At 43.7% G+C, this 288358-nt stretch overlaps 1 protein-coding gene across 1 annotated transcript; it reads right to left on the bottom strand.

Moving 5' to 3' along the window:
- Positions 1 to 88845: 88845 nt before the first annotated feature.
- LOC126176596 (muscle segmentation homeobox-like) lies at positions 88846 to 227622 on the bottom strand. Its single transcript, XM_049923756.1, has 5 exons — positions 227545 to 227622; positions 227218 to 227388; positions 227055 to 227145; positions 96359 to 96744; positions 88846 to 89148 (listed from the first exon to the last, which is right to left on the bottom strand). Exons 1-5 carry the CDS (start codon positions 227620 to 227622, stop codon positions 88846 to 88848), a joined length of 1029 nt encoding a protein of 342 aa, XP_049779713.1.
- Positions 227623 to 288358: the final 60736 nt, after the last annotated feature.

Here is a 288358-nt window from a genome sequence, read left to right as displayed (position 1 = left end):
ATGATGAGTACAATAGCAGAAGTACCATTAAGAATGCCATTTATTACTGTAAAACACTTATTGGTGCCGATGGTCCAGCAATTAAATAAAATATAAGCTGAATAACAGGGAAACAATAGATTCCTGCCGGCCGCGGTGGCCGAGCGGTTCTGGGCGCTTCAGTCCGGAACCGCGCGACTGCTACGGTCGCAGGTTCGAATCCTGCCTCGGGCATGGACGTGTGTGGTGTCCTTAGGTTACTTAGGTTTAAGTAGTTCTAAGTTCTAGCGGACTGATGACCTTAGATGTTAAGTCCCATAGTGCTCAGAGCCATTTGAGCCAATAGATTCCTACTACATGTAATAAGTTATGAACAACAACATAGCTCGAGAGATATTCACTTATAAACGCCTACCACGTCTTCACTGCAGAAGCCATGGAAATCTCACAAGTGCACAAGTCGCCTCTACAAAATATTTCTATGTCCTGCGACCACGCGCAAACTTTCCAACACTCTCCAATCACTTTCTGCGACTGTCCGTCAGCGCGATTGGCTAGAGCGCTCCCGCCATGTCTCCAAGCCAACGCACACTCAGAAACATATTGAAACACATATGAAATACTGGATTTACATTTAAATAACTTGAAATTAAATAAATATTCTTACGGCTGGACCATAAACACACTCTAACACACATTATTAAATACATAAACAGATTAAATAAACATATATCAAAGGAATAGACACTGACGAATAAATATATTTACAAGCATCCTGCTACCGTTTTTTCGTGTAATAGTGGAGTACTTATGGTCTGACGCGATCAATAGTAATCGGCCACTTTGACCTCCAATACCTCATGTATTATTTAAGTTACACGCTTGTAATTCAGACCAATTTAGGTTTACACTAATAGCTTTCTAAAGACACGTCGATCGACAAAATCGGATGAACCGTTTAGATTTTGGAAATTCCTTGCCGGGTGTATAATTTACAGTCAGATACTAAACTTTAAACTAATAAAGACAGTGAAAATCTGATTATACCATCAGAATCGTCGTGCATATAATGGTAATGTTCATGTTTGTTTTTAAGGTATCATGATACCTCTGACTATTATTAATTTATACATGAACTGTGAAATGTCTGCCTTTATGGTTTCAGAAAGTCCGCCATCTTTGGCACTCCCGACATACAAATCTCCCTTCATCGACACAAAGCACAGTCCTCAACACAGCGTCAACATGCAATTCCCAAAACTGGAACTAATACACTGCCGGAAAAAAAGAATTAGTACACCTGATCTGATGATGGCGAACGCAACCTGAGAGGCAGTAGATGTACTAATAATGGTTTCAACGGTGTCCGCCAACAGTTAGCATAGTGACATAGCTTCCAGAGCGTCATCTGTTTCTGCCCATTCATAGGTAATGTTTACAGCCAGACGGCGTAGTGTGGTGCAATCGTGAGAAGCATGCAGGCAGACATACCACAGAGACGCACTCATTCTTCCTACAGTCGACTGAGCTATTCTGTAAGGGGCAGATTGCGGTCTACCGAGTGGTGGGATGGTCCTTCGGGAGAACTGCACACACAACTTGGACGTGCTGCGACAGTTGTGCAACAATGCTGGTATCAGTGGTCACGCGAGCATTCTCACTTCCGCAGACGAGGTTCTGGACGTACACGCAGCACACACGCCCTCCAGCATCCTCGTGTTGCAAGGGCGGCAGTGGCAGATCGCACGGCTACAAGAGCACAGATAAGAGGGCTTGCGAACCCAGACGAGTCAACATGAACTGTTTCGAACCGGTTATTAACAGTGGTACTATGGCCATGCTCACATCTAACCCGTCTTCCACGCACGCCACAGTATCAATGTCCACGGCTCGAATGGTACCGACAGAGGATCACTTGGAAGATGGAATGGCGCGCCATGGTCTTCAGCAGATTCTGCCTGCAAACAAGTGATGGTTGTTCGCGCGCACGACACGGACCTGGTGAGCGTTGTCTCGTAGAGTGCATTCGTCCAAGACACACTGTCCCTACCGTGGGGTTTATGGTCCAGGGTGCTATAAGCTACAAGTCTCGTTCACCTTCTGTATATCTGGACGAGACGCCAACATGTACTCTGTGCGTGCAGAATGTTGCTAGAGACATTCGCAGAACCCGTTTATTCTGAATCTGGGGATCTACGACCACAACCATAGATGGAAACGTAAAAGACCAAAAGACCTAACATCAATGGCCAAGTACACGCAACCACAACGGTACAGGTGAGCCCCTGTTAATCAGACGCCATTACTGGATGTCCAGCTGGAACACACGTGCCGAATAACTGGGACCGCGCAGGGAAGCCGTACTGCAGACAAGCTCCACACCCTCCCGCCCCCCTCCCCACAGTGAGTTGATCTATGGCCGATCTCCCACTACTATATAACGATCTTGATTGTTCCAGGAATGCAGCGGCTGCGGCAAACTGGGATACATCGCCATCGCTTGCCACGGTAAAGATGCATGATACCCACACTAACAAACCCAACCTTGCATAAACTATCGCAGCTAGTAAGCCACTACTGCTCTTAGTACCCAACCCACTGTCGCAGAGGTTTTTTTCCCACGGCACGAGCCTTGGCACTTTTTTGCCTCTGCTCTTCAAATTGCTACCCTCATTCGCGTTTCGTCCACTATCTCTCACCTGATGGACCGTGTTAGTGCGTAGTCTTACCCAGAAGTGACGCGTGCGACTCGTCAACCAACAACTCTTACAGAACTACATGAATAGGTCGAGCAGGCGAGGCATAACGTATCCGAGAACGGTATTTGCCATCGGTATGATCGACTGGATGCCAGAATCAGTGCCTGCATTGCTGCACAAATGCTCAACAAATTGAGTATCACGGACACGTTTACTGTTGAAAGTTCAAGAGCATATCTCCGAAGAAGAGTCTGGGAAGAAATTAGTTCTTCCCGCAAACCTCTGGTGAAGTGATCAGGACAACAAAAACAGGGAACATATAACTTATTTGCATGCTTATCTACAGTCGTTATTCCTATGCAACATTCGCGACTGGAACAGGGATGGGAGGAAATGATAGCGGTACCAGAAGTACCCGCCATCACATACCGTTTGCGGAATATACACTCCTGGAAATTGAAATAAGAACACCGTGAATTCATTGTTCCAGGAAGGGGAAACTTTATTGACACATTCCTGGGGTCAGATACATCACATGATCACACTGACAGAACCACAGGCACATAGACACAGGCAACAGAGCATGCACAATGTCGGCACTAGTACAGTGTATATCCACCTTTCGCAGCAATGCAGGCTGCTATTCTCCCATGGAGACGATCGTAGAGATGCTGGATGTAGTCCTGTGGAACGGCTTGCCATGCCATTTCCACCTGGCGCCTCAGTTGGACCAGCGTTCGTGCTGGACGTGCAGACCGCGTGAGACGACGCTTCATCCAGTCCCAAACATGCTCAATGGGGGACAGATCCGGAGATCTTGCTGGCCAGGGTAGTTGACTTACACCTTCGAGAGCACGTTGGGTGACACGGGATACATGCGGACGTGCATTGTCCTGTTGGAACAGCAAGTTCCCTTGCCGGTCTAGGAATGGTAGAACGATGGGTTCGATGACGGTTTGGATGTACCGTGCACTATTCAGTGTCCCCTCGACGATCACCAGTGGTGTACGGCCAGTGTAGGAGATCGCTCCCCACACCATGATGCCGGGTGTTGGCCCTGTGTGCCTCGGTCGTATGCAGTCCTGATTGTGGTGCTCACCTGCACGGCGCCAAACACGCATACGACCATCATTGGCACCAAGGCAGAAGCGACTCTCATCGCTGAAGACGACACGTCTCCATTCGTCCCTCCATTCACGCCTGTCGCGACACCACTGGAGGCGGGCTGCACGATGTTGGGGCGTGAGCGGAAGACGGCCTAACGGTGTGCGGGACCGTAGCCCAGCTTCATGGAGACGGTTGCGAATGGTCCTCGCCGATACTCCAGGAGCAACAGTCTCCCTAATTTGCTGGGAAGTGGCGGTGCGGTCCCCTACGGCACTGCGTAGGATCCTACGGTCTTGGCGTGCATCCGTGCGTCGCTGCGGTCCGGTCCCAGGTCGACGGGCACGTGCACCTTCCGCCGACCACTGGCGACAACATCGATGTACTGTGGAGACCTCACGCCCCACGTGTTGAGCAATTCGGCGGTACGTCCACCCGGCCTCCCGCATGCCCACTATACGCCCTCGCTCAAAGTCCGTCAACTGCACATACGGTTCACGTCCACGCTGTCGCGGCATGCTACCAGTGTTAAAGACTGCAATGGAGCTCCGTATGCCACGGCAAACTGGCTGACACTGACGGCGGCGGTGCACAAATGCTGCGCAGCTAGCGCCATTCGACGGCCAACACCGCGGTTCCTGGTGTGTTCGCTGTGCCGTGCGTGTGATCATTGCTTGTACAGCCCTCTCGCAGTGTCCGGAGCAAGTATGGTGGGTCTGACACACCGGTGTCAATGTGTTCCTTTTTCCATTTCCAGGAGTGTAGATGTATATGTAGAAATACTGAAGTGTATGAATGACTTTCCAGGTCTTCAATCCACTCACATGACACTTTATCACTGACGGAAAAGAAATCGCAACACCAAGAAGGAGTTGTGCAGCATAAAAGAAAATTGGTTGGTGTGTTTCTGCATCTGAAAGTTGCTGTCTATTTAGATTTCGCAGCGGTCACATTAGAGTGGCGCTAGTAGCGCCACTTTCTTTCTTTCCTTCTTTTGCTACTGCCTTTAACCCGCATTGTGCGCAGGGTCGGCGGGATTAAGTACGGATTTGGCATGGATAAATTGAAGGGGTGGCCGGATGCCCTTCCTGCCGCCACCCCAAACCCTCTGGGACGGAATTAGTGTACCCCAGCTGCCTGCGTTTAGTGTAAACCGTGAAATAGTGTGAGGCGGGACGAGGGGACCAGCCCTGTATTCACCTCGTAGGATGTGGAAAACCGCCTAAAAGCCACATCCATGCTGGCCGGCACACTGGCCGTCGTCGTTAATCCGCCGGGCGGATACAATCCGGGGCCGGCGCGCCTATCCGAGTTCAGGAAGCAGCGCGTTAGCGCTCTTGGCTATCCTGGCGGGTTCGCTAGTAGCGCCACTATGAGGATGCAAATTAGGTTTGCTTTAAGTCCACGCTGTAACGGTCGTGAGCGTTAGTTACCTTTGATACTGGACGCGGTGAACTGATGATAGACAAGAATGTCTTTAAGGCGACAAAGATGCCATTATCGACGACTCACTGAGTTTGAACGAGGTCGTGTAATAGGGCTCCGAGAAGCTGGATGTTCCTTCTGCATTACTGCAGAAAGACATGCAAGAAAGCAGATACTGTACGTGATTGCTGGCAGCGGTGGTCACAAGAATGTACTGTCGCAATAAGACCGGATTCCAGACGGCCAAGTCTCGCTACCGAGAGGAAATACCATCGTGTATGGCATATTGTTCTGGCTCATCCTACTGCACCTGCAGCAGCAATTTGAGCAGCAGTTGGCACCACAGTGACACAACAAACTGTTACAAATCGCGTACTTCAAGGACAGTTCCGAGCCAGACGCCCTGTAGTAAGTATTCCACTCACTCCAAACCACCTCCATTTGCAACTGTAGTGGTGTCAAGCGAGAGCTTATTGGAGGAAGGGTGGAGGTCTGTTGTGTTTTCTGATGAAAGCTGGTTGTGCCTAGGTGGCAGTGACGGCCTTATGTTGGTTGGAATTAGGCCAGTTGAGGGCCTGCAACCAACCTGTCTGCGCGCTAGACAAACTGGGCCCACACGTGGAAGTATGGTCTGGGGGTACGATTTCGTATGGCAGCAGTAGCAGTCTCGTGGTTATCCCATGCATTCTGACTGCAAATCTGTCAATCTGGTGGCTCGACATGTTGCGCTGCAAGTCTTGAACACCATTCCAGGTGGCGTTTTCCAACAACATAACGGTCGTGCACATGCCGCTCTCGTAACCCAGAGTGTCGACATGTTGCCTTGGCCTGCTCGATCACCAGGTTTGTCTCCGGTCGAGCACATATGGGATATCATCGGACGAGAACACCAGGATCATCCATAAACAGCATTAACCGCCCCTGTATTGATCGACCACATGCAACAGGCGTGGAATTTCGTCGAACAAACTGACATCCGGCAGCTACGCCGGTTAATAATGTACCAGCACCGTCACATTTGCAACGGCTTATCTCGCGCTTACATTAACCTGTGATCTTGCAATTTTAATCACTTAAATACGTTACCCAGACAAATTTATTCCCAAAATTTCATTGCTCTACAATTTTTTTTCGTTCAGTGTATCTTTGATGAATACGTTCTACGCTGTAAGCTTTCAGAAAAAGCAAGAGACAAGGTATTTTGTTACGTTCAGTACGTACCGTTTGAGTGAGCGCTTAGTTGGGGGGGGGGGGGGGCGGAGGGGGGGGGGAGGTGGTGCAAAGTGGTGGCAGCTGCTGGCGTTACACGTATCACCGGCAATGAAGCGGAAAGCCGGCGGATAACCCGTCAGCAGAGCGTTCCGGGGCCGGTCAAGGTTCCAGCGGCGCAGATGGTCTTGAGGCGTTATGCAAGTTAAACGCTCTGACACGCACCGGAATAGCCTGCTGTTGTCTCTCTGGACGAGCGGTTCCGGTCATGCTTGCGTGCCGAGGCAACATTAGGATTGCCTCTGAACACTAGTGGGGCCTTCAGTTGTCTTAAGAAACTATTACGCTGTTGCGTCTGTGGTACCGTGTGGGAACGATTGTCATGAGGTCACTAATTTCTTCGAATTGTCTTACAAAAATCGGGCAAACATTGGTTTCTTAGTAACACAGGTAGAGTCGAATCAAGAGAGAGGGTGAGAAGCTCCTTGCCTGCGAATACTGACGTAAGAATGCCACTGACGAACACCAGGGCAATAAATGTGAATGAATAACATTCTTTTGGAAAAACATTTACATTTACTTCAATAAACCAACTGACTGTATGGCGAAGAGTAGTACTGGTACCACTAACTGATCCACCCTTCCCTGTTCCGCTCGCGAATGGCGCGTAGGAAAAATCATTGTCGATAAGCCCCTATATTAGCTCTAATTTCTCGAATTTTCTCACTGTGGCGTTTTGCGAGACTTATGTGAGAGGATGTAATACATTGTCCGTCTCTTCCCGGAAAGTATTCTCTCGAATATTCAGAAACAGACCTCTCCGTGATGCATAACGCTTACCTTGTAGCTTCTGCCACTGGAGTTAGTTGAGCTCCTCTGTAACTCACTCGCGCCGACTAAACTATGCCGTGACTAAATGCGCCTCTCTCTGTAGTATCTTCTATCATTCCTGCCTGGTAAGGGTCCCAGACTGATGAACAATACTCAAAAATTGGTCGAACTAGCATCTTCTAAGCAACTTCTCTCGTAGATAGGTTAAATTTCGTTAAGATTCTTCCTTTTAATCTCAGCCTGGGATTGGTTTTCCTACTATTCGTTTTGTATGGTCATTCCACTTAAGGTCGCTTTGGATAGTTATTCCTAGATATTTTACAGTAGACACTGTTTCCCGATGGTTCAAATGGTTCAAATGGCTCTGAGCACTATGGGACTCAACTGCTGTGGTCATAAGTCGCCTAGAACTTAGAACTACTTAAACCTAACTAACCTAAGGACATCACACACACCCATGCCCGAGGCAGGATTCGAACCTGCGACCGTAGCAGTCCCGCGGTTCCGGACTGCAGCGCCAGAACCGCTAGACCACCGCGGCCGGCCTGTTTCCCGAAATTTGTCTTCAGTAGTGTAGTTGTACAGTAGTGGATTTCTTTTCAAATAAGTTTATAGCGGCTGTTCAGTTTCTCCAAGCGTATATGACAACAAAATAGTCCAGTGGTATATTGCTGGCTGTTGCTATCTGGAGGACAAAATGTTTCGGCGCTCGATCCTGTCGCCATCATCAGCTCACCTGATGATAGCGACAAGGTCACCGAAACACTGTTCCTTTTGGACACCAACAGCCAACAGTATAACTAAGCATAATTTAGGGTTTTAAAATAGAGGGTAACACTGTCACTTCTGCTGCCCTTGTTCAAATACCGCTTGCTTATTGTCATTTCTTCTGAAGTATGTGAGCCCTTACAGTGAGTGTATAGAGACAAAATGCCTGCTGCATCTTTTTGTGTTGTTTAATAAGAAATGATAACAGAGTAATTTATTTAGAGGCAAATGTGATAGCCTGCTTGTTCTGTTAATAACGACTGGAATCTTGATCTGGAGTAGTGGACCTTCTACGTCTACTTTTACATCGATCATTCAATCAGAAATCTAACTTACTCACGAACTGAAGAAAGAAGATTAGAGCATATCGGCCCGTCGACAACGAGGTCATTAGAGACGGAGCACAGGCTCTGATTAGCGAAGAATGGGGAAGGAAATCGGCCGTGTCCTACCAGAGCAACCATCCCGGCGTTTGCCTGCATCTTTTTAGGTAAATAAAGGAAATCGTAAACCAGGATAGCCGGACGGGGGTTCAAGCCGTCGTCCTCCCGAATGCGAGTCCGGTGTGCTGTCAGCTGCGCCTCCTCGCTGAGTCCCATGAAGTGGACAAGTAGAACTTGTCACTTCTTGTAGCTTCTAACAGAAGTTGGTATTTGCCGTTTGTCTGAAAATCAGTGCCGTAAGAAGAAGAAGAAGAAGAAGAAGAAGGAGAAGTACAAGAAGAAGGGAAAGGATTACAGGACGCTACCAGTTGAAGTCACTCTCGTTATACCAAGATAGCCAACGCAACGGAATTGTGAAGACTTTATTTTCCTTTTGTTGTTTGTTTGTTATGGTTTTTAATTGATTGCTAATGAAACAATGGAAGAGGAACCGAGTTATTACTGCAAGCAGTGCGACTTTGGACTGAGTGTTTTGCAATTTGTGTCATACCATACAAGGTTAAAATGGTTCAAGTGGCTCCGAGCACTATGGGACTTAACATCTGAGGTCATCAGTGCCCTAGAACTTAGAACTGCTTAAACCGTACTAACCTAAGGACATCACACACACCCATGCCCGAGGCAAGATTCGAACATGCGACCGTAGCCGTCGCGCGATTTCAGACTGAAGCGCCTAGAACCGCTCGGCCACACCGGCCGGCACCATAGAAGGAAGAACTAGTAAAGCGTGTAACTTTTACTGCCTACAAAATCGAGCTGATATAAAAAATCGAGCAATCAGGCTAAGCAGCGATGTGAAGTAAACAAGAAAGGGGTTATGGGTCGGCGGAATGCAGGGCGGAATATGGAAGATTCCACGGGCATCAGTTACCCAGGTTACGCCACTGCTGGGAGTCAGGCTCATTCCAGGTGTTTCGGCTCTTCCTACGCAGCAAATCACATTGCTGTTGAACTCTCCACAACTTTGAATTTGGGGCGCGGACGACGCTGATTTGCGTGGAGTCTGTCACGGAGCGTGTGCAGTCTTGTGTGGGGGTCTTGCCTCGGTTGTCGGTTATGACGTGCTATATTTCTGAGGTTTTTCCAGAACACTTCCTTATCGCGTCTTTCGGAAGATTTATTACTGCGCTGATGTGGCAAATGTCACGTACGCCACTTGAATATTTCGTCGGCACTCCATTCTCTGAAGAGTCACAGGAATTGACAGTAATAGCCTTTAGCCGGCTTGAGCAGCTACCAGCAATAAGAGTCTGAGTCTGGTGGTGGTGGTGGTTAGTGTTTAATGTCCCGTCGACAACGAGTTCATTAGAGACGGAGCGAAAGCTCGGGTTAGGGAAGGATTGGGAAGGAAATCGGCCGTGCCCTTTCAAAGGAACCATCCCGACATTTGCCTGAAACGATTTAGGGAAATCACGGAAAACCTAAATCAGGATGGCCGGAGACGGGATTGAACCGTCGTCCTCCCGAATGCGAGTCCAGTGTGCTAACCACTGCGCCACCTCGCTCGGTTCTGAGTCTGGTACTTCCGCCTATTCTTTCTCAAGTGATTCTTCTAAGAATGTACAGGGTGGTTCATTGATCGTGACCGGGCCAAATATCTCACGAAATAAGTGTCAAACGAAAAAAACTTCAAAGAACGAAACTTGTCTAGCTTGAAGGAGGAAACCAGATGGCACTATGGTTGGCCCGCTAGATGGCGCTGCCAAAGGTCAAACGGATATCAACTGCGTTTTTTAAAATAGGAACCCCCATTTTTTTATTAATTCGTGTAGTACGTAAAGAAATATGAATGTTTTAGTTGGACCACTTTTTTCGCTTTGTGATAGATGGCGCTGTAATAGTCACAAACATATGGCTCACAATTTTAGACGAACAGTTGGTAACAGGTAGGTTTCTTAAATTAAAATACAGAACGTAGGTACGTTTGAACATTTTATTTCGGTTGTTCCAATGTGATACATGTAGCTTTGTGAACTTATCATTTCTGAGAACGCGTGCTGTTACAGCTTGATTACCTGTAAATACCACATTAATGCAATAAATGCTCAAAATGATGTCCGTCAACCTCAATGCATTTGGCAATACGTGTAACGAAATTCCTCTCAACAGCGAGAAGTTCGCCGTCCGTAATGTTCGCACATGCATTGGCAATGCGCTGACGCATGTTGTCAGGCGTTGGCGGTTGATCACGATAGCAAATATCCTTCAACTTTCCCCACAGAAAGGAATCCGGGGACGTCAGATCCGGTGAACGTACGGGCCATAGTATGGTGCTTCGACGACCAATCCACCTGCCGTGAAATCTGCTATTCAATACCTCTTCAACCGCACGCGAGCTATGTGCCGAACATCCATCATGTTGGAAGTACATCGCCATTCTTCCATGCAGTGGAACATCTTGTAGTAACATCGGTAGAACACTACGTAGGATATCAGCATACACTGCACCATTTAGATTGCCATCGATAAAATTGGGGCCAATTGTCCTTCCTCCCATAATACCGCACCATACATTAACCCGCCAAGGTCGCTGATGTTCCACTTGTCGCAGCCATCGTGGATTTTCCGTTGTCCAATAGTGCATATTATGCCGGTTTACGTTACCGGTGTTGGTGAATGACGCTTCGTCGCTAAATAGAACACGTGCAAAAAATCTGTCATCGTCCCGTAATTTATCTTGTGCCCAGTGGCAGAACTGTACGCGACGTTCAAAGTCGTCCCCATGCAACTCCTGTTGCATAGAAATATGGTACGGGTGCAATAGATGTTGATGTAGCATTCTCAACACCGACGTTTTTGAGATTCCCGATTCTCGCGCAATTTGTCTGCTACTGAAGTGTGGACGAGCGGCGACAGCAGCTAAAACACCTACTTGGGCATTATCATTTATCGCAGGTCGTGGTTGACGTTTCACATGTGGCTGAATACTTCCTGTTTCCTTAAATAACGTAACTATCCGGCGAACGGTCCGGACACTTGGATGATGTCGTCCAGGATACCGAGCAGCATACATAGCACACGCCCGTTGGGCATTTTGATCACAATAGCCATACATCAACACGATATCGACCTTTTCCGCAATTGGTAAAAGGTCCATTTTAACACGGGTAATGTATCACGAAGCAAATACCGTCCGCACTGGCGGAATGTTCCGTGATACCAGGTACTTATACGTTTGTGACTATTACAGCGCCATCTATCACAAAGCGAAAAAGTGGCCCAACTAAAACCTTAATATTTCTTTACGTACTACACGAATATGTAATAAAAAAATGGGGGGTTCCTATTTTAAAAAACGCAGTTGATATCCGTTTCACCTATGGCAGCGCCATCTAGCGGGCCAGCCATAGCGCCATCTCGTTTCCCCCTTCAAGCTAGACGAGTTTCGTTCTTTGTAATTTTTTCATTTGACGCTTATTTCGTAAGATATTTGGCTCGGTCACTATCAATGAACCATCTTGTATATATGGGTGGTGTCCGTGTTTTCGGACGTGTCCTATGAAACAGGCACCATTTTGATCCTGCAGCCATTATGAATCAAGACACTAAGGAATTAAAGACGTTAGCTGCCATTGGGCATCGATTTATATCAATGGCAAGCTGGGAATTTGTGCCGGACTGGGATTCGAACGCGGGTCTCCTGCTTACTAGGCAGATGCGCTGAGCACTGCTGCAGTCGGACACAGTGTTCACCACAGCTGCACGGACTCCACTAGCATGGTTCCCATCAGATCTAAATTCTCAACGTATATCATGCGCTCCTGACGTATGGCCTATTCATTAGTGTCATTACTGGTGGCATCTCGCCGATTCCTGTAAGAGTTCAAGCTTGCTGTGCATCTTCACTGTATATGATTAAGGTGACAATGGTAATGATGCCTTCAATGCAGACGCACCCAATGCTCGATCTCTCACGGGAATAGGCAGGGTCACTGCATCAGTAATGTGTGGTGTAAGTGGAGCATTTGAGTTGACACAAGGCCTCCTACGGTAGTCCGTGCAGATATGGTGACCAGTTTGTCCGGATGGCGTAGTGGTCAGCGCATGTGCCTAGTAAGTAGCAGACCTGGGTTTGAAATCCAATATACACTCCTGGAAATTGAAATAAGAACACCGTGAATTCATTGTCCCAGGAAGGGGAAACTTTATTGACACATTCCTGGTGTCAGATACATCACATGATCACAGTGACAGAACCACAGGCACATAGACACAGGCAACAGAGCATGCACAATGTCGGCACTAGTACAGTGTATATCCACCTTTCGCAGCAATGCAGGCTGCTATTCTCCCATGGAGACGATCGTAGAGATGCTGGATGTAGTCCTGTGGAACGGCTTGCCATGCCATTTCCACCTGGCGCCTCAGTTGGACCAGCGTTCGTGCTGGACGTGCAGACCGCGTGAGACGACGCTTCATCCAGTCCCAAACATGCTCAATGGGGGACAGATCCGGAGATCTTGCTGGCCAGGGTAGTTGACTTACACCTTCTAGAGCACGTTGGGTGGCACGGGATACATGCGGACGTGCATTGTCCTGTTGGAACAGCAAGTTCCCTTGCCGGTCAAGGAATGGTAGAACGATGGGTTCGATGACGGTTTGGATGTACCGTGCACTATTCAGTGTCCCCTCGACGATCACCAGTGGTGTACGGCCAGTGTAGGAGATCGCTCCCCACACCATGATGCCGGGTGTTGGCCCTGTGTGCCTCGGTCGTATGCAGTCCTGATTGTGGCGCTCACCTGCACGGCGCCAAACACGCATGCGACCATCATTGGCACCAAGGCAGAAGCGACTCTCATCGCTGAAGACGACACGTCTCCATTCGTCCCTCCATTCACGCCTGTCGCGACACCACTGGAGGCGGGCTGCACGATGTTGGGGCGTGAGCGGAAGACGGCCTAACGGTGTGCGGAACCGTTATTGGAGACGGTTGCGAATGGTCCTCGCCGATACCCCAGGAGCAACAGTGTCCCTAATTTGCTGGGAAGTGGCGGTGCGGTCCCCTACGGTACTGCGTAGGATCCTACGGTCTTGGCGTGCATCCGTGCGTCGCTGCGGTCCGGTCCCAGGTCGACGGGCACGTGCACCTTCCGCCGACCACTCGCGACAACATCGATGTACTGTGGAGACCTCATGCCCCACGTGTTGAGCAATTCGGCGGTACGTCCACCCGGCCTCCCGCATGCCCACTATACGCCCTCGCTCAAAGTCCGTCAACTGCACATACGGTTCACGTCCACGCTGTCGCGGCATGCTACCAGTGTTAAAGACTGCGATGGAGCTCCGTATGCCACGGCAAACTGGCTGACACTGACGGCGGCGGTGCACAAATGCTGCGCAGCTAGCGCCATTCGACGGCCAACACCTCGGTTCCTGGTGTGTCCGCTGTGCCGTGCGTGTGATCATTGCTTGTACAGCCCTCTCGCAGTGTCCGGAGCAAGTATGGTGGGTCTGACACACCGGTGTCAATGTGTTCTTTTTTCCATTTCTTGGAGTGTAGTACACATTTTAACTTGCCCCAATGATATAAATCAATGTCCACTGGCAGCTAATACCCTCATTTTCTTTGTGTCTTGATTCTTCTAAGAAACTGAGCAATAAAATTACCTGTATTTTAATTATTGACAACTGTATTTTCTGACTCAACCTGCTCGTATACCGTAGGTAATGGGCAGAGCGTTAGATTGTGAGACGGAGAGGTGAGCAAGACGCGGTTCGAAACCGACTTGTGGAATAACGACCGTTCGTCTGGTACACCGACCAGTCTGAGTGTGGTTTTCAGCCGGTTTTCCGTGCTTATTTGATCTAGATCAGTCCCAAGTTTTCACCTCAGAAAACAAACTACACAGGCGTTTATATGGCAATAGGCAGAACAAAATTTCTAAGAGGCACAGACAGATGGTACGGACGACTACCCTCTCTTCATTTTCTTAATGTGCGTTTACACCCGCGCGCCTTGCACCTAGTGCTTCTTCCACGTGCAAGCAGAGGCAAGCGTGTAGGTGCACGACTGTTGTTCAACTTGTGCGTGCGAGTGATTCCAGTCACAAGCTACCAGCCTCACGGCGACTACCCGCGTGCGTACCCGTAATCCCACTACTAACAACGCGTTCGCAACAGCTCGTGTTGACACATCGGGGCTCGAAAGCCCTCTTATTTGAGCAATGGCTGCTCTGCGATATATCACTGTTGCTCTTAAAATACGACGATCCTACCGGGCATCTGCGGTGCTTGAACGTGCAGAACCTCGTCTATGGGTATGAAAACATTCACGTGACCACTGGTGTCATCACCGTTGCACAACTGGTGCAGCACGTCCAACTTTTGTGGCAATTCTTCAAAAGGCCCTACCCATACTTCTTCAGTTGGCTTTAGGAAGAACGACTTACTTCGCACGTTTGCACCACACTGAGTCTTCTGGCTGTGAGCATTCCCTATTAAGGGGCAGACACAGATGGAGCTATGGTAGCATGCTATTTGTCGGCGAAGGACGATGAAACCATTATCAGTAATCGTATACGCCATCATCGGACCAAAACCGACGTCGTCTTCCCAGGTGTACTAACTTCTTTTTTCCAGCAGTGTACTTTCTTCCAGGAGTGCTAGATCCGCAGATAAGAAGCTGTATTGAAAGACTGGTGCGGAATTTTCGCGTGTTTCCGTGTGTCTACTGTCAATTCCAGCATGCAAACGAGTAACGTTACCCCGGTTTAATGTTGCATTTTAGATAACCACATGTTTATTAGAACAAGTCTTGAGAGAGATTGGATTAATGAATAAAAAATACAGGGAACCGCTTAAAAATTACTGCTGTTCATATTTTCGTAACGAAAAAAGATACAAGAATGGCAATCATGCCCTTTAGTTTATTGTTGGTAGCTAAACTAGATTTGTCTGATATATTTGTTTTATTTTTCATCTATAAATATAGCTGTATGGTGTGGTTAAAATAAACTGGACGCTCTGTATACAGTATACAGGGTGACTCACCTAAAACTTGAACCGCAAATTTTGAGGAAATGGAAAATGATATTGACACACGGTTTTCACTGAATGGATTGGTAGTTAGGGGCTCATACTCTTAGTCAACAAACAGATTACAATGCGCTGTTTTAAATGGGATAATGGCTATTCACATTAACAAACTAAAGTAAGGTAAATTAGAATGTCAGTGGTGTTTGTTGCAGTTTCCAGCACGAATGGTTTGCGAATTAGGCCTCATATTTTGAAAAGTTTCTACACCGACACTTGTACAACACCTATGGTAGCACACACTAAAGAACACCACAGCTTCATTTATTTTTTATTTTTTTTTATTTTACGAATATAGTTCCGTAGGACCAAATTGAGGAGCAAATCTCCAAGATCATGGAACATGTCAGTACATGAAATTGCAACATAAAAGTAATAACAAATGAAATAAAACGTTTATGAGCCCGAAAAAAGTCATAAGTTTATGTGAACGCAATCAACAATGTAATACAGGAATCAGCTTAATTTTTCAAGGAATTCCTCGACAGAATACAAGGACAGATTCATGAGGAAACTCTTCAGTTTCTATTTGAAAAAGCATGGATTACTACTATGAGTTTTGAATTCTTATGGTAGCTTATTAAAAATGGATACAGCAGTATACTGCACACCTTTCTACACTAGTGTGAAGGAAGCGTCATTCAGTTCTGCCTAGTATTAACTGAGTGAAAGCTACCAATTCGTGGGAATAAGCTAATATTGTTAACAAGAAACGACAGTAAAGAATGTATATATTAAGAGGAAAACGTAAGAAAGACCAATGGACAGGTGTCGACAAGAGGTTCGCAAACTTGCTCCACTTATTGCCCGAACCGCCCTTTCTGAGCCAGAAATATCCTCTGAGAATGGAGGGAGTTACCCCAAAATATAACATGACACGTCATAAGCGAATGAAAAAAAAAGTAGACTACTTTTCGTGACGGACTATCACTTACTTCAGAAAGCGTTCGAATAGTAAAAATGGGAGTCTTTGAACAAGATCCTGAACGTGGGTTTTCCTCGACTATCTGAACACCTAGAAATTTGATCTGTTTAGTTACACTAATCATATGCCCACTGTGTGAAATTAAAATGTCGGGTTTTGTTAAATTGTGTGTTAGAAACTGTAAAAAGTGAGTCTTACAGAGATTTAGCGTTAGTTTATTTTCTAGAAGCAATGGACTTACGTCATGAACTGCTCTATTTGAAACAGTGCCAAAGTTGCACACAACATTCTTTACTACGAAGCTAGTGCCATCAGCAAACAGATATATTGTAGAATTACGTGTAATACTAGAGGGCATATAATTTTTATGAGTAAGGAACAGGAGTGGCACCAGCACTGATTCCTACCTCACCGCTCCCCCTCCCCCTCCCCATGTAACTGTGCCCCTCTCAGATCCACCATCATACCCATTCTCAGCACTGTGGATAATGATCTTTTGCTGTCTGTTGTTGAAGTAAGAGGTGAATCAGTTGTGAGCTACTCCCCGTATTCCATAATGGTCAAACTTCTGGAATCAACTCTATCAAACGCCTTAGTTAAATAAAAAAAGATGCCTAGCGTTCGAAACCTTTTGTTTAACCCATCCAGTACCTCACAGAGAAAAGAGAATATAGCATTTTCAGTTGTTAAACCACGTCTAGAGTCGAACTGTACATTTCATAGCAAATTATGTGAATTAAATGATCAAAACTCCTTACAGCCACAGCCTTTTCAATAAATTTAGCAACCACTGATGGCGAGGAAATGGGTTTAAAATTGCCTAAATTATCCATTTCTGGCTTTCTATAAAGCGGTTTTACTACTGAGCACCTTAATCGTTCAGGAAACTAACCATTCTTAAAGGAAAAATTACAAATATGGAAATATGCTAAGTTCAGGGCTAACAAGTGCAGCACAGTACTTCAATAGTCTGCTAGGTACTCCATTATATCCATGAAAGTCCTTAGTACTCAGTGATTTAATTACTGACTCAGTCCCGTACCCCGCCCCCCCCCCCCTCCCTCGACAGTATCGCAGAGCAGTATTTCAAAATGGTTCAAATGGCTCTGAGCACTATGGGACTTAACATCTGAGGTCATCAGTCCTCTAGAACTTAGAACTACTTAAACCTAACTAACCTAAGGACGTCACACACATCTATGCCCGAGGCAGGATTCGAACCTGCGACCGTACGGTCACGCGGTTCCAGACTGAAGCGCCTAGAACCGCTTGGCCACAACGGTGGCCAGCAGTTTTTCAAATATCAGTCTCGGAAACGCATTTTCCAAGAGAGTTGTACGATTCCCTGTAGAAACTTTCATTTAGTTCACCAGCAATGCTCATAAAGTGATTGTTAAATATTGTACATATATCTTACTTATCAATAACAGAAATGTTTTTAGTACGAACTGACTATGTCGACCTTGTGCTGCTGACCAGACACTTTCTTCAGGACTGACCATATGGTTTTAATTTTATCCTGTGAATTAGCTATTCTATTTGCACACCACATACTCTTTGCCTTCCTAATAACGTTTTCAAGCACCTTGCAATACTATTTGTAAATTGTAGCTCTATTGTGACTACGTCTAACATTTTGATATAATTCTCATTTTGTTCTACATGATATCCTGGCTGCCTTTTACTGCCAGTACCCTGTTTATAACGTTCTAATGGAAAGCAACTTTGAAAGAGCATGAGAAGTATATTATCATGTATTGTATTTATCATCTATATTATCGGCACTATAAACATCCTACCACTCTTGTTCCGTAACAAGTTTTAAGAAACTCTCTATGCTGTTGGATTAACTGGTTCAAAAAATGGTTCATATGGCTCTGAGCACTATGGGACTCAACATCTGTGGTCATAAGTCCCCTAGAACTTAGAACTACTTAAACCTAACTAACCTAAGGACATCACACACATCCATGCCGGAGGCAGGATTCGAAACTGCGACCGTAGCGTACACGCGGTTCCAGACTGAAGCGCCTTTAACCGCACGGCCACACCGGCCTGCTTGGATTAACTTTCCTAGATAATTTGTAATTGTGAATAACATTTGTTCGAGTACAAAAGCATTTTAGAGTTAAAATATGTGTATCTGAGAGGCCATTCACCCTTTTACTAACAGAATGCCCATCTAGTAACGAGGAATGAATGAAAGTATTTTCTGTGGCTGTGCTACTGTTACCCTGTACCCTCGTTGGAAAAAACACACTCTGCATCATATCATATGAATTTAGGAGATCTACGAGGAGCGTTTTTCTTGCACAAAAACATACAAAACTAATGATTCATGTGGATTCTGACCGGTAACGAGACAGGTTGTGCTCACAAAGACCACTGTCTGAGGTAACACACACTTCTAGTCTGGTATGGAACGACTGCTGTACACGTACTATCATTTCAGCGGAGGTGTACGAGCACACTGTACGTTGTTCCGTATCATCTGGTGTACTTTGTATGTCCCTGTACACAGCCAGAGTCTGGCCCTGGCAGCCAGAGACAGCTGTCATGTGTGTATGAGCTGCTTCTGCTTGAATTTGTGTGTGTATGTTGTCTATTTCGGAAGAATGCCATTTGGCCGAAAGCTTACGCGTTTAGCAGACATTTGTAGTGCCCGTGTGCGGCTCAACATCCTCGCTACGCTATGTGGTGAGTAGTAATCTATCCTTTTCATAATATTGTCCTAGGCTACTTTTAGTTTGTTAATGTCAATAGACATTGTTCCATTAAAAAAAGTGTATATTTGCAAAAAAAAAAATACTCTCTCTAAGTATTATTGGCTAACAATACGATTCCCTGAGTACCAATCCATTCTGTGAAAACCGCACATCAGTAGCACTTCCAAACAAAAAGTGGATCAGATGGCTCTAAGCACTATGGGACTTAACATCTGAGGTCATCAGACCCGTGGACTTAGAACTACTTAAACCTAACTAACCTAAGGACATCACACGCATCCATGCCCGAGGCAGGATTCAAACCTGTGACCGTAGCAGCAGCGCAGTTCCGGACTGAAGCGCCTAGAAACGCTCGGCCAAAGCGGCCGGCAATAGCACTTCCATTTCAGCAATATTTGTGCTGCAAGTTTTAAGCCATTCATCCCCTATAGATGTAGATGCGAGCATGTTTTCGTGTATGCATTCTGGGTACATCTGTCAGAGGTTCTCCCTCAGAGTCTGAAAGAATGGAATGATGGTGGAGCGCGGTGATCGTGCCATTTGACGCAACCAGATATTTGTGTATGTTGAAAAGAAATGAATCGACCTTTGGGGATGAAATCAATAAATATGCAAGACCATGAAGTAAAATTATTGCTGCATTGTAGTGAACGCGTAGTGGTAACTGAATGTTAGTGTCCGACCTGGAACCGCAATAGTGTTTCTTGCTAATTGGGTGCAGTCGCCTTAATCATTATACTATTTTAACAATGATATCATTTCATGTTACTGCTTCTGCACTGATTTCATTCCCATATATCCATCCATTCCTTTCCAGTTCGTATAGTTCATTCACTGTTTCTTTTGTTTGACATGCCGTCATTTTTATCCATTCTTTGTTTCTCTATAGGTGTTATTCATTATACACATACCAAAAAAGGTTTTGCATCACCCCAGTTTCCAGAACTCCTGAAGACATTGACCTATACGGTCAATACCACCGTTCGATCGCGTCCACATTGTTATTTTGTGTCAGGAAGGGCTCTCAACAAGGGAAACGCCCAGGCGTCCATGTTGTTCGGACATGGAGATGATATGCCTCTCTCAGGCCACCCAACAGCTACTACTACAGTGGATGATCGCTACCTACGGATTATGGCTGGGAGGAACCATGACACCAACGACACCATGTTGAATAATGCTTTTCGTTCAGCTACAGGACGTCGTGTTACGACTCAAACTTTGCACAATAAGCTGCATGATGCGCAAATTCACTCCCGACATTCAGGGCGAGGTCCATCTTTGCAACCAAGGCATCATGCAGTACGGTACAGATTGGCCCAACAACATGCCGAATGGACCGCTCAGGATCAGCATTACGTTCTCTTCATCGATGAGTGCCGCATATGTCTTCAACCAGACAATTGTCGGAGACGTGTTTGGAGGCAATCCAGTCAGGCTGAACGCTTTAGACACACTGTCCAGCGAGTGCAGCAAGGTGGAGGTTCCCTACTGTTTTGGGGTGGCATTATGTGGGCAGCAAGGTGGAGGCTCCCTACTGTTTTTGGGTGGCATTATGTGGGGCCGACGTACGCCGCTGGTGGTCATGAAAGGCGCCGTAACGACTATACGATACGTGAATGCCATCCTCCGACTGAGAGTGCAACCATATCGGCAGCATATTCTCTTCATGGACGACAATTCGCGCCCCCATTGTGCACTATTTGTGAATGACTTCCTTCAGAATAACGACATCGCTCGACTGGAGTGGCCAGCATGTTCTCTAGACATGAACCCTCGAACATAGCTGGAATAGATCGAAAAGGGCTGTTTATGGACGACGAGACCCACCAACCACTCTTAGGCTCTGAGCACTACGGGACTTAACATCTATGGTCATCAGTCCCCTAGAACTTAGAACTACTTAAACCTAACTAACCTAAGGACATCACACACATCCACCACTCTTAGGGATATACGCCGAATCGCCGTTGAGGACAATCTGGACCAACAGTGCCTTGGTGAACTTGTGGATTGTATGTCACGACGGATACAGGCATGCATCAATACAAGATGACGTGCTGCTGGGTATTAGAGGTACCGGTGTGTACAGCAATCTTGACCACCACGTCTGAATGTCTCACTGTATGGTGGTACAAGATGCATGTGTAGTTTTCATAAGCAATAAAAAGGGCGGAAATGATGTTTATGTTGATCTCTATTCCAATTTTCTGTACAGGTTTCGGAACTCTCGGAACCGAGGTGATGCAAAACTTTTTTTTTATTGTTTATGTGGAGTCCAGGGCGTACTCGATTTCACACCGTAAGGACAGCCTGTACATCTTCCTGATATATGTCATTTTTGGCTTCCATTGTGATTTCAATGCAGTCTGTCCGGAAATGTATCAAAACTGTCAGTACATTTGCGAATCGTATTGAATCACAGGAATTAGAATGATCACACACATTAATTATACTTCAAAACACTTTGTTTCAGCGTATAAACAGAACACAGCTTGTAACAGACTGGAACTACTCTTAAATGAAACATGTTCCGCTCCCCCCTTCCTCGTTCCATTCCCCTTGTTGCTACGAGCCCGGACTAAAGACAGCGACAGAATACACACAGCTACTGTCGCGTGAAACTCATCACTCTGTCTACCAGCAGCTCCATTTCGAATCCTGTATGGTAAATGGATTGACAATGAATGCTAATAAAATATGATTGAATAAAGTGACGTGTTACTAAAAACGCCATCGACAATGCGTTATCTCACAGCTGAAATCGGTTGTGTAATTGTTATAACCGGTAAACGGAGAACTAGTTTCCAGAGGTTTAGACCAGTTATATAAAATTAGCACTGCGAATTGCAAAGTATGAGCTGGCGTACAAGAAGTGGTTCTCAGGCGAACGTTGTGTCGCCATGGTGCTTGAGCAGGTATGTAGCAATAGCAACTATTGTGTGAATGAAACGAATAACTGGCGTCAGCACGCACTCAATAATGCGGAAAGATTGTGAGTAACAATACTAACATTTCAAGATGGGCTGAAAGAGACAGGCCTCCAGTTCTCTACAGTTCTGTTACTCGGAAAGTCATTGTTTGAGATACTCTACAGAGATAGATTTATGTTTGATTGATTTTGAAGGTCTACATTGTTGTTAAATCTCTTATCCTGTGAGTCATTAATCAATTTTCAGCAAGCCATTGGGCAGAGATTGTCGCCTGTATTCATCTGACTATAATTATTTAGTTGCATACAGATGTATGTTTGTATGTAAAGTGAGGATGAGTCTGACAAGCAGTTTTTCTGAGAGCCTGTGAGAGGGAACATCACTAATTCCTTCCATAAATAATGGTATTAATGTTATTTTATCTTCTCATTATCACATTAACAGATTGTTTTCATGGATATTTCGTTTTCAGCGTAGTCGTTACTGTGGAGCCAGGCTCGGTAAATGACAAGCGCCTGTTCGCATGACTATTATACGAGTTGCATTCAAGTTCTAAGGCCTCCGATTTTTTTTCTCCGGACTGGAAAGAGATAGAAACATGCACATTGTTTTAAAATGAGGCCGCGCTCATTGTCAATACGTCCCAGAGATGGCAGTACCGTACGGCAGATGGAATTTTACCGCCAGCGGCGAGAATGAGAACTGTTTTAAATACTTAAGATGGCGACTTTTTCCTTACTTGAACAGCGTGCAATCATTCGTTTTCTGAATCTGCGTGGTGTGAAACCAATTGAAATTCATCGACAGTTGAAGAAGACATGTGGTGATGGGGTTATGGATGTGTCGAAAGTGCGTTCGTGGGTGCGACAGTTTCATGAAGGCAGAACATCGTGTGACAACAAACCGAAACAACCTCGGGCTCGCACAAGCCGGTCTGACGACATGATCGAGAAAGTGGAGAGAATTGTTTTGGGGGATCGCCGGATGACTGTTGAACAGATCGCCTTCAGAGTTGCCATTTCTGTGGGTTCTGTGCACACAATCCTGCATGACGACCTGAAAATGCGAACAGTGTCATCCAGGTGGGTGCCACGAATGCTGACGGACGACCACATGGCTGCCCGTGTGGCACGTTGCCAAGCAATGTTGACGCGCAACGACAGCATGAATGAGACTTTCTTTTCGTCGGTTGTGACAATGGATGAGACGTGGATGGCATTTTTCAATCCGGAAACAAAGCGCCAGTCAGCTCAATGGAAGCACACAGATTCACCGCCACCAAAAAAATGTCGGGTAACCGCCAGTGCTGAAAAAATGATGGTGTCCATGTCCTGGGACAGCGAGGGCGTAATCCTTACCCATTGCGTTCCAAAGGGCACTACGGTAACAGGTGCATCCTACGAAAATGTTTTGAAGAACAAATTCCTACCTGCACTGCAACAAAAACGTCCGGGAAGGGCTGCGCGTGTGCTGTTTCACCAAGACAACGCACCCGCACATCGAGCTAACGTTACGCAACAGTTTCTTCGTGATAACAACTTTGAAGTGATTCCTCATGCTCCCTTCTCACCTGACCTGGCTCCTAGTGACTTTTGGCTTTTTCCAACAATGAAAGACACTCTCTGTGGCCGCACATTCACCAGCCGTGCTGCTATTGCCTCAGCGGTTTTCCAGTGATCAAAACAGACTCCTAAAGAAGCCTTCGCCGCTGCCATGGAATCATGGCGTCAGCGTTGTGAAAAATGTGTACGTCTGAAGGGCGATTACGTCGAGACGTAACGGCAGTTTCATCGATTTCGGGTGAGTAGTTAATTAGAAATAAAATCGGAGGCCTTAGAACTTGAATGCACCTCGTAAGTACATAAGCATTTGAAGCTATGTTCGTTTCTTTAGGTGGTTGGTGGGGCGATGCAGCAAAAAGGTTGTGTTGTCAGAAAGGGTTCAGTTTCACGAACTAATACGGATATGTTGGATTTGTGTCCACATGCTCACAACGCCGAGGGCTGAGAGCGACTGGCGGTAGCGTGCCAACATTTATTCGCTTCCAGTCAAGGAAATAAATAACGGTGAAGCTACCAACGACTGCCACCAGAGTTAATAACAAATAATATCGTTTACTTTTTTATTTTGCATGCCAAAATGTGGAGCAAATCTCCATGGTCATAGAACGAGTCAGTACATGAAATTAACAGAAAATAACATCAGAAAAGTCAATAATAGATCAAATAAAATATGTAGACGGCAAGCTGCAGAGTGTATATTGGGATAGTCAATGGCATAACACGAGGATTGCCTTGATTTATTTCCTGGTAATTCTCGACAGAACAGAAGAAATGAGTCATAAGAAAATTCTTCAGTTTGAAAGCGCAAGCATTATTGTTTTCTATAACTCACGGACAGAATTCTTGCTTAAATGAAGCTAACGAAGTATAATGTGCTACTCAGTGGTGTAGTGTTCAACGAGTAATTTGCTGTTCAGTCAAGCACTCAGATTGTGAAGATACAAACTTCTGTCGACGCTGGTACTAGCACGGAAGTCAGAGACGGTGTTGGTTGACGGCGGAAGGGTGGGGTGGGGGGGGGGGATACGCACGAAAATTGGTCACCTTGAGACGTAGCTCCACTCCCTACAGCGTATTTGCAGATTTATTTCTTTATTTTTTAACAATCGAACGCAAATTCATTTTATTTATTTCCGTGTAACCATTTGATAGTCTTGTAAGCTTTTATAGCATGGCGGTAAAAAAAGAAGGGAGGTAATCACTACAGCATTAAGCTGCACGTTGTTTTGAAGGCAGAGTGGATGGAGCCTGCCACCATTTTAAGTAGCCAAAAACATTAGCAAACTGCTATTTACGACTGCTTCTTCTTCGTTATTTCTATCGTGTACGCGCGACAACTGTTTTAAATACTAAAAATTCTAGAGCTTCCGTGAATAACACGGTGTCAGGAAAGCAGTTTCGAAAGTTTTTTCTGTTCCTGAATGCGTATTTTCTCGAGTAATACGACGCATTTGTCCTCGTTAACGTAACTTGTTTTTTGCTGCTATATTTCGGATAACCAAAAACAGAAGGAACTCATAGGGAAAGCATTCTTTTGTAATCCATTTAATTCCACTTTCACTGTATTTTTATCGATTGCAAACGAAACTGGAAGTCCGAAACCAATGCTTGTCTGCTTACTTGTATCGATACTGTTTTCAGCTTTCAACTCGTATGCACGACATTTTTAGTGTTCACTTAAAAAAAAAATACTTACGTGTTTTTTGCGGGCCCATAAATGTTTGGAATGAGGAAAAGGGCAAGGCACGCAATTGTATCTTGTGCACGTCAACAAAGTGAATAGTAGAAATTTGGAAATTTGTGGTCAGGTCTTATGAGACCAAACTGCTGAGGTCATCGGTCCCTAAGCTTGCACACACCCATGCCCGAGGGAGGACTCGAACATCCGACAGGGGAAGCCGCACGGACCGTGACAAGACGCCTCAGGCCGCGCGAAAGTGAATAGTATTGAAATGTCAAAAGAAGAGAACTGCATAGACGTAAATCTGCATGCAGAATGGAGTTCTTGTTTTATTAAATTGTCAGCACATTAGGCGCACTCAGGCGCGACTCCTGATTAAATGCTCTGAGGCGAAGCCGCCCCAAAATATACAGGGTGAGTCACCTAACGTTACCGCTGGATATATTTCGTAAACCATATCAAATACTGACGAATCGATTCCACAGACCGAACGTGAGGAGAGGGACTAGTGTAATTGGTTAATACAAACCATAAAAAAATGCACGGAAGTACGTTTTCTAACACAAACCTACGTTTTTTTAAATGGAACCCCGTTAGTTTTTTTTAGCACATCTGAACATATAAATAAATACATTATCAGTGCCGTTTGTTGCATTGTAAAATGTTAATTACATCCGGAGATATTGTAACCTAAAGTTGACGCTTGAGTACAACTCCTCCGCTGTTCGATCGTGTGTATCGGAGAGCACCGAATTACGTAGGGATCCAAAGGGAACGGTGATGGACCTCAGGTACAGAAGAGACTGGAACAGCACATTACGTCCACATGCCAGCACCTTTTTATTGGTCTTTTTCACTGACGCACATGTACATTACCATGAGGGGTGAGGTACATGTACACACGTGGTTTCCGTTTTCAATTACGGAGTGGAATAGAATGTGTCCCGATATGTCAGGCTGATAGATGTTCAATGTGGTGGCCATCATTTGCTGCACACAATTGCAATCTCTGGCGTAATGAATGTCGTACACGCCGCAGTACATCTGGTGTAATGTCGCCGCAGGCTGCCACAATACGTTGTTTCATATCCTCTGGGGTTGTAGGCACATCACGGTACACATTCTCCTTTAACGTACCCCACAGAAAGAAGTCCAGAGGTGTAAGATCAGGAGAACGGGCTGGCCAATTTATGCGTCCTCCACGTCCTATGAAACGCCCGTCGAACGTGTACCTCACCCCTCATGGTAATGTACATGTGCGTCAGTGAAAAAGACCAATAAAAAGGTGTTAGCATGTGGACGTAATGTGCTGTTCCAGTCCCTTTGGATCCCTACGTAATTCGGTGCTCTCCGATACACACGATCGAACAGCGGAGGAGTTGTACTTAAGCGTCAACTTTAGGTTACAATATCTCCGGATGTAATTAACATTTTACAATGCAACAAACGGCACTGATTACGTATTTATTTATATGTTCAGATGTGCTAACAAAACTAACGGGGTTCCATTTAAAAAAACGTAGGTTTGTGTTAAAAAACATACTTCCGTGCCTTTTTTTATGGTTTGTATTAACCAATTACACTAGCCCCTCTCCTCACGTTCGGTCTGTGGAATCGATTCGTCAGTATTTGATGTGGTTTACGAAATATATCCAGCGGTAATGTTATATGACTCACCCTGTATATTAAAATAATTTCTCAGTAATGTATTACAGAATGTAAATTATCAGGACGCATTTTACATATTTCCCACGCGGTCAAAGTTTTCGGAACTGTTGGTATGTGATACCACACGATGTTTTTCACACAGATAGTAGCTGGTCTTCAGGTTGCGCCTAGGAATGGCGCTTAGCTCTGCATGGCGGAGGTTTGGTGGGCGCGGCTTCCTCGGAGTGTAGCTCTTAACGGGCGTCCCGAAGGCTCTGGTGTTTCAGCCTAAGAGTGACCGGCCAAACCGCACACAATTTTCACGTTCCATTGCTTACATCAAAACAGAATGAACAAAGCTGCTGAAACTCCGCTATCGAATCCCTGTCTCTCTATATCTCTATTATGCTGTGATGCCTCATTAATAGATGTTTAGTATTATTGTTTTGGTAGTTTTAGAGTGGTTTTTGTTTCTGCCAATGGCTATTCTATCCACACTTGGAATTAGTTTGCAAATGTCTCGCCAGGGTGCACTAGAGTACGGTAACGTAAGTTTCACCACCTAGCGTGAGTTTCACAAATGGTTAGGGAAAAAAAGTACGCGAAATATACCCCTGCCCGAAATACGTTGAATTTCTTTAATTTTCTTGCTAGATGACTGCGGGTAACATGCGTTATTGGCCAGTATCTTTTTGGGAGTGTATTGCGCATGGGATTAGTCAGTTCTACTTTCTTGCTAATAACAGCAGCATACCGAGTTAGAAAAAACACAATACGAATCCAATGTGCAATGTATCAGGTAAAATTTCGTAACATGTGATTAGGAAGAAGGTGAAGGAACTTGGTTTGCCCAGACCTAATGGAACTTGGTTTTTCCAGACACAGTGCAAACACAAATCAAGAACCAAAATAGTGTAAATCCAGGCACGGGTATACACTTAATTTTAACAGAGCAATGCACAACGCAGTTGAGTGGCTGTGTAGCTACACCACTTGAAATGCATATTTTTGTAATACACAAGTATAAATAAGACAAATATGGTGTGTAAATAACCAGTGCGGTTGTTCCGGTTGCTCATGCCAGCCAGTCACAGCACAAGATCTGTGACGCCGTGTAAACATCACTGTCCCGTCGCCACGCGAAATAAAAACGCCGTGATCTGAGCGCACAAAATATTGAAGTCTTAAGCATGCAGCGAAGAGAACGTAAACCATTAAAGATCTCTCCAAAATGCGTCTTTTTAGTACTATTTGTTTTGATAAACTGCCTGGAAACGTAACGTTCGGGTAAAAATTAGCATCCTGTATATTTTGTCTTGGAGTTAGCTTTTGATGTTGTTGAGCAGTTGATTATGAAACGGAAAAAATATACAGTATGTAAACGCTTGGCTAGAGTGTGATATTGCCACCATCGCTGCTGAAAGATTGGTTGTGGTGACAAAATGATTTGTAGCGTAGCCCGAGGTCTAGATTAGCTCCGATCGATAAATGTTGCAGCCTTCCCCAGCATGGACACCACGAGACGCGCCTGGTCTCTCTGTAGTTTACCCATCTTCTCACTCTGAAATCTTATCCATGATGCGTCATTCAGTGTGTAGCCAGTAACAGCAACTTACAGGGTAAAAAACCATGTTGTTTTTTTAAACATCTTCCAGCATTGTGGAATGTTTGAAATGTGACTAAGGGAATGGTCTCAAATGCTTAAGATCCCTTAAAGTGGATACATTTGCTTTAATATATATATGATCAAATTTTTAGTAATGATAGCTTAACCTGTCAAAGAAGTAGGCCTGCCTTTCCAGCAGTAGCCTGTCTGCTTCTTTTCCTGGAATATTTCTCGCCATAAGTCCGTCAATTTTTCAGGAAGAACCAAAGATGACACAATTGGAATGTAGTCTACTTTGATCATCTGCTTGATTTTACTTTTGAGTTTCATTTTGAGGTTTTCAAAGTATGTAAGTCCGCACCCTGCTTTGTGATATACCAATAGTTAGTTACTTATTTTCATGTACCATGTATCTATCATTTGCGCGAGTAATAGAAATGATAGGGAACGAATCATTGTATATTGACATCAATTTTTTTTGTTTCCATGCTGATCGTTTATTAGTTTTTACGTTTTTAAATTAAATACAGACAGATAGTAGTCAGAAATTCCTACCCATCACTATTTACACTGCAGTAATAGATAATAGGAGGAGTTATCAAAGAGAAACGTTTTCAGTTTAGCTTCAAATTTTATTTTACTTCGTGTCAGGCATTTTGTATCAATGGGTGGGTGATCAGAACTTTTGGTTGCAGCATTTTGAACCCCTGTTTGTGCTACAGATAACCTTAATGTGGCGTAATGAATGTCATTTTTTTCTTTAGGTTTTGTAATACATTATTGTTCCTGTTGAAGTGCCGTGTATTATTTACAACAAACTTCATGAGGGCTCAACTGGTTCAAATGGCTCTGAGCACTATGGGACTTACATCTGAGGTCATCAGTCCCCTAGAACTTAGGACTACTTAAACCTAACTTCCCCTAGAACATCACAGACATCCATGCCCGAGGCAGGATTCGAACCTGCGACCGTAGCAGTCGCGCGGTTCCGGACTGAAGCGCCTAGAACCGCTCGGCCACCTCGGCCGGCCTTCATGAGGAAGTGACTGTACTGTGAAACGGATGGATTGCTACTCACACACTGAGCACAAGGCAGCCGCGACGGAAAGTGTTCACATAAATTTTCAGCCAAAACCTTATTCAGAAAGGAAACACAGCACACAGATACTTCATAAATCGCTCGCACGAAACTCATGCACACATGACTTCTGTCTCCAGCTATTCTAGCCAGAATAGTTTTTTAAAGGAAGGCGAAATGTGAACAATGAATAATAATTACAGGCGAGAGGAATTTACGTTATCAGATGCTACTTCGACAATAAGCGCGGTTATGTAGCCGTGTGTTTGGGGGAGTGGGTGGTGGGTCGGACCGTTGATACAGTGTGGCTCGGATGTCGGAGCGTCTGCGATTTGAAAGGCAACGGAAAACACGGCAGAGAAGAGAAAGAACGGACAGGGAGTAAAATACGGCAAATCTAAAGTTAATTAACAGAAATAAAACCACTACAGTAAAACTAAACAGTGTTACAATAATTCGTGTATACAAAAGAAAATACAGTTTGAATTGGTCCACTGACAAATGAAATGTGATTCCTTTAAACTTAAGATTACGATCGGATCGATTAGTACACAGGTAAACGACGCAAGTTGGCGTTTTTGATGAAACAATGACGTCTCCACACAATCTTAACACCAAAGCTGTCGAAACCGGGCACGTGGACGTGTCACCGCAGTGAACTATGGAGGGATGAATGCGGTAAACACACTGTTTTGACTAGTTAAGATGGCGGCCTTCAAGTCTGTGAATAATGCCACCTCCCCTTTTTTTTTACCTCCGTGTTTTATGGTTTGTGGAGTAGCATCTGTGACTTATTAAGTAATGCAAACTCCTTGGTTGTTACATCGTGAAGTACAATTCTTTTTTGTTCCCTGCTGCTGTGGAGGTTAATTTTCGTTAGAAGCAGCTCAGTTCAAATACATGACTTGTGTTGTACCTGGAGTGAGCGAGAAATGCGACGGAAAAGGAGTAATGGTCTGTCTTAACTAAGAGAGTTATCTGCAGTCTGGAAACGTTTTCTTTTAGTAAAGCACAAAGAAATCCGTATATGTTTCTTGTACTGGCAAAGCTGAACGTTTGCCAGTAGGTGAACACGCTAGCAACCGGTTTCAGTTGATCACATCAGCGGTAAGAACTGTGTCACATTTATACTTTTCAACGTTCGCGTGGCATAGAGCAAATTGTTATACTAACGTTATTAGATAGAAAAGACATCTAGCCGCAGTCACCACCTCTCTTCCTCTTGGCTGGCCAAATTTTGGAGATTAGGGTTTGACAGACTGGATTCGAACCGACTGCCTCCGAGTTGTATAACATCGCATAATCGTGTGCTAGTGACACCGAAAAATGAGGTGTATCCAGAGAATGGCGACGCATGTTATTTAGGCGGTATTGCTTACAGAAACGTTTGTGAGACGTATAACCTCAACGCCAAACCTAACAGACTTTATATTAATTTAAGATAAAGAATTCATAAGAACATGTTTTCCGTGGTCACAGCACCAGAGAATTAAATTGAAGTATCTCTGAGATAATTTCGCTTATCACATTTTTCTGAGTGAACTTCGCTTCTATCTTTATCTTTCTTCTGTCTTAATCTGTAGGGGTCTGTTTTAAGGCATCGGAGCGTGGAGCACGAAAAACGCCGATATATACAGACTACTTAATATGATAAATATAAATGTCAGGACAAGACCACAGGCACTGTTACATTATACTGATCACGCAGAGAGAGGTAAATACATGAAAAAAATAAGTTTTACTTATTTTTCCGTACTGTTCTTGTACTTAGCAATCTAATTCCATTCGATCATTAATCTAAAACATGAGCACATTTAAGACGAAATTTCTGTGTTTGGAAAAATAAGTTGGATGTCCGCGAGTATTTTCAGCGGAATGCAAAAAAATTTTACTTAAATACCATTCGCCTCCACGCACCAAATGTATGTATGAGGGAGAACCGGTACTTCGAGCTTATGTTGTTGTAAAGTTAATTCTAAATAATTAACATTCTTTTGATACCTTACATAAAAGAGTCCATAGTTGAAAAATTATCAAAATGAGTAATACTGAACTTATGTGTGAAATACACTCCTGGAAATGGAAAAAAGAACACATTGACACCGGTGTGTCAGACCCACCATACTTGCTCCGGACACTGCGAGAGGGCTGTATAAGCAATGATCACACGCACGGCACAGCGGACACACCAGGAACCGCGGTGTTGGCCGTCGAATGGCGCTAGCTGCGCAGCATTTGTGCACCGCCGCCGTCAGTGTCAGCCAGTTTGCCGTGGCATACGGAGCTCCATCGCAGTCTTTAACACTGGTAGCATGCCGCGACAGCGTGGACGTGAACCGTATGTGCAGTTGACGGACTTTGAGCGAGGGCGTATAGTGGGCATGCGGGAGGCCGGGTGGACGTACCGCCGAATTGCTCAACACGTGGGGCGTGAGTACATCGATGTTGTCGCCAGTGGTCGGCGGAAGGTGCACGTGCCCGTCGACCTGGGACCGGACCGCAGCGACGCACCGATGCACGCCAAGACCGTAGGATCCTACGCAGTGCCGTAGGGGACCGCACCGCCACTTCCCAGCAAATTAGGGACACTGTTGCTCCTGGGGTATCGGCGAGGACCATTCGCAACCGTCTCCATGAAGCTGGGCTACGGTCCCGCACACCGTTAGGCCGTCTTCGGCTCAAGCCCCAACATCGTGCAGCCCGCCTCCAGTGGTGTCGCGACAGGCGTGAATGGAGGGACGAATGGAGACGTGTCGTCTTCAGCGATGAGAGTCGCTTCTGCCTTGGTGACAATGATGGTCGTATGCGTGTTTGGCGCCGTGCAGGTGAGCGCCACAATCAGGACTGCATACGACCGAGGCACACAGGGCCAACACCCGGCATCATGGTGTGGGGAGCGATCTCCTACACTGGCCGTACACCACTGGTGATCGTCGAGGGGACACTGAATAGTGCACGGTACATCCAAACCGTCATCGAACCCATCGTTCTACCATTCCTAGACCGGCAAGGGAACTTGCTGTTCCAACAGGACAATGCACGTCCGCATGTATCCCGTGCCACCCAACGTGCTCTAGAAGGTGTAAGTCAACTACCCTGGCCAGCAAGATCTCCGGATCTGTCCCCATTGAGCATGTTTGGGACTGGATGAAGCGTCGTCTCACGCGGTCTGCACGTCCAGCACGAACGCTGGTCCAACTGAGGCGCCAGGTGGAAATGGCATGGCAAGCCGTTCCACAGGACTACATCCAGCATCTCTACGATCGTCTCCATGGGAGAATAGCAGCCTGCATTGCTGCGAAAGGTGGATATACACTGTACTAGTGCCGACATTGTGCATGCTCTGTAGCTTGTGTCTATGTGCCTGTGGTTCTGTCAGTGTGATCATGTGATGTATCTGACCCCAGGAATGTGTCAATATAGTTTTCCCTTCCTGGGACAATGAATTCACGGTGTTCTTATTTCAATTTCCATGAGTGTATAAAAGAAATGTTTTCGCGGACTCCAAAGATAACCGCAGGTAGTCTATAAAGTTAACCACTGGAAGAGTTGAAGCGTCCTCCCTATTCTGGAAGAAACCTGCTCCAATTAGTTTAAAATGTTTGCGCTGACGCTTTTACAAGCCTGGTGAACGTATTTGTTCCAGCTCCTCTAGGCACAGTAATATTCAGTAAGCGAAGCAACGTAACTTTCCACAGCAGACTCCTGCTGTACGCTTGAAAATCTCTGGGAATGTTGTTAAGACTGTCTTTCTCCTCCAAAAGCTGCATTGGTCCCACAACCGGACAGCAGCGGGTTTGGGAGGCATTCGTGTTGGGGAAAGTGTGCAAAAAGAGAGAAAAGAGCGTAGGCTTTAATGACTGGGAGATACGACAGTCAGATTTCACCTCGGAGCACGGTGTCCCCTTTCCGTGCTACGTGTGACAGTTGGATCTTAGGTATACAGCTGCTGCGGTTTTATTTAACAAAAATATACATTGTCCGATCAAAAGTATCTGGACACTCCTGTTTATTGTAGAACTGATCACTGGATGTCACGAGAGGAGAAATCGCCGGTATACAGGGGGCGAGGAGTATTGTATTGCCAGCAGAAAAGCAGTAACAAAAAAAATGGTTCAAATGGCTCTGAGCACTATGGGACTTAACTGCTGAGGTCATCAGTCCCCTAGTACTTAGAACTACTGAAACCTAACTAACCTAAGGACATCACACACATCCATGCCCGAGGTAGGATTCGAACCTGCGACCGTAGCGGTCGCGCGGTTCGAGACTGTAGCGCCTAGAACCGCTCGGCCACTGCGGCCGGCCAAGCAGTAACAACAGAATAGACCTTATAGTTCAGGGACTTCGGACGAGAGCTGGTCACTAGACTTCGCCTGATTAACAAATCCATCAGAAGCATTTCAAGCTCTCTAAAATTTCCCAAGTCGAGCGTTGTGAAGACAGCTAAATAGTGATCAGGTAGACCTCACCTGCTGAAGGACAGGGACTATCGAGCACTGGTGAGGGTTGGTTGCGAAAACTTGTATGAAATCAGCAGAATGAATGACTGTTGAGTTCAAAAGTGTTAACAGCAGTCCAGCTGGCACAGTGACTGTGCGTGGGTGGTTAGAACACTGAGTTGCAATGATAGAGGAGCTCCTGACAGCCACACATTTCTGCAGTCAATACTACGCGGTGGTTGAGATGCTGTGATAAGGGATGCCAACGGACATTGGATGACAGCTGACGAGTGGAGTAATGAATCACTTTGTTTCCTACAGCAGTCCGATGGAAGGGTTTTCATTACGCGAGTATCTACAGAACGTTACCTCCATCACGCGTAGCGACTACAGTGAAGTACGCAAAAGGTTGTGTTTCTATATGGGAATGTTCGACGCGGTTAGGGTGTGGTCTCCTTATTGTGCTTAAGAATACGCTAAATGCGGGACACAGTTAACAACATTGTGTATTGCGTACAGTAGAGGAGCAGTTCGATATCGAGGATTGTTTGTATCAGCATGGCAGTTGTGACGGAACCAAATGGTTACTGTTGCTGAGTTGCTCTTCTAAACAGCATCCCATACGAACAAACCAATTGTGTATTTAGCTTTGGTTACACGTACTCTAAGAACTTGGGCTACGCACGGCTCTATTTATAAACAATTGCTCGATGTAGCCATAGCGTCGAACTGTGCACGTCTGCTTTCGTGTCCCACGGCTAACTCGCTGCAAATAATAATCTGTAGCTGTGAGCCTACAATCAAATAGTCTATGCGTTGGCTAGAAATGTGATTTAATAAAAAACACAAAAATGTAAAGTAAAAGATAAATGAATAATTTAATTTCAAAATGATGGAAGCACAGCAATTAGTCGTCCTTTCCTTCCAGGCTTTATTAAAGCAAATCTAGATTTCGGCTAGTAACTAACCGCATCAATGCAGTGTTCCCGAGTTTGAATACTTGTCCTAGTACGTCAGACCCTTGTTGTTCGAGCTCCTGTCACAATTCATTCAAGACGACTCAATTTAATTACAAGAATTCTGTTCTAATTTCACGCCGGCCGCGGTGGCCATGCGGTTCTGGCGCTGCAGGCCGGAACCGCGAGGCTGCTGCGGTCGCAGGTTCGGATCCTGCCTCGGGCATGGGTGTGTGTGTGCTGTCCTTAGGTTAGTTAGGTTTAAGTAGTTCTAAGTTCTAGGGGACTTATGACCTAAGATGTTGAGTCCCATGGTGCTCAGAGCCATTTTTTTTGTTCTAATTTCTGTAATTGATGCAGACGACAGAGAAGTGATAGTGAGTAACGTTTTCAAGAAAGGACCTCTCAGAAAAATGGGAAGTGGTTCTACGATATTCAGTTAAAATACTGACGGAAAATACCTTTTCAAATGCAGTAAAGTTAAACTGAGAGCGTCACAAGAATGGAAGCAAAATACCTATACTAAATAATCATCAAAGATACGCGAAAATTAAGTCAATTTCGTGATCACAATACACGAACTAATCACCTGCTCAAAACAGTTCAGAGTTCAACATGACCAGTTACAAACGATGACACGTGATACAGAGAACAGTATCTCACACTCTATCTGTCTTCAGTGCTGTAAGACAAGAGGAAAAAATATTAGTCATTCTCTGGAGCGCTTTCACACCTCTCGAAATATAGTCACTTCAGAAGTCAAAATGTGGGAGCGGCCGTTCACCACCAAGATGAAACATGTCCGCAATCGAAAACGAGTCGCTACGACAGGCAGGTCTGCCTCCTTCCAGAATCCACGCAAAAGTGTCCAGAATTGAGCTCTTCACTCAAAAAGTCCGTCTAAGGCGCTACAGTCATGGACTGGCGGAGGTTCGAGTCCTCCCTCGGGCATGGGTGTGTGTGTTTGTCCTTGGGATAATTTAGGTTAAGTAGTGTGTAAGATTAGGGACTGATGACCTTAGCAGTTAAGTCCCATAAGATTTCCCACACATTTGAACTTTTTTTTTTTTTTTTTCTAAAAGCCCAAGTGTCCACTTGACTTCCGTACTGTTCTGCTAACGTCTGCTTTTCCATTGCCTAAAGGTCATCCCCACCAAAAATTAAAAAAAATAAAAACCCACATCGTTCTTACGTTCTGTAGACATCATTTGACTGAACCTGACCACTTCTCATACGACAGTAAAACATTACAAAAATATTAAAATAAGGAAATTTTAACGTTCAGTCACTCTCAGACCATTCACAATAAATGTGAATAAGGCTTGTCCATAAGTAAATAAGCCAGTATTCTTGTGCAAGTGTGCTCTCAACGAATGACAACATATTGTCGTTAAATATTGTTTAAACAATTATCTAGTGCTGCTTGTCAGAAGCATCTTTTGGCACTATTTTACAAAACTGATATCACTATCCACAGTGTCACATGCCCTCACTTCGTGAGGCACTGTGGAAAAGTTTGGAATCTAACCAAGGACATTGGTGGAAAGTTTAGTGTCAGGAGCCTTAAGTCACCTCATCTCCTCCCTTTGAGGGCCCAATACTGGTCCAGAAATTTTTTTCACCACCAGGATTTGAACCGGTTATCTCTGAGTCGCGCCAGTTCACAAGCATTGACCACTTCGTAAATTACCATTGTTTTGTATTACCAAGTGTAATTAATATTTAAATAAAAAGTAATAAACTTTTCATTAAATAAATACACAAGTATGAGAAAATGTGAGGTATTCATGCTGAATTCATTTGCTATGGAATGCATTTGCATAATGAAGAGTATAAAAAATCGTAATAAATCGAGAAACGAAATGGATACAGGGGAGATGATAGCTAAAGTGCAGTGCTATCATCTGAGATATCGTTTGTTGAAATCGCTTGAAGTTGTTAATTCAGAGGTTCATTGTGAAAATGCTTGTTCAATGTGAAATATTACCTTCTGTAGTCTTAAGAAGTTGAAAATATTGTCGCGTCACTGGATGCGCTTCCTTCTCCTTAGATCTCAGATTATTCAGATTTGCTTTAATACTTGATTGTAATTTAGTCTGGATTCTCAAAGGGCTATAAGAAGCGATCTCGACGCTGGCCGCCTTTGTACCTGTACTCACCTGCACCGGTGAACCGGTCACCTGTCCATACCTGCCACGGTGCGCCCTGAACCCTAGACCCACCAGCCTTCAGCAGTACAGTTTCACCTCGCCTCATACCGCCTCCAGGCTGCCAAATTGCTGGCCTGCATATGCGTACCGTTACTCAGCGGACACCGTCACAAAGCATCATCTATGAGGCAATGATTTGTGGACAGTAACATTCTTGAAATGGACCACGCTATCCGGAATCTCGACTTGAGCCCAATGGAACATCTTTTGGATGAGTTGGAAGAATGTCAACTTCGCTCCGGGAACCAGAATCCAAATGATTTCCCTAAGCCGCTGCAGGTAAATCCGAGATGGTTCCTTTGAAAGGGCATGACAAGTTTCCTTCTCCATCCTTGAAGAGGTCCGAGCTTATGTCCCGTGTCTAGTGATTTCTATGTCGATGGGCTGTTAATCTTGCTTCCTTCTTCTAGCGCCTAACAGCACCTCCTTCTCTGGTTTCACTCCTTAAGGAAGATGGGCTGCCATTCCTTCACAGACATTCAAACATTTCATTGAAAGAGTTCCCAGCAGAGTTCACGCCGCCATAAACGCGAGCGGTAGACGTAACTCTACTAATCTAGACTAATCGGTATCCTGATACTTTTGATCAGATAGTGTATGCAATCAGTATGGAATGAGAATAAACAAGAAAAAGACTAAAGTGATGGTATGCAGTACAGAAGCAGAATATGAACCTCTGAGAATGGGAAAAGAGGAGCTGAAAGTGATAGAGAAATTTACTTACCTGGGAAGCAAAACGACAAAGAATGGTAGAATCTGGAAAGAAATTGTGAGCAGAATACAACAGGCCAAAATTACATTTAATCTGTAGTTTTTCCAGCACTGTCCACGCTCTTAAACGTTAGGTTGTTAGTTAATCAAATGATATAAGTGTTTTCATATGTTATCGTCTTTAGAACTGCTGATACATTGAGAATTTTAGTGAAGTATTGTCTCTGTATAGCTCAAGATTCCATCCTACTAATTATAATTACGTCTTCTCCCCACATAAACAGTAGTGACAGCAGAAACAGGCAGTGCAAGTTCTCAGACAAATTAAAAGGAAAGCTTTGTAATGGACGAAACAAAAGTGACAATTTTACAGCTATATTCTTCAAGGTAACAATTCAGATCCTCTCTCAGCGGTAGATTCTATTGAAAATCGCACTTTCAGAGGAAACATCACTGAAAACGACCGAAAATTACTTTAGAGTAATTGAATCAGGTTTGCAGTAATTAAATACCATCGTATAAACTACAGCAGGTTTTCAGTGCATTATGTTCTGTTGATATTGAGATTAGAACATGTTTATTACCCAACTGTGGAACATATAATCTATTTATTGATTCTAAAATAAACTGTTAGTCTTTCTTTTTTAAAAAAAAGTCTTGCTTTTCTGAAGCAGTGTCCTTCTTTTGATCATTTACAGTTGATAACCCTTATCATAACAGTTGCAGTACATTATTTGTAATGTGTATAGACGTTCCTCCTCTCTCGCACTCTCTCTCATATATATATATATATATATATATATATATATAGGGTGAGTCACCTAACATTACCGCTGGGTATATTTCGTAAACCACATCAAATACTGACGAATCGATTCCACAGACCGAACGTGAGGAGAGGAGCTAGTGTAATTGGTTAATACAAACCATAAAAAAATGCACGGAAGTATGTTTTTTAACACAAACCTACGTTTTTTTTAAATGGAACCCCGTTAGTTTTGTTAGCACATCTGAACATATAAACAAATACGTAATGTGTGCCGTTTGTTGCATTGTAAAATGTTTATTACATCCGGACATATTGTAACCTAAATTTGACGCTTGAGTACCACTCCTCTGCTGTTCGATCGTGTGTATCGGAGAGCACCGAATTACGTAGGGATCCAAAGGGAACGGTGATGGACCTTAGGTACAGAAGAGACTGGAACAGCACATTACGTCCACATGCTAACACCTTTTTATTGGTCCTTTTCACTGACGCACATGTACATTACCATGAGGGGTGAGGTACACGTACACACGTGGTTTCCGTTTTCAATTACGGAGTGGAATAGAATGTGTCACGACATGTCAGGCCAATAGATGTTCAATGTGGTGGCCATCATTTGCTGCACACAATTGCAATCTCTGGCGTAATGAATGTCGTACACGCCGAGGTACATCTGGTGTAATGTCGCCGCAGGCTGCCACAATACGTTGTTTCATATCCTCTGGGGTTGTAGGCACATCACGGTACACATTCTCCTTTAACGTACCCCACAGAAAGAAGTCCAGAAGTGTAAGATCAGGAGAACGGGCTGGCAAATTTATGCGTCCTCCACGTCCTATGAAACGCCCATCGACCATTCTGTCAAGGGTCAGCCTAGTGTTAATTGAGGAATGTGCAGGTGCACCATCATGCTGATACCACATATGTCGACGCGTTTCCAGTGGGACATTTTCAAGCAACGTTGGCAGATCATTCTGTAGAAACGCGATGAACGTTGCAGCTGTCTGGGCCCCTGCAATGAAGTGAGGACCAATGAGGTGGTCGCCAATGATTCCGCACCATACATTTACAGTCCACGGTCGCTGTCGCTCTACCTGTCTGAGCCAGCGAGGATTGTCCACGGACCAGTAATGCATGTTCCGTAGATTCACTGCCCCGTGGTTTGTGAAACCCGCTTCATCGGTAAACAGGTAGAGCTGCAACGCATTCTCTGTTAATGCCCATTGACAGTATTGCACTGGATGATTAAAGTCATCACCATGTAGTTGCTGATGTAGCGACACATGAAACGGGTGAAAGCGGTGACGATGCAGTATGCGCATGACACTACTTTGAGTCAGTCCACCGGATCTCGCAATGTCCCGTGTACTCATGTGTGGGTTCATGGCAACAGCAGCTCACACACTAACTGCACCCGCTTCTCCTGTGACGGGCCTGTTACGAACACGTTTGCGTGCTACGACCATACCTGTTGCATACAGTTGGCGGTAGATGTTTTGCAATGTGCGGCACGTTGGATGCTCTCTGTCCGGGTACCGTTCTGCATACACCGTGCAGGCTTCAGCTGCATTTCATCGACACTCGCCGCAGATGAGTATCATCTCCGCCTTTTCAGAGTTCGAATACACCATGGTCACAGTTCCTACAACACTACACTATCACAGACGTCTGGTAACACGGTGTACTACAGTTGGTCTGCGTGCGGAGACGAATGCAGAATAACAATAGCAGCAAGCGCTACATGCGGACTCTGCGACAGCTAGACCAAACCACAACAGTGCACTACAGCCACACTCGTGAACACGGTCGTATATATATATATATATATATATATATATATATATGTGTGTGTGTGTGTGTGTGTCTTTGCGTGGTTATAGCCAGGACAGTGGCTATAACCACGCGAAAGCTGTTAATATTTCGTGTTTCTTTTCTTCTTTCCCTTCTTTTTTTGTTTACTGACTTCATTAAGTAAAGAACACGTAGGTCATTTACGGTAGCGATGCACTTCAAAAGCTTATACTTATTTACTTGTGATGAAATACGGTAGATTCTTGTTGTACCGTACTTTGCAATAAACCAGCGGAGACTGCGAGACCGGAAAATAAAATAATAAATCTTAGTGAACACATAATTGCCTAAAACAATGAAAAAAATTCTGCCTGCCAGACGCAAGACTCGAACCGTGAGCCCCACGCGGTGACATCACGAAGGTAGGCCCAGATGCACACCGACGTGAATAGTGTGCTTGACTTGGGTCGGGATAATCAGGTGCGACAGACCGATAGGCTCAACTGCTGCGCGTGAGGCGACGTACGTCATCTGGCGACATCACATGTTCAACATTTGTCATCCACTGTTGGGGTAATTCCCGACTTTTGCAGTCCTGTGTGTCTTATATTAAATTACTTGTCTCGGCGGCATCTATGTTGCTTGGGAGGTTTTTAAACGTTAGTAAGAATCATCTTGTATGACATGCTTTATGGCACAGTGGTTACAGTTATGGATTCGTATTCTGTAGGATCAGGGTTCGAATCCCTGTCCAGCCAATGAGTTGTAGATTTTCTGGCGTTTCTCTGAATCACTGAAGCAAGTTTCTGGACGAATCCTTTAAGAAAGGTGCTATCAGTTTCCCTCCACACTCCTCCTAATTCGAGACTGTATTCGATAACTTTTCTTTCTCTTCTAACATTCTGCGTGGTGTCTGTTTGATCTAAGTCATGTCTCCCTACCACTTTCGCACAACGACGCTCTGAGCGTGTTTTTTAGGGAATTGACTAGTTTGAACCTGGGACCTGTTGCTGGTAAGGAGACGCCAGACCACACATGACATGTAGAGTTCAGAAGAGTTCAGTGAGACTAGCGATGATATAACCAAATACCTAATGATTTCAGCGTCAGCTCCACTGCACTCCCTGTAAAAGAATCTTAATACTAACTAAATTTAGTGGAAGGGGTTCAAGGCTTCCCTATTTTTAGTTAGCTGGTAAAATAACGTCGAAAAAGCGTTTAAGTTGACCACTGGAAATTTTATTCTACTGACAAAACATTGTTTATAAATTGCACTATTGATAAAAGGAAATATTTTAATACAGGATGATAAAAACCAACTGCGTTCAAGAAAAATGTGAACGAATATTCCCTGAATGGGTTTCCAAGTTCTATAATGGATCGAAGGATGACCTATGCCATATCACATCTATAATCTTGATTTAAGTTGAGTTTCATAAAAGAGAAAACTATCAAAATGGTCTACAGTGACCCACAATTATCTTTAATTACTTATTTAACTTGTCATAAATTACAGTGGCTGATGTGGCTTCTCAATAATTATATAACAGAAAAATCATCGTGTTTCAGATTTTAAATTCTAGTAGCAAATGTGAATACCACGAAGTTTAATTGACGATCGAGACTAGTATAACGTAAAAAGGGGATGTAACAGATGAGACTTCTGCAGTTCTGAGTGAAGCCTTATAGCGGCACTGCGTGCGTTCATTACCTTGTTGGTGTTTAGGCAGTGTCAGGGGGCGGGGGCGGCACAGCTCCACGCACTTTGCCGTCTCGAAAGCAACTCTCTCCTAACTTCTCCTTACTACAATTTACCGAAGTTGGTTTAAAAAGAAAAGGTATCTGGCTGTGTTTTCAACCGGCCAATCAGGGTCTCAATGTTAACCTTAAGCTCCGCCTACAAAAATTATGTCTGTCCAATGAGGAACGTTATACTTTTCGTGGTGGGGCAATGTTTTGAACGTAACAGAGACGCGTATAGTCTGACGCTAAAACTTTCGGTTGGTGTGGTCCTTTTGGTGTTATCGTAAGATCTATACTGTTCTTCTGGAGGGCTCTAGCTTTTAACATGGGCTGGGAGGTGGTCCTGGCGGTCTGCTGGCGACGTGGGTGTCCGTCCCTTATCGTAGGGCCTCCTAGCCTACACGACTCACCTCTCGGCTTCTGTTCTCGTTTCTTCCCTCGGAACTGCGTCTGTTTCACGGTGGGAAGGTATGACATTCATTTAGGCGTTCTTGTGTTAGTTTGTGGTATTCCATTTGCCACTCGTTGATCATATTACTTTGGTTAATTTAATGTCAGGATTTATTCGGAGCTATGTGACGTACTGTCGGATTCGCTATCATGTCATGGTTTTCATGGAAGGTGTTGGATTTTGCCTGACACCTTACACTCTCCCACGCTTAGAGTTTCGTAACGCTGCCTGAGCTGACGCAAGTTGGAAGCATCCTAGTTAAACGGCGTTGGACGCTGGTTGGAAGATGGGCTGTTTTGCACAGCAAGCTAGCGAAAGGCCCGGGCCCTGGTCTGCGGAAGGCGTGACTTCCCACAGCCGGCACCTGGCGTTGCCCCCAGCCGCAGTCTCCGACGCGGAGAGTCTATTTCGTAACGCCACAAATTGCACGCTCGGTGTGTCGAAACGCGTGTCTCCCGGGCTGGGATTATTTCAGAGGCACCTGCCGGCCGGCCCTAATCTCCAGCCGTAATATATTCCACGCCATTCGGAATGGAGCCCGAGCGCTAATTAACGACGTCAGCGCCGCGTCGCTATCTATTGGAGGCGGCGGCCGCGCGCCAGGTAGTCCCGAGTACTGGTGTTCCCGTCAGCGCGGCCCGCACCTGGCCGTAAAGCTGTGTGCGCTAATGGCACGGAACGCGCCAACCGGCCGGCTCGAGAAAGTGAAAAGGAGCAGCGCGACCCCAGGGGGCTGTTCTGTAACCGTGCGCGATGAATCTGTCCGTGTTCTCCCCAGTCCAATTACTGTCATTCGGCATAAACGCTCTAGCCTCTGAGCAAAGGGAGTATCTGCGAAAATTTCAGCTCCCAAATAGAGCAGACCGAGCGAAAATAGACTCGGAGGATGTGTAGAACAGCGTACAAGCAATGCATGATTTGCGTTGCACAGGACGTAGGACGAGCAGTGCAGTCAAGTTCAGTTGTAAGTTTTCTGCCTTATTTTTGATATTAAATTAAAGAGTGTAAGTAGGCTGTTCAGGTTTGTTATTGGAAACGCCACGTAGCGCTCTGTATGAAAATCACTGGCTGTTCTGCGTGCAGTCTGTGGCTGGTTTGCATTGTTGTTAGCTATTGTACTGTTGGGCAGCTGGATGTTAACAGCGCGTAGCGTTGCGCAGTTGGAGGTGAGCCGCCAGCAGTGGTGGATGTGGGGAGAGAGATGGCGGAGTTTTGAGAGCGGATGATCTGGACGTGTGTCCATCAGAGACAGTACATTTGTAAGACTGGATGTCATGAACTGATATATATTATGACTCTTGAACACTGTTAAGGTAAATACATTGTTTGTTCTTTATCAAAATCTTTCATTTGCTAACTATGCCTATCAGTAGTTAGTGCCTTCAGCAGTTAGAATCTTTTATTTAGCTGGCAGTATTGGAGCTCGCTGTATTGCAGTAGTTGGAGTAACGAAGATTTTTGTGAGGTAAGTGATTCATGAAAGGTATAGGTTATTGTTAGTCAGGGCCATTCTTTTGTAGGCATTATTAAAAGTCAAATTGCGTTGCGCTAAAAATATTGTGTGTCAGTTTAGTGTTGATCAGAGTAGGCAAAGAGCGAAATGTCTGAGTACGTTCAATTCTGCTCAGCTGTTTGAAAATCAAATAATGTAAGAGGTTTATCGGCACAGTAATTCATTAATTTTTCTAAGGGGACGTTTCAAGAGATGTGAGCTTTCTTTTTCGCCGGTGGGTCACTCTTCATATTTGTAGACCGGGTGTTTTTCAAACAGATTTCTTTAGTAGTCGATATGTTACACTGCAGAGGTTCTGAGTACAAGCTATGGTATCACGTATTAATACCAGTCCACTAGCGTTTCACAGTTGGCAATTGAATTCCACAACGAAACTTTGTCTCGAAGCCTGGCAGAAAATCCAAAGAGATTCTGGTCGTATGTGAAGTATGTTAGCGGCAAGACACAATAAATTCCTTCTCTGCACAACAGCAATGGAGATACTATCGAAGACAGTGCTGCCAAAGCAGAGTTACTAAACACAGTCTTCCGAAATGCATTCACAAAAGAAGACGAAGTGACTATTCCAGAATTCGAATATCCAGTTATGTGCCGGCCGGAGTGGCCGTGCGGTTCTAGGCGCTACAGTCTGCAGCCGTGAGACTGCTACAGTCGCAGGTTCGAATCCTGCCTCGGGCATGGATGTGTGTGGTGTCCTTAGGTTAGTTAGGTTTAAGTAGTTCTAAGTTCTAGGGGACTGATGACCTCAGAAGTTAAGTCCCATAGTGCTCAGAGCCATTTGAAGTCATACAGTTATGTAACCGAATCTGTGATTTTCTGTCAGAGAGGTCACAGTTCGTAGTAATTGACGGAAAGTCATCGAGTAAGACAGAAGTGATTTCTGACGTTCTCCAAGGTAGGGTTATGGGCCCTTTGCTGTTCCTTATCTATAAAAACGATTTGGGAGACAATCTGAGCAGCCGTCTTCGGTTGTTTGCAGATGACGCTGCCCTTTATCGACTGATAAAGTCATCAGAAGATCAAAACAAACTGCAAAACGATTTAGAAGAAATATCGGAATGGTGCGAAAACTGGCAGTTGAGCTTAAATAACGAAAAGTGTGAGGTCATCTACATGAGTGCTAAAAGGAACTCGTTAAACTTCGGTTACACGATAAATCAGTCTAATCTAAAAGCAGTAAATTCAGCTAAATACCTAGGTATTGCACTTACGAACAACTTAAATTGGAAGGAACACATAGAAATTGTTGTGGGGAAGGCTAACGAAAGACTGCGTATTATTGGCAGGATATTTAGAAAATGTAACAGACATACTAAGGAGACTGCCTACACTACGCTTGTCCGACCTCTTTTAGAATACTGCTGCGCGGTGTGGGAACCTTACCAGAAAGGACTGGTGGAGTACATCGAAAAAGTTCAAAGAAAGGCAGCACGTTTTGTATTATCGCGGAATATTGGAGAGAGCGTCATAAAAATGATACAGGATTTGGGCTGGACATCATTAAAAGAAAGGCGTTTTTCGTTGCGACGCAATCTTCTCACGAAAATTCCAATCGCCAACTTTCTCCTCCGAATGCGAAAATATTTTGTTGACACCGACCTACATAGGGAGAAACGATCACCACGATAAAACAAGGGAGATCAGAGTTCGTACGGAAAGATATAGGTGTTCATTCTTTCCGCGCGCTATACGAGATAGGAATAATAGAGAATTGTGAAGGTGTTTCGATGAACCCTCTGCCAGGCATTTAAATGTGATTTGCAGAGTATCCATGTAGATGTAGATTTAGAATATCAAGTTTCCGTTGGACATCGATAGTGGTGGCGCGGGACCTGGCGGACCCAATGGAGCACACCTGCTGAGCCACATCTCCTGCATGATGGCTGGCGGCAGCAACTCAACCCCATTCGTGCTTGGAACCTCTTCACTAAGGAATGATGTACTGACACCGCTCAGTAGTCTGATCCATGTTGACGTTGATACCGGACTTTACTTCTTGCTGCAACTTTGGAATGAGTGTTCGCATGTAGAAATACAAGTTAAAACCTTCTGTTTACTGTGTTACTCGCTGGCTAATCATTTCTGCTCCTGTCTAGCTTCCCTGTGATGACAGTTGCCACATCCCTCTGTAGGCCACCTCTCCTTGCCGTTGTGTACGAAGTCAAACAAAACACAAACAGTGTGAGCATTGGTTGTCAGTAACATTGTTGTTTGCCAGTGTACCCTTCAGTAAGAAGTAAGTGAGAGAGTCGTGTGTTGGGCACGCTGCTGAAAGCTGTGGAAGTAACTAGCAGAACATAGAGATGCAAACGCTGAGGATGTTGCTGTTTGGAAATATGACTTTGCAAAGATTGATTGGAGAAGTGTAAAGGCATTGAGGAAATGTCGTCATTGCATTGCTTGCTCTCACATACATACATCAAAAAAGACTTGCATCACTTCGGTTCCGAGAGTTCCGGAGCCTGTATAGAAAATTGGAATAGAGTTCAACATAAACATCGTTTCCGCCCTTTTTATTGCTCATGAAAACCTCAGATTGTATGTTGTACCACCATATTTCGTAAACTAATCGCACTAGCAAACTGCAAGAAACACCAATGAGATTCTAATTTACCCTACTTTTAATTTGTTAATGTCAATGGGCATTGTTCCATTTAAAAGTATATGTTTATGCAAAAAGTACAATTTCTAATTTTTATTACAGTCCTTTGAATGGTTACAATACGATTGCCTGATCACAAGTCCGTTCTGTTAGAAACTACACATCAACAGCACTTTCCATTTCTGCAATATTTGCTATGTAAGTTTTAGATCATTCGCACTATGTATAGGAACGAACTCCTCAGTACCACCTCTCTACTGGAACACGTGGACGGCGGCTGGTACCGTTTCGCCTTCCACACCAAGGGCAGTTTTGGAGGGTTCTGATCTTCCCGTTCTTCAACCAGTCTGAGGTATGCTATCCATAAAAAAAGAAAAAAATAAGAGGACGTGTATTTTTGATTTATAACCGGTAGTAACTTTACATTGGAACCGTCCCGTCATTCACTATATGTTGTTTAGGGTGAAACGTCCCCTTAGAGCAACTTATACACGACTGTGCTTAAACTGACAGACTATAATTTTTTAGCGCAACGCAATCTGACTTTCAATAATCCCTACAAAACAATGGCCCTGACTGACATTAATCTATACCTTTCACAAATCACTTACCTCACAAATATCTTCGTTACTCGAACTACTACAATACAGCGAGCGCCACTATTGCCAGCTAAATAAAAGATTCAGACTACAGAAGGCACTAACTACTGATAGGGATAGTTAGCAAATGAAAGATATTAATAGAGAACAAACAATGTATTTACCTTAATATTCATAATTGACATCCAGTCTTACAGATTATCAAACCTCCGCCATCTCTCTCCCCACATCCACCACTGCTGGCGGCTCACCTCCAACTGAGCAACGCTACGCGCTGTTCACATCCAGCTATAGCAGTTCATGACAACAATGGCAGACAACAATGCAAACTAGCCACAGGCTGCACACAGCACAGCCAGTGATTTTCATATATAGCGCTACGTGGCATTACCCATATAAAAATCTAAACAGCCTACTTACAAGGGAAAGCACCAAAACATTCTACGCTTACATGATTACTGTTAGATTCACACTTAAGTATTTGGCAGATGCATCGTAGAAACACCTTCAAACTGTTTATTCATCTTTACACTTTCAAGTAATACGTGTGAAAAGTGAACACCTAAATCTTCCTGTGCAAGCCCTGATTTCTCGTATTGTATTACGATTGAATCTGACAACCTGGCGGCGATTTGATCCCTGTACCACTCGAACAAGTGGTGTGTATTATACTGTGTGTCACACTGGATACTTGAAAATAAACGATTGAATTATCTGTGATATGCACATTGCACAGCAGTTCTTTCCGGAGAAAGGCCACCTCCCATTCACTCCATCCACCGGTCACGAGTAGGTATCACATTCAACACCAAAGACAATAAGATTTTTGGTTCTGCAATGTAATTTTAGTGAGAACAGATGGAATATTATGCCATCTTCTGGGCGATCATCCGCGCGTTGGTGTGCCGAAAACATGCCAATATAACTATGGAACAATAGCGATTATGTAATTCTTCAGTTTCTCCCGGTGCACTTCTTGCTCGAACAGACCATGGGTGTGCTGCCGGTTCATAGTGTCCAACGGGCATAACATTTCGGTGATCAGACATGTCACAATCAAATGGTTCAAATGGCTCTGAGCACTATGGGACTTAACATCGCAGGTCATTAGTCCCCTAGACATAGAACTACTTAAACCTAACTAACCTAAGGACATCACACGCATCCGTGCCCGAGGCTGGATTCGAACCTGATATCGTAGCAGCAGCGCGGTTCCGAACTGAAGCGCCTAGAGCTGCTCGGCCACAGTGGCCGGTTCATGTCGCCATCGTCAGGTGTGGAGACGGAAGAAGTCACGGAGAAAGAGATAACCACTGCCTATATACCATATACTGGCTCACTATCGGGGAAAATAGGACGAATATTGAGGAAACACCGAGTAGTAACTGTCTTTCGCCCACCAAATAAAACGTGATCATTATTGGGAAGTGTCAAAGACGATCTCGGTTTGCTGGAAGGCCGGCATATACCTGATCCCGTGTCAATGTGGGAAGACATACTGGACAGACATTGCGCACCATCTAAGATCGTTGCCGAGAACATAAGAGGCACACTCGAGTTGGGTACCATAACAAGTCAACTGTCGCAGAGCACTGTTTGTCCGAAAATCACGAAATGGACTACCAACATACCAGGGTCTTGGCACAATCTAAATACTGGGACAGCGTCGTTAGAGAGGCTATCGAAATTCGTACCAGGGGCGGATTCATCAACCGAGATTGCGGCTACAACCTCAGCAGGGCATGGGGACCAGCACTGAGTTTAATTAAAAAGACGCTCAGAAAAGGAAACGAATGGGCGGCCAGGGTGGACGAGATTATTACAGCGACGCCACCACAGACGCCGACGCCAGCGTCTCACTGACCGGGGAGCTCATTTAAGACGGCCACCCGCCCTCAGGAGCTCAGTTCGTCAGCGCACCTGACGATGGCGACATGTCTGATCGCCGAAATATTGTGCCCGTTAGGCACTATGGACCGGCGGTACACTAGTGGACTGTTCGATAAATAGTGATTATGTTGTTTTATGCTGATACTTGTCATTAGTAATACGAGACTGGATCTTCCAGAGCTTAATCGACAATATGTCCTGAAACTGATAGTTCTTTTTCTATCTGCAAGGCGACGTACACACAAAAAGGCATTTTTGTACTGACTGACTCCTTTGGGGCGTTTTTACTGTGTAATCGTCAATAATAATTTGCCGATGTTTCCTCACTCTTACATGAGTGTTTTTCAGATGTCTTCCTCTCTTTACGGTGATCCATACAGAGATGTGATTTATTTTTCATTTTATTCTTTAGGTTGTAAATTACTGACCCTGAAATGATAGTATAGTGGTAGAACTGTAAGCTTTCTACGTGATTTATCTATACAGGGTGTTCATTTTAACTGAAGATTAAAATATTTCGAAAACTGCATCAAATCAACCAAATCAAATCAAACCAAATCAAAAAAAGTTATAATTCCAACTTGTTTGTCTCGGAAGAGGCATCCAATGAGAGACACTCGGATCGCCACCCCACCCCGTGCTTGGGAGGCAGTGGGCAAATTTGAAATCTTCAATGGGAACCCCCATTTTTTATTGCAGATTATGATTCTACTGCAAAATGTACATACGTTTTGTCTAAAGCATTTTCTTCATTCCGCCACAGATGGCGCTGTAATCGGAGGAATTGCAATGGGTAAACATTCGCAATTTACGACATGCTACCCAATGGCCTTTTAATATCCAATGGCACCTGGGACCCCAAGCTGCGAGAGTAGCAGAGACCAGTATTTCATAACTTCTAATTGCAAACCCCAGTCGAAACATTGCATCCCTCCGACATATCGAACAGGGGCTACTCGACGAGCCGGCCGGGGTGGCCGAGTGGTTCTAGGCGCTTCAGTCGGGAACCGCGATACCACTACGGTCGCAGGTTCGAATCCTGCCTCGGGCATGGATGTGGTTTCAGCATGACGGTTACCCAGTGCATTAAGCAGTTGAAGCACTGGAGGTATTAGATCGTATTTACGCTGATCGGTGATTCGGCAGAGATTGTCCTGTTAATTGCTCTGCTAGGTCGCTGGATTTGACGTCCCTGGATTTCTTTCTGTAGAGGTATTTAGAAGATAAGGTGTACCAGCAAGTGCCAACAGGCCGTGAAGACTTGGACGACCGCATCAGATACATCTCTGCTGATGTTCCCACAGATACGTTTCTGTCCTGTACACTGATGCCTACCCTTTTCCAAACATCACAGAAACCTTGGATCATTTAGGGAAATGAAAATACTCTTCAACAATGGATTTGAAGATTGGTTACCACCAGATAGAGGTATCACTGCAGGTTCGACACAAAACAGCGTTTTCGGCACGCTTGGACACTAGCAATTCAGAAGAATTATATTCGGATTAAAAAATGCACCTGCAACGTTCCAGAGAGTGTTAGATGGAGTACTCAAAAGCTTCAAACCACGGTACTGCTTATTGTATCTTGATGAAATAATTGTCTATGGGAGTGATATGGGACACTGTATGCAGCGATTATGGGAAGTATTCCTAAGGTTAAAAGCAGCGAGGCTAAGATTGAGTACGGAAGAGGTAGCATGCCATGGTCATATCATGAGTAAAGATGCAGTTAAGACAGACCCAAGACTAATTAGAGCTGTACATGAATTTCCTGTACCAGAATCTGTAAAGGAGCTGCAATCGCTCTTGGGGCTCGCGAGGTATTACTGCGGATGTTGCAGACCGTTGACACAATTGTTGAAAAAGGATACTAAGTTTGTGTGGTAAGAAGAATGCCAGTATGCTTCTTAGGAGCTAAACGAAGCTTTAACGTCGAGTCCGATATTGGTATGTATGGATTTTAACAGAGAATTTGTTTTAGCGTGCGATGCATCAAACCATGCACTTGGCTCTGTGTTGTCACCAGAGGTAGAAGACGTAGAACACCCAGTAGCATACGCATCAGGTCAACTAAATTTTGCAGAAAGAAATTTTTCCACAACCGAGGTAGATATATTAAGCCCTATTTATGGAATCAAACATTTTAAATGTTACCTGCACGGCAAAAGATTTAGAGTAATAGTAGATCAAGCAGCATTAAAATCGTTGTGCAAGTTGAAGAATTCTTCAAGTAGGATGACACGATGGTCAGCAAGAATAAGTAGCAGAAAAATAGTAGTATTACATGTTGGGAGTAATGAGCATAAGGAATGGCAAGCTGTACAAAGAACGGATGACGAATGTAAGCATTATTTTAAGCAATCACAGATTTGTATGCAGGATGGGTTGCTATGCAGAGAAATCAAGCTAGGACCGCGGGTAGTGGTACCAGCCAAGCTAAGGAACAAAGAGCTACAAGAAGCTCATAATGATATATTAGCGGGTCATGGAGGTTGCAGATCTACCAACAGAAGAGTAGCAGAAAGGTATGGTGAAGGGATAGCCAAACAGACATAAACCAGTATGTGCGGAATTGCATACACTGCACATAGAGAGCGGATTTGTCTCGAACAAGATTATCACTGCGGAGATTACCTGAAGCATTAGCACCATTCGAATTTCTAGGGATTGGAATTTTAGGTCCATTCAGTAAAACGACTGCAGGGATTAGGTACACTATATGATCAAAAGTATCCGGACACCTCCAAGTACATACATTTTTCATATTATGTGCATTGTGCTGCCACCTACTACCAGGCACTCCATATCAGCGACCTCAGTAGTCATTAGACATCGTGGGAGAACAGAGTGGGGCGCTCCGCAGAACTCACGGACTTCGAATCTGGTCAGCTGATTGGGTGTCACTTGTGTCATATGTCAGCAAGCGAGATTTCCACACCCCTAAACATACCTAGATCCAATGTTTCTGATGTGATAATGAAGTGGAAACGTGAACGGTCACGTGCAGCACAAAAGCGAACAGGCCGACCTCGTCTGTTGACTGACAGAGACTGCCGACAGTTGAAGAGGGTCGTAACGTGTAATAGGCAGATATCTATACAGATCATCACACAGGAATTCTAAATTGCATCAGGATCCACTGCAAGTACTATGACAATTAAGCAGGAGATGAGAAAACTTGGATTTCATGATCGAGCGGCTGCTCATAAGCCACACATCACGTCGGTAAATGCCAAACGACGTCTCGCTTGGTGTAATGAGAGTAAACATTGCACGACTGAACAGTGGAAAAACGTTATGTGGAGTGACGAATCACGGTACACAATGTGGCAGTCCGATGACAGGGTGTGGGTATGGCGAATGCCCAGTGAACGTCATCTGCCAGCGTGTGTAGTGCCAACAGTAAAATTCGGGGGCGGTGGTGTTATGGTGTGGTCGTGTTTTTCATGAAGGGGGCTTGCACCCTTGTTGTTTTGCGTGGCAGTATCACAGCACAGGCCAACATTGATGTTTTAAGCACCTTCTTGCTTCCCAGTGTTGAAGAGCAATTCGGGGATGGCGATTGGATCTTTAAACACGATCGAGCACCTGTTCATAATGCACGGCCTGTGTCGGAGCGGTTACGCGACAATAAGATCCCTGTAATGGACTGGCCTGCACAGAGTCCTGGCCTGAATCCTATAGAACACCTTTGGGATGTTTTGGAATGCCGACTTCGTGCCAGGCCTCACCGACCGACGTCGATACATCTCACAGTGCAGCACTTCATGAAGAATGGGCTGCCGTTCCCCTAGAAACCTCCCAGCGCCTGACTGAACGTATGCCTGCGAGAGTGGAAGATGTCGTCATGGCTAAGGGTGGCCATCATCATATTGAATTTCAGCATTACCGATAGAGGGCGCCACGATCTTATAAGTCATTTTCAACCAGGTGTCCGGATACTTTCGATCACACAACGAACATTCAATCATAGATCATTTTTCACGATACGTAGAAATGACCACAATGCCAAACTAGGAGGCAGAAACAGTGACACAAGCACTTGAGAATAATTGAATGCCTGCCGTCGTGGCCGAGCGGTTCTAGGTTCTTCAGTCCGGCACCGCGCTGCTGCTACGGTCGCAGGTTCGAATCCTGCCTCGGGCATGGGTATGTGAGATGTCCTTAGGTTAGTTACGTTTAAGTAGTTCTAAGTCTAGGGGACTGATGACCTTAGATGTTAAGTCCCATAGTGCTCAGAGCCCTTTGAACCAATAATTGAATATTGAAGTTTCGAGTGCCTGAAACAAAAGGCTATGGAACGAACTTCGGTTCAGATCTATTCAAGGAATTGTGTAAATTACTGAATGTGAAGAAATTAAGGACGAGTCCTCTACGTTCACAAGCCAATGGAAGAACTGAAAGAGTGCACAGGACAATCGGGAAGGTGTTTGGATACTACGTTGACTCACATCACATCAACTGGGATGTCTACAACCTCAAAGGAATTCGGGACTGTCGCCATATGAAGTAGTATATGGGGGGGGGGGGGGGGGGGTAAAATGCCATCACCGTTCGACATAGTGTAAGCGAAGAATGGGAAGACTGGAGTGTCTGTCAAGGAATCTGCAGAGTGATTAGGAAAATTTGAAATTGAGTATGGAGAGCAAATACACGACCCCTGGAGTATCAATTTCGTATACGCCGAAAGGAAAGACAAAGAAGTTTCTTGCAAAGTACCAAGGGCTGTACCAAGTACTAGAGACTAAACCGCCAGTAAATATCAAGATTCAGTTGCATACGAGAACGATAATTATGCATGTTGGGTGGGTGAAACATTTTCAAGGGAGTCTGGAAGCTATTTCAGGGATAGGAGATGCAAACCAGAAAGGGAGAGTGAGAAGAAAGGTACTGGAAGATATAAAAGAGGTTGTGAATGAAACGGTAGCGAGGAACCCGTACGGATTAAGGCCTAGGAGATGGTGATTTAATATTTTTTAGGTTACGTATAGGTATAATTAGTATAAGCAGCTGCGGAGCAGCAATGAATTGCAGGGGGAGGAAAGTGATAGGTATTGGTGCCCGTATGTGAGGTGCAGAGAAGGCGAGATAATGCGAAATGCCAGAGCTGCAGAAGAGACAGTTAATCAGAATATTAGGGAACTACAACCGAAGTAGAAGTCTTACATAGGGAAATAGTAATGACAAAATGGTTGCAGTCCGTGGAAGATAGTGTTTGGGAAGGACGAGGGGAAAGTAACAGAATTACATGAAGCTATGTAGCAGGGTGTAAGAGGTCAGTTAGGGGTAAACTTGTCGTCGCAAATAATTTACAGAAAGTACAGATGGGGCTAAAACCGGAGTTGGGGTTGGTTCTAGAATTCCAACACAAAAACTTACCCTTTTATTTCAAGCAATCCACAGTATCGGCGAGAACTGATGGAGAGTAAGTTCATATTTCCGTTTCTCTAACAATAGCAGGGTAACAAGCACATTATGAGTGCTACAGAGTTCATGCGTATCATGTCAAGAGTGGGATATTGAAGAAATTTATAAGAGTAAAAACGCAGCTACTGTTATTAATTGCAAAAGACAAGGGAAGATATGTGGTTATGGAAGAAGCAAAGTCACAAAAATGCCACCGAGGGGAATTCACAGTCTATCCAACTACGGTAATAAGAGAGGGAGAAGATTCCTACGCAGTGAAATTGCTAATGAGACAAAAGTATGTAAGAGAATGCAATAAAGAAGTGATCGATTCGGAATTGTACTTCCAGCAGGTCGAGACGCACTGGTTGTCTTGAACAAGATGGTGGTAGTGGCTAGTTGTTTCGAGCAGGCGAACCTTACATCAGCAAAGAGGCTGGAATTAAACTTCGGGGTCAGGGATTTTCTCTGCCTCGTGATGACTGGGTGTTGTGTGATGTCCTTAGGTTAGTTAGATTTAAGTAGTTCTAAGTTCTAGGGGACTGATGACCATAGATGTTAAGTCCCATAGTGCTCAGAGCCATTTGAACCATTTGAATTAAACTTCTTATTAAAGAGAACAGCGTGTGAGATAGTGGAGCGTAGTTTCCGTCTGCCCAACACAATTTCATGGCTGACTCACCTAAATATTTTGCAGCCTGGTTTGTATTGGCCAGAGGAGCCCACGTGAGTGCTACTTGCCACAGATATAGAAGCTTAAATCAGACTCTCAGGCCGGAATTAATGCAGTTTATAAACACGCTTGTCCGCGGCTCGTGGTCGTGCGGTAGCGTTCTCGCTTCCCGCGCCCGGGTTCCCGTGTTCGATTCCCGGTGGAGTCAGAGATTTTCTCTGCCTCGTGATGACTGGGTGTTGTGTGATGTCCTTAGGTTAGTTAGGTTTAAGTAGTTCTAAGTTCTAGGGGACTGATGACCATAGATGTTAAGTCCCATAGTGCTCAGAGCCATTTTTTTATAAACACGTTTCTGATCCAGCAACAGGGACGGGTCTTCCTGGAAACCTTATTGAAGCAAGTAAATTCGCATCCGAAAAATCAGTACCGCAAAGAGACGACATTGACTATTGCCATACTAGCCATCACAGCGACACTTCTTCTACTGAGCGTAGTCCTTGTTTTGGTGCGTAGGAGATCAACCAAAAGACTGAGCTAGGACCCAGTCGTCATTCAAATTCCAGTGTATTGGATAGCGGAGCATAAAAGCAGCAGAGAAAGCGGAATGCACAGGGGGGTCGTGTTATGAATAATTGGTTCAGTTTAGCTTGTAAGTTGAGAACAGTGAGCTATAAGTGATTGTGCAAGAAGCCAAGTAATGGATGGTGTTTGGCAGGGCAAGGGGCCTCGTGGAAATGTGTAACATTACATGATAGAGTTAAGAGAATCAATTGTTAGAATAATTATTAAGAGGCGAAGCCAGAAGGGCCGGTCCCCAGGAACTCTAGTGTAAAGGATAATCTTGTTTGGTCGACTTGAGGGACTGGGTCTCGATAAAAAGGAAGGGCAATGTAGCGTATCGACCGTATTCGTTCAAAAAGTATGCCAGAGCGGAAGTGAGTTGCGACAGAGCCAGTCGCAGGAGGGTGAGAGTGTTATGCATTGCAAGGCAAAACAAGACTGATTGGCGTTATGGGGCAGAGCCAGCTGGGTGCGGTGTAGCAACAGCCGACGATGCAATATGCTTGCGGAAGGAAGGAAGGCTTTCCTCACTCGCCACCATGGAGTGTTGTCCGCCCCGATAGCTGAGTGGTCAGCGTGACGGATTGCCGTCGTACGGGCCCGGGATCGATTCCCGGCTGGGTCGAAGATTTTCTCCGCTCAGGGCCTGAGTGTTCTGCTGTCTTCATCATCATTTCATCCCCACCTGTCACACAGGTAATCCACTGCAAGGGGCCTCCTGGCCAATTACGCCAAACGCTCATTTCCATTTCCATGGAAGTATCTACATCTACATTTATACTCCGCAAGCCACCCAACGGTGTGTGGCGGAGGGCACTTCACGTGCCACTGTCATTATCTCCCTTTCCTGTTCCAGTCGCGTATGGTTCGCGGGAAGAACGACTGTCTGAAAGCCTCTGTGCGCGCTCTAATCTCTCTAATTTTACATTCGTCATCTCCTCGGGAGGTATAAGTAGGGGGAAGCAATATATTCGATACCTCATCCAGAAACTCACCCTCTCGAAACCTGGCGAGCAAGCTACACCGCGATGCAGAGCGTCTCTCTTGCAGAGTCTGCCACTTGAGTTTGTTAAACATCTCCGTAACGCTATCACGGTTACCAAATAACCCTGTGATGAAACGCGCCGCTCTTCTTTGGATCTTCTCTATCTCCTCCGTCAACCCGATCTCATACGGATCCCACACTGATGAGCAATACTCAAGTATAGGTCGAACGAGTGTTTTGTAAGCCATCTCCTTTGTTGATGGACTACATTTTCTAAGGACTCTCCCAATGAATCTCAACCTGGTACCCGCCTTACCAACATTTAATTTTATATGATCATTCCACTTCAAATCGTTCCGCACGCATACTCCCAGATATTTTACAGAAGTAACTGCTACCAGTGTTTGTTCCGCTATCATATAATCATACAATAAAGGATCCTTCTTTCTATGTATTCGCAATACATTACATTTGTCTATGTTAAGGGTCAGTTGCCACTCCCTGCATCAAGTGCCTATCCGCTGCAGATCTTCCTGCATTTCGCTACAATTTTCTAATGCTGCAACTTCTCTGTATACTACAGCATCATCCGCGAAAAGCCGCATGGAACTTCCGACACTATCTGCTAGGTCATTTATATATATTGTGAAAAGCAATGGTCCCATAACACTCCCCTGTGGCACGCCAGAGGTTACTTTAATGTCTGTAGACGTCTCTCCGTTGGTAACAACATGCTGTGTTCTGTTTGCTAAAAACTCTTCAATCCAGCCACACAGCTGGTCTGATATTCCGTAGGCTCTTACTTTGTTTATCAGGCGACAGTGCGGAACTGTATCGAACGCCTTCCGGAAGTCAAGAAAAATAGCATCTACCTGGAAGCCTGTACTAATATTTTCTGGGTCTCATGAACAAATAAAGCGAGTTGGGTTTCACACGATCGCTGTTTCCGGAATCCATGTTGATTCCTACATAGTAGATTCTGAGTTTCCAAAAACGACATGATACTCGAGCAAAACACATGTTCTAAAATTCTACAACAGATTGACGTCAGAGATATAGGTCTATAGTTTTGCGCATCTGCTCGACGACCCTTCTTGAAGACTGGGACTACCTGTGCTCTTTTCCAATCATTTGGGACCTTCTGTTCCTCTAGAGACTTCCGGCACACGGCTGTTAGAAGGGGGGCAAGTTCTTTCGCGTATGTGCCGTAAGTCCTAAACGAACATAGTCTGGAGTGTATTAGTACTCCGCCATTAGTGTACATCACTCCCATCTCAGTATCACAGGCTACACCACAAGCCTGTGACACCCAGAGTAATATCCCGGAATACAGGAAGGGGTCTACTATTCGACCACGAGACACGTCAGCCTGCCGTGAGACACAAGGGCTCCACCAGCTTGCTGCAGGAAGTTCACGGCCATCGTCAGCTACGCCATTATCATCACTGTCACAGCCGGAGGCTTCGCTGACAGTAGCGTTCAAGTGACGCCACGCTCGGTGATACTTTTCGCACTGTCAGCAGTGCTGGACATCTATTGTTTCACATGAGACGCAAATGGACGCCCCAGCCAAGCTGTTCCTTGTGTACACTACTGGCCATTGAAATTGCTACACCACGAAGATGACGTGCTACAGACGCGAAATTTAACCGACAGGAAGAAGATGCTGTGATATGCAAATGATTAGCTTTCCAGAGCATTCACACAAGGTTGGCGCCCGTGGCAACACCTACAACGTGCTGACATGAGGAAAGTTTCCAACCGATTTCTCGTACACAAACAGCAGTTGACCGGCGTTGTCTGGTGAAACGTTGTTGTGATGCCTCGTGTAAGGAGGAGAAATGCGTACCATCACGTTTCCGACTTTGATAAAGGTCGGATTGTAGCCTATCGCGATTGCGGTTTATCGTAGCGTGACATTACTGCTCGCGTTGCTCGAGATCCAATGACTGTTAGCAGAATATGGAATCGGTGCGTTCAGGAGGGTAATACGGAACGCCGTGCTGGATCCTAACGGCCTCGTATCATTAGCAGTCGAGACGACAGGTATCTTATCCGTATGGCTGTACCGGATCGTGCAGCCACGTCTCCATCCCTGAGTCAACAGATGGGGACGTTTGCAAGACAACAACCATCCGCACGAACAGTTCGACGACGTTTGAAGCAGCATGGACTATCAGCTCGGAGACCATGGCTGCGGTTACCCTTGACGCTGCTTCACAGACAGGAGCGCCTGCGATGGTGTACTCAACGACGAACCTGGGTGCACGAATGGCAAAACGTCATTTCTTCGGATGAATCCAGGTTCTGTTTACAGCATCATGATGGTCGCATCCGTGTATGGCGACATCGCGGTAAATGCACATTGGAAGCATGTCTTCATCATCGCCATACTGGCGTATCACCCGGCGTGATGGTATGGGGTGCCATTGGTTACACGTCTCGGCCACCCTCTTGTTCGCACTGATGGCACTTTGAACAGTGGATTTTACATTTCAGATGTGTTACGATCCGCGGCTCGACCCTTCCTTCGATCCCTGCGAAACCCTACATTTTAGCAGGATAACGCACGACCGCATGTTGCAGGTCCTGTACGGGCCTTTCTGAATACAGAAAATGTTCGACTACTGCCCTGGCTAGCACATTCTCCAAATCTCTCACCAACTGAAAACGTCTGGTCAATAGTGGCCGAGCAACTAGCTCGTTACAACACGCCGGGCACTACTCTTGATGAACTGTGGTATCGTGTTGAAGCTGCATGGGCAGCTGTATCTGTATACGCCATTCAAGCTCTGTTTGACTCAATGCCCAGGCGTACCAAGGCCGATATTACGGCCAGAGGTGGTTGTTCTGGGTACTGATTTCTCAGGATCTATGCACCCCAGTTGCGTGAAAATCTAATCACATGTCAGTTCTAGTATAATATATTTGTCCAATGAATACCCGTTTATCATCTGCATTTCTTCTTGGTGTAGCAGTTTTAATAGCCAGTAGTGTACTAAGGCCGAGGCCGGAATAAAGAACTTAATTGAACAAATCCACTTTCGGCCTAACATTTCCTTTCATTCTCCACGGATGACAGTCTAAAGGTCATTTAACAGTACGATCATTGGAAAAGCGGATCACTAATTTATTGAAGTTGGTGATACTACGTTTGAACATTTACTCTGATTGGAAATGTAAGCAGCGTTTGCCTCGAGTATAGTCACAATGGCGCGTCGGGTAGTCCCTTGTTCGATATGCCGGAGGAATACGATGTTGAGAATGGCGTTTGCAATTAGGAGTTATGGAATACTGGCCTGTTTCACCATTACAGCATGAAGGTGGAGTCCCAAGGGCCACTGGATATTCAGGGGAAATTGAGTAGCACGTCGTAAATTACGACTACGTGCCCATTTCTATTCCTACAATTACAGCGCCAACTGAGGCGAAACGAAGAAAATGCTTTACACAAAACGTATGTAGATTTTGCCGTAGAATCGTAATAAATAACGAGGCTTCCCATTGAAGATTCCAAAGTTCCCACTCTTCCCCCCGCCCACCGCGGCCACTCACGTATGGAGTACGGTGTGGGGTCGAGTGTCATTGAAAGTCACCCTCTGAGACAAAGAAAAATGAACCAAAAATAAATGTAGTTTTCGAGATATTTCAATTTCTTCAGTTAAAATGAATGCCATGTGTATAAAATACTGAATATCTTTTTCAAAAACTTTGACCTTTTGTAACGTGTCCTTTGGATATCGTGTTCAATTGCTGAGCAATGCCGATTGTTGGTTCGTCCTGTATCGCACAGTGAACAGTGTCATGAATTTGAAATAATGAAAATGGATCTAAGTAAAGCACAAAAGAAAGCAACTGTGTACAGACAGAAAATTATTTAACTGAACCTCAGTACTGAGGTGCGTTATAAAAGATTGTAACAGAGGTGCAATGCTTGATTTAAATATTAAAAAAAAATTGCTCGGAAATCAATAACTATTTAAGATTTCCTTCGCTATTCACTGTAAATCAATCTGCTTACTTAGCACAATACCTGAAAATTCTGAATATGTACTGTTTCCTGACAAGAAAGCAAAGTGAGATCTGCCCTGCTATTTGTGTGTGGCGTACTGACGTTCCCGAAAGCAAATTGGAATCAGAAAAAGCGGCAGTTGAAGAAAAAATAATCTGCTTGTAACACCATAGCTCTAATACTCTACTGATTTATTTTGCCTTTTGTTTTGTGTAATGTTACATCGTTGAGTTTCTGTAAATGGAGTTTGATTGAATAGATAACACAAAATTGTATACTCTTTTCTTTATAAAAACTTTGACGTCATGTTTTGATTCTATGCAATGTAGTGTATCTGTCATTTAAATTCTTTGTCCCAATTGGAGGGAGACAAAACTTACTGTACATAATTGTAATTTTGTTTAAATAATTTTTTATAGAAATGTTAATATGTGCAAAGGTTCTGTTTTATTTAAAATGTTTGTTTGCTGCTATGTAAACTGCTGACCTTCACTTAGGATTCTTAGTGATTTGTATGTAAAAGATAGTGAGGTTCCCCTCGGGAACGGAACTTAGTAGCACACGCAAGTTGTGGTTGGCCTAGGTAGGAAAGGTGGAGCAAGAGTCAGTCGGGGACGAGTTACCAAACTGTGAACTGTCCATGTAAAAGTTGTATATTGTTCTGCTTCCGAGAGAGGCTTTTCCTGACGCTTTCCAATGCCTCGGATGGATGGATGAAGAGCTGGAAATATTCTGGAATTATCATCGCCACCAAGAAATGACAGAGTCCAGCAATTATACCTGTAAATCCACCTACTAACATGCAATCGGCACCACATTGCGCAATCACTGTAACGGAACAATATAATAATGTACAGTGAAGGTTCAGTGTGCTGAAATATAAGGTAATTTATAACCGAATTTATGTACCTGCCTTGATTTTTTTTTCCTTATCATAACACCTCTCAGGTTCCTCTCCGTATGAACTAAAGTGATTACCAAGTGTCGTTACTGAAAGAACGTTAAAGCCCAGTGTTTTGCTAATTAATGCCTCTTGAACATAGTAAAAGGAAAGTTAAAGTTAATGTGACAAGAGAGTGAGTTAAAGTAAATGATGCATGCTGAAGATAATTTTCCTATTAAAACTGCTTATTAATACGTTGTTGCTAACTTCAAAATTAAAAGTTCCTAACTGGGTGTTCTGTGATGTCCTTAGGTTAGTTAGGTTTAAGTAGTTCTAAGTTCTAGGGGACTGATGACCATAGATGTTAAGTCCCATAGTGCTCAGAGCCATTTTTAAAAGTTCCTAAGACTGAGGCTTCTAAAGTTTTGCTTAGTAAATGATCGCATTGCTGGCTGATGTAAATCGCAGAAGGTGAGTCAGTATCTTACAAATATGTTAATTTTGTGTCTCACTGTAGTAAAAGTGGACAACTGCAGTTGTGGTAAATTATATACTCAAGCTTGCTAAGCACTTGTTTCTTTTGGGTATTGAAAGTGTATTGATAGTGTAATAGGATACACAGTTTATCCTTTATGCTCATGATAAATAACAATTAATAGAAAGACCACTATTTATGAAAACAACAATTTCTTTATTCAAAAGACACTGAGAAGTAAACTGTTAGTGAATACCCATTAACTTTTATTCTAAATGGAATAATATTTAGTTGAGAGGGACTTAACCTGTGATCAGTTCATAATTTTGCAGTGAACTACATTTACACTTTTATGTCTGCTAGGAAAATGTGTGAAAAGTAATACTGAACCTATGTCCAGTTTATGATTCTACAATGAATATTAATAGTTTTGTTATAAAGACCATTCAGTTTGAATAAGCTCTGAAAGTAATAGCGTGTATTGTTATCTGTTATATTTATGCAAATAGTTTGTTCTGCTCTGTCAGCTTCCAATCTTACCGTGAACATATGCAGGTGTCAGGAGTTCATTGCACTCGCGTGTGGCAAAGTATAGGTTGTGTTTGTCCGTTAAAGTTACTCATACTTATTTTCTTGAACAAGAATGTCAATCATTCTCTTGCCTAATTAGGCTGGCGACCGTTTTACTTAATCTTTGAACAGTGTAGATAGGTAAAATATTGTTTGTTACTGTTTAAAAATCTAATCGATTCTGACTTTCACTTCCGATAAGAACTGAAGACTCTCTGTAGTTTCACAGGAGATCGGTTATTGGAAAGTAATACACACATCAAAAAATGATTTGCATCACCCCGTTTCCAGAACTCCTGAAGATAGACGTTGACAGTGGATATGGTATCACAGACAAAGTCCCTTTGACTGTTCAGAGATGTCACTAAACCTGCCCAAAGATATAAACAACCATGCATTAGACAGGGGGGGGGGGGGCGGCGACAGCCGATCAGTTCCAATCATTTCACCACGGAGAAGGTACACGGCTCGTGTTGTCTGTAGTTCTGCCATGCCTAGACGGTCAATACCGAAGTTCCATCGCGTCCACATTGTTACTTTGTGCCAGGAAGGTCTCTCAACAAGGGAAATGTCCAGGTGTCTCAGACTGAACCAAAGCGATGTTGTTCGGACATGGAAGAGATACAGAGAGACAGGATTGTCGATGACATGCCTCGCTCAGGCAGCCAAAGGGCTACTACTGCAGTGGATGACCGCTACCTTCGGATTATGACTCGGTGGAACCCTGTCAGCAACGCCACCATGTTGAATAATGCTTTTCGTGCAGCCACAAGACATCGTGTTACGACTCAAACTGTACGCAATAGGCTGCATGATGCGCAACTTCACTTCCGACGTTCATGGCTAGGTCCATCTGTGCAACCACGACACCATGAAGCGCGGTACAGATGGGCCCAACAACATGCTAAATGGAGCAATCAGGATTGGCATCACGTTCTCTTCATTGATGAATGTCGCATATGCCTTCAACCAGACGATCGTCGGAGACGTGTTTGGAGGCAAGCCGGTCAGGCTGAACGCTTTAGACACACTGTCCAGCGAGTGCAGCAAGGTGGAGGTTCCCTCCTGTTTTGGGGTGGCATTTCATGGGGCTGAAGTACGCCACTGGTGGTCATGGAAGGCGCCGTAACGGCTGTACGATACGTGGTGGATGCCATCCTCAGACCGATAGTGCAACCATATCGGCAGCATATTGGCGAGGCATTCGTCTTCATGGACTACAATTCGCGCCCCCATCGTGCTCATCTTGTGAATGACTTTCTTCAGGATAACGATATCCCTCGACTACAGTGGTCAGCATGTTTCCGGATATGAACCCTGTCGAACATGCCTGGGATAGACTGAGGAAGGGCTGTTTATGGACGACGTGACCCATCAACCACTAGGAGGGATCTACGCCGCATTGACGTTGAGGAGTGGACCAACAGTGCTTTGATGAACTTGCGGATAGTATGCCACGACGAATACAGGCATGCATCAATGCAAGAGAACGTGCTACTGGCTATTAGAGGTACCGCTGTGTACAGCAATCTTGACCACCACGTCTGAAGGTCTCACTGTATGGTGGTACAACATGCAATGTGTGGTTTTCATAAGCAATAAAAAGGGCGGAAATGATATTTAAGCTGACCTCTATTCGAATTTTCTGTATAGGTTCCGGATCTCTCTGAAATGAGATGATGCAAAACTTTTTTTGAAGTGTGTATGACGGTAAGCAGATGGAAGAGGTTTACAGTGTTAAATTCTTAGGATTACAAATTGATAATACATTATATTGGGAGGAACATATTGCATAACTACGGAACTCCCTAAGGAAATGTTTGTTTTCATTAGAGTCGTTGTCAGTCATAGGTGGTATAAAAGATAAAAAGAGCTGTCATTCTGCAGTTACTTTCATTCCATAATGCCATACAGGATTTTTTTCACTAACTTACCCAGATAAGACCAAGTTTTATTGAATCCAAACGCATGTAATACGAATTATTCATGGTGTGAAGTGAAGAAAATCCTGCAGAGGTCTCTTCAGGGAACTGAGAATACGGAGTACTGCTTCCCAATATATTTATTCCATAGTGAAATTTGTCACAAATATGATATATTTTTCAAACTAACAGCTCAGTGCATGTAATTAATGCTAGAAAGAAGAATAATCTACACGAAGATTTAAAGTCAGTTACTTTGGTCCAGAAGTTTTCGTTATTCAGGAACACACATTTAAATAATGTATCAGAAGCTGTAAGAAATTTATCTCTCAGTACAAGAGGAGCTTAAGGGTTTTATTGGTGACCAACTCCTTCTGCTCCATTGCAGAATTTCTTAACATGACCAACGGGTCTTTATGTTATTACTCATATTAATATCATTTAAAGTGAGTGTTACATGAAATTTGATTTCGGCACAACTTCAGTGTAGTTATATGAGATGTGTAAATACACGTTACAGACTACTTTCTGTTGGATGCTACGAAGCTGCAATAGCCTGATAATGTACTTGTGTACCTCAGGGCTGCATATACATTTACATTTTGTGAGAAACTTGGTATTATCTCTCAAATTAAGATATTATCATAATGCAATTTTAAGCCCTGTTCTCGTGCTTGCCGAAAATATTAATAAATTAAAGAGGGTCCGTCCTTTTGCAAGAATATAATTTCTGTTTTGTTTAATATCCAAACCTGTTTCACCACATTTGTGGCATTCACAGTGGCTTTTTTTCCTTTTGCTGTCCTTGAAATATATACACTCAGATTGCATGTAGGTTAGGAATATGCTAATAGATTTTGTTGTTGTTTAGATTACGTATATACTTTACCTGTTTTTAACGTTATGCGTGTCCTGTGACTGCCAACAGAGATGAGCCGTTTGCCAAAATTAATACAGCATCTCCTCCGCAACACGGAGGGCCTGCATTGTTGTTTACAACGTAAACTTTAAGTTATGCGTACCTATAAATAGTGGCATATGCCCCTTTTTTACGTTCACCATTGCTGTAGTTGAACTGTCCTTTACTGTACTTAAGTTTTTATTTGCCTGCTAAACGCTCTGTTGTTAGAGTTATTATGTACGAAATGACATAGGGACATCAGAAAAATTGGTTCCCGCATCTCGTGGTCGTGCGGTAGCGTTCTCGCTTCCCACGCCAGGGTTCCCGGGTTCGATTCCTGGCGGGGTCAGGGATTTTCTCTGCCTCGTGATGGCTGGGTGTTGTGTGCTGTCCTTAGGTTAGTTAGGTTTAAGTAGTCCTAAGTTCTAGAGGACTGATGACCATAGATGTTAAGTCCCATAGTGCTCAGAGCCATTTGAACCATTTGAACCAGAAAAATTGGTGAGATTTTGGCTTGAAAACTATCTGCTGTGCTTTGCTATGAGTAGATTGTGTTGCGGTTTTTTAACAGCGTTCACTTATGTTTTCTAGTGCTCGTTGGTTAATTCTGGATGTTACTTGTTACTATGTTGCTACGGCTTGCATACACTTTTCATTCAAGATACGCTGCTGACAGTCCTTTATTTCACTATTTTGTTTTCGAATTGCACCCAGGAAGTTTGAATTTGTTCCAATGTATTTTCATTTAGTTAAAAAAAAATGTTCAAATGTGTGTGAAATCTTATGGGACTTAACTGCTAAGGTCATCAATCCCTAAGCTTACACAATAAGTGACCTAAATTATCCTAAGGACAAACACACACACCCATGCCAGAGGGAGGACTCGAACCTCCGCCGGGACCAGCCGCACTGTCCATGACTGCAGCGCCTAAGACCGGTCGGCTAATCCCGCGCGGCTTTTATTTAGTGTGTGTGGCAATGTGTGAGGGTGTGTGGTAGCGTCTAAGACTTATTGAGTGTTGTTAGATTGTTGTTCCAGAGCACTGTTTGATCGTTGATGACGTTTTGACGTTTTCTTCCCTGAGTGACAGCTTTTCAGATGCGGTAAGGAAGAAATTTTTGAGACTGTTCGTTTGGAGCACAGGAACAGAAGAAAATCGAAGATGTGGTGCTACAGAAGAATGTTGAAAATTAGGTGGAATGGTAAGATGAGGAACAATAAGGTTCTCCCGAGAATCGTCGAAGAAAGGACTATGTGGAAAACACTGACAAGAAGAAGAGACAGGATGATAAGACTTTTGTTAAGACACCACGGAATTACTTCTGTGGAACTGGAGGGTTCAGTAGAGGATAAAAATAAAAACTGTAGAGGAAAACAGGGATTGGAATACATCCAGCAAATGATTGAGAACGTAGGTTACAAGTGCTACTCTTTGATGAAGAGGTTGGCAAGGTCGGCCGCATGAATACAGTCAGAAGAGAAGAAAAAAAAAAGAAGCAATTTATTTTTAATAAGTGGTACAGATGATTGCTGTGTTTTAAGACCTGGAATTATAATTCTGTGCTACTAAGATGACGGGTCAGCAAACGTGGAGTGTTTACTGTCACTTTTCACCTCTTATGTTTGGAGTAGTTTATTCTCAAACTTCTACATATCAGTCCCACATATATTTCCACATTCTTTGCAGATTAACTGCTTTGTTGAATTTATCTTTTACTTGTCTATAGGAGTGCTGTTTTTTGTTATATTCCATATTCAACAGGAAAATATTAATTAGAACCTGTGGAAGGAACATTAGCACATTTCTTTTTTGTAAACAGATGTAGTATATTCTTGTTTTATGATATGTTCTACATCATCGAAGATCCCTTCACTATGGATGTCTGAAATAGAAAGTATATTTAATCCAAATGAGTCAGTTCTCCCGCTGTTCAGTGCTCGAAGGTCTTAATGTGTCTTACAAATGTTGCAGCCATCAAGCAGAAAGACAGGCAGCTGCATGAGGTTGTTTTACGTGCTCCTTTTAGCAAATAGGCCTATGATGTTATTTCAGTAGTCATGTTATAGCTTACTGAACAATGTTGGAAATAATTTGGCTGGTTTCTCCTAAATCCAGGTAGAATTCGGATGCAACTACAGCTATAATTCTACGTAGCTTACACATTAGATTAGATTAGATTAGTACTTGTTCCATATATCATGAATACGACACTTCGTAATGATGTGGAACGTGTCAGGTTAATAAAAGGTGTCTATACAAGATATTACATTAGACAAAATATTACATGACACTCAATATTTTTAATTTTTTAATTTATTTTTTGTGGGTGTTCGGAAATTACCCACTTACTATATCCAAAAATTCATCTAATGAGTAGAAGGAGTTGCCATTAAGAAATTCTTTTAATTTCCTTTTAAATGCTATATGACTATCTGTCAGACTTTTGATGCTATTAGGTAAGTGACCAAAGACTTTTGTGGCATCATAATTTACCCCCTCCTGAGCCAAAGTTAGATTTAACCTTGAGTAGTGAAGATCACCCTTTCTCCTAGTGAAGTAGCTATGTATACTGCTATTTCTTTTGAATTCGTTAGGATTGTTATTAACAAATTTCATAAGTGAATATATATATTGTGAGGCTGTAGTGAAGATTTCTAGCTCTTTAAATAAGTGTCTGCAGGATGATCTTGGATGAGCTCCAGCAATTATTCTGATTACACGCTTTTGTGCAATGAACACTCTTTAAGTCAATGATGAGTTACCCCAGTAAATGATGCCATACGAAAGCAGAGAATGAAAATAGGCGTGGTAAGCTAATTTACTTAGATGTATATCGCCAAAATTTGCAATGACCCTAATAGCATAAGTAGCTGAACTCAAACGTTTCAGCAGATCCTCAGTGTGTTTTTCCAGTTCAACCCCTAACCAATGCATACACGTAGTGTGGTGTGCGTACTGTAAGACCTTCGGTACACACACCATTAGATTATTTGACTTGTCGCTCTAATGAAGTAGGCGAGTGTCAGTAATATGTCTCGTGGTCATATTGTGGCGTGTTTATCTTCTGCCGTTAGGTGAGAGGATAGAAATGCCACTTGCACGCTTAGAGTAGCAGATTGACGGTGACCAACTTTAAACAGAACTTGATTAATTTTCACACACATTTATTAAAATAATAAAAATCATAGATATTACGTAACTTGATTCTGGATGCTGTTTACAATTGACAATCTGAAGTTCCTTTGGTCTTAGTACGTTAATCTTGTTCTCACATATCTCTGATACTTGACAAAGTGTTTATTCATTTATCTTCATGGCTGTGTACAGGAATATGGTAATTTTATTAGGTGCAGACTGAAACTTGACTATAGACTGGTACAGACAAATGCAGACTGACTAATCGGAGGTCTGTACACTCGTTTTTTTTTTTTTTTTACCTCGCGCGTTCATATATCACTGCGCGAGTGTGATCCGCGAGGAGAAAAGGTTCTACGTTAGCAGCAATCTCATTGGCTGCGTTACATATTAATACGCGGATCGGCGGAAGCAGAATTTGGTCCGCCTCTAAAACAGCGCCATCTCGTAGTGCGGAGACGGACGAGCGCTGCGCCTGCGCTGTTGTGCTTAGTGGGGCGCGCTCTATTGGGAAAGTTGTGTACGCGCTGACTATGAGGAACTATGTACACAACACCTAGAAATTTTGAATATTTTACCTTAGCTACCGATTTCTGATCGAAGTCTATATTTATTAATGGGGTCATTCCATTTACTGTGTGGAACTGTATATACTGTGTTTTGTCAAAGTTTAATGAGAGCCCATTTGCAGGGAACCACTTAATGATTTTCTGAAAAACATCCTTTACAATTTCACCAGTTAATTCTTGTCTGTCGGGTGTAATAGCTATATTTGTATCATCGGCAAAAAGTACCAGCTTTGCATCTTCGTGAATATAGAATGGCAAGTCATTAATATATATTAAGAACAGCAGAGGACCCAAGACCGAACCTTGCGGCACCCCATTCTTGATTGTTCCCCAGTTTGAGATATCGCCAGTTTTTTGCGTATTATGTGAACTGTTTATTTCAACTTTCTGCACTCTTCCAGTTAGGTATGATTTAAACCATTTGAGCACTGTCCCATTCATACCACAGTACTTGAGCTTATCTAGAAGTATTCCATGATTTACACAATCAAAAGCCTTTGATAGATCACAGAAAATCCCAACAAGTGATTTCCGGTTACTCAGAGCATTTAATATTTCATTAGTGAAAGTATATGTAGCATTTTCCGTTGAGAAACCGTTCTGGAAACCAAACTGACATTTTGTTAAAACTTTATTTTTACAACGGTGTGAAGCTACTCTACAAAACACTACTTTTTCAAGAATTTTGGATAAGGCAGTCAGAAGAGAAATTGGGCGGTAGTGGTTGACATCAGTCGTATCCCCTTTTTTATGCAGTGGTTTAACAATGGCATACTTCAGTCTATCTGCATGGAGATTACTTTTCCGAGCGTTTATAATACAAGGATATATATCTGTGAATAAATTAACATTTACCTTCGTAACAGTTTGTAAAGTGGGAATACAGTTTCTAAAGGCAACTTAGTGACAGAGTATATGAGACTTGAAAGAAGCGCACAAGGATGGAAATTTATGGAAAACAACGCTTTATTGAAAACAATACTCTAATAGAACAAAATGTGAGATCATATTCTGTACATCGTATCATGCAGTACTTACGGTAAAAACGAGTCGAAGTAATTCACGTATACATAAATACATTACTAGTGCAATGAATGTTTTTTTAAATAATTTCGATAAGCTATTCTGAGCATTCAGTAGTAATACAAATTTCAGAATGTTCTGCTCACGTTGTATGAATCAAATATACACTTAAATATACATATTAATACTTAATAGAGCAGTATACAGCACCTATGGTTCGACTATGTTGTTGCATTTACTCTCACAGTAAATCGTGGAATGCATGGACACAAAATAGCAATCGCACAGCTTCGACTCATAATAGGAAGTAACAAGATTCTTCACATCTTAATTTCAGTAACCGTGGGTAACAGTGTTTTCCATAAACAGTAGCACTTCTAAAATTACCGTTCTCTTGCTGGCAACTATCACCATTTCAGCGAACTTTAAACAAACCTCAATATAATGCAATCGGAGATTTTCTTATCCGCAACATTACGAAGTTGTTTTGGTTAATCTTTGAGGGAGCTGCTGGTACTCAATTATTCTATGGCAGTTAAATCCAGAAAAAAACGTTTATTTCTACAGTTTGTAGCAAAGTACCAACATTATGTAGTTGGAAATGGTACTTTTTCAAATCGACCAAAAACAGATCCTTCGAAACTTGAAGTTCGAAAGTTACCTTTACTCGTGATATCTGTCTGAAAGTTTATCTAAATGATCTTTCTTTCATCATCTTAACATAAACCGAGAAAAAGTATTGTTTCAGAACGACAAGGAAAATCTGTCCAGAAAATGAGTGCAGCTCTCTTCAACTTGAACTATTTTCCCTCCACTTTCTAGTTGGAAGACAAGAAAATGTGTTTATAGCATAAAAGGAAACCACTGGAATAAGAAAAACCAGCGTTATCAAATGTTTCATGTCGGTAATTAAATCACGTGAACAGAAGGGGAAGTCGAAGTGTCGTTGTGTCTCCCTAATGTTGTCCCGTCAGCGACCATTAAAGCTGAGTTAACTTCAGATGCAAAAGAAAGGAGAGACAGACACATAGAAAAAAAATGGAGAGAGCAAGAGCGGGAATGAATTTGACAGAGAGGGAGAAAGAAAATGAAATATAGAGAAAGGGCGTTTATACGTCTGCAGTAGCCATTTTATAGGAACGATCCAGTAATTCACGTGAAATGAGATAGGAAAACCAAGGATAACTCAACAAAATGAGTGGATGGGGATCTGAACCCCTTTCATTTAAATACATGTCTAGAGTTTTATTAACTCTGCCATTTCACTCAAGTACACCTCAGTGGAGTTGTGAGAGATACCACGTTCGGTTTAATAAATACGTTACTGCTAGTTAATACTTGTGTGGTGCTATGACTGTTATCGATATCTTTTCAAAACTTCAAAACTTTAATGCCTCGCTGTATGTATGAAAAATGGCTTCACAAAACATTTAGTGAATCAAAGATCTGTGACCAGTCATCGACATTCGGTTTTTCAAGAATTCTCACTTAGATAGACTGTGGGCCTTAACATTGTCATATTCTCTAGAATATGCTGAGTATTTACTTATGTGCTCCGTACAACTTCCTACGTAAGAAATCTAGACGTTTATTTTTATCCATATATTTCTCAAAAATATGTTGACAACAGTTGCGGTTTATTCTTTGCTTCAGCCAACAACTCTGTTTTCAGGAAAATTACAAAGGTACCGTGTGCTCGCTGAAGTTATTGTTTCACGAAAGTGCTGACCATCAGAGAAGCAAATCGAATTCGTATTTGACCTAATTTTGATAAAGCGCTGCTTCATTCATTTGGCAGGACTGTCAATACTTTGATTAAAGAGATAACACGTATAAATGATACCCTCCTGCCCCCTCACTTCCCGCGCTAATATTCTAAAAAGATGTGAAGGTACTTCCGAGACGACGGCCTGCAACAACCGTTTTTACTCCAAATGTAGGACTTATCGCATTCAAAATTAAAGTCCTTCGTAATTTTTAATAGTTAGAGCTTTGTATCACAGCTACATTAGTATGATAGAGCTCCAGCGGAAATACTCGAAAACTGGTGAGAGTTTCCGAAAGTGAAGACACACAGATTGTATCAGAAATGTACGAACCGAAAAAGAGCCAGGAAGATTGTGTTCGAAAGAAATATTCGTGGAAAAATTTTTACGTCCACTCAGAGGCTGCGTGGCCCATAGCAATGCAGGGTACTCTGTAAGAGGTAAGTGTAGCTTATTGCGAATAATTTTATGAAAATTCAATAAATGCCGACAGTGTCAGTGACGTCTACTATGAGTGCTTATTATGAAACAGATATTGTATCATCATGATGTCAAACATTTTTTGTGAATAACGTAACATCGTCAGTACAGCCAAATGTTACGTTACATGTAATTGCTTCATTCATTTGGTAGGACCGTCAATACTTTGGTTAAAGAGATAACACGTATAAATGATGCCCTCCTGCCCCCTCACTTCCCACGCTAATATTCTAAAAAGATGTGAAGATATTTCCGAGAAGACGGCTTGCAACAACCGTTTTTACTCCAAATGCAGAACTTATCGCATTTAAAATTAAAGTCCTTCGTAATTTTTAATAGGTAGAGATTTGTATCACAGATACATTAGTACTGAAATGAAGTATCCCAGACTTCAGGTTTGTCGAAGTACAGCGATGTAACATTAAGAAGACGGAATAACTTTGTCAGATAGGGTTAAAAAACAGCGTCGGAATTACGGGCCGATTCAAAGTTGCAAGCTGAAATCTAAGATATTTCTAGTGAGACTGAAGAGTTTATCCTAGATAATTTTCGTAACACAACATCTATATGTAACGTTTCAAAGATGATGAACGACAGAGTTCTTAATCAAAGATATTAAACGATTATGAGCAGTACACAAATGGCGATGTTCAAACTCTAATCAATGTCTTGCCCTTTTTTAAACAGAGATAAGTATCCGATTTATTGCATTCCGCTGCTTAGCTCAGCGCATTTGCCTTAACTACTGCCACAATCATCAAAGACAGCAAAAGACTTAGTGCGGGTCTTTTATAGTCCTGTATGTAACCTGTTGTTTCTAGATAGACTATGAGATCACCGGGTTGCAGACTGCTCGTTAAATCCCGGCGATGCCCCAGTCACAGATAAATAAATTGCACTATAATTGGGGAAACTGCGCTCTCGGCCGCCGTGTCTGCTGCAAAAAGGCGATCTTTTGCATTCGCAGACGATTCCAGCAGGAACAGCGTACTGGTGCCGCGATATATATCTGGCAGCCGACAATGGGTAGCTTAGAGATGTAATGACGACGTATTGGCATAAGTAATTGCACTATAAATCGGCGATTATCAGGCCGTACGTGTCGGCTAGTTCTGGTATCGGCCACTCGCAGCGCTACCTGTCAGCGCGCAGGCGCAGCGGGTGACAGCTGAATGCGACGCCGGCGCTGGATCTTGTTCCCAGGCCGCCAACGCTGCGAAATAACAACCGTCTCGCCCGCCGTGTTCGTGCCAACAATTAAAACCAAATTTGGTATAAGCAGTCGGAACTTTGAAATGCACCTCGAACTGAAGATTCATTTAACGAAGGGTTCAAAGAGAGGTCTGCGAAAACTTTTAATGATGTGGAATGTGGTGAGAAAAATGTGCTGACTGATTCTTTCATTGCGTTGTAACGGCCTTCTTCTGTAAATTATCATTAAAAATAGCGAATAAAAAAGACACGTGATAAAAAGTCTCTTTGAAGATGGGCAAATGTGTTTCATCTATCTTTTCTCTGGCTTGAAAATTGAGATTTTATATTGTGTTGAACAAATATCGCGAAATGAACGTAGTTAAATAAGTATGTTCCTTATTAGAATTACATCACGTGTTCTGATGTATATTACTACCGTCAGTTGTATCTGCACTAAATTACAAGTCCGATATCGCCATGACACGGCCTACAATTTCTTGGTGACGACGTTAAAAGTCTATGTCTAACATATACATACATGAGTACCACGAAATGGCACTTTGGAAATGTTTTGAATTTAAACCAAAATACAAACATGCAAGCTGGTGATCAAAGGCTCTACTCTGTCACGGGTGGTTTCCGTAAAACATGGTGTTTATTTTGTTCCATTGTGTTACGGACCTTGTCTACCGGCAATTCATTCCTGCTATTAAGAACTTCACTCCCTGAAGTGACACTTGGTTAATAGGCTATTGTAAAATTTTTGTGACGCGACACGTGTGGTTAACAGTCCATCAGTATTCAGTTTATGCAGTAAAATGGACCGAAAGTCAAGACAGCTGAAGCGAAAGGTGCTGGCTCCCTTCACTTATTGAAAGTCAGAAACGTATAGAATGTCATGTTATAACAATATCGATAAATTCTTAAAGCTTTCAGAAGCGACGATGTGTAGAAGAGTCTGAAAATTAACAAAAGAACCAATAAAAAGTGGACGTTAATAAAATATATTAATAGAAGACTGAATATTAATGAAGTGATCAGTAGTAACTTCGAAAAGTATCGTCAGCTTATCATAATTACATGTAATCCATGCATATTTTCATCTGCTCTAGGCCTGTTTACAACATCGTATTTTTCCGGAACCATTTTCACCTGCGATAATGTTCGCCGTGAGTCGCTCCTGTAACCTAGATCAGTACCGAATTCCAATGTCGTTGTGATAAACCCAGATGGAAACAGTTCGAAAACCGGTGACAGAATGTTGTTTCATCATTAATAGTTGCGCGATAGCGGGAGAAAACATGTGGAGTACAAGTGACAATTCTGAATTCCATGCAGAATTTTGAAAGACAATGAGAAGATAATACACAAACAGAAATTCTCAAATACAGTGGAAGGGAAACACAATTGGCACTTGTTAAACTGATGGAAAAAGAATCTCGGGAAATTACTGAGAAACAACAGTAAACTACTCACTACCCAAAAAAAACTTACTCCTTGTAGCATTATTATTATTATTTGTTTTTTTTTTTTTTGTGGTACAGGAAAATTGAAGAAAGACTGGATGCACGATTAGGAGAATATCAGACGAGATTTAGGAGAGGTACAAGCTGTGCGAAACAAATCAGTATTCGGAAACTGTTATTTCAAGAAAAGACTGAAATAGGTATTGAATAGTGGTGTACGTATAGATAGGTTGACTTTACTCAAGAACCTGGAATAATCTGTAATGTATAAGAAAACACTGGAGCTATTAAAAGGAATAGTAACAAATACAGAATCTAGAGTAAAATAAAGGAGTGAAATTTCCTACCCTCTCGGGATTAAGATTGGGTGGGTGAGAGGGGGGGGGGGAGAAGAGGGGGGAGAAGAGGTGGGGGAAGAAGCAGAGCTAGAGTACGGAATATGGACTAAGCATTTCACTTAAAAGTGATGTTTATAATGAAAACTCATCTGGAAACGCAAAAAAACCATCACTGCATATGCGTAATTCTGCAAGGATGCACACATGCGTCAGAAACAGTAATCCGACGATCACTAAAGAAAATGAAGAAATCAGAAAAAGAAAAGAATGATTGTGAGGCAGGTATCAGGTAATAGGACTACAGTTGAAACATTTACGTTAAGAAACGAAGTCGGAATATACAATCAGTTTAAAAGAAATTACAGAGGAAATTAGGAAAATGGACACATCGAAAGAATGAAGCCTCGTAGACTGACAAGAAAAATATTACAGCATTTTGAAATTTAAAAGGTGTGTCCAACTGGCTTAGGGAATCATATGAAGACCTGGCATAAGTACAAAACTGAAAGCAGAACAAAATATTTAAAAAATTAGAGGTGGAAATTTTTTCAAGACAATACAGTTCCAAAAAGACAGGGAGGGAGGTGGACAGCAGAGTAGATGAAATAAAGAAGTGAATACGTGAAGAGGTTTTAGAGGAAGTGTAAGGCTGTCTTAGTGGCTTAAAGGTGGTCATTACCTGCCTGCGATGAAAGAAGGGGAAGAACAGAAAAGTTAAGTTGTAACTTTATAACACATAGAAGGTGGTTCGGATCCCAGACCGATGCAGTTATGTAAATTGTCTCGATTGTTAATTTGATAGAAGACCAACATTCGACTCAGAAAGAAACCTTACGATGCAACTAAACCTTTGTGCACAACATGTATAAACACTGTACAGTCTTCCTCGTGAGGATAGTTGACTAGATTTCAAAAACTTGCGTTAACGGCCAAGTGAGTATTCTGCTAACGGTATGCCTTGCCACACTGCGGTCAACTGTTTCTATAGTCAGAGAATGACACAACACTCGGCTGATTTCTTCTGGCTATCAGAGAGGTTAGAACGTTTTTTTTTTCCGTTTGTTGACTGATGGTTAGCAATCACCTATGCAAGCCAACGGTGAAGGTCTCTCGAAACGAAACAGAACTGAACCAGCGATCCGTACCCAACGTGCTTGTGCGTTTGTATTTGTCTCTGTCGCGCTACAATTCATTAAAGGTTGCACTTTAGAACGGTCATGGTACTTTTTGACTTGGAGGTTTGAACTCAACCATATTCATAAAGAACTGATGAAAGGTTGAGATATTAAAAATTAGAGAAACACAGCGCTTCTGACGTGGACTATGGTAAGTTCACACAAATGGTATCGTTACCGATTTCGTCTTACCATTTCATCATCAGACTATCTACTTAAAAAGAAGCTGGCCGGCGTGGCCGAGCGGTTCTAGGCGCTTCAGTCTGGAACCGCGCGACCGCTACGGTCGCAGGTTCGAATCCTGCCTCGGGCATGGATGTGTGTGATGTCCTTAGGTTAGTTAGGTTTAAGTGGTTCTGAGTTCTAGGGGACTGATGACCTCAAATGTTACGTCCTATAGTGCTCAGAGCCATTTGAACCATTTTGAACTTAAAAGAAAGAAAAAGGCGGCTAGTAATGTAATTGGAAAGTAAATTACAAATTAAACTACTATCTCCACACATCCATAGGAACGAATACGTTATATAGTGACTCGTCAACAACATAGGCTTCGTGGCTGTTCAGTCGACATACGACGGACATTCAACAATTAAAGAGAGAAATTGATGTAGAAGTGAAACAATTTGCAGGAGGAGCTGTGCACTTTCTTGACTTTAAGTTGGTACCAGGTACCACTGGGATAATCTGAGAGCAGATGACGGATAACAAATTTTTTTTATTTATTATTTTTTTATATAATATCAATAACGCATTTAACGGTGGTGTGTCCGCTTATGTATCAACATTAACTGAACAACGTTCTGTGATCCGTTTTTCGCTCTCTGAAACTGGCTAAAATCTATCCTCGAATGATTTTATAGTCCAGTGAAATTTGCGCGAATTTTCGGAAATTTTTATAAGTGGGTGGAATAGTTCAAAAGCGGTCGAACATCAGAAAGGTTAACAACGTCCTGACCGGCTGTTTGAAGTGTCAACCCCTTCTCCTGAAAGACACTGAAGACATTATTCGTGACGGACGACGTGTTATGGTTGAGTATATAGCAAAAACAGTTGCAGTATGTGCTGGCACAGTGCACAACGTTATCAGTAACAAGCTCAAGTACAGCAAAGTAATTCTGAGGTGGGTCCCAAAAGAATTAACGCAACAACACAAGGAAATAAGTGTGTGTACACAGTTGAAAGAACGCTGTGGAGGAGAAGGTGGTCATTTTCTAAACAAGGTTTTAACGTCTGATCAGACTTGGATGCATGATTTCGTTCAGAGCCCAAAAGACAAAGGACGTAATGGAAGCAAACCAACTCAGCTGTCTGAGAGAAATTCACAACGCGAGTATCGGCCGGAAAAGTCATGCTGACCTTCCTTTGGATTGCCTAAGGTGTCATCGTTTGCGATTATTTGGAAGATCGCCGTGCAATAAACGGTGGCTACTACTCAGACACGCTGATGAAAAAAGTAACTCCAGTAATGAAAGAAAAAACGTCAAAAATCTCAGAAAATCCATGATACTGCTACATGACAATTCTTGCCCTCACAACGTCCAGCTGACGCAAGATACCACTGAAAGATGGGTTTGGAGATAACAGCCCATCCTCCCTAGCGTCCAGATTCGGCTCTCTTGGATTTTGGCTTGTATGGTGCATTCAAGGAGGCATTACGTGGAAAGAACTTCAGCGACAACGAGGAGGTCAAGGAATTTAGGGGAAAGGGTCTCAGACAATAAGACTTATTTGCTTCAGGTACACAAAAACTAGTTAGTCGTTGGGACAATTGTATTAATACTAGCGGGGATAACGTTGAGAAACAGTAAAAGTGTCTTTTGTAGAAGAAAAAAAATCAGTTTTTTCCTGCATCAATTTGTCTCTTTAATTATTGAATATCGCTCCTATTATTTTGTAACGCATACGTATAGTTGCGTATATAAGGTAGTTTGATTTGTAATTTAGTTTGCAGTTACCATGCCACATTTTCTTTCTTTTTGAGCATATCATCTGATGATGAACTGTTAATAAGATGACATCGTTAATGAAGCCACTTCTCTGCACTAGGGCTGAAGCATATAACTGAAAAAAAGCGCTGCAGAATACTGAAGTATTGGTTGGAAATGACTATGCAGGCCAGAGAGAAGCCAGCCAGGCTATAATGATTTCTGTCTCTCCATGATACCAAACGTACAGTGCCGGAACTGTAATGACAGCTACGTTAACTAACAGTTATTAAAATTTTTATTTAGTTTCGCGTAACTCTAGTAATCACACTATCCAGATAACGAGAAGCACTCCGGAAAGCTCATTCCATTCTGTGTAAATAAGCTTGAACAGAGACGGGGTTTTTCGCTACCGGATGACAGTGTTTAACCGAGTCCCTGCCTTTCTATGATAACTGCTGTCTCTGTCCCGTAATTAGAAATTGTTGCTCATTTCGCTCACAGCCAGTTTTTCTCCGCCGGTGATCGGGTTCCAGTGGAATTCATCGTAATTTACTGGCTCGTCGATGGGACCAAGTGCAATTAAAACGATCAGTCGCGAATGAAAACATTGTGAATCGCAACGGGGCTCCGGTCGGGCGTGCGGCACTGTACTAATTATGGTCCGCAATTGCCGTCGCGTAATTGAATGAAATTCAGCGAACTAATCAGCGGAGCAGCGGCTGCGACCAATCAGCGGGCTCCGTGCGTCCCGAGTGGCAGGAATGCGCTGTACGATTCCGCAGGTGGCGGGGCATCAAACAGCGGCGCTTTAAAAAGCCGGCGCCGGAGTTTCCCGGGAAGCTGCGGAACTCCGCCGCGGTTGGCTCTTAATTGACACCGGCAATAAATAACGGCGACGGCGAGAGGACCCGTGTCCTTAATCAGTCGCTGATCGAAATGGTCATCAGCGCAGGAGGAAGGCAGCCTCGTACTGGCACGGGATTAGTACCAGTTTGCAGGGGCATGTGAAAGCTGCTCGCAGGTGCGCGAATAGCGTAGAAGAACCAACAGATACGTCTTGCATATCTCAGATGCCATAACAGACGCGCGGACATTGGGTATTGACGACGGCTTACTTCGGATAAAAGGACATCAAGGCACTCTCCATAATGAAACTGGGGACTGTTCCGCCGAACACCGATCCCTTTTACAAATTTCAACTCGATGGTCAAGAAAACTGCTTATCACGAGTGGTATTGTGAATGACATGTGTCCCATCTCTATAAGGGCTGTCACCTGGCGGCTCTACAACCGAACGTCTCTTCTCGACCATGGTTCGCCTCTGTGAAGTTTAGCAGATGTCATATGACCTCTCCCATCAGCATTCAGGCTGGGACAGGAGTGTTATCCCGCCAAACTATACCGGTTGAAAATCATCGGCTCTGGACACTGTGATCAGAACACAGCGGCAGTGGTGGATCTGAGCCACGTCATACTGGTGTGTACCAGGCACTCAGCCGCACAGGCGGTCTTGTACAAAGTCGCTTGCGAGGGCTACCCCGCCCTGTAAGCGTAACTGCTTATATATATATATATATATATATATATATATATATATATATATATAGAGAGAGAGAGAGAGAGAGAGAGAGAGAGGTATTATTTGCTCGCGATCTATTTAAAGGCGACAGCAGCCAGCTTTGATCTGTAAGTTGTGCGGATCTTATCCCAGCGAAACAGACCGGTTCGAAAACTGGGATGTCTGTGTTTTTACTTTGCTTTAAGAACTTGTCTTTTTAAACGACAACGTTGTCCAGCTCTCAGTTACAAGCTGTTGTGGATGTTATTCACCCCTGGAACCGGCACGTTAGAACCATGAGTCCTGATTTTGTGTGTTTTTTTTTTAACTTATATGACTAACCTATCTTTGTACTTCACACTTCTATCATTGTTCTATTCTGAAAATTATACGAATGTTGAATTGCCACTTTTCCAACTAACATGCACATCTTTGAGTCTTTTGATTTTACATTAAGAACATAATCAGTACATCGAAAACTTTCTATTGTTCTACTGTGAAAATTGCAATTATGTTAAAATGGCACTTTTGTAGCTACTTGCTGCCCAAGGCCAAAAACAAGTAAATAATTAAAAAGAAATAGTGTGGCAGAGAGATAATTTCACTGCACACTGTCATGTGGGAAACTCACGGACACGAAGTGTCTTCCCTAATGCAGAGAGATGTGATAGAAGCTGACCAGGAGACAACACTGCATTCCGATTTTTGTATTCTTTAAATATTTGTGGTATGTGAATATCAGTCCCGCAGAGGATTTCGATGCAGCTCTCAAAAATTACCTTTGGCGTTTCCATGGGGTCCGTAATACCTTAAAACCCAGTTCATTATTTCGATGAACTACGTGGCTATGCGGTAGAATACTCCTCTGGATCCGGTTGCTGGCTGTGATAGATTTTTAAACAAAAGTGCTTGTTATTTGATAATTTCGGTGAAGCATAAAACACGTGTATATGAAAAAAAATGTAATTTGTATTTTTTTAAATTTAGCCCTTTCGTGGTTGACGGGATACGTTTGTCCCACTAAAGTAACATTCAGTTCTGAGCGTTCGGACGTTCATGTCTCACGTATGTATGCTGCTAGCATGTAGCGAGATGCTTTCGGAACTTGAAGAAAAATAATGCGACCATGTGGTGGATATATAGAAGGCTTTGAGCGATCAAATGAGGCGGAGTCACAGTGCCTTTGTTTCACGAAAATCAGATCGAATTATCATCTGTTCCATTCCAAGAACGTATGAAGTAACTAATTGCGTTTTCTTATACATCACAGACTAATTTTGAAACTTTACTACACACCTCAATAATTTTGCTAGTATACTTTGTATATAATGGGACGTATGTCCCCAGAAAGCTTCGTAGAATGTATGTGTGGTACGTCAAAGCCATTTTCAAACGTTATGTTGAAAACTGGTGTGCGAATTTCATGTTTTTCATTGTCAGCAGAATAAATGTGGTTTAGAACTGACGTGTTATACTCTTGTCCATAATTTTTACCTCGGTAAATGTATCCTAAAATTAAAATTTTAACTTTGAAAATCATAGCTTCACCTGAACGAATGGATTTAGTTAGGTTCGTGGGCCATATGCGTCCCACTTCACCGATTTTCAAAACCGGTCAGCTTAACATTTTTTTGACAGTGAAAGTGTATTATTTATCACAGAGGAAGACAGTTTTTGACCTTTTATTTTTCATATACGTGCAAAATAAATTTTAACCATGAAAAGCTTAAACAGTTCTTTATAAAAGATTGGTAATTAAGAATCTACGTCTGCCTCCATAGCAGAGTGGTTAGCATAGGCGGTTGCTATGCGGAGGTCCCGAGTTCGATTATTGGTATTGCCAAGGATTTTTCCTTAGTGGGAGGGATTGGTACGGGATGGACTCAGCCTCGTGATTCCAACTGAGGAACCATTTGACAGAGCTGTAGCTTCAGCACGCGCTTTGAAGTCTGGAAAACGGCCGAGAGAGCGGTGTGCTGACCACATGCCCCTCCATACTTCGTCTTTTGAGGTAGAGGACGACACGGCGGTCGGTAGACATCCCTTGGACCTTCACGGCCTCATCGAGGAGCACGGTAAATAAATAATCTACATTTACAGTGTTATGCGATAATCGATTAGAAACAAGAAAACGTGCATTTTTCATAAAAATGACAGCAGGCATTTAATGAATTTTGTATTTAAATAATGTAGATTTTTCGAGATAAACGGGAAAAACCAAATAATAATGAGTGAAACGATACTTCAACGAGCGATACAGCGATTATTAGTCACGAGGACTACCGATTTTTTCCATATTATGTGTCTTATGCCTCATGGAAACGCTCGTAAAGTATGCACCTTTGTTCAAAAATGAACACCGGCCAGGAATCGAATGCAGGCCCCCTTCGTGGGTAGCCACCGTTCTACCCCGTTGCCTAACGACACATCAGCCTTACTGTAGGACATTAAATTCGCTCGAAAAACTCCAAATTCGATTTTCTTGAGGATTTCGATTGCTTTGGATAATTGATATTCGAGTTCTGTACTTCGTGTATCATAAATTTACAATAGTAATATGCCATGTGAGTGCCCAAAAACCACAGAAAAGGTTGTCCCATGTAAAGATCTGCCGTGCATGCCATGTTGCGGCTAGATAGGCGTATAACTGGAGAGTAGACACGATGTCTGATCAGTCTAATAGAGACACGTGTGTGCTGACCATGGCAGCACATCGCGACTTCAGATGTGGGGTAATACTCAGTGCAAGACGCGTGGGTCAGAGCATATCCCAGATTGCACAAAAATTTCTGTTTCCGAGATCAACATTTTCTAGGAGGAATCTTCAGTATCGCCGAGACACCGTTTCCACGCACCTAAACCGCCGCTTAGGACGACTAAAAATGTCTCGTCGCCTGCCGCGGAGGCATACGGGATCATCGACGGTCTTGTGTGAATCAAATCGCTGCCGATATAAATGTGAGGCGTGAGGAACCCGATTTTATCACGGACTTTCGCAGACAATACACAAAAGTACTTCAGCAGCCAAAGACCGACTCGTATCACAGTGCCTTCCCATAACTTCTGGCCACTCACAGGGAGACCGCGCCTATTCCTTCATCACCGATTTCGTCCAGATTTATGGTGGATTCAGGGCCTGCCCAGTGACAGAAGTCGCAAGCGTTTAGAAAAAATCTTTTTGCGCGGGATGGGTGAGGCCTGAGCTATTTATGTTAACATAGCTTCCACAGAGCGCTCGGCGAAGCAGATAGAATACAAAACGGTAATCCGAGGGTTGTGGGTTCGGTTTCCTCTGCCGAAGCTTCTCGTTCTTTGTTTCAGTTGTTACGTTATTTAGACTACAAATACACTGAGATTATGTTCAACGTCGCATACAGGCGTAGACTGAGATACAACGACCACTACTTTCTCGAGTGTTTTACTTCCAATTTGAATGTGTTCTTCGGTTACTGCTGCGTAATTTTCCAGCGCCATTTTCAATAATGGCTTCGACGCTACACTACGGATGCCATCGTCGTGTGGCTCATATTCTTCTACCAATATTCCAGGCACTTCATTGTTTTCGCTTACACAATCAGTCATTTTCAGACGACATGATATTTTTCACAATATTCTCACTGTGTCCTCACCATATTCTCCAAGTAATCGGTCGAGAGTTAACAAGCGATTACGCATCGTAGCCGCAGCTAGCTGGTGTTGTCCCTGCACCGGGTGTCTATTGTTCGTGTGTAGCTGCTGAGGGCTGGAAATAAAACTAACGGAATGCGACGCCATGTATGCTTTAATTAAACTCGCTTCCTATAAAGTGTTTTGCAGAGTCCTCGTGGACGCTGTAAGTACAATTCCTCTTGTAAATTTATTTAGAATAAAAAAAAGACATGATTGTACGGCATTGTTGGCCGGGAGGCCCCATGCGGGGGGAGTTCGGCCGCCGTATTGCAAGTCCTTTTTAGTGGATGCCACTTCGGCGACTTGCGGGTCAATGAAGTCCCAAATTTTCCTCTGTCTTCTCTTCTCGCGGCTTTTACGAAAATATTAACAAGTACACTGTACTAAGCATTATTTATTTCGGTTTATTTGCAGCCTAAATAACCTGAAAACTAAAAATAAGACGTAAAGAAGTTTCTCCATAGGGACACAGCTCTTTCCGCTGGCTGGAAACTACGCTAACATATTCGGCTCATCCCTCACCCAAATGGTCCGTCTAGGATGAGAACGCGGAACGTAAGCCCTTTTTATACTGATTTTGATAGATTGGTCATTATATAATGACTAGAGCCCGTCAGTCCTCTAGTAGGAGACTCATGTAAACGATGACTTCTGGTACGGTTTGAAGCAGCCATAGGCAAAGAAGTAATTACGTGATGACGCTTTCTCCACTCATCCCGCTATTAAACTGAGTACCGAGGATCTTTCCCGGGAGTGTAAGGGGTGGGACCGTAAAAGGCGGCTGGAGGATTGGGGCAAAGCACTCCCCACCCCCCACCCTCTTAGTGACGCGGCGTTTGCACTCTACATGCAGTCGAGCTAACAGTCGGGTCACGGGCATGCGCCATATACTCTGTCTTTACTTTTTTATCTTTATATGTCTACTTGTTTGAACAGTCATTCTTACAGACAAGTTAGTTATTACCTTCCTTTCTCTGTAATACTTCAGTAAGATGTAGTGTACTATTGGCTTTCTGATATCTTGCCGTATAGATGACGGTGACAAGAGTTTGATAATGTCCCGTTATTCCTGTGTTGTTTGTGTCAAAGTAGGGAATAACAAGACTGGAGTGCTTGAAACTCAGTTTGCCACATACTTCTCGAATGGAACCAAGGACACTAACTTTCTTGACTTGTATTTATGATGCACACAACATCAACAGTGTCCAGAGATCTCTTAAAGCTGTAACTTAAGATTTTGGCGAATAATCTGGCCATCGCATGTCGTATTCCACTGTCACCTAACACTCTCCACCGAAATTGTTGAAATAAAAATTGTTTCTCCCACCAGGACTCCAAAGGAGTCTCTCTGGCACACGACGGCAGTGTAATTACTCGACCTCACTTGCGGTGACGGGTGATTGAATCTAGCGGAGTGTTATTGGAGGAAATGTAACACAATGTTGTCCATCATGAACACCACTTTTGTCTCTGACCAACTGGTGGGAAATTTGTGTGCAGTATCAATAACTACCAATTTTTTATTTATGAAAATGATGTGGAAACCTTTCAATACTTGGACCAGATATTTCCATGATGTATTTCCATCAATAATGCTAACTGAACGATGCTATAAGCTTAATGATAAGAAACGAAAGTAATATCAGCTTATTGCGCAAAGTCTTTTTAGCACAAATGATGAGCAAGAACGTTGAAACGCAAGGGAAAAGACGTCGACTGGCAACGCAAGTGTTGAGGTGAAATGTGAAAACTTGCAATAAGCGAAAATATCCAAAAATACTTGTACTTTGAGATCCAGCATAGAATCGCTACTGTTAAGTGTCCAAAAACGCGTAATATCAAGCACCATTTTCGCCGAATAGAATGGAAGGAACGCTTACAGGAAAGTCTCTGTATGTCCATCTTCTCAGAGATGGTTGCTGGACTCGGCTGTTCAGCAGAGAATGTCAAATAAAACACCTTTCAGCCATCTAATTTCCAAAATGTTGTTTTATGTGGCTACCAGTTTCGGCGGTTTACTACCCCCTCCCTGACCGACGTATAGGAAGATTCCAACCTCGGTTCTGGTCAAAATAGGGGGCAGCATTCCAGGCTGGTATCTGTAAATTTCTGCTTGATACAGCGATAGCTGGAAATTAGACGGCTTTGGAAATTAGACGGTAGAGAGGTGTTTGATTTGACATTCAGCTTATAGGAAATTTGCACTTCGTACAGAAGGGCGTTCTGCAGACAAGTATTATTTAACCTTACTTGTTAGTCATAGCTGCTAGCCTTGAAGAGGTAGATCTCTGACAACAATCGGAAGCTGGTTGGTGTACCGTGAAGTAACTTGCCAATTGCCGCAAGCGTGTTGTTGAAATTGACTCTTCGAAACGTTTAAAATAACATCACACGTTTCCACAGTAGCATTTTGCAATTCTGTTAGGGCCACGCAGACCTCGAAAGACTTGTTTACCGTAGTTTACCTTGGAAGGCACCAATCACAGTGGATAAAGTTTTATTTGAATTAAAAAGGCTATCAAATTGCTACTCATTTTGATACGGAAATTTGTTAAAAAGGCATTTGTAACTGGAGAATGCCTATCTCGAATTTGTCTTTTATACTTTTACTACGTCTCACTTATCATCAGTACTTAAGAAACAGGTTAGCTTGAAATTCTTCACAGGATGGAAAGGAGAAAGACAGAAAAAAGGAGAAAAGCCAATAAGAAAAATAACGGATCTGGCACGCTTTTAACCACAGTTCCTTTTGGCACGATTTGAGCAAATAACAGAAGAGACGACGCACGAATACTATTTTATGTTTTTTTTTTTTCAGAGCGTTCATAGATTCTTGGTTTACTTCATTATCTACAAGAGATGTACCGTTGATAATTGTGAAATAGCACCGTTTAGGAAATTTTAAAATCCCTGAAACAAGAAGACAACGACTTACTGCTTTTCTTAAAATCTTTGCAGCTCTTTATCGTAGGTGTAAGACGTTATTTGAAAATCAGCTTTTGTGGATACTTTTTGAACTGTTGGATAAAATTTGCACCTTAGAAGGGACGAACTTAACCGTGAAGGACGATCGGCTGTGAGGATTAAGATGGGAAGAATTTTAAACATCTTAGTATTACGAAAAAAAAAAAATTCTGTTACAACTAAAACAGAATTTCACGATTTTTATATCATTTCTTCTCTGTCGCGGGAGGATAGAACGGATCACGGAATAGAATCCATTTTTTTGAGCTTCAACGTGATGATAAATTTTGAATATTATCGATTGAAATAGGCATTTGTAATGTCCCTGTAACCTCAAAGCATTTCGTACATGCAGTGAACTAGTGTTCATTTTAGAAGTGCTACTGTTTTGCAACTGTTATTTTTGTACACCCTCACAAGCGATGGTAGCTTTAATGAAGATTGCTGAAACAACAAGCATCGTAGATGAAGCAATGGATACTTTAATGATGTTACATCTTGGGCACCTTACGTTATGAGAAAGTAATCACAGAATGTGGCTCCACAACTAAGTGTGAATCGAAGACGTATATAGCTGCTGCGCTCCCATTACTACACACGTGATCAACAAACGTGTTGTCAGCAAAAACAGATACTCTTTATTGTTGTGGCGAAGAACCTACTTTTGTTTCGGTACAAAGACCCACGTTGCACTGACAACTTCAGGAAAATACTGCTTACTTTAAAACTTCATTTCAACGCTTCACTCCTTTTCAAGAACGTACCTTTCGCACAAATGCCCATTCATTGAGTTCGGTTGTTCAAATGGTCATTTGCTAAAATAAGGAAACACAGTTCAGTCTGGACGCCATCTCTCTCGGCAGCAGATAGCTTTAACAGAACAACAGCCTAGTAATCAGGTATTTCCTGTTCGTCCTAATTACGATTTTTGCTCCTTTAAGAGTCTGTCTCGTAACGTGCATGTAACCAATTCGTTTTTATGTCTCATTTGCAGTCACCGTCTGTCACCTGAGAATAGTCTAATTGCATCAAGCAGATGGCCTGTGTTACACACGCACCTAATTAAGTACTGTAAAGGAACAGTTTTGAGCTTGTTGCACTCTGAGATCACTGTATCTGCGGACTGCAGACAAAATATGTTGAGGATTACGGTCCTGGAATGTAACAAAGAAACTCACGTTCTTCGAATTTCAGTTCAGTACGTGGAAAGGGAGAATGACTCGAAAATAGTACAGTGATTGGCTGTAAAACTGGTTACATAACCTACGTTGCCCATTGGTTTCCGGGAACCTTCATGAACGTCCACAGATGTCACAGTTAAACGCTTTTTGCGTATCGAGGGAAGTCTCGTTAGTTCGGTTAAGAGCTCCTTAAGCACTCGTAAATTTTGTTGCAGTGTTTTTGTGGAGATTTATTGGCATCTGTGACGTAACTACCGGTCAGGATAGCGAAGGGTGGGATAGAGCGTATACATCGCAGTCGGATCTTATACAGATTTTGGCATCTACGAAGAGCACCCACTGAAGGTTCGTTATTCCAGACAGATCACTCGCAGTTTCACAGCGTTTCCGGTAACTTCTTTGTAAGACACATGTACAGCTGGACAGCTCTCGTCGGCACTGGTCTGCTACTGACGTTATACCGTCCGGGTAGGCTGAAGCCGTGTCCATTCGTTGTGCTGTCTGCTGACGTCACAGGGGCAGCTATTCGAGCGTGGGGTGACTCGAGAAGCGCAGCGCTGGGGACGAGTCACTCTGGCGGGGAGCTGCAGCTGCGGCCGCCGCCTTCCTCCGTCTCGCCGTCGATGCTGTCGTCGTCGTCGACCAGGAACGGGCCGCCGCCCGCGTCGTCCGCCAGGTGTCAGTGCGGCTGCGTCCCGAAGATGCCGCCCCCGAGCCCGGGCGCGTGCGGCGGCCGCAGCATCGCGCCGCCCCCACCGACGCCCCCGCCGACGCCGGCGCCGCCTCCGGCCCCGGCCGCCGCCGCCGCAGCCGCCATCGCGGCCGCAGCGAAGAACGGGGCGTGTGGCGCGTGCGGGGGCGGAGGGCCGAAGAGCGCGAACGACGGCGGCAGCAGCGGCCGCGCCGACAGCCGCAGCTTCTCGATCTCCGCCTCCTGCAGTCGCTTCGCCTTCGCCCTGCGGTTCTGGAACCAGATCTTCACCTGCCGGCAGACAAACACACAACTTCCATCAGCAACTGTCGATGGCCTTTGCTTTTACAAAAACAGATCAGTTACTGTATCCTGCTGCTAACAATCTCAAGTTAGAAAAGATTATGCAATCCTTCAAAAGATTGTGATTTTGGACCTTCTTAATTGGCTTACAACTGCTATCAAGCGGCCATGTGCTACTCCACCGCTAACGTAAGTCATGGCATTGTAGTGGTGTCCATCTGCCAAACTGATCATGATCCACAATTAACGGAAATAAACTGTACGGAACCTTACAGCGCAGGAGCAGGTTCATACGAAACAGTGAGACTTATCAACCCAGTGGCTTATACAGCCTGCTCACAACCTGCCTTAGGTTTCAAAAAAATGGTTCAAATGGCTCTGAGCACTATGGGACTTAACATTTATGGTCATCAGTCCCCTAGAACTTAGAACTAATTAAACCTAAATAACCTAAGGACATCACACACATCCATGCCCGAGCGAACCTACGACCGTAGCGGTCGTTCGGTTCCAGACTGCAGCGCCTAGAACCGCACGGCCACTCCGGCCGGCCCTTAGGTTTCAGGTCCTGTATTACATAGGCGGTTGTGAGAGCGGCCGAGCAACTGTAACTTGTTCTTAGTGGTTCTTCGTCTCCGTTAATAAATGGCCTGACATGTTACATACCCATGGGAAGCTGAGAAACAGATCTGTTTAGTCGTGTATACCACACTCGACTTCTTTGGATGTTTTGCGAGTCATAAGCAAACTTTTTCACGTTTTGTTACTGTATACCCCAACTCCCATCAAGAAAACACCCTCAAGAAAATGTGTAGCGTGCAAAGCAAGGTAGAAAGAAAGTGATACACGGTATGAGTGTGAGAAATCTCTAGTAGTACACCACTCCAACAAAAACTTCTAAAACAGTATTAACTTCACTCCTCATCACTTCAGTAAACAGTAACGATAGATTTATAAAGAATTTGTATCAAAGAAATTATATAAATTTTCGAAAAGTGTGTAAGATAAAACATGTTAATTTTGATAAAAGTAAATTATTGGGGGAAAAATTGGGAGAAATATTAGTAAGTCAGTGGGCTAATGAGAAAAGGACACAGTGTTTTATGAGTAAGCATAAAAGGGTGGTGTGGGATTAGGTATATGTAGAAAGAGGTGCTAATGCCAAATTCAGTTTATTCCATAGCAAAAATTTGTGTCAATATTTTAATGTTGCTTTCCTAAGAAAATATACAGAGGATCCATCAAAGAAAAGTAAGCCATGGGTAACTAAGGGATTAAAAATCTCATATTAGAGGAAGAGGGGAATTTATGTAAAGCCTAGAGTAAGTGAAAAACTAACATTACTTTCATACTACAAAAAAATGCTGTAATAGTTGAAGGAAAGTCATTAAAGTGTCCAGAAGTATGCACAGAAATAAATAATGCAGTTAATTATATGAAACCTATATGGGAGATCGTGAAACGGGAGACGGGGCAGCCAGTCAGGGTACAAGATTCCGTAACAATTGAACTAAGTGACAATGTTGTAACCTATAGTTCATAAGTTACAAGTACTTTTAAGAATCGCTTTCTAAACGCACCAGCAAATACGGGTTTAGCTGATGAAGCAAGAGAATTATCATCCACTCTCCTTACTGACATCTTTTTCCAAAATATTCGAAAAAGTAATGTACTCAAGAGTAGTCGCACGCTTAAATGGAAATAATTTATTAACGTATGAAAGTTTGGAATCTAGCAGGGTTACTCAACCGAGAGCGCTATTTATACATTCACCCTTAAAATAGAACAAGAGTTAAACACTAACATATCGGCAGTTGGTATTTTCTGTGACTTTTCCGAGGTATTTGATTGCATAAAACATTCTACTCTCTTAGAACTACTCAAGTTTTATTGAATTGATGGCTTTATGCATGGCTGCTTTGAATCACACTTGATGAACAGAATGCAAAGGCTTGTTCTGAATAATTCAGACAATGTTCGAAAGGAAGAAAATTTTAGTCATTGGAAAAAAAAAAAATCATAAATGGAGTCCCACAGGGTTCAATCTTGGGTCCGTTCCTATTCCTTGTATTTGTGAATGACCTTCCACTTAACTTCAACGAGCAAAATTTGTACCTTTTGGCCGACACACTACATCCATTTCTGTATAACAACTTAAGTCATATCAACAACTGAAGCAGAACATGAGCATCAGTAAATTAGGTAGAATGATCCAAATGTTTTGATGTACATATTGATGAAACTTGACCTGGAAGAAGCATATTAATAAGCTTGTCAAAGAATTAAGTTGAAGGACGTTAGTTCTATTGCTGATCTTGGAGAGAAAGCATCATTCTCCTGACATATTTTGTAAATTTCCACTCAGTAATGCCTTATGCAATAATTTTTGCTGTAACTCATCAGTTAGAAAGAAAATATTGATTACACAAAAGCAAGCAAGAAGAATGATATGCGGTGTTCACCAATGGACATCATGTAGGTACCTCTTCAAGGTACTAGGCATTTTAACTGCGCTGTCACAATACATACTAATGAAAAATGATCTTTATTACCCATTGTTAAAGCGGTCTGAGGCTCAGAAAGGAGTTCAATACGCAGCAACAAAAATTTTTGAGAATTTGCCCAATAATATAATATGTCTGACAAGTCGCGAAATAAGTTTTAAATCTAATTTAAACTCATTCCTCATTGACGATGTTTTACTTGAAAACTGGTAGCCAGTAAAAAATAAAAAAAGAGTAGCTGCTTGAGTGGGACTAAAAATAATGTGTTAGTTAATGTTAACACCAACCGTGCATACATATCCTGTAAACTGACTCGTTCCACATCATTTCGATAAAATAATCGTTCAAATGATCTATAGAACATGTAACTAACCAACTACCTAACTCTTTTACGGAATTAGTGCAGTAAGACCTGTCCACGTAAAGGCATGATCTTCCGACAGAAAGGAGCTCTCGTGTTAGGACGTGCTCATGACCACACCGTGAATGAAGTTGATCAATTGATTTGTGCCCGGCATGTTTGCAAGTAATGATGTACTACTCGCTGCCATCTAACAAGGGGTAAGAACAGTGGTCGTAAGAGGATCCTAACCGAAAGGACCCTGAGACGAGTGCGACAATAACAAGAAACATTTTCAAACCCAGTAGGTATTGCTACTGTCGGCGAGTGCAGGTCCAACTCACCAGTTCTCGAGCGAACATTTCCGAGAACTGAAGGCAATGGGCAGCTCGTGTAGGCTACCTTGCTGAAGGCCATTGCTCACGGCGTTAAATAAAGCTGCACGTCTTCAATGGGCCAAAGTGTGCATGTACTGTGGTCCGACGAATCGCGACTTTGCCACTTTACAAATGATGCGAGAAGTGAAGTATGCCGGCCGGGGTGGCCGAGCGGTTCTAGGCACTACAGTCTGGAACCGCACGACCGCTACGGTCGCAGGTTCGAATCCTGCCTCGGACATGGATGTGTGTGATGTCCTTAGGTTAGTTAGGTTTAAGTAGTTTTAAGTTCTAGGGGACTGATGACCTCAGAAGTTAAGTCCCATTGTGCTCAGAGCCATTTGAACCATTTTGAAGCAAGTGAAGTATGCCAACGGCCCAAGAAGGCTTTTAACCGTAATGTGTGGAGAGTAAGGCTAAGGCTGCAGATGATTTTGTGATATTCTGGGGTTGTTTTCTGTATGATGACTTGTGCCCACTTACTGAGGTTTCCTTGCACATTAACCAGGATCTACAATAATGATGTAGGCTGAAGCAATGAGTTGAAGTTTATACCACTCCAAGAATTCGCACACAGGTCTCCTGATTGCTGGGCAGATATACACCAACCGCTGTGCCGCACTGGCGCTGCAGCTACCATACTTACCGTAGTAAGACTCCCTCCTCAATACGAATTCCAACTCACACCTCAGCCCATTACTGTTCCCCTAATTGTGGAATAGCACCTTAGCAATGAGCGAAATTTGGTTAACAATGCCTGTACCTCAGGCCTAGGTGATATATTAATCATACCTACACTTGAGGTACAGGCAGGATTATACCCGCTTCGCTGACTGTTAAGGTGCTATTCCATTATTGGAGAGCTTCTGCAGTCCTCATCCGAATTTAGAAGGGGAACAGCAGCGGGTTGAGGCGTGAATTGGAATTTGTATCGGGAAGGGAAATACACTGGGATCATCTGTGCAGCACTGAGAGGCACTATGGAACTTAACATCTGAGGTCATCAGTCCCCTAGAACTTAGAACTACTTAAACCTAACTAATCTAAGGACATCACACACATCCATGCCCGAGGCAGGATTCGAACCTGCGACCGTAGTGGTCGCGTGGTTCCAGACTGAAGCTCCCAGAACCGCTCGGCCACTGCGGCCGGCAATTTCATGTCACACCACTATTACAGCAACATAGTACACGTGAGTATCGGCTAAACTGAGGAAGCTCATTGCAAGGACAGTGCGCGGTCTAACATTACCTCTGAACCACTTCCGCCTCACAGCCCCAGTCTTCTCATCACTAAAGTCAAAGGTTCGCGGTATTCGATTTCAGAACTCTGAGGAGGAGGAGATTAGTGTTTAACGTCCCGTCAACAACGAGGTCATTAAAGACGGAGCACAAGTTCGAGTTAGGGAAAGGTGGGGAAGGAAATCGGACGTACCCTTTTAGAAGAACCATCCCGGCAACTACCTCAAGCGATGTAGAGAAATGACAGAATATCTAAATCTGGATGACCGGACGTGGGTTTGAACCGGCGTCCTCCCGAATGGGAGTCCTGTGTGTGAACCACTGCTGCCACCTCGCTTGGTGAGATCTCTGACAATGTACAAGAAAAGTAGGGCGATTCTCAAGTACCTGACAAAGAATGGCCTGTACCATGTGTTCGATAACTGGTGGAGATGTTATAACATGTGCATTCAAGTAGGTGGGCAGTACTCAGAAAAAGATCGTGTAGCCTAAGCATTACAGTGAGATGACAAAAGTCGTGGGTACGTCGTAATATCGTGTCGGAGTTCCTTTTTGCCCGGCGTAGAGCAGCACCTTGACGTGGCATGGACTCAACAAGTCGTTGAAAATCCACTGCACAAATACTGAGCCATGTTGTCTCTATTGCCGACCATAATTGCACGGTGTTGCCGGTCAGGATTTTGTGCACGACCTGATTTCTCGATTAAGTCCCACAAATGTTCGATGGTATCATGTCGTGCGATCTGGGTGGCCAAATCATTCGCTCGAACTGTCCAGAATGTTCTTCAAACCAATCGCGAACAATTGTGGCCCAGTGACATGGTCCTCCACGAAAATTCCATCGTTTTTCGGAGACATGGAGTCCATGAATGGCTGTAAATTGTCTCCAGGTAGTCGAACATTTGCGGTCAACGATAGGTACAGTCGAACCAGAGGATCCAGTCCACTCCATGTAAACACTGCACACGTCATACGATGTAGGCTTTCACGGCCGGTGTTGTCTTCAGTTAAAACTTCCGGGCTGAGAGGCCGTGGTCGATGTATAAAATTTCCACCTGACGTTTCGTCTCCATCTGCGGGCAACATCTTCTGAGGTCGTCCGGCTACTGCCACTGAGGCTCCAGGCACTCTCGCATTTATAGAGCGCATAGAGGGCACCACCATTCGTCACGTGATGCCGACGGTATGCCTATCTTTGGAAGCCGTCATCATTCTCGATTAAGAGTAATCGATTGCCATTCTGCTGGCGCAACGTCGACATCCATATTTTGTCCAACTTTGAAACTTCCTCTTTTCTATTGAAATTGTTGTGGTGCTTGTGAATTTCTATTGATTCTCTATACATGCGCTTATGATAATGGGATGTTCGTGCTGGAACGCTTGTCCCATTAAATTTAATTTCATGATTCCCATCTCGAAAAACATGCTCAGCTACGGCCGATTTTTCGATGTGTCCTTAAGCTGAGCATGTTTTTCGAGATGGGAATCATTAAATTAAATTTAATGGGACAAGCGTTCCAGCACGAACATCCCATTATCATAAGCGCATGTATAGAGAATCAATAGAAATTCACAAGCACCACAACAATTTCAATAGAAAAGAGGAAGTTTCAAAGTTGGACAAAATATGGATGTCGACGTTGCGCCAGCAGAATGGCAATCGATTACTCTTAATCGAGAATGATGACGGCTTCCAAAAATAGGCATACCGTCGGCATCACGTGACGAATGGTGGTGCCTACTATGCGCTCTATAAATGCGAGAGTACCAGCAGCCACAGTGGCAGTAGCCGGACGACCTCAGAAGATGTCTCCCGCAGATGGAGACGAAACGTCAGGTGGAAATTTTATACATCGACCACGGCCTCTCAGCCCGGAAGTTTTAACTGAAGACTGCACTCATCATTATATAGCTACAACCAGCTTGCACAGTGCCTTGTTGAGAGCTTGGGTCCATGGCTTTGTGGGGGTCCGGGACACAACCGCATCCTACCATCAGCTGTTACCAATTGAAATCGGGACTCATATGACCAGGCCACGGTTTCCCAATCGGCTATGGTCCAATCGATACGGTCACGAGTCCCATACAGGCGCTGCTGGCGATATGCTGTTAGCAAAGGCACTAGCGTCGATCGTCTGCTGCCATGGCCCATTAAAGCAAAATTTCGCCACACTGCCCAAACTGATTCGTTCGTTGTACGATCCACATTGATTTCTGCAGTTATTTCACTTAGTGTTGCTTGTCTGTTAGCACTGACAACTCATACGCAAACGCCGCTGCTCTCGGTCGTTAAGTGAAGGCCGTCAGCCACTTGTACGTGGTGAGAGGTAATGCCTGAAACCCGGTATGCTTGCCAGACTCTTGGCACTGTGTCTCTCAGAACAGTGAATTTCTAACGATTTCCGAAATGAAATGTCGTATGCGTCTAGCTCCAAGAACTATACCACGTTCAAATTTTGTTAATTCCCGTCGCAGGGGCATAATCAAGTCAGAAACCTTTTCAGATGAATCACCTGTGTAGAAATGACAACTCCGTTAACGCACAGCCTTTTTATACCTTGTGTACGCTGTACTACCTCCATCTGTATGTGCGCATGTCGCTATCCCTTGTCATCGTCATTGTAACATGGAGTAATAAACATCGCTGAAAAAAAGTCTGTCTTTGTGAATCAGACTTCGTAATTAGTGAGTAACTTAGACGTGCCGTGGACTTGCCTTTGTGTCTGCGTCGCTCACCTGCGTCTCGGTGAGGTGCAGCGAGGAGGAGAACTCTGCGCGCTCGGCGATGGACAGGTACTGCTTCTCACGGAACTTCTTCTCGAGCGACAGCAGCTGCTGCGTCGTGAAGGGCGTGCGCGGCTTGCGGTTGGGCTTGTGCTTGCGGAGCGTGCAGCGCACGGGCGGCGGGGGCGGGTGGGGGTGGTGGTGCGCCAACGCGCCGCCCCCCGGCAGCCGCGGCACCTCGCCGCCCCCCAGCAGCACCTCTGCAACACAGCGGGGGCCGGCGGTCAGTCGCTGCCAACCGCGCCAGTCTGCAACTGTGCGCCCCACTAGAAGAACGAGTTCACGACGGGTACTGGCAGAGTCGATTCCAGAATCGAGCACAACTGACTCAGGTGATACTTGGGATATAATAAAATTACATAATTATTATTTGTATTTTTGCAGATACATACGAGGGGCGTTGAATATGCAATGTGACATGTTTTTTTCCTCGGCCAGTTTCGTTTGAAACAATGTGGAACATTCTCGCTTCAGTACCTAGAGTTTCATGTAGTTCCGAAAGGTACTGGTGATATACGTTGCCTTCTAAATGGCATTTGTAACGGAGGTGCGTCCAAGTAGACAGCTGTCATTCTTTTGTCAGGAAACCAGAGCACTGAAGATATCGATACGCGTTTGTGGAAAATCTACGGAGATCTGGCAGTGAACCAAAGTACGATGAGTCGTTGGGCGAGGCGTGAGTCATCGTCGCTACAAGGTGGCTCACACCTGCCAGATCTGCCAGATGCCGGCCGGCCGCACGCAGCTGTGGCTCCTACAATGTTGAAACGTGCGGACACTCTCATTCGAGGTGATCGACAGGTCACAGTCAAAAACCTCGCTGCACAAATGGACGTCCACTATAGTCTGTCTGTAAACTGAAGAGCGAGCAGCGCTTTTGGTGGGGGAAGTGGCCTTTCCCGGAAGAACGCTGCCACCGGACTACAGGGGCACCCAAAATCTGTTGCCCGTTACCTGTGTAGCGGTGCAGATCGGCGTGCAGTGATATACGTCGTTTCTGTTCATGGGATTTTAGTTGCCAGTGTCAGTTAACTTTGTATACTTACTGATATACTTCGATATCCGGAAGTGATGGATAATCGTCTAGCATTGTAAGAAAATGTGCAGAATACGAAGAAGATATTTGCGGAGTAACAAGCGTTCGATCCTCTCTAATGTTAGTACAGCATATGTTAAAGAGGCGACGCAAAAAGAACTGTTGGCTAATATTACTACTCCCAAACAAACGGCTGTAATTTAGGCAAACGTCAGCCTCGCCCAATAGGACGCATAAAGAAGAAAGGCGGAAACAAGCCGCATGGTTTACTGGAATCGCCACGAAGGAAATTAATAATTTTGTGAGGAAACCCATCCTTATAGACACTTTCAAAATCACGTAAAACCTTTGATGCTGATGGAACACTAAATCTCTGTCTCGGTCACTATTCACCCGATTCTAAGACATACTGCTTAAGACATGTGCGCAATAGCTATTGTAAACACTTCGAAACACGTACCCTGATTCTGGACTTCCAAGCAGAAAGCTTGACATTCGAGGTGCGCTTACATATTAACTTTTATTTTTTGGTAAGAACTTTATTTGTTAGTCTTCAGCAATGTTATACTCTTCAAAATATTCCACATTACATACTACACACTTATGCCAGTGCTTTTTCCAATTCCCGAAACACTTCAGGAACTGTTTCTTCGGGATAGTTCATAGGTCTTCTAACTGCACATTTTTAATCTCATCCATACTTGTAAAACTGCTGCCCTTTAAGACCCACTTTGAAATGTTTATACCACTTGCATGCCCTTGGTTTACTCATAACAAGTTCACCAAAAGCAATATTCAATATTTCTAAAAATTTCATACATTTTATTCCATTCTTGCAACAAAATTTGATACAGATTATCTGATCTATTTTTATACAAAACAAATAATCGTTGATGCTACCAAAACACATGTAATCATTTTGACAACTGACAACAGAGTAAATAGCCAATATGCATAACATTGTACGCATACTTTAGAGACATGTTCACGAAGACAGTGACAAAAAAGTAGTGCAAATCGGACTAACACATAAAATTATAAATTTCTGCTTACTTTTTTAACACTCTTCATGTTGCAAAAATTGTTAAGTTTCAACACAGTCCTTCAATGAAGACTTCTACCTTTCAGTAGAAACACAAAGTAAGAACAAGCCATAAATTCTACAGACTGATTGAATTATGTGCGGTTCGTTTTACGAATAGCAGTGGAGGAACACATACCATATTCGCATGAACAGGCATTCGGTTCTATGTCTGTAGTACAATCTTGACTTCCGTTCTTATGTTAATATTATTTACTCTATTGTTGTATTTCGAAAGAAGCTATCGTCTTTTGTATTCCTTATGGTCTTAATGCATTAGTCTTAAAATAAACGCAGCCGAGACGTATCTGTGTACGGCGTCGTCACAGATTTAAAGCGCGCGCCGCGGCAGGGCAGGTACTACTTTGTGAAACAGCCTGTAGAAGCGCCTTGTGACGTAGCTGGGTTGGCAGAGTGGGGACTCGCTCGCTCGCTCTTCAGTTTACAGACAGACTATAGTTGGGTTACCCCAGGGGGGCGCAGATAGCGATGCGCAGAAAGCGACGTGTTTTCTCAGTTGTGCGCATGACGTCACGGTGGAAGCAGCTGCGCCAAACAGTACACAGTTCGAATTGTGTGTGATTGTTTTTCTGCTACTCAGTCAACAACGGAAACATTCGGAATTTGGGAGTGTTAACGGTTTTTGCTGTAATTGATATTTGATTCGGAACTGAAATAGTTAGCGATAGTGGACAGTGGGATCAACATTGTGTTCGCCAGCTCTATAATTTATGGTTCGTCCTGTGAAATTCTTATTAGAGAATCTACAAGTGAGTGAGAAAATTAATTTTTACAATACCAGACTGTGCTGTTATGGGCTGTTTTTTCTACAACCGGAGCACAAAGGGAACTGACGTAATGTATCACAGTTTCCCGCGTAATGAAACATTACAAAAACTATGGTTGTTGAAATATTGTAGGAAAGACAGTGTAAATGTTGCGCATGCACGAATATGTTCTCGCCATTTCGCAGAAACAGATTACTTAAGGGATTTACAGTCTGAATTGCTTAATTTGCCCCGAAAAAGAATGCTCAAGCCAGATGCAATTCCTTCGTGCAATTTGCCGTGCAGTAGTGCGACTGTCAATGTGTCACCCGCAACAGAAGACAGAACCAAACGGTATAGGAAATGAGAACTACATAAGAGATCTCTGGAAACTCTGGAAAAGCTGTCACCAAATGAGAATAATGATAATAAGAGCACATGTACAGATGACAGTTTTTTTTCAGACACAGATAAAGTTACTTTGATGAATACTATAGCGGCTTTAGAAAGAAGGAATGCTGTTCTTACAAACAAGTGTGTGCAACTTCGAGCTCTTGAGTAAATTCATTTCAATGCGATTAAATGAATAGTTTATGATTTATTTGAGCCAAGGTTTCGAATTTCAAGTGTGTGTCAGTGTGGTTGTGATCTGATATTTTACCGATGTGTGAGGCATAAGCTGCGAAAGAATATAACTAATCAGTTTTAACTGTAATATTTTAGCAGCAGAAAAGCAGTTTAGACGCCTCAGTTCTGGTATAAACAAAATCTTCCGCCAAAAACTTGACGTAAACGCGCATGCCGTGTCGTCTGCTTGTGAGCGCTTGCTTCCACGCTGACGTCACTAGGCCAGCCAATGGCAGAGCAGAGCGCTTACTGCCCAACCTTATTATTTAGTAACCTTGGTTTACCCAAAGGTGTGTGCCCGCTGAGCGCCTCCCTGCTTAACAGAAGACCATAACGGGCAACGAAGGACCCTCTGTTCGGAACTGCTTGTTCGCTTGCTCGTGATTTGTCGAAGATCATCATAAGCGATGAAACATCCGTTCAGTACTTCCAACCAGAAACAAAACGGCAATCCATAGAGTGGCACCACGCCACCTCTCGTCAGAAGAGAAAGTTCAAAGCTGCACCCACAGCCGGTGAACTCATGACAACTGTCTTCTGTCTGATGTCCTTCCTCATGTGTACTGTGCTGTTCCACAGGAAACTGAAGAAACTATTTCAGCGTGTTCGTCACCACAGAAATGCAAACGAACTTCTCCTTCTCCATGACAACGCAGGGCCTCATACAAGACTGCGCATCCGCAGTGAGCTCAAAAAATGTTATTGGATTGTTCTTCTTCATCCGCACTACAGTTCAGATAAATGTAATATAATGCGCATACATAGGGGCAGAAATCCATTCCAGTACGATTATGCCATAGGTGGTAAATCATTGGAAGCGGTAACGACCGTAAAATACTTAGGAGTTACTATCCGGAGCGATCTGAAGTGGAATGATCACATAAAACAAATAGTGGGAAAAGCAGGCGCCAGGTTGAGATTCATAGGAAGAATTCTAAGAAAATGTGACTCATCGACGAAAGAAGTAGCTTACAAAACGCTTGTTCGTCCGATTCTTGAGTATTGCTCATCAGTATGGGACCCTTACCAGGTTGGATTAATAGAAGAGATAGACATGATCCAGCGAAAAGCAGCGCGATTCGTCATGGGGACATTTAGTCAGCGCGAGAGCGTTACGGAGATGCTGATCAAGCTCCAGTGGCGGACACTTCAAGAAAGGCGTTACGCAATACGGAGAGGTTTATTATCGAAATTACGAGAGAGAACATTCCGGGAAGAGATGGGCAACATATTACTACCGCCCACATATATCTCGCGTAATGATCACAACGAAAAGATCCGAGAAATTAGAGCAAATACGGAGACTTACAAGCAGTCGTTCTTCCCACGCACAATTCGTGAATGGAACAGGGAAGGGGGGATCAGATAGTGGTACAATAAGTACCCTCCGCCACACACCGTAAGGTGGCTCGCGGAGTATAGATGTAGATGTAGATCTCGCAACTTCTGACCTCTGTGTCAGGACGCACTCCTCGAGAAGCAGCATGTGGACGACGGGGAGGTTATTGATTACGCACGTCACTGGCGACGACTTCTACCAGTTAGAGAGGTACCATGTCGGGCATACAGGCCCTCGCAGTAAGATGGCGTGAGGCCGTCGCCTTTAATGGAGATTATGTTCAAAAGTAGGGTTTTGTAGCCAAAACAGTGGGGAATAATATGGTACAGGGTGCTCTTGAAAAAAGCTGACCTACTTTCAGAAGAAAAATGTTGCGTTACCTATTGAATGCCCCTCATACATACAGTCGCGGTATACATTTAAAGCCCATGCCAAAGTATCGTGGCACGCCAGTAGAGGTGCCAAAATAAAATGACGCAGCCCGTTGATAAAACGTAGTATGTAAAAAGACACAAGTTTTAATTATCATCCCACAGACGATATGACGCAATTCTGCTTCCTTGGAAGCAAAATAGCACACGAAATACGGAGCAAGGAGAACGTAAAAAGCAACCTAGCCCAGGAAAATAGGAAACTCCCCACCAAAAGGACCTGCTGATATCAAATATCGACCTAAACTTAAGAAAGACGTTTTTGAGAACATATGTTTGGAGCACAGCATTGTATGGAAGTGAGACTGTGGGGAAAGCAGGAAAGAAAAGAATCAAAGCGTTTTAGATGTGGTCCTATAAAATGAAGCTGAATGTTAGGTGGACTGATGATATTATAAATGAGAATGTTCTCCGCTGAACTGATGAAGGGAACAAAAATGAAATGATTGTGACACTGTTGGCCAGGGGGCCCCATCGTGGAAGTTCAGCCGCCGGGTTGCAAGTCTTACTTAAAAAAAAAAAAAAAAAAAATACGTAAGTTCAAATGTGTGTGAAACCTTATGGGACTTAACTCCTAAGGTCATTAGTCCCTAACCTAAACTATCCTAAGGACAAACACACACACCCATGCCCGAGGGAGGACTCGTACCTCCGCCGGGACCAGCCGCACAGTCCATGACTGCAGCGCCTGAGACCGCTCGGCTAATCCTGCGCGGTTCTTACTTCAGGTGACGCCACACTGGGCAACGTGCATGTCGGTGATGATGATGACAAGATGACAACACAACACCCAGTCCACGAGCGGAGAAAATCTCCAATCCGCCCGGAAATGAAATGAAATGTACGTGTCTGACTGTAAGAACTCCCGTTTATATTTTAGTAAGTACAATAATCTCTACAGTGGTCTGGGAAGCGTGCCCCAGTGTATTAGCACGAACCGGGAAAGTTAAATACAGTACGTCGTGAATCACTGCAGAAATCAGCCTCACTGGCAATCACAGGGGTTGCACAAAAATGTGGAAAGACCTCCAGAAATTCGTGTTAACATATAACACGTAGGCCTCAGTTGTAAATAGAAACCAATCTCTACATAGGTTTCAGCCAATATAATTTGGCCTTCTTCAGAAGGTATTGACACAAAACTACTGCATGGCAAAGTTTTGCCATGTCAGGTATAAAACTATAGTAGCGTAGTACCCAGTCATAAAACTGCACTACTTAAGAGAAGCAGCAGGCTCCACTGCGCGGACGGGTCGGTAGGCCGCGAGAACTACGCCGGGACTAATCGCAGCGTGCAGGTATGTACCGAGCACAGCTGATAGTCATGCGCATGCGCGCGTGGAAATATAGATGCTTGACAGCGGCTACCTTTACGTTACGAATTGGATTAATATAACCATAGAAATTGTTAATGGCGTAATATGTAACCGAACTTACTTCTGAGGGGAACGAGAACCCTATAAACGGATTCGGAGCCTGTAAAAAAGCCTAGCTATTACTCGGAAAAATTATTCCTCAATTTTGAATACATTAGTACTCGATCGAAGAAAGTAGAGTCAGGCGTCGGTGACAGCAAAGACAACGTAACATCAGGGCCGGTGAAGCAAAGGTTGAAAACCTTCGACAAAGTTCTTATTTCTCAATTGTAGCTGCTCATTAAGTAGGTTTTCTTTATCAAGCAACAGGTGTTTAAAGATTTGCAACTCCTTAAGGATGTCAAGCCTAGTGCCTTTAACCTCACACTTTAATAGCTCTATGTTATTTGGTGGCACTAGGCTAGACATCCTTGAGATGGCGAATATGCCCTGGTGTACGTTATGCCACGCCTGCTCGAACTGTCCACGTAAGTGTTATTGGTTGACAAGCTGCAGAAATCACTTCTCGTCGCATCATACCCCATATCTGTTCGATTGGAGACAAGTTCGGAGATGGTGCTGTCCAAGGAAGTTGCTGCACATCTTGCAGAGAACGTTGAATTTCACAGGCAATGTGTGAGCAGCATTATCCTGTTGGAACAGCACATCACCTTCCTGTTGCGAGAACGGCAGAAGAACAGGTCTAACAACATACTGAGCGCTGATTGGGATCCCTTCCAGAAACACCAAAGGTGAATGAGACTTAGGGGAACTCGGGGCGGAACGGGATACTTAATGTTTAACGATTTCTATAAAATAAGGGATCACAAGGAAACACTTATTAAAGTGATAAAAAACACCTTGTAGTGTAACCTAATGTACCTTATTTTAAAATCACTAAAAACAATACATTTTGCATTTTTTACAATTTTTCAAAGAAAGTCTTGCATATTTCCCGTTCCGCCCCACCCAGGGGGCAGAATGGGATAAGGGTATTTTTTGTTAAATTATTGCATAAACGTTGAATTTGAATTACAAATACCGTATTAAACTATGACAAAATGTTGTATAACAGGCAATTCAGAATAAGGAATGTGTAATTTAAACAATTAAAAAGTCATTCTTCAAAATAAGAAAATATTTTAATGTCATTCTTAAAAATGTACAATGCTTAATAGCCACCAAACCACTAACTACTAGCCCTTTCGACAATAGTCACAAATCAGTATTTCCTCTTCACTGTCTATGCCAGCACATGAATTGTGTGCCCACTCTGACATGTGACCCAGCCCTCATTAGAAACGGAGTAGAAGTCCCCACAGTAGAGAAATTCAGCATCCTCTCCCTCTGATTCTCTCTTCTCCATCATCTTCTTCCTTTTATTTTTCTTAAGGTCTTTGATGTCCTCCGTTTTGGTTTTTTTGGGTGTACAGTTTGATATTTTTGCCTTAAGTTGCATTGCACCTGACGTCTCTGTCCTGACATTGTTTATACATTCCTGGAAATTGAAATAAGAACACCGTGAATTCATTGTCCCAGGAAGAGGAAACTTTATTGACACATTCCTGGGGTCAGATACATCACATTATCACACTGACAGAACCACAGGCACATAGACACAGGCAACAGAGCATGCACAATGTCGGCACTAGTACAGTGTATATCCACCTTTCGCAGCAATGCAGGCTGCTATTCTCCCATGGAGACGATCGTAGAGATGCTGGATGTAGTCCTGTGGAACGGCTTGCCATGCCATTTCCACCTGGCGCCTCAGTTGGACCAGCGTTCGTGCTGGACGTGCAGACCGCGTGACACGACGCTTCATCCAGTCCCAAACATGCTCAATGGGGGACAGATCCGGAGATCTTGCTGGCCAGGATAGTTGACTTACACCTTCTAGAGCACGTTGGGTGGCACGGGATACATGCGGACGTGCATTGTCCTGTTGGAACAGCAAGTTCCCTTGCCGGTCTAGGAATGGTAGAACGATGGGTTCGATGACGGTTTGGATGTACCGTGCACTATTCAGTGTCCCCTCGACGATCACCAGTGGTGTACGGCCAGTGTAGGAGATCGCTCCCCACACCATGATGCCGGGTGTTGGCCCTGTGTGCCTCGGTCGTATGCAGTCCTGATTGTGGCGCTCACCTGCACGGCACCAAACACGCATACGACCATCATTGGCACCAAGGCAGAAGCGACTCTCATCGCTGAAGACGACACGTCTCCATTCGTCCCTCCATTCACGCCTGTCGCGACACCACTGGAGGCGGGCTGCACGATGTTGGGGCGTGAGCGGAAGACGGCCTAACGGTGTGCGGGACCGTAGCCCAGATTCATGGAGACGGTTGCGAATGGTCCTCGCCGATACCCCAGGAGCAACAGTGTCCCTAATTTGCTGGGAAGTGGTGGTGCGGTCCCCTACGGCACTGCGTAGGATCCTACGGTGTTGGCGTGCATCCGTGCGTCGCTGCGGTCCGGTCCCAGGTCGACGGGCACGTGCACCTTCCGCCGACCACTGGCGACAACATCGATGTACTGTGGAGACCTCACGCCCCACGTGTTGAGCAATTCGGCGGTACGTCCACCCGGCCTCCCGCATGCCCACTATACGCCCTCGCTCAAAGTCCGTCAACTGCACATACGGTTCACGTCCACGCTGTCGCGGCATGCTGCCAGTGTTAAAGACTGCGATGGAGCTCCGTATGCCACGGCAAACTGGCTGACACTGACGGCGGCGGTGCACAAATGCTGCGCAGCTAGCGCCATTCGACGGCCAACACAGCTGTTCCTGGTGTGTCCGCTGTGCCGTGCGTGTGATCATTGCTTGTACAGCCCTCTCGCAGTGTCCGGAGCAAGTATGGTGGGTCTGTCAATGTGTTCTTTTTTCCATTTTCAGGAGTGTATTTGTGCACCCTCCTCCTTTCTGTAGGCCTACTTTACGTGCGACAGCATTCTGCAGTTCCTTCTTATAAAGAGAATCTGTTAATACGACGGTTTTTCCTTTTCGAGTTGTAGTCCACCGAGTATTTTGACAGATTAGTGGGATTGGAATGACAGCCTCGGGCGATAACTGTAAAGCTGAGTTGTTCGCCGAACATAGCTGGTTGGGAGAGTCTGGCGTCCATGAATATCCAGGCTGGGTTTGCTTTCTACTTGCATCAAAATATGGCGGTGCAGAACGGGACACTATCCCATTCTGCCCCTTCCCGTTCCGCCCCAAGAGCACTTTTTAGGTTAACAACTTTTATGGAGTGTAATAACTGACGTATTTAAACGCATTAAATAACTAAAGTATAACAAATGCTATGCACTTTAAGGCAATGTGTCATTTTAGGGTATACAACTAACAATTAACAGCTTACCTGGCGTTGAAATTCACCAAACGTTAGAACAACACAAGCGGTAACGTGACGGACAACAATTCACTTAGATCTCGCACTTGAAACTAAATCAGAAGGGCTGCCCTCACTTCCCTCACTTCGGAGAAATAGTTGCATACCCGTACAAAAGGTTGCAACACTGTCCAATCTAGATAAGAGCAATTTCCCATTGTGCCCCGCTATCCCGTTCTGCCCCCGAGTTCCCCTATGGCTTATCGCCCTCTAGACGATAAGGCCTGGCATGTGGCTGGTGTGTCTAGAACGAATGCCCTCTAAGAGACAGCGCTAGTCAGCTCTACATCGCACATGCAAACGACCATCACTTGCCTGCTGGCAGAATCAGCTTTCGTCGCTGAACACCAAGGCGCGCCATTCCATTTTCCAGGCGATCTACTGACGTCACGACTGGAGCCGTGCATGTCGGTGCTGTGGCGTGAGCGAAAGACCGTCTAGAAGTGGGCGTGCCCGTAGTCCCATTGCTAATCGTAACAGTTCTTTTTGGCAGGTCTGATGACTGGGTGTTGTGTGATGTCCTTAGGTTAGTTAGGTTTAAGTAGTTCTAAGTTCTAGGGGACTGATGACCATAGATGTTAAGTCCCATAGTGCTCAGAGCCATTTTGTCAGGTCTGAGTGGCAGTGGTAGCCGTCCGATCTGCCACTGCTGCCCTCGAAGTTCGTTGATCCTGGCGGGGTCTATGCTTTATGGTCCTCCAGAAACTGGACAACGGGTGTGGGAATGTTCACGTGACCACTGCTACCGGCATCGTTGCACAATTGGAGCAGCACGTACTACTTGTGTGGCAATTCTCCGAAAGGACCATCCCGCCGCTCGGAAGGCCGCAAATTGACCCGTTTTAGACTCTCTCAGTTGGCTGTGTTAGATGGGTAGATCACATAACTAATGAGGAAGTATTGAATACGATCGGGGAGAAGAGAAGTCTGTGGCACAACTTGACTAGAAGAAGGGATCGGTTGGTAGGACATGTTCTGAGGCATCAAGGGATCACCAATTTAGTATTGGAGGGCAGCGTGGAGGGTAAAAATCGCAGAGGGAGACCAAGAGATGAATACACTAAGCAGATTCAGAAGGATGTAGGTTGCAGTAGGTACTGGGAGATGAAGAAGCTTGCACAGGATAGAGTAGCGTGGAGAGCTGCATCAAACCAGTCTCAGGACTGAAGACCACAACAACAACAACAGTTGCCTGTGGGAAGCGCGAGTGTGTCTCCGTGTCATGGTTGCCTGCTTGTTTCACACGTATGCACCACACTGAGCCTTCTGACTGTGGGCATTCCTACTAAAGTGTTGACACAGATGGCGCTCTGGTAGCTATGCCACTACGCTATCTGTTGGCGGACGACGATGAAACCATTAACAATGCATCTACTATCCCCCGTCCGTCCCCAGTAGCTGAATGGTCAGCGCGATAGTACGACAATCCTAAGGGCCCGGGTTCGATTCCTGTCTGGGTCGGAGATTTTCTCCGCTCAGGGACTGGGTGTTGTGCTGTCCTAATCATCATCATTTCAACCCCATCGACGCGCAAGTCGCCGAAGTGGTGTCAAATCGAAAGACTTGCACCCGACGAACGGTCTACCCGACGGGAGGCCCTAGTCACATGACATTTATTTATTTACTATCCCCCTGGTGGAATATGTCGTCATCGCATCAAAAGCGACGTCGTCTTTCCAAATGTACTAATTTTTTTCCGGCTGTGCATGTACAAAACTGCTTTTGTATTTCGAGAGCTACATGCGAATTCAGAAATCTTTTAAAGTTTCTGTCTCAAAACACTGTTAGGATACTACACGTGCAGTGTTTCGACGGGTGTGCCTAATATTTATGTGCATTGCTCCAGCGCCTGCATTTAGCAATGGTGGTGTGGAGCTTAGCGTAGCTGTCTACAGTTCTTCTTTATAATAATGGAACATCGCGGGCAGTTTTTAAACTGAAATTACAATTAAATGAACACCCTTAGCTGCTTACAGGCGTTGCCATACGTCAACGGGGACAGATGAAACCGTGTGCCCCGACCGGGACTAGAACCCGGGATCTCCTGCTTACATGGCAGTAGCTCTATCCGTCTGAGCCACCGAGGACACAGAGGGTAGCGCGACTGCAGGGATTTATCTTTGGCACGCCTCCCGCGAAACCCACATTCTCAACGTATTAACCCGCACTACATTCCTAGTGCCCCTGCTCATTATACTCATTACTCGTGGCGCGTTGCCGATTCCCGTAAGAGTTCGGGCACTGTTTGTGCATTCGCACAGAAGAAGAAGATGGTCAAGTGGCCGGTGAAAGACAATTTTCTGTTAGACGAGCAGGCTACATTGCGGTCGGAAGAGGTGGAAGAGGCATATCTGTGGCTACGGCTCGTAGTGGTTTCTTTGTTCTCGTGGAGTGCGGAAGCTCGTGCGTGAGTAGCGACAATACGGCATCTGCCGATAGATTGACGAAGTTCCTCGTTTTCACACAGCACGCAGCGAATGTTAGAAAAAGGAGGATAATCTGACGTCTAGTCGCACAAACTTTTTAAATCCTTCATATATTAATAACGTCGATAGTTAGATTTAATCATTATTATAAATTTAATAATGCTAATTGTTATTGACTAGAGCGAGATGAAAAGATAGATTATTTCTATTCTTATTATCATTGCTCCTTTACATTTATGGAGGTTTTTCGTCCCCCCGTCCGTCCGTAAAACACCACATTAAATATCGGTGCCGAATTAGTTATCGTTTATTAAGTACATTCTGAGGCTGTTGACGAGTACAGACTGCTTGTGCCGATGACAATGTCTGGGTCAGTAGTTTTATTTCAGCTTGTTCTTGGACTGATTTGCATTGTGAGTAAGCTGTATTGTGATGTATCAGCGCTGATTTAATTGCGTTGTCTTGGGCAGGGAAGCAATTCACTGATATAAAATTCTCATCACAGCTAGACTTTGTTGACCAAAGCAAAATGTACTAAGAATTCATTTACAGTTTTTGCTACTGCGAGCGTACTATGGGCAGTTTTCGAATGTGCTACAAATAATCTCGTCCATAATACTCCTAGTGCAATTAGAGTCACTTACAGACTTCCGTTGAAGAGGGATACACCGTGTAGCCACACGGGTGGCTGTAGGGCGAATACACGTTTATTAATAGATGACGGTCGTAAGCATTCTGAACGTATTGTAGATCAGAGACATCTTGAGTCACACACTGATGTGACTGCATCAGAAAAAAAGTTTTCGAATGTGGTACTTTAAATACAGTGAGAATATTTCTTCTGCAGAACGAGTATTTTGTACACTAGATACTCTTCTATGCATGTGCTCATCCAGAACATATTATGGGGCGAAGGAATATTAATATGTATAAAGTAAGCAGTCTGTTAGTTTGGGAATTTTCGTATGTTCGAGAACATTTGATTACTACTGTCAGGGGAAAGAGAATCGGAGACAGAAAATGTATCCCGATACTTGGAGACAGAAGTGCCAGGAAATGAAAAATGTAAACAACGAATAGGGTAACTTCCTACTCAAATACAATTCAGATTAGAAGAATAAGTAATTCAATGGTTAAGTCACGCGTAGCTCGGTGAGATGTAATTATAATTTGATTACTACACTTTGTCTTCCGTGACCTCGGAAATCATACTGTGAAAATAACAAAAAAAATGGTTCAAATGGCTCTGAGCACTATGGGACTCAACTGCCGAGGTCATTAGTCCCCTAGAACTTAGAACTACTTAAACCTAACTAACCTAAGGACATCACAAACATCCATGCCCGAGGCAGGATTCGAACCTGCGACCGTAGCGGTCTTGAGGTTCCAGACTGAAGCGCCTTTAACCGCACGGCCACTTTTTTTTTTTTTTTAATCTCATTTTGTTCGGTTTCGTTCGTTGCATTTTGCTCAGGGCGGACGTCGTAAGACATCCATTTAAGTTCGTTGTTGATCGATTAACTCAGTTTTTTTATTACAGAGGGCAGCTAACCCTCTGACCGAATACGCTGAGCTACCGTGCCAGCTATTAAAAAATGGTTCAAATGGCTCTGAGCACTATGGGACTCAACATCTTAGGTCATAAGTCCCCTAGAACTTAGAACTACTTAAAACCTAACAAACCTATGGACATCACACACACCCATGCCCGAGGCAGGATTCGAACCTGCGACCGTAGCGGTCTTGAGGTTCCAGACTGAAGCGCCTTTAACCGCACGGCCACTTCGGCCGGCTCGTGAAAATAACATGTTTCGATACATCTCTTTCGTTTTGTCAGTAAAAAGCCTTTTGAGGCAGGTGGCTTTCATTTTGTCACTGCTATCACAGAAACACGATGCTCACGTTCAAAGAATCGGGGGAATGTATCCCTGGTAACACTCGCAGGGCGTCCATTTTGCCTCTCGTATACGATACACCCGCCTGCGACCAGTTGCTCAACGTCGCTACGGCCATTTTCCAACAGTCGTCTCCTGATTTTGTAAACGTTCCAGCTAGACATACTTCATATGTGGTAGGGCCTTTATTGACATACCAGTTCCGTGAACGGAGGGCGGTATGCAAACGCATTTTGCTGCCGTTAATTCACTGCCGTGTAACTTGCGCTTAGTTGTAAAAGGAAGTACTCTTCTGATGAGAATGCCACGCTAGTCTTAGTCACAATAGAGGATTCCAGAAACATCACTGGGCAAGGTGACTGGCCTCAAGCTTCCGTATGGTATCCGCATGCCGAACGGGAAGCAGTTATTCGTGCGCCACGACCTGTACCTGCCAAGAATGAGAAGTTGTAGACTAGTTGCCATTATTGTTGAGTCTGTTTCCTTTCTATTTCTATTACTTTTATTTTAGACACTCAAGAAAACATATAAAAAAAACCTTGAGTCTTGAATGCTGGATGATGTGTTTAACTAACCGTTTTTATTAAGGCAAGGCAAATAACAGTTTTGCACTGAAGCGCAATTTAATATGCAGGGTGTCTTTCAGTATTGTGAGAATTCTTTTGATAACTGGACCTGGGAGAGTAACAAGGAGTATTTAGACCCTGGAGAAGCTGATCAGAACAGATAACCACTTTGAAATTAGTAATGGAATACTACAAAAGTAGACAAAAACAATAAGTTATAATCATTATAGATTTCAAGAAAAGGTTATGATTGTATTCACAGAGCGTCGGTTATAATTACACTAAGGAACTTCGAAACTTAACTCTAGCATACACCAATTCAGTGGAGAAATATCTGAACCATTTACGAATAAAATGGGGTTAAGACAGGGACGTAGATTATCGCCGTTAATTTTCAACTATACACTCGAATACGTGATCGTGGAATGGTAGAAGAAAAATCCTAAAAACGTAAGAATTGGAAACAAGTAAGACCAAATAAACCTAAATTGCTTGGGATTCGCGGATGAATTAGCGTTACTAGCTGACAACACTCAAGAAGCCAGAAATCAAATAACACGCGTATAAAATATAGCACAAGAAACAGTAGTTCAGATATCATTCGAAAAGACTAAAATAATGTTAGCGGATCGACAAGTAATCAACCACATAACAGCAAAGTAAAGATAGTGAAACAATTTAAATAACTAGGAAACATTTTAACGTACAGCTTGGAAGAAAAACCTGCATGGCAAGTAAGAACTAACAAAACGATAAGACTTAACATGGTCTACATATAAAAAAGTCTATCAATCAAAACAAAATAAAAAATTACAAGACGGTGGCTCAACCAGAGATGACATATGGAAGTGAAAGTCACGCAGAAAAACGGAACTGAAAAAATCCTAAAAGTAGAAAGAAGAATAGCTAGAACATACATAAATAAGAAATATCAAAAAGATGGACCTTGGCGGTGCCAAATAAAGTGGTGTAGAGCGAACTGGAGACCATTACAGATACTAAAAGTAAAAAAAAAGGATCTAATTATTCGGTCATAATATGAGGACACCAGAAAACAGATTGTCAAGAAAAATTATAGAGAAACTTTGGAACGTGAAGCAACATGAAGGATGGATAAAGGAAGTCATGGAAAATATGAAGGAGCTAAAATTAACTCTGGCCTTTTTACAAAACAAAAGAAAACTGGTGCTTTTCATTTATTACAAAACATAAAATTTAAAGCAACTGAAAACATAAAAATAAGATTTAAAAGGGAAACAGACAAAACGACTAATAATAAAAAGGGTACTTACAGATGAAGAATGACAAAAATATTACAAGGAATGAAAAGATACTGGACTGTTCAGAGCTGAAACCTACTGAAGAAGATGACCAGAAAATGAGTGACTTAAATGGTTCAATAAGGACGTAAAAGCAGAAGAAGAAGAAAAATAACTTCACACAGAGCAGTAAACAGCTTTGTCAATTTCCTATACATTTTAAAATAAGAATCCGCAAGACATCGGCACTATTGGAGAGGCGCTGTTCCCCTCTTCAATTTTAGTGCGGAAACAGATTACCCACGGTGAAGTAATTTATAATATTGGCCCCTACATTAGGCACGAGTTACTGGAAATCTAGGTCACCAAAGACCAAGCCCCTTGCCATCGCTCATCGCCAAAATGAGAAAGGCGCAAATAAGTGTTGAAACTACCGATACATTTCAGATCCCAATAGTGCGTGGATATAAATATTTTTTATAGTGTATACTGTGTACAAGAATGTTCTATGCAAGCGTAAAGGTGAAACGAATGTTTTACGAGACAAGAAGGATTAATTATGGTCGAAGGTAAATCTGCGTATAAACTACAGCTCTTAAATCACCAATATTAGAGTATAGTTAAAGTGTGTGGGCTCCCTGCCAAGCTGAACTAACAAGAGAAATGGAGCGAAATAAAGAAGTGAGATATGACTGGCCACAGGTTGATTTGTTTCGTGGCAGAATACAACAGAAATGTTGAAAGTCTCAACTAGCTGACACTTGTAGAGCAACGGCCAATATCTCACTCAGTAAACTGCAGTAAACCGGTTATTAGGGAGAAATCAAAGAATCGCCTTCTTTCTCCCAGTATAAAACTCAGAGGGTGTGTAAAATTAATGCATATTTAGAAAAATGATACCTTATATGGAGATACACAAGTAGTCTCTATTCTCACACTCCTTTAAAGAATGCAAAGGAGTAAACATTACTGTGCAGCACAGTGTGATGTATCCTATGACACTCTCTTACTGTCATCTGGCAGAGCGAAGCGGAGCATCGCTTGAGAGACTGATCTCACATTCCGGATTAGATGGGTATAAATTCACGACTTAGGTTTTCCGTAAATCCGTATCACGCTTGAGAGAAACGTTAGGATTATTCCTTTCCTTTGAAAACGACACAGCCTGTTGCCTTCCCCGTCCTTGCCGGATCCAACCTTACGCTCTGTGTCTAATAATCTGGTGATCGATGATACGATGATCCCTGATCTTTCTTAACGCATTTTTGTAGTGGTTTTTAGTGTAAGCATAAAAAAAAATAGTGCGATACGTGTCTGTTCTTAATAAAGAGGAAACCCACCTGTTACCTGTAGGTGGTTTTCCTACAGTGTGCTCTGCCCCTTTCCATGAACCCCACATTTCACTTCCACGCTTTCTTTTAGTACCTGGCAATGACACAGTGGCATTCGACACATACGTAGCCTTTTCAGCTTGCGAGCCACATGCGTCTCTTTGGCCATTGTTCCACATAATACCACGTAGGAGCGCACGAATATAGCGCTACATCTTTTAATCATCGTTTTCTTAAAATATTTTCAGTTGTAATGGACAGTGAGTACACAAATATCCTACTGCATAACGATATACACTGGTCATCAGAGGAAACGTTTTGAAACGCTTCGCTTCCTTATTAACGGAAACTGAACGTTTCCACTTGAAAAGCGTGTCACTATCCAGAACTAACGAATGATCAGTGCCTTCAAAAATTTTAGATGTTACGTCTCATCCAAGTCAGCTTCGTCATAAGCTTCAGGGGAAAGGAAACACAGTTCTTTACTCAAGGGTTGCAAACCTAAACTTTGATTCACTTTCCAAGCCTGTTGAAACATGCCCGAGAAAATAGTTCTGTTGCCGCCGTTTACTACTTCGATTCGACGCTTTTAAGTTTGAAGAAAGCGTTTCTCAACAGGTTCCAGCGAATTAGCCTTCGCTAAAAATAAACGTCTTAAATCTACTGCAATAGAATTAAATTATTCTCCCTTTAACATTTAAATTGGAAGGTTTGAAATGTAATTGCTGAATTTAAAGAACAAATAATTGTGGCTCTTTAAATTTGAACACCTTCGTACTGATGTAGATACACTGGAGAAACCTTCACAGCTTGAGTTGACTGCTTTGAAAGAACTGGAGAGGGAGTGCATGTTGGTTTTTAACACATGGGATAGCATTCCCGATTCAAATAATCAGGTGAAAAAACTTGCTTTTGATGTTCTTCCCTTATTCGGATCTACTTATTCATGGGCACAATCATTTTCAAGCATGAACCTTAGCAACAGTCAACTGGGAAGCAATCTCATTGAAGGGAACTCCAAATCGTATCTAAAATTAAAACAACAAAATACATACTCGACTTATGCAAACTTTCCAAGATAAATGGACATTTTTCACATTAGTGTTTGCAGCAATTGTCATGATTTAATTTTATGGACACCTTACAATTTAATTTCATCACTAAACAATATCGTTACTGAGTAATGATATCACGCTTTATTCAGCGTATTTATAGTTTAACTAAGACTTAAACTTTAAGTGTATCTTCTTAAGTTAATTTTAGCACTGTGGAGTGAAAGAAGATTTAGTGTCGAGTATTAAGAAAGGACGAGATGGTTTGGACGTATAGAAAGGATGAACGAAAGGGGATAGACTACACAAGTATACATGACGATTGTGGATGGGAGGGTAGGAAATGGTCGACATCGATGAACATACCTCAAGCAGACAGGACTTTGAGCAAAGGACAACTTAGGAGTACCCTTACAAAGTTAATAACTGTGTACCTACCTGTACAGGCTCACAAAAGAAATTTCAGTAGGTGTACTGCTGATATTTTGCTCTGTTAACTAATACGTTTGCCAACCACTGGAATAGGCGATCGGTATAGACGCCTTTCAAAGACGCTACTCCCCCTCAATCTAGAGCTGAAGATTGTCAACTACATACACTGATTATTTCACAGCTGCGAATTAAAGTAATATTTAGTTTTAACGGTTTTTCTATACTACTATACGCTGGACACTTCCTAAATCTACATAAGCCGTGAGCCATTGTATCCTGGTGGAGAATAATTCGTATAATTCATAGTACTCCTTATATTGCATTATACAGTGTAGATTACGTTCCAAATTGTTCACTTGGTATCGCTGTAAATCTGAATGTATAGGTCTTCTAATGATTTAACACGGTAGTGAATATTTCTGCAGAACTGAATAACTCATCTGAGTACCAATTTATGCTATCAGACCGACTGCTTAGCTGAGTGGTAACGTGCTTGCCTACCGTGCAACGGATACTGTTTCGGTTCCCTGCCGGGTTGGCGAGTTTCTCCTCCCATGGACTGAGTGTTGTGTTGTCCACATCATCTCCTCTTCATCGACGCGCAAGTCACCCAATGTGGCGTCACCTGCAATAAGACTTGCACCTTGTAAGTAGGCTGTTTATGTTTTCTCATTGGCAACGTTATGAAGCGCTCTGTATGAAAATCACTGGCTGTGCTGTGTGCAGTCTGTGGCTAGTTTGCATTGTTGTCTGCCATTGTAGTGTTGGGCAGCTGAATGTGAACAGCGCGTAGCGTTGCGCAGTTGGAGGTGAGCCGCCAGCAGTGGTGGATGTGGGGAGGGAAATGGCGGAGTTTTGAAATTTGTAAGACTGGATGTCATGAACTGCTATGTATATTATGATTTTTCAACACTATTAAGGTAAATACATTGTTTGTTCCCTATTAAAATCTTTTATTTGCTAACTATGCCTATCAGTAGTTAGTGCCTTCCGCAGTTTGAATCTTTTATTTAGCTGCCAGTAATGGCTCTCGCTGTATTGCAGTAGTTCGAGTAACGAAGATTTTTGTGAGGTAAGTGATTTGTGAAAGGTATAGGTTAATGTTAGTCAGGGCAATTCTTTTGTAGGGATTATTGAAAGTCAGATTGCGTTGCGCTAAAAATATTGTGTGTCACTTTAGTGAATGTTTGAGTACGTTCAGTTTTGCTCAGCTGTTTGAAAAGCAAATAATGTAAGAGGTTTATCAGCACAGCAATTCAGAAATTTTTCTAAGGGGATGTTTCATATGATCCTGGCAGGGTCGCAATATGAAACATCCCCTTAGAAAAATTTCTGAATTACTGTGCTGATAAACCTCTTACATTATTTGCTTTTCAAACAGCTGAGCAAAACTGAACGTACTCAAACATTCACTAAAGTGACACACAATATTTTTAGCGCAACGCAATCTGACTTTCAATAATCCCTACAAAAGAATTGCCCTGACTAACATTAACCTATACCTTTCACAAATCACTTACCTCACAAAAATCTTCGTTACTCGAACTACTGCAATACAGCGAGAGCCACTACTGGCAGCTAAATAAAAGATTCAAACTGCGGAAGGCACTAACTACTGATAGGCATAGTTAGCAAATGAAAGATTTTAGTAGGAACAAACAATGTATTTACCTTAATAGTGTTGAAAAATCATAATATACATAGCAGTTCATGACATCCAGTCTTACAAATTTCAAAACTCCGCCATTTCTCTCCCCACATCCACCACTGCTGGCGGCTCACCTCCAACTGCGCAATGCTACGCGCTGCTCACATCCAGCTGCCCAACACTACAATGGCAGACAACAATGCAAACTAGCCACAGACTGCACACAGCACAGCCAGTGATTTTCATACAGAGCGCTACGTAACGTTGACAATAAGAAAACATAAACAGCCTACTTACAACCTGACGACCGAACTTCCCCGGACAGAGCCTCCCAACCAACAATGCCATAAGATCATTTCTTTTTTTTCTGCTCTCAGTTTCAAGATCTCCACTGGAATAAGCCCGTGCATTGTTAGCAAAGAAAAGTAAGTGGATACAGCTAACAGCAGTCTTTCTCCTGGCCTTTCCAAGTGCCACTCTTTCTCTTTGTCTGATTTTTATACGACAAATTGTTCGTAAGGATGCTCACTGTTGGAGACCAGCCTGCTATCTATTTAACTGTACGTAGGCTCACGTATTTTGTTTATTTACTCCCGTTTTCAGTATCTTTAAATACTGAAGCACGATTCTGTTTTTAGTTACACTTACTTACAAATGGTCAAATGGCTCTAAGTACTATGGGATTTAACATCTCAGGTCATCAGTCTCGCAGACTAAGAACTAGTTAAACATAACTAACCTTAGGACATCACACACACATCAATGCCCGAGACCGGATTCGAATCTGCGACCGTAGCAGCAGCGCGGTTCCGGACTGAAGCCCCTAGAACCGCTCGGTCACAGCGACCAGCCACACTTACTTACAGCTTCCTGCAGCTGCCGTGAACTCTGACAGCCATACGTCTCGCAGCTTGCGCACAGCCGTCACTTAATTTCAGGCAGACTTCTATAGCAGTACTTGACGTAACAGGAGCCAATCACGGATTATAAAATATTGTTCAATCTTTCATTGGGCACGCAGACGGTCGGCAGCACCTGGAAAACCAGTCTTCTCCGTGTTTCCGCAAATCAGAGGAAGAGGGAAAAAAACTCGGCCTATTAAACGCTCAGTATCGACGGCGTATATGCAGTTCTTATGCGGTTGAACGAGATTCCCTGGAAGCTGTTTGTCATTATACATGTCGTCCCGCCACTTCATCCCGTCAGCCCTCGACACAGACTGGCAGTGCAGTAAATACTGTCACCGGTTGTTAGAGAAGTCGGTTAAAGGAATCTAATTATCAGACTGAGTAATGAAGCCAGTTTACAAAAACGCAGCAACGTTGTAATGTGAGTCTTCGGTATAAATCACTCCCAAGTTCCTCACTCCAGTAATTTTATAGGTGATTGGAGTTTTCCGGACTTTTTGTGCGTGTGTTTTGTTTTACTTTATACTAGATCAGCTACACATCAGAAAAATCTCACATCAAGATCAGGAATGTGACCGTTTTACTGGTTTCTTTACGTCGTTTAGGAAATGATATTTTATGTCAGCTCGGCATCTGCTGTGGTTCCACTCCATATATCTTTACTATACGATTCTTATTAGACTTCACCTTCCCCAACTGCAAATACTTACATGGTTGAGACATCAAAGAAATGAACGTATTACGCTGGCAGATGAAATTTGTCTTTTAAATATTTTGGAAACTCATATTGGCATCAGTTCTGTTTAGTTTCCAAATTATTTTCTGATACCTAACGTGATTCGGCTGGCTGCCATGTGGAGGAACCTGGTTAGATTCCCGGTGCTGTCGAGGATTTTTCCATGGTGGGAAGACCGGAAAGGAATGACCTGAGGCCAATCGAGGAGCTACCTGACTGAAAAATAGCGACTCCAAGTCACGTTAATTGACAACGCTCCCCAGCACACGTCCGAAGGATGACACGGCAATCGGTCGGAACCTACGGGCCCTCCAAGATCTGTTAAGACAGTTATGTTACTTAATGCAATTTCTTTGTTGTAGCAATATTTTGTGCTCACTTCCCGAGCGCGGCGTCCCGGGTTCACTTCCCGGCATGGTCAGGGATGTTCACCTCCCCCGAAATGACTGGACGTTGCTCTGTCGTCTTCATCATCATCATCATCATTCATCCCCATTACGGTCTGAGGAAGGCAATAGCAAAACACTTCCATTAGGACCTTCCGTAGTACTGCGGTGCGCGTCTCCCGTATCGTTCCCCTCCGCTCTGTCAAGAAGCATGGGACTTCATTTCCATTTCCATTAGGCACGACAAGGGAAAACGCGTTTCGAACCCCAAGTTAAGCTTTTCTGTAACATTTGGAAATACAGAGTCCTACACTGGAGAAGAGGAATGGGATCGTTCTAAAAGCAGAACTATGGCGCTGAAACGAAGAGCGTCGCTGACAGGTGTCTGACACCCATCTCCTGTTGGGAGAAATCTGCTTTACAAGTCTGTTACACACTTGAATTCCACCACAGAATGGACTATCGTTTGTTTAATGCGCTCCCACCACTTAAAAATCAGTTAGACAAACTTGTGGCGCAGTGTTTCTGTGTGCCACATACACCGTGGTGACAAAAATCATGGGATACCTCCAAATATCATGTGAGATCCTTTTACGGGGATAGTGCAGCAGCTCGACGCAGCATGGACTCAGCAAGTCACTGAAAGTCCTCTGCAAGAATATTGAGCCATGCTTCCTCTATAGCCGTTCATAATTGCCAAAATATTTCCGGTGCACGATTTTGTGGACGAAATGACCTCTCGATTATGTCCCATAAATGTTCGATGGGTGGACATATCATTCGCTGGAATTCCCAAAATGTTGCTCAAACCAATCGCGAACGATTGTGGCCTGGTGACATGGCGTACTGCCATCCATAAAAATTCCGTCCTTGTTTAGGAACATGAAATCCATAAATGGTTGCAAACTGTCTCCAAGCAGCCGAACATAAACATTTCTAGGCAATGACCGGTTCAGTTGGACCAGAGCACACAGTCCATTCCATGTAAACACAGCCCATATCACTATGGAGCCACAGCACACTGTCTTGTTTACAACTTGGGTTCACGGCTTCGTGGGATCTGCTCCACACTCGAGTCCTACCATCAGCTCTTACCAACTGAAATCGAGACTCATATGATCAGGCCACGAATTTCCAGTCGGATAGGGCGTGACAGATTGATCAAGAGCCCAGCAGAGGCACTGAAGTCGATGACGCGCTGTTAGCAAAGGCACTCGCTTTGGTCGTCTGCTGCCATAGCCCATTAACAGCCAACTTTCTCCGCGCTGTCGTAACGGTTACGTTCGTCGTACGTCCACATTGATTTCTGCTGTTATTTCTGGTAGTGTTGCTTGCCTGTTAGCACTGAAAACTCTACGCAAACGCCGCTGCTCTCGGTCGTTAAGCGAAGGCGTTGATGGTGGTGAGGGGTAATGCGTAAAATTTGGTATTCTCGGCACGTTCTTTGAACTGTGCATCTCGGAATATTGAATTCCCTAACGATATCCGAAATGGACAGCCTCCAGTTCGACAGCAGGTGTCAATACTGAGACAGCTAAGGAAAATGGTTCAAATGGCTCTGAGCACTACGGGACTTAAAGATATGAGGTCATCAGTCCCCTAGAACTTAGAACTACTTAAACCTAACTAACCTAAGGACATCACACACATCCATGCCCGAGGCAGGATTAGAATCTGCGACCGTAGCGGTCGCGCGGTTCCAGACTAAAGCGCCTAGAACCGCTCGGCCACACCGGCCGGCAGCTAAGGAAATAACACACGAAGAAAGATGAGTAGATTGAGTATATGTACTAGCTGTGAGTTACCACAAGACTGAGGAAACATCATTTGTTTCGGGTGAGTTACCAGAAAATGACAGTTATGCTGAGGAGGAAGAGGAAGAGTAGGGAGATGAGGTGTGAAAATTCGATGATGATTATGCTGAAAAACGACCAGGGAGAACAAAATAGCAGTTAAGTGTGGACAGAAAAATTAGATAAGGAAAAATTGAGTAATTGAGAGAGAAATGCTAATTACGAAGCAAAAGACGAAAGATAATGAAATATATTACATATTAATGAAGAGAAAGGGACGACACATGAAGATAAAAGATGATGATCTCTGTTAAAAAGGAAGCAAATAAGAAAGAAATGAGGGGAGACATAAATAAGATGTGCGAAAATGCGGGACGAAAGTTGAAGAAGATGATAAAAATGAGTAGAATGAATGAGAAATATATGATGTCTACAAAAAGAGAAAAGAACAGGAAGGACAAAAGAAGAAGATTAAAACGAATTATTTTACTGATGTCACCGAGTAATATCGACCGACTCCTATTTCATTTTAGTTTAGGTGAAACAGTTTCATTATTTTCCTTGTACAAAGATTGGTCGCGCATTTTAGAATTTACCATTCTAGTGGGTGCAGAAGCGGCGGTCAGTGCACACGCAGCTGTGAGTGGTCATTACTGTGGGAGTTGTAGTGGTTGATTGGAGTGGGGGAAGGGAGCTGGTGGAGTAGCTGGGAGGGGGAAGGAAGCAATCTGTTGGCGAGCCCGCGCCGGGTACATAAATCGCGGTGCTACCTGCAGCTCGTATCATTACTCGCCTCTGGCTGCCGGCTGGCTCGTAAAGAATACCGCTGCCAGTAGCAGAGGCGGCCAACAGCTGCTGATTATGACGTAAATAATCTCTGGCGAGGCGCGGCGATGCCCACTGGTGCACAGCGTAACTGCCGGCAACGGCAAGAACTCGTAAGGGTCTCGTTTGTACCGCAGTGTGCCCTATCGTTGGACAGCAAAATAACTTAATTATTTCACTTTGTCCGCTACTGCTCCGTGGCGAAATGTTCTGCTTTAATGGAGAAATATAATCGAATATATTTCCCTCTTGTACACTTTTCATTATGATAGTACTTTTGTAAATGTATCGTTTTTCTTCTGCTTCTACGCAGAAATATACTCAATATACAGTGATGATCCAAAACATTATGACCACCTACCTAAAGGCGTGTTGGTCCACTTCTGGAACCCAGTTTAGCAGTGATTCTGCGTGCCATGGATTCGACAAGTACTTAAACAGGTTTCCAGAGGTTTGTGACACCAGATGCCTATGCACAGGTCATATTCTCTTAATTTACAGGTTGTTAGTTTGTGGGCGCCTGTTAGTGTCCCAGTTGGGTTGTATCGGATTTAGATAAGCCGAATTTTATGGCCAAGGAATCGACTTGAGTTCACTATCATGCACTTCAAACCACTGCAGCATGATTCTGCCCTTGAGCCACCGACGTTATTCTGCTGAAAGATAGCATCGCTGTTGAGGAAAACATCAAGGATAAGGGGTTACACATGGTGCCTGTTAATGTTCACTTAGTCCACAGCTGGGCAAAGAGCCTTCGAATACTACCGTAGGTCCCACGCAAGCTGAGGTGAATGTCCCCCATCACATACAGTACTGACCATTAAAATTACTACACCAAGAAGAAGTGCAGATGATAAGCGGTTATCCACTGGACAAATATATTATACGAGAACTGACATGTGATTACATTTTCACGTAGTTTGGGTGCATAAATCCTGAGAAATCAGTACCCAGAACAGCCACCTCTGGCCGTAATGGTTCAAAATGGTTCAAATGGCTCTGAGCACTATGGGACTCAACTGCTGAGGTCATTAGTCCCCTAGAACTTAGAACTACTTAAACCTAACTAACCTAAGGACATCACAAACATCCATGCCCGAGGCAGGATTCGAACCTGCGACCGTAGCGGTCTTGCGGTTCCAGACTGCAGCGCCTTTAACCGCACGGCCACTTCGGCCGGCCTCTGGCCGTAATAATGGCCTTGATACGCCTGGCCATTGAGTCAAACAGAGCTTGGATGGCGTGTACAGGTACAACTGCCCATGCAGCTTCAACACGATACCACAGTTCATCAAGAGTAGTGACTGGCGTATTGTGACGAGTCAGTTGCTCGGCCACTATTGACCAGACGTTTTCAATTCGTGAGAGATCTGGACAATGTGCTAGCCAGGGCAGCAGTCGAACATTTTCTGTATCCAGAAAGGCCCGTACAGGACCTGCAACATGCGGTCTTGCATTATCCTGCTGAAATGTAGGGTTTCGAAGGGATCGAATGAAGGGTAGAGCCACGGGTCGTAACACATCTGAAATGTAACGTCCACTGTTCAAAGCGCCGTCAGTGCGAACAAGAGGTGATCGAGACGTGTAACCAATGGCACCGCGTTCCATCACGCCAGGTGATACGCCAGTATGGCGATGACGAATACATGTTTCCAATGTGCGTTCACCGCGATGTCGCCAAACACGGATGCGACCACCATGATGATGTAAACAGAACCTGGATTCATCCGAAAAAATGACGTTTTGCCATTCGTGCACCCAGGTTCGTCGTTGGGTACAAAATCGCAGGCGCTCCTGTCTGTGATGCAGCGTCAAGTGTAACCGCAGCCATGGTCTCTGAGCTGATAGTCCATGCTGCTGCAAACGTCGTCGAACTGTTGGTTCAGATGGTTGTTGTGTTGCAAACGTCCCCATTTGTTGACTCAGGGATGGAGACGTGACTGCACGATCCGTTGCAGCCATGCGGATAAGATGCCTGTCATCTCGACTGCTAGTGATACGAGGCCGTTGGGATCCAGCACGGCGTTCCGAATTACTCTCCTGAACCCACCGATTCCATATTCTGCTAAAAGTTATTGGATCTCGACCAACGCGAGCAGCAATGTCGCGATACGATAAACCGCAATCGCGATAGGCTACAATCCGACCCATATCAAAGTCAGAAACGTGATGGTACGCATTACGAGGCATCACAACAACGTTTCACCAGGTAACGCCGGTCAACTGCTGTTTGCGTATGAGAAATCGGTTGGAAACTTTCCTCATATCAGCACGTTGTAGGTGTCGCCACCGGCACCAACCTTGTGTGAATGCTCTGAAAAGCTAAGCATTAGTCGGTTAAATTTCGCGTCTGTAGCACGTCATCTTCGTAGTGTAGCAATTTTAATGGCCAGTAGTGTAATACTGCTGCCACTGGTCCGTGTCGTCGGCACGCTGCATGTTTCGAGTAGCTGTTCGCCTGGATGACGGCTTATCTGGACGTGGCCATAGACCTGGTTTAACAATAAACAGGATTAATCCGACCAAGCGGCACGATTTGACTGATCCGCGGTCCAGTCTTGATGATCCCATGCCCACTGCAATCATGACTGACGATATTGTTGAGTCGACTTGAGTACACGTGGGGGTCCTCTGCTGAGGAACAAACACAATGTTCAACATCGTCGGTTGAACGGTGTGCTCCAAAACGCTTGCGCCTGCGCCAAACTGTACTCTGCCATCAGATCTGCCACCGATCGCGCCTATCCTGCTTCAGAGAGCGGGCAAGCCTCCGATCCCTATATTCTGTTATGAGGTATGGACGTCCAACTACTTGTCGCCCACTCTTGGCTTCAGCATTCTTCAGCCACTTTCCGTAGATGCTCACGATAGTAGCACGCGCACAGTCGATCAGCTTCGCCTTTTCCGAGACGCTTGTTCTCAGCCGCTGAGCCACAACAACCAGGCTTCTGTCAAAGTCGCTTAAGTCGGTGTATTTCCGCATTTGTGCCACCTAGAATGACCACATTCGTCTCTGCTCCGCTCATACACTTCTCTTACAGCGTCACGTGCCTTTAGCGCCAGCATACAAACTTGCGGAGGACAGTGGTCATCAAGCTTTGGCTCATCAGTGTAATTTCCCTGCAGAATCTTTTTATGTGTGACATACGCTGATATCAGGGCAGACATATTCTGTATGGAGAGATACAGCATCCCCTTGGAATGAGCAGAAAATTATTTATTACAGTCACAGTTGCGATGTAAAATAGACGATTATCTCTTCGACCAGTTTCAGACACCTGCAAATTTGTTACAGTGTAACGCTTCGCCTTCGTCGCCGTGTGCGGATGACTAGCTCTACATTCAAATATTCAGAATTTTACGGAATGTTTCACTGTTGACGCAGTCCTAATGACGACGAAGTTGGCGCATTACACTGTATTAACTTATAAAGTTGAACCAGCCCCACATGCGGGCAAAATTGACGGTAACAGTGTAACGAAGTTGATAAGATCAGAAGTTGGCCGAGGTAGGTCAAAGCTTGTAATCATTTATACAGGTTCAAATGGCTCTGAGCACTATGGGACTTAACTTCTGAGGTCATCAGTCCCCTAGACTTAGAACTACTTAAACCTAACTAACCTAAGGACATCACACACATCCATGCCCGAGGCAGGATTCGAACCTGCGACCGTAGCGGTCTCGCGGTTCCAGACTGTAGCGCCTATAACCGCTCGGCCACTCTGGCCGGCTATTTATTTATTTATACAGGTTGTAACTAAATTCTCCTCGCATACTTTGAGGACAGGTTCCTTAGATCTGAACAAGGAAAAAAAACTAGTAAAAATGGGCTCTAAAATGCTTACCCTAAGAGCTATGAGCTCTTGCTCATCTTCGATACTGCGACACATATGTCTTCTACTACAAGCTCATTGTTTCCTATATTTTGGGAGGAGATGGTACGGAACAAAAGAAGAAAAAAATGTCCAGTGAACATGGGCTATAAAATTCAAGCCTTAAGAGTTATGAGCACTTCTTAAATAACAGAGATGTGTTTCAGAGTATGGGAGATGAGCAATTTCTCATAGCTCTTAAGCTCTTTAGAGCCCTTGTTTACCAGACTTTTTTCTTTCAAAATATGGAAAGCAAAGAGCTTACTGTAGAAGAGATGTGTTTCACACTACCGAAGATTAACAAGTCCACACAGTTCTTAAGGTATGCATTTTAGAGCCAGTGTTTGCTAGATAGTTTTTCGTTGTTTTCGTGTAAGGAAACTGTCCTCGAAGTCTCTAAAGAGAATTAAATTACACTCTGAATTAAACTGCAACTGCGATATAAGTAGTTATCAGATATGCCGATGTTTGTGACAACTTTTGTTTCCTTCCTGTTCATCCTGATTTAGCCAAGTTTATAGTCACATAGCATAACCAAATGCATAAATAATACCTAGATTCCACTTCACTTTTTAGACTTTCAGTAATCAAAGAAGTTTTTTTAGGCTTGTCGCTTTGTCATGTACTGTCCTATGTTCACATATACACTTACGAGCCAAAGAAACTGGTACACTTGCCTAATATTGTGTGTGGCACGCAGAAGTGCCGCAACAAGACGTTTCATTGACTCGACTAATGTCTGAGGTAGTGCTGGAGAGAACTGACGTCATGAATCCTGCAGGACTGTCCATAAATCCGTAAGATCAAATTGTTCAAATGGCTCTGAGCACTATGGGACTTAACTTCTGAGGTCATCAGTCCCCTAGAACTTAGAACTACTTAAACCCAACTAACCTAAGGACAACACACACATCCATGCCCGAGGCAGGATTCGGACCTGCGACCGTAGCGGACACGCGGTTCCAAACTGAAGCGCTTAGAGCCGCTCGGCCACACCGGCCGGCTGAATCCGTAAGAGTACGAGGAGGTGGAGATTTCTTCTGAACAGCTCGTTGCAATGTATCCCAGATATGCTCAATAATGTTCCTGTCTGGAGAGTTTGGTGGCCAGCGGAAGTGTTCAGACACAGAAGAGTGTTCCTGGAGCCACTGTGCAGCAGTTATGGAGATGTGGGGAGTAGCATTGTCCTGCTGGAATTGCCAAAATCCATCGGAATGCACAATGGATATGAATGGATGCAGGTGATCAGACGGGATGCTCACGTTCGTGTCACTTGTCAGTCGTATCTAGACGAATCAGCCGTCCCATATCACTCCAACTGCACACGCCCCACATCATCACAGAGCCTCCATCAGATTGAACAGTCCGCTGATGACATGCGAGATCCATGGATTCACGAGGTTGTTTCTATACCCGTATATGTCCATCCTTTGCATACAATTTGAAAAGAGACTCGTCCGACCAGGCAACATGTTTCCGGTCATCAACAGTCTAATGCCGGTGCTGACGACTCCACGCGTAGCGTAAGGCTTTGTGTCGTGCAGTCATCAAGCGTACACGAGCACGCTGACACTTGTTGATCGCCCAGCATTGAAACCTGCAGCGATTTGCGGAAGAGTTGCACTTCTGTCACGTTGATCGATTCTCTTCAGTCGTCGTAGGTCCCGTTCTTGCAGAATCTTTTCCTGGCCGCAGCGATGTCAGAGATTTGATGTTATACAGTATCCCTGATATTCACGGTACACTCGTGAAACGGTCTTACTGGAAAATCCGCACTTCATCGCTACCTCGGCGATGTTGTGTCCCATCGCTCGTGCCCCGACTATAACACGACGTTCAAATTCACTTAAATATTGATAACCTGCCATTGTAGTAACAGTAACCGATCTAACAACTGCGCCAGACACTTGTTGTCCTGTATGGGCGTTGCCGACCGCAGCGCCATATCCTGCCTGTTTACATACCTCTGCATTTGAATGCTCGTGGCTGTACTAGTTTCTTTGGCGCTTCAGTGTATAATACATCATTATTCATCATTCTGTTTGGGTACACAGGCCGAGCTGTCCCAGGGGTTTAGACACTAGATCTTGTATTCGAGAGGAGAGGAATTTGGACACTAGCTCGATCCTTATGATTTTGCAAAATACGTTAATTCCCTGGATGGTTCAAAGGGAATGCTAAGACGTTCCAGAAACAAGCCACGGCTGTTCCGTTCCGTCTTGCCGCAATTGAGCTAGTACTTCCCTGCAATGATCTCAGCAGCAAAGAAGAAGGACCCGACAGTGTGTGATTACGAGCTAAGCTGTGAAAGTCTTGAGCACGTCAAATCGTAAAAGTATTTAGTGGTAATACTGGGGAGAACTATGAAATAGGACGATCACGTAAAATCAGTACTACGGAAGGCTTGGATTTGTTGGAAGGGTCGTGGGAAAGTACGCTATATCTATAAAGGAGTTCGTGTACAAGAAACAGTGAGAGTAGTTCTAGAGGGTTAGTTAGCTATTTGGGACATCTATCAAGTCGGCATGAGAAGAGAGTCCGCCGCTCGTGATCTCGCGGTAGCGTTCTCGCTTCCCGAGCACGGGGTCCCGGGTTCGATTCCCGGCGGGGTCAGGGATTTTCACCTGCCTCGAGATGACTGGGTGTTTGTGTTGTCCTCATCATTTCATCATCATCCAGGAAAGTGGCGAAATTGGACTGAGCAACGATTGGATAATTGTACGGGCGCTGATGACCACGCAGTTGAGCGCCCCACAAACCAATCATCATCATCATGAGAAGAGACATCCAAGAACTTGAGAGACGCACTTCTACAGTTAAATTGGAGTCCTTGGAAGAAAGACGAGGCAGTTATCAAGAAACGTTGTTGCATAAATTTAGAGAAACTGTATTCAAGGACGACTGTGCGGCCATTATGCTGCTACCATCGCATATTTCGATTAGGGATCGTGAGAATAAGACAAGAGACAATAGAGCATCTGATAATAAGGAGAGAGCAAATCGAGCAAATATTTCCAGATAACCGTAGGCCGGAAATACATCATTGTGATCTGCGACCATAGTACGATAACCAATCAGAGACTAGATGATGATGATGATGTTTGGTTTGTGGGGCGCTCAACTGCGTGGTTATCAGCGCCCGTACAATTTCCCAATCTTTGCTCAGTCCAATTTCGCCACTTTCCTGGATGATGATGAAATGATGAGGACAACACAAACACCCAGTCATCTCGAGGCAGGTGAAAATCCCTGACCCCGCCGGGAATCGAACCCGGGACCCCGTGCTCGGGAAGCGAGAACGCTACCGCGAGACCACGAGCGGCGGACAGAGACTAGAGGACGGACGTTCGTCTGGTAAGCGAACGTGCTTGTATGTGTCTAGTAGTCTAGTTTTTTTCCCCAGTAAGATGCTGTTGTTGTTGTAGTAATGCTGGAAGTGGGAGAAAGCTGAGATTTTCTATAAACGTAATGATCTGTGATAAATGTGTTCAAAATTTCTGTTTTGTTTTTCATTACTGTCGTAATTCACGCTTACTGATCTCTTATACTTGTTAGAATGAAAGTGCTTTCTTACTCTCAGTACATTAGCAAAAATTAATAACACTGTAAGTTTCAGTACTACACGTCAAATATCCAGATGCAGCGCTGTTTCTGCGGTACACATGGTTCAAATGGCTCTGAGCACTATGGGTCTTAACATCTGAGGTCATCAGTCCCCTAGACTTAGAACTACTTAAACCTAACTAACCTAAGGAAATCACACACATCCATGCCCGAGGCAGGATTCAAACCTGCAACCGTTGCGGTCGCGCAGTTCCAGATTGAAGCGCCTAGAACCGCTCGGCCACACCGACCGGCTTCTGCAGTACAGCTTATTATCATAATACATTAATAACATTGCGGTAGTTTCAATCTAGACGATTTCATAAGTCAAGCTTTACCTTGTAAATATGACTGAAAATTCACGTGTAACGTATCCAGCCACGTCGTCGTCGTCTTCGTTTCCTCTCTATCCAACATTAGGCTTGGTTGGGACACTTGCGGCACTTATCCATTTCTTCCTGTCTTTACGCCATTTTTCTTCTAGAACTGTCTCGTTCCAGTCCAGATTCTCCTTTTTAAACTCGTCTTTACTGAGTGAACTCATCTCGCTCTAGGTCTTTCTCTTGCCCTCTCGCACTCATACTTGGCCTCCATCGTTCGGTTTGGTAGGCTATTCTTCCGTCATTCATTCTCTTTACACGTTCAAACTATTTTACTCTGTTCCCAGTTCTCTCATTCAGCTTTTCTGTTGCAATTTCGTTCCTGACATCTGCATTTCCAACTCTGTCTCTCCTGCTTCTCCCTTGCATATTTCTCAGAAATTTCGTTACACTGGCTTGGATTCAACTCTCTTCTCTTCTTATGTTCTTCCAGGGCTCCAATGCACATGTCAGGATCGGTATGAAGCATATCTTGTACAGCCCTTCCTTACACTTCATTGACACTTCCCTTCCATAGACTAAGCCCCTCACACACTGGAAAAATGCAATTCTCTGTTGTACCCTTCTGCTACCTTCTGCTTTCATTCTTACATTCGCCATTATTACACTTCCTAGGTGCTTAAAGTTATTGTACATCCTTACTGTTGGTTCACCACACCAAAATGTCATCGGTAAAACAGCAGTAACTCCGTCTCCCTTCTTCTCTGAACTTCTTTTGTCTCTTTCACAATTTCATCCATCACCATTAAAATAATAATGGTGACACGACACTTCTTTGTCTCAGCCCCGTAGCATTCTGTTCTAGGCGCTGCTGCTACGGTCGCAGGTTCGAATCCTGCCTCGGGCATGGGTTGTGTGATTGTCCTTAGGTTAGCTAGGTTTAAATAGTTCTAAGTCTAGGGGACTGATGACTTCAGATGTTAAGTCCCATAGTGCTTAGAGCCAAGCCCGTAGCATTCCTAAAACAGTCAGTTCTTCCAACTTGGATCTGGACGCACCTGGGGCTTTTCTTATACATTTCTTGAAGAATTTGTGTTTTTTGTTTCCTAACTCCCTTTCTTTCCAAGCTTTCCCATACCTTTTCTTTATGGACACTATCGCATCCCTTCCCTAAGCCAAGGAATATGATCATCAGGTCTCTCCCATACTCCGAATACCTTTTCATCAACTGTCTTATTCTACGATTTGGTTCTCTGTTGATCTGACACGGTCCTGGCCTCACTGCTTCTCTTCTAACTGAACCTCCACTTTTTCCGTCTTCTTTCCAGTATTTTCTCCATTATTTTTACCACGTGCTGTATGAGTATGAGCCCTCGATAGTTGTCACATACTAGTCCGTCTCCTTTCTTCAACACTGGAATTATTATTCCCTCACCCCCTTTCTGCAGGCACACATTTCTGAGTCCATATTCATCATCTTAGCAATCAATAGGGATAGGTAGGGGCAAAGGTGCGCACTTCTTACTTTTCTATTGTTTTCTTCCGCTTTTCTCGTTATGTGGCAAAGAAAATTGTGCAAAATGCACCTAGTGTCATACTTCACACGATACCGCGATTTCAAGATTGCTTGTATGGTATATTGAAGTTATATTTAACAAAATGTTGCAAATGAAAAAAATATGAATCTTTACCCCAGGGCCGGCCGTTGTAGCCGAACGGTTCTAGGCGCTTCAGTCCGGAAGCGCGCTGCTGCTACGGTCGCAGGTTGGAATCCTGCCTCGGGCATGGATGTGTGTGATGTCCTTCGGTTGGTTAGGTTTAAGTAGTTCTAAGTTCTAGGGGACTGATGACCTCAGAAGTTAAGTCCCATAGTGTTCAGAGACATTATTTCTAAGGATCTTCGCCCGTAGCTCCGATTTCTGACTTCTGGTATCACTTAGGATATATGGCAACTTATTAAACTAACAACGAAGCTTAAAGCGTGAGTTAGGTTACGTACTTGAATACGAGGTATTGGTAACATCAATTTCTTTACACTTTATGACCAGTTTCGGCTTATCGTTATCTTCAGATCGTTAAAATATTCCGATATAAATCATCGTGAAGTTAACTTGACGGTGGTTTATAACAGAATATTTTAACGATCTGAAGATGGCGATAAGCCGAAACCGGTCATAAAGTGTAAAGAAATCTATGTGATCAAGACGGACTTGTGAAAATAAAAGTATTGGTAATACTTTGGGATTTTGTTATAGCGGACAAACAGTCGTCAATTACATGATAATACTTAGATAGAAAGTTCCCAAAAAGTTATCTTGAAAGCATCAAAGCAGAAACCACAACACACCTGACACTTCCAGCATAAAAACTCTCAACCAAATAGACAGGGCTGCCACGCTACACTCTCAAGTAGGAAAAACACTGTATTCAGATCATTGTCCCGTGTGCATCTTTATCCCTCGCCTACCCTAGGAATTAAAATCCATGGAGAAGAAACAAAAACTTTGAGGTTCGCCGATGACATTGTAATTCTGTCAGAGACAGCAAAGGACCTGGAAGAACAGCTGAACGGAATGGACAGTGTCTTGAAAGGAGGATATAAGATGAACACCAACAAAAGCAAAACGAGGATAATTGAATGTAGTCGAATTAAATCGAGCGACGCTGCGGGAATTTGATTAGGAAATGGGACGGTTAAAGTAGTAGATGAGTTTTGCTATTTGGGGAGCAAAATAACAGATGATGGTTGAAGTAAAGAGGATATAAAACGTAGAGTGGCAATGGTAAGGAAACCGTTTCTGAAGAAGAGAAATTTGTTAACATCGAGTATAGATTTAAGTGTCAAGAAGTCGTTTCTGAAAGTATTTGTATGGAGTGTAGCCATGTATGGAAGTGAAACAAAAAAATGGTTCAAATGGCTCTGAGCACTATGGGACTTAACAGCTGTGGTCATCAGTCCCCTAGAACTTAGAACTACTTAAACCTAACTAACCTAAGGACATCACACACATCCATGCCCGAGGCAGGATTCGAACCTGCGACCGTAGCAGTCGCACGGTTCCGGACTGCGCGCCTAGAACCGCGAGACCACCGCGGCGGCTGGAAGTGAAACGTGGACGGTAAATAGTTTAGACAAAAAGAGAATAGAAGCTTTTGAAATGTGGTGCTACAGAACAATGCTGAAGATTAGATGGGTAGATTACCTAACTACTGAGGAGGTATTGAATAGAATTGGAGAGAAGAGAAATTTGTGGCACAACTTGACTAGAAGAAGGGATCGGTTGCTAGGCCATATTCTGAGGCATCCAGGATTCACCAATTTAGTATTGGAGGGCAGCGTGGAGGGTAAAAATCGTAGATGGAGACCAAGAGATGAATACACCAAGCAGATACAGAAGGATGTAGGTTGCAGCAGGTACTGGGAGATGAAGAAGCTTGCACAGGATAGAGTAGCATGGAGGGCTGCATCAAGCCAGTCTCTGGACTGAAGACCAAAACAACAATCCTAAAACCAATGCACCCCAGTAGATCCAGCAGCCTATATCTTGTACCGGAACTTAAAGTTTGCTCAGCTCTGACTATGCAGTGGAAACCATTATCTGCATCTAATTTAATTAGTAACTATACTCTTTAATATAACAATTATTAGATGGAATAAGTTAGTTTAAATGCATACATTTTAGCGCGGTCGTCGCAGATTGGTTATCGTTTTGTATTCGTTATCTGGAAATCATTTTTCGATTCGGCGTCCCCGATCCTGTTGTGTCATTATCACGTCGTTTTTGTGCACCCTGTATTTTCTCTAAACATTGTACACTCGGAAAGTAGCTGTATGTGTCTCGAGGCAGGTGGGTTTTCTGGTACAGTACGGCAGCTGCCGGCGACGTTACTGCCACCTCGTGCACTGCAAAGACTCGCCACTCCTTGCCGTTCCATGGCTGCCCAGCCCGCATGCCAGTACACATAAAGTTCCTGCGAAACGAGGATCTTCTCCGCAATCGCTACAGATCCGAATAAGCTTCGGAGCGCCGCATGTCGCAGCCAACTCCGACCAAAGATGGTGTCGCGGCTCGGCGCGACGGATTTTTAATAATATCCCCCTTTTCCCGATTTGGTTCGCCGCCATGTCGGAGATGAGCCAGAACGGCGGAGGGAGTGTGGCGGGCGCCCGCGGCGGCATTCGCCTAATCGGCGATACATGTCTGCAGATCCGCGGCGCGACGTGACGCGACTGCTGCCGATTAATGGCCGCCGTAATTTACCCTCAGCCGGGGGAATCACCGCGCCGCGGCGGGGAAATCACCTCGCTGGCGGGGAAAAAAAGAAAGGACACGCGGCAGGCGGTGCTCGCTGCGACAGTTAACTCCGACGCTTTTTAGAGCGCGTCTCTGCGAAGGGTGATCTGCGAGGAAAAAGCAGTCAGTACAAAACCGCAACATGGAGACTGTCTGAAGGAATGGAAGCAGCTCCAGTAGGAAGCAGCGCATTACTTTGTCTCGACCACTGGCAGCGTAACTTGGAAGCTGATACCTTATAAACAAGCTTCAAAAGCGACTTCATTTCAGATGAACCAGACAAGGTTATGAAACTGTGTTCCTAGTTTACCTTTGCGCTCTTAACTGGAACAAGTCCTTTAACCCTTGGAGTTTCAACCCACTTTTCATAACGCGCATTACCAAGAGGACGCGTACTTCATGCCCGCCCTAAAAAATGAAAATTAAACTAAATTTGTTAAAGGTAGCTGACTTATATTAAGAACATACTTTTTAAATTGATACTGATGTGTTACACGGATTCAGAAGATGAAAATATCTTTTATCACACTTTCAGCAACATCAATACATTTTCAGTAACGTGTATTACCAAGGGTGTGTACTTTATTCCCAACCCCAAAAAAGTTAAAAATGTAAATTTTGTTAATTGTTGTGAATTTTACACGCAGTACACTTTCTAAAGAGATACTGATGTGAAAGTATGGTCCTGAGCCTGAAAATATTGAATATGATGTTCACTGGAGAAGGTCGTATGTGTTACTCAGACTTAAATAGCCGGCTGCTGTGGCCGAGCGGTTCTAGGCGCTCCAGTCCGGAACCGCGCTGCTGCTACGGTTGCAGGTTCGAATTCTGTCTCGGGCATGGATGTGTGTGATGTCCTTAGGTTAGTTAGGTTTACGTAGTTCTAAGTCTATGGGACTGATGATCTAAGATGTTAAGTCCCATAGTGCTTAGAGCCATTTGAACCATTTGAGACTTTAATTTTTGGATTAAGTTAATCTGAAAAATTTGAAACAGTTATGGAATCAGGTAGAAGAAATAAATACAAGTAATAAGTTTGTTTTCCAAAATTGTAAAATATGAAGTAGCTGACAAGACAGAAATAATTACAAATGTTGGGCACATAGTACCCTCTCCCGCCCTCCACCCCCACGCTCAACATTGTGAGAGTAAAAGCTCTATTTTGTTATTTCGTATTTAATGCCTCTGAAAAGTAAGCTACTGTTACGATACGCTCCGTTATGAAACTTTCCGGAAGATTAAAACCGTGTGCCGAACCGAGGGTCGAGCGCGGGACCTTTGCCTTTTTCGGGCATGCGCTCTACCAACTGAGCTACCCAAACACGATTCACAACCCGTCCTCACAATTTTACATACGGCAGAATCTCGTCTCACTATGGAAGCTCTATTCTGTTTTCTTATTTTCGCATAACATCTTCATTTGCAATACGGCCAGTCTAATTTAAAAACTGTGTCTTCAGATGAACTTTTTTTACAACGAAACACATTAAAAACTTGTGACGCGCCCATCAATTCGTTTACGCCAACGTTGGAACCATTTTGATAATAATCGTATTATAATACTACATTCTTCAGGAATGCGTTTTCTGTATCCTATAACTGCAGTAACATTGAGAATGTTACGGCACATCCGTTCTGATATAAAATTAGTTGGCTGGCTAAGTTTTCTTCTTTAAAAGAACAACGGCGTCCTTTCAGCGATGAAACGGTGCAAACGCATGTATATTGTTAAAAAAAATGTGCTTCAGTTCGCAACATCCATATCGAACAGGCTTCAGCGAAGATGAAGCCATAATAGGACAAATCGTACGTTTTTAAGGCCAAACTGAAAATTTGTGCCTTTGAAAACTCCTTCTATTCGATGCAGTAATATCTAAAGTCATCTTAACTATAATTTTTGAGAGCACTTTTCATGGAGAATATCAATGATTTTGATAAAATGTTTTAAAATTTAATTAACAATAGCCTTGGCCTCAATAAAATATTTATTGGCACTGGTAACCGGTTTTGGTCAAAATGTAACTACCTTCTGATCGTATTACTCCATGATGGTAGGCAGTGGCTGTTGATCCACGAATGTAGACTGCTCGTAGCGCAATAGCTGCTCCGTTCAACAACTGCCATAATGGGGCAATATGGTCTCAGGATTGTCACGTGGAACAGTCAATCTTGTTCGCGTTTTATATGGTTTTCCACAATAATTACGGACAAATACAGATACTACTAACCGGCTATTCCATTACATGGCTCATGGATCATGATTCATGGTTGCCTGTCTAACGGCCTACAGGAGTATTTGATTTTCAGTTTTTCACAGAATTATCCACTCTATTTAAAAATATATGATACTGTCATAACCTACTCGATAAGAGGTAAAAGCGCACGTTAAAAGTAACTACAGTATTACTATCAGAAACTGAGTATATTCTTGATATAGTGTAACTCAAGAAGTGCAGATTACTCTGACTGTATTCATCCAGTATTTGAAATTGAGAGCACTTAGGGGCATACGACAACTTTATATGTAATTTCAAACCTTTTAGAAACTACTTCTCGCTGACACGCCCCACAAAATAATGAAAGGAAAAGAGTTTTCGTCTTACTATATTCTCGCTGTTCATGCACTAAAACTTATGCATGAGGCATAATGTTTTAATTTATTATTTGTTTGCTACTAATTCTATTCGGAACTGTTTTGCAGGCAGTATCCATGTACATCACTGAATGTGGTTGCAAAAGTATATCTTTGTGTGACACATAGTTCGGGAGGTATGACATAATAGACAGTGAGGTGCGTGACAACTAGTCTTACCTTAATACGCAGCGCAAATTACCCACACTACATTCATTCAGTGTTTCATAATAGCTGCATTTAGTGCCCTCCAAGAAACTTCACACATAAAGCCAGACACTTTGTTAACTTTTTATGGCTTACATGCTCAACATCAAATATTTAACACATTAACTCTTTTATAAAGAAATCAGAAGTTTGAAGCTGTTTTATACAGTTCGTTTCCTTATGGAATCAGGGATATATATATATATATATATATATATATATATATATATATATATATATATATATATATATATATATACTCCTGGAAATGGAAAAAAGAACACATTGACACCGGTGTGTCAGATCCACCATACTTGCTCCGGACACTGCGAGAGGGCTGTACAAGCAATGATCACACGCACGGCACAGCGGACACACCAGGAACCGCGGTGTTGGCCGTCGAATGGCGCTAGCTGCGCAGCATTTGTGCACCGCCGCCGTCAGTGTCAGCCAGTTTGCCGTGGCATACGGAGCTCCATCGCAGTCTTTAACACTGGTAGCATGCCGCGACAGCGTGGACGTGAACCGTATGTGCAGTTGACGGACTTTGAGCGAGGGCGTATAGTGGGCATGCGGGAGGCCGGGTGGACGTACCGCCGAATTGCTCAACACGTGGGGCGTGAGGTCTCCACAGTACATCGATGTTGTCGCCAGTGGTCGGCGGAAGGTGCACGTGCCCGTCGACCTGGGACCGCACCGCAGCGACGCACGGATGCACGCCAAGACCGTAGGATCCTACGCAGTGCCGTAGGGGACCGCACCGCCACTTCCCAGCAAATTAGGGATACTGTTGCTCCTGGGGTATCGGCGAGGACCATTCGCAACCGTCTCCATGAAGCTGAGTTACGGTCCCGCACACCGTTAGGCCGTCTTCCGCTCACGCCCCAACATCGTGCAGCCCGCCTCCAGTGGTGTCGCGACAGGCGTGAATGGAGGGACGAATGGAGACGTGTCGTCTTCAGCAATGAGAGTCGCTTCTGCCTTGGTGCCAATGATGGTCGTATGCGTGTTTGGCGCCGTGCAGGTGAGCGCCACAATCAGGACTGCATACGACCGAGGCACACAGGGCCAACACCCGGCATCATGGTGTGGGGAGCGATCTCTTACACTGGCCGTACACCACTGGTGATCGTCGAGGGGACACTGAATAGTGCACGGTACATCCAAACCGTCATCGAACCCATCGTTCTACCATTCCTAGACCGGCAAGGGAACTTGTTGTCCCAACAGGACAATGCACGTCCGCATGTATCCCGTGCCACCCAACGTGCTCTAGAAGGTGTAAGTCAATTACCCTGGCCAGCAAGATCTCCGGATCTGTCCCCCATTGAGCATGTTTGGGACTGGATGAAGCGTCGTCTCACGCGGTCTGCACGTCCAGCACGAACGCTGGTCCAACTGAGGCGCCAGGTGGAAATGGCATGGCAAGCCGTTCCGCAGGACTACATCCAGCATCTCTACGATCGTCTCCATGGGAGAATAGCAGCCTGCATTGCTGCGAAAGGTGGATATACACTGTATTAGTGCCGACATTGTGCATGCTCTGTTGCCTGTGTCTATGTGCCTGTGGTTCTGTCAGTGTGATCATGTGATGTATCTGACCCCAGGAATGTGTCAATAAAGTTTCCCCTTCCTGGGACAATGAATTCACGGTGTTCTTATTTCAATTTCCAGGAGTGTATGTGTGTGTGTGTGTGTGTGTGTGTGTGTGTGTGTGTGTGTGTGTGTGTGTACGACGGTCGGCGGCTACCAGAGAAACGAAAATGACAACATGCAAAGGAAGAAATTTACCAGTGTACAACAGTGAACCGCCCTGTAGAGGAGTGCAGCAAGTCGGACGAAACATCGGAAATTTGGCTGTTTTAATAGACACAATGTTGCGGCTCAATACCCACAATTGTTTTAACCAAAATTATTCAATTTGTTTAATTATTTTCCTATACCCTATAAATCTGTGAGCGTGGGATAATACAAATTGCTTCATTGTGAATTTGATACATTTTGTATTTCGTTCTACGGTCCATCGCCAGCAAAAAAATTTTGAATAATATGTTTAAAAATTATGTTACATTATAATGGAGTCAAAACAAAGTAAATAAAGAAGAAGCTGTGAAGAAAGGAAATAAAGAAAAGCTAGGAATATTATAATTTGACATCCGTCCACGACGAACTCATTAAAGACGGAGCACAAGCTTAGATAAGGCAAGGGAATCGGCTTTGCCGTTTCGAAGGAACTATCTCGGCATTCATCTTAAATAATGTAGGGCAATCGTAAGAATCATGAATCTGGCTGGCCGAAGGGGAATATGAACCAGTGTCCTCTGGAATAGTCCAGTGAGTTACCACTACACAGCCTCGCCCGATAGGTATCGCACGAGTGATAGCGGACGTTCACAAACGAATTCTTTGTGTTTGCTGGCGGTCTTGCATTGAAAATAAAGAAGATTTTTCCTAAAAATCACACAATTTTGTTTCACATGTGTGAAAAAAAAAGGAATCGAAAAAAGAAAAGATAAGCACCTTCGTGGATTTATGACTATCGTTTGTTAACAGTGAATTAATGTACTGTTGTAAGGCTGTGTAGTTTAAATCTTTCTAGAAATAATAATTATTAACTGATTGGCCGTGAAGTCGGTCGTTGATGTACGAAATCCACATCCGATATTACAAGCAGTTCAACAGCTCTGTGCAGCTGAGCCGCATTTGAACATTTCTTCCACATTCTGGCGTTGTGGTCTTGCTTGATGTCACACTAAATTAATTTCATATCCACTGTCTGATCAAAATTATCTAGACACTTATTAGTGGACATTAATATCGGATGACTTCACCCTTCGTCTTTATGGTGGCTTCAAGTCTGCTGAGAACAGATTCAATAAAAAACAAACAAAAAACACTGTCTTAACAGGCCTTGAAGGCCTAACGGTACCAACCGGCCGCCGTGTCATCCTCAGCCCTTAGGCGTCACCGGATGCGCATACGGAGGGGTATGTGGTCAGCAGATCGCTCTCCCGGCTGTAGTCAGTTTTAGTGATCGGTGTCGCCACTTCTCAGTCACGTAGGTCATCAGTTGGCCTCTGAAGGGCTGAGAGCACCCCGCTTGTCAACAGTACCCGGCAGTACTGGACGGTGACCCATCCAAGTGCTAGCCAAGCCCAACAACGCTTAACTTCGGTGATCGGTGGCAGGGCTTTCAGTGAGGTTTATGAATGTCTGGAGAACTTTGGAACTCACGCAGTACTCGACGGTCCCTGTCCATTATTACATGAGGTCCACCTGGTCTTGGTTTAGTTGTGGTTGTTCCCTCGCGTTCCCACTTCACAGTCGCATAACCAGCACTCGACTTGGGCAGATTTAGCGATGCTGACATACCCCTGATCTATTTGTTCAAAAATGGCTCTGAGTACTATGCGACTTAACTTCTGAGGTCATCAGTCCCCTAAAACTTAGAACTACGTAAACCTAACTAACCTAAGGACATCACACACAATCATGCCCGAGGCAGGATTCGAACCTGCGATCGTGGCGGTCGCGCGGTTCCAGACTGAAGCGCCTAGAACCGCTCGGCCATTCCGGCCGGCTGATCTATTTCTTACTCAGGTGGTATCCTGTGACTAGTCCACGATCGAAGTCAGTCAGCTCTCCTGGGCGGCCCATTCCGCTGTCACTGCTTATCAACTGACAACACAATAATCCATGCCTGCTACTGTACTATAGGGTCCTTTGGGCGTGGCATGTAGTGGTCAGTTCCGCGTTACTTAGAGGTGTCTGTGCATTTTCGATCAGGTAGTGTTTATATTTACCTGACGAAAACTGTTTGTGTGAAAGTACTGAATTTTTCGCTAGTTATCGAGACAAAAATAAAAATATATTGAAGATATGTGTACAACGAGATAATATTCCTCTTCTAGAAACGTGTCAGTTGCCCTGTAATCCACAAAATGTCAGTCTCGCCTCAAACTTCCGTTCCATGCTTGACAGTGTAATACAAAGTTTATTGGCACAGTGCCGTTCAATGTTTTCTGTATCTTGACTTTTGGCGCTAACACTATATACACTTTCAGTTTTGGTACGATCTACGCTTGCCGTCGGCTTCCAGAAAAGTGATTCAGGTTTCCTAGTTCACCTGACATATCCCACCATCGATCCCGCCCTTGTAGATTTCATTTTCAGTGTCAAAAAAGCCATGACTGCTCTGTATTATTCACTATAATCACTTTAACGGCGACAATAAACGATTCGTGCAATGCTTAGAAACAGATGAACTATCACACTTTCCATATTTTTCATGATTGATTACAATTTCGGCCGGCCGGAGTGGCCGAGTGGTTAAAGGCGCTACAGTCTGGAATCGCACGACCGCTATGGTCTCAGGTTCGAATCCTGCCTCAGGCATGGATGTGTGTGATGTCCTTAGGTTAGTTAGGTTTAAGTAGTTCTAAGTTCTAGGGGACTTATGACCACAGCAGTTGAGTCCCATAGTGCTCAGAGCCATTTGAACCATTTGATTACAATTTCTGAAGGCAAACACAATATCCAGTCATTTCCTCTACAATACAACGTTCTTGTGGCAGCAAGAATTATTGTTACAGCAAAGCACCTTTTAGTATTGAAGCAGGTTACTCTGTAGTTATCATAGTTACTTTCCTGGGCAGCTCCAGAACAGGTACACGGTGAAAGAACTCACTCCAGCAAGTACGACTATGTCAGTAGTAAGAATTTAACTTGGCTGTGTAACACTGGAAGAAAGTGGAAAGTATGGAAATATGGTACTCAACGAAAATGCGTCAGCAGTGTTCCAATCTAATGACACTATTCGATCCTCAATGAATCATTTAATGAGTCCCGCCAATTATGGAACTGATGGTATTATATTCAGACTATAGAATCGCCCTTCGATGATTAATTAACTTGGTCGATACATTGTATTTCGCCAAAAGGTGCTGTATTGTCTACTTCATTTGCGTAAACATTGTAACGGCTCTGTTAGATTCTAATCATGTTATTTAACATGCGTTTCATTTTGTTACACTCAGTCACTTGCAATTTAGTCGTGTACTTCGTGTTTGTCTCCACTCAGTGGAAGAGAATTACATTAAACTATTAGTTTTCCCAGAAAGCATTTAACCCTATGTATGTTACCTATAGTTTGTGCTTCCAAATTTCCTTTCTCTCTTTGTGCTCTGTATGAATCAGTGAGTGAGTGTATATGTCGAATTTGTCTTTTATATGGAAGCAATATCAGTAGTCATTCGACTGTAGTTACGTTGGTGGCGGAAAGAACCCTTCTGGTCTCTTCCGGCCACCTGGGGAAAGTTTGTTGTAGGGTGAGCGTGCTTTCGTCTCTCAGGAACGGATGGTGACTGATGACGGTAATCTTAAGAACGACTTGGTTCTGGTGAGTGTGCTGATATGTGACTGTGATTGCTATTCCAACTGATACACACGTTTGATTTCCTAGTACATTTTCAAGTTGTGCAGTCGAATTCTAATATTTTTCAGAGTATGATCACTAGTATATTTTCGATACTTTGGAAGTTTTTCCGATTCTTGATGTGTGTAACCAGAACACGTGGTGTAGAAGTTCGTTACTTCAGCACAGATTTAAAATTCAATTGTCTAACATTTCTATTAATTGGAGTGTATGTGTAAGCTTTCCTCTTCTGTATAGGTTTTATTTCTTCTACTTTTCATTTCATTTCAGTTTTAGGACTGCGTAGCTTTGTCCATACCACGTGGTGGCAATTTCACCGCGTGTAACGTCAGTACCACCTTGAACAAATTTTATTCTTAATTCTCCGTGATATTTTATTGCTATTTGTGTATTCAGTTTACATTTGGGTTCTTGAAGTTTCCACAGGTCTCAGTAATTTTGCTTTGTTCATGAATATTCGCGGCATTTACGGGTGTTTCAAGCTCGAGGCGATGCAAATAAATTGTTCTTGTCGGAAAATGTTCCATAGAATTCGTATTCGCAGTAATTGACTTATTTTGATGGACAAAATTATTTTTATCTCTATTCCTGTGTGTTTGAATCGCATATGTTTCTGTGAACTTTTCACATGTGCGCCTAAGATTTCATTTATCACGCTGTGTACCTCAGCACTCAATATAATAATAATATAAATGAGTTAATTTATTAACTAACATGCAACGACAGATCATTGTTTGAAATTACTTGGTGAATTCTGGATATGATGTTTTATTTTAATATACTGTGTTAAACTATGATGACTGTTTCTTATACCAGCCCCTCCCCTTTTGTAAGATTATTTTTAATACATCTCACGTGGCGTTTCCGAAGCGCAAAAGGCATGCCTTGTATTTGTAGACATTTTGTCTCATTATCTTATTCTCTTTGTTGAGACTTAACCTCCTCCTCGCTCTGAATTATTTAATTTAACGTATGTATTTAAAATGTTCCCATATGCTCATTCCATATATTCTCTTGGATCTTTTTATTAATACTAACACGTCAGGTATGCTTACCAATTCAGTGATAAATTCTGTTCTTCTGTGAAACTTTCCCAATTGTAATTAAATTGGGTGGCAAACCAGCAAAATTTTGTGGCACGTGAAACTTACAGTAAACTGCAGACTTCCATATTGACTAACTTCTCCCAGTTTCTGTTCGCAATTCACTTTCTAGATAACCATTCACACATTGATAACCATTTAGCATGATCACATTGACTCGACCAGTAAGTTTTCGTACAAAGAACATACCAATAGGATCTCTTCCCCCGGTCACCGCCATACTATGGTCGTTTGAGGTAATATTAAAACCGCGGTTCCTCGCTGAACATAATGCAACGTCATTCATAATCTGTCCAACCTTTTACATCACGACACCACTCCATAGGTAGCTGTTTGCGTTCGGCTGTTAACGGCAGCCTCAGCATGGGACTGCAATTCCTTAGTGCGGCTGATGCTCTCCGATCTGGGGTGCGGCGTTGTACAGAATATTGCATAGGGACCATTGCTTGTTCTCGGATGGCTGACGCAGATGTGAAGGGGTTAAGCTGTACTTGGTGCACGATACGGGGATCCTTCCTTGCGGTCCACCGCAACCTTGACGACGAGTATCGTGTTCTCACGTTTCCGCGCACTGGCCACTGCCACATCTGGATGCCCCGCAAATCTGGATATTACGCGATTCGACCACCTGGCCAAATTAAGACCCCTTCTAGGCGTGTCAGGTGTCGACAGTGCTGTCTCACACGAGTTCGCGGCATCTCCGCGCCCTTCTACATCTACATCTACATTTATGCTCCGCAAGCCACCCAACGGTGTGTGGCGGAGGGCACTTTACGTGCCACTGTCATTACCTCCCTTTCCTGTTCCAGTCGCGTATGGTTCGCGGGAAGAACGACTGTCTGAAAGCCTCCGTGCGCGCTCCAATCTCTCTAATTTTACATTCGTGATCTGCTCGGGGGGTATAAGTAGGGGGAAGCAATATATTCGATACCTCATCCAGAAACGCACCCTCTCGAAACCTAGCGAGCAAGCTACACCGCGATGCAGAGCACCTCTCTTGCAGAGTCTGCCACTTGAGTTTGTTAAACATCTCCGTAACGCTATCACGGTTACCAAATAACCCTGTGACGAAACGCGCCGCTCTTCTTTGGATCTTCTCTATCTCCTCCGTCAACCCGATCTGGTACGGATCCCACACTGATGAGCAATACTCAAGTATAGGTCGAACGAGTGTTTTGTAAGCCACCTCCTTTGTTGATGGACTACATTTTCTAAGGACTCTCCCAATGAATCTCAACCTGGTACCCGCCTTACCAACAATTAATTTTATATGATCATTCCACTTCAAATCGTTCCGCACGCATACTCCCAGATATTTTACAGAAGTAACTGCTACCAGTGTTTGTTCCGCTATCATATAATTATACAATAAAGGATCCTTCTTTCTATGTATTCGCAATACATTACATTTGTCTATGTGAAGGGTCAGTTGCCACTCCCTGCACCAAGTGCCTATCCGCTGCAGATCTTCCTGCATTTCGCTACAATTTTCTAATGCTGCAACTTCTCTGTATACTACAGCATCATCCGCGAAAAGCCGCATGGAACTTCCGACACTATCTACTAGGTCATTTATATATATTGTGAAAAGCAATGGTCCCATAACACTCCCCTGTGGCACGCCAGAGGTTACTTTAACGTCTGTAGACGTCTCTCAATTGAGAACAACATTCTGTGTTCTGTTTGCTAAAAACTCTTCAAACCAGCCACACAGCTGGTCTGATATTCCGTAGGCTCTTACTTTGTTTATCAGGCGACAGTGCGGCGTCGCATCGAACGCCCTCCGGAAGTCAAGGAAAATGGCATCTACCTGGAAGCCTGTACTAATATTTTCTGGGTCTCATGAACAAATAAAGCGAGTTGGGTCTCACACGATCGCTGTTTCCGGAATCCATGTTGATTCCTACATAGTAGATTCTGGGTTTCCAGAAATGACATGATACGTGAGCAAAAAACATGTTCTAAAATTCTACAACAGATCGACGTCAGAGATATAGGTCTATAGTTTTGCGCATCTGCTCGACGACCCTTCTTGAAGACTGGGACTACCTGTGCTCTTTTCCAATCATTTGGAACCTTCCGTTCCTCTAGAGACTTGCGGTACACGGCTGTTAGAAGGGGGGCAAGTTCTTTCGCGTACTCTGTGTAGAATCGAATTGGTATCCCGTCAGGTCCAGTGGACTTTCCTCTGTTGAGAGATTCCAGTTGCCTTCACACTGACTACACAACGTAAGACGCTGTTCACATCCCTTACATACCCCACTAGGCCTGGTAACAACATTAAACACGAACAATATCAGCGCAATATGGCGGCTGTTCAACTTGTCAGAGGGAATTACTTACTCGCTGGTAGTTTGTACGCCTACAGACCTACACTGACATTCGATTTTATCATCTGTGTGCTTTATTTCTTGGCCATGTAGTACATGTGTGCTGTACCTATGTATAGGTCGACGGAAGACAATGCGGGAACTTTAGGTGGATCACAAGGTGAGCCGGAAGCGCGTTAACATTTGAAAATTCGCTGAATAATGTAGGTACAGAAATTAAACTTGATACACATCCCTGAAATGAAGTGAGGTTTTATTGAAAGCAAAAACGAGTCCAGAAACCGGCCAAGAGATGGCACTGGACTGCAACAAGTCAGTGACCCTGCAGCAGAAACGTGTGTGAAATAAGCTGTAGTGAGGGAGGGGGTGAAGTTCGACTGTCAAAATGGAGAATACGCGACTGCAGCTTTACTGTCCTATCGCCATAAGAACAATATTCTAACGGTTATACGTCCTGTGACAAGTGTTGCTGTGAATAAAATGAGCTCGAAATTTGAGGCCACGGGTTGTTTAGAGGATCGACTCGTTGTGGGTGACCAGACAAGAGTGCTACTGCTGCTCTCACAGTTCTAGAAGAAATGGAGACTCTAGTGGGTTCATTTCTGCGTGGAGAGGCCAGCGCCCATGAAGTCCCACGTCGCACCGGCACCCACGCGCTACTGTTTGGAGAGTAATAAGGCGTACCCTCCAATGTTATCCGTACAAAATCCAGCGTCATCATGATCCGTTAGCCACCGATTTTGTGATGCGGAGAGCTTTTGCTATGTGGGCACTTCGAAAAATGAATGAAGATGACGATTGGTGTGGTATAAACGTTCGATGCCACATTTATTATGGGTTGCAGTTATCGACCGCGGTTCGTTTTAGTATCGTTGGACCTGCGAGTCGTGACCAGCGCCGCGACTTGTATCAAGTTTCTAGCGAGATCTCGTCCACTCTTGCTCGGGACGTCAAGTAGCAAAGTAGCATAGCCTTCAGCTGATAGGAAGCAACCTCTAACAAGGCGCTTAGTAACTTATGGCCTAAGTGAGGCCTTGTTGTGCACATAGTTCCGCGTAGACAGCGCGTACACAACTTTCCCACTAGAGCGCGCCCCGCTAAGCACAACAGCTCAGGCGCTGCCATAAAGACGGACCAAATTCTGCTTCCGCCAATCCGCGTATTAATATGTAATGCAGCCAATGAGATTGCTGCTAACGTAGAACGTTTTCTCCTCGCGGATCATACTCGCGCAGTGATACCTGAACGCGCGAGGCATTATAACGAGTGTACAGACCTCCGATTAAGCAGTCTGCATTAGTCTGCATTTGTCTGTACCAGTCTATAGTCAAGTTTCAGTCTGCGCCCAATAAGATTATCATATTCCTGTACATAGCCATGAAGATAAATGACTAGACTCTTTGTCAAGTATCAGAGATATGTGAGAATAAGATTAACGTACCAAGACCAAAGGAACTTCAGATTGTCAATTGTAAATAGCATCCAGAATCAAGTTAAGTAAGGTTTATGATTTTTATTATTTTAATAAATGTGTGTGAAAATTAATCAAGTACGGTTTAAGGTTGGTCACCGTCGATCTGCTACTCTAAGCGTGCAAGTGGCATTTCTATCGTCTGACCTAACGGCAGAAGACAAACACGCCACGATAAGACCACGAGACATATTGCTGACACTCGCCTACTTCGTTAGAGCGACAAGTCAAATAATCTGATGGTGTGTGTACCGAAGGTCTTACACTACGCATGCCACAGGCCTCAATAGTTATCTGTTTATAATTATACGTATGAGCCAAGAAGAATCCTGCACAATCAGTTAAGTACAATATATATTATTTTTTACCAACGACTTCTAATTATTTTAGTCGTTGCAGATGAAGACCATGCAGCCAGCACCTTATCGACGTTACTGACAGACCTGCAGTGATTTATATGTTTCTATTTAGCATTGACCACCAGTCAACAATGGCGACGATCGTTCGTCGTCATCATAACAATTGCATTTCTAAGTGTAGTGGACTGACAAAGTCCATTTCACACTCGGATTGTCTGACACTAACAACTGAAGAACTCGGACTGCCGAAAATCCTAGAACTGTCCTGGAAGCCCCATCTCACGACGAGAAAGTCGCAGTGTGTTGTGGATATACCGGACCAATCGAGATCAGATCCTTTCCCTTCGAGGAAATGCGGCGTGCTATTTTTCAAAGTACCACCGTGACGGTTGCGAAATACGCCTATGTGTTACAGAATCGAATCATCCCTAGCCTGGTCGATAAACATCTGCCGGAGGGTATGACTTTTATGCAGGTTGCGGGCACCCTATACTGCTACACATGCACATCTTGTGCACATTGTCTGCCAATGATGCGTGTTCAGCCGCCAATTCCGTCATGCTTGGCCTACCAGGTCCCCAGACATCAATTCTTGTGATTATTGGATTTGGGGCTACCTCGATCGTCTGACATTATTAGGGATGCTAAAAGACAACGTGCGACGGCAGTTTATCGTGACACCTACTGGTATTCAGTACGGTACTGTTCACAACATTGTCTCTCGACAACAGGTATATTTGATGGATGGGGACCGGCGTGTCGAGCATTTGTTACGAAGAACATCGTCCATGCTAAAATTCAATTGCTATGCTGATTGTTGCTTCTGTATCATACGAAGCGCCTTCTGTTGGTCATTTTGCGCGCTTGTTTTGGGTTTTAATTAAAGCCCATGGCATTTCAAAGTGTGTCAGTTCTTACCTTATGAAACGTCCCCTTTGGAAAATTATGAGTGACTGTGTTAGTAAACATCTACGTTATTTGATACAAAGACAGCTGAGTAAAACTGAACATACTCAGACAGTTCTCTCTTTAATTATTCTGATCATCACTAAACTGACACAATACTTTTTAGCGCAACGCAATCCGACTTCCAATAATCCCTACAAAAGAATGGCCCTGACTAACAATAACCTACACCTTTCATGAATCACTTACCTCACAAAAATCTTTATTACTCGAACTACTCCAATACAGCGAGCGCTAATACTGCCAGCTAAATAAAAGATTCTAACTACTGAAGGCACTAACTGATAGACATACTACTGATAGACATACTTAGGAAATGGAAGATTTTGTTGCAGAGCAAACAATGTATTTACCTTAAAAATGTTCAAAAGTTATTATATATATATATATATATATACTCCTGGAAATTGAAATAAGAACACCGTGAATTCATTGTCCCAGGAAGGGGAAACTTTATTGACACATTCCTGGGGTCAGATACATCACATGATCACACTGACAGAACCACAGGCACATAGACACAGGCAACAGAGCATGCACAATGTCGGCACTAGTACAGTGTATATCCACCTTTCGCAGCAATGCAGGCTGCTATTCTCCCATGGAGACGATCGTAGAGATGCTGGATGTAGTCCTGTGGAACGGCTTGCCATGCCATTTCCACCTGGCGCCTCAGTTGGACTAGCGTTCGTGCTGGACGTGCAGACCGCGTGAGACGACGCTTCATCCAGTCCCAAACATGCTCAATGGGGGACAGATCCGGAGATCTTGCTGGCCAGGGTAGTTGACTTACACCTTCTAGAGCACGTTGGGTGGCACGGGATACATGCGGACGTGCATTGTCCTGTTGGAACAGCAAGTTCCCTTGCCGGTCTAGGAATGGTAGAACGATGGGTTCGATGACGGTTTGGATGTACCGTGCACTATTCAGTGTCCCCTCGACGATCACCAGTGGTGTACGGCCAGTGTAGGAGATCGCTCCCCACACCATGATGCCGGGTGTTGGCCCTCTGTGCCTCGGTCGTATGCAGTCCTGATTGTGGCGCTCACCTGCACGGTGCCAAACACGCATACGACCATCATTGGCACCAAGGCAGAAGCGACTCTCATCGCTGAAGACGACACGTCTCCATTCGTCCCTCCATTCACGCCTGTCGCGACACCACTGGATGCGGGCTGCACGATGTTGGGGCGTGAGCGGAAGACGGCTTAACGGTGTGCGGGACCGTAGCCCAGCTTCATGGAGACGGTTGCGAATGGTCCTCGCCGATACCCCAGCAGCAACAGTGTCCCTAATTTGCTGGGAAGTGGCGGTGCGGTCCCCTACGGCACTGCGTAGGATCCTACGGTCTTGGCGTGCATCCGTGCGTCGCTGCGGTCCGGTCCCAGGTCGACGGGCACGTGCACCTTCCGCCGACCACTGGCGACAACATCGATGTACTGTGGAGACCTCACGCCCCACGTGTTGAGCAATTCGGCGGTACGTCCACCCGGCCTCCCGCATGCCCACTATACGCCCTCGCTCAAAGTCCGTCAACTGCACATACGGTTCACGTCCACGCTGTCGCGGCACGCTACCAGTGTTAAAGACTGCGATGGAGCTCCGTATGCCACGGCAAACTGGCTGACACTGACGGCGGCGGTGCACAAATGCTGCGCAGCTAGCGCCATTCGACGGCCAACACCGCGGTTCCTGGTGTGTCCGCTGTGCCGTGCGTGTGATCATTGCTTGTACAGCCCTCTCGCGGTGTCCGGAGCAAGTATGGTGGGTCTGACACACCGGTATCAATGTGTTCTTTTTTCCATTTCCAGGAGTGTATATACCAGGTGATCAAAAAGTCAGTATAAATTTGAAAACTGCATAAATCACAGAATAATGTAGATAGAGACGTCAAATTGACACACATGCTTGGATTGACATGGGGTTTTATTAGAACCAAAAAAGAAAAAAAAGTTCAAAAAATGTCCGACAGATGGCGCTTCATCTTATCAGAATAGCAATAATTTGCATAACAAAGTAAGACAAAGCAAAGATGATGTTCTTTACAGGAAATGCTCAATATGTCCACCATTATTCCTCAACAACCGCTGTAGTCGAGGAATAATGTTGTGAACAGCACTGTAAAGCATGTCCGCAGTTCTGGTGAGGCATTGGCGTCGGATGTTGTCTTTCAGGATCCCTAGAGATGTCGGTCGATCACGATACACTTGCGACTTCAGGTAACCCTAAAGCCAATAATCGCACGGACTGAGGTCTGGGGACCTGGGAGGTCAAGCATGACGAAAGTGGCGTCTGAGCACACGATCATCACCAAACGACGCACGCAAGAGATCTTTGAGGCGTCTAGCAATACTTTGTTTTCTTTTTTGTTCTAATGAAACCCCATGTCATTCCAAGCATGTGTGTCAATTTTTACCTCTCTATCTACATTATTCCGTGGTTTATTAAGTTTTCAATATTATACTGACTTTTTGATCACCCGGTATATCCATGACATCCATCTTTACAAATTTCCTTTTTCTAGCGGACACACGTCCAGATCGTCTGCTTATAGCATCCTCTCAAAACTCTGGCATCTCTCTCTCTCCACATCCACCACTGCTGGCGGCTCACCTGCAACTGCGCAACGCTACGCGCTGTTCCCATCCAACTGACCAACACTACACAAACGAATATTCCAACAATGAGTCCAACCAGCCACAGACTGCACACAGCACAGTCAGTTATTTTCATACAGGGCGCTATGTGGCGTTACCAACATGAAAACCTAAACAGCCTACTTACAACCTCTCTGACTATATTATTCCCTGAAGCATTGAATTTCAAAATGTTAACGGACTTTTGGGTCTCCCTGTACAATGACATTTTTTAAATTCATCAATAAAGTTATCATACTGCTGCAGTGAACCTACTATTTATCGAGAGTTGTTTGTAACGCTAAAACTAAAACTAAAACTAAAACTAAAAAAAAATGGTTCAAATGGCTCTGAGCACTATGGGACTTAACTTCTGAAGTCATCAGTTCCCTAGAACTTAGAACTACTTATATCTAACTAACCTAAGGACATCACACACATCCATTCCCGAGGCAGGTTTCGAACCTGCGACCGTAGCGGTCTCGCGGTTCCAGACTGCAGTGCCTAGAACCGCTCGGCCACTCCGGCCGGCGCTCTCAGTTCCCCACCCGCCTTTGTACTTTATCATCGCAGCGGGAAGTGCGGAAATGGGACTTCAGCAACACTGCAGGCCCGTTCTTCTGCGCTGTCGGTTTTCCTACCTGTCACGCTTGTATACCGATTGCAGTATGACAGTATTTTTTTCGTAGACAAGAACTTGTGAAGTGAGTCCAGACAGCGCATTTTCGAGCGGACGCGGCCGGTCTGTGACACGGGTGTGCATAGTGTGGCGGTAATGAGGCAGCCTGCGGCCGGAGTCCTCGCCAGGGAACGCCCGACATTCCGCTGTTCTTTCGGCAGCCTGACCGTTCGCGTGAGCACTGCTGATTACGTCTCCGCGGAGCGAAAAACTCTCATTCAGAATGCAAACAGCAACGGTACGCCTCCCGCTCGGGAAGGTCACGTCGCCGTGTAGCCGCAAATAAGGAGACGGTGAATAAGGTCGTAACTCCTTTCCTCGCGAAAATTTCTTGCGCCCCTCGAGAAAGTGGAAGGCGCGCCAAATTGGGTGGGTGTGACCACTTGCAGCGAATGCGTTTAGTCAGACAGTGTGTCGGCACTCCGGCGATCGCCGAATGCGCTAGCGGCGCGCGGGGGATATCTCAATTCCGCTTCCACACGTCAGGATGGTTTCCTCCACATGTGTAACTACATTATGGATCCAAGGCGCACGTGGGAAATCAGACAGACCCCGTGGCTATCCCACCACTACGCCAGGAATGTAGACGGAAGATAAAATTCGGTGCCATCTTTCACGGGTGAAACGAGAGAACATGTTTATTCGAGAGTTGTTTTTTTCTTATTTACTAGTTATTTACATTCCCCTCTCCCCGCTCCACTTTAAAACAGAAAATATTCATAGATTTCACTCTTTAAGTTGAGACTTTGATTAACACATGTATTAGATGTATTAGGCGTCTTTCTTCTGATACTTTTCATCTGAGTAATTTTTTAGTATTTTTGTTAATCTCGCCTGCCCTTGCTCAAGCTGTGACATCCTGTGCTGTCCATCCTTGTGTAGCTAGGAGTACGTTGTTGTACTAACCTGATATAGAGGGTGTTTCAAACATAGAGGGCATAGCTTTAAGTATGTATTCCCCACATGTAGATAATAAAAACTTCATTGCAACAGTTATCCTGGAATGCTTGGTTTCTGTGTTAAGGACCTTCAAAACAGTGATATTCGCCGAAATATTTTTCTTTCCCCACCACGACACAGGAAGTTAATTCCGAGGCGGAGGGTACACTGAGTGTTGTGTTTGGCGATCGACATTTACTCAAATCAGGAGTCCGCCGCTCGTGGTCTCGCGGTAGCGTTCTCGCTTCCCGAGCACGGGGTCCCGGGTTCGATTCCCGGCGGGGTCAGGGATTTTCCCCTGCCTCGAGATGACTGGGTGTTTGTGTTGTCCTCATCATTTCATCATCATCCAGGAAAGTGGCGAAATTGGACTGAGCAAAGCTTGGGTAATTGTACGGGCGCTGATAACCACGCAGTTGAGCGCCCCACAAACCAAACATCATCATCATCATCAAATCAGGAGCCGGCAGAAATGCAGTTCATGTACGGTAAAGCGGACGTTAACGCTGCGATGGCTCGGTGGTTGTACCAGGAGAGCTACCCACAGCAAAGTAATACATCTCAGGAGACATTTAAACGTCACCATCGTCGTCTGTGCCCTCATGGTGAGGTTTGGGTCTTATGGAAACCAACCACATACGGACACATGTTGTGAAGAAATCTTTTTATTGTCTGCTTATGAGGAAATTACGCTCTCTATTTTTGAAACACCCTGTATTTCTCAGACACTGAAACGGCGTTCTAGTGTGGGTCAGACGAGTGTTTTGTGAACAAATGGTTCAAATGGCTCTGAGCACTATGGGATTTAACTACTGAGGTCATCAGTACCCTAGAACTTACAACTACTTAAACCTAACTAACCTGAGGACATCACACACGTACGTGTCCGAGGCAGGATTGGAACCTGCGACCGTCCGGTCGCGTGGTTCCAGACTGTAGCGCCTAGAACCGCTCGGCAACCCCGGCCGGCACTACTGATATAGTTTTGTTAAGGAAGTAGTAGAGTTTAAACCGGCAAGTCACTGAAAGTTCACTGCAAGAATATTGAGCCATGCTTCCTCTATAGCCGTTCATAATTGCCAAAATGTTTCCGGTGCACGATTTTGTGGACGAAATGACCTCTCGATTATGTCCCATAAATGTCCGATTGGTGGACATATCATTCACTGGAATTCCCAAAATGTTCCTCAAACCAATCGCGAACAATTGCGGCCTGACGACATGGCGTACTGTCATCCATAAAAATTCCATCCTTGTATTGGAACATGAAGTCCATAAATGACTGCAAATTGTCTCTAAGTAGCCGAACATAAGCATTTCTAGGCAATGACCGGTTCAGTTGGACCAGAGCACACAGTCCATTCCATGTAAAGACAGCCCTCACCATTATGGTGCCACAGCATACTGTCTTGTATACATCTTTGGTTCATGTCTTCGTGGTGTCTGCTCCACACTCGAGTCCTACCATCAGCTCTTACGAGCTGAAATCGAGACTCATATGAACAGGCCACGAATTTACAGTCGGATAGGGCCTAACAGATTGCTCACGAGCCCAGCAGAGGCACTGAATGCGATGACGTGCTGTTAGCAAAGGTACTCGCTTTGGTCGTCTGCTGCCATGGCCCAAATGGTTCAAATGGCTCTAAGCACTATGGGACTTAACATCGGAGGTCATCAGTTCCCTAGAACTTAGAACTACTTAAACCTAACTAACCTAAGGACATCACACACATCCATGCCCGAGGCAGGATTCGAACCTGCGACCGTAGCGGTCGCGCGGTTCCAGACTGTAGCGCCTAGAACCGCTCGACCACCCCGGCCGGCGGGACTGATGACCTCAGATGTTAAGTTCCGTGGTACTCAGAGCCATTTGAACCATTTTCTGTGTCTATGTGTGTTTTTCCGACTATGGAAATGTCCTCTGTACTGCCATTCAAACAGTTCTAAATCCTTCATGAGTGTGCCCAAAATTATCCTCACTTATGCTGACTTCAGCCGAAAGAAGGTTCGGATTCGTACCTCGGAATGGTAACTGCGAGACTCTGTACGGAGGTGTCCGCTCCGAATTCTCGTTATCCCGTGGCCTCCCCAGCTGTGTTGGGTGGAGGCGGCAGCTGGCTTTCCCGGGAACGGATGCCTCGGAACGCAGAGCGCCGCTCGCCCGGGTCTATTTATCTGACACAAAGGCTAAATTGGTCGCCGCGAATCATGTCAAATTACAGCGACAAGTGGGAGCCTCGCCCGCTTGTGCGCCTCGGCCATGATATATTGAATTAGCCGCCGCAATAAGACGCCGCGAGGCTTGTCGCGGGAAGGGGAAGGGTGGGGAGGGGCGAGCAAGGGTGGGGTGGGGTGTGCTGGAACCTGTCCACCCGCCGCGTAATTGGCTGAGCGCGGCAGCGGCGCGGCAGCCCGTGCCTCCCTTGAGGTGGCCGCCGGCGAAAACTGGAAGTCCGGGCCGGTGACGGGTTTGGCGACTGCGCCCGCATCTGACCAGCCCCTGCCTGCTCCGACGGCAACGGGACACCCGTCGTGGTCGGTGACCACCGTTGAGGTTTCGGCTCCTCTCACGCATGCAAAATTTTGCGTAGAACGTTCTAAACGTCTCTAGATGAGTGGAACACACTCACTAGGAATTTTGAAGTACCGAGGATGAAATACAGCAAACTTCTAAACCTTGTACAGAAACCAGACTCCATTTGTAACTGTCGACGAATGGGAAAGAGGAGAACTCATACATACCGGACTGAGACAGTGTCGTAAGCCCATCTCTTACGTTATTCGATCGATATAGGAAGGTGGCAGGGGTAAAATACAGGGAGCGAAAGGCTATTTACAATTTGTGCAGAAACCAGATGGCAGTTATAAGAGTCGAGGGACACGAAAGGGATGCAGTGGTTGGGAAGGAAGTGAGACAGGGTTGTAGCCTCTCCCCGATGTTATTCAATCTGTATATTGAGCAAGTAGTGAAGGAAACAAAAGAAAAATTCGGAGTAGGTATTAAAATCCATGGAGAAGAAATAAAAACTTTGAGGTTGGCCGATGACATTGTAATTCTGTCAGAGACAGCAAAGGACTTGGAAGAGCAGTTGAACGGAATGATTAGTGTCTTGAAAGGAGGATATAAGATGAACATCAACAAAAGCAAAACGAGGATAATGGAATGTAGTCGAATTAAGTCGGGTGATGCTGAGGGAATTAGATTAGGAAATGAGACACTTAAAGTAGTAGAGGAGTTTTGCTATTTGGGGAGCAAAATAACTGATGATGGTCGACGTAGAGAGGATATAAAATGTAGACTGGCAATGGCAAGGAAAGCTTTTCTGAAGAAGAGAAATTTGTTAACATCGAGTATAGATTTAAGTGTCAGGAAGTCGTTTCTGAAAGTATTTGTATGGAGTGTAGCCATGTATGGAAGTGAAACATGGACGATAAACCGTTTGGACAAGAAGAGAATAGAAGCCTTTGAAATGTGGTGCTACAGAAGAATACTGAAGATTAGATGGGTAGATCACATAACTAATGAGGAGGTATTGAATAGGATTGGGGAGAAATGTGGCACAACTTGACTAGAAGAAGGAATCGGTTGGTAGTACATGTTCTGAGGCATCAAGGGATCACCAATTTAGCATCGGAGGGCAGCGTGGAGGGTAAAAATCGTAGAGGGAGACCAAGAGATGAATACACTAAACAGATTCAGAATGATGTAGGTTGCAGTAGTTACTGGGAGATGATGAAGCTTGCACAGGATAGAGGAGAATGGAGAGCTGCATCAAACCAGTCTCAGGACTGAAGACCACAACAACAACAACAACAACAACAACAACATAGGAAGGGCCACTAATTTGAACGATCCACTTAGCCACACTGTATTAATACCTTTGGTAATAGGCTACGTACACTGTACACCATGCTAACCAAAATAGGCATGCGTATTCAAATACAGAAATATGTAAACAGGCACAAAACGGCCCTGCGCTCCGTAACGCATGCATAAGACAACAAGTGTGTGGCACAATTGTTAGATCGGTTCCTGCTGCTACAATGGCAGGCTGTCTAGAGATAAGTGAGTTTTAACCTGGTGTTATAGTCGGCGCACGAGCGATAAGACACAGCATGTCCGAGACAGCGGTAAAGTGGAGATTTTCCCATATGACCATTTCACGAGTGTACCGTGAATATTAGGAATCCGGTAAAACATCAAATCTCCAATGTCGCTGAAACCGGAAAAAGATCCTGCAAGAACGGAACCATCAACAACTGTAGAGAATCGTTCAATGTGACAGATGTGCAACCCTTCCGCGGGCCATCAACATGTGTCAGCGTGCGAAGCATTCAACGAAAAATCGTTGGCGAAGGCACTCGTGTCATGACTGCACGACAAAAAGCTTTACGGCTCGCCTGGGCCCGTCACCACCGACATTGGACTGTTGATGACTGGAACCACGTTGCCTGGTCGCACGAGTCTCGTTTCAAATTGTATCGAGGGGATGGACGTGTACGGGTATGGAAACAATCTCATGAATCCATAGACACTGCATGTCAGCAGCGGACTGTTCAAGTTGATGGAGGCTCTGTAATGGGTGTGTGCAGTTGGAGTGATATGGGACCCCTGATACTCCTAGATACAACACTGATAGGTGAAACGTTCGTAAGCATACCGTCTGATTTCCTGCACCCATTCATGTCCATTGTTCATTCCGACGGACTGCCGCAATTCCAGCAGGACAATGCGACACCCCATAAGTCCAGAATTGCATCAGAGTGGCTCCAGGAACACTGTTCTGAGTTTAAACACTTCCGCTGGCCACCAAACTTCCCAGACATGGACATTATAGAGGATACCTGGGATGCCTTGCAACGTGCTGTTTAGAAGAGATCTCCACACCCTCGTACTCTTACGGCGTTATGGAAAGCCCTCCAGGAGTTATGGTATCGATTCCCTCTAGCACTACTTCAGAGATTAGTCTAGTCCATCCACGTCGTGTTGCGGCATTTCTGCGTGCTCGCGGGGATCCCACTCGATATTAGGCAGATGTACCAGTTACTCTGGATCTTCGGTATAAATCTTGTGCAGAAAGCAGACTGCAATTCTAACTGTCGACGAATGGGAAAGAGGAGAAGTATTAGATACCCGAGTGTTTTATAAAGGGTGTTTCAAAGTCTTTGTGAGAAACGTCTACAGATGTGAGATCACGTCATGGGGAACGACTTTTGCTAGAGATAAAATGTTCGATGATGCCTCCGGGCCACACTACGCTTTTTTTATTATAATGGGCTATGAACCTGAGAGGCTGCGTGGCGTAAGCACCTGCTGCGTTTGTATGTAATGCGTGTTGCCTATAAGTCAGTGTTTCACGCGAGAGGGGGTAGGCCGAACTTCTAAAATATCTTTCACCACTTAGACACACTCGTTCTTAGGGTTTCATTGTTGAAAATCATTCTGTAAGCTTTTTGGGGTAGGTGGTATGGAGTTGCAGCACACCTGATTAATACACACTGCTAGTTCACATGAACTTTGCATCCAGCGCAAGCGTATTAATCAACAAAACGGGGCACAGCTCTACACCAGCGAAAGACAGCATTGGACTTCAGGTTTCAGTCACCCACTGCCCGCACCCTTCGCTCAAATATTCCAATAGCCACTCCAGCTGCAGAACACTCCTATGTTAATTTAGACTATGATAGTTTATCTTTAAGTAACACGTGTATGCATAAACGCCTGCTGATGATAAAACAAACTCGAAACGCGCTTCAGTGAGTTGAAATAAACATAAATAAATGTGACTGGTAGCAAATGAACACAAATAATTATTCCAAACAGTCACGTTTTCGAAACTTAGGCAGCATGGTCACAATTAACTGTGCCTTTTGATGTTATCCACTGTATTATAGACTGTTTAAGCGACATAGACACAGCACTAATCCATTCGGGTACAACATAATTTTCAACATGTTTTCGTAGATCGGCCTGGTACTTTTCGCTGCCGGAATATGGATTATTTGTCATGTTTTGCTGACTATGTTGTTACATTTCATCAAACTGAGTGCTAGACTGATTGGGGCCCGCTGTTTTGATTGTGTACAAATAATTCCACATTTTGTTTATAACAAGAAACAAGTCGACTTTTTAAGTCGACGCTGAGCCAGTTTCTTTGGGCCGATCCATCTATACAATGCAAAAATGATTTTACGAAAATCTACCGAAACATCGAAGTGAACGTGACGACTGTTAGGGAAGACCCTTTTAGTCCTATGTATTAGTGTGCATGCGATTACTTTAGCAGGTGTCGGCTATGGTGGAGATGCTATTGCTATTGCTCGGGTCAAAGCTTGTGTAGAGCCCTTTGTCTCCATTATTCTCCGTTTCCTTCCATTCGTCTTCATGTTCCTATTCTATTTCTATTCTTCATAGATGGTAAATAGGAATGTATCATATTGATAAGAATGTTAACATTAGTATAACTTGTGTATCTTGATCTAGTAATGAAAGTTGATTTTTAAGGGCCGTTTTTTCATGCCATCCTATCTGAGGTGAAAGAAAATGAGTGCTATGACTCTGAACGTTTTAATTCAGGCATTTGTCGTAAAAAATTAAGAATGGATTATAGCTTGGAAACAAAGGGTACAAGACTATTCTTCAAAGAAAGAATACGGGTAAAGAAAGGCTACACACACACACATACACACACGCCCGCGCGGGCGTTTGTGGACGCTCGTCGTCGGCTTTTTCACAGCCCATACAAGCTTCTACGTATTACATTACCTCACTGACACATTCACCTTTCGCAAGATTTAATAATATGTTATTCGATATTAGAGGAGGTATTAAATATGAGAACAAAGCCAGAACTGTAGATATTAGTTGCCATCATTGAATGAATAGATTGATGCAATCTTTCTTTACTTCTCTACGCTGACATGTAACAATTTCCTATTTTACATTAACAACCTTCCCGCATGTTCCTGCCTTTAAATTACCCTTTAGTATCTCAAAGATATGCATTTCTATCTCGCTCACACTGCACTGAAGTTTCCTCGGTAATAAGTTGAGCCTGCAGAAGTACCTGACAATCAATAGTAAAGAAAATGTTGTAGATAAAGATAAAGTTTAATGTGGACTCCGATAGATGGTGTAACTTAGCATTTTTAACATACACTAACCATTATGCAGATACAGTGCTGAACATCCCAGAATTTGTACTTCACCAGCTGATTCATGTCACTGCCTTCAATTGGCAAGAAAGTCCTAATTACGACTGCAAAAACCGATTTTGTTTTAAGAGATGTGAAGTTCGTTGTTCTTGACGCGCCGAGAGAGATATATGAAAACAAAGGCGTACATCTCACTGTAGACAGTAAGGTGGGAAGCGAGGAATGTATTGGCATCACCCAGAGGTTATATATTAGGAATCGAAAACCTAATTCTTACAGGTACATGAAGTGAGTTGGCAATTCGTCTGGTGAGGACGTTCTGCTTTCGTTTCTCGGGAGATTCAGGAAGCATTCTTTATTTTTAACTAGCAAGAGCAAATGAGTAAAAAACACGATATGGCTGTTATCGATCCGAAGAATAATCTGACAACCACAGCGTTTTATTAGTCACGGTTCTAATGCACTTGGCATACCCCTGCTTTCCTTCAAATTTTGATCTGACTTACTCAGCCAGCTATTAAATGACCTACAGTTTAAGGTCCACGCCGAAACACGGTAAAACTTAATATTTTTTACATACAAAAACCATTAAGCAAATAGTGCAGAATTTCTTGGATGAGAACTATTAAGAGGAAGTTTCCTGAGAGTAAGCTAATATCCCGTAATGTTCCTTTAGGATTTACTGTTGAAACTTCCTTGTCACCGTATTTCGTCTCCGCCTTAATCAAGAACGGTTCAGGTTGCACTCGGATTGTGTGAAACGAACTGACACATCCCTGCGTTAGAGTGGCGCGGAGGAGGAATCCAATCACATCATTTACGGCTGCCCACTACGGAACCATGCGGCAACCAGTTTACTGCAGTACTTAGTGCTTCGTGGACAACAACCAGACTACAGAATGAAGCTTGTAGCAAGAATAGTATGTCCATGTTTAAACACATTTCCAAGTTTTTAGCGGTGGAATAAATAACAATCTGACATAAAATACCCATAGCCTCATCTAAGACATCGATCATGTGACTGGAACGTGAATGGACGTGTGCGTGCGTGCGTGCGTGCGTGTGTGTGTGTGTGTGTGTGTGTGTCATAATATAGGTTTTTATTTACTAAAATAAGTACTGCTCACCATAAATTGAGAGCGTAACCAAAAGTTGTTTAGGAGTTATATTTAAAAAAGACGTATCAAAGCTGTTCTCATTTTAAATTTTGATATGAAATGTAGATAAATTTTTATACTATGCGGGTATATTGTTATACTTAATTAATGACACTGCATGTCACGTACGTAGTATGAATTGTTCAAGTCAGAAATACTAAACGTAGTCAAGTGCATATGCCCTTTTATTCAAAAAGCACCTAAGTGTCAAAGGTATTTTCATTCTTGGTATCAGTACACTATTTGAAAGAAAGTCAGAGTACAAATCAGTGCACTTTAGTACAAGTTCTCATAATATGTTCAGCATTTTTCCTGCAGATATGGTATCACTGATAGCAAGTCCTCCTTTTATTTTTTTTTATTTTTTTGGTAAATACTGTTTGCACTATCATTCCGTTGAATATTACCTTTCTGATGTCAGAAACATCCACTCCATTTTTTAGAACATAAATATTTTTCAAAGCTTCCAGTTCGCTGGAGCCATGTTTCGCTTTTTTGGCTCCGGGGTTCCTCACTGAGAAGCTTACCACAGTTACCTTTGAGATCTGCAGCTTTTCTGTTGTTATCCAGGAATCGGCAGTGGACTGAAAGCTGATGAAATTTTTTCCAGTTAACTCAACGACTTCAAATTTGTTAACATATGTAGCGTATCTTACAGCATCACGTGCGTCTTGATGTACAAACGCCTTGAACAGCCCCTTCCTCTTCTCAAAGTCCATATCGCACGGCAAATAGCTATGGCCGGTTACTGAGAAGTTTTGTTCACTGACGTCAAAGACTCCAAGTTACACAACATAAGCAAAAAGGAACGTCGTCATCCTGTTTTTATTCAAACGAGCTATTGGTACTTAGCAAACTTATGGGTAAACATGTGTGCAACGTAGCAAAGCTTCCATCTTGTAATGACTGTATGAAGTAAACTAACCACTATGGCACAAAGCCATGTCCTGCGTGCACTGACGAAGTTACATTGAGGAGTTATAATGCAAAGACTAATTTATATAACAAATGGTTTTGGGCTACACTCTTCAATTGTAGGGTACAATGTATCGGAGGTTGGCTGAGGCCATAAAAAATAAATGAAACATTCAGTGGGGAAAGAAGCGATAAATAGAGAAAATCTTAACACCAACTGAGGACTGAACTCAGGACCTCTGGATATGTATTCTAGCACCGACACGACCACCGAGCATCACGCATGAACAACATCAATGAATAATTTAGCATTTATATTGACCTCTCGACTACCTATTAAGCAGGCAATCACGAGAACTGTGAAGAGGGCATCTTGATACCGGCGTTAGCTGTGAATGTTTACACAGCTAAGAAGTAATACTAACAGTAACGTCAGTGACGTTTGGCATTAAAGTAGTAGATCTATGTGCCAGCAGTGTTATTCTAACGGGCGATAGACGGTGCAGCTCATTAACAACTAGAAAGTAAACAGCGCTGGACGTATTAGCTCTAGAAATACCACTTATAATTGGCCTGTAAGGCTACGTAGATAATTAGACATTACACTACTAGTTTACTCGTATATTCCGGCAGAAAATAGTTGTTGCTCTCTATCTACGACGGGTGCTGCGTTCCTGAACAAATGGGACTGCCATATCTGACGAACGGGCGGGGATAAAATACCTGGAAACGAGATCAGCGACACGATGCGATGTGTCAGGACGCGAAACTAAGACATTCGCTGGTCTTGGGGAAAGAGCGTGACTGGAGCGGGAATGCGAGGAAAAAGTGTGGAATTTACGGCGTCATGGAGCTGCGGAACGCGCAGCAGGATGCAAAGCGCTGCGCGTACCTAGAGAGGCAGTACTAATAGCCACGCGGCGCCACTAGTTATGTTTCTTCGGCACCTGCAGCTGAGGATAGAACTTCTACAGTTCTAGGCACTTGCTGCCGAAAATGAACGTTTCGGCCATACGTACGTGCTAATTGAGATTCGATTAAACATTTATGGTTGCACTTCATGGACGCGAATGATTAAGAGGAAATTAAATCGACGGGGTCCATAGCGAAAACACATTTTCTGAATGACGACTAGCTGCTGTTACTTGGATTAGAATATCCTTCTGTATCTTTCACTGCTGCACAGTTTGGCTGTGTAGCCATTTTCAGGGTAATACACTACTGGCCATTAAAATTGCTACACCACGAAGATGGCGTGTTACAGACTCGAAATTTAACCGACAGGAAGAAGATGCTGTGATATGAAAATCATTAGCTTTTCAGAGCATTCACACAAGGTTGGCGCCGGTGGCGACACCTACAACGTGCTGACATGAGGAAAGTTTCCAACCGATTTCTCATACACAAACAGCAGTTGACCGGCGTTGCCTGGTGAAACGTTGTTGTGATGCCTCGTGTAAGGAGGAGAAATGCGTAGCATCACCTTGCCGACTTTGATAAAGGTCGGATTGTAGCCCATCGCGATTGCGGTTTATCGTATCGTGACATTGCTGCTCGCGTTGGTCGAGATCCAATGACTGTTAGCAGAATATGGAATCGGTGGGTTCAGGAGGGTAATACGGAATGCGGTGCAGGATCCCAATGGCCTCGTATCACTAGCAGTCGAGATGACAGGCATCTTATCCGTATGGCTGTAACGGATCGTGCAGCCACGTCTCGATCCCTGAGTCAACCGATGGGGACGTTTGAAAGACAACAACCATCTGCACGAACAGTTCGACGACGTTTGCAGCAGCATGGACTATCAGCTCGGAGACCGTGGCTGCGGTTACCCTTGACGCTGCATCACAGACAGGAGCGCCTGAGATTGGGTACTCAACGACGAACCTCGGTGCACGAATGGCATAACGTCATTTTTTCGGATGAATCCAGGTTCTGTTTACAGCATCATGATGGTCGCATCCATGTTTGGCGACATCGCGGTGAACGCAGATTGGAAGCGTGTATTCGTCATCGCCAGACTGGCGTATCGACCGGCGCGATGGTATGGGGTGCCATTGGTTACACGTCTCGGTCACCTATTGTTCGCATTGAGAGGCACTTTGAACAGTGGACGTTACATTTCAGGTGTGTTACAACCCGTGGCTCTACCCTTCATTCGATTCCTGCGAAACCCTACATTTCAGCAGGATAATGCACGACCACATGTTGCAGGTCCTGTACGGGCCTTTCTGGATACAGAAAATGTTCGACTGCTGCTCTGGGCGTTCTCCAGATCTGTCAGCAATTGAAAACGTCTGGTCAATGGTGGCCGAGCAACTGGCTCGTCGCAATACGCCAGTCACTACTCTTTATGAACTGCGGTATCGTGTTGAAGCTGCATGGGCAGCTGTACCTGTACACGCCATCCAAGCTCTGTTTGACTCAATACCCAAGCGTATCAAGGCCGTTTTTACGACCAGAGGTGGTTGTTCTGGGTACTGTTTTCTCAGGATCTATGCACCCAAATTGCGTGAAAATGTAATCACATGTCAGTTCTAGTATAACATATTTGTCCAATGAATACCCGTTTATCATCTGCATTTCTTCTTGGTGTAGCAATTTTAATGGCCAGTAGTGTAGTTTAACCCTCGCTAAATACAGCGACACCTCGGGGCCAGTTGGTCAGTGAGGGGAAACAGAATGTGTACAAGGAAGAGTGGCACGAACTGTTAGTGTGCAAAGCGCCATGGAGATTTGAAAAATTAATCTGGCACATGCTTTTGGAGAGAACTTACACTACTTGTCTTCGTCAAGGTATTGGATCCTGAATAAGCATTACTGTTCAAAAAATGGCTCTGAGCACTATGGGACTTAACATCTGTGGTCATCAGTCCCCTAGAACTTAGAACTACTTAAACCTAACTAACCTAAGAACATCACACACATCCATGCTCGAGGTAGGATTCGAACCTGCGAACGTAGCCGTCACGCGTTTCCAGACTGTAGCGCCTAGAACCGCACGGCCACACAGGCCGGCTAAGCATTACTGTACTTTACATGCATAAAAATACCAGTTACGATTATTTAAATGTGTACACTGGTTAAAACTGGAAATTAACGTTAACATCTACAACTAAGGCGTTTGAGAATGGAAAATGTAGTAGAAAATGCAGGAGGCAAAAGGCTATTCACAACTTGTACGGAAACAAAGCGGCAGTTACAAGAGTCGAGGGATGTGAAAGGGAAGCAGTGGTTGAGAAGTGAGTGAGACGTGGTTGTAGCCTGTACCCGATGTTACTCAATCTGTACATTGAGAAATCAGTGGAGGAAACCAAAGAAAACTTGGGAGTACGAATTAAAGTTCAGTGACAGGAAATAAAAACTTGTAAGTTTTCCAATGACGTTGTAATTCTGTCAGGAACAAAAAAAGGACTTGGAAGAGCAGTTGAACGGAATGGACATACCTTGAAAGGAAGGTATAAGATGAACCTCAACGTAAAGTAAAACAAGGATAATGGAATGTAGTCGAATTAAATCAGGTGATGCTGAGGGAAATACATGAGAAAACGAGACACTTAAAATTGTAGATGAGTTATATTATTTGGGCATCCAAATAACTGATTGCGAAAGTAGAGTGGATATAAAATGTAGTGTGGGGATGGCAAGAAAAGCGTTTCTGAAGAAAAGAAGTCTGTCAACATCGAATATAGAATTAAATGTTGGGAAGTCATTTCTGAAAGTATTTGTATGGAGTGTAGCCGTGTGTAGATGTGAAAACGGGCGATAAGAAGTTTTGACAAGAAGATAATGGGAGTTTTTGAAATGCGCTGTTACAGAAGAATGCTGAAGATTGCCGGCCGCGGTGGCCGTGCGGTTCTGGCGCTGCAGTCCGGAACCGCGGGACTGCTACGGTCGCAGGTTCGAATCCTGCCTCGGGCATGGTTGTGTGTGCTGTCCGTAGGTTAGTTAGGTTTAAGTAGTTCTAAGTTCTAGGGGACTTATGACCGAAGATGTTGAGTCCCATAGTGCTCAGAACCATTTGAACCATTTGAATGCTGAAGATTATGTGAGTGGATCGCGTAACTAATGAGGACGTATTGAATAGAATTGGGGAGACAAGGAAGCTGTGGCCCAAACTGACAAGAATACAGGATTGGCTGTCGAACACGTACTTAGACATGAAGAGACCAAGAGATGAACAGAGCAAGCAGATTCAAAAGGATGTAGGCTGCAGTAATTATTCGGAGATGAAGAGGCTTTCACGGGATAGAGTAACACGGACTGAAGCCTGCAACGACAGCCACAGTCAGAAACCAGTCACCACTGCATGGAGAGATGCATCAGTCTTCGGACTTAAGGCCACAACAACTACAACATTTAGAAACTAGTCATCAGAAATTAAAATTTTTGAACACAACTGTGACAGAAACAGCTTGAAAAAATAAAATTGCCGCAAAGTTCCAGGTAGATGTCAAGCCTACTTACAAAGTTTCAAGGACGAATTTTATGTGGGTAATCTAGGAACAGGGTAGAGCCAACTACGTACCGCTCCCGAAGGGACCCATAAGGTGAAGTTAGAATAATTATGCCACGATCAGAGGCATTTAAGCAATCATTCTTCCCCCGTTCCGCAATCAGAAGTAACGGGAAGAAGAATCATTAAGTGCTACGATGCCCACAACCCTCTGTCAAGCAGTGGTTGAGAAGTGAGTGATTCACAGTGATTTTAGGAGTGTAAATGTAAATATATATGTAGACACACATCTCATCGAATGTATCCGGGCACCTGTTAGTGGACATTAATATGGGGTGTGTCCACCCTTTGCCTTTGTGACTGCTTCAGCTCTGCGTAGAACGTTTTCAGTGAGGTGTCTGAATGTATCTGAGGACTGGCAGCCCTTTCTGGCTCAAGAGTAGCAACCAAGGTAATGATATTGGACACTACAGTCTGGACCGAGGTCGACTTTCTGACTCATCGCAAAGGTGTTCCACTGGGCGCACTTCGGGACGCTGGGCAGGCCAGTCCATTTCAGGAATGTTTTACTGGCCAAAACCATTGCCTCTCAGATGCCGATTTCCTGAAAAATCAGTGTCCTTTACTGTATGCGGCACTCAGTGTTGTAAAACTGGTTCATGTGCTTCCGCATTTAGCTTTTTCTTAAGCGCTTGTCTCTGATTGCAGGTTAAGTTCTCCATGCATTGACCAAACCCAAATGCTTCCATCGGATTGGCACAGGGTGTAGCGTGATTTTTCACTCCATTCACTCCAAGTCAGCAGTTTCTAGTCATTCAATGTCCAGCTGTGGTTTTTACTTTGTGTTTCCACTTCACATTCGCATCACCAGTAGTCGACTTGGGAAACTTTAGACGGGTTAAAATGTTCTTGATGGATGTGTTGATCAGCTGACATTCAGTAATTACTCCACGTTCGAAGTCACTGAACTCTCCCAACAGATCCATTCTGCTGTTACTGCTTCTATACTGGCAACATAAAACTGCCTGACGAGTCGGCTCGCGTGAAATCTAGTGGCCAGTTATTGCCATTATTATTATTATTATTATTATTATTACTGTTGTCAATATTAGTTGCAGCAGCAGCAGTAAAACAAGTATTGCCAGTATTAATTTCATTAGCTCATAGTCGGTATTATTTACTCACAATGTCACTTCAAATAATTTAAATACTGTTTGTCATATTAAGGGGAGGTTTACTATCTTTTGGTTCAAAAAATCTATTTGTTTTAAATTGAATTTTTGGATGCTTAAAAGTGTTTATAATCCACCCCTGAAACGGTTTTTCCGAATACAGAACGGAAATGTTTGTTTTTCGCGGTTGAACATAAAAATGCACCTGCCTGAAATCGGCCTTTTTCACGCACCAGTTTTTTTCTTTCGGAGGACGAGTTACTGTACCGGTGCTTGCGAGGAAACATACAAAAGTCAAATGAAAGTTTGAACGCGTGTGTTTGGAAGTTAGTCCCCAAGGATTTACATTCTGGTGCGAAAGCTGTGGAGATTGCGACTTTCCTGGCAGTGCGCAGCTTCAACGAAGGGTATTCAGCAGTTCTGAAGACCATGGCAACAATGGACGTCACCCTGGGACTCTATTCGACGCAGTTCGCCAAGCATTTGGACGATCATCGGATTCAAGCGGCCGAAAACCGCTTGTCACCGGCCTTACGAGCGGCTCTGGAGCAGCGCAGGATGGCCCAGATCGAGCACAACGCCCTCTATGAGGAAGAGGAAGGACTAGTTTATGGACCCGGAATAGCAGATTGAACGTAATTACATAATATTGCATTTATATGTATTCAAAACTTCAAACGCGTTTTTCTCGACATGACTTTTTTTTTATCGCGCGGTATGGTAACTTCAAATCTACCGAACCGATTGACATGATTCTTTGTTTCCGACGAAGCTAACTAAAATTGTCTGAGAGTTGTACCGCTTTTATTCCGATCCATCAACAATAAATATTTTTACTTGGCCGACGAAGTCGAAAAATAGATGAAAATGACCCCATTTTTTTTCAAATGGCCGCCATTTTGTTCCATATGGTCCAACTAACCTAAGCGAGGTACCACTCCTAAAGAATCTTATGTACTTCACTAACGTCAACTAAATTTTAATTTAAGACGACCCGGCTGACCTGTGACATACCGCGCGTGGATGTCTACATAGAAATTTTGTTTCGTTCCGACGGCACTTCCATCTTTGCTCTTCGACATTTCCGGTCGAAAAAATTCCAGCTTGTAGAGGAAACGTCAATAAACATTTTAACCAAATTTGACATTGATCTCTATAGCAAAACCCAAGAAAAAATTCTCAAAGAGCATGATTTCTTCGGGCCAAAGACAGTAAACCTCCCCTTAAAATTGTTATTTCTTAGGTAACTATAAGATGAGAAAGGTACTGTATGTGTGAAACCCTGGCCCTATTAACAAATGATCTGATTTCCCAATCAGATCACGTTAAATAAATAAATAAAAATGAAAAATAAACCAATTCCGCTTTACCTAGGAGTGTTCGGATACTTCTGAGCTGATAGAGAGTACAAGCAAGGTAACTTTTGACTGCAACTCAGATATGTCCATTTAACTAGCTATACTATACTCTTGAAATAGGTTAAAACGGCGGAACTGTATCAAATGTGGAAGGACCAGTTGAGTCTTCGCTCTTACGAAGCAGATGTCAGCAAGTCAGGCGTGTCCTGACGTCAGCAGTCTAGAACTCTACATCACTAACATTGACCACATGGGCACGAAGGAGATGAGCCCTCCATTCAGGGTCGGTGAGCAGCGAAGAAGATTTTCTGTGTCACTCATTACGCTGACTCTACCTTATTACAAAAATTGCAGCAAATACTGCTCTGATAGACCCGTTGGCAGATTTTGGCAGTACGAGGGACGCTGAATCAGCGACAAGAGCCTACCACCAAACCTGTGTTTTCAGGGGTAAGAAAATAATAACCGTCACATCATTGCTCCATCTGGATTGGTATCTCATCAGAAATAAACTATCTTGTAGATATGTAATTCTCTGTTATAAATAAATTAACGTTTCTAGAAACCTACGAAGGAGGGGATGTTGCAGCCTCAAAACAGTACAGCTGTTCGTTGTACACTGTAGAACTAACATGGACAAGAGTTAAGAGATATAACTGAACGCCTTCTTCAGATAACGTCTTTATATCATTTATGTTAACGCTAGTTGTAAGTCACGGTCGATGTGCAAAGGTTCGCTAGCCACCGTTTCCGTTTGCTAGGGATGTCACAATCTTTGCGTGCATAGCGTATGTATATCTGTACGCGTTACTTCGGAGCGATACCTTACTGACCAAACTGGGAAAAGGTCGTCTTTGGTTTGAGTTATTGTGCCTATGCTTACGGAGGGACAAAGCAAACTTGCGTTTCCGCTGACCGATGGGATAGTCAAGTAGCGTCGTCACTGCGTGCATTTCTCACGGTTCTTTTAGTTTCTATTCGACAACTTTGTCTCATGATTTTACTTCGAGCACCATTTATACTCTGCATCATACGGGAACTTGTAGTGACAGCGTTGGTTCCTAGCGCACTTTGGCGTAATATTTCTTTTGCTTGGTGGTTCACCTTTATAGACGTGCTTTGTTAATGAGCGCGGTTAGCTCTGTTACGAGCGAAAGTCTTTTCTCTGTGTGAAAGGATCAGTATCTCTCTTTCATTAACTCATTTGTGAATAAAGATCATGGATTGTGTAACTATCCCAGTTATTTAATATTACTGTGGGGACGAGAGATTGTATGGAGTTACTTTCGTTCTATTTTTGATGATTTTTTCCTTTTGTATTCCACGTGGTCTCATGCGGACACATAATTTCACCACATAAAATTTCGAATTTACTTCATATATGATAATCAAGAGTGATATAGAATTATCTTCAATTATTTTTCTAACTGAAGCTAGTTATAATTCATCATGGTTCCATTCTCAGATCCTAAGTTCTCACAAACACTTTGTCTAAAGTGGTAGTTGACGCAGACTGAGTTAAGTGAATACGTTCTGCCGGCACCGGCTTAGTTCTTTAGACAAGCTGCCATTTGCATATGATATGTTTATTTCTATACATGCACACCGCAGCAGGTTAAGGAAGGTCCGATCTCTTGAGAACTTCGAGACACCTGCCGATCCAGAATCTGTTGAGAGTGCCTTATTACAAGTGGCTGCTGGGCTGTACACCGTGGACGCTACACCCGCACTGCAAGCGGTCTCTCTGTGGGAGGCGATGTAGTATATTTTCATGTTGTGTTAACAGGCTCTTAATGCAGAAAAATGTAAGCTAAAGCGGATGAGTAGGAAAAACAAACCATTAATGTTCGGGTACAGCATTAGCAGTGTCCTGCCTGACACAATCACGTCGGTTAAATATCTGGGCGTAACGTTGCGAAGCGATATGGAACGGAACGAGGATGTCAGAATTGTGGCAGGGAGGGCGAATGGCCGACTTCGGTTTATTGGGAGAATTTTAGGAAAGCGTAGTTCATCTGTGAAGGTGACCGCATATAGGACGCTTGTGCGACCTATCCTTGAGTACTACTCGAGTGTTTGGGATCCGCAAAGATGACATCGAAGCAGTTCAGAGGAAGGCTGGTAGCTTTGTTATCTGTAGGTTCGATCAGCATGCAAGTGTTACTGATATGCTTTGGGAGCTCAAGTGTGGAGGAGACATTCATTTCGCAGAACACTACTGAGGACGTTTAGAGAACTGGCATCTGAAGCTGAATGCACAACGACCTTTCTGCCGCCAACATATTGTACATTTTGCTTAGGGACCACGGAAATAAGATACGAGAAATTAGGGCTCATGCGGAGGCATACAGATATTCATTTTTCCCTTGCTCTATCTGCGAGAGGAACAGGCAAGGAAACGACTAGTTGTAGCACAGAGTACCCTCCTATACACACAAAATTGTGGCTTGCGGAGTACGTATGTAGATGTAGATGTAGATGCAGATTGGCGTACCCCTGTACACTGGTGTCCAAAATTAAAGCAAATAACCGCTATTTTAGCGTCCTGTGTACAATTCACGACACAATCACACACACTGTCAACAGATGTCCCTAGGATCGTGTTCTGCACAGAAGGTGGCATTCCGGTCAACGGGCAACAACGCCAACGATGACGTCAAGGCATCTATAAACGGAGTGGTGTTAGCAGGGTAGTTCCTCATCCACAATTCCTGCGTACACAGTCACAGACGGTGCGATATGGCACAGAGAAGACGCCTTCTGGACCCTTTGCCGTGGAGGGCCATGGGAAGAATGGAAGCAGGACGGTCGCAAACTGATGTGGCCCGATGGCTTAATGTGAATCGTTCTGTTGTTTCTCGGATGTGGCGACAGAGAACCTTCATTTGCCTGTATGGGCACAACGGTACCGCCTTAGTACTGCACGGTAACCGCCATCTGACTCAGCAATATACACTGAACGTACTCTATCGAGTCAAGCAATGTAGAGAAGGCTTCGGCGGCGTATACTTTATTGTCGGAGACTTGCTGCATGTATACCTCTGACGCGTCTGCACAGAAGGGAACGTCTAGAGTGGAGTCGTTACCTGGACGGTAGAATAGTGTGCCAATGTTCTTTCCACAGATGAGTTCCGATTTGCTCTGGAGAGTGATTCTCGACGGATTCGCATCTGGAGGGAACGTGGCACTCGATATCGGGACCCAACCATTGTGGAAAGAGGCTAATATCGAGGAGGATCCCTAATGGTGTGGACAGGGATTAGGTTGAACACGTAAACATGTGAATCGGCAAAGTTTAACTGCTGTCAGATATTATGATGACTTTTGCGACCTCAACTGCCGTTCTTGCGAGGTGCTTCGGCCAGACGTCATACTGATGGACGACAATTCTCGACCTCATATAGCACGGGTGGCTGATGTTTTCTTGGAAACGGAAGTTATTGCACCCATGGCGTGGCCTGCTCGCTCTCTCGATTTGAATCCCATAGAGTATGTCTGGGATGCATGCGTCACTTCAGCTTCCACCAACCATTCTCCAACACTTGCGAGAAGCTCTCCAGAAGGAACGGGCGTTATTGCCTCAATATGAGATTGATGACCTCATTCACAGCATTCGCCGTCGTTGTCATGCCTGTGTTACTGCCAGGTGTGGTCATACCCCATGATGAGCACATTAACCAGTTGTCAGAATGTCTGTGCAAATCCGTTAACTTGGAAAAAACAAAGAACATTTTTGTCTACCATTATGCATGTTGCAGCTGTTTACGTTCTGTATTCTTTACACTGTTTCCACTTTACTATCACCTTTGTATACTGTCTAGTGCCAAAATAAACGCAACCTTGCGAAATATTCGTTTCTTGCTTTAATTTTGGACACCAGTGTATTAGCTAACCCTAGATTACAACTAAGTTAGTTACACGTTCTACGGATCACTTTGCAGAATTAATCGTAATGATGTGGAACGAGTGATTTTAAATTAACATCACAAATTAATTTGTACATACAGTTGCATTCTGAACATTTCAAAGTTTTTAACTTTTTATAGTAATCTTTATTACTAAAAGTTATACAGATGTGATCAAAAATTTATGTTGCAGCTTTGTGAACCTCTTCTTTTGCTAAAGACAACCTTAATGAGGAGTAATGAATGTCATTTTTTCTAAGTCTTCGTAAAATTCGTGATTGGAGTTGGTACCAGTCCGCAGTTACCGCCAATCTGATATTGTCAGTAAAAAAATAGCATGTAAAACAGCTCATTTTGTACTTATTTTGGTTGCGACGTACCATTGGAGATCTTTTAATTGTAACTGACAGGTGCATAAACCATAAATTATGTCTTCCTTTAAATAAAATATGGGGTAGTGCCGGCCGTTGTGGCCGACAGGTTCTAGGCGCTTCACTATCGAACCGCGCTTCTGCTACGGTCGCAGGTTCGAATCCATCCTGCCTCGGGCATGGATGTGTGTGATGTCATTAGGTTAGTTAGGTTTAAGTAGTTCTAAGTCTAGGGGACTGATGACCTGAGATGTTAAGTCCCATAGTGCTCAGAGCCATTTGAACCATTTTTGTGGGGTAGCGGTAACAATGTAACATTTTCCACCCTTTAATGAACCACTGTTAAACGTTCGTTTAAGGCTCTCTATATGCATCGATGAGCTACGAAAGTCTTTCCTTCTTCCAAATATGTCATAAATAAAAGTTAAATCACATTGCTGTTCTTCAATGGGTGGAAATTTTGTACAAAAATTGGTACATTTTCACGGCATTAACACTGAGGTTATACCGGTTATGTATACTGTATGGCCGGCCGGGATGGCCGAGCGGTTCTAGGCGCTACAATCTGGAACGGCGAGACCGCTACGGTCGCAGGTTCGAATCCTGCCTCGGGCATGGATGTGTGTGATGCCCTTAGGTTAGTTAGGTTTAAGTAGTTCGAAGTTCTAGGGGACTCATGACCTCAGCAGTTAAGTCACATAGTGCTCAGAGACATTTGAACCATATACTGTATGGGAGGCTTTCTTGACATACAGCGCAGGCCGCACGTCGGCGTCAAATTCGCAGAAACTTACACTCGATTCTGGGTGGAGTGCCTAAGCCAGCCCTCCTCAGGTGCATGCCAACCCGCTCTGTGGTGGCGATGCAGACGTGTGTCGCGGCTGAAGTAGGAACGGCAGCTGAGCCGAGAGCGGCCCTGGAGAGCAGGCAGCGGCGGCTACTGTGCGGAATGTAAACAGCGGCGCCGCGGCCGTGGCCAGCGTGCGGAATATTGAGAGCAAAGGCGGCTCGTTCGCGGTTTTTGCTTCCTGCGGCCATGGCGCTCTGGCTAATTAGCTGTACGTGGCAGGCCTGAAGTCTCCGTAACGAGCGTGCGGCCGGGTGCTACTTCTGTCCCTCACCCCTTCCCCACAACCCCCCCCCTCCCCAAACTCATATCCCATCCCTCCTTCAGCTAGTGTACTGCCCTCCCCAGTGCTGCGTCGCCTTTCCGACTTAGCTGCTCTGTTGAGTCCGTAGCTTATCCGCTTCGGGTTCAGACATTTCTCGTGGGCTGTCAGCAATACCACAAGATTTCTTAATGAAATATGGTAATAAAATTAAAGCGTCTAGGAACAGGTGGCACTGTGAATAGGAAAGAACTATAGCCGCCAGAGACCATAACAGTGGGAAACAAAAACTGTAAATGTCGCATGTGTTGTTGGCTGGGATACCTCACGGAAGAGTGGTGAAAGGTGTTCTCCTTCCACGCACTGTTCGTCCCTTTCCTTGTAGATATGTGGGAACTCTGTTGTGCGTGAGTCTGCATAATGTAGGTGAGTACAGTGTTATGTTTGTTTGTGTTGTATGATGGGGAGAGGCTGAAACTCAGTGCCGCCTCAGGCTCATGGCTTCTCGAACAGACCGAGGGACCGCAGAGCTTAAAACTTCCACAAAAAGGTTCAAATGGCTCTGAGCGCTATGGGACTTAACATCTGTGGTCAGCAGTCCCCTAGAACTTAGAACTACTTAAACGTAACTAACCTAAGGGCATCACACACATACATGCCCGAGGCAGGATTCGAACCTGCGAAAACTTCCACACCCGACCAACTGATCACCATCTGTAGTATCTGTTGTGTTGGCTGAAGAGCCAACACCGTGTTACTAGTGGAGGCCGAAACGCACGCGTTTTAGCTCACGCAGGCTGGCGTGAGGAGGGAAGAACTATACTGACGTGAGGTCTGGAACATGACAAGGAATTAGAATTCAGAAAGCGGACGTAATTAGTGTCATACTTAACTTTAATCCATTAATGATGAACGTCGCTCTTGACGGTACATGATTCACAACATTGTCTGTTCAGAATTCATTGTAATTACTGAATATGGTGCCTTGCTAGGTCGTAGCAAATGACGTAGCTGAAGGCTATGCTAAACTGTCGTCTCTGGAAATGAGAGCGTATGTAGGCAGTGAACGATCGCTAGCAAAGTCGGCTGTACAACTGGGGCGAGTGCTAGGAAGTCTCTCTAGACCTGCCCTGTGGCGGCGCTCGGTCTGCAATCACTGATAGTGGCGACACGCGGGTCCGACGTACTAACGGACCATACCACAGTATCCACATTCCCTCTCTTCGTGACTGCCTCGAGATGACTGACTGTTTGTGTTGTCCTCATCATTTCATCATCATTCTTGAACGTAGCGAGACTGGACTGAGCAAAGGTTGGGAATTTGTACTGGCACGCAGTTGAGCGCCCCACAAACCAAACATCATTATCATCACGTCATGAAATTCTGCAGTGAGTTTTGTATTTTAACACAGGTCACTGATCCAAAGGCTGGTGTCGGGAATTTTACGCTACCGCTCCCTGCTAGTCAAATATTTGCAGCGAAAATTCCAACCACCAAGAGGACTCGAACCAGCTTACCTCAGAGTCGAGTGCGATCGCGCAGGCTCGCGTTAACGACCTCGGTTGCGGCTGAGAGTATTGATGTAGTGAAAAGAGTTTATGTGTACCAGGGTTCTGTGGTGTTAGAAGCGCGTATGATCAGTTTTTTGGAGCCGTAACATCTAATTGTAGACAAAACAACACATGACGTAAACTGGCTATAGAAAAGTTTGGTTTCCGTTGATTGCACACTAACTGGTACATCAGGAAATAATTTGGGAAGAACGTAGCCTAAAACAGATTGACACCGAGCCTTGAATACAGACAGAAGGTTAAAATTGAAGCAGGTTGCGGTATTAATGCAGAGACTGCAACAACAATAAGAACAACAACAGCAATAAAAGGAACGTCTCCTTTGAAAGAATCCATGTAACCCCCGAACATCTATCGTGTTCATTTCTCGAGATTCAGGAAGTTCCTGATGGTGGAGCTTTTTCTTGATTTATGGGAAGCCAGGAATATAGTTCAACGTGATCGTCTAGTTAACAAAATACGTATGTGATACTGGAACAGACGTGCTCATACGAAATGCCTCGAGTGATCCGTTTGGCAGATGATATAGCTTTATTAGGCAGCGGTTATGACGAGCTCCAGAAGGCACTTCATCAGAGGAGTAGAATTCTAAAGTCAAAGCGCAGAATGGATATCAAGAGAAAGCAAAATATATATTGGAGGGATGGAAATGAATTTTCTTTTGTTTGAATTACCATGACAGGGTCTACTTAATCTCGCAAAGGCGAAGATATTTGAAAGGAAAATGATGGCTCCAGTTTCGTAAAGAGGAAGACCACTGTGCCGACTGCATACCATCTCACTATTGTCTTCCAGCGCTGTATCATTCCGGAGAATGAAGAGGAGGTTCACATGGGTACTAGCACAAGTAAGTTCTTTTCAGATTAGGTGTATCGCATTGACTGGTAACAATAGTGTTCCGTTATTAGTGAGGTACACAGTACTGACACATGGTCCTCCCGACGTACTACAGTCTTGGACAGACGTCCATCATCAGAGCTGTCACTTAATGATCGCAAGCATCTTGGTTTCACAGCAGTTCTCTTTTCCGCTACGCTACACGTCCGTCAGTACCACACAAATCACGTAGTACCCAAGTGAAGCTCGTCAGAGATCATCGAGTACCGTGCAGCGACAGCGGACAGAGCTACACGATCAGACAGCACGGCCGCCTGATTTTCACATTCGCAGCCTTTCCCAGTCGCCAATTGAAAGCGGGCCTCTGCCTGAATTCCAAACAGCTCGGTGCAGCTGGTCTCGGTTAACATGCACTCAGACATGAACGACGTAGTAATTGACTGGACGCCCAGGAATGCTACTTTACAGCGACCAAAGGCGCCTGAGAACTTGCAAAGAAACTGCCTCGAAAAAAGTTGTGCGCAGCACAGGCGCGCCTGTTGCTCTCTGATGAAAAGCCGGAGACATGTCTGTTGCCCGTCAGTAAGATACTTCGAACCTTCATAGCATGACAGTGTCTGGCACGAGACGGTAGATAAAACTACAACTACGTAAACAAGAGAAAGCAAATCCAAGGGACTTTATTAGGACGCGCGCATTACATACATACCCAGTGTTATGACTGTTCTACGAACCGATGCAGGTATTCAAAGTCCAAATATTTTTTACTGTCAGACTGTTGAGGGTTGATACGCCATCACATTGTGAAGATCGTTCCTCGTACCCTATTTCGTAACCTCTGAAAAGGGAAGCGTTGCATTAAGAGTCAATCACAGAGTCTTCAAGGAAGGCGGCAGCTGCGTCTGAAGGGGAAATTCTTCCATTACGCATCTACATTTACAGCTACACTAATACTCTGTAATTCGCTATTAAGTTCCTGCCTGAGGGTTCATCGAACCTCCCTCAAGTTACTTCTCTACCGTTAAACTCTCGAACAGCGAGCTGGAAAAACGAACACTTAAATATTTTCGCGCGACTTCTGATTTCTCTTATTTTATTATGATGATCATTTCTCCCTACGTAGGTGGGAGCCAACAAAATATTTTCAAACTCTGAGGACAAAGTTTGTGATTGAAATCTCATGAGAAGGTCCTGCTGCAGCGAGAAACGTTTTTGTTTTTATAACTGCCATCCCAATTCGTGTATCATATCCGTGGCACTCTCTTTCTTATTTCGCCATAATAAAAAACAGGCTGTTCTTGTTTCAACTTTTTCGCTGTCCTCCACAAATTCTATTTTATGCGGATTCCACGACAAACAGAAATACTCCAAGACAGGGCGGACAAGCGTAGTGTAACCAATCTCTGTAGTAGACTTGTTGCATTTTCTAAGTATTCTGCCAATAAATCGTTGTCTTTCGTTTGCTTTCCATGCTACGTTACCTACGTGATCGTTTCAATTTAATTTATTCGTGACTGTAATCCCTAAGTATTCAGTTGACTTTACAGCCTTTAGATGCAGGTGACTGACATTTAGTGGATTCCTTTTAGTACTTACGTTGATGACTTCACACTTTCCATTATTTAGATGCAATTGCCACTTTTTGCACGATACAGGTGTCTTGTCTCAATGAATTTGCAGTTGGTATTGATCATCTGATGACGTTACAAGATGTTAAAAGGTAGCATCATCTGCAAACATTCTAAGATGGCTGCTCAGATTGTCTCCTAAATCGTTTATGTAGATCAGGAACAGCAGAGGGCCTGTGACACTCCCTTGGGGAGTCACAGATGTTACTTCTGTTTTACTCGATGACTTTCTGTCAGTTATTACAACAGCTGCCTTTCTGCAGGAAATCAGTCGCACAACTGGCACGCAGTTTGATTAGAAATCCATGTGAGGAACGGTGTCTAAGCCTTCTGGAAACGTAAAAATATGAAATCAATTTGACGTCCCTTGCCTATAGTACACATTACTTAGTGAGAGTAAAGAGCTAGATGTGTTCCCCAAAATGATATTCTCTGAATTCATGTTGGCTATTTGTCAATAAATCGTTTTCGTCGAGGTAATTCATAATGTTCGAGCACAGTATGTGTTCCAAAAATCTACGGCAAATCGACATTCGTGATATGGCTCTGTAATTCAGCGGATTAGTCATATTTCCTTTCTAGGGAAACGTCGTGACTAGTGCAACTTTCCAGTCTTCGGGTTGTGGAAACTACACTCCTGGAAATGGAAAAAAGAACACATTGACACCGGTGTGTCAGACCCACCATACTTGCTCCGGACACTGCGAGAGGGCTGTACAAGCAATGATCACACGCACGGCACAGCGGACACACCAGGAACCGCGGTGTTGGCCGTCGAATGGCGCTAGCTGCGCAGCATTTGAGCACCGTCGCCGTCAGTGTCAGCCAGTTTGCCGTGGCATACGGAGCTCCATCGCATTCTTACCACTGGTAGCATGCCGCGACAGCGTGGACGTGAACCGTATGTGCAGTTGACGGACTTTGAGCGAGGGCGTATAGTGGGCATGCGGGAGGCCGGGTGGACGTACCGCCGAATTGCTCAACACGTGGGGCGTGAGGTCTCCACAGTACATCGATGTTGTCGCCAGTGGTCGGCGGAAGGTGCACGTGCCCGTCGACCTGGGACCGGACCGCAGCAACGCACGGATGCACGCCAAGACCGTAGGATCCTACGCAGTGCCGTACGGGACCGCACCGCCACTTCCCAGCAAATTAGGGACACTGTTGCTCCTGGGGTATCGGCGAGGACCATTCGCAACCGTCTCCATGAAGCTGGGCTACGGTCCCGCACACCGTTAGGCCGTCTTCCACTCACGCCCCAACATCGTGCAGCCCGCCTCCAGTGGTGTCGCGACAGGCGTGAATGGAGGGACGAATGGAGACGTGTCGTCTTCAGCGATGAGAGTCGCTTCTGCCTTGGTGCCAATGATGGTCGTATGCGTGTTTGGCGCCGTGCAGGTGAGCGCCACAATCAGGACTGCATACGACCGAGGCACACAGGGCCAACACCCGGCATCATGGTGTGGGGAGCGATCTCCTACACTGGCCGTACACCACTGGTGATCGTCGAGGGGACACTGAATAGCGCACGGTACATCCAAACCGTCATCGAACCCATCGTTCTACCATTCCTAGACCGGAGTGGGAACTTGCTGTTCCAACAGGACAATGCACGTCCGCATGTGTCCCGTGCCACCCAACGTGCTCTAGAAGGTGTAAGTCAACTACCCTGGCCAGCAAGATCTCCGGATCTGTCCCCCATTGAGCATGTTTGGGACTGGATGAAGCGTCGTCTCACGCGGTCTGCACGTCCAGCACGAACGCTGGTCCAACTGAGGCGCCAGGTGGAAATGGCATGGCAAGCCGTTCCACAGGACTACATCCAGCATCTCTACGATCGTCTCCATGGGAGAATAGCAGCCTGCATTGCTGCGAAAGGTGGATATACACTGTACTAGTGCCGACATTGTGCATGCTCTGTTGCCTGTGTCTATGTGCCTGTGGTTCTGTCAGTGTGATCATGTGATGTATCTGACCCCAGGAATGTGTCAATAAAGTTTCCCCTTCCTGGGACAATGAATTCACGGTGTTCTTATTTCAATTTCCAGGAGTGTATTAAAGGCATATCGCACTGAACTTCGTGCTTACTTTCGACCTGGTGTAAAACTTCATCAGTCTTTGGTTTTTTGCGTTCTTTTACATTTGGCAGACGCAGAATCTGTTAGGATGGTGATTCCTACACGTTATTGGGCAACAGCATAGCTCCATTCCTAGTTTAAGGAAATGAAGCCAATATCGTATCGTCTATTAGGGTGACAATCACTACTTGTAAAGATAGCTTTGTTACAATTGTTCATCTAGTTCTATCGCTTGTAACAGAAATGAAACATTGTCTCGTCAATGGCTGTTATAGCGATTACGTGCGTCCCAACACACAAATCCATATTCTTGTCGGGTTATATCTTTTACCGTAACAGAAACTGGGGTATCGTAATTGTAAACACCCAGTTATCAATAGATCCAGTGGCTGAAACTATAAACCGTTTTTAGACCCCAAGTCCATGAAATTTACGAGTAGGAGCGCTGCTCCCTTTAACTATAAGGAAAACAACTTTCACAGATATCAGTAATTATAAATAACTTTTCTTGCCTATTCAATCACAAAATGCGCAATTCTATTGAGATACGAACTTATATATACTCTCGTACAAGGTGAAGTACAATCAATAAAATATTGTTATATTCCTGTAGAATTTACAATACAAGACGAAGTTACGCTAACCGTTCAGCGTTTTCTCAGACGAATGAACGAAGTCACCTGCAGGTCAACAGACAATACACCTTTTAGAAATCACATATTAGTTACGCTTAGCTGTTTCGTTGTTTGTTGACGTTTTCCATGGAACAATAAACATTGCTGAAGTCTGTTATCATTGTCATTCGTATAGGAATGGTACACGAAATAAGAAAATCTAGACTTTTGACTTTTTCGTCCTCCTGATACTAACCCGTACAGTAGAGTCGTAATCTCATGAGATCTTACATGTTGCTTATCCAACACGTATTTCTGGGACCGAATGCCGTAGTTTAAAACCTCGATGTTGCTATTGTATTATAACGCGACGATTGTCAGTACTCTGCCACAAACAGTGTAAACATCCTTCTTCTTGTTTACATGTTTTCGTGACTATCCTTCATGGAAAGTGTGAAGTCATCTACATGAGCACTAGAAACAATCTGTTAAATTTCAGTTACACGATAAATCACACAAATCTAAAGACTGTAAACTCAACTAAATACTTAGGGATTACAATTACGAATAAATTAAATTGGAACGATCAGACAGATAATGTTGCGGGAAAACAAACCAAGACTGCGATTTATTTGCAGAGCACTCAGAAAATATAACACGTCTACTAAACAGACTGCGTACACTACGCTTGTCCACCCTCTTTCGGAGTATTGCTATGCAGCGTGGTTTTCGCATCAGATAGGATTGACGGAGGACATCGAAAAGGTTCTTAGAAGAGCAGATCGTTTCGTATTATCGCGAAATAGGGATGAGCGTGTCACGGACATGATATACGAATTGGGGTGGCAGCGTTTTTCGCTGCGGCAGGATCTTCTCATGAAATTTCAGTCATCGACTTCCCCTCAGAGTGTGAAAATATTTTGTTCACGCGCAGCTACATAGAGAGAAACGATCATCATAATAAAATAAGAGAAAGAGTTCACACGGAAAGACTTAAGTGTTGTTCTTCCCTCGCGCTGTTCGAGAGTGGAACGGTAGAGAAGTAGCTTGAGGGAGGTTCGAGGAATCATCTGCCAGGCACTTAATTGTGAAATGCACAGTAATCATGCAGATGTAGATATAAATGGAAGCAAAAGCGAATACGAATTTCTCAAGAATTTTCTGACAGTTTTATGAAGGGAATCGAATGATATTATGGACGCTTTCTTACTGTGGATAATAAGCTGTCCCACCACTTCACACCCTGCTCCCTCAAAGTGAAATCTACCTCACCTGCTCAGAGGGGTTGCAAAAGGGAATTCTTCTTACTGATTGTCTCGCGAAAGGTAAAACAATAGCTGCCAAACACTACGAAAGTCTCCAGGACCGGCAGAACAGAAGTAGTATGCGAAAAGACGCCCAGAACACCAAGCGCACAATATGCAATCACAAAAACGTACAACACAAAACATGTAGTAATGCAACACGCTTCAGGTGAAACAGGTACACTTATCACAGACTGTTCTGTCGGTGTACAGTACAAGTACTAACAAATGTAGAATTGCTCTGTTGCAGTTATTGTTCAACATGTCGAGCACCACCATAGCGGCAGAGTGTACTGCGACGCACCAGCGATAAACTTGAACACTCGAGTACTGTGACGTGTCTGCCGACATTGTCCCGGTCTTCCATTGCGTGCAGTCAATCCATACACGAAGTGCATATCGGCTAACTCTTCATAGTAAACCTATCTAGACTACTTTCTTATCACTGTTAACATACAACCATCGCTGCCGTAAAAAGTAAGCTGAGCTGTAATGAATGTAAGATTGAGGGCATGGGCATTAGCGTTGTCCACAGAGGGTAGAGTGAGTGGATGGAACTAGTTTTTCTGCCAAACAACAAACACAGAGGGTACCGTCGATATTTGTCTTTGTTTTGTGGTATTTTACAGATAGAGAGATAGTGGGGGCAAGCAGTCAAACGAAATGCAATATTACATTCTAAATCTTGCAGTCTCTTCAATCTTGTCAACATCTATTGTTTAACTAAACCTACAATAAAAGAAAAGAACAATATTAATATGCAGAAGGTATCAGTCATTACGGAGGGCAGAACGTCACCAGGAGGTCAGGACTTAAGATAATTAAAAAAATTACCTCTGACTTGCATTTGTTTACTAGTGAGTTAGTTAGGACATCTAATGTACCAACATCTTCAGTATCACGGCCTCATAACGTCAGAATACGCCTTCGTCCTCAAAATGGAAACTCCTCTTTGTCACATCTAGTATCATATCACAACGTGACTGTGAAATGCCGAAATCAAGAATCCAGTCACACATCTGAGACGACACTTCATGGGCACACAAAGATGTCACTTGCTAGGGACAATGTCAAACGCATTCTGGAAATCTAAAAAAATATGAGTATGTAATCAATTTCACGTTACCTGTCGATACCACTCATTACTTTTAGTCAGCATTCAACACATGCGTCTACCGTCTTACACAAAGGTTTGTCACAAGTGAGGCGGTAGTCGGATATTGGAAGGTGAGGCGGGATGAACGGTGTTCTAGAGGGGCCAGATTCTACGTAACATAAGATTAAGATTTGAGAGCGTGAAGTATCTTGGAGAGATGCAATCCCCATGTTCCATCGCTTGGTACTTTCAGTAGTTTTAGCCTACGGTTGGCGTTTTCTTTTTGGTTATTTCGTAGTGTTTACACGTTAATTTATCCGTTAGTCCGAAGATAATTGTTCTTGAATATATAAACGCCCTTTTCAGTAATTTTAGAAGTCATAGTGTCGGAAGCTACGGACAGTCCGTCCTATCGCTTGAGTCTTGAAAAAGTTTATCTAGAAGAGCCACTTCTTGCACGAGGAGGTAAACTGGTTATGATGGAGTTGAAGGGACAGTTATGATTCACCCCTCTCCCTCCATTTCCCAAAAGAATCATAGTTTCAGTTGAATACAATGAAATGTATGTTGTGACCAAAACAACCACTTATCAACTGTTGTACGCACAGTGCTAGAATTTCTTGTCTAGCAGTTACCAATATCATGGCCACAAAAATGAAGAATTTGAGCGTTATTATCGTGGCAGTACTTATACGACACAGAGTTTCAGTATGGTAAAAACTACGACACTTATAAATAATAATAATGATATCAAATATTTACCCATTTACACAACTTTCAAATTATGTTTTTTCTCTTCCTTGTTTTCTTTTCTTTTATCTTTCTGGAAAACTTCGGTCCAAAAGCTATCCGATGTATAATACGAGGGGCGTTCATTAAGTAATCCGACAAATTTTTGTCTCTGTCAGTTAAGGCTGAAAAAAAGCGTGAATATTTCCGCGTCAGTCTTTATAGCTTCATGAAGTTCCGACGAATGGCGGCACTTCAAATTGCGTTGAAAATGGCGTCTGTGACGGAGGTGCGTTCCAGTAAGAGAGAGTCATTGGGTTTCTTTTGGTGGAAAGCCAGAACATCGCACATACTCATAGGCACTTGCAGAATGTCTACGGAGGCCTGGCAGGCCGGCCGGGGTGGCCGAGCTGTTCTAGGCGCTACAGTCTGGAACCGCGCGACCGCTACGGTCGCAGGTTCGAATCCTGCCTCGGGCATGGATATGTGTGATGTGCTTAGGTTAGTTAGGTTTAAGTAGTTCTAAGTTCTAGGGGACTGATGACCTCAGAAGTTAAGTCCCATAGTGCTCAGAGCCATTTTGAGACATGGCAGTAAACAAAAGCTCGATGAGTCGATGGACATCTGTCATCATCGCAAATAGTTTACACAAACCTGTTCGATTCCCGCGTGTCGGCCGTCCACACACAGCTGTGACTCCTGAAGTGTTGGAACGTGTGGACACTCTCGTCCGAAGTGATCGACGGATCACAATCAAAATACTCGGGAAGCACTACGATGGAGGGTTACTGATGCAACAAAACGTTGGCTTCGACGTCGACCAGTACAGTGGTACCATGCGGGAGTACCGGCTCGCATTGATCGGAGATTATGTTAAGAAAATAGGATTTTGTAGCCACGGGAATGGGAAATAATACGGTATTCTGGAATCCTGAAAAAAATTAAACTGGTTTCAGAAAAAAAAAATGTGTCTTGTTACGTATTGAACGACCCTCCTACTAGCAAATTATCCTCTTACTGAGCTCCATATCTCACTCACTATAGAGAGGTGTTGACTCAATTTTTCATACTGCATCTGGGAAGTATCGATGCAAAAATTAATAATCGAACATGGCCGCTATGGTCTTGATATCAGCTGATGGAGTGTGTGTCTGCAATCAGTACTGAGCACAAGGTATAAACTGAACGAGGTATCATTGTTTTCGAAAAGAGTGGCCTTGTATTCCAGTGGTCGGAGGCTCCAGTCTTCATCCTGCCTCTATCTATATGATCCACATTTTCCATGGTTTCCGTAATATACTTCAGGCAAATGCCACCATGGATCCTACTTTAAGGCCATGCCCGGCTAGTTGTTCCATCCTTGTGTCATCTAGACCTTTAAGTATGTAAATGCCCGTCCATATGAATTATGTTATTTTGTTATTAAGTTGTAATTCCGTGTGCAATACCTTTCCAAAAGTGATCTACAGATGAATAAATCTACCACTACAACTACTACTCCGCTGACGACGTATCGCACAGTGCTGATACAGCTATATTAATAACAATGTTTCTGCGGCAGGGCGTGCTATTCTGCCATAGACGACGTCACACTCAACACACTATTGGCTGCCACATTTTTTCGTGCTCCTTCTTTTTAGCTGTGGTCAGTAAAATATGAGGGAACATTCACATCAATTTTTTTTTGTAAGTTAAAGGGCAAACGTACAAGAAGAAACTTAGGCAATGCATAATTAACTGATGTGTTTAAGGGCAATGAGCCCTTATTTGGCGGTTTCTCTACGTCATGTTGCAGAGAGAATTATGTAAGTAGTTAAGAATATTTCATTAAGTGAAATTCACTTGCAGAATGACGAATCAGAAAATAGTTCTGAGAACTGGAGAAGAAAGACAACTACTGTAAATGGCTGGACGAAGGTCACCTATGGGCTGGAACACGTACTGCTAAGAAATTGGTCGCTAGGGAAATATTGCAGGGAAGAGAGGGAGAATACTTGGAATGCTGGATGACATTTATAAAAAAACTGAAAAGGTGCGATTAGGAATCGCGCTCGGAGGGTTTCATACAAACATAATTATGTGTACAGACTGTGGGGTTCTGTGCAGTGGTCGCGATAGGGTGCCTAAGGGATGCTGCGTTCTCGGAATGCTATACAACAATTCAAGCAAATAACACTAGTAGTTTTATTTCAATAACGCAGATTGACAATACTTAACTTTGTGAGTTACAGGAGTGTCGAAAGCGATGGGCGACATGCAAACAAGTAATTTTCTTCGCTGCAGACAATGTCCAAACAAGCAATGGGTATGGACCACTAGTAACTGATATCGTAGGACTCCCTGCTAATACTCTGCGAATACTGTCCACTAACGTCAGGCCGAGGCTGGCAGGGGTGGCTCTCTTATATTCACTTCTTGCAGATGTCGCTCCTATAGTGGTGACGTTCTGGCCAGCAGGCTATTGGCTGACGTCGCCGCACTGCCTTCTCTGGTTTGCGTCCTTCCTCTTGGTTCCGGCGCTTGCGGTTACGCCAGAACACAGACAGTTCATCCATTTCGAGAATTGAGAATCTCGTCGATTTTTGCCTGTTACCGACACTGATACTGGCAAGATTAATTCTGAAGCTGGGTAACAAATGACAAATGAAATATTTTTCGTGTGATATAATTACAAATTAAGAAATTTCTGATTTTTTCCTTTATTTATGCTGTGAAACCTTGCTTCTTGCCAAATTTAGTGATTCTAGATGAACGGGAAGTACCTATAGGTATTGATGAGTGGATTTTCGAGTATCAAAATAAGTGACGTAAATGGGCGTATTTTTTGATCGCCTTGACTTAAAAGCTTCCATTTTTTACACGGTCGAGGTATGGTAGACCTTAGTGTGTGAAATAAATTTCGACTTGAAAAGTCTAACTATTCATGAGCAAATGTGTTCTTAACAGTGATACAGACAAGCAGACAGACAACAGAGTGACCCTTCAGCGGTTCCGTTTTTACCTGCTAAGGTACCCTAAAAAAGAACAAAGATACCAACAGGTTAAGGTAGAAGCACAGGACAGAGGAAACTGTAGTATACAGAGAAGTTGCAGCACTAGAAAATTGCATCGAAATGCAGGAAGACGTGCAGCGGATAGGCACTTGGTGCAGGGAATGGCAACTGACCCTTAACATAGACAAATGTAATGTACTGCGAATACATAGAAAGAAGGATCCTTTATTGTATGATTGTATGATAGCGGAACAAACACTGGTAGCAGTTACTTCTGTAAAATATCTGGGAGTATGCTTACGGAACGATTTGAGTGGAATGATCATATAAAATTAATTGTTGGTAAGGCGGGTGCCAGGTTGAGATTCATTGGGAGAGTCCTTAGAAAATGTAGTATATCAACAAAGGAGGTGGCTTACAAAACACTCGTTCGGCCTATACTTGAGTATTGTTCATCAGTGTGGGATCCGTACCAGGTCGGGTTGACAGAGAGGATAGAGAAGATCCAAAGAAGAGCGGCGCGTTTCGTCACAGGGTTATTTGGTAAGCGTGATAGCGTTACGGAGATGTTTAGCAAGTGGTAGACTTTTCAAGAGAGGCGCTCTGCATCGCGGTGTAGCTTGTCCAGGTTTCGAGAGAGTGCGTTTCTGGATAAGGTATCGAATATATTGCTTCCCCCTACTTATACTTCCCGAAGAGATCACGAATGTAAAATTAGAGAGATACGAGCGCGCACGGAGGCTTTCCGGCAGTCGTTCTTCCCGCGATCCATACGCGAGTGGAACAGGAAAGGGACGTAATGACAGTGGCACGTAAAGTGCCCTCCGCCACACGCCGTAGGTGGCTTGCGGAGTATAAATGTAGAAGTAGATGTAGATGTTAAGTCGATATCTGTGCACCAAAGAAGAAGAAGAAAAAGAAAAAGAAGAAGAAGAAGGAGGAGATATTAGGTCCACCTTATCAGCGTGCCTGTCTTCCAGCGCCTAAGCTCATTTGATGGACTAGCAGAGGCGTGTCCTTAGATCCGTTCATTCTTTCTGTTCCGGTGGTTGCGGACAGCGTCGTCTTCACACGGGCCAACCCGTGGCGCTTACTTGCTGGCAGAGCGCTGGCTGGCTCTTGGACGTGGTGCTCTCCCAACTCGCCTCGGAGCTCTCTGGGATGATGTTATCAGCTCAGCGCTCGCCACTCGCTTCGCTCAGCGCCGTTCTGATTGGACGAGCCAGATGCTGTGAAGCGGCCGCGTAAAAACAAACAAGTATGTCCGGTATCCGGCAGCTTCCGCCCTCCCTTTCCCGTGCTCTAGCATTTGTTCTTCCCTCGTATTTTTTTCGTTTCGGCCAGAAAATTTTCCGACTCGACTAATGAGGACGAGGAAAGAAGTGTGGCCCTCCGCCACTGCTTGTGCGCCCTAATTGCCTGTAACCGGCGCCAGCTGCCGCTCCGAGTGACTGTCCCACCACAAGGCACAGCGAATGCTTCGCTCCGTGGGAGTACCATCACCAGTAATGAATGTCACAGTGACGTGGGCGATGCGACGCGCTGCAGCACTGGATAACGTGTTCCGGGACGGGATCGTCAGATTGCGTTTTCAGTATGTACTTTGGGACTATGGGCGAGAAATGTACTCGTATTAGCAGGACGAGAAAGTAATATCGTTTCCTTACATTAAATTCAAACAGACAAATTTTTAACAACTTTTTAGTTCTAATAAATACTGTAATCGTCCTCATATCCACAACTTTTTGTCAGCTAGTGTACAAGTCTCCAATGTCAGAACGATAGAGATCAATTGTTTTATAAGCAAAATTCTGGAAATGGCATTTTCGACTTTACCCGAAGTTCCCAATCGTTCGCCACTTAGAAAATGTTGTAGCGATCGGAATGACACCCCCATTTCACTAACTTTTGCAGAACAACGCCTTTTCTCTTGACGATCGCTGGCACTTTTCAGTTAAAGATTGATTTACTCGATCCAGGTGTTCACAGTAAAGCTCTGCATTCGCTGCTTGTCAAGGTTCTATTCGAAATGAACGACTCGGCCAATACTCCACCAAACTCACGAAAGCGCCTTTGTGGGGTGTAAACTTGGCTTAGCTGTTACTTCGTGGTGATTCATTCGCAGAGAGCCACTGCCTTCTGCGTTTTGTATAATCATAAAGGACCCACTGTTAAACTCTAGTGGCCAAGCGATCAAAAAACACTTCTGTTTCGTGCCGCTGAAGCAGTAAGTTGCGGGGTCGGCACACCTGTTTTTGTTACTTTACCAATCTGTGGCAAATGTTTTTGGACGGTCGACCAAGGGCGCTTAAGAGTGTTCGACAGCTCCTCGATTATTTGAGACGATTTGCTTCCACTTCCGCTCTTAGTATGTCACTGTCATGAGTTGTTGGTCTTCCTTATTGATACGAGTCGGATAGACCAAAATTGCCGGATCTGAAGTTAGAAAATCATCTTTGGTATTTACGAACGACTAATGCACTTGTATAAATAATGCAAACGTTTTTGGTGGCAATTGCTCCGTTACAACTCTTGTTCAAATGGTTCAAATGCCTCTAAACACTTTGGGACTTAACATCTGAGGTCATCAGTCCCCTAGAGTTAGAACTACTTAAACCTAACTAACCTAAGGACATCACACACATCCATGCCTGAGGCAGTATTCGAACCTGCGACTGTAGCAGCAGCGTGGTTCCGGAATGAATCTCCTAGAACTGCTCGCTACAACGGCCGGCACTACCCTTGTGGAACACAAAACTGTACATTGCCAGATACGTACCTCTTATCTGAATGGCCATTTGACCATAAATGCCAAAATAAATAAATAAAAATAAAAGACATACGATTAACAAGTAATTTTAACCTTAAAATATCTTCGATACGACTTTGAAGTATATAATGAGCTGGCAACTATAAACAAATATCGACATGGGCAGAGACGACAGTACATTCCGGTCCCCCTAATATTTGGCGCCCTACTCCTTCTTAACGGGTCACTCATTCTCGCTTCCTGCGCACAAAAAGACAGAAACCGCGAAGTTCTAAAATTATATTGTTTAACTCTTTCACTACCATTGGTAGGTATGTGTCTCACAATATGTCATCAGAGTGACAGTGAAAGTTTGCGGCGTGTTATTGCTACGTGTCAATGTCCCACTGGTAAAGGGAAGCGTGCTAAGGGTTAAGAAAATTCTTACAGTTGCAGTTTGCACCTGTAAGTTGTGCTGTTTTCAAGTTTTGGCATCGAATTAGTACGCGCCTGCAGATAGGCAACCCAATGAACAGATCTGTAATGCGGGCTGCTGTCTCGCCTTCCCGGACATTTCGTGTCAATGAATTAAACGAACCTATTGAATTTGCTCTACCGAAACTAAAATTCGCAGTTTTGTTTCACTACACAAATGACATAGTAAATGGTAGGATTACCGATAGCACTGGTAGAATTTGCAGGGAAAAAACATGAATTAATGTGTAAGAGAACGTGGCAGCCGACAACTTCTTTTCGTTTCTGTGTTTGTTTTGCACAGAATTAGAACCCTACATCATTCAATGTCAGTCCATTGTGTATTTTTATCCTTACAAAATATAAATTGAATTTTATAAGTAACAAAAATTAGCTGATCGCCTAACTTCTACGCTTCTATGTAACCAAGACAATTACTTTTGTACTCAATAAAACTGTCTTAATCATGATCAAAGGCAAGAGCTTCCTGTTATTATTGATAGACGCGAAAGTTTTTTATGAGTAACAGAAGCCTATTTTATATACGATCCACAAAATATTGAAGCGATGTTTGATACATTTTTGCCGGCCGGAGTGGGCGAGCGGTTCTAGGCGCTACAGTCTGGAACCGCGCGACCGCTACGGTCGCAGGTTCGAATCCTGTCTCGGGCATGGATGTGTGTGATGTCCTTAAATTAGTTAGGTTTAAGTAGTTCTAAGTTCTAGGCAACTGATGACCTCAGCAGTTGAGTCCCATAGTGCTCAGAACCATTTGATACATTTTTCTTATGAGTTTTTTTTATTTTAGCTCTTTGTTGAATAAATATGTTTTGCTTTGTTAGTTATTACTATAACATGCCTCTGTTTCAAGTTACAAACTAACAACTTCTCTAATAAATCTAAATTAGATAATGACAGTTTCAGTTTTGCTATAAATACTGTTTATTTGTAAATAACAGATAGGAGGATAACTATGCACAACAAAAATGTTCCGTACGTTACCCCGACCTTTATATATCCTCACTCAGTTTATAGACAGTTCACCACTCCCGGTTTTCAGAGGAATTTAGTAAGACACTGATCGAACACGTAAATAAAGCGATCGTTACTAGGTAATGCCTGATAAATGTGCGACACATCCAACACGCAGGTAACGAGGGCATGACATCCACTGTCCAAAGCTACTGAGAAAACTACCGTAGTCTATTCTTACTTATGGTAGTCTACGGTAGTAGACTGTAGTTTCACAAATCTACGACTCTAAATTTGCCACATCGCAAGGGATACCTGTACTGAGCACCTATAATGTGAACTGCAGACTCTATCTACTGATGTGAGACTGTTTTCTGTATGTCTTGCAGTTTTTCTCCATATGTCCCAACTCTCTTCACTTTGGAAAAAGGAACGGCGGGTAATATTTTTTCATATTGTTACTTCTGATTACGATATTAATTAAAATAAACGTATGTTAATGTATTTAAATGTGAACAATAATTGGTAGTGAATGGGTGGAGTGTATTACGTATGGGACACAACTTGAAAACTTGACTAAAAGAAGGAATTGGGCTGATGGTACTGATTCCTGAGGTATCAAGGGAAAGAAGTGTGGTAATGGAAAGAAGTGTGTGTGTGTGTGTGTGTGTGTGCGTGTGTATGTGTGTGTGTGCGTGTGCCGGGGGGGGGGGGGGGCGGTGGGAAATGGGGTTAAATATTATAGAGGGAAACCATGGCGTTATGGTTTGGCTGCAGTAAGCGGTTTCAAATGGGTATAGGTTGCGGTAGATGTGCAGAGAAGAAGAGGCTTGTACAAGATGGATTAGCGTGGAGTGCTGCATCTAGAGTCTTCGGACAGAATAACACAACAAGTGTATAAAGTAACCAGAAGGTTGGCTAGTTGGTTGATTTGGGGGAGGGGACCAAACAGCGAGGTCATCGGTCTCATCCTATTAGGGAAGGAAATAGGCCGTGCCCATTCAACGGAACCATCCTGGAATTTGGCTGAAGCTATTTAGGAAAATCACGGAAAAACTAAATCAGGATGGCCGGAGGTGGGTTTGAACCGTCGTCCTCCCGAATGCGTGTCCAGTGTGCTAATCACTGTGCCACCTCGCTCGGTAAACCAGGGGGCATTCGAGATTTGTGTAGTAACAATTGGGACATTTTATTACAAAAAAAAATAACGTCAGAGAATAAAAAAATTACAGAATATCAAAATTATAGAAAATTAAAAACAATACTACACATAATGAAGACTAGTAATGATCGTTCTGCAGCCACTGTTAGTGAAAAAGTAAATTTCGGCTATGCGACTAAATAATGAATGAACTAATGAGATATTATATTTAAAAGTGAAACTAGTCTTGTGAATAAAAATAACCTAACAGTGGATGCAACGAGAACAGTCATTGTTTCTTGACTTATTTCGGACAAGGGCCTTTGAAGCATCGTTAACATAAACAACCTTGCAATAGTACACATGTTGATCAAACCTCAGCCAGTTTTGCACAGTTTTATATTCGCGTCTGTGGTTCTAGTAACAATCTGGGTGCTATTTCCCAAATATAAATTTTACTGAGAGTGCAATAAAGGCATTCCAATGTTCTTCTACACGTTTATCGTTGTGTGACAAGGTGAGCTGTGGCTTTTTGTGCTAAAAAAGTTCACCGACACACTAAATACTCATCAAGCCGTACCAGCAGTAGTAATAAGAATCGCACGATGCAGCTTTGATAGCTAAGTTAGTGAAGGCGGACGAGGAAAATTAGTCTAAATGTCAAAACCTAGCACAAACCCTTGGATAACATGTAATATTTAAAATGTAATCAAGGGATGGATAAAATAATCAAGTGAGGTAGGCTAAAGTGTCACAGATATAATAAACGAGATTCTACAAATTACATGTCATATGGGAGTAATGTTTCTCCATTTTTTTTTCTCTTACTGCTAGTTTTGAACAGGGTTCTGGTCACAGCGTTCTTCTTCAGTTTATCATCCGTGAGGGACTGTTGCTCTACTAACAAATTTAAATTTGGTGTGTTGTTCCGCCACTTTGGAGGCACTGTACACTTCGGTAGAAGATGCAAATCAGCAGGTGAATGTTCGTATAGCAGGTAGTTTACCAGACGTAGCATCTCTCATGGCTCCATATGGAATGCTAATTTCCTCTGTAGAATGAGTAGATATTTCTGTATTAACACTGTGTTTGTTCTTTGATCTGTCGGTTGTTGCTGATACCAGAAGTCGAGGAAATGGGCCACATGGTACTCGGTTGTTCATCCCATAAGTAAAAATAAATGGTACAGATTCACCTGCTACTAAGCTGTTGATGCGAGAAGTAAACCGCTGGATTCAGCTGCTAGTCGGAACGTTTTGGTGTCAGATGACATGGATTCCGATTATACTCGGCTGTTCGTAACAGAAACAGATGGTATCGGCACTGATGGAGTAGCTACTTCATTCTATTGATTATCAGCTTGTGGCTGCTTAGTTACCTGCTATGATAGAACATCTTATGTGGAAACGAATTTCTTTACTGGAACAATTCCACTACACTAGCGGTTCTTTTCACCGTTTCTACTCTTGAAAAGGCCTGAGGAAGAAGACTTGCCACTTCACATGTTGTTATACCACCAGCATCGTGGTTCACGGACCAATGATCGCATAATTCGTCATATACTATCTTCAAAGGCTTGGAGAAACGGCAGTCCAGCGGTTGGGTCTTTTTGCTACTGTGTGAGTCAAACTGAGTAAGTGAATGCTATTTTATTTAGAGAAAGTTATCTCCTCCAATGAAATGAAATGAAATGATCGTATGGCATTGTTGGCCGGGAGGCCCCATGCGGGGAATTTCGGCCTCCGTATTGCAAGTCCTCTTTAGTTGACACCACTTCGGCGACTTGCGAGTCAATGATGGTGAAATGATGATGATGAACACACAACACCCAGTCATCTCGAGGCAGAGAAAATCCCTGACCCCGCCGGGAATCGAACCCGGGGTGTTGTGGATGGAGATATAGATTTATATTGTCTTCGTCATTTAACACAACGCATATACGTTGCTAACTATTTTTTACTTGTTTAAAAATCCCGCACTTCCATAATCCACTAACTGGTCTCTGTTTAGAACTGGGATTGTTAAGGTTATTGATATGTCTTAAATACGGAAATGAAGTTCGGATATTTTGGAACCAATAAGCTACTGCAAGAAAAAGAAAATCGTTCTTATTGGGCTATGATTTCAAAACACTTTTGATTTACCTCTATCGTACTATCAAGAACAGTAAAGACAAAATGTGATTAATCATTCTGTGCAGACAGTGGCATATGTAGCCCTAACTGACGTAGTTACCTGCACATTTTGAATCTACAGACTGCGCAGTTGGGATTTATACACTGCCCCTTATAGCTATTTATATATTTCGGCCGAAGTAACTCGCTGAGTCGTGCGAAGCAGTGTACGTGATTAATAATCCGACTGAAGAAGCACATTGGAAACACAGGTTACGGTCTCTGGCGCCATCTACGCAGGAAAACGAGGCTATTAACACAACCTCAAATGCACTGTAAACACGGGTATCGTCACTGCAGAGATGAGAAAATGATCGCTGAAAAGAGTTCTCTAGATTTATTATACGCCATCCATTTTATCCTCACAAAGAAATGAAACATAGGGAATCATAAAGAACCAAAGCACAGACACAAAGTTTTGAGAAAAACATGTTTGTAAAAATTTTGTTAAGAAATCATCAATCTCACAGGACTGACTTGTTTATTAACCAAGTCTCAGCGACGTATATTTTCTATAAAAAATAATATACCCACTTGATGTTATGAAATATTAATTAAAATTTGGCACTGCATTTATTATTAACTTTAATTTACAAAATTTCCTGTATGGGCTCGTGGTAGTAGTGTCTTTCGAGTTACAAAACTTTGCAGTTAATGTGAAACTGTAGTCAGAACATAAGAAACAGATACTAAATATACCAAACACCCAATTATGACCTATTTCAACATTTCACGGTCCTCTTTATCACTATTTTCATCAAGCACATTCTGTGACTTCAAGTCCAGGTAAAAATGCGGATACGCCTCCGATTACGAATGCTACTACCGTGTCCATTATGTGGGCACTAAATTACGTTGCTACCCCTACGTAACAACTGAGTAGAGCAGAGCAACAAAATTATCCTTTTTGCTTTGTGCCTGTGTGGAAATGAATATCCGAGAAGCACTTGACATAGCTTGTCATGGATGTTCATACATGCTGTGTGGGCCTGCAGATATAAATAAATCCGGTTCATCGTAAGGTCAAAAGATGTCAGGAGCATGTATATATACTTAAGTCTCAAAATTGATGACAGTATGCCTTAGGTCCTTACGATTCTCAGCGCCTCAAAATCTAAATTTTGATGGCGGCTACGAAAGTGACCGACTGTTATATCTTCGGTGGAATTCGGACCAATAACGAACGATCATTACGACACGGACTTTCTTGAATCTTATTTCATAATCGTTACGGAATTTTTTTCACTAGATACCACGGTGACCACCTTAGATTGTACCGGGTTGTGAGGTATGGAACGGGGCTCATTAAGACTGGTGAGGCCAAATGAAAATCTGCTTGAATAGGAGCAACGAAACTGACACATCAATCTCCGAAGTGGCAACAAATAAAAAAGTCTGACCCGTACGGGAAGCGTAGGACACTGGTTTATTTTATCAGTAAGAGTCGAAGGAGCCCACTGTAGTGAATAACAGCATACAACAAACGCATCTGAAAACTTACTCATTTCATGTACCACCATTAAATCTACAGAAACAGTGTCCACTTGCATTGCCAAATGCGGGTGCTAGAGAAATATTGTTAAGAGGGGAGTACTGTGAGCCGAGGTTTTCGAAACGAATTGTGACATAATAAGATTAAAAATAAAACGCGCGAATCATAACATAGTGAACGTCCTTTTTATAGGCATAAGGGGAGCAAGATAATATGCTTTCTCCATAATTAACATTTCAACGCCACAACGTCTCTTGCGATAGATTACAAAACTGATATATACACAGTATTAGTGTGATAATGGATTGTCTGCAAATAAGATAAACGTAAAAAAAGACATAGCTTTTGCTACTTTTCCGATTACATTTTACTTGTGACCTACACACAAGGCAAATTTAAAGTTTTGAATAAAGAAACCGAGTGATAAACCGGATTCTGTATTGGAATAAACTAGTTACACATTCATACTTAATAGACCGTCTCTCACTTGGAATAAAACGGAATATATTCACATCCTCAAATATAATTTTGATTGAGTGACATTCTGTTCGTGTACAATAGTTGCGTGATAAGTGAAATGGAAGACAAAAAGCCGATTTCTTTTATTCAGTACATAGGGAAACCGCTTAAGGAGATACATGTTCATGACTTCGTATAGAAGTTAAACTTAGCTACTTTTATTCTATCAGAATAATTTCCCACTGACAGCACACCCACCCGTGATACACTTAAGGTGGTATACTTTGCTTAATTTTAGTCTCGGATGACATGGATTAGTATTTTTGTACAATTCAGTCTAGGCGCAAAGAATATTTTTAGTTCAACAGTTTGCCAATCGGACCATTTGTGGCGACACTTAGTGGGCATCACGGGGGCCACTGTTTAATAAACATAGACTCCCTGAGGAATGTTGTTGTCAACAAGCACATATTGAAAGGAACAGCTGTCACATGACGAGAATTCCAGGTATCGCTCTTATAAGGACAAGTTTTCTGAAATTTATGTTTTTAACCAGCTTATGAAAGAACTGAAGCTAGTGCCTCTTGGAAAAATTTTACTTCCACAGCAAGAGTGCTTGAGACCCATTTAACTGTGCCTGTTACTAAAATGAATGGATTTTAGGACACGTTGTTTTCTACGTCAATAGTCAGAAGTCTTACCTGATCCAGTCAACCTTGCTTGTCATTTGTCATGTACAAAAAAATGGCTCTGAGCACTATGGGACTTAACATCTGTGGTCATCAGTCCCCTAGAACTTAGAACTACTTAAACCTAATTAACCTAAGGACATCACACACATCCATGCCCGAGGCAGGATTCGAACCTGCGACCGTAGCAGTCGCGCGGTTCCGGACTGAGCGCCTAGAACCGCTAGACCACCGCGGCCGGCTGTCATGTACAGTTAATACCTTTGAAGTCATGTTGTTATTGTCATTACTATTTTAAGCGCTATGACTGTTTTGTTTTGGGTGTCAGTATATGTTACTTGCAGGATTTTAATGCGATTCAGATATCCTTCGGTATTTTTATGGTATTTTCTTTCCTACACTCTCGCAGCACCGTAGGATTGTGACGGATATGATCTCAGTCTTCCCCTGTCGCAAACAAATGGCGTCTTTGTTCACTGCGCTTAAGTTTAGTTTGAGGTGTTTTATTTTCTAGCATTCGCATGATGCAGGAACGACGTCGTTTACTACGCATGGCCACCTTTCGGCTTGACGATCAACTATGCCGGTGCTACTGTAGGTGTGTGTTCATACGTTACAACTCATCACAACATACAGTACCCGTTTGTAGTCAATAAGTAACGCAGTACAGAGGTATAGTACTCTAAGTGATCTGCTTATGCGCTAGTAAAGCTATGAACACACATATTGCATCAGTTCATATGGCCACTCTTCCTCTACGTTGGGCACCATGATTTTGTGTGATAGATGGTTTCGGAATGTATCTCATAAGGTCGACACGTATCGCCTCGAGTCATTTTCACGACTACTTCTTCATAGTTCTTCATTCTTAAGGTCTGATATTGAGCTTCATAGACTTTTCAGGTGCACACAGTTCTTCGTTATTAAGGTCTGGTATTGAGCTTCAGAGTCTTTTAAAGAGCAGATGTGTCTCGACTCTAGTGACGTTCAAGTTCACCAGGGGTCTCATATGCTACTCAAGAATTTTGTTTTCACTATATTATTACTGTTCGTGTTACTGTCCAGGTCTCTGAGTAATGTTTACTAAATGTAATGTCACATTACCTAAATATAGGACACTATTACAATATTTTTGTGGAATGAAAAAATAAACAAGAATCGATAGTAAACTAACTGGGTGTGCTACAGGTGTTTTGTACGTGAGCGCAACCATGTGAAACGGACAGTTCTAGAGTTGCAAGTTTTTAACTGTCTTAATTCCTGAAACTGATTAAAAGTAATCCACAGGACGAAGTTGCTTACCGTGACTAGCGGGCCGAATTTTTTTCTCAAGGAGTTAATTCCAACAGTGATGATTTGGATCCTACGATGACATGAAGTTACGTAATTCGTTTCTTATATGTTTGCGGATACATGTCTGTAGTCTTGGTACGCTTTCGAATGCGCACGCCACTGTACCGTAGCACGCCGTTGGGGGAGCCGAGACAATATGATACAGCCCACTGATAGAGTGGGCTATCGTACGGTAATTCGTTTTCTATATTTTAAGAGGAACAACGTTGCAACAACCCGGGCTGATTCGGTGTAAGCGTACGAAAACAGTGCATCGTCATATGAGACGGACGCTTCCAGTGTTGTCAAAACAGGTCTGAATGACGAAAACGATATGGCAGACCATCTCTCTGTGAAGAAACAGGAATCGCAAGAAAACGGGAAGTTCTGGTGCTCTAAGACCGGCTTATCACAAGCGAAGCGATAGTGAAAAAAAAAACGAAAATCAATAATAGATCAGTTTTCAACATCTTGCACAACATTTTGAATGTGACGAAGCTCTACTCCTGCTCTGTTGCACGACTGCTCACAACCATCCAGAAAGTCCCCCGAATCGAATCAGCTGCGGAAATGTTGCAGATGTCAGGCTAATCCACATAAGTTCTTCAGCCGCCTGATCACCATGGATGATTTCTGGATGTATCGGTATACCACTGTGATCCCGAGAGAACAGAGTGAAGTATTCAGTGGAAACACACTGAATCGCCATCGCCAAAAAAGTCGACAACCCAAGCGTGCAGAGTGTGTTTTCTTTTTTTTGGGGGGGGGGGGGGTGCGTTGCTAACAGACTACTCTAATAACGGCAAACAGTAGCAGGAGCATACCACTGACAACCCTGATGAGGTTACGGGAAGCTGACGAGACGAATGATGATGGGAAGCTGTCCCAGGCGGTGTTTTTGCCCTTCGACAAGCCCCGATGCATATTGTACAGGACGCAATCGCACATACTTCTTCTATGGGCTATCAAATTTTGCTTCGTCCCCCCCCCCCCCCCTCTTCGCCCTATTCTCTGGGCGTAGTTCCCAACGTTTTAAACCTGTTTCATCGAATGAAGAAACAGTTTTGTGTGTGATGTAATCAATTTTATAGAACATTAAAAAATCTACGAAACCAGTTGGCATTGATCACTTCATTCATAAAAAATAGACTACTCTTTGTGTAAATCGATTTATATTTAAGCAATATTCTTTGTGAACTATTGTTTTCTTTTGATCAGAACTGAAAGATTATGTAGTTAATTAACAAAAATAAAAAAATATGGTAATGTCGCAGAGTAGTTTAAAATAATTTTCTCACAAAATGTTGTGATATTTATGCAAAAACCTGCGTGAAGTAAATTTAAATTCTTTTGCCGTCAGCTATGTAAATACTTTCCACTATAAACTGTAGTACTTCTGTTCTTCTATGGCGAGAAGAGATATTGTGTCACTGTGTTAACTGTAGTCGGGTTTATGCCTAATAGACAGACATGTTTGGACTGTTGTAAAAGAGGGACAAGTATGTGTAGTCTATATTCATGTATCACATTTCTGTGCAAGTTGGTTTTTCATTGTGAAAGTTTGCTTGTTTATAGTGGAAATTACAGAAGACAAAAAATTATGGGACCTACTTTGCAAGTAGCTTCTTGGAACTGACAAAGCCTTATTCCAACAACCATTACCTGAAGAAGACAAAGAAGTCAACATACAACGGGGTAAGTAGTAGATTTTATAATTTATCACTGTGGGTATGACTGCTTTCAGTTTTGTTCAGAATGAGAGGTATCTGTAAAGTTGATACGTCACTGAGAGTGTAATCCCTACTGAAGGAGCACGTCACGCGTGGAGGCATATCCGTTTGAAGACGCGGTGATTCTCGAGGTGGGGCGTTTCATGAACAGCCAAAATGTGTTCCTGCACCAAGTTCTCTGCGAAGTCATTAGTCGTCGGAAAAAGCGTGTCGTTCTGAAAGGTGATTATATATAAAAAGACTGAAGCTACCGCCACGCCGGACTCTCCTCGCTTGGCACCTAGTTACCTCGCCACTCGTCTGGCACCTTTCTCGTAAAGCCTGGATACTTTGTGGCCACACCGAAGCATAGATGCCAGTCTCCATAGGTGTGTTGCTCGCTTTCACTGTGGATGTGTCTCTCCCACTGCTGAGAACAAGCTTCTGGCAGAAAATATTTCTTTCAAATATGAGCTGTTGCAGAAACTACCGTCATACTTGGTACATAGTATTAATTGCGAGGAAAGCGAACGTGATGAAATCAATATGTTGTACAAACGATTTCAAGAATTTCAAGAAACATTTTTAGGTTATTTACGAATTCGACAAACACAGAAAAATTACAGATACCAAATACTAATTACAGAGCTAGTATGCCTAAATGCCTACTGACAAAGTAAACTCCCCATCTCAACCGCCTCAGATTTAGTGGTAAGATGGCCCAGTGAATAGCTCGTCGAAGACTGAACACAGATCAAGCATAAAAACAGAGAAAAACGTGAACTGAATTGTGAAAAAAAGAAGCAAAACAGAAACAGTGAAAGATCCCAGCTCAAGATCTGCAACATCGAGTGAGCTGCGAGAACCACGGTGTCGTGGTTGTGTTCTCACGGTGTTGGACTGCAAAGCGGGAGATTCGTATTCAAATCTCGTTCATGCCCCATTTTTTCACACAAATTTATGAATTTTGCTTCCGGTCACTGACGTCTCTGTTCTCTCTCTGTAGTCTTGGCATTCGTCATAGTATACACTGGTCATAGAATATGAGTCATGTGGTAACAACATATTATCGTCGTAAGTGAATGTGATATGTCGCATAGACCTCTCACAGAAATACAAACTTGTGAACTTCTTTACAGTAAAGGAACTCAAGAGTGAAAGCTTTCAATATGGAACGCAAGAGTCATAACATGTGGTATTTGTGCAGAACAAATAGGAGGTACGTCTGGAGGTCCATTCCTTAAAACTCGCTGTTGTAAACGGGCGTTAAAACACGACAAAGACACAAATTTGAATACTGCGAACAAACACGTGAATGACCGGACGGACAGTTAACAATTTTCTGTGAAGTGATGGTCAATATTCAAGGGTACGACAGGAATGATCATTCGAAATAAAAAATTCAAGCAAACATGGGTCTAAAACGTTTACCATGAGAGCTATGAGCAATTCTTTATCTTCGATACTGAGAAGCAAATCTCTTCTACTGCAAGCTCTTTGCTTTCCATGTTTTGGAAAATGGTAGTATGGACCAAAACAAGAAAAAAATGTCCAGTGAACATATGGTCTAAAACGCATACCCTAAAAGTTATGAGCACCTGTTCATTAGAAGAGTCGTGTTTGAAACTAGTGAAGATGGACAAGTGCTCATAGCTTTTAGGGCATGCATTTCATACCACATGTTCACTAGACTTTTTTTCTTGATTCGGTCCATACTACCACTTCCCATAATATGGAAAGCAAAGAGCTTACAGTAGAAGTTGTTTCACAGTATCGAAGATAAAGAATTGCTCATAGCTCTTAAGGGATGCGTTTCAGAGCCCATGGCACGAGGGATATTTGAACACCATTGTCCCCCTTTGCAGTCTAACACAGTGACCGCATAAATACCACATGGTTGCTATTAAAATTCGGTTGATATTGCACATATTGGGAGTTTAGATTTTTCACTGTTTCGATTTTCTTTTTTTCACAGTTCAGTACACCTTCTTCCTGTTTTCACGCATCTGTGTGTACATATTTTGGTGGGCTGCTGACTGGGCTATCTCATCACTAAATCTGAGGGACCTGCGGTGAGATGTCTCCCTTGTGGGTATATCTCCACGAAGCGGAAACGGAGCTGACGACATTGCCACAAGCTCTTCGTACTTTCTGTAAATAGTTACAATTAAAAAAAAAATACTCCAATGGACCCCGAACAGAGAAATTCTTGTATTTTAGGAAGCGAAAGCCTGTCAACAACAGATGGAAGTGCTACTCTGTTTCAAGACGTTCAGTCACAGGAATCGCCAGATGTTCCTCAAACAGTTAACACATCTGAGCCACAGAGGAAAAGAAAAATGTCTACGGGCAAAGGCATGTAACTGTTCTACCTTGACCGAAAAGAAAATTGAAATACTGGGACAGGACATGGATAGCAGCTAAAATAATAATCTTCTGTTCTTTCAGCGTTTGTTAGCATATATGGCTGAAATTCCACTTTGAAAAATCTTACATTATAAAGTAAAATCCAAAATTTAATTTTTGCAAAACTTGGATCGGTTTAAGGTGTCATTTCACTTTTGAAAACTGCCGATATTATTGCTTCATCATCAACGGTAGAATGTCTAACAACCCTACCACAACAAAGGTCAAAAATTAATTATGATTGTAGTGTTGCTCACGCTGCTAAATATTGCATTTTCGGGCAACAACAAAGTTATAGTAGCAAGTGTCATAAGAGCACAGTTAATAAAGCCATTACTTGAAATAATGGATAAACTAGGCACTCATCTTTTCGTGTTTCCCACGATGGTCTCGTTGTGAACTCATGGCTGAATCGTCGAAAATCTAGGTAGTGATGATTCAAAGCTCGGATGCAAAGAGGCCTAGGTTTTATTCTGCGATATTCAAAAGTTTTATAGATGTGTTTCATAAACCATTCTTGAAGATTAAACTTTTGCAAGTTAGCACAATGGTGATGTAAAAAAGTTATCAGCACTCCAAATTTAAGTTACACTTCTTTTTTATTACTTTTGTTGCAATATCACGTAACTCGTTCCAAAACATCACTTCACAATATAAAACATACTTGAAAATATCTTCCTCACTGTTAAAGTTCACATTTCACAAAGTGACTACAATTTGCGTCTTTTAAATATGACGACCAAAGCTTGACTCTCTAATAACCGCTTACGCGCCCAAAAATCAGAGTTACAAGTACGTCAAAGATCATAGTGACAAAAGAAAGATTACACATAAGAATAATACCTATGCAATATATACATATCGATGTATCGAAGTACCTTTACATTAATGAAATAAACGCCCGGGTTCCCGGGTTCGATTCCCGGCGGGGTCAGGGATTTTCTCTGCCTCGTGATGGCTGGGTGTTGTGTGCTGTCGTTAGGTTAGTTAGGTTTAAGTAGTTCTAAGTTCTAGGGGACTGATGACCATAGATGTTAAGTCCCATAGTGCTCAGAGCCATTTGAACCATTTTTTAATGAAATCAAATCTGAATGTTGTCACAGAAATATGTTAACTATTTTACAGAAACACAGTAGAATATTGCTGGTATCGAGAGATTGAGGTGAGGTGCCGTAGTGGTTACGTAATTCAGGTACCATTACAAATGGAAATAAATCAAATGACGTAGTCAGCAGCGCCTATCAAATAGTATAATCTTCGAAGCCCATAGACGGGAGGTCAGGAAGGACGAATACGACCGTTCGTCTAGTGACGCGCCTTGCAACTATCTTGAACACCCAGGACTCAGTGCAGCCGCTGTCGAAGTCCACAGGCGTTTGTTTAGCGCGGTGGGTCGCTTGGCCAGTCGCACCTAGACACAAGCAAGGCGCGCCCGGTGTGGACAGCTTCACCAAGTTCACGCTTGCACATTGATTTTTCGAGATGATGACTGAAACGTTATGACTATCCCTCGTATGGTGTAGTCGAATGAACTCGGCGCGCCGTGCCCGTATTTGGAGTCGACACCCGGCGACGCCAATGTTTCGCGGCTGCAGTCTGTGGTGGCGGCGGCGGCGGCGGCGGCCGCTCCTGTTTGGCAGTGGTCGGGGGCGGAGCGGCGGTGGGGAGGTGAAGGGCGGGGAAGCTCCTTGTTTACAGAAGAGGCCGCGCGCCGTTAGGCGTGGTCCATGCGTGTCGCAGGGGGATCCAGAGCATGTGTGCCCCTCATCGAGCGAGTGTCCACAAGGGGGTCGTAACAAGTTGCTGTGTACCCAGGCACAGTGTAGGATTAGCTAAGGAGTCGTTTCGCCATGGTTGATGGCACGTTAACGATGGGGATACAGCGAAACGATCTAAATGCTTTTGAATTTATAGCCGAGCAAAAAAAAAAAAAAAAAGTTGTATATCCGCACAACTAGTGTAACAGGAGCGCAAACTTACACTTCCCGCACTCACCCGCACCACCGACATCTCCCCGTTTTGTGTTTGATCCTCATCATTCATTATGTCACTGATAGAATGTATTGACATCAAGAAGACTATACAGTTAAATTCTTTTGAATAATTGTTTCTTGTATGCCTCAGTTCTGAACAACTGCAACAATAACGCCATTACTTTACCGTTGTTTCATTGCTACTCCGTATAACGCCGTAACAAACTCCAAGGAAATCACTACGGTTGTAAGTGGGCTGCTTCTGTGTTGGCAGCGCTGTGTAGCGCTTTGCATTGGATGTCTGACTGCGCTTTCTTTGTAAGAGACTCTGTGTCTGTTTGGACTCGTTGTTGGAAGTTAATCGCCAGTAGTGTTGGGCAATTGGAAATTAGTCGTGAACAGTGACGGAAGTACTGTTGAGCAGGTGGAGGTGAGCAGCCACCAGTGATGGATTTTAGATGTGAGAAGTTAGCATTGATAGTGGGCAGAGGTCTCAAGTGTTAGCGTAGGCTAACGACCTGTACATGTTCGACTTGGAGACTGAATATTATTCATGATTATATAGCTTTGTACTAAATGTCAATGACGATTTATATTCGTGTTAGTGGCTTTAGTAGTTAGAATCTTTTATTTAGCTGGCTTTATTGACGCTCGCTGTATTGCATTAGTTCGCGTAATGAAGATTTTTGTGAGGTAAGTGCTTAATGAAATGTATAGGTTATTGTAAGGATTTCTTTTTAGTCAGGGCCATTCTATTGAATTAATTATTTGAAGTCAGGTTACCCTTTTTTTGAGCAGTCAGATTGAGTTGCGCTAGAGTATTGTGGGTCAGTTTGACATGATAAGAGAAAGAAAAGAGAAAGTAGGCTCAGTACGTTCAGTTTTACTCAGCTGTTTCAGAATCAAATAACGTAGATGTTTCATCGTCTGTCATTCTGCAATTTAATTATAGACACACTCACTTAAATAAAGACGTTTCACGGTGTTCGTTACAGAGTTATATGGCAACCACCAATCTAGTTTCATGTATTTTTATCCCACGTGTTAAACACCGATGGTCTATGTAACAAAGGCTCACACGACCCATAGATGCTCCTATCCTTATAACCGCTTCTATTGACCACCGCTATGTTTTCAGCACTTACAGCCACTTGAAAATAGCCTAATGTGGAAACTGGAGTAGTGGAAGTGGATATTATAAATAAATAGTACAGTCGATGGCGAATATAAAGTAATTTAAAAAATTCTAGGAGGCTGTGATCCTACAACAATTACAACTGTTTAGTTCATGAATGTTTCATGTATGAACATCTTGCAGAGCACCGCATTTTTGTAACATAATAAATAAAAAAACCTTACGCCTTCGATCGCCATGTGTCATCGCCAAGTTTATGTTGTAACAATCTTGTACAAATAAATCCGTAATATTGTCATTAAATTATTGAGAATGTAAGAATCAAGACATTACAGATTGTACAGTTGGATTTAAATCAGAACTGGCCCAACAATTTCTTTCTGGCGCTAAATAGGACCATCGTCATTGCCATGAGGTAGAGCTTGTGAAAAACTTAGTAACGTACTACAACTGACGCATAAGGTGCGCGCTGTTAACTGCATATATGTCACTGTCATGTAGTAGCGGGATTACGATTCTCCGTTGAATTTTTAACATCAACTAAAGATGACTGGGAAAAATTGTTCCCAGATCAGAGTGAGGTAGGCCGGCCGGAGTGGCCGTGCGGTTCTAGGGGCTGCAGTCTGGAACCGAGCGACCGCTACGGTCGCAGGTTCGAATCCTGCCTCGGGCAGGGGTGTGTGTGATGTCCTTAGGTTAGTTAGGTTTAATTAGTTCTAAGTTCTAGGCGACTGATGACCTCAGACGTTGAGTCGCATAGTGCTCAGAGCCATTTGAACCATTTGAACCAGAGTGAGGTAGGAAATTTATATGAGAATACTATTTCTAGCTGAAGTGCATAACTGTCCATATCGTGAATTGGTATTATAGATCAGTGCCACCAAAACACAGGGTGAGTGCAATAGTAAAAGAAATTACGGTCCAAAATCAATATAATTCATGTCTGTCACCTACGCGGTCTGCTGCACTGATTATCTCCAAGAGCGCCAAGGAATGATAGAAACCATTTAAACTATATTCACTTTTCCTTTATGAAGGGGAAATATAAAGACACTAGCCATTCGGACATTGCTTGTGATGGAAGCAATAAAGTTGCTGTACGGAATAATGGTGAGTATCAGATAGTGGTACGTCGCCCAATATTATCTCAAAACTTAATTTGTCATGTGTGTAAAACTGGAACTTCCAAGGATATGAATGGCTATCGAGATCGAAGAACGTGATAAATATATGACTGGCTACGTCTGTGACTGAAAGCAACTGGACTGGCGCTGATGTCGCTATAGACATTCAGACAGCCACCTGTGCTTTCCGCCAATTCTCTACGCTGGTCTGCACTTCGTTGTCCGTGCGAAATAAATTTGATAACCATCTATGTAATATTAAACTTTGTGGTAGCCTTCTGGGTCTGGGAAGTACCTCGTAAGAATGGCGTAAGAATAAGTTCAAATGGTTCAAATGGCTCTAAGCACTATGGGACTTAACATCTGAGTTCATCAGTCCCCTAGACTTTGAACTACTTAAACCTAACTAACCTAAGGACATCACACACATCCATGCCCAGGCAGAATTCGGACCTGCAACCATAGCAGCAGCGTGGTTCCGGACTGAAGCGTCTAGAGCCGCTTGGCCACAGCGGCCGTCTAAGAACAGGTCGCATGACCACTTGAAATGTCGTACAAAGTGTTTATACGGAAGATGGATACTGAAGCTGTTACATTACCGTAAGCAGCAAAGAAAATATGAAACATGATACTAAATATCTATAGCACATCGGCTGTAAATATTCAGTTCCAACCTTTTATTATATTTTTCTTTCTTACCGCGTCGCGAAAGTGTTGTGACAAGAAAATTATTTTACCTCTTTGATAGATTATATTTAGTTATGTACAACTATATAACTTTGTCTTAGTCCAAAACTGTGTGAGTAATGGAACAGCCTACTTGTTCCGGAACGCTTCTTAACATTTTTAGTTAGTATGGTGGATTAACAATCTTATATGCAGAAATAGCAATCATGAAAGTAATACTACTCGTTCCATAATGAACACAACATTTATTTATCGACCTTGTACATCCACAAATCAGCATATAAAATACCAGAAAGGAAAACTGTACGCGTGGCCTACATTTCTCAAATTTTTAACAGCAAGCTATCTCACTGCTGAATTTATGACAATTATGAAAATGTCAGTGACATCTGAGGAGTTTCTGCGCTTTTCCCATCTTGATGTGCTCTATTTTTATTTATTAAAATGGAACTCTCTTCATTTGCATGCGTCAACGACACTGATACCCCGACAATTATTTCTTTACGTGTTCCGCCATTAGCTGCGAAATGGTGTACCGAGTTTAATGAACATTTCGAACTTGTTGCATGAATGTCGGTGTACTGATACAGGCGGATGGCTATTTTCCTGCGTAATAGTCCGGTAGACAGATTGTCGGTGACCAAATTTCTTTCAGCCGCGCTGAGTGGCTGCGCGGTTTGAGGCGCATGTCACGGACTGCGCTGCCCCTCCCGCCGGAGGTTCGAGTCCTGGGTGTGTGTGTTGTTCTTAGCATAAGTTAGTTTAAGTAGTCTAGGGACTGATGACCGAAGCAGTTTGGTCCCTGACGAATTCACTCACATTAAAAATTCTTCCATCAGTTCACTACCTGCAAAAACGTAGTAGCAATACTGCTTGCGATGCAACATATGTTTTCTAGGCACCATGTGTTATATATGCATGAAATGAAGTACTTTTCCATCCGCATTAGGTATAACTAAAATGAGAGCGGTTAAGAAAGTCAAGAAACTCATATGGGAGCCAGTCATAATGGAAGGGCACCTTACCGTCTCTAGGTCTCTCTCAAGTAGACTAACTTTTGTACAGAAATAAAAACGTTATATCTCGATCTGGTGAGTTGCAGTTTCGTTATACTGTTGCATCAAACCTCCTTTACTGTAGTCCTACACAATCGTTTCACCAGAAGGCACGTCATTAACAAATGTAGTTTCCCTTTATGACGAACTCCGAAAAATCATGCAATACACGAATTGGAGAAGAGAACAGCGGGTCCGAAATACCATTTATAGCTAGGGCAATTATAAAACTTTTTTTCTCCTCCGTATCACCCATATCGTTTTACTAAACAATCTGTTTCCGAATGTGATACACAAACAAAACGGAAAACATAGTGTGCGTTTACCTCTGCTGTGGATGTTCGTAGTGTGCAAAGAACCGATTTTTTGAGTAAGGAAAATCTGGCCTGTTTTCTCCGCTGATTACGTAGAATATCAGCAAATAATATGCGGATGGTAGAGATTTGTGGCACCAAATAACCTACCTTTGTTGGTTATGCCACGTATGGAAACAAACAGTAAAACTAAAACAACCATGACATTAAAATCGCACCAACCCATCATGGTGTGGTGTGAAAAGACGATGGTTGTATAAGCTGAATGTCTGTAGAAACATTAGCGTCAGTCCTGTTTAATGGCGTGCCATGTTCTCAAAAGAAGGGCCAGTATTAATAACCAGTAAAACTACCATTACTATATTATTGTGTATGCTGTTGTAGGATAATAGTGCGAGGGCTATTCGGGAAGTAAGGTCCGATCGGTCGCGGAAAGGAAACAGGTGAAAATCGAAAATGTTTTATTTGCAACAATTTGCTACACCTTCCAGCTACATCTGCACACAGTCGCAGCTCCGACTTAGACATTTGTCGCAGCGTTGTACCAAGTTTCCAATACAATCGTCTTAGTACGCTGCCGCCTGTGCTTCCCGCCACTTCTCTACGCTTGTCTGCAGTCCGTTGTGCCAAACTGTTGTCTGCATAGCCAGCAGTTCATGTGAGCAGAAATGAACTTCAGTGTGAACCAAGTCCGGGCTGTATGGTGGCTTATCAAGCTGTTGTTGCCGAGCGGTTCTAGGCGCTTCAGTCTGGAACCGCGTGACCGCTACGGTCGCAGGTTCGAATCCTGCCTCGGGCATGGATGTTTGTGATGTCCTTAGGTCCGTTAGGTTTAAGTAGTTCTAAGTTCTAGGGGACTGATGACCTCAGATGTTATGTCCCATAGAGCTCAGAGCCATTTGAACCATTTTTTTGTGGCTTATCAAACACTTCCCATTGAAAACGCTGCACGGGCGTTCTCATCGTCCTTGCGTTTTGCGGTTGAGAATTGTCACGAAGAAGGAAATGCGCGACAGGTACGTTATGTAGGGTTGCGAGAGATCAGGCGGAACCTCGCAGCGGGCAACCATACTTGGAGAGAGACACTATTGTTCTAGACATCTTTACGTGCTCATTTGGTGTGGAAAGGGCGCGATCGGCATCCGTACTAGAGACTCTGCCCAGCAAACCTCTGCAAAGATTATCGAATTTTCACTGTCGTTTCCATTTCGCGATCCGTCGGGCGTTACTTTCCGAGCAGCCCTGGTATTTTTTCAAAAAAACCTGCCACTTACCAAACATAAAACAGCAGGTGTTACATTCTCATACAATAAGGCGGGGAAAGTATTATAGAACATCCCGCCACATCCGGCCCGTTAAAGATTGAATACTTGCTTAACTGGACCTGAACGAAGCTGGACTTTTTTTTGGGAAACATCCATGCACTCTCTTGTAGTAACTTAGAGCAACTGAGGGAGAGCTAAGCGAAGATCGTCAGATGGTGATGTGAAATCTGCACACCCAAAAGTCAAGTCAAGTGTGTGAACAGCTACGCCTCCTCACTCCTTACTATACAATGGTTTTACAAACTTTTATCAGGCCACAAAAAAACGGCCGAATTAAAATGTATTTTGCTATAAAGAACTGGTCGGCTTCAGCGGAGCTCAGAATACCAGGTTAGTCCTACAATCATCCACCCAGCCAAAGTTTGAACTGGGAGGCGTCAACTCGCATTGATTTTGTGGACGGGGGAGACGTGAAGAAAAAGCAGCACAATTTAGTACAAACTAGAACTCAAAACTAGTCAAGGACTTGGTTGTTTAATGACTGAACAAATAAGTGCTTCCACTTTATAATATGTAGCTACTAGCTACAATATACCGATTTGGGAGGAAATAGTTTGTATGAGATTAGTACGCTACATATTATTTTGCTGCCGGTGTAGTAACTTACAAGAACATGCGAATAATCTCTATATTCATATTTCTAGAAGTTTATGACATTAACTATGTAGTACACGTTTCTAAAATATTTATTTTCCGTGTGTGTATATGTATCAATATTTGTATCGATATAAATGTCAACGATTTCGTATGGAAATGCGTGAGTAATAAAAGAAGGTGCAACCTTCAAATTTTTTAGAGAGCATCTAGTAAAAGCCTGGCTGTACGTATATGTCTTTGTGCTTTCAGCTATCTCAGTGTAAGCATCGTCGGCTGTAACTGTACATGACTTCATAATATACGAGCTTATTATGAGTTATTTATATGTTTCTTTCTTATTAATCCACCAGATCACATGAATATTTATTGTATTACGAGTTCGATCTTTCAGGATTTCTAGCAGGAAAGGCACAACACTTCGATGTGGCACCGGTCCGTTACTGACGTGTTTTCGTTACTAATTTGTAATGTTCAGCTTTACGTACTGTGGTCGCGGAACCTGTAGTGATTCAGATAAGAAATCCGAGTTTTTCAGATCAATCATACAGCGTAAAGCGATTACCAAATCGCAATGGTAGAATACATATTTTTTAAATAATTCAATCGAACAACATCCTCTGTTGTGCCGCCGCCGATCTGAGATTACAATCCTCATTCTGTTCAAAACATTTCGAAATATTTGAGTTGCAGGAGGTGAAAGCCAACTCACAATTAGCAACATGAGAAAAAACATCGCCGGTTAAAGATACAACGCTACTGGAAGCTCCTCGAACCTGGGGCCATCTGGCATTGTCAAGTGCCAGAATAATAGCACTGAACGGCGGAATAGGTTTGTCAAACGATTTTATAAGATTTCATGATATACAAGTTGCATGAAAATACAGACACGTTTTTTTTTTCACGGCTGGTTTCCATCTCAGATCATCAACAGGGTGGTAAATCTTTCAGTTCTGCAAGTGCATCAGAATTTCATGAAGTACAATCGTAAACTCGTAGAATTGAAAGTACTAACACGGCGGTCGGAACGCATGACATCCGGAGTGGCGTTGAAGGTAAGGTGGGTATGCGTACCTGTCGAAAAGTGAAGTCAAAAGAAAAAATGGTTCTAGGTACTATGGGACTTAACATCTGAGGTCATGAGTCCCCTAGACTTAGAACTACTTAAACCTAACTAACCTAAGGACATCACACACATCTATGTGCGAGGCAGGATTCGAAACTGCGACCGTAGCAGCCGCGTGGTTCCGGACTGAAGCGCGTAAACCACTAGGCCACGAAGTCAAAAGAAGGAGGTAAATATACGCTTTAGCTATACACAGCGCAGACTAGAAGTGTAGTTTTCAGTTGTTGTAGTTTGGGTTCTAATTAGAGAAGTAGAAAGTTACGATACTGGCATTGTAAATAGCGGTGTCATAATTAGATAGCAGACCGCCCATCTCCTCGCTGTAGGGACAGGTAGGCCTTAGCGCTCTCTGCAGTTCTCGCCAGATGGTGTGCTAAGAGGCGGAACAACTTAATGCATTTAGCTTTTAGTAACACTGTAAAATTAAATACATTCATTCATTAATAAAATATGTACAGTAGCTATTGTTCAGTAATTCATTACAACCCCTCATAGTCATCCCCGAAGAGGTGTCAGTAACGTAAAAGTAAATCAAAAAGTTATTTTATTTAATTATTTATTGGCTATTACCCATGTGTTACATCTGACCAGGATCATCTCATACCAAAGATATTGCCATACATTCACAGTAATAATGAAACTAATAGTAATAGAAAGGGGCATTAAGAATTATATAGATTAGTTTGGCACATTTGGAGCCACGTTTAGTGTTATCAGAAGCGGAAGGGATAAAGAAAGAGGAGATGATTGGAATGACAGTGACAGTGGCTGTTAGAAAAGAGTAGAACGGACTACTCTACCGACAAGTGGGAGGGAAGAGTTGTGGCGGCGGGAGGGTTGACGAGAGTCAGCTGCAGTTTAGTATATGGTAGAGATGCCTGTTGTGTTAGAAGGTGAACAGTTAGCTGTCTTTTTAAGTTTGAAAGGAATTTAATTTTTCTGACATTTTGAGGAACATTGCTTCAAATCGGTGTCCTGATACAGATAATGATTTAGAGAACAAGCCATTGTTACATAATGGTGTGCTGTGTGGTCTTCAGGCAAGACTGGTTTGGTGCAGCCCTCCATGCTACTCTATCCTGCGCAAAACCGCTTCATCTCCAAATAACTACTCCGACTTACATCCTTCTGAATTTGCTTACTGTATTCACCTCTTGGTCTCCATCCACAATTTTTAATCCCCACACTTCCGTCCAATACTAAATTGGTGACCCCTAGATGTCTTAGAATGTGTTCTATCAACCGAGTCCTTCTTCTAGCCAGTTTGTGCCGCAAATTTCTTTTCTCCCCACTTCAGTTCAGCACCTCTTCGTTAGTACGTGATCTATCCACCTAATCTTCATCACTCTTCTGGAGCATCGCATTTCAGAAGCTTCTGTTGTCTTCTTCTCCAAACTGTTTGTCATCCAGATTCTCTTCCATGTATGGCAACACTCCACAAAAATACTTTCAGAAAAGACTCCCTGTCACTGAAATCTGTATTCGATGATAACGAATTTTTTTTTTCAGGACCGCTTTTCTTGCTATTGCCAGTCTACACTTTATATCCTGTCTACTTCAGTCATTATCAGTTTTGCTGCCCAAATAACAAAACTCATCTGCTACTTAATGCAACAGTGCAGAAAGGGTTTTAACCGCTTGAGAACGGGAATTTCTCCTGTGTTGTTCAGTCAGTGGTGTAAGTTGAAGATAAATAAGAGGGAGTGCAATGATTGAGAAGATGCCGCAACAAACATACAACATAATAGTCTCTATGCTTATGGGCACGAAACCATAGTAACTGTTAACATGTAGGAGTGATATGGTCGCAATAGCGTACGTCACAAACGTATCGTACACAAGCATTGATCGTCAGCTCCAGCTGGTGTGAAATCCCATACAAACGTCCTTGGAGAACAGTGTCACCATAATCAAGTGCCGCGCGGAGTGGCCGCGGGGTTTGAGGTGCCATGTCACGGATTGCGCGGCCCCTCCCGCCTGAGGTTTGAGTCCTCCCTCGCGCATGGGTGTGTGTGCTGCTCTTAGCTTAAGTCAGTTTGTGTTAGTAGGCTATAAGTAGTAAGGGACCGATGACTTCAGCTGTTTGGTCCTTTAGGAACTCACACACATTTGAACATAATCAAGTATCAGTGACTCAACGAGCATTATTTCTGTAGTGAATGAAGTGACTCTGACGCCCTCTTACAAACTGCAACTTCATGTTCATTCCAGTCTAAGAGGCGGTCTAGAATTATCCCCAGATTCTTTGCGGAAGGAGTAAAGGTTATTTCTGTGTCGTTTACAGTTATGGGTGCCAGAGGTTCTCTGTACCGTGCCTCCTACTAATCAATATAGGCTACATTACACGTTCTGAATTTCTCCAGATGTCGCTGAGTTTACGCGTATGTCAGTGGTGCGAGGAATGACGCGAGAGAAAGAACACTTTTCTTCTAACTGAGAGGGGAAAGGGGATTGGGGGGCGGGGGGAGGAAATTACCCCCCACGACACTCCTGCGTGCGCCCTTGGGATGGCTGTTACAGCTGAAACAATCGGTTTTCGGTTATATCGGTCTTTTTGGATGTCACTTTAACCTGACTCTCGAAACCACTCGAAATAACCAATTTGCTGTGATTAATTCCTATTATTTCCTGTAATAAACGTAGAAATCGAGCAAAGATTGAAGAATTTTGACCTCCTCATTTTCAAGACACACAGAATCATAATACGTATTAAATTAACTAGTCGATTGAAAGAAAACTTAGCCCATCCACTGTTGGCTGCCTTTCTATAAAAGTGATAATTGGTTTAATACTACAGAAAATCACCACTGTTCTCCTACTGATACTAGTTTGCTGAAACTCTGCTCAAAAATCATCTCGTAATCGAATATCAAACTGCGAGCGAAAATTGAGATTGGAGAACTCTATTTTTCGTGTTCGTTTGCACTTTTTCAAGGGCTACAGGCAGATAAAGGCGTATTATGTAGACACAGACAACACATTAGCTACTTTCTATTTTCAATGTAAACTATGAATGAACTGTGAAGTTTTAAGTTTTCTGCTTTTATGACGTCGCAAATTTGTTGTGGGTCCTCCCGTTCTTAATCTTTCAAATCAAATGGAGCATTGTTCTTCATTGATACTGGACTTTGTAAAATGCTTCCAGAATAGGGATGGTGACGTTCTGTAATACAACCGATATCCAACGACAACAGCGAGAAACTACGATATAAACCAGATGGGGCAAGTCCCGCACACTGCATGCATGTACCATCCAACAGGCCACGCCACGTGGCTGCAAGTACATTATTGTCTCAGCAATTGCTGTTCCAATTCTTACGCCACGTGTTTGTTGCTCGTTTCTGTCGACATTCTTATTAAAATACGGCGGATCGCTTTCCCCCTTTTCGATAGTAACACAATATTTCAAAGTAGTGGAAATTTTAGAAATAAAAAAATTTGTTCAAATGGCTCGAAGCACTATGGGAATTAACATCTGAGGTCATCAGTCCCCTAGACTTAGAACTACTTAAACCTAACTAACCTAAGGACATCACATACATCCGTGCCCGAGGCAGGATTCGAACCTGCGACCGTAGCAGCAGCGCGGTTCCAGTCTGAAGCGCTTAGAACCGCTCGAGCACAGCGGCTGGATAGAAGTAAAAATTACTCGTTTTTCATAAACAGGGGTTTATTTAAGAACCAAAAATTTTACCACTCTTGCTGTGGCTAATTGAAATTTCGGTTTTGACCTAGTTGCTAGTAAAAAAAAAAAAGTAAAACATCTGCTATGACGAGGACCAAATAAATACCGCAAAAAAGCGGTTATTCGGAACTAAAATACCGGTGTCGGTTTTTACCGGTCAGTTTTTTCCACACCTACTACGATCTTAGTAATCTCCTATTTGCACCGTGTCACTGACCAACTTACAGGTATAGCAGAACACAGGTGCGTTTGTAAGATGGATTAGTAAGATGGAGCCAAGCATAATTCCTGTAACGTTAGCAACCAGCGGACGCAAAGTCTGCGGTCTCCACACGGTTGAGCCCTCTCAAGAAAACGGAGTAATACGAGCGCGGCGCCTCATGAAGGTCTGAGGGACAAAAACGAAGAGGGCCGGCCGGCGTTTGAACGTTTAGCGCTTCCTGCGCCGGCCCTTGTGCCACGGACACCTCAAACACGCGCGGCGTGCTCAACGAGCGGTCTTACCGGAGATTTATAAGCCGCGTCTCGTTCGCCGCTTCCTGTTCTTTTTGGGGCGCGCTTTAAGGCAGGAATAGACCCTAGATGCAGGCAGCACCGCGGATGCTTAGAGCCACTCGCAGAACGTCCATCAATCTGGCAGGATGAAGCAAGCTGTCAACGCGGCGGGCCAACGTCATTACGTCATAAGAGTACTATACTCGCAGCTCGGTTAGCGGTAAAGGCGGCACTCGGTTCCTATAACGTCTGGTTTACGGATGCTATCTGGAAATTCTGTTCGTAATCGAGTACTTACACAGTAACCCATCCGCAATGTAAGACCCTTTCATTCTGTCTGTATCTGGATACATACTCCGCAGGTCTCCAAAGAGCTCCCTGCAACACTGCTGGTCATTCCTTTTGCTGTTACGCTCACAAATGGGACGAGGGGAAAACGACTGTCTATTTGAGCCCTAGTTTCTAGTATCTCGTCTAATGCTGTCGGCGGTAGGATCGTTCTGCAGTCTGTCACAAAAGCCTGTTCTCTTAAGTAGCTGAAATGTTTCTTGAAAAGAATTTCTTTCTTCCAGGATTTCCCATTTCATTTAGCTGAGCACCTTCGTAATACTTGCTTGTTTATCCGACCTAAGCTAACCAACTAGCAGAGTGCCTCAGAACTTCTGTGATGTCTTCCTTCAACCTGACGAGGAGAGGATACCAAGCACACGACCAGAACTGTAGAGTGGGTGGCATACGTGTTCTGTACGCGGTCTTCTTTATATATGAGCTGCAGACAAAAATATCGAAACACAACGCATTACCATGTATACTGTCATTCAAAACAGCTTCCATTCGGCTTGTATTTACACCTCCTGTACGGTTTCGGAGGGAATCTTATACCATTCTTCCTGCAAAATAGTGGTAAGTTGAGCTAACGGTGATGGAGCTGGATACTGAACACGCACTCTCCTCTACAAAGTAGACTACAAACATTCGATAATTTTGAGATCTGGTGGTTGTGATGGCAAGGGAGATGCCACAATTCATCCCTGTGCTCACAAAAGCAGTCCTGGAAGACGCGAGTTGTATGAATAGGGGCCCTTCCGTCGTGGAACACAGGGTCACCATTGGGTAACAAACTTCGTACTGCAAGATGGATGTAATCAGACAAATGATCACATAACCCTTGGCAGTGAGGCAGTCTTGCAGAGTAACCCGTTGAATACCACGATATGGCTGCTAAATCTATAGCCAGACCCCTGACATGTTTCACTCTTAGGACTTAAACTCGGCCGCAACTTGGACACCCTGTGAAAACAAGTCTCAGCCCACGAGATGACATTCTTCCATTGCTACATAGTTCAGGGTTCATAGCTTCGACACCACGCTTCTGCGTTACGGGCATCTGGATCACTGATGAGTGATTCTGGGAAACAAGCTTGCTTTGCAAATTCCTTCTTAGAGAACTCCCTTCGTGTTGTTTTGGTACTGACAGAGTTCGCGAATGTGGCATTTAGGTTCTGCAGTGAATTTTGCAGCTATCGTCGTCTTAGTTTTCGTCGCAATACGATGACCATCTGTGACGATCAGAGACACACATTTTCGTGCGCCTTGTGACTTACAGGAGCAGGCTGTTCTGCTTTCCCTGTACGCAATATTCGATACCGTGCCTCTTTAAACACGCAACACTTCATCTCCCTTGGGTACGCAAGCACACACCATGCGACCACCAACAATTGGCACACGTCCGAATTCTTGCGACTCTGACATAATTCACTCAGAACTGTACAGAACACTGTTCCGACCATAACTAACACTTGCAACGTATTGAGGATATTGCACCGGTGCCGGTAGTAGTTAAATACAAAGGCGAAACCTACAGGCTTGCCTAGCACCTGCATTTACGTTTAAGCAAACATTTCTCGCGGCATTTCCCTGTTTTTGTTCAACCCCTGTCTGTTAATGGCTGTAGGATCGTTCTTCACCCTGTCACGAAAGCCTGTTACCTTAAGTTTCTCAACAGCGTTTCTTGAAAAGAATTTCTTCCCTCCAGGGATTCCCATTTGAGTTCCCGAAGTATGTCTGTAATATTCGCGTGTTGATCGAACCTACTGGTATCAAACCTAGCATCTCGTTTGTTAACTACTGCGATGTCTTCCTTTAATCCCACCTGGTGATCCCAAACACTCCATCAGTGCTCAAGAATGGGTTGTACAAGCACGCAGTCTCCTTTACGGATGAGGTACATTTTCCTAGAATTCTCCCATTATATCGAAGTCGACGATTCACTTTTCCTAAAACCGACCGCACGTTCTCTTTCCATTTCATGTCGTTTGAAACAGCACACTTATATATTAAATCAACGTGACTGTGTCGAGTAGCACACCTGTAATTCTATATTCGAGCATTACAGGATCGTTTTTCCCACTCATATACCGTAACTTACATTTCTTCACTTTTAGAACAAACTGCCGTTCATCTCATCAAATAGAGATTCTACGCAAGTAATCATGTATCCTCCCACAGTCATTTATTACGACACTCTCCCGTACACTACAAAGTCACAAAAAAGCATTCGTAGACTGTTGCTCACTCTATCCTTCAGACTGTCAGTGGGATGGGTATCGTATCTTTTGGGTAGCAGTAAACGCCATTTGCATTAAATTATGGTTTGTATGCGAACGATAGCAGGAGTTTCTAAAGATCAACATAATTAATTGTGTTTCATATGCTACTACATATTTGGCACTCTGTATCAAATCTGTTCGGTCAGTTTTGTCAATGACGAAGAGCGAAACTGACAACCTTCAGGCCAGCTAAGCGACTGGTTAAACGGGTAACCGTGATGGTTTGAGAGAGCTGTTCATCAGCACAGACACAAAATTTATGCGACCAAGTCAACCTGAGCCGGCCGCAGTGGCCGAGCGGCTCTAGGCGCTACAGTCTGGAGCCGCACATCCGCTACGGTCGCAGGTTCGAATCCTGCCTCGGGCATGGATGTGTGTGATGTCCTTAGGTTAGTTAGGTTTAAGTAGTTCTAAGTTCTAGGGGACTGATGACCTCAGAAGTTAAGTCCCATAGCGCTCAGAGCCAAGTCAACCTGACCCTCCGCTAAATAAGTGGGCAACGATTAAAGCCCACACGCAGGAAAGTTGTGGAAATTAAATCGTGGATTTTCTCGAGACTCTACTTTTTTTCGAGGCATTCAAATGTTTTTCTCCTACTTTCTTGTAAAGCACTGTGTGGCGGACATAGTACACCAACATCGCACCATTAGTTTTAATTCTTTTTGAGACAGAGTTACTCTCAGAAAGCGCCGATAACGGTTCGTGTTCTTCAAATTGTTGTTGAGGTCACGCATTTCGGAGAATGTATTCCATCGTCAGACGATACTTAACATTAGCAGATACCAAACACGTCAGTTTAATTTAAAATTTAAAATATTACTAGAAAAATCTGTACAAACTATTTTTATAAATGCTTGTAATTTCTATGTAAAGATTAAATACATAAAACAAGAAGGAAGCACTAGTCATTCAAAGAAAAAAAAAACTCGTCTGAGTAACATAGAAGGCGCACATAAATTCCGCCTTGTCACAATCTGTTTGATACGTGTTCGTGTCTGTGGAATTCATCAAAAAATGACATACGGAGAGAAATGTGTGTGTCCCTATTCCAGTGTAATATGTTACGATAACATTGTTCTTCTAAGCCTTGTAATGAATAAAATCATCAGTAGGAACTGATGATTATGATTTCATTCGTGTACGAATGCTATAAACTATAAACTGAGCAGTGACCACTGCACCACGATCATCTTCAAAGTCTTTGATCTGTCATGATTTTGCTACAACAACGTTGGCTGTATGGGACGAATGAGACGTTATTGAGTAATTCGTTTGACTTGTCGCAAATAAGTATTCACTATGGTTTAAAAATACATGCAACAAGGACTCGTAGTAGTTACACTTCAATTTCAGACTTTGAACATATACCACGTTATTAAGGTCAAAAATTAAAGTCAGAGTAATCTTCCGTTCTTTTCTCACGGAGAAGCACGACGATCTTGTTCTCGTAAGACTCAAGTGTAATTCAATTTTTTGTTAATTTACTATAGTAAAAGAGAAAATTATTTAAAGTGCCTCTTATTACAAATCACTTTTGGAATTATGTGCAGTACTGAAGCCAGTGACCTCCACAAACTGTCTTTGCAAAGGAACGTTTTTTGTACGGCTTTTAGTGAACACTAGTAATTTTTTTATATTATGTGTATTTGTTGTACTTTGTAAGGAGTAGTAATGGTCCGGTAGTTGCTGATAAGCATTTTTTACAAAACTGTTCGCCATAACGGAAAATAAATTACTAGAGACAGCTGCAGCGAGCTTTTACACAATACAAAATCGATTTCTCCCTAGTCGTTAATAAATATGACGTTCTGATTTATTGCATTAGACGTCAGTCCAATTGTGTGAATTTGGTATTCCTGAATAAATAAATATAAATATTGATTTCACGAATATCTAAAGATCTTCTGTCAACTTGATGAAAAATTTTACAAATAAATGGTTGTTTCTATTAGGCTTTGATGAATATTAGGAAATTCAAGAAATGTTTGATTGCATGAACTCTGTTGTGTCGGTAACTGCACATAACAGTAACGTTTCCATAAAAAAATGACTGAGTTTATCGAGTCTACTGATATTTGCAATGTGTTCTAACATGGCACGGAGTTTGAACAGACATGAATGTAACTGGATACTCATTTCAATATTGAGACATGTGTGATCGTCTCAACCGCTTTTATCAAAATTTTTGGTGAAAATGAGCAGATATGAGTGTAGTAGAGCATGGGACTGAAAACAACTGCTTTTTCTACGCGGAGTATTTAACAGTTCACCATACTGGCGAAGCTGAGAGCTTTTCCCGAACTCTGTGATACGCCTTTGAATTTCAAGCGTGCCGCGGGCATCGGCTATCGGCGGTATACCCTTTCTTAAACCAAAGTAAATTTCTTGCAGAACTTTACATTTCACAGACAATGACAGTTTTTCTCCAAAGACATAAGGTAAGCCGCCAAGTTAAATTTTTTTACCACTTATATTGCATGGACAATACGGATGAGTTTCAGAATCTGAAATTGCACTTAAATTTGCTGCCCTTTTACAGTCCATTGTTGGTGTCGCAGCAACGTGGAATGACATGGATAAAATCTTAATCACTGCATGAAAATTAAAATCCGATCTTCGTACTTCACTCTTTACATAATACTTTCGAAAATAGTTTGCTGTTAAAACACTGTTCCAAAATTGCCGTATCTATGACATACGAATCGACCGCATATGGAGTGACAGATAAACAAGGAGGTCTATTGAGTTTAGACTGCGTTGCAGCTTTTGTGGTTTATTTATGTCCGAGTGGGTGAAAGCGATGAACGTATACTCAGGAGCTATGAAATACCAGATGAAATTATAACTTCTGTCACGTGCAACTCCATTTACTTATAAAGCCAAAATTATTCCTAATGTCTATCCAAGGATATTGAAAATAAGTGGAAAAGTAATTTACTGTAGGTAATTTTTTCCTTGTGGACTTAAGAGTGACGAACTAAATAAATTACTAGTTTCGAATTTCAAAATATTTGAAGTATGATTACACATCCAAGAGTCTCTATGCCACCATTGCTGTTTTACTAGGTAACGAATAAACAGGTGGCATTTATGGTCATGAAGATGTTCAAGTAATTCATAGAAGTTTTCACAAGCAAATAAGTTTTCTGTGGTTTGTGTGTGTCATGCTCAGGAACTGTAAGGTACTCCGCGAATTTTAGTGTGCGCGGTGAAGTGCTACCTACGTTTCAGGATACATTAACACACGCCTAAGTAATTTATTTCAACTGTGATTATGTTTTTGGGCGATTCGCTAACCGTTTGATTGACTTCGCTTAAGCATAACCGAAATGTGATGGCTGATATAAGTAATATATTTTAGAAACTGCTCATTAATCTGTTACTGACAAATTAGCGTTGTGAACGAGCGTTGATCATGGCGTCACTGGTATAACAAATGTAAGCCTTCGCTCTAGAAAATTACTGAATATGATCAACATTTTTTCCATAATGGAAAAACTTCATTATAAAAGTCGTTTCACACAGAATAATTACAGGATCTAATAAACAGAAGATCTACATTTAATTTAATGTCTGAAAATGAGTTTCCCAATATTGTTTCTCGTCTTCAACTTGGATGTTTTTGTCAGAGGTTAACATTCGGTTCTGTCAAAGAGTGGAAGTTGGGATAGTGTGTCATGGCCCCCCGTGAGTGATAATGTAAACATTGTGTACCCTCTTGTAGCTGGGATTAAGTGAACTCATTTGTCATCGTTGTGGTATATTACAGAAATTAAGTTGACCGCAGTAAAACCATTCATGATGTATGTTTGGAAGAGAGTAAATTTAAAATAAAAAGGGACGCATTTAAGCAGAAGAAAGAGACGAACCTGACGTCATATTTGCACATTATTTCTTAAAATATAGCTGCGTTTCTGTAGAGCACGATGAGTGGATAGAGTGCATTCGTGTGTGTAGAATTCTTCTTGTTTTCATCTTGAATTCTCAGGATGTGTTTTAGGACGCTGTGAGTATAATAAAAGCAGAAGAGTTATTCTTCCTTTGTTATATTCCTGCAATATAAGTAAAAAATTAAAAAGAAACCATGACTTTTGCACTATATTTCTTTGAATCTGTTTATGAAAGTTATTATTTGAAAAATAAAATATATGTACGAATCGCTTAATATTGCATAAAAAAAGTAATAAAAGAATTGGGATTAACGTCACGGGCGACGAGGTCATTGCAGACGGAGTAACAGAGTGGGGAAGCATGGAAAAGGTAGTCTTTTCAAAGGAAACATACTAGCATTTGCCTTATGCAGTTTGTGGAAACCACAGAAATTCTAAATTAGGATGGCTGGACAGGGATGTGAAGCGCTGTCCTCTCGAATACGAATCCAGCGCCGTACCACCGCGCCACCAGGCTCGGTACTTTAAATTATAAGCCTATGCTGCGACTACCTAGCGCTGTGTATTTTGAAAACACATAAAACAAAGCATACAGACCACATGCACGGCCTTTGTGTAATTTATGCGGCATATTCCAGCAACAGTAATTGTTTGAAATGGCAACAAAGCGTGGATAGACATCTTACGTAAGCAGTCTCTGTTTAAGTACTGTGTTGGAATGTTTAATTTAATTTTATATGAAAGGCTTAACTGCAAACAAAGACATATAGTATCAATGGCAAATAACTCGCAATATATACCATAACTTAAGGTCGTTTGCGGAAAGTATTTTAGTTAGAAATGAGACAGATATATTTAAGACCGAGTAAGAGAAGATAATTCACTCAGTCCCTTGTAGCTCGCAGTAATATGAATTTATTTGTTTTAGATAACTGTCATACCTGCCGGCCACTAAAGTCTTCTAGTCACGCTCATGCACGTGTCAGATGCTACAACATATCAAATGGGTGAAAGGCATACAGACTGACACATACGGTCACAGTGGAATTCGAACTCGAGATTCATCAGGGCATGCTGTTATCTTCATGATCACAGGTAATCCAACTCTGACAGGTTAAACAAACAAGACACATAACGTGACTACTTTATTGACACTATACCGCTTCATAGAAGATCGGCGAAACAATGAACAATAAATAAACATTGTGTTCCAGTGGGACCTGTACAACATGGCATGTTGAAACTCATGAATATTCATTATGATTTATGGGGCAAAGATGCTCGAAACTGACAGTGGTGAGTACGATGCAGGTGCTACTACATTAATAGTGCCGTTTGTCAAGTTTTATTGACTTCTTTACAATATGGTTCAAATGGCTCTGAGCACTATGGGACTTAACATCTATGGTCATCAGTCCCTGGAGCTTAGAACTACTTAAACCTAACTAACCTAAGGACATCACACAACACCCAGTCATCACGAGGAAGAGAAAATCCCTGACCCCGCCGGGAATCGAACCCGGGAACCCGGGCGCAGGAAGCGAGAACGCTACCGCACGACCACGACCTGCGGACACTTCTTTACAACCAGTGTCAAAAATGCCGCCACCAATCTCAGTGTATTTTGCAATTTGTGTGTTCATGCTGTGTTGTTATTCAAAGATAGTTTCTTAATTGCGTATTTAGTCTGCACATAAGAATTTAAAAAAGTTAAATAAAATAAAGTAAAAACTTAAAATCAAGTTTCATTCTTGTTTGAATTAAATTACAGTCGACTTCGATCTTTAACCAACGCCACAAACAACAGTAAACCTCACAAACAATAGTTTCAAATATTTGTATCTCACGGACCGTTAATCTCAGCGCATATGACAAGGTAGTGTCTCTCCTTCTGAACAATCCACAGTACCATCGCTTTTAATCTACGTCCAATCACCCTTTAAACATGTTTCGCTATTCTCAAACGAAAAGCCACTTAAAATTTCGAAACGCCGAATAAATAGTTGTTTATAAAATTCTTACTTACTACTCGAGTTGTAAACTCATCTCGTGTCTGTTTCGCACAGTGTAAATTTGAAATATAAGTTAGTACAGACCACATGTTCTTCAGCAGTTACAACGCATGTGTCAGCAGCAGTTGTTTTCAACGCCATAATTGAAACGGATGTCATATATACTGTCCTGTTAGTATCCCTTATTTCTGTTGTGCGAGAAGTATTTTATTTCTTGTTTCTAGGTACTGATATAACATTTTCTTGGAGCATGCTAACATATTTGCGTTTACTTATGCATCCTGTAGGTTATGGACGTCGTCAGAAGATGATAACAATACAGCATAAACGAAAAAGCCGCATGTTAAGTTTTTCACCAGTACTATTGCCGACAGTGAGATTCGAAGTCACAATTCTGCAGTTACCACGAAGATGTTTTACCGACGAAGGACAATTCAGCTCCTATGCAACAAATAAAACATGAACATACAGGATGACTAATTTATTCTGTTTATGCGCTTTGCCTGAAAATTGGCCAACTACTATTTACACTGGGTACGACTTGTCAGATCGCATTATGTCGTTATTGTTAACTGATACGGAAATCATTTGTTTTAACTGCGGTGTATATTACGTGATACATACACGTCAGTACTGCTTGGTAAAAAACAGCAATTTTCGGGACTTCGGACTGAATCTGGCGTACATAACACGTGAGATAAAATATTAGTACAACTATTAAAACATTTTAATGGCGTGCTGATGGTTCAGTTAGGCCTAATGCGTAAGATGTCTGTACTCAAGCACGTTGTAATTATAATGAAACGTAAGCACCGGGACTATGACGGTAACAGCGCTCTCTGGCAACCGACCTTCTTAGATTAGAAACCCCTGTCCGTGTTCGCAATTTAAATTCACGTATTTAAAATGAGTGTGAATAAATTATCCCACGAATACGAGAAGAAGCCTGATATGCTGTCAGCTGATAATGATGCACAACAGCAGGCAACCTGGCGCAACCCAAACTTAATAACAAAGCAGCTTCGGAAATAAAACCTCGACCCACACAGGAGACGAAACATAGCCTGTATCAGGAAACACAATGAAAAAGAAAAATATAATGTTCTGCAAAGACAGAGTTTCTCCAAAAGCAAAAGAGCTTTCCGCCAACTTCATTTCAGAAGTCAGAAACTCCTGTATCCGCAATTCCATGTTTGCGAATTAGTATTTTTCTTTTACGACTCACAAAACACACCAGCGATGCAGAATACGACAAAAAAAATGTGACATGCTGTCAAGGCACAAAATGCATAACAGCTGTGAACTGCGGGCGGCTCACCCTTCAGATTAATGCAGCTTTAGAAATAAAAAAAAGAGACCCACGTATGTTGAAACGTGTTTGGAAACACGTGTTGGTCAATGACGTAAGGAAAGATATTTTGAGACATTAACCGCTTCGCGACATGAGACAGATGTGTGGATGGAGATATAGATTTATATTGTGTTCGTCTCTCCGTTTTTTTATGGCGTTTAATTGATACTATCAATTACCAAATCAAGCAATTTCATCTTCAAATATGCTTGTAGCAGTTCATCTGAAGCGAAAGACGGAATATATTAAGTGAAGCAAAACGTAAACACGGAAAATTAGTAGTAGATACTGTAAGCGCAAATTGTAGCCTAGTAGGACTTGCGAGAACGGACATACACCAAACGGAAGTTCATGCCAGCCAACGAAAACTAACAGTACAGTGTATTCCAAAATGATCTTGACGACTTTGACCACGAATATTTCGGAGATGGGGGTAGACGAAAGAGTGCGGTCTGTGAAATAATGCTCACATGTTTACACACACACACACACACACACACACACACACACACACACATACGCACACACACTCTAAGTTTTTTCTTTTTCTTAAAATTAGTTATTGACAAAAATGTTCACCTCGCGCAAGATGGCACAGTGTTTGGCTTGGTTGATAGGGACCAAATCTGACACTCATTTCCAGTGGATCCATTACATAGTTTTGTTTGAGGTTTTGTGCACAATGCTGTCTATCAGATCACGTTCGAGACCTGCAAGAATTGCGAGAGTACGTAAGAGCGGCAGCTGCACACGTTAATGAGGACACGCTAGGCTATAAATGAAACTGGAATACCGCTTAAATATGCTGCGTGCTATAGATGGCCCGCACGCTGAACTCTGTTAAGCGGCTACTAAAACTTACGGCGTGTGTGAACATTATGCTGCAAACCGCACCTCTCTACCTGTTCCCATTTCCGTAGTATATGTGGTCAAAGTTGTAAGGATAATTTTGGAACACCCTGTAGATTAATGAATTATAACTGAACACGCCTCAGGTTGTATCCATGGAGATGAACGACACAAGAAAGAAAAACACTGTGTTTCGTACAAGGCAATTTTTTTTAAAAAAAAAAAAAAGAGGAGAGTACTCACTAGTGTGTGCGGCGCGGTAGGCTGGCAGCCAGGCGAGCGGCGGCAGACCCCAGGGCAGCGATTCGAGTCCCGGCGGGGGCGGCGGCGCCTGCTGCGGGGGGTGCAGCGGCCGCGGCACCAGCGGCGGCGCCGGGGGCGGCGTCGGGGGCGTCGCGGGGCCGGCCGCGGGCGACGCCGCCGTCTCCGCCTCCGCGTCCACGTCGGCGCCGTCTTCCTCCACGTCCACGTCGTCATCGTCGTCGTCTTCTATCTCGACGTCATCGTGCGCGTAGCCGTGCGGCACGGCGTCTTCGTCACGATCGTAGTCATCCGGCTGCGCGGGTGGCGTCGACGGCTGCGTCGTCACCGCCAGCTGCTGCTGCTGAGGGGGCGGCGGTGGCGGCGGACTACGCGACAGCAGCGAGTCGACGCTGAAGGAGATTTTATGTTTGTTGCTGTGGTGATGGTGGTGGTGGTGGTTGTGCAACAGCGACGGTGTCGAAGTCGCGACATCGCCGGAGGGCGCCGCCGCCGTCACCGGCACTCCGACGGGGGAACCCCCGGAGCGAACGCTCGTCGCGGCGCTCATTGAGGCGAGTGGCGGCTCACAGTCTGCTGGCCACCATTCTTCTGTCCGGGCATTCTCGCGTTCTCCCGCTCGCGTCTTCTTTACATAACGTACAGGCTGCAGGCGAGACGCCGAAACGTCCACAGCGGACTAACTCCTCCGGACAGTACAGGGCTTCGAAATGACGCCCGTATCAGTTATTGACACGTCACGAGTTACACTCTCGGACAATTTGTTCCGCCTGGCCCCAGACCGCCCACAAATTAATTAAGAACCGTGGCAGCGAGTGCGGGGTTGAGAGGGAGGGGAAAAAGGGGGCCCGATACGGGACAAAACAGCGAAGGAGTCGAGATGCAGCTGGCAGAGTGGGGGAGTAACGTCTTATTGTGAGAGGACGGGAGAGATGCGCCAGCCGAGGGAGACAGAGAGGCAGGAGCGACGGAGAGGGAGCGCCGCACAAAAAGGAAGCGAACAAAACGCGCGCGCCTGGCCGCGACGTCACCGGACGGCGGAAACAAAAGCAAGTCGGCCGCCGGTCGCTGCTCCGCCGTGCTCGCCCCTACTGTGCTGTGTGTGGCGCGGAGCCGTCCGCCTCTGGAGCACTACTGGCGACGGCTGCTGCTGCTCGCGCGCCGGCCAGATCGCATCTCACACACAGCCGGGCCGCCGTCAGCGCCGTGCGGCGCCCCGCCTACCGCAGGGGGGCACGCGGCCTGCGCGACTGTTGCCCCCCACCACTCCAGCAGGCTTCCCCCACCACGTCCCGTGCCGGGCAGCGCGGCGCGAGGAGACGCCCACTAGCGCCCCACCACGCAGCGCGCTCTCGGCCAATAGGAGCCGACACGTCACGTGGCGCGCCGTCGGTGGTGGGGGTGGACTGTCAATGTCGCGCCGTCTAGGGGAGGGTGCGTGGATGAAGCGCAGAGCGTCGTTGAGTAAGCGACCGAACGTCAAGCCACTCCGTCGAATGCCTGTAGAACGCCACTCGTGGGGTTGTCCACACGGCAAAATCTTCGCAACTTCACGAGGCAGTGTCCGCTTTTAAGATGGCTATATAAGAAACTTTTTTGCAAAAGCAGGCATCGCCTGTAGGTCACACAGCAACCACTGTATTAAATGTAAGTTAAGCCTCAATACGTTTCTGATTATTTGAGTCATCTGACTAGTTTCTATCAGAAGCGAACAATCAGATATTCCTTTCCTTTGTGAATTGCCGAGCCGTGCGTTAAACTTCAAACTTGTTGCCACGAGGGCAATGAATATCTGTCTGGTCTGTCGATAAACCGAAGAGCGAGTAGCGCTTGCGCTGAGGTACATGGTCATTCGCGGAGCAATTCCCCGACTGTCTCGCTGAACAAGAACCAGTTTGTAGCCTAGATGTGTATTCTAGCGTGGGGCGATTAACGCAGATTTTGTTGATGCGGTTTTCTTGATTTAGTTTTATTACTACGAGAGCATGCTGAAAACCAAAGTATCCGAAATTTATATGTGAAAACTCTTAAACCTTTTTAAATAAAACGAACGTTATTAAGATTCTACATATTTATTCTTAATGTCTACATATTTGCACCCATCTGCCGCTGGAAGGCTCCGAAATAAATTGCTTAACATGGGGATGTGTAACGTAACTACATCGTTGCCCGAGAAACAGCTTGCTATAATCGAATTTCAAATTCGGGGAGTTGGTCCACGCTCGGAGTACCCTCTCCTTCAGTTTATCACTGCCAGGCCACACACGCACGAGTGCTGCAACATCTGCAATAGTCCGGTACCTTGGGTTCACTGTCAACAAATGGTTCAAATGACTGTGAGCACTATGGGAGTTAACGTCTGAGGTCATCAGTCACCTAGAACTCAGAACTACTTAAACCTAACTAACCTAAGGACATCACACACATACATGCCCGAGGCAGGATTCGAACCTGCGACCGTAGCAGTCGCGCGGTTTCGGACTAAAGCGCCTAGAACCGCTCGGCCACTGCGGCCGGCTCACTGTCATCGATCAACGTCCACACAGTCCTGACATGGCCCCATCCGATTATCAACTGTTTCCAAAACTGAAAGAAACACCTCCTAGGCCTTCACATTGATGGTGATAAAGTGGTGCAAGCAGGAATGTGGCTGTGGCTCCGTCAACGAAGTCAAACATTTCTACAGTGACGTTATCAACAAACTGGTCTCTCGTTGGCATAAATGTGTTCGTCGCCAAGGTGACTATGTTGAGCAGTAAATGTGTAGACATGAAGGATAAAGACAAAGAATGTTAGTAACGTTTGTTTTATTTAAAAAGCTTTAAGAAGTTTCATATAAAAAATTCAGCGGCATTACTTTTCAGCATGCCCTCGTATTCAACGGAAAATAAATGCTCCCAGGAGTGTCTGAACTCATTGAATAGCCGCTCTGTGGAAGGGCCGTTATAACGTTATGAAACGACCTGTGCTTGCTCCTTGTCACTTAGTTGGGGAGAGAGAGTAAAAACTCTCCTCCTTGCCCTACAGTTTACCAACAGACTACACCTGAGGATAGGCACGTCTTGTCAGCGACAGGTAGTCAAATAAATTACATGAAACGAGACCCTCAGCAGTTAATATGTGCACTCAGATTTTTGTTTCTATACGGTGAAATAACTATAAAATACATATCATTCATGCTCTAATTCTTCTGTATTTTTACATCCACGTTCCGTGAGCTACTGAAAATGAAACGGCCACATATATTCCCTACACCAATTGTGAATGATACCACTAACGAATTCTGAGCTATTATTGAACTTAGTTTTGGTTGAATATTTGGCCTCTGCTGAATTACTGCTGATCTGCCAGTGTACGAGGGAGGTGTGATCAGAAACTTTTGGGAACTTTTGATTTTCTAGAAGTAATTTATTTAAACGCCTACATCAATGTTAAGCTCACAAAAATATTTCCCATTAACATAACGGAGTCAAAGGTGCGCATATAACGCTTCTCTATTTTGTCCTTCTGATTTACTGGTTAAATGACAATGAAAAAATCATACTTTACACGATAACAAATGTTCAAGATTCAGGTATTAAAGTTATATTTAACAAAATGTTAAAAATGAAGAAAAAGGATATTTGCCCGACCGTGAGCTAGCAACGCTGGATTTTCTGAGGTAGCGCTCACGTATTTCCGTAAATGCTGGAGCCACTCAATGAAAACGGCCATTGTCATGTAGGCCTACCCCCGTCTCAGATACCTGCGTTAATGAACTTGGAAAGGTCCCTCTGATTAGCGGGGGTTCATCCTTTTTCTTTTGAACACATACATTGGCGGTAGGAAATGCCCTGTTGTACGCTGATGCAGCAAGCCACAGAACGGTTTCGCCTCTGCCGGCCGCAACTGCTTTAGTTAACACATTTTCGGCCCTATCTTGCCACACTTTATGAAATTTTCGCGGTACAGTCTGAACTCTCGTTTCGTTTCCATTATAGACTCGAAAGGGGGGAAAACTATATTTGGATTGCAAAGTTTCCGAGTTTTAAAAAAGTTTCATTTGTGATTTACTGCACCCCATTATCCTCCCGATACTGATTTTTCCCGGTTGCCTCGAACTTAAATTATGGTGAGCGATGAATGAACGAGACCACTCTTCACCTGCTACTTTAGATTCTTTATTAAAGAGAGGTTTACGCTATCACTTTGGGCAAGCAGATTTGCTAAATGTCGGAACTGTTTAAACGTAAGGCTATAGAATATCATAGAATCCAGACTGATGCAGTGCTTTACCTATTCAGTTTGCTCTGTCTCAGAAACCACTCTACTTGACCCCCCCCCCCCCCCCCAATGCCGCTACTCCATAGTTTGCTTTAAGTCTTATACGAAATGTGGGTTCAATACATCCAAGCCTTTTAGCTGGGTTTGTAATGGAATATCCGCTTTCTATTAGCTACTTAGCCTCTAAGAGAAGACAACGACGTGGAAGGCGTTTTCCTCTCGTAGTTTCTGTAGGGCTAACATGATGTTGAACTATCTTAATAATACTGAATCAGTCGATGTGAAATAGTGAACTATAAATTAAGGTGAATTACATAATTTAACTAAACTTGTGCGTTCAGTACTAAAACCGACTAAAGAAAACATGTGCCCCAGCTAGACCATAGAATCTTTGCCCCCTGGCGCTGGTTTCCGAACTTCTGGTACTAGCTAAGCTTAAAACATGAGTTATGTTCTTACATCGAGGTATTGGTAATTCTTTGGGATTTTAGTATACCAGTGAGGTAGCCATCAATTAAATGGTGAATACTTAAATGGAAAATTCCAAAATAACTAACTCGCCACATATGTCGAAACCTTAAAAAGCGTAAATCACAATCGCAACGCACCTGGCTCATCCACTATAACAGCTTTCAATTGAAGACGCAGGGCTGCCACATCACACTCAGAAGTGAAAATACACTGCATTCAGATCTTTGTCCCGTGTGCACCTTTTCCCCCTCGAACCCTAAAAGATCCACAACATTAACGCCTCATCCATTCTCCGGAATACAACTGCAACTCGGTCTTTCGGATAGCGTTTAGTTCTTTCAGCGATGCGTTATTAATCTCACCTACGCTTGTCAAAAGAAGACCTGTAGAGGTTCTCTTTATTTTTGGGCACAGAAAGAGAGTCACAGGGAGCTAGACTGGTGGATATTGAGGCTGGGACGTCATTACAGTATTGGTTTTGTCCAAAGATTCGCGAAGAAGTAACAAAGTGTTAGCAGGTCCGTCAATGTGATGCAAAAGCCATGAATTATTTCGCTACAAGTACGGGCCCTTCTTTCCGGATTGCTTCATGGCAACTGTGTTGAATTTGTAAGTAATACTCTTTATTAATTGTTCGACTTTGTGACACACAACGTTAAAATCGAAGAACACAGTTGCTTAACCTTCACATTTCAGTGCAACTGTCGATCTCTTTTCGGTGTTGGCATTTCAGATTTTACCAGTGAGAGGACAGAGCCTTAGTTCCGACGTCCACACTTATCGTACGTAAAACACTCGAAAAAATTTCATTGTATCAAACTCATCAGCTACTTCTCTGATTTTTATTCACAGATCGTTCATAGTAATTTTTCACTCATTCAAAGTTGTAATCTGTTGATGTATTGGGCTTTCACGGCGCTAGTCATGTTGAACGTGTCACGACCTCCTTCGAAACACTTACATCACTCGTCAACCCGTGTTTTACTCATAGCAGCCTCAGGAAAAACCATATTTAACATTTCTACGGCTTTGCTGCACTATATTCCGCTCTTATGGTGAAACATAACACATAAAAACTGTGTAATTCATTTTGACAAAAAATAAATACTCGCTGATAATACCAAAAAACCAACACATTGGTGCTGTAATTGGAAGTTTAGACGACCATACTCAAGATGAGAACCTAACTGATGAAAACAATAAGAGACTATCAACAATAAAAGAAGACTCGTTAAAAATAGTTTAAAATCAAATAAAACGACGGATACAGATGAAATCCCTGCAGAGCTCCTACAAAAATAAATTACCTACTGTGGTATCTAAATGTTATGAAGAGGGTATCAGACCACCTGGCTTCAGTAAAAGTAGAATTATTGCATTACGCAAGACGGGAAATGCGAAGGACTATATAAACTATAGAACAGCAAGCCCTTCTGTCACGTGCATCAAATACATTATTGTGAGTAGTCAAAGAGAGGATAAATTTAAACTTAGTCAACAATCAGTTTGGCTTCGGAACAGGGAAAGAAACGAGAGAAGCGTTATTGTCCCTACGTCAAATTTTGGAAAGAAGATTGGCAGTAAACAGAAAAATATATACAGCATTTACTGACTGCGCTAGAAAAAGTTTTCGATGTGGTTGACTGGAAGTTATTGTTTAAAGCAACGTGTAAAGCATGATTTCACTGGAAGTCAAGGTGCTTATCTGGGTATTGATAGCGGCAAGAAAGACACAAAAAACGGAAGAGGAGTGAGGCAGATGTGTCCTCTATTACCTTCTGTATGTAATATGTTCATCGAGGAGGCAATAACAACAGTGAAAGAAAACACAACTGCAATCAAAATTAATGGTATTCATATTCACCGCATCACATTTGCCGATGACACTGCGACAGTGACAGACTCAGAGAAAGAACTAAATAAACTTCTCAACGAATTAAATTAAGAGATAACAAAACCTGCAGTCAAATGACGACAAGACAGATGGGAGAAAGTAAGGAAATTTTTTGTTACTTCAAAAGTAATTGCCACAACTTTAATAAATTCATCCCACTGTGAGACAACATGGTCAATGCTTTCATGGAATAACGTTTGCAGTTGCCTGGGGTACTGTGTTCGCACCGAGGCGGGCCCACATTGTGGCAATGTTGTTTCGACTACGGTGCACGTCCCCCATACCGCCCTGCTCTCTCGATTTTCCATTTTTTCGGAGCGCTGAAGACAGATATTCGTGGCCGTCGATTAGCTTCGGACGAAGAGGTGCACGCCTGAACACACCCATGGTTCCGGACGCAACCGCAAATATTTTTCCATGAAGCCGCTGACCTCCTTATCTCGGAGTGGGAGAAACGTATTAACAGTTATGGCGACTACTTTTCAAATAATAAACAGTTGTCTTAATTTTTTCTATCTGTCTCGTATTTATTTAACTGTCCCTTATAAAAATAAATACCAAGAAGACAAAAGTCATAGCGATACACAAGATAGATGGTGAAAGTAATACAGAAGTAAAAATAGTCAGTGAGCAGCTCGAGGAAGTAACCGAATTTAATTGTCCCTTTAGCATTCTGCAGGAAAGTTATAAATGCCTCAAGAAAATCAGAGAAGACAAATACTGACCAAAATTAGAAGCTTCTACTGAACAAGCACATCAGCTTCCACACTGACAAAATACATGGAAAGACCTTCGTTGGGGTGTCCTAACGTATGGACGTGAAACTGGCACCAGCGCCAAATTTATAAATTGCATGACTAAAGAAACTGATTGTGTAAAAATCATTAAAATAACTTTATAAAGAGCTACTACAGAGCAGAAAATCAGTCATTCTCACTCTGCTCCATCTACAGGGTGTTACAAAAAGGTACGGCCAAACTTTCAGGAAACATTCTTTACACACAAATAAAGAAAAGATGTTATGTGGACATGTGTCCGGAAACGCTTAATTTCCATGTTAGAGCTCATTTTAGTTTCATCGTCCACCTACGCTCAATGGAGCACGTTATCATGATTTCATACGGGATACTCTACCCGTGCTGCTAGAACATGTGCCTTTACAAGTACGACACAACATGTGGTTCATGCACGATGGAGCTCCTGCACGTTTCAGTCGAAGTGTTCGTACGCTTCTCAACAACAGATTCGGTGACGGATGGATTGGCAGAGGCGGACCAATTCCATGGCATCCACGCTCTCCTGACCTCATCCCTCTTGACTTTCATTGATGGGGGCATTTGAAAGCTCTTGTCTACGCAACCCCGGTACCAAATGTAGAGACTCTTCGTGCTCGTATTGTGGACGGTTGTGATACAATACGCACATTCTCCAGGGCTGCATCAGCGCATCAGGGATTCCATGCGATGGAGAGTGGATGCATGTATCCTCGCTAACGGAGGACATTTTGAACATTTCCTGTAACAAAGTGTTTGAAGCCACGCTGGTACGTTCTGTTGCTGTGTGTTTCCATTCCATGATTAATGTGACTTGAAGAGAAGTAATAAACTGAACTCTAACATGGGAAGTAAGCGTTTCCGGACACCACATAACATATTTTCTTTCTTTGTGTGTGAGGAATGTTTCCTGAAAGTTTGGCCATACTTTTTTGTAACACCCTGTATGTAAAAAAGGAGAATTTTTAATAAAATGGTAAAATGGAAACGTGTTATAGTATACTCTTTGCACAGTGACTCAAAGATCATTAGGGTAAATATTGAAATAAACTTTCAATGTATTTATTTTCTGCACCAATTGCAGCATGTTCTTGGTTCAGAATGTAAGTTGTGAGAGTTATCTTAGTCTAAATTCGAACCAGAGGTTCCAAATCTGTGATTTCACACTGCTCCCCTGCCCACTTTTGAGTGTGGTGGGATGAGAGGAGGGGTTAGGCGGTAGGGGAGTTATTCATAATGTAAGAATTACAGTTTTTCTTCTTTGTTGATAAAACATATTTAAAACATGTATGTATGTGTGCATTGAACCGGGGACCTAGAAACGACAGTGAGGCTTCGTCCCGCCGTAGCCGTCAGTGGCTCACAACCCCACAACAGGCTACAGCAGTCCACTCACCCCACCGCCGCCCCACACCGAACCCAGCGTTTTGGTGAGGTTCAACCCCCAGTGGACCCGAAACCGTGGTAAATTTAAATCAGAAGACCACGCCTGCTGAATGCAAGTGCAGCCTCTCAACCTCTGCACTGCCTCGCTGCAAGACACAAGCCTAGTCAACGACCGTGGGCTATAAGTGACGACTTTTAATTTTCAATGTGACATTCCACTTCTCTTCTTCAGAGTGGCACGTCGCGGCCCAGGGATCCCAAATCAATCCGAAACACACGATCCCACAACGTGAAGTGATTAACCCCTACCAGAGAAGGAATTTTTAAACGGTGGCCTGAGTTGCTGCCCCACTATGTTTGTGAGTTAGCGTTTTGTTAAGAGCTAGCGGCCTCGTTTTGCTGCGAGGTGTTAAAAAAAAATTATACCTTATTACGGCCCAGCAAAAGTCCTATTGCATTTAGATGACTTTCAAAGCACGATGTCTGAACTTCGCAGCGTCATTACTATCAGTAAATAGAAAATCTCTGGATGATAAAATCTGAAAGACATACAAGAAACAAACACTCAGGCTTACACAGAAGCAATACGACATATTCTCAGGAGTAATAAACCTCAGTAAGTCCATATTTCTACCTGCACGTCCACCATCAAAATAGTAATTGCCTAATCCAAGCCGCGACTTACCTTAGAAGAAAGTTTAAGGAAAGACAAACCCACATTTCTAGCATTTGTAGACTTAGAGAAAGCCTTTGACAATGTTGGTTGGAATACTCTCTTTCAAATTCTGAAAGTGGCACGGGTAAAATACAGGGAGCGAAAGGCTATTTACAATTTGTACAGAAAGTAGATGGCAGTTATAAGAGACGAGGGATATGAAAGGGAAGCAGTGGTTGGGAAGGGAGTGGGACAGGGCTTTAGCCTATCCCCGATGTTATTCAATCTGTATATTGAGCAAGCAGTAAAGGAAACAAAAGAAAAGTTCGGAGTAGGTATTAAAATCCATGGAGAAGAAATAAAAACATTGAGGTTCGCCGATGACATTGTAATTCTGTCAGAGACAGCAAAGGACTTGGAAGAGCAGTTGAACGGAATGGACAGTGTCTTGAAAGGAGGGTATAAGATGAACATCAAAAAAAGCAAAACGAGGATAATGGAATGTAGTCGAATTTAGTCGAGTGATGCTGAGGGAATTAGATTAGGAAATGAGACACTTAAAGTAGTAAATGAGTTTTGCTATTTGGGGAGCAAAATAACTGATGATGGTCGAAGTATTGAGGATATAAAATGTAGACTGGCAATGACAAGAAAAGCGTTTCTGAAGAAGAAAAATTTGTTAATATCGAGTATAGATTTAAATGTCAGGAAGTCGTTTCTGAAAGTATTTGTATGGAGTGTAGCCATGTATGGAAGTGAAACGTGGGCGATAAATAGTTTAGACAAGAAGAGAATAGAAGCTTTCAAAATGTGGTGCTACAGAAGAATGCTGACGATTAGATAGGTAGACCACATAACTAATGAGGAGGTACTGAATAGAATTGGGGAGAAGAGGAGCTTGTGGAACCACTTGACTATAAGAAAGGATCGGTTGGTAGGACATGTTCTGAGACATCGAGGGATTACCAATTTAGTATTGGAGGGCAGCGTGGAGGGTAAAAATCGTAGAGGGAGCCCAAGAGATGAATACACTAAGCAGATTCAGAAGGATGTAGGCTGCAGTAGGTACTGTGAGATGAAGAAGCTTGCACAGGATAGAGTAGCATGAAGAGCTGCATCAAACCAGTCTCAGGACTGAAGACCACAACAACAACAATCCAAGCCGGCCGGAGTGGCCGTGCGGTTCTAGGCGCTACAGTCTGGAACCGAGCGACCGCTACAGTCGCAGGTTCGCATCCTGCCTCGGGCATGGATGTGTGTGATGTCCTTAGGTTAGTTAGGTTTAAGCAGTTCTAAGTTCTAAGGGACTGATGACCTCAGCAGTACAGTCCCATAGTACTCAGAGCCATTTGAACCATAAACGAAACCTGGTAGATGTGTTTCTACATCTGAAAGACGATGTCTATTCAAATTTCGCACCAATCGCATGAGAGTGGCAGCAGTAGCGCCGCTATGAGGATGCAAATCAGGTTTTCTTTAAATACACGCTGTAACGGTCTTGAGCGTTCGTTACCTATGAGACTGGACGCTGTGAGTTGGTCTTAGTTAAGAATGCCTTTAAGGCGACAAAGACACCGTTATCAACGTACAGTATCGCCTTTTCTTGTCAAAAACGACCACTCAGCGTGTATGTGATGGTTCGTTAATTGCGGTTTATTGGCCGACAGCAGTCGACCAATAATTGTATAGCTATCGTAAATATACTAGATGCTCTGTGCACCTGAATTACTCTTTGAACGTTGAACCGCTTTGTACAATTGTGGAATGTGCTCCACAGTGCAGTATGAAGATAAAAAGCAATAAAATTCAATGTCGTCATTACGGGACCTTTGGCAACACTACAATTCAATTACATCATGCACTCATTTTATTAATTACGAAGTAAATTTTCAGATGGTATGGATTCTATAAGGATTAGGATGTTGCGGATGAGCCTGCAACACTGTTGACGCTATTTCACACCTGTGCTACGAGAGCTGTCCGGCTTCACTATTTGGGCCCGCATTGCACATTTCGGAGTCCTTCCGACCGTAAATTAGTCTTCGTTTGTAGGTTCTGCTGACACACCTGGAGTTTCTGTGGAGCGCTATAGACTATCTTACAAATTAAGTGTAGTATTCATGAGACAGACAATATAGTACGAGAGATAACTCAAACACCTCACGGAATTTGAGTGGCGTCGGTAACAGGAATACGAAAAGCAGAATGTCCCTTCTGCAGTATTGCAGGAAGACTTCATGGAAATGTAGGTACTGTACATGATTTCTAGCAGCGGTGGTGACGAGCAAATACGGTCGCAAGAAGACCAGGCTTCAGACGGCCGCCTGGCACTACCGATGGAAAAGACCGCTGTGTTGGGCGAATGGCTCTGGGGCATCGCACTGGATCTACAATTTGACCAGCAGTTGGAACCACAGTGACGCAACTGTTACGAATTGTTTACTTCGAGGACAGGTTCGAGTTAGACGCCCTGTAGGGTGCACTCCACTGACCCGAACCACCGGCATTTGAAACTTCAGTAGTGTCAAGTGAGAGCTCGTTGAAGGGCACGATGAAGGTCCGGTGTCAGCGATGGTCGCCCGTCCCAGATAGCACAGTAAGCCGGTTTCAAACTTGTTTCCAGCTGTAAAGTATATAAGCTTGATCAAAGCTGGAATATTCAAGCCTGTTAGCTGGATTCTAGCTTGAAATAAACATCAAAGTTGGCAGAGTTCAAGCTATATTTCAAGCTTGACTTATCAAGCTTGGCTCCAGCTGTATCTACACACGTGGAATACAGCCTGGTATTTACAGCTTGTTTTAAGCTATATAAATATTAATCTGAATTTATTGAACCTAATTAATTACGTTACGTAATATTTAACATTTGTAACATTAACGTACCGAACTGTTTTCTAGTATAAAACAAACTTGTCAACGAACCACAACCATTAACGCGCGTCGCAAAGGTAAAATGGCCGTAAACGTAACTTTACGTTACGTAATATTTAACATTTGTAACATTAACGTACCGAACTGTTTTCTAGTATAAAACAAACTTGTCAACAAACCACAATCATTAACGCGCGTCACAAAGGTAAAATGGCCGTAAACATAGCAAGGCTCAGAAAAGTAAATAAAATAAGATAAAACAGAACTGGAGACAGCCACACTCAAACCAAACTCCGCGCCGTCATGACGTCACACACGACAACATCCTTACGTCACGGCTTATAAACGCTTGTGGCGCTTCCCGTGGACGTCTATGGAAGCTAGGCTGCGCGCGCATCTGCTGTACAGCCTTCCAGGGAAATTACAGTTTATTTCAAGCTTGGGAAAATTATTTTAATTCAAGCTAAATTTTTACAGCTTGATGTAAACTGTGTAACAGGTTGATTTTTCAATCTTGAATTTTCAACTGAACCTAAACTCAATACCCACCTTGAAACAAGCTGTGTAACAGGTTGATTTTTCAATCTTGAATTTTCAACTGAACGTAAACTCAATATCCACCTTGAAATAAGCTTGAGTGCTAGCTGGGGTTGATTAGGTGGTGTACTATGTTATGCCACTTTGATCTATGGAGAGTGGCGTGTCGATACACAATTCTAATTTGTGTACTGACAATAGCCCTGCCTTCGAAACTAGGCACACCTCGTCCCCAGTACTAATACAAATCGTTAAATTTTAGTCCAAGATGTGTAACGGGAAATGCGTACAAACTACGCCTCAGACAAAAACAGAAGTACGCAAGTTACATGCCCCTACTACATTGAACACAATCTGTCAATACTACACTCGTCATCGTTGTTGCAATGCGTTAAAGTGGTGAATGATCAACACACTTTAGTATCGGTACTTATCGTTGTAGTAATTAGGATTTAATTAAATCTTGTGCACACTGCAAGTTATCTGAAACCTAAACACGCTCGTTCAATGAGCCGTAACGTGAGTTGATACTGACAACAACAGTTCAACAATTCTCAGTAAAATTGCGTATGTTATAATTCATAGCTTGCGCCGATTATGTCGTTATTAGTAATTATGTAAATGATTTAGACCTCTTACTGACATCAAACCAATTTATAACGCGAAATAACTATAGCTATTGCTGGTTATTCACTTACGTTGTTCACTCTGACGATCGGTATAGCTTACTACGCGAATATCTTCCAGTCACTACTATAAAACAGAATCACCTAAAAATACGTAATAAATATTTACCGTGACCAAAGTTTCATTTACTTACGGTAAATTTCAATTTCGTACACCCTTGTTCAGTTAAATTTAATAAACCGTTTCTTATTAAAGATAATTCTGAACGTAACAACCAAAGTTATAATTTCATTGCCAACCAGCGATATACCGATAGCTATCTTTGCTATACTATTAAATCTCTTACGATATGTAAACGTTATTTCTTTTCGTCCCTTTTTCTTATTTCTGTCTCTTTGATAACCGTTAAGTGTATAAAGAAGTTAACACCGTAGCCTTTTATTTAATGAAATCTAATTAAGTCTTTTTTTGTAATTACTGATTTTTATATCGTTATAAAATGCGACATGTCATTGATTCCTTGAGTCTACTTCTGTGACGTGGACTAACTGATTTATCTCTGTAAGACTGACTTTTAACTACCGTGACCGGGACCGCGCGGCTCAATGATTCAATAAACCCTCTCGATATTCTCACACAATTTATTAGTCGGGATCCCACACCTAGATCCGTGATCTGTATCATCTCTCCCGGTAACTGTCAGACATTATAATTAATCAGAGCTTGCACCTACCAGCTCTAGTGTAGGCTTCCCTAGCAAGACTCAAACCAGAGCTAAACTTTTAAATCCCAAAAACCATAGGGGAACGAATTTAGACAATCACTTCACAGTTCTATTGCTTTTAACAATTGAATGTAAGCTCATGGGCGGCCTTCGTCTCGTTGAATCGCGGCCAGCTCATGTGATTATATCTTTGGCTTGGACTGCTGGTGTCTGCTGCTGCCGGTGCGAGGAGATTTTTTGCCGCAACTTGCTCGTTCTGTCAAGCGCCATCGAAAGCATGCTTTTCTACATTTGCACACACAGATACTTTAGTTACAGAACATACATACATTTATAACGTTTCATTAGGTATTTAATACTTTCCAACCGCTGATTTAATATGTGGAAGCGAATGAAAGACCGTGACGGTACCAGAAAACATTTTTCCCGTCACAAAGGAGACCAGCTGAGAGTTTGAAACCAATCTGCCTGCGTGCTAGGCACATTGGACCTACAACTGGAGCTCTGATCTGGGGTATTATTTCGCATACCAACAGGAGCACTCTCTGTTGTGCTGTCATTCATGAACAGCATTCCAGGCGGTATTTTCCAGCACGATAACGCTCGCCCACATTCTTCTGTTATAATCCAAGATGCTCTACAGAGTGTCGATATTTGCCCTAACCTGCTCGATCTCCGGATCTGTCTCCAGTCGAGCCCGTACGAGACGCCATCCGACGACAACTCCAGCGTGATTCACAACCAGCATTAACCATCCTTGTATTGGCCGACCAAGTCCTGCAGGCGCGGAACTCTATCCCACAAACTGACATCCGGCACCTGTAAATACGGTATATGTACATTTGCTTGCTTACATTTAACATTCACAGGTTATTAATGCGCCAGCACTTTCCTTTTGCAATGACTTACTTCGCGCTTACATTAACCTGCGATCTTATAACGTTAACCACATAAATATGTTGCGTAGACAAATGTATTCGCGAAATTTCATGACTCGACTTTAATTATTTTTTTGTGTTGTGATTTTTATTATCTTCATTGTACATTTAGGCTTCTTAGCCAATCAGTCCTGGAGCTGCATCTCCGTCACAGAATTTCTGATTAGGGCATCCACCCCTACAGCTGACAGCCTCGCGACTAAATATAACAAACTACCGACCAGAGAAACGAGAAACACTTGGAATACCTTGTGGATCTACAGTGGAAGCATCCCAGAGTGCCAGTTATCCTCGGATTTGGGGAAACTTCCGTCGTTCCCCTGAGACTGCCGACAGATGGAGTCACTCACCGTCCTGTCCACTTCACGAACGCCCTCTAAGAACCCCGTTGAAATTCACACCTGTCTCATCGACCACAGCGGTCTAACGCAACTCAACTTAGAAGGTACTTTTACAAATGGGATCGAGTAATTACTCTTACAATACCCATCCCTATCGCTATCGAAAGGATATATCATTGTAGGACCCACGTCACCAAAGAATCTCCATCTATATCTACATGCATACTCCTCAAGCCACCAAATGGTCTGTGGTGAAGGGTACCATACACAACTAGTAATCATTTCCTTTCCTATTCAATACGCAAATGGACCGAGGCAAAAGCAACTATATGCCATCGTTAGATCCCACATTTCCATTATGCTGTCTTCGAGTGCCTTACAAGAGTTGCTTTGGCGGCAGTGGTATCGTTCTGCAGTCAGCTTCAAATGTCTGATAACTAAATTCACTCACTAGTGTTTCAGGAAAAGAACATCTTCTTTCCTCCGGGGTTTCTCATGTGAGTTCACGAAGAATCGCCGTAACTCTCAGGTGTTGATCACACCTACCGGCAAAAAATCTAACAGCACGCCTGTGAATTCCTTCGACGTCTTCCTTTAATCCGACCTTGTGGTAATCCCAAACATTCGAGCAGTACTCAAGAACGGGTCGAACAATTGATCTGTACGCACTCCCTTGTATAGATGAGCTACACTTTGCTAAAACTATCTGTTAACTGAAGTCGACCATTCACCTTCCCTACTACCTTCCTTATGTGCACATTTTGTTTCATCTCTCTTTGCGATGTGATTGGGTCAAAAAGCGTACCATTAATGATGTACTTGAACGTTACAGGAATGTTTTCCCATTTCGTCTACATTAGATTGCATTTTTGTATCTCTGTAGCAAGCTGCCATTCAATAAAGCACACTCAACGGCGAAAATTCCTGTATGCTCTAGTGTCGTCAGCAAACAGTTGCAGATGGCTACTCACCCTGTCAAACAGATCATTTATGTATACAGAGAACAAGAGTTGTCCTGTCAGACTTTCCTGGAGTGCAACTGATCATACCCATGTCCTCGCTGAATGCACGCCGTCGAGGATAAGACGACACCAGGTTAGCCATGGTAGTATACATTTTACAAATGTAGGTTTATCAATAGTTCTGTGATATGTGTACTGAAATGTTTGCGTTTTCTGTTTGCTTCATGTTGCACGGAGGAGATCCTGACAAGTGATTCATCGGCGTTCCACTGCCGGGGCAAGTCGGTGGTGTGGGTCAATATCACGAGAGCTTCGAAGACCCGCGACATTGCCGCGAACATTGGGGCTCCATTGTCAGCGTTGTTTCTGCGCGTTGTTAAAAACTATTCTTTGAAATGCATATATAAAAGTGTATCAGGTGAGCTTGTATGAGCATTGTATATCGTCAACGTTCGTAAAACGAAACTGAATGTTAAGTACATAAGTGTCAATTACAACTAATGATTAGCATAGCAATTGTATCGCTGAATCATAATGAAGTTCACTGAAGTTAGACTTGTTGCGGTATAATCTTTAAAAGATCTAGTTGATACTATATTGGAAGGATAGATCTTCTACTGTAATCTGGCAGTGAGTACTGAAACCAATTCTGAAGTTATTAACGGACAAATAATTTTATAAATTAACGCACAACGGAACGTATAGCAAAAGGGTTTCCGGGTGGTGAGAAGTGGCTGAATCACATTTTGGGACGCGTTACACTGCTCAAAATATTAACTTTCTTCAACGTGACGAACTCTGTACAGTGAACGAAATAGTTTCTTTGGACTTCTTGACTTCATATTAGATCATGGTACTCGTTCAGGTAACACGAACGTTCACCTTGCATTAAAATCTGTGGGCTTGCCAATAATCGGTTTAGACTAAAGAGGTTTTTGACGGGAAAGTGAACTCAGAAATTTTGAAGGATAATAATCGGTTATTGATTGACATTTATGAAGAAAGTAATGTAAAGTGACATATGTTAACTTTGTGCAGCCGAAATGTTAAACAATGTCTGTGGCCGACCTTATTTTATCGAGTCGATGTAGCATTCTTTTAGCGCAGCGAAGGGCTTTTCTTACACGACAAAGACAATTTACTAGAACTATAAAAAACAGTCCCTTCTCATCTAGGCCGGTAAGACGAAGATGATACCCATATAATTAACAGAAAGTGGAATATATTTACGACAGAAGAAGATATAAAGTTATTTACTAAGACATTTTCGTATGGTATGTAGTCCCGCCGATAAACATGGTCATTTGTATTATCAGGAGGATTCTTTGATAAGTTTTAATTAAACGTCGGCACCTGTGATGGAAAGAGTACAGCGCTTACCACATTGTGATATGATCACAACGCAAAATTGGAGATAGTGAAACTATACAGGCAGCAGAAATAAACAAAAAGATAAGATCAGAGTAGCGGAGGTTGAATTGAATGAAGGCTACCGGATAAGCATTAAGCGAAAACGTGTAGTTGTGGAGAAACAGCCGCAGAAAGGCAGCCAATCAGCTACAGCTGGAATGGAGCGAACGTCAGTGAAGAACTGATAGCGAGAGTTTTCAAAGACGCGATTGCCGTTCGCAGCATGCCAGGAAATTTTGAGCGGACGAGCCAATCGTTTCTTCAAGGATGTCAACTTCGCAGCGCTGTTAGCGATAGAAATTAAAAGCATTTACGGTAATAATGGTTTTTGAGAAAACAAGAGTTTTTAAAATTTAATTTATATTTCATTTTTCAGCAGTACTTAGCTCTCATTTACTGATCTACTTGTGAGTATAAAAGTTCTTTCGTTCTCTCAGAGCACTGGTAAAACCTGAAACGCATACCTTTAGTTTTTAACAGTATTAGTCCTTATAGCACCACACGCAGAATGGCGCCGTTTCTGCAGTGCAGAACAAATTATTGGAGTTATAGCTTCTAAGAGTAATCGACTTAACTGCCCAGCTTTCCCTACCAAACTTCACAAAGAAACAGCGTTTGGAAACACTTGGACGTGTATTGGAATTTAAAATTTACCTTGATTTGGTTATTCAGCTTAAATAATTATTCTCATCCAGTTCAATCAGTAACTAGACTGAACCCATGGTCTAGGGGTAGAGTTTCTGATTAATAGTCAAACAATCCTGGATATCTGGTGCTAACGTAGTTACTGCTTATATTTTGAATAAAAATCATCAGTAATGGTGGCCGAAAACTTCCGGCATAAGAAATCACCTTCCTTCTGCCAGCGGCTTGTGAAAGAGAGCGGAGGAGCGAACAGAGGTTCAGCGCACTCTCCTGCCCGTGCGATGAGAAACTGTCCCTAAAAGGTGGAAGAATCAGCAATGATCAACAGCACGAGGATGCAGAAGATAGTGGAAAAAACTACACGAAAGACACATTATGAGTATCCACAGGACATATGGCCTGTAACTGAAAAAGTGTCATGACGGTCTCTCCATTGACAAAAGATTTCGAATTAGTCCCCCATTACGTAGGGGACTGCCAAGGATGGATGGCCATGAGGAAAAAATGGAATAAACAACGAAAGACCAACTTCCTACGACTCAGACCAACTTCCTACGAGTCAGAGTATGAAGTTCAGAACTTCGAACGTAGCCGGAAAGTTAAAAAATCGGAAAAGAGAAAGGTAGAGGCTCAGTCTATACATAATGAGGGTCAGTGATGTGAAACGGAAAGAAGTTAAGAACTTCTGATCAGAAGAGTATAGGATAAGTAAAAAAATGGTTTAGTGGCAGTAGGGTTCGTTACGAATAAAAAGGTAAGGCAGGGAGTGAATTACTACGAACAGTTCAGTGATAGGCTTTTTCTCATCACATTCGACACCAAACCAAGGCCAACGACAACAGTTCAGAATTATGGAAGTAATGACTGGCTGGCTAGATTACAGAAGGCAACAGTGACTGATTGCATGTGTTCATTAGCCTTAGCCAGTCCATTTTACACAAAGTGTTTATGTTATTGTCTTGTTGGAATACTGTGGCATGTACAGACTAATTCCAGCGTGCACAGAGATCTAAGCAGTCATTCTTTCCGCACTACATACGCAAAGGAATGAGATGAAACATGAACATTTAATAGCATGCTAAGTACACCCTGCTAACCACTTCATGATCACAAGCAGAAGATGAAGATCGCGTAATTCAGAATTTAAATGGAGATGACAATATAATAGTCATGAGGGATGGGGATTGGAATGTGATTGTAGGGGAAAGAGTGGAATATATAGTTAGGGGAGAATATGGGCTTGATAGCAGAAGTGACAGAGGAGAAAAACTAATTGAGTTCTGCAACAAATTTCAGCCAGTAACAGCGAATATCCTGTTCAAGGGAACGAGATATACTAGGAAATGGTCCAGACTTTGGAAGATTCCAGCTGGATAATTTCATGGTCAGATAGAGATTCCGAAATCAGATACGGGATTGTAAGGCATATCCATGACCAGATATAGACTCTGATCACAAATTGAAGTTTAAGAGAATCTTCGGGAAGAACCGATGTGGAATGAAGTGGGATACTGAACTACTGAAGAATTGTGAGATGTGTTGCAAGTTCACTAAATATCTGGATATTGCAATGAGGAATACCCCAGTAGGCAGTTCAGTCGGGGAGAGTGGACATCTCTAAAAAGAGCTATCAGGGCGTTGGACAAACAAACATAGGAAGAACATAAATGTTCGGGGAAATACTGGAATACAGCTGAGCAGTCCAAGTCGTACTACAGGACAAAAACTTAAGCACTCACAGTTTTGTTTTCGAAGGACAATGTACACAAACCTAGAGAACCACATAAATTATGCACATTTACTCACCTGTAAATTACCAACAAATAACAGTCGGAGTAGTTTATAAAATTTTTAAACGACAGTGACGTTGGCATGCAACGAAGGGCATAGCCTTCAAACAAACAGCCCTTATGGCCTTGCTGACTGCTACCTTCAAGGAATAGACACACGTTGGGTACAGGAAAAATGTAAAACGCACATACAGGGTGTTACAAAAAGGCAGGGCCAAACTTTCAGGAAACATTCCTCACACACAAATTAAGAAAAGATGTTATGTGGACATGTGTCCGGAAACGCTTAATTTCCATGTTAGAGCTCATTTTAGTTTCGTCAGTATGTACTGTACTTCCTCGATTCACCGCCAGTTGGCCCAATTGAAGGAAGGTAATGTTGACTACGGTGCTTGTGTTGACATGCGACTCATTGCTCTACAGTACAAGCATCAAGCACATCAGCACGTAGCATCAACAGCATTACAGGTTAGTGTTCATCACGAACGTAGTTTTGCAGTCAGTGCAATGTTTACAAATGCGGAGTTGGCAGATGCCCATTTGATGTATGGATTAGCACGGGGCAATAGCCGTGGCGCGGTACGTTTGTATCGAGACAGATTTCCAGAACGAAGGTGTCCCGACAGCAAGATGTTCGAAGCAACTGATCGGCGTCTTAAGGAGCACGGAACATTCCAGCCTATGACTCGCGACTGGGGAAGACCTAGAACGACGAGGACACCTGCAATGGACGAGGCAATTCTTCGTGCAGTTGACGATAACCCTAATGTCATCGTCAGAGAAGTTGCTGCTGTACAAGGTAACGTTGACCACGTCACTATATGGAGAGTGCTACGGGAGAACCAGTTATTTCCGCACCATGTACAGCGTGTGCAGGCACTATCAGCAGCTGATTGGCCTCCACGGGTACACTTCTGCGAATGGTTCATCCAACAATGTGTCAATCCTCATTTCAGTGCAAATGTTCTCTTTACGGATGAGGCTTCATTCCAACGTGATCAAATTGTAAACTTTCACAATCATCATGTGTGGGCTGACGAGAAACCGCACGAAATTGTGCAATCACGACATCAACACAGATTTTCTGTGAACATTTGGGCAGGTATTGTTGGTGATGTCTTGGTTTGGCCCCATGTTCTTCCACCTATGCTCAGTGGAGCACGATATCATGATTTCATACGGGATACTCTACCTGTGCTGCGAGAACCTGTGCCTTTACAAGTACGACACAACATGTGGTTCATGCACGATGGGAGCTCCCGCACATTTGTCGAAGTGTTCGTACGCTTCTCAACAACAGATTTGGTGACCGATGGATTGGTAGAGGTGGACCAATTCCATGGCCTCCACGCTCTCCTGACCTCAACTCTCTTGACTTTCATTTATGGGGGCATTTGAAATCTCTTGTCTACGCAACCCCGTTACCAAATGTAGAGACTGTTCGTGCTCGTATTGTGGACGGTTGTGATACAATACGCCATTCTCCAGGGCTGCATCAGCGCATCAGGGATTCCATGCGACGGAGGATGGATGCATGTATCCTCGCTAACGGAGGACATTTTGAACATTTCCTGTAACAAAGTGTTTGAAGTCACGCTGGTACGTTCTGTTGCTGTGTGTTTCCATTCCATGATTAATGTGATTTGAAGAGAAGTAATAAAATGAGCTCTAACATGGAAAGTAAGCGTTTCCGGACACATGTCCACATAACATATTTTCTTTCTTTGTGTGTGAGGAATGTTTCCTGAAAGTTTGGCCGTACCTTTTTGTAACATCCTGTATATTAAAAAATTGTAAGACTTACACTGGCAAAAAACCATTCAACATAAATTACAAGGATACCTGATTGACGCTTATGTAACAGTCTTGGGGTGAAAATCGGTTGCATTAAGTCAGTTTATGAACCAGCAATAAAACTTAATATTCATTAAAAAGTTCATGCCCACAAGCGCAAAACAGTTCTTAAATAGAAAATACACTTTATCTTAGGAGAGAATTTTTAACGCTTGTAACTTTTTTAAATTCAATTTCGGCTCACTACAATCAACTGACAGAGTGCCACAAGTCATTACAAGCCAGCTGTAATCTTTCGTAACTTGATTCGAGCATCATAACCATTTTAATTCAAAATGGGCTGCAGAAAGTTAAATGGTACTGAACTAAGTGGACCAGCACAGTAAGAACGTTTAAAAGTATCGTCTGAACAAACATATAATGAATTTTAAACCTCTATTCTTAAAACAACAAATTCTCAAACCGCCCAAAGCGTTAAGGCCTGTCAAATTCAGAAACACAACAACAACAACAACAGAGTCGGCGGTGCAGACGGCAGGGCCGTGCGTGCTCCTTTATTTCCGCAGAGCTCTGACTCTGTCGTCTCCTATAGTTGGAGCCACGAACGCATGTTCTGCGCACCTACCTCACGCATTCTCCGACAGCCAATGAGCTTTCAGTAGTGTTCTGAGAGCTCTGCTCTGAATGCCGTAGATGATGGTGGTGATAAATGACACATTCCGCGAAAGTAAGGGAGATACATAATTTGCAGGATATACGCTTTCTTCAAGCGGAAAGCACGCGCTTGCGCGTACCGCAGCTGTCGCTTGGAATCGTCAACAATGCATCCTTGTCTGTGTCTCGACATGCGCGAAGGGCAACCATTCGTGGATCGGGCTATAGCCGTCAGAGGTCTTTGAGAATCGGTCATCGACGAGCTCAACTGCAACATAAATCACTTAGGAATAAAACAAGTACGAATTGCAGGGATGCGAAGACGAAATGGCTGCAGGAAAATAGTGAAGAAATCGAAAAAGAAATGATCGTCCGAAAGACTGATTCACCACACAGAAAAGTCAAAACAACCAAACAAACGAAAGGCAGAGGTGGCAGCATTAAGACTGCAACGGGAATCCCACTGTTAAATATAAAGGAGAGAGCTGGAATGAGTACATTGAAAGCGTTTTGGAGAAGGAGGAGTTTTGAGTGATGTGATAGAAGAAGAAATTTGAATTGATATAAAAGTGCCAAGAGCCCAGTATTAAAGTCATAATTTAAAAGAACTATGGAAGACTCGAGATCAAATAAGGCAGAAGGGATAGATAACATTCCACCGAAATTTCTAAAATCATTGGGGAGGGGGGAGGGGTGGGGGAGTGGAAACCAACGACAAAGTCGGTGTGCAGAATCTATGGTCAGGCGACATTCGGAAAAATAGCATCCACACGAAGCAGTAGCAGATAGTGCGAGAGCTATCGTGCAGTCAGCTTAACAGCTCATGTATTCAAATTAATGACAAAAATGGAAAAAAAGATTGAAGACCTGTAATATGGCAACTAATTTGGCTTCGGGATAGTAAAGGTACCACAGAAGTATCCTGACTTCGCTTTTGATAGTGAAAGCAAGACTGACGAAAAATCAGGACATGATCACAGCATTTGTCGACCTCGTAAGATCAATCGGCAATGTAATATGGAGCAAGATAATAGAAACTCTGAGAAAAGTAGGAGTAAGCTGAAGGGAACGTTTGATAATATACGATACGTACAAGAACCAATAGATGACAGTAAGATTAGAAGAGCAAGAATAAACTGCTCGAGTTAAAAAGGGGTCAGACAGGAATGCAGTCTTTCGCCCATACTGTTCAATCTATACATGGAAGAAGCAATGACTGAAATAATATGAAGGTTCAAGAATAGGATTAAAATTCAGGGTAAAAGGATATCAGTGAAATAGTTGGCTGATGGCATTGCAATCTTTAACGAAGGTAAAAAAAGAATTAGAAGACGTGTTGAATGGCATTAACAATCTAATGAGTACAAAATAAGAATCGACAGTAAACCGAAGAAAGACAAAAGTAATGAGAAGCAGCAGAAATGAGATTAGCGAAAAGCTTAACGTCATAATTGGCGATCACGGAGTGGACCAAGTTAAGGAATTCTGCTACCTTGGAAGCAATATAAACTTCGACGCACGGGGCAAGCAGAACATAAGAAGCAGAATAGTACAGGGAAACAGGGCATTCCTGGCCAAGAGAAGTGTAGGGATTTAATTTGAGGAAGAAATTGCTATAAAGAATTTTTGGAGCATATCACTGTATGGTAGTGAATTATGGACTGTGTGGAAACCGGAACAAGAAAAGAATCGAAGCGTTTGAGATGTGGTGCTACAAAAGAATGTTGAAAATGAAGTGGACTGAAGAGATAAGGAATGAGGGGGTTCTTCGCAGAATCGGCCAAGGAAATAACGTATGTAAACTGACTAATAGAAGAGATATAATGATAGGACATTTGTTAAGTTATTGGGGAATGAGTTCCATGATACTAGAGAGAGCTGCAGAGGATAGCCGGCCGGGGTGGCCGAGCGGTTCTAGGCGGTACAGCCTGGAATCGTGCGACCGCTACGGTCGCAGGTTCGAATCCTGCCTCGGGTATGGATGTGTGTGATGTCCTTAGGTTAGTTAGGTTTAAGTAGTTCTAAGTTCTATGGGACTGATGACCTCAGAAGTTAAGTCCCATAGTGCTCAGAGCCATTTGAACCATTTTTTTGCAGAGGATAAAAACTGCAGAGGAAGGCAGAGATTGGAATATATGCTACAAATAATTGAGGACGTAGAGTAGAAGTGCTACTCTGAGATAAAGAGGTTGGTGCAGGAGAGGAATTAGTGGCCAGTCAGAAGACCGATGATCCAAACGAAAGCGAAATAAAAAAGCTGGGATCTTTAGCGTAACAGGTGTTAGCTGGAACAAGCTGAGTTAAATCCACACGCTTCCGCGAGCTGTTACTGATTGGCTATTGTCTTACGACCGTAGCTCCACACTGGTACTTTTCCGACTTGTTAATATCCAAAAGAATTTGCTTGATTCGCCCTCACCTTGTGGCATTTTTGCCGCCCTGCGGGTAATAATTGTCAAGACATCTTGGACGTGGAGTGTGGAAAAGTTTCAGTCGGTAGGTGGCTTAGTTCCTGAGCTGCTACAGACCGTAGAAAACCCCGTACAAAATAGGTGCCCTTTTGCATAACTTCAAGTGATAATAATTAATAAACCACTTAGCAATGGACCAAGCTGACCATACTGGTATCTTTAATCATGACGACGTTTCATTTTTGCAATATTAGTTATTAAAAAGAACTTTCAGATTATGAACAAATGAGTCAAACTAACGTGTCGAATGTCGGCGGAGTTGGCCGACCTCTGACGAAAATGCACCCTCCGAGGGCAAGTGAGAAAATACGCTAGGTATGGTCGTTAAGGAGTCTAGCTAGTAGCTGACGATATCAACACGTAATTCGTTATGATATGAGTAAGTTATAATTTAGTTAAAAGAGAAATAAGCGTTTAAAAAGCATCGGGCAATTTCTGATGATACTTTACAAGTCTCTCGAGAAAACACCGTGATATTAGGTATAATAGTTACGGTGTTCGATATTGTGACTAGGCTTCGCGATCGTGACATTAACTTACGGAATTTGGCTAGTTCTCACGCTGTATTCAGTTTGTCATATCGACAAATTTAAGTTTTTCCTTGTTTTACATAACCGGACGAATAAGTAAAATGGTACCTGCATTTCTTGAATTAAAGACAACAAAGCCCATGCTCATTTTCAGCTTTTGGAAATAGCTACGTTAGAAGCCGCGACCTTCGGAAAGGAATTACAGTGAGAACATATTTAGAAAAAATGAGGTCTCTCGTCCATCAATCGGCGGACCACCGAACCCAGACTTTAGAATTGATACTTGCAATTTATCCAACATAGCTTTCCATATGCAGCTTTAAATTGAGAACGGTTAAAGAGTTGGTACACATAGATGTAGGGAAGGTTGCTATCGATGAGCCACCTAAGAAAATGTGTAATAAAATCCACAGAAATTGGTATAAATATTTTATTTTCAGTGTAACTTGAACATTATCTATTACATCTGCCTGCAGAAGACACAGAGGCCATAAATGTTCAACATGAACCAAGTATTTGAAAACAAAAGCAAAATCATCAGTTAAAATTAGTGCATATTGACCTACCTAGGCCTCAGACTGGACAAAATTCGACATCGTCGCTAATTCAAGTCACCTTGCATTGCATCGCTTAATACCTACTCTCCAAATACAGCACGTAACTTTATATTGTCAATGTGACAAAAATAGTGTCTTGGATCTGCTCCCAAACCCCTGGATCGATTTCAGCCCTATCTGGTACAAAAACAGCAGGATTCATGAGTATCAGCACTGTGGAGTTTATAACCTCCTATCTCCAATAGGAGTGGAGAGACAGGCAAATTGTGTTTTTTCCAGCCCCTGGCATACACACTGCCCTGTGTGACAGACATATTGTGTGTGGACAGTATCTGTCTGACAAATTTACCTTGGTTTATAGGGCAGCCTACCTGTCAGGGGAAAGAAACAGTTTTCTGCACCTCAACATGTAGGCTGCCCTGCATGACAGTTGTGTTATGTTGAAGTAGTGTTGGCATGCTTTGTTGAATTGTATTGCAAGGACTACCTGTTATCATGAGTATCGCTAGGGACAAGTTGAGATGGATGGGGGAGGGAATGTACACAGTAGGGGGGATGAGTAGTGAGAGGGGAGGAGGGGAGATGCATGAGACAAGTGGAAGGTGTAGAGTGATAGTGGGCAGGTCGAGATGAAAGAGCAGGAGGCAGAGATGGAAAGATATAGAGGGAGTGGGATATGGTTAGAGGAAGGGGGATATGGTTAGAGGGAAGGGGAGAAACATATTGTAAGAAAGAAGGAATGGAGGAAATAGGCAAAGAGAGGGGAGGAGGAGATGAAAAGACATAGAGAATGGAGAGAGGAAATTGGAAAGGCTGGAGGATGAGGTGGACAACTAAAGGGAGCAAAAGGCATTCACAAAAAGGGGGAGGAGAAAATATGTTCAATATGTGTCTCAAATGCATATGCAGGTGAAGCTGCAGGGAAAGGGCTAGTTACCAATACATATGAATATAAAAAATATGGGGTAATAGGTCGTGTCTTAAAATGTCGCCTGAAATAACAACTGATAATCTGTCAACTGCTGATTCCAGCCAAGTCAATGAGTGGAACCAGATATGAACCCAAACAGCGTAGCCGTGCATAGTCGGCTTTGAATTATCCGATAAAACTTGGTTAACCTTCAACTGGATCAGTACCAACCATGGGACCTGATGTAAAGTGCTACAGAAGTGTGATATAATCTCCTCCCCACAGTGTAACTGTGGTGCTGAAAGACCGATGACCTGTGTCGTTACACAACCAAAGATTGCATTAACAAAGTAAGATGGCCATTCGTGAATTACTTAATATTTTCGTTGCTATTATCAGTTGTGAGGTAAGTCAATTTTTTTTACACTTCTGTTTTAAGGTTGTATTCTTAATTAACATTTCCCGTTTTTGTGATGTCGTCCATGTGATAAATAAATAACTGCATACAAAACTTCCTGGAATAACACACTGAAAATATTCAAAGTGTGCAGCTACGAATGTAATCATCCTATGTAGTAATTACGAAGTTATAAAAGTGATGCTCAGTATCCGCAAATGAAAAGTGGTGAGTGAATGTAAACAGTCTTCTCTTAAAAAGGACTTAGGTAAATTATTTCAGTTACTATTTTTATTTCTGCTTCCCTTATAGCATATACATTTCACGTGGATATTTTAACAAGAATGAACTGGTAAGCAAGGATGTTTGACTAAAGTGTTTCTCCCTTCGTATCATTCACCAGATGGCAGGGCAGAGAACGTAAATTTTAATTTTTATAGCATTTGTGGAGCAGGAAACGGTGGGAGCGGAAAGTGCCTGGGATTGTTTGGGTGTAAGTCCTTCATAGTATTTAAAAATTCAGTAACTTTAACAACTTGAAGCACGTACATAACATGACACAAGTATGATAACACTCAACACGAAAATGCAAAATTTAGTATCTTACACAATAGAACATGCAATAAAATAATCCACACTTGAATTTCACCAACTTTACACTAGAGGAGGCAAGAACTAGTCTACCAAAATTAATAACACAACAGTAAAAGGACAACAAGCAAAAACACAAAAATCAGTCTTAGCTCAGAATACCGAAACCTAAAGTATAACCAACCAAAAGGCAACGCTCTGATACTAAACAATTAGTTAACAAGAGGTTGAATATCAGCAGTAGAATACACCAGTTCAAACTACCCTCTACTGGGCACAATACATAACAACAACAAATCACTGAACGGCAGCGACAAAGAGAGATTAAAATTCAACTCAACGCAACAATAATAAAATAAATTGTACAACTTTAATACACTAGTGCCTACAACTGCCTCACTGTAGTTAAAAATTGTGGTCTCGTGATAGCTTAACTTGTATGCACTATAAAACTGCACTAATCACAACTGGCACAATTTCTCTTAACCATTTGTTGCATGACTGTCACATATTACTATGAGATATTGTTTGCTTTTCTCCCACTATTTTGGGGTTATTTTATTGTAAGTATTGGACACATTTGCCTTGAAGTAAAGCTTTGCACCTTTTTTTATTTTCGGGGGGGGGGGGGGGGGGGAGGGAAGTGTGTTCCTGGTGTTGTCTCCCAAGTTCTTGTTTGTCGGCAGAAAGCGACCGGTGAATCTTATTAGAAGCGTCGAGCATGTCCTCGGAGTTGGACAGTTTTCCCTTGTTGGTTTTTCATAAATTAATTATATTCTCGTGTGTCGCACTGGCAGCAGCATTGAGTTCTCCTCCCCACGGAGAGTTCCAAAGGAGGGTTTGAACTAGGATTCTAGGCGATTCGTCTCCACAGCTGCCACCTTAGTGTCGGCTAGCTAATTTTGGAGAAATGTGTCACTGCTGTGGTTCCGCGATCCATATTCTGAGCATCTTGCTAATTACTTTGCTGTGGAAGTTGTATTGCTTAATTTCTTGAAGTCTGTGGCCTCCTTTTGACTTGTTAACTTTGATTTGAAATCTGTCCAGAGGAGGAAATCTTGTTGCGTTTTCTACATACAGTCCTCCACATAATTTGGTATCTCTCCACAGTGTTCGCGATATTTTGTAATATAATTTAAGTTTTTAAAGAACTTTGCTGTTTGTTAATTTTATGTGAATTATGTCAGCGATTAAGAGGAATCAAGTGTTACTTTCAATTTTGTCTTAGATTTCAAGATCACTTATTGACCTGCAATTTTTCCCTCGCTAGGCGACCCACCGATATTCTCCATGTGACAGTGGCCAAACTCAACGTCAAGCATTACACTCACTCATCATGTGTGATTATATATTTGTTTATTGACCAGAGAGAGTTGTTTTCATTTCCCCTAACCTATAACTCGGTTTTTTGTTACTTTGTGATATTACGGCCTGTGATCTTGCAATAAAGAAGCCACAACTTTCATGTCGATTCGTATCCAGGATCTTATTTCTGGTTGTTTCGTTATATGTTGTAGCTAGGACGGCATAGTAAGACACGTTGTGGGGTGCGGAAAGTTGTAGCCACCTTCTTTTGTCCCAATCTGCATTTATTTGCGCATCATACTGTAGCTGTAGCACACATTAGAGCGCCGCATGCTACGTGTGTGCTACTTTTAATTTGTTTCTTTGTAATTGGGACTGTGGTTTGGGGGCTTTAGTTGGGGTACATTTGTATTGGGTGTGAAAGTTTTTTTCGGTATGTGAAGGTTCTTTTTGTGCCCAGTGTCATTTATTTATGTCAGATTTCAGATACCAATAATTTTCTGTGAGAGGGATCTTTTTATTTAATGTTTTCAAAACATCGATAGGACTAGACGAGCGCGATTTGGGGGAGCAAAAAAGGTTTAGCCATGAGAATTCACTGGAGTCGGAGAAATCATGTGGAAATATCTGGGGGGGAGGGGTTCGGGGAGAAGCCAGTAACAACTGCGTTGCCTGAAACCCAGGAAACAACCATGACAACCGAACAGAGTCAAACTAGAGTGGCTTGCGAAATGGAGTCGACCTTGGTGTGTACCAGTTCGAATTTAGGAATCACAGGAGACATTCCATTCTGGATTGAACCAATGCCAGGGAGGGATGAAGCAGCCCAGGAGAGAGACAGGAAAACAGACGCTGATGGGAAACTAATGCAGGAAGGAGATAGGAAGCCTGAAGCAAATTGAGAAGGATTGCAGGAGGACAGAAAGCAATTTAGAATAGAGTTGGCGGAGCTACACAGAAAAGTCATCGCCATTTGAAATTAGTTGGCGAAAAGTTGGATGAGATTACAAAAGCAAAAACACTATATAGCAACATGTCCACGCTGGCTCAGGCAGAGACGAATTTTATGAAAGCAGAGGAGACAAATACCTCACTTTCCCAACGAATTCAGACTAAAGAGGAAACTAATATCTCAATGTCACAAAGGATATACATTCCTCATGAGACAACTGTATCTGAGACCACAGAAACGAGTTTACTTCGCTATGATAAGGTCTAGAGAAGTTGAGGAGAGAGACCGAGGGAACGCGATGCGTGACACCGGTGACACCACCTAGCATAGAGTAAACTGAGAATCGATAATGAGGGCCATATTTGTGAGAGTTTGGAGACTAATGGCATGCTGTCAACAACACAGGACACAGCCACGGCGAGAGAATCGTGTGCAGTACGGGCGTCTGTGCCCGTCAACGGGGAGAAATTTTATGACAAGCACTTCTTCGCGCTGAGAAAATTCCTCACATATACCGCATGTATACAGCTTGTCAAAACGTGTACTGGGCAGTTTTAGTATTGAACTCTTGGCAAATTCGAAGGAAGTTGGAGTTCAAATCTAAAATGTGTGTGAATTCCTAAGGGACCAAACTGCTGAGGGCATCGGTCCCTAGACTTACAGACTACTTAACTCGAACCTCCGGCGGGAGGGGCTGCGCAGTCCGTGACATAGCGCCTCAAATCGCGCGGCCACTCCGCGCAGCAAGTTGGGAGTTCATGAGTGCATGGGCCGACATGTAATCGAAAGAGTTTTGCCGGCCGCAAGACACTGAACAAATGTCGTTTAATTTGAATCGGAAACTATGACGTTATTCTGGTCCAAGGCATAATGAGTGATGTATTTATTCTGATGGAGCCATTTTGGCTGGAATGCCATCTTCAGATTAGCTGCGAAGGCTCATAATATTTTTATATTGCTGTAATGTTGATTGATTACATTTTCATATATATAAATTTAGTAATTACGTCCACATATCACACTGCAACAATACACTTACTGATTTTGAAGAACGACAACAATGGAAATTTTACACATATTATCTGAAGGTTTAACAATGAACGTACTTGAAGAGATAGACATCTACATATACACAATACAACGCCCTGATGACATTTTAAACGAACAAGCGGATTTGAAGTATATACATTTCATTGAAAATTATATTGATTTCCTAATCAAAGATAACGAATAGACAGAAACAACTATCCACAGACATATCGAACACAAAAGTCATACACACAGCCCAAAACGATAACAGCAGCATACCACAGCAACTGTAACCATTTAGCATTTTTAGCCAACTGTGACGACTGTCAGTTTGTCAGATCTGACTATAAAACGTCAAGTTATAAAAGGCATAAGAAAGAACCATTAGCGACAAAAGCAAACTACGAAACAACTCATAGCGCAAGAGTCCTAAGTCTACATCACGTTGTAATAGAAAGCAGAGTGACAGTGAGGTAAGTACTAATTTGTATATCCAAAAATATAATTAACCTAAACTACACTCCTGGAAATGGAAAAAAGAACACATTGACACCGGTGTGTCAGACCCACCATACTTGCTCCGGACACTGCGAGAGGGCTGTACAAGCAATGATCACACGCACGGCACAGCGGACACACCAGGAACCGCGGTGTTGGCCGTCGAATGGCGCTAGCTGCGCAGCATTTGTGCACCGCCGCCGTCAGTGTCAGCCAGTTTGCCGTGGCATACGGAGCTCCATCGCAGTCTTTAACAATGGTAGCATGCCGCGACAGCTTGGACGTGAACCGTATGTGCAGTTGACGGACTTTGAGCGAGGGCGTATAGTGGGCATGCGGGAGGCCGGGTGGACGTACCGCCGAATTGCTCAACACGTGGGGCGTGAGGTCTCCACAGTACATCGATGTTGTCGCCAGTGGTCGGCGGAAGGTGCACGTGCCCGTCGACCTGGGACCGGACCGCAGCGACGCACGGATGCACGCCAAGACCGTAGGATCCTACGCAGTGCCGTAGGGGACCGCACCGCCACTTCCCAGCAAATTAGGGACACTGTTGCTCCTGGGGTATCGGCGAGGACCATTCGCAACCGTCTCCATGAAGCTGGGCTACGGTCCCGCACACCTTTAGGCCGTCTTCCGCTCACGCCCCAACATCGTGCAGCCCGCCTCCAGTGGTGTCGCGACAGGCGTGAATGGAGGGACGAATGGAGACGTGTCGTCTTCAGCGATGAGAGTCGCTTCTGCCTTGGTGCCAATGATGGTCGTATGCGTGTTTGGCGCCGTGCAGGTGAGCGCCACAATCAGAAATGCATACGACCGAGGCACACAGGGCCAACACCCGGCATCATGGTGTGGGGAGCGATCTCCTACACTGGCCGTACACCACTGGTGATCGTCGAGGGGACACTGAATAGTGTACGGTACATCCAAACCGTCATCGAACCCATCGTTCTACCATTCCTAGCCCGGCAAGGGAACTTGCTGTTCCAATAGGACAATGCACGTTCGCATGTATCCCGTGCCACCCAACGTGCTCTAGAAGGTGTAAGTCAACTACCCTGGCCAGCAAGATCTCCGGATCTGTCCCCGATTGAGCATGTTTGGGACTGGATGAAGCGTCGTCTCACGCGGTCTGCACGTCCAGCACGAACGCTGGTCCAACTGAGGCGCCAGGTGGAAATGGCATGGCAAGCCGTTCCACAGGACTACATCCAGCATCTCTACGATCGTCTCCATGGGAGAATAGCAGCCTGCATTGCTGCGAAAGGTGGATATACACTGTACTAGTGCCGCCATTGTGCATGCTCTGTTGCCTGTGTCTATGTGCCTGTGGTTCTGTCAGTGTGATCATGTGATGTATCTGACCCCAGGAATGTGTCAATAAATTTTCCCCTTCCTGGGACAATGAATTCACGGCGTTCTTATTTCAATTTCCAGGAGTGTATTTTTACCCTCCACGCTGCCCTCTAATACTAAATTGGTGATCCCTTGATATCTCAGAACATGTCCTACCAACCGATCCCTTCTTCTAGTCAAGTTGTGCCACAAACTCCTCTTCTCCCGAATTCTGTTCAATACCTCGTCATTAGTTATCTTCAGCATTCTTCTGTAGCACCACATTTCGAAAGCTTGTATTCTCTTCTTGTCTAAACTATTTATCGTCCACGTTTCACTTCCATACATGGCTACACCCCATACAAATACTTTCAGAAACGACTTCCTGACACTTAAATCTATACTCGATGTTAACAAATTTCTCTTCTTCAGAAACGCTTTCCTTGCTATTGCCAGTCTACATTTTATATCCTCTCTACTTTGACCATCATAAGTTATTTTGCTCCCTAAATAGCAAAACTCCTTTACTACTTTAAGTGTCTCATTTCCTAATCTAATTCCCTCAGCATCACCCGACTTAATTTGACTACATTCCATTATCCTCGTTTTGCTTTTGTCGATGTTCATCTTATATCCTCCTTTCAATACTCTCTCCATTCCGTTCAACTGCTTTTCCAGGTGCTTTGCTGTCTCTGACAGAATTACAATGTCATCGACGAACCTCATTGCTTTTATTTCTTCTCCATGGATCTTAATACCTACTCCAAATTTTTCTTTTGTTTCCTTTACTTCTTGCTCAATATACAGATTGACTAACATGGGGGAGAGGCTACAACCCTGTCTCACTTCCTTCCCAACCACTGCTTCCCTTTCATGTCCCTCGACTCATATAACTGCCACAATAATTCCAATTCCAAAGAAGGCAGGTGTTGACACATGTGAAAATTACCGAACTATCAATTTAGTAAGTCACAGCTACAAAATACTAACGCGAATTCCTTACAGATGAATGGTAAAAGTGGTAGAAGCCGACCTCGGGGAAGATCAGTTTGGATTCCGTAGAAATGTGGGATCAGGCATGGTAATACTGACCCTACGACTTACCTTAGAAAATAGATTAAGGAAAGGCAAAGCTACGTTTCTAGCTTTTGTAGACTTAGAGAAAGCTTTTGACAATGATGACTGCAATAGTCACTTTCAAATTCTGAAGGTGGCAGGGGTAAAATACAGGGAGGGATAGGCTATTTACAGTTTGTACAGAAGCCAGATGGCAGTTATAAGAGTCGCAGGGAATCAGTGGTTGGGAAGGGAGTGAGGCAGTGTTGTAGCCTATCTCCGATGTTATTCAGTCTGTATATTGAGTAAGCAGTAAAGGAAAGAAAAGAAAAATTCAGAGTAGGAATTAAAATCCATGGAGAAGAAATAAAAGCTTTGAGGTTCGCCGATGACTTTGTAAATCTATCAGAGACTGCAAAGGACTTGGAAGAGCAGTTGAACGGAACGGAAAGTGTATTGACAGGAGGATATAAGATGAACAGCAACAAAAGCAAGACGTGGATAATGGAATGTAGTCGAATTAAGTCGGGTGACGCTGAGGGAATTAGATTAGGAAATGAGACTCTTAAAGTAGTAGATGAGTTTTGCGATTTGGGAAGAAAAATATCTGATGATGGTCGAAGTATTGAGGATATAAAATGTAGACTGGCAATGGCAAGGAAAGCGTTTCTGAAGAACAGAAATTTGTTAACATCGAATACAGATTTAAGTGTCAGGAAGTCGTTTCTGAAAGCATTTGTATGGAGTGTAGCCATGTACAGAAGTGAAACATCAACGATTAACAGTTTAGACAAGAAAAGAATAGAAGCTTTCGAAATGTGGTGCTACAGAAGATTAACCAGTCTCCTGACTGAAGACCACAACAACAACAGGGTGTTTCCATAAGAGCCTGCAAAAATGTAAAGAACATTGGGAAGGCTCCAAGAACAATTTGAGGCACGGAACATGTGTTGCAGAAGCCAGCTTAAGGAAGTAAAACTGTCCGTCGCTTTGTCTAGCATTGCTATTTTCCTACTTATTTATAACTAAAGTGCGTACAAGTTTACACGTACTGTGCTGTTTATTTACATATACAGTCTTTATTTCCAGCAAGGAAACAAGGAGAACGAGCCTGATTACTAGGAAGTCATGATAAAGGTATTGTTTACTTTACTTGTCCATAAGGTGGCACTTTTGTACCGTATTTACGTTGTCCCATGATGGAACGTGCCATGAACCAACGACAGACCAATTAATTACTCAGTGCTGTTCAGAGAGGTACACTACAAAACGATGGAGCAGTACCGATACAGTTTCACAGAACAGACTGACGTGCACCTTGTGTATGGATAAGTACGTTGCAATGTTCTCGCTACTGAAAGGCTGTACTGGGAACGATTTCGCTACTGGTATCATCCGTCACGACGAGTGTTTATATCTCTCGATCGACGAATGCCAGTGGAGGTTGGTTCATTGGAAAAAGAAACGAGGAACCTGGCACCATGCGGACCACTCGCACACCCGATTTTGAAGAGGAGGAGCTAGAACGTGCTGCAGCGGACCCCACTACAAGTACTCGTCGTAGTGTATGTGAAATGGACGCTGGGCATACTAGCGTGTGGCGAGTACCCCACGAACAACAATTACACCCTTATCACCCACAACGAGTCCATGCAGTGCTTGTGACTGACTTTGCACCAAGGGTTGCACTGTGTCAATGGTTGCCTCAACAGTGGACTGATCGACCAGATTTCCTCAAAATCGTGCTGTATACTGACGAGGGGTCATTTGATGGTGATGGTATTTCGAACAACAGGAATAGTCTTGTTTGGGATGAGGAAATCCCTCACGCTGTAGCCGTTTTACTGTTAATATCTGGGCCGGCACTGTGGGTGACAATCTCATTCGGGCATACCTTCTACCTGGCCGTCTGAATGGGCACCTGTACTTGAGGTTCGTTAGTTGCTGGACAACGAGCCCTTGGCTGTTCGTGAGAGGATGTGGATGCAACATGGCGGTGTACCACCTCATTTCAATCTGGATGTCCGCAACCATTTCAATCCTGTATTTCCTGGTAGCTGGATTGGAAGAGGAGGTCCTATTCCATGGCCTGTGAGGTCACCTGACCTCAGTCCTCTTGATATTTTCCTATGGGGATAACTAAAGGCACTTGTGTATGAGACGCCAGCGGATACGGAGATGAAATGGATTGCCATAATTGTAGCAGCCTGTGATGTGGTTCGAAACACACCGGGGATGTTTGTAAGGGTGCGTCAGAATCTTTTTGCCGATTGTGCTTGCATTGAGGTTGAAGACGGTCAGCTTCAGCACATTTTGTAAGATAGAGTACAAATGGTACGTTCATTGTGTCAGTGATAGTATTTGTTGTTTACTGTAAGTAATGTAAATAATAAAGTGCACAGTAATGTGATTTTATTCCTATTATTTCCTTGAACTGGCTTCTCCGACCCCAGGTTCCCTGCCTCAAATTGTTCAGTGGAGCAACCTCTAGGTCCTCTTAAATTTTTGCACTCCTTTACGGAAACACCCTGTGTTGTGGGCATAAAATTCTCTCGGTGTTGCTGCCGCTCAGCTTTTGGAGAGAATTAGAGCTTTCAAAGATTGCGCAGTTTCCATAGTCAGGAGAGGAATGACTACTGGGATCTCTGAGAGCTTCTCAAGTTGTGGCTTTCTGGTGTACCATAGACAGATCACGCCGGCAGGTGGGAATCACATGCGTAAATGCTATAAATAGGCGGTGAAGGAAGTGCAGATATCCAATCTCCCTGCTGACGGAATTACCGAGTGGTAGGGGAATGAACACCGCCCAGTGACCACCTCTCCTCTTTGACTTTAAGTTTTCGATTTTTGCTCTCTGCGAGCGAAAACTACTAAAAATACATCTTGTGGTAACTGTGAAGACTAAAGCTTGAAAGATCTGAAATGAACTTAACCATGCTTTCCTTCTGATGCATGGAAAAGAAGAATATGTGAAATGAAATGAGGTTTAAATAGTGCGCACGCAGCATGAGTCGCCGCCCTCTGACTTGAAACAACCGATATGCAAATCCCTGCATCTGGTGGGGCTTCTGAGCTGGGGAGAGAGTCCTGCGTGTTCCTTGACGAGTGGATAACTGTGCTCTGCCGAGAGGAAGTATGCTTCTGGCCAGAGCAGCAACAATTTAGCTGTGGATGTCTCTCTTGGCCTGGGGCGAACAAGCAGCCGAAGCGGGCGGTGCTGTGAGTCTGTATGTGGTCGGACTGTAACGATCCTCTTAGTTACTGGCATCAACGTACATTTAAGAGACATTGCGTCATCCTCAAAACATAAAGGCACATCATAATTTTTGTTCGTATATTCGTTAATTTCAGTTGATAATTCAGTTTTGGAATTTTGGAATATGCGCCTGTGTTCTGTAAAAGTAAGAGGTAAAGCCACCTACTGGTAACATAGGTAACTGTTTGCATAAGTGTTGCCATTCTTCTGTCTGAGAAAACTAGTCATTGTAGATGTTATTATTTATGTGGTACATTTTGTAAAAATTTAGACAAGAGAAAATGAATACAGTGTCTTCCAATCCATCTGTGGCATGATTCATCAAACCAGTGTTTAATAGTGTTAGTTGAAAACAGTCTTGGTTGCAATTTTAGTTTTTCAATTTATCAACTCCGCGTTTCACCTTATTTAGGCATCTTCAGGCTTAATTTGGTATTTCTTAGGACGATCCATTAGACAGTGTAGCTAACGGGCATCGTCGAGTACATCAGGCCAAAATCGCCTTCGTTAACCTCAGTAAATACTTTCTAGATGGACGTGAGTGACACCAAGAGCTGCATAACGCGTTCAAGTTCACAAGAGCAAATAACAGAACAAGATGGGGCACAAGTAGTTAACTACTTATAAATAAATAAATAAATAAATAAAAAGACTAAAATTGCAACCAAGACTGTTTTCAACTAATACAATACAATGTGTAATAAAAGGAAACTAAAGTATGGAAAATATTGTACTATGCCTATAAGGGAGCTCTACTGGTTAGGCAGAGTCTTTATTTATTGTAATAGCACGGAGTAGCAGTTTGTGGCTAATCGTCGTCGTTGTGTGCGCTTTCGGCACAGCCGTGCATGTTTATGACTTTAGAGGAAAAGCACGTCACAAAATACATAACGGTGACAATGTATGAAGCTGTTCTAGAAAGAGATGAGCCATTATAGAATACACTCTAAGACAAAAAAAGAAAACGACACACCATGAAGGAATTATACGAACTGGACGGAAATCAGTAGATGTGATGTACATGTGCAGGCAATTAAGTGATTACAATTTCAGAAACAATTTGGTGACGTATTCGGGCTTCACAAACCGAGCAAGTCAATAACGCGTAGCTCCAACTCTGGCCGATATGCTGGCAGTTATTCGGCTTGGTAGAGATTGACAGAGTTGTTGGATGTCTTCTTCAAGTATATCGTGCCAAATTCTGTTCAGTTGGCGCGTAGATCCGACAATGGTCGGAGGGCTCAGCCCATAAAACTCCGAACTTTTTCATTGGGGAGAGATCCGGAGACCATGCTGGCCAAGGTAGTGTTTGGCAAGCGCGAAGACGAGCAACACAAACTCTGGTCATGGTGGGCGGTGGTTACCTTGCTGGAATGTAATCCCAGGATGGATGGCCAGGAAGGGCAACAAAACGGGGCGTAGAATATCGTCGACGTGTCGCTGTGTTGTAAGGGTGCAGCTGATGTATGAAAAGAACTGGCACCCCAGTCCTTCTGGCTGCGGAGCCGCATGGCCACCGCTGTCCGTGGCGTCCACCATACAGCCTGATTACCAGGGGTGATGGTCTGTGGTGCTATTTCATTTCGTAGGAAGCCATGTTTGGTTGACATACTCTGTACCCTTATAACACAGTGCTACGTCAGCGCTATTTTACGCTCCGATTTGATTCCCTTCAAGACAAGCCACCCTGGGCGTACACTTCAGCAAGATAATGCCCACCTGCAGCCGGCAGCGTAGTGATGTTTGCTGCCAACATGCATAGATGTAGGTGATAATAAAGGTAGTTAAAGTGGGGTTGACCACCAACAAATGATTTTATATTTTACTGTTATATGACTACACAAAAAAATATTTTCTCTTGTACTCATTAGTATACAACTGTGATTGTTTTGCTTCAGTTGATTCATGAGCAATGACATTAGCATTACCTACGTGTAGGTTGTCGATGTGACACCGTAGTTATCTATGTATAACATGTAATTCTGATCTCCTATTAGAAGGTTCATTTTACTATTCTATGATATATATTTTTTTGTTCCCTAGTTTATACTGATATAGTGTGGAACTGTTCTCTCGTTTTATTCCTTAATTTATCTTTGATGTCACTCCCTGTACAGTTCGGTTTTTGTTATATTTTTACTACAGAATACCAATGTATGTAACTGATTTCTTAAATTTTACATTGTCCCTTTTGTTATGGGGCGTACACCATCTTTATTTGTTATCTCTGCATAGGGGCCCGAAGATGGCATAGTGAAACGCCGAAATTGGACACAAAAATAAAAATAAAATGAAATAAAATACGAAATACAGACGGCTGAAGGTGTTTTTGATTTTACATATTGAGTGGAAACTTTGTCCAAGTCTTTCTGCAGTTCCGTCCGACCTTCCAAAGACGACACATTTCCTTACACTGTGGCGCAATGAAACTTTGGTAGTGTTTAGTGCCTGACGCTTGCGGTGGCTTATCAGTTTCAAAAACACGTTCATTAACAACACAATCCAGCAAATTAGAGCGCACACGCATAATAAAAGACATAAGCAAATATAAGTTGTGCTCAAATCCAACCAATATGCATAAATTTAATTCCTGGTAGTTAAAATATATGCAACTTTACAAGACCAGGAGAAAACAACGTTATCAACAAGTCAGCAACTAGTTAACTAATCAAGCTGGAAGGAACAACAACGGAATAGGGTAGCTGAGCACTGAGGGTACCATTCACAAATAATATACAAGTGAGAACTGAATCAAAAATCCATAAAATTAATATTAATTCAGAACCACGTGGCTAACTTACAAAAAACGATTTCTCTCAATAAATGCTAAATTTCGACATTACTCCTCCGTCGTTAAACCGGAAGCAACATATGCAAGTGAAACACTATTCATACTAAATACTGAAGCAACAACTGACAAATTGCAGGAAGTTGATAGATGAATACTCCGAACTGTTATCAGTAGGAAACACCAAGTTAATGGGCAGTGGAGACTTTTGCCCAATTCAGAAGTGTATAAAGAAAGTGAATCCATTATTGATACAATGCGGAAAAGAAGGATTGCATTTTTCGGCCACATATCTCGCCTACCAAATACTAGAATCCTGAAGCAGCTTTCCGACTGATTCTGGAACAGTAAAACCATAAACATCTGGTTGAAAGAAGTACAAAGTGACCTTCATGAACTGAACATCACCACACACCAAATTCAACAAAGAGAAGAGAAACTGCTTCTGAAGAACAAATACACACGGCTGACATTCAAACCATCAGAACGGAAGAAATATGTCATATCTGCAGAAGAACGAGCAGTCAGATCGCAGCGAATGAAGAAGTTTTGGGAAACGAAGAAATTTTTGACTGCTAAGACTTAAACTTAATTATTGTAGAGTCTGTTGTATTATGTTTGATTTTATTGCTCCAATGTGGGCGTTAACTATGTAAATAAATAAATAAATTCAGCCAATCAACTAAATGCAGCAGGAAAGAGACAAATTAAACAATGCAGGAGAAAGGCCTACACTAAGCTGGAATATAGACAAGACAGACAGGTCAAGTAAAATCGCACTAAGCCGACCAGTTAGGTATGAGAAGATTTCCCATTTAAAGGGAACTTAGCAGTAATATAAGAACACACCCCAGGATCTAATTCACTTACATTTTCAAGAACGGAAACTTATTTCAGCCAAATACAACTAGGCCTCGCAGCGGCCCCAGCTTTTGGACAACAGTAAACAGGAAAACAATGAACCCTATCTACTATCCCAGCATTAAGGTGAATCACATCTAGAATGTAACCGAGTGCCCAAAGATGCGACACTCTTCTTATGCACTACTGCTCAGGAACACACACTGAGCCGAGCGCGGCTCGTGTTCATGCCGTTTCTTGCTTGACAGCTTCTCTTACGGACCTGTCACGCGTTTCTTATCCGATTTACTGGCGTGACTAAGTTGCTGGCTTGCCTGCCCGTTAGTGGCAGTAGCAGCGCGTGTCGATAAGAGCAGTGTCGTATTATCTTTGAAGCGACCGCTAGTATTTCCGGTTCGTCGTGTGTCGGGTGTTCAGTCGGGACCCAGCGCCAGTGAGGTCCGGACAGCCAGTACTCGCCGACCACTTGAGACAAACATGCACTGTCCGACGGAAGTAGACTGGAGCGGGAACGACCGTTGGTTGGTCGTTCGGTCGGTCGTCTCATCGGGCGACCTGTTTTTGGTCTTTTGGCCGTTTCTTTGCTTCATCAGTTGGTCATCTTGCCGGACGTGGGTCGGTTCCTTCCATGTGCAGAGATTTTGGGTGGCCAATGAGCAAGTGTTACCTGTGCATGGTTCGGTCCGAGCCAGTGGGCCCGGGTCGCCGTGGCTCCAAGTCCCGAACGGACAAGGAGTTGAGTCGGGATGGAGCTGCAGTGAGGTCCGGACAGCCAGTACTCGCCGACCGCTTGTGACAAATATGCGCTGTTTGACAGAAGGAGACTGGAGCGGGAACGACCGTTGGTTGATCGTTCGGTCGCTCGTCTCATCGGGCGACCTGTATTTGGTCTTTTGGCCGTTTCTTGGCTTCGTCAGTTGGTCATCTTGACGGACGTGGGTCGGTTCCTTCCTTGTGCAGAGATGTCGGGTGGCCAATGAGCAAGTGTTACCTCTGCATGGTTGGGTCCGAGCCAGTGCGCCCAGGTCGCCGTGTCTCCGAGTTCCGAACGGACAAGGAGTTGAGTCGGGATGGAGCTTCAGTGAGGTCCGGACAGCCAGTACTCGCCGACCGCTTGTGACAAATATGCGCTGTTCGACAGAAGGAGACTGGAGCGGGAACGACCGTTGGTTGATCGTTCGGTCGCTCGTCTCATCGGGCGACCTGTATTTGGTGTTTTGGCTGTTTCTTGGCTCCGTCAGTTGGTCATCTTGCCAGACGTGGGTCGGTTCCTTCCTTGTGCAGAGATGTCGGGTGGCCAATGAGCAAGTGTTACCTCTGCATGGTTGGGTCCGAGCCAGTGCGCCCAGGTCGCCGTGTCTCCGAGTTCCGAACGGACAAGGAGTTGAGTCGGGATGGAGCTTCAGTGAGGTCCAGACAGCCACTACTCGCCGACCGCTTGTGACAAATATGCGCTGTTCGACGGAAGGAGACTGGAGCGGGAATGACCGTTGGTTGGTCGTTCGGTCGGTCGTCTCATCGGGCAACCTGTATTTGGTCTTTTGGCCGTTTCTTGGCTTCGTCAGTTGGTCATCTTGCCGGACGTGGGTCGGTTCCTTCCTTGTGCAGAAGTGCCGGGTGGCCAATGAGCAAGTGTTACCTCTGCATGGTTGGGTCCGAGCCAGTGCGCCCAGGTCGCCGTGTCTCCGAGTTCCGAACGGACAAGGAGTTGAGTCGGAATGGAGCTTCAGTGAGGTCCAGACAGCCAGTACTCGCCGACCGCTTGTGACAAATATGCGCTGTTCGACGGAAGGAGACTGGAGCGGGAATGACCGTTGGTTGGTCGTTCGGTCGGTCGTCTCATCGGGCAACCTGTATTTGGTCTTTTGGCCGTTTCTTGGCTTCGTCAGTTGGTCATCTTGCCGGACGTGGGTCGGTTCCTTCCTTGTGCAGAAGTGCCGGGTGGCCAATGAGCAAGTGTTACCTCCGCATGGTTGGGTCCGAGCCAGTGCGCCCGGGTCGCCATGTCTCCGAGTTCCAAACGGACAAGGAGTTGAGTCGGGATGGAGCTGCAGTGAGGTCCGGACAGCCAGTACTCGCCGACCGCTTGAGACAAACATGCACTGTCCGACGGAAGTAGACTGGAGCGGGAACGACCGTTGGTTGGTCGTTCGGTCGGTCGTCTCATCGGGCGACCTGTATTTGGTCTTTTGGCCGTTTCTTGGCTTTGTCAGTTGGTCATCTTGCCGGACGTGGGTCGGTTCTTTCCTTGTGCAGAGATGTCGAGTGGCCAATGAGCAAGTGTTACCTCTGCATGGTTGGGTCCGAGCCAGTGGGCCCGGGTCGCCGTGTGTCCAAGTTCCGAACGGACAAGGAGTTGAGTCGGGTTGGAGCTGCAGTGAGGTCCGGACAGCCAGTACTCGCCGACCGCTTGTGACAAATATGCGCTGTTCGACAGAAGGAGACTGGAGTGGCAACGACCGTTGGTTGGTTGTTCGGTCGCTCGTCTCATCGGGCGACCTGTATTTGGTCTTTTGGCCGTTTCTTGGCTTCGTCAGTTGGTCATCTTGCCAGACGTGGGTCGGTTCCTTCCTTGAGCAGAGATGTCGGGTGGCCAATGAGCAAGTGTTACCTCTGCATGGTTGGGTCCGAGCCAGTGCGCCCAGGTCGCCGTGTCTCCGAGTTCCGAACGGACAAGGAGTTGAGTCGGAATGGAGCTTCAGTGAGGTCCAGACAGCCAGTACTCGCCGACCGCTTGTGACAAATATGCGCTGTTCGACGGAAGGAGACTGGAGCGGGAATGACCGTTGGTTGGTCGTTCGGTCGGTCGTCTCATCGGGCGACCTGTATTTGGTCTTTTGGCCGTTTCTTGGCTTCGTCAGTTGGTCATCTTGCCGGACGTGGGTCGGTTCCTTCCTTGTGCAGAAGTGCCGGGTGGCCAATGAGCAAGTGTTACCTCTGCATGGTTGGGTCCGAGCCAGTGCGCCAGGGTCGCCATGTCTCCGAGTTCTGAACGGACAAGGAGTTGAGTCGGGATGGGACTGCAGTGAGGTCCGGACAGCCAAGACTAGCCCGACTGTTGCTGACACACGACTTGAGTGGGAACGATCTTGGTTGGTCGTCCGGTCGGTCGTCTCATCGGATGACGTATATCTGGTCGCCGACCGCCTTGTGGCTCTGTGTCTGTCGACTTGTCATTCGTCCTGGTTGTTCCACAGTGATTGCTTTTACGATTGTTCGAGTTCTTGTGGAAGTAATTTCGACTGAGCCGTCATGTTAATGCTGTCTCCGTACTGGAGTAGGCAGTCGGTCGGTTGGAACAGTGCAGCGAGAAGGTCCCCGCGGCGAGGCCATTAGCGTAGTGTTCTGCAGTGTGTTTTTCCTCGCCATCTTGATGCTGTCCGTACCGTCTGTAGTTTGACAGCATTTTGTGTTGTTCATGTTTTTGAGTGATTATTGTGCCTTGGCTGGTTTTAGACGCCAATTTTGAAGACTTAGTGCTGGTGGTATCTTCGTCGTCGGCTTTTAGAGATGGGGCCCCTCCACGCCCGCACGAACGTGGTTACCAAACCAAAAGTTCTACTGTCACCTCCGTCAATATGTTAGTTATTTTCCATTGTCATGCCGTTAGTCAGCGCAGCAGAATGGATTAGGTTGTTAGTCGGCCCTTTAGCCGTCCCTGGATCTGGTTGCCATCTGATTACTTAATCTTATTCTTGGCTGCCTATCTCACTTAACCTTATGTAAGAGTTACTTCCTCAGGCCGAACCTTGGAACACTTCTGAGCACCATTGTTCTGTTGTTTCTAGATTGTGATTTTTGTCTCAAGTACGGGGCGAGGCCTTCAGCCGCCTATTAATTTAGTTTGTTTAAATTTTAAAATAACGCCTTCAGCCGTCTTAAGTTCAAACTTTGAAGATTCTTGTTTGAACTAATTTTTTTTAAAGAAAAGAAGGGGAATTTTGCTCTATTCTAAATCCTTGTTATCCAGGCCTTAGTCGGCCCAAGTGGCCGTGCGGTTCTAGGCGCTGCAGTCTGGAACCGCGAGACCGCTACGGTCGCAGGTTCGAATCCTGCCTCGGGCATGGATGTGTGTAATGTCCTTAGGTTAGTTAGGTTTAAGTAGTTCTAAGTTCTAGGGGAGTCTGGCGTGAGGTCAGTCGCTTGACGGCGCGTTTCGGTGCGGGCCCGCCCGTCGCCGGCGCGCCGTAAGGCACGGAAGCTCGTACTGAAGCGTATCGCTTTACGTCGAGCGTGCCGCGGCAGTCCTCACTCGGGGAAGTGATGCGTCTCTTATAGCCTCTCCTTCCCAAGTGGCTCTTTCCGCCTTCCCGTGGTGCCAGACGTCAAGCTTGGCATTCTGCCTTGCGTCAAAAGGGAGAGCTGCGACCCAACCCGATGCGAAAGCGAAGGGTGCGTGGCACAGGGGGAGCTGTGTCGAGGGACCGAACACCAGTCCCTTTCTGTTCGCAGGGCACAGACCAGCAGGTGCTCTGCATGCCGGCGACCTCGTTTGTCGGCGTGGGATCGCGGCGCGAGTCGGCAAGGGTGCTTCGCCGCGCCCCTGGGTAACCGGGGCGTGTTCTGCCAAACCCAGGAGGTGGTGACATCGCCTGGGCTAGGTTAGATGGGCCCAGACCGCCGAACGACTGGGGGACCGACCCACCACCTGAGTAGGAGTGGGTCCTTGGCCTTCAGGTGGAAACTCGGGCTAGTAGGCGGCGAAGGGCGAGGGGTGCATCCGCCTCTCCGGAGTGCGGGGTGCACTTGCCGAGGAGCGTCGAGTGAAATCGTCGACGACGAGGCCTTCGACGGGGACCAGTGTGCTGGCAACGGCGCGCTGAACCCTGCAGCTCTGGAGTGCCCTTGACCTAGGGGCGAGGTCGGTGGGCGAGCTGCAAGAGTCCCCCCCCCATGCCAGAGGAGCCGGTCCGGGGCAAGAGACGGGCTCCCACCTCTTTTTATCACTCGTTAATCATGGAGACACCAGAGACGAGTGATTCTAGTGCGCCATCGCGAGCTTCTGTGATGCCTGTACCCGCTCCACAGGACGAGTCAGGACAGGCAAACGAGGAAAACGTTCTACAGAGACATACAAGAATTACTTTGCTCCTTGAGCAAAATATCAAAAACGGCAAAATTAGCCAAGCGGCATTGACAACAATAAAAAATGAGCTGGCGGCATGGGCCATAGCCAACGCCAAGCTTGAAGGCCGCGTTGAAGAATTAGAGAGAGAAAACGAAAGATTGCGTAAACAACCGACTAAGACCTGGGCGGGTGTGGTCGCACAAGCGCCACCAAAGTCACAAACAACCAGAGACACAATTGCTAAAGGGTCAAAAAGAACAGACACAACGGTGTTCCTTAGGACCCTACCTGGTCAGGACACCAGTGTGAAAAGAATACAGGAATTACTAACCACCACAATCAACCCAATAAAAGATAAAATCAAAATAAATAAGATTAAACCAAGTAAAAACTCAGTAATTGTAGAAGTGGCCTCTGAAGAGGACAAAACTAAACTACTAAACAACGCTAAGCTAAACTCGGTGGTAAAATGCGAGCCACCGAGGAAAAGAAACCCGTTGGTCATCCTATATGATGTACCAACAACTATGACTAATGAGGAAGTACATGAAACAATAAAAGCACAGAATTTCGAAGAAATGACAGGAGAAGAATTCAAAGAAAACTTTAAACTGAAATTTAAAACAGGGCCTCGGGACCGTGACGTGGTTCACCACGTCGCCGAGGTCTCCTCTCAGATGTGGAAGAGAATAACTACAATGGGCCGAGTCTATATTGGCTTTCACGCCATAAACGCACGTGATTATCTTGTGGTACCGCGTTGCCACAATTGCGGAGATCTTGACCACGTTCTGAGGCACTGTACCAGGGGGTCGGTCTGCTCGAAATGTGGTGAGGATGGACACGTCCGCAAAGATTGTAGGGCTGCAACAGTTTGCATCCCATGCAAAAGAAGGGGCAAAAGACCTTGCGGCGCCACTGGGCGAAACTGCCCCACCTACAGACTCTTAGAGCAACGACTAATCTCAAGGATAGACTATGGCTGATCAAGTCAAAGCGAACAGGATGCCCAAAAGAAAATCCCCGAGCAAAAGGAGGAGGGATGCCATGAGGGCAAGTGCCTTCAAGATATTTTTGAGGTCGATCACCAACGCCTCAATCACCACCAAAGATGTGAGTACTCAAACGGAATCCGCCACAACCGATAGAGGAACTCAGACTGATCCTCTTAAAGTCAAGTCTCCCTCCTCCCAAGCCCGGGTGACAACGCCAACTAAAGAACAACGGCAATGGCATCCTGCAACTGAGACGGTGGCAATCCCAACTGAAGGAAGTGGGAACATCAACCAACCACTCCAGGAAAATAAAATAACCAGCTCCTGTGAACTAAACATGAAAGATCCTGTTGTGAGATTGCCACCCATTGACCCAGTCAGAGTCTATCCAAACCTGGAATTCACTATGCAGTTAGCGAGATTAGAGCAGCCGACTACCCTGACCACTGCCTTAAGACATGTGGTCCGGGTGGGACATGAAAACGGTAGGACAGTCACCTTCTCGGTAATGGAGGCTGTAGACAGAATCCAACTTAAGTCAGTGAATCTCCCCACTGACTTCGGAGCCCTGCGAGACTTACTTAAGAAGGTCTTTGAAAGACGTGGCGAAAAGTTTGACTTGAACAACATATATGAACAGGCAGTCTTAGCAAATGGACGTATCACATTCGACTGGAACAAGACCTGGCCAAATGACAGAATTCATACATACTTTCCATGAAAACTAATGACAAAAATCACTATTGGACAACTTAACGCCCACAACAGCAGACTTGTGATGCAGGAGCTACGTAAGGAAGTGGAGGAGAGGAGACTGGATCTGATCTGCCTACAAGAGCCGTACTCCCTAAATGGAAAATTAGTTTTTACAGCCGCGACATGGCAAGTCATAAGTAGAGGAGAAGACCCGAGATCGGCAATAATTATCACAAATAAAATCTTAAGAGCCATAGTATTGACACAATTTACAACAAGCCACTGCAACGTCGTGGAGCTGCAATCTCCATCTGGTAACATTATTTTAATTAATATGTACTTCCAGTACGGTGACGATATCGAAAGACACCTGACACACCTCACCACAGTTATCACGGCGTTGCGGGGGCGAAAAGTAATTATAACTGCCGACATAAATGCTAAATCCCCCCTATGGTACAGTGGCACCAGAGACCCTAACGGTGAGAAGGCAGAAGAGACCATCATGGCCTTGCAGCTAGTGGTGGTAAATAAGCCAGGAAACCCTCCGACATATGTGGCGGGAGGTGGCCAGGGCACAAACATCGATGTGACCTTGGCTACGCCTAACGCGGCGCATCTAATTCAACAATGGGAAGTGCTAGAAAACGCCACCACTAGTGATCACAATCTCATTATTTTCAGTGTGGGAGACAGGGAGAGCCGCTGGACCATGGGGTGGGAGGTGCAATACAATTACAAAAGAGCTGATTGGGAGAAGCTAGCAAGGGAGTGCGACATTCCTGCACTACCAGAAGGTGATGGACACCTGGACTATGACATAGACAACAGAGCTGAGGAACTGATGACGACAATAACTCGAGCGGTGAAGGCTGCTGTTCCTACTAGGAGGAAGGCCATGGCGGCTTCTCCGTCACCATGGTCAGCTGAACTGGAGGAGATGCGCCGGTCTGTCAGAAGGCTCAGGAGGCACTACCAGCGCAGTGTCGTCTGGCTAGAAAGACAAAGACGGCTGCAATTGTACCGGGAAGCGAAAGAAAATTTCCAAAGACGCCTACGTGAGGTCAGATCTGAAAGTTGGGAACACTTTGTTCTAAATCAACTTGCTCTAGACCCTTGGGGAGTTCCCTATAAGCTTGTCCGGGAAAAAATCCGCTCTCCGATGGAGCTCTCAACCGTCAGGCGCGGGGATGGGATGACGGAGTCTTGGCAGGAAACTGCTGAGGTCCTTCTTCGGTCCCTGCTGCCTGATGACACAGCGGATGGAGAAACAGACGAACAACAGCAGCTGCGGGAGAACTATAACAGCAATGAGTATGGAAATAACACGGCAGTCTACCCCTTCTCTGAGGAGGAGGTAGCTGCCCATATAAAATCCCTGAAGATAGGGAAAGCTCCCGGGCCAGATGGCATTGTGGCGGAGGTGGTGCAGTTTCTGGCTCCCCAGATTGTCGCCCCTCTAACTCATCTCTATAACGAGTGTCTTAGGCAACAAAAGTTCCCTCGAATTTGCAAGAGGGCAAATGTGGTGATTATTAAGAAAGGAGCTGACAAGGACCCAGCAGATACAAAATCCTACCGACCAATCTGCCTGCTTGATCTGCTTGGGAAGGTTCTGGAGAGACTGCTGGCTGACAGACTGGCTGCGCACCGAGTGCTGTGCGGGATGAGCAGCAGACAATTCGGCTTCAGGCCTGGGCGATCAGCATCTGATGCAATCGCCCTCGCGGCTGAGGTCTGTGGCTCTACCCCGTACAAGTACGTTGTTGGCATCATGGTGGACATAAGTGGCGCCTTCGACAACCTGTGGTGGCCTTCGCTCTTCTCCTGTTTACGGGAGAAGGAGTGTCCAGGGCTGCTATATGGATGTCTGAGGAGCTATTGTGAGGATCGGGAGGTCTGGCTATCATCCCCCAGCACAAGGGTAACAAAAACAATCACCAAGGGATGTCCCCAGGGCTCCGTATTAGGTCCCCTGTTTTGGGACATCCACATGGAACCTCTATTAGACACACTACAGCAAAGTGATGACGTGCTGGAGGTGATAGCCTACGCCGATGACCTCCTCCTACTGGTTGGCGGCCGAAGCCGAGAAGACATAGAACCAAAGATAGAACGTGCAATAAGAACACTTCAACTTTGGTGCCAAAAAACAAAGATGACAATATCACCAACTAAGTCGACATATCTCCTTTTAAAGGGACAGCTAGCGAGGAATCCAACAGTCAGGATAGAGGGTTCACCAGTTCTCAGGCGACGTGAGACTCGATACCTGGGCATCATCATTGATGAGAGGTGGTCATTTAGCAGACACATTGAAACCGTAACACAAAGAGCCTTACAAGTACTCAATAACCTCATCTCCATTGGACATAAACGTTTCCACCTCCCACCACATCTCATCAAACTATATCATAACAGCATACTCACCTCCATAGTTGGTTACGGTTCTGGAGTCTGGGCACATAGGCTCACGAGGGTGGTGCCCGCCATGGCAGTGAGAAGAGTACAAAGAAACATGATTATGAGATCAACGGGGGCTTATAGGACCACACCAGGAGGGGCCCTATTAGTCATAATGGGACTCTGCCCCTTAGATATTAAAATTCGTGAGCAGGCTGCTTGGTACTGGGCAAAAAAGGGAAACGTGGATAAAATAGAAGAGATTTTAGGGAGTAGGATGGAAAATAAAGTTGAGATCAGGCTAAGAGGGGATCAGCTGTGGCAACATTCATGGGAAAATGAAGAAACAGGGCGAAGAACATTCAACTTCTTACCAGACGTCAGGGAAAGAATGGAAATGAAGTATTTTGAACCAACTAGGGGACTTATTCACCTTCTCACTGGCCATGGACCCTATCCGACATACTTATGTCGTTTCGGAAGAAAGGCGACACCCGCGTGTGACTGTGGTGTTCCGGAGGGTACTCCTGACCATGTAGTCTACGAGTGCCCCCTTTTCAATGATGTGGCCTCTGTGTTACGTGACCAACTACCCCACAATGACACATTCAGACTGTTGAGACAACGCGACACTTTTCAGATTATCAATGAACTGGCAAACGCGGTATCACAGAAAGTCTTAAGAGACTTTCTAAGAGAAATGAACTAGCACCTTACAAAGACATCTTAACATAACGATGAAGTCTAGTACCCTACGCCCGAACCGCCTGCGCGCGGAAAGGCCGACTTCTTCAGTTGAGAATCCGCCGCGCTCAGGAATGGGGGAGTGGGGTGCACTTATAAACCGGATTAGACAACGCACCCAAACTTGACCCTAGGATAAGTTTAGTGTAGAACTTAGATATAGACTTTAGTTATAGGAACCTGCAGCGACTAACACCATGGCCTGCCCAGTGTCAGGGGCACGCTCATTGGGGTTAGCTCAATGAGCAAGGCCTTATAGTAGGTTTATATTCTAACTGACACATTTGTAACGCTGTAGGATATAGTGACTAGTCCATAGTTAGAAGGTTACCACTTAGCTCTAAGAACATATTACTATGCGCATTGTAGTTTTTACATAGCGCTCTAACAAACTAGTTACTAAGTCATATGTAGAATAGCTGCAATAACATGAATCAATGTATATGTATTACGGCCCACTAATCACATAAGGTAGTGGGCTATATTGTATGATTAATATGTATTTGGAAATAAAGTTTTTTTTTTTTAAAAAAAAAAAAAAAAGTTCTAGGGGACTGATGACCTCAGAAGTTGAGTCCCATAGTGCTCAGAGCCAGACCTTAAGCCGTGAGTTGTTCTATGTTCAGTATGTGGTCTTCAGCCGAGCTTTTATATCAAATATTTCTAAGAAAAGGCCTTCAGCCGTCTTAAATTAAAACCTGAAAATTCACTTGTTTAATAACCTTTTAAATTTTCTTCTCTATTGGAAATTTTTGTTATCCAGGCATTAAGCCTCAGTTCTTCTGTGTGCAGTGCGTGGGCTTCAGCCGAGTATTTATGTAAGATTTTCTTTTTTAAGTAAGGCCTTCAGCCGCGTGTATTCCTTAAGTCAGTTGTGATAACTTGTGTTCGGGCTTTCAGCCGTATTGTTTTGAATCCTTTTAAGGGCATGTGTGATAAAGTGTTTTTAGGAAAATAAAGTTTCTGTGTTTTGTGCAACTGACAGTAACTGATTTTGGCCTCATTCCACAACCATAACCCGATGGTGTCTTGAAAGGAGGATATAAGATGAACATCAACAAAAGCAAAGCGAGGATAATGGAATGTAGTCGAATTAAGTCGGGTGATGTTGAGGGTATTAGATTAGGAAATGAGTCACTTAAAGTAGTAAAGGAGTTTTGCTATTTGGGGAGCAAAATAACTGATGATGGTCGAAGTAGAGAGGATATAAAATGTAGAATGGCAATGGCAAGGAAAGCGTTTCTGAAGAAGAGAAATTTGTTAACATCGAGTATAGATTTAAGTGTCAGGAAGTCATTTCTGAAAGTATTTGTATGGAGTGTAGCCATGTATGGAAGTGAAACATGGACGGTAAATAGTTTGGACAAGAAGAGAATAGAAGCTTTCGAAATGTGGTGCTACAGAAGAATGATGAAGATTAGATGGGTAGACCACATAAGTAATGAGGAAGTATTGAATAGGATTGGGGAGAAGAGAAGTTTGTGGCACAACTTGACCAGAAGAAGGGATCGGTTGGTAGGACATGTCCTGAGGCATCAAGGGATCACCAATTTAGTATTGGAGGGCAGCGTGGAGGGTAAAAATCGTAGGGGGAGACCAAGAGATGAATACACTAAGCAGATTCAGAAGGATATAGGTTGCAGTAGGTACTGGGAGATGAAGAAGCTTGCACAGGATAGAGTAGCATGGAGAGCTGCATCAAACCAGTCTCAGGACTGAAGACCACAACAACAACAACAACCTGATCCGCTCTGTCCTGCGAAACCAGATTTCACACACCACGGGTAGCACCGACTTATGTGGAGCAATGGTCTGCACAGTGACCTCTCTTTTTGGAGGGCGGTTCAAACCCACGTCCGACCATCCTGATTTAGGTTTTCCGTGAGTTCCCTAGACGCTTCAGGCAAATGCCGGGATCCTTTGAAAGGGCACCCGATGAGACCGATGACCTCGCTGTTGGATGTCCTCCCCCGCAACAAACAACCATGGGAAGCAGCCTCTTGTGTGCCGATGTGTCGACAGGATGCCTATCCTGTAGCCACGACGTCAGCCACCGTCTGCCCACCTGGAACAGGGAGTGATGTTCGCGCTCAGGCCCGAATTCCACCCGGCTGCCCACGTGAATTTGCAGCTTTCTCCGCACTGATCACAGCCGCCTACTCTGCTTTATTGTTGTCGTTCCTCGGCAGTTCTCCACGGACGCACTGTCGTCTCCGACCAAGGCTCCCCACAGCCAGGGCATGGCGGCAGGGTCGGCAGACCGCGGCGGTTCGGGCGACCGCTCGGCGACCAGCGACAGCGGACCACCTGGCACGCCCACCTTATCGGGCGGGAAGTTGATGATGATGATGATGATGATGATGTTTGGTTTGTGAGGCGCTCAACTGCGCGGTTATCGGCGCCCGTACAAATTCCCAACCTTTTCTCAGCCCAGTCTCGCTACTTTCTTGAATGATGATGAAATAGTGAGGACAACACAAACACCCAGTCATCACGAGGCAGGTGAAAACCCCTGACCCCGCTGGGAATCGAACCCGGGACCCCGTGCTCGGGAAGCGAGATCGCGACAGGGCGGGAAGTGAACGTGTCGTCTCTCACGGCACAGCGCAACAGCATCGTCATGGACGGTCTTGTCATTCTGCTGATCCTGATAAACATTTATGTACCAGCTGAGGAACCAGGCGTTGCTGCCGTAGTTATTCATTCCAGCCTTCTACAAATCCATCTCCTCCTCTCTCCTATCTCTGTCTCCTCCCTCCCCCTCGCTGCCTATCTCCTCAATCTTTCTTTTTTTTTCGCGTACTTGCACCAGTATGTGTACCAAATTTGACTGAAATCGTTCCAGGGATTTACGATGACATTCTTAGGCGTGGTTTTTCCCGCATACGCACATGTCGGATATACTTCACACGTATTTAATATATTTCACGCGTATTTGTACACATATTTCACTTGTGTGTCTAGCACATTTCACCCTGCAGTTTCATTTTCACCTATATGCTGCACAATGATATAATTTTGCAGGTACGTCCAGTTGTATATCTACTAGTGTCTGTGAATAGAGTTAGTAGTGAACAAGTAAAAAATTAAAACATCATGCTTAATGTGTCAGTTTTACTGCACGAACAGCGAGAACGTAGTAAGAGAAGAACTTGTTTCATTTCTTAATTTCCTGGGGGTCGCCAAAGACAAAAAAGGTTCGTAAAGGTTTCAAATAATCAGTAAAGGTTCTGGGACGTCTCTAAGAGCTCTCATTTTGAAATACTGGACAACTAAAGTATTGGTATTCTAGTGTCGATGGCTACACTGCTTTTCCAGTCCAAGCCTTTGATAGGTGGGTCTTCCTTACTCTCACAGTGATTCCTTCCATAGAGCAAATGATACGTGTACCAACTTTCGTTGAAATCGGTCCAGTGATTTACGAGCAGATATGGAACGTACACTCATGTTAAAAAAAGAGGACACCTTTAACTAATAGAGAGAGGACGTTCATATTCACAGGACGTGTACATTAGTACACACATCAAAAAACTATGTACAGAAAATTGGAATAGAGATCAACATAAACATCATTTCCGCCCTTTTTATTGCTCATGAAAACCACACATTGCATGCTGTACCACCATACAATGAGACCTTCAGAGGTGATGGTCCACATTGCTGTAGACACCGGTACCTCTATTACCCAGTAGCACATCCTCTTGCATTGATGCATGCCTGTATTCGTCTTGGCATACCATCCACAAGTTCATCAAGGCACTGTTGGTCCAGATTGTCCCACTCCTCAATACGCGATTCGGCGTAGATCCCTCAAAGTGGTTGGTGGGCCACGTCGTCCAGCCGTTTTCAATCAATCCAGGCATGTTCGATAAAATTCATGTCTGGAGAACATATTTGCCACTCTAGTCGAGCGATATCGTTATCCTGAAAGAAATCATTCACAAGATGTGCGATGGGGGTGCGAATTGACGTCAACGAAGATAAATGCCTTGCCAATATGCTGCCGATATGGTTGCACTATATGTCGGAGGATGGCATTCATGTATCGTACAGCCGTTACAGCGCCTTCCATGACCACCAGCGGCTTTCGTCGGCCCCACGTAATGCTACCCCAAAACATCAGGGAACCTTCACCTTGCTCCACTCGCTGGACAGTGTGTCTAAGGCGTTCAGCCTGAACGGGTTGCCTCCAAACACTTCTCGACGATTGTCTGGTTGAAGGCATGTGCGACACTCATCAGTGAAGACAACATGATGCCAATCCTGAGCGGTCCATTCGGCATGTTGTTGGGCCCGTCGGAAACCGTGATGCATGGTGTCGTGGTTGCAAAGGTGGATTCACCATGGACGTCGGGAGTGAAGTTCCGCATCATACAGCCTACTGCGCACAGTTTGAGTCGTAACACAACGTCCTGTGGCTGCACGAAAAGCATTATTCAACAGGGTTCCTCTGACCCATAATACTCAGGTAGCGGTCCTCCATTGCAGTAGAAGCCCTTGAGCGTCCTGAGCGAGGCATCTCATCGACAGTCCCTGTCTCTCTGTATCTCCTCCACATCTGAACAACGTTGCTTTGGTTTACTCCGAGACACCAGAACACTTGCCTTGTTGAGAGAACTTCCTGAAACAAAGTAACAATGCGGACGCGATCGAACCGCGGTATTGACCGTCTAGGCATGGTTGAACTACAGACAACACGGGCCGTGTACCTCCTTCCTGGTGGAATGACTGGAACTGATCGGCTGCCGGACTCATGGATGGTTGTTTACATCTTTGGGCGTTTTTAGTGACATCTCTGAACAGTCAAAGGGACTGTGTCTGAGATACAATATCCAAAGTCAACGTCTATCTTCAGGAGTTCTGAGAACAGGGGTGATGAAAGCTTTTTTGATGTGTGAGTGTTCAGCAGAAATGATGAACATTTGAAACATGTCTGTCCTCGGGTTCGAGGTGAAAATCCACATTGCGGCGCAACTCCACCTTCCGATAAATATGCTTGCAGTTCTCGTTGTACCTATAAACCGTAGGTAATGGATCAGTGTGAATTGAGGAGACGTTGAAACGTCCCCTTAGAAAAATTAATGAATGTCTGTGTTGATAAACATCTTACATTATTTGGTTTTCAAACAGCTCAGCAAAACTAAACGTACTCAGACATTACTCTCTTTACTTATTCTGATCAACACTAAACTGACACACAATATTTTTATCGCAACGCAATCTGACTTTCAATAATCTCTACAAAAGAATGGCCCTAACTAACATTAACCTATACCTTTCATGAATCACTTACCTCACAAAAATCTTCGTTACTCGAACTAGTGCAATACAGCGAGCTCCAATGCTGCCAGCTAAATAAAAGATTCTAACTACTGAAGGGACTAACTACTGATAGGCATAGTTATCAAATGAAAGATTTTGATAAAGAACAAACAATGTATTTACCTTAATAGTGTTCAAAAGTCATTATACACTCCTGGAAATTGAAATAAGAACACCGTGAATTCATTGTCCCAGGAAGGGGAAACTTTATTGACACATTCCTGGGGTCAGATACATCACATGATCACACTGACAGAACCACAGGCACATAGACACAGGCAACAGAGAATGCACAATGTCGGCACTAGTACAGTGTATATCCACCTTTCACAGCAATGCAGGCTGCTATTCTCCCATGGAGACGATCGTAGAGATGCTGGATGTAGTCCTGTGGAACGGCTTGCCATGCCATTTCCACCTGGCGCCTCAGTTGGACCAGCGTTCGTGCTGGACGTGCAGACCGCGTGAGACGACGCTTCATCCAGTCCCAAACATGCTCAATGGGGGACAGATCCGGAGATCTTGCTGGCCAGGGTAGTTGACTTACACCTTCTAGAGCACGTTGGGTGGCACGGGATACATGCGGACGTGCATTGTCCTGTTGGAACAGCAAGTTCCCTTGCCGGTCTAGGAATGGTAGAACGATGGGTTCGATGACGGTTTGGATGTACCGTGCACTATTCAGTGTCCCCTCGACGATCACCAGTGGTGTACGGCCAGTGTAGGAGATCGCTCCCCACACCATGATGCCGGGTGTTGGCCCTGTGTGCCTCGGTCGTATGCAGTCCTGATTGTGGCGCTCACCTGCACGGCGCCAAACACGCATACGACCATCATTGGCACCAAGGCAGAAGCGACTCTCATCGCTGAAGACGACACGTCTCCATTCGTCCCTCCATTCACGCCTGTCGCGACACCACTGGAGGCGGGCTGCACGATGTTGGGGCGTGAGCGGAAGACGGCCTAACGGTGTGCGGGACCGTAGCCCAGCTTCATGGAGACGGTTGCGAATGGTCCTCGCCGATACCCCAGGAGCAACAGTGTCCCTAATTTGCTGGGAAGTGGCGGTGCGGTCCCCTACGGCACTGCGTAGGATCCTACGGTCTTGGCGTGCATCCGTGCGTCGCTGCGATCCGGTCCCAGGTCGACGGGCACGTGCACCTTCCGCCGACCACTGGCGACAACATCGATGTACTGTGACCTCACGCCCCACGTGTTGAGCAATTCGGCGGTACGTCCACCCGGCCTCCCGCATGCCCACTATACGCCCTCGCTCAAAGTCCGTCAACTGCACATACGGTTCACGTCCACGCTGTCGCGGCATGCTACCAGTGTTAAAGACTGCGATGGAGCTCCGTATGCCACGGCAAACTGGCTGACACTGACGGCGGCGGTGCACAAATGCTGCGCAGCTAGCGCCATTCGACGGCCAACACCGCGGTTCCTGGCGTGTCCGCTGTGCCGTGCGTGTGATCATTGCTTGTACAGCCCTCTCGCAGTGTCCGGAGTAAGTATGGTGGGTCTGACACACCGGTGTCAATGTGTTCTTTTTTCCATTTCCAGGAGTGTATATATATTCTAGGTTCTAGGCGCTTCAGTCTGGAACCGCACGACCGCTACGGTCAGCTGTTGAGTCCCATAATGCTCAGAGCCATTTTTCAACTAACCATTCGGGACGAAGAGACATCATGTTGGCTGGAATGTACAGTGTCCTGTAGGTGTTAGATGGGTTGTTAAGACTTTGACACGCCCTTCTTCCTCCTGCTTTTCCGTATTATCACACCTACACACTATTTCCGGCGTACAAGGAGCTATCTTTTGTCTGAGTCATTCCTCCTTCGTTTACGTTTACATCTGTCACTCAGGAAATTACCGAAAGCCGCGGCGAAATGATATATGCATTTTATAGGACACTCTGTCATATAGGACCTCCACGCCACGTTGTGACTCCATTTTGTATTTCACATATGAGATCAACATTTTTGTTGTTGTGGTCTTCAGTCCAGAGACACGTTTGATGCAGCTCTCCATGCCTACTCTATCCTGTGCAAGCTTCTTCATCTCACAGTACCTACTGCAACCTACATCCTTCTGAATCTGCTTAGTGGATTCATCTCTTGGTCTCCCTCTACGATTTTTACCCTCAACGCTGCCCTCCAATACTAAATTGGTGATCCCTTGATGCCTCAGAACATGTCCTACCGACCGATCCGTTCTTCTAGTCAAGTTGTGCCATAAATTTCTCTTCTATTAAATACCTCCTCATTAGTTATGTGATCTACCCATATAATCTTCAGCGTTCTTCTGTAGCACCACACTTCTAAAGCTTTTATTCTCTTCTTGTCTAAACTATTTATCGTCCATGTTTCACTTCCATACATGGTTACACTCCACACAAATACTTTCAGAAACGACTTCCTGGCATTTAAATCTGTACTCGATGTTAACAAATTTCTCTTCTTCAGAAATGCTTTCCTTGCCATTGCCAGTCTACATTTTATATCCACTCTACTTCGACCACCATCAGTTACTTTGCTCCCAAAACAGCAAAATTCATTTACTGCTTTAAGTGTCTAATTTCCTAATATAATTCCCTCATTATCACCAGATTGAATTAGACTACATTCCGTTATCCACGTTTTGCTTTTGTTGATGTTCATCTTATATCCCCATTTCAAGACACTGTCCACTCCGTTCAACTGCTCTTCCAGGTCCTTTTCTTTCTCTGACAGAATTACAATGTCATCGGCGAACCACAAAGTTTTTGTTTCTTCTCCACGGATTTTAATTCCTACTCCGAATATTTCTTTTGTTTTCTTTACTGCTTGCTCAATATACAGATTCAATAACATCGGGGATAGGCTACAAGCCTGTCTCACTCCCTTCCCAACCACTGCCTTTCGCTCCCTGTATTTTACCCCTGCCACCTTCAGAATTTGAAAGAGAGTATTCCAGTCAACATTGTCAAAAGCTTTCTCTAAGTCTACAAATGCTAGAAACGTAGCTTTGCCTTTCCTTAATCTATTTTCTAAGGTAAGTCGTAGGGTCAGTATTGCCTCACGTGTTCCAACCTTTCTACGGAAACCCAATTGATCTTACCCAAGGACGGCTTCTACCAGTTTTTCCATTCGTCTGTAAAGAATTCGCGTTAGTATTTTGCAGCCGGGACTTATTGAAGTCATAGTTCAGTAATTTTCACATCTATAATCACCTGCTTTCTTTGGGACTGGAATTATTATATTCTTCTTGAGTCTGAGGATATTTCTCCTGTCTTATATATCTTCTTCACCAGATGGTAGAGTTTTGTCAGGGCTGGCTCTCCCAAGGGTATCAGTAGTTCTAAAGGAATGTTGTCTGCTCCCGGGGCCTTGTTTCGACTTAGGTCTTTCAGTGTTCTGTCACATTCTTCGCGCAGTATCATATCTCCCATTTCATCTTCATGTACATGCTCTTCCATTTCCATAATATTGTCCTCAAGTACATCGCCCTTGTATAGACCCCCTATATACTCGTTCCACCTTTCTGCTTTCCTTTCTTTGCTTAGAACCGGGCTTCCATCTGAGCTCTTGATATTCATACAAGTGATTCTCTTTTCTCCAAAGGTTTCTTTAATTATTCTGTATGCAGTATCTATCTTACCCATAGTGATATATGCCTCTACATCCTTACATTTGTCCTCTAGCCATCCCTGCTTAGCCATTTTGCAGTTCCTGTCGATCTCATTTTTGAGACGTTTGTATTCCTTGTTGCCTGCTTCAGTTACTGCATTTTCATATTTTCTCCTTTCATCAATTAAATTCAATATTTCTTCAGTTACCCAAGGATTTCTATTAGCCCTCGTCTTTTTACTTACTTGATCCTCTGCTGCCTTCACTATTCCATATCTCAAAGGTACCCATTCTTCATCTACTGTATTTCTTTCCCCATTCTTGTCAATCGTTCCCTAATGCTCTCCCTGAAACTATATACAACCACTGGTTATTTCAGTTTATCCAGGTCCCATCTCCTTGATTTACCACATTTTTGCAGTTTCTTCAGTTTTAATCTACAGTTCATAACCAACATATTGTGGTCAGAGTCCACATCTGTCCTTGGAAATGTCTTACAATTTAAAACCTGGTTCCTAAATCTTTGTCTCACCATTATATAATCTATCTGAAACCTTCCAGTATCTCCAGGCCCCTTCCATGGATACAACCTTCTTTCATGATCCTTGAACCAAGTGTTAGTTATGATTAAGTTATGCTCTGCGCAAAATTCTACCAGGCCGCTTGCTCTTTCATTTCTGATCCCTGTTACATATTCTATTACTTTTCCTTCTCTTCCTTTTCTTATTATCGAATTCTAGTCAGTCAAGACATTTAAATTCTTGTCTCACTTCACTATCTGAATAATTTCTTTTATCTCGTCATACATTTTATCAGTCTCTTCGTCATCTGCGGAGCCAGTTGGGATATAAACTTGTACTACTGTGGTAGGCGTGTGCTTCGTATCCATCTTGGCCACACTAATGCGTTCACTATGCTTTTTGTAGTAGCTTACTCGCGCTCCTGCCAGAAGTCTTGTTCCTCCTGCCATCGAACTTCGCTAATTCCCACTATATCTAACTTTAACCTATACATTCCCCTTTTTAAATTTTCTAGCATACCTGCCCGATTGAGGGATCTGACATTCCACGCTCCGATCCGTAGAAAGCCAGTATTCTTTCTCCTGATAACGACGTCCCCACCCGGAGATCCTAATGGGGGATTATTTTACATCCGGAATATTTTACCCCATCATCATGT

This window comes from Schistocerca cancellata, chromosome 3 (genome assembly GCF_023864275.1).
Source record: "Schistocerca cancellata isolate TAMUIC-IGC-003103 chromosome 3, iqSchCanc2.1, whole genome shotgun sequence".
NCBI lineage: Eukaryota > Metazoa > Arthropoda > Insecta > Orthoptera > Acrididae > Schistocerca > Schistocerca cancellata.
This window is presented reverse-complemented; position numbering and strand designations above follow the sequence as displayed.

Coding starts and splice junctions, on each gene's coding strand:
- LOC126176596 (XM_049923756.1), bottom strand. CDS start 227,622: ATGAGCGCCGCGACGAGCGTTCGCTCCGGGGGTTCCCCCGTCGGAGTG. Junction 227,389..227,544: donor CGGCGGCGCCCTCCGGCGAT/GTCGCGACTTCG, acceptor GTGACGACGCAG/CCGTCGACGCCACCCGCGCA. Junction 89,149..96,358: donor TGCACCTCACCGAGACGCAG/GTGAGCGACGCA, acceptor GTCTGCCGGCAG/GTGAAGATCTGGTTCCAGAA.